The following is a 221,912-nucleotide window of genomic DNA, read 5'->3' as shown; positions in this document are numbered from 1 at the left end:
TTGGTCTTGGCCATGATGGAGAGATTGGAGTGTGATTGAGTGTGTGGACTGGTGTCTTTTATACAGGTAACGAATTCAAGCAGGTGCAAGTAATACAGGTAATGAGTGCAGAGTAGAGGGCTTCTTAACCCCTTTCTGCCATTGGACGTACTATTCCGTCCATGTGGGGTGGGCCCTACTTCCCAAGGACGGAATAGTACGTCCAGCGCGATCAGCCGCGCTCACGGGGGGAGCGCAGCCGATCGCGGCCGGGTGTCAGCTGACTATCGCATCTGGCACTATGTGCCATGAGCGGTCACGGACCGCCCCCAGCACATTAACCCCCTTCACACTGCGATCAAACATGATCGCAGTGTTCCGGCGGTACAGGGAAGCATCGCGCAGGGAGGGTGCTTCCTGCGGGCTTCCCTGAGATGATCGGTACAAGGCGATGTGCTCACCTTGTACCGAGCGTCTCCTCCCTGCGGGCCCCGGATCCAAAATGGCCGCGGTGCTGCATCTGGGTCCTGCAGAGAGGTGGCTTCACAGCGCCTGCTCAGAGCAGGCGCCGGGAAGCCTCCCTGCTGTGCATGTCAGATCGCCAATCTGACACAGGGCACAGCAAAGTGTCAGATCAGCGATCTGTCACTTTACTGTGATGCCCCCCCCCTTCCCCCGGGGCAAAGTAAAAATGTAAAAAAAAAAAAATGTACATGTGTAAAAAAAAAAAAAAAAAAATCCTAAATAAATAATAATAATAAAAAAATATTGTTTCAATAAATACATTCCTTTATCTAAATAAAAAAAAACAATAAAAGTACACATATTTAGTATCGCCTTGTCCGTAACGACCCTACCTATAAATCTGTCCCACTAGTTAACCCCTTCAGTGAACACCGTAAAAAAAAAAAAAAGGCAAAAAACAACTCTTTATTATCATACCGCCGAACAAAAAGTGGAGTTACATGCGATCAAAAAGACAGAAATAAATAACCATGGTACCGCTGAAAACATCATCTTGTCCCGCAAAAAACGAGCCACCATACAGCATCATCAGCGAAAAAATAAAAAAGTTATAGTCCTCAGAATAAAGCGATGCAAAAATAATTATTTTTTTTCATAAAATAGTTTTTATCGTATAAAAGCGCCAAAACATAAAAAAAATATAAATGAGGTATCGCTGTAATCGTACTGACCTGAAGAATAAAACTGCTTTATCCAATTTACCAAACGCAGAACGGTATAAACGCCCCCCCCAAAAAAAGAAATTCATGAATAGCTGGTTTTTGGTCATTCTGCCTCACAAAAATCGGAATAAAAAGCGATCAAAAAATGTCATGTGCCCGAAACTGTTACCACTAAAAACGTCAACTCGTCCCGCAAAAAACAAGATCTCACATGACTCTGTGAACCAAAATATGGAAAAATTATAGCTCTCAAAATGCGGTAACGCAAAAAAACATTTTTTGCAATAAAAAGCGTCTTTTAGTGTGTGACAGCTGCCAATCAAAAATCCGCTAGAAAACCCACTATAAATAGTAAATCAAACCGCCCTTCATCACCCCCTTAGTTAGGGAAAAATAAAAAAATTAAAAAAATGTATTTATTTCCATTTTCCCATTAGGGCTAGGGTTAGGGTTGGGGTTAGGGTTAGGGTTGGGGTTAGGGTTGGGGCTAAAGTTAGGGTTGGGGCTAAAGTTAGGTGTAGGGTTTGGATTACATTTACGGTTGGGATTAGGGTTAGGGGTATGTCAGGGTTAGGGGTGTGGTTAGGGTTACCTTTGGGATTACGGTTAGGGATGTGTTTGGATTAGGGTTTCAGTTATAATTGGGGGGTTTCCACTGTTTAGGCACATCAGGGGCTCTCCAAACGCGACATGGCGTCCGATTTCAATTCCAGCCAATTCTGCGTTGAAAAAGTAAAACCCTTCCGAGCTCTCCTGTGCACCCAAACAGGGGTTTACCCCAACATATGGGGTATCAGCGTACTCAGGACACATTGGACAACAACTTTTGGGGGTCCAATTTCTCCTGGTACCCTTGGGAAAATACAAAACTGGGGGCTAAAAAATAATTTTTGTTTAAAAAAAGGATTTTTTATTTTCACGACTCTGCGTTATAAACTGTAGTGAAACACTTGGGGGTTCAAAGTTCTCACAACACATCTAGATAAGTTCCTTGGGGGGTCTAGTTTCCAATATGGGGTCACTTATGGGGTCACTTATGGGTGGTTTTTACTGTTTAGTTACATCAGGGGCTCTGCAAATGCAACGTGACGCCTGCAGACCAAATGGCGCTCCTTCCCTTCTGAGCTCTGCCATGCGCCCAAGCGGTGGTCCCCCCCCCACATATTGGGTATCAGCGTACTGAGGACAAATTGGACAACAACTTTTGTGGTTCAATTTACACTGTTACCCTTGGAAAAATACAAAACTGGGGGCTAAAAAATAATTTTTTTGGGAAAAAAAGGATTTTTTATTTTTACGGCTCTGCGTTATAAACTGTAGTGAAACAGTTGGGGGTTCAAAGCTCTCACAACACATCTAGATGAGTTCATTAGGGGGTCTACTTTCCAAAATGGTGTCACTTGTGGGGGGTTTCAATGTTTAGGCACATCAGGGGCTCTCCAAACGCAACATGGCGTCCCATCTCAATTCCAGTCAATTTTGCATTGAAAAGTCAAATGGCGCTCCTTCCCTTCCGAGCTCTGCCATGGGCCCAAACAGTGGTTTACCCCCACATATGAGGTATCAGCGTACTCAGGACAAATTGGACAACAACTTTTAGGGTCCAATTTCTTCTCTTACACTTGGGAAAATAAAAAATTGGGGGCGAAAAAATTATTTTTGTAAAAAAATATGATTTTTTATTTTTACGGCTCTGCATTATAAACTTCTGTGAAGCACTTGGTGGGTCAAAGTGCTCACCACACATCTAGATAAGTTCCTTAGGGTGTCTACTTTCCAAAATGGTGTCACTTGTGGGGGGTTTCTGTGTTTAGGCACATCAGGGGCTCTCCAAACGCAACATGGCTTCCCATCTCAATTCCAGTCAATTTTGCATTGAAAAGTCAAATGGTGCTCCTTCGCTTCCGAGCTCTGCCATGCGCCCAAACAGTGGTTTACCTCCACATATGGGGTGTCGTAGTACTCAGGACAAATTGTACAACAACTTTTGGGGTCCATTTTCTCCTGTTACCCTTGGTAAAATAAAACAAATTGGAGCTGAAGTAATTTTTTTGTGTAAAAAAAGTTAAATGTTCATTTTTATTTAAACATTCCAAAAATTCCTGTGAAACATCTGAAGGGTTAATAAACTTCTTGAATGTGGTTTTGAGCACTTTGAGGGGTGCAGGTCTCAGAATGGTGTCACACTTGGGTATTTTCTATCATATAGACCCCTCAAAATGACTTCAAATGAGATGTGGTCCCTAAAAAAAAAATGGTGTTGTAAAAACGAAAAAATGCTGGTCAACATTTAACCCTTATAACTCCCTAACAAACAAAAAAAATTGGTTCCAAAATTGTGCTCATGTAAAGTAGACATGTGGGAAATGTTACTTATTAAGTATTTTGTGTGACACATCTCCATGATTTAATCGTATAAAAATTAAAAGTTGGAAAATTGAGAAATTTTCAAAATTTTCTCCAAATTTCCATTTTTTTTCACAAATAAACGCAGGTAATATCAAACAAATTTTACCACTATCATGAAGTACAATGTGTCGCGAGAAAACATTGTCAGAATCACCGGGATCCGTTGAAGCGTTCCAGAGTTATAACCTCATAAAGGGACAGTGGTCAGAATTGTAAAAATTGGCCCGTTCATTAACGTGCAAACCACCCTTGGGGGTAAAGGGGTTAAAGAAAAACTAACAGGTCTGTGAGAGTCAGAATTCTTGCTGGTTGGTAGGTGATCAAATACTTATTTTTCCATCATACATGACGGCACCACGAGAGAGGGGATCCGCCCATCAAGGACAGGAAACCTTCAAGATAAAAGGGGCGGCTCCTCTCTCCACATCTGTTGGTTTCCTGTCCTTGAACCCTCAAGATGGAAGACGTCTGATGAAGATAGAAGAGGATGCCGGGGCCTGGGTTGGGTGGATTTGGGCAGGCGCTGGTCTGCTGCACCCGTCGCCAGGTACCCGTAGTCGCCTCGGGGGTCAATGTATACCATGCCCCCCCTGAGCGAAGCATGGCCACAACCCGCGAGGCGAACGCCCGGGTGAAAATTATCCACGGGGACTGCAGGTGGCGCTCTCCCCCTGTCGATTTTAAAATCCTGCTATCCACGGGGGTCGCCTTATGGTCCCCCCCTGTTGACTACTGGTGGCCATACAGCCCGTGAGGCACATCGGTGCCCAGGCCAGGTAAGCTCCTCGGAGGTATTGGGGCCCTCCCTGTCGAGCGTGAAGTGCAGGTCTCCCCCTCCCTCCTTCCCCTCCCCTCCTTTCCTGGTCGGTGCCTGAGGGTAAGTGCTGCTGTATTCCTGAGAGGCAGAGGGCATCCGTGGCGTGGGCACCGGAGGAAGATCAGGGTCAGCGCTGCGAGCCTCCCACCAGCCGGCGCTCGGTACCCGGATATGGAGGTATGCACGGGCGCACATTACCCGGAGGCGGAACATTTGTAAGGGGCAGGGGGATCGAAAAAGGTGGCGCACACCGGAAGTGATGCGCGCCTGGAGCACAGTTCAGCAGCGTGCACCGGAAGTAAGTCCGGGTGCGCTCGCAGGCCGTCGGATGGCAGGATCAACCAGGTGGAGTAGTTCATTAAGGAGCGCGCACCGGAAGTAAGGTCCGAGTGCGCACTCAGGACCGGACGGCAGGATCAACCAGGTATATATCGTGGATCTAATAGCGCGCATCGGATGTGGTTGCCGGGTGCGCGCTCTGGCACGTTTTTACAGCGCAGGCGTTGCGCTAGCGGTGGCAGAGGCAGGATCAACCAGGTGATTGATTGCATATAGGAGCACCGGAAGTGGTGCAGGCACGATCAGCCAGGTAATCATTCAGGACAGGTGCGATTATACACCTGATCACTGAAGCGACCAGTAAAGGCAGGATCAACCAGGTGATTCATTAAAAAAAAAAAAAAAGTGAATCTATTTAAACAAGCCAGTTACGCTGCCCTGTGTCTCTAAACCAGGTCAGGTTGAAGGTGACTACTCTTGTTGCGTGGTGGTGTGTATAATGGAGAGCTTTTCACCAGAGCATTTGATGCCACAGCAAGAGGTGCAGGAGAGGCAGTCTCGCTCAAGCGAAAAGAGCCAGATCCGCCATGGCAGCAGCAAAAGCCGCTCGAACAGCATACGGACGGATCGGCATACCAAGGAGGGGTCCCTAGTCTCATTGGGAGACACGGAGAAAACCAGCCAACCTCCGGGTCCGGTACCCGTACTTTGAAAGCATCCGAGTGGTGAGTGAACTGCGAGAAAGTCCAGCACGCTAATGTCTGTTCTTTTCTCTTCTCTTATCTCCGTCTCTCCCCTCTTTTCTTACATACATTGCGGGGTGGAGTATAGGAGGTCCCCAAAAAGTATAAGGGAAAAACTAAAAATAAGGAGTGTCCCTTATGTAAAAAGCCTTTAAAGACATCTTGGGGTAAAAGACTGTGTCAGGAGTGTATCAACCAAACTGTGGCGGAGGAAACACCCTCCTTTACGGACAGCCTAAGATCTCTGATTCAGTCCGAAGTCTCTAGGTCCGTAAAAGCATTACAGACAGCTGACACAGATGCCAGATCTAGGGACAGATCCAGCCCTTCAGTAGGATCCCAAAGAGATTCCTCGGGGTCAGAGCAGGATTCAGATACGGCCCGCTGCTCTGATAGTAGCTCAGAGGAGGAAGACACTTTTCCAGCAGAGGCTACGGATAAGCTTATTAAAGCTGTTCGCTCTACCATGGGGCTGGTAGATGAGAAGGCCAAAAAGACAGCCCAAGAACTTATGTTCAGTGGTCTACAAAAGAAAAAACGGAGGTCATTCCCTGTTAATGAACAGCTACAAGAACTGATTAAAAGGGAATGGCAAAAGCCAGAAAAAAGGTCCCAGATAACCACCTCCCTAAAAAGAAGGTATCCTTTTGAAGAGGAGGCGTCCTCATCTTGGGACAGAGCCCCAAAGATTGATGTGGCGGTCTCAAAGGAAAATCCTCCCTGCCATTCGAGGACCTAGGTTCTCTAAAAGAACCTCTGGATAGGAAGGTGGACAGTTCCCTGAAGACAGCTTGGGAAGCCTCAGCAGGAGCACTAAGGCCAGCTATCGCGGCCACTTGTGTAGCCAGATCCCTTAAAATCTGGATAGACAACCTGGAGGAACAGGTAGAACAAAAAGTTCCCAGGGAAGCTATCCTGGAGGCAATACCAACCATGAGAGCAGCGGCTGTGTTTGTAGCTGAAGCATCAGCAGACTCGGCTAGGCTGGCAGCAAAATCAGCAGCTTTAGCCAACACAGGACGCCGTGCCGTATGGCATAAATGCTGGCCAGGAGATACTCAGGCGAAGATGAAGCTTTGCTCTTTGCCTTGTGAGGGAAACTTCCTGTTCGGACCGGCATTAGACGGGGTATTGGAGAAGGCCGGTGATAAAAAGAAAGACTTTCCAAAACAGCCATTTCAGCCCTTTCGTCGCTCCTTTCGGAGAGGCCAGAAATTCCGAAGGCAGCAGTACAGAGACCGAGACAGGAGCAACCTGGACAAACGACCCAGGGGAGGAAAGGGCTTCTATTTTGGCAAGTCCCCCAGAGACACCAAAAAACCCTCCCAGTGACGGTCCTTCTCAGGTGGGAGGGAGGCTCTCTCACTTCCTTCCAGCCTGGGAGAGGATCTCATCCAGCATATGGATCCGGCAGATCGTAGGATCAGGCCTAAAACTAAAATTCCACCACTGGCCTCCAAGAAGATATATGCAGACTCCGGTACAGTCCTCCCAGGAGAAACAAGACAGTCTGGAGGGGGAAGTAACATCACTCCTAGACAAGCACGTCTTGGAACAAGTTCCTATAGAGGAAAAGAGGGAAGGATTTTATTCCCCTCTTTTTCTCATAAAAAACCCGGACAACTCTTGGAGGACCGTAATAAATTTAAAAGGCCTCAACAAATTTCTTGTAATACCATCATTCAAGATGGAGACCATAAAATCAGCGGTGAAGCTTCTATATCCCCAGTGTTACATGTCCGTCCTCGACCTCAAGGACGCTTATTATCACGTCCCAATCAGACAACAAGACCGTCGGTTTCTCAGAGTGGCAGTTCAGATGGGGTCCCAGTTGCGTCACTTTCAGTACAGGGCTCTGCCCTTTGGGATAGCAACAGCCCCACGGGTATTTACAAAGCTGATTGCAGAGGTCACAGCACATCTCAGAGAAAAAGACACTCTGATAATACCCTATTTGGATGACTTCCTGATAGTGGGGAAGAACTTTTCTCACTGTCAGGAGCAGGTCAGGATAGTGATGGACACTCTACAGACACTGGGATGGCAACTAAACCTCAAGAAGTCCAAGCTAGAGCCAGCAATGGTTCAGAATTTCCTGGGGATAACGGTAGACTCCGTGGCACAGGAGTGTCGCCTCCCAGAAGAAAAAGAGGAAAAAATCAAACATGATTATGTCCACATTAAAAAAGCCGGAAATGACTTTAAGAGCCATGTCGGTGTTAGGGTCCCTAACCTCCTGCATACCGGCAGTAAAATGGGCCCAGTTCCATGCAAGGAAACTGCAATGGTGTGTGCTGCAGAACGACCTGGAACTTCAGGGGCAGCTAGAGCAGAAGCTCACTCTCCCACTCTCTGTGCTCCAATCTCTCAGATGGTGGTTACAGATAGTCATCCCCGAGAGGAGTTCCCTGGACATTCACAGCCTCCAAGGTAATCACAACAGACGCCAGTCCATGGGGGTGGGGAGCTCACTCAGACACACTATGGGTCCCAGACCCCTGGGCTCAAGAGGAGAAAGATCTATCCTCAAACGAGTGGGAGCTCCTAGCAATAGAAAAGGCGCTAGAGAGGTTACTTCCACACTTGGCAGGGCATCATGTGAGAGTCCTATCGGACAACCGAACAGCGGTCGCATACGTGAACCACCAGGGAGGCACCCGCTCTCAGGCACTGATGCACATAACCACAAGACTCATGTCTCTAGCCGAAAGGCACTTCCTTTCATTATCGGCCCTGCATATCCGAGGTGTGGACAACATAAAGGCAGACTTTTTAATCAGGAACCACTTGAGGCAAGGAGAATGGTCCCTAAAAAAGTCAGTTTTTCAACGGATAGTGCACATGTGGGGAAAACCCAGGGGTAGACCTCTTTGCCTCAAAAGCCAACAGAAAAGTTCAAAAATTCTGCTCCCTGAACCCAGCAGACAGGCCGTTAGCAGTAGACGCCTTCAGCATAGAATGGACGTCAGGACTCCTGTATGCCTTCCCACCGATATGTCTAGTTCCAGCAGTTCTGAGGAAGATCAGGGAGGACAAGGCCAGGGTAATTGTCATAGCTCCCTTCTGGCCGAAAAGACCATGGTTTTACTGGCTGAGAGTGATGTCAGTGACGGACCCGTGGGTTCTCCCGGAAGACCAGGACCTTCTAACACGGGGTCCCTTCAACCACCCGCAGAACTCCGGGCTTCATTTGACAGCCTGGCATTTGAGCGGTCGTTACTAGAGAAAGAAGGATTCTCAGCTGGGTTAATATCCACCTTGCTCAGCAGCAGGAAACCAGTAACGACCAAGATCTATGGGAGAATATGGAAGAAATTCCTCTCCAGCTCAGGGCCAATATGAGAAGGGGAGGTCCCGATAGTGGCAATACTGGAGTTCCTGCAAAAGGGCTTAGATCTGGGGTTAGCTGTTAGTACCCTCAAAGTACACATTTCAGCATTAGCAGCCCTATTCAACTGTGACCTGGCAAGCAATAGGTGGGTGGTGAGGTTTGTCCGAGCCTGTAGTAGAGCTGACTGTTCCATCCCCTACTCCTCCACCATGGGATCTAAATTTAGTATTGACAGCTTTAACAGAAAGCCCCTTTGAGCCTTTAAATACAGCATCTGATAAAGTACTGACATTAAAGACAGCTTTGTTAGTGGCCCTTACATCGGCCCGTAGGGTGGGGGATTTACACGCGTTGTCAGCTGACCCCCCTTACACACAAATCATGGACGATAGAGTTGTATTAAAATTAGATCCGGCATATCTCCCCAAAGTGGTATCGAGATTTCATAGGGCTCAGGACATAACCCTACCCTCTTTCTGTCCCAATCCTAGTAACAAGAAAGAGGAGAGACTCCATTGCCTAGATGTCAGGAGATGTATCATGCAGTATTTAGAGAGTACAAAATCCTGGAGGAAACAGGGCTTTATTTGTTTCGTTCCAGGGGTCAAGGAAGGGCCTTAAAGCCTCGAAACAGACTATAGCTAGATGGGTGAGAGAGGCCATTATTCTAGCGTATAGTAGTGCAGGCAGGGTTATTCCACAGGGTCTGAAAGCCCATTCCACAAGGGCCATGGCGACATCGTGGGCGGAGAGAGCAGATGCTACCATCTACCAAATCTGTAAGGTGGCCACTTGGTCCTCTCCATCTACATTTTTTAAACACTATAGGCTAGACCTATCTGCTACCTCTGATCTCACATTTGGGAGAAGAGTGTTACAAGCAGTGATCCCTCCCTAGAAGAGAATACAAATCTCTGTAACTCTCTCGTGGTGCCGTCATGTATGATGGAAAAACACGGGTATTACATACCTGGTAATGTGTTTTTTCATGAGACATGACGGCACCCTTATATTCCCACCCTTTTGATCACGTCATTAGTTGGGTGCATTATTAGCATTATTTGTATTATACACTCACTGGAGTATCGGTGAATAGAACCGTATAGGATGTATTATTTATGTGTACACTAACCAGCGGAGTTCCTCTCGTACTCTGTAAAACAACTGATGTGGAGAGAGGAGCCGCCCCTTTTATCTTGAAGGTTTCCTGTCCTTGATGGGTGGATCCCCTCTCTCGTGGTGCCGTCATGTCTCATGAAAAAACACATTACCAGGTATGTAATACCCGTGTTTCATGCAGTAAAATACATTAATTATGTAAAAATCATACAATGAGATTTTCTGGTTTCATTTTAAGATTCTGTCTTTCACAGTTGACGTGTACCTATGATAACAATTACAGACCTCTCCATTCTGTGTAGGTGGGAAAACTTGGAAAATCAGCGCAGTGTCAAATACACAATCACAATATTTGCAATAGTTTGCGGCTGCATGTATTTCTATGCAGCCGCACTCTCCAGTCCCGATTTCCGGTGGCAGTGCCGGGACTTGATGCAGAGACTCACATTGAACGCACAAGTGTGACCCGGCCTTAAACCATTGTTCTGCTGACTCAGCAGAGAATGAAGACCAAGAAAAACAGATCTACACAGGAAACTGGAAGTGTCTGAAATGAGCTCTGCTAATGACAGCAACACATTTACAGTGGGGAAAATAAGTATTTAAACCCTTGCTGATTTTGTTAGTTTGCCCACTGACAAATACATGAACAGTCTAGAATTTTAGGGGTAAGTTAATTTTAACATTGAGAGATAGACTATCAAAAATAAAATCCTGAAAATCTTATTGTATAAATGATATAAATTTATTTGCATTTTACAGTGAGAAATAAGTATTTGATCCCCTACCAACTTTTGAGAGTTCTGGCTCCTACAGACCAGCTAGACTCTACTAATCAACTCGTTACCTGCATTAAAGACAGCTGTCTTACATAGTCAAAACGTCTGACTGCTGTGCTTGCCAACAAGTATTAAGTCTTGTTTGCCAGAGGGGTCAAATCCTTATTTCTCACTGCAAAATTCTAATAAATTTATATAATTTATGCAATGTGATTTTCTGGATTTTATTTTTGATATTCTATCTCTGTGTTAAAATTATCCTACCCTTAAAATTATAGACTGTTCATGTCTTTGTCAATTGGCAAACTTACATAATCAGCCAGGGATCAAATACTTAATCCCCCCACTGTATATGGCATTGTAAGCATCTATAAAAGTCGTGCTCACTTAGGTGTCTAAGGCAGTTATCGCCTGGGCAAAAAGCCTACGGCAGGGTATCCTGTCCGGTTCTCCTAGGGTGTAATTAGCAGATATATCAGATTGTTCAGGTAGGCAAGTATCTGTAATATAGCTTAAAGTAAATGCTGTATTTTACCGCCTAAGGACACAAAGTGATTCCAGCAATGTTATAAAATTCTTGATTTATTAATATTTAGTTAAAAACACGAAGAGAGAAGAGACGCAGAATAAAAATGTAAAAAACTTGAAAAGTATCTATGTGCAACATCATTGGATTTGGCCGATTAGTTGGCTCAGGAGGCAAGCAATATTATGTCTATCTGCCGTATTCTGTTTCTCAAAGCCTGGAGGGCAGATATGGCTTCAAAGAAGTCTCTTACAGGTGTGCCTTTTCAGGGTTTTCGTCTGTTTATAAAAATGTATTGCCACCGGTGGTAGGAGCACCCTTCTTTCTCAGTGCTGGACTAACCATCCATTTTGAAGATGCAGGTGTCTTCAATTTCCTTCCTTTCTTCAGTTTCCATAAGGAAGGGGTCCCAACTGTCTTGTCAGACCTAGAGTCCCCCAGGAAAAAAGGAGACCATCATTCAAGCCTACTCCATCAGGGCGTCCACATGGTCTGGAAAGCAATACTGCTACGTTCAAAGTCAACGGAGGGGCCGATTCGTGATAGGTTACCTGGAGGCAAAGTCTAGAGGCAAAGTCCCTCGCTCTCTAAACCGGCTTTAACAGCCCATATATGCTAAATGGTTACGTGTGGTCACCACCCCACCCCTACAGCATTTACTTTAAGCTATATTAAATACTATCATCACTGTCATACAGTGTGGCGGCCCCTCTGCACAATACGTGTACCATTCTCCTGTGGAAAATTTTGCCACATAGGCTAAGCACAGCACGTGACTGACAAAAGTCCTGACGGACTGAAACGTTTCAAGTGCTAGAAATAAATCAACTATTTCATGCTTAACTTGAGTTCTAGACTTTTTTATGTTGATTTGAGGGTTTGGGAACCTAGTATCAGCACCACTATGTAGCTGTGCACACTGTGTTTGTATTCACCACTTCTGTATTGATCACCCGCTGCCAATTACCAGCTCTGGAGCTGGATGCTGGAGACTAGTTAAGTCCAACTATGGGCCTAAGGCCATCTCTTCCCAGCACCGCCCCAGGTGATTGACAGGTCTCTACTTGTGAACACACGAGGAAGAAGACTGTCAATTACCAGCTCTGGAGCTGGACGCTGGAGACTAGTCAAGTCCAACTATGGGCCTAGGGCCATCTCTTCCCAGCACTGCTGCAGGTGATTGACAGGTCTCTACTTCTGAACACACGAGGAAGAGGACTGTCAATTACCAGCTCTGGAGCTGGACACTGGAGACTAGTCAAGTCCAGCTATGGTCCTAAGGCCATCTCTTCCCAGCACCGCCCCAGGTGATTGACAGGTCTCTACTTGTGAACACATGAGGAAAAGGACTGTCAATTACAAGCTCTGGAGCTGGACACTGGAGACTAGTCAAGTCCAACTATGGGCCTAAGGCCATCTCTTCCCAGCACCGCTGCAGGTGATTGACAGGTCTCTACTTGTGAACACATGAGGAAAAGGACTGTCAATTACCAGCTCTGGAGCTGGATGCTGGAGACTAGTCAAGTCCAACTATGGGTCTAAGGCCATCTCTTCCCAGCACCGCTGCAGGTGATTGACAGGTTTCTCCTTCATGTGTACAAAGTGAAATATGTATCACCTCTAGCAGCGCTGGGAAGAGACGGCCAAGGCAGAGCTAGAATAGTCTAGTCCCTGGCTATTGTGTATGGCCAAATTTTGAAAGTTTATTTTCTCTGATGTAATCCGCAATTTCGGCAGCATGAATCACTGACAAGTTCCCTTTTATAACGTTTGTTTTTAATTAATCAATTAGCTACTGTATTTGCTGCCATTATATCTGCAGTAGCCTGTGAGGCTGGGGCGTTTCATACTTTATCGATTGAGTGACAGAGCATTGTGTAACTATTAGACTTAAGGTGAAGCTAAAACCTATATTCAGAAAGGAATGAAGTTTAGCCAGTTTGGTTAGCAAAATACTTTTGTGTGATGCTGATGGCCCTTGCACATCAGCCTAATTAGGTGAAAATACAGGATCACGGATGGGATTTATTGTTGCATAACTTGGCAGAGTGTCAGCTCTGGACTTAAGGTACCTTCACACGAAACGACTTTGTAACGATATCGCTAGCGATCCGTGACGTTGCAGCGTCCTCGCTAGCGATATCGTTTCGTTTGACACGCAGCAGCGATCAGGATCCTGCTGTGATGTCGCTGGTCGCTGAATAAAGTCCAGAACTTTATTTGGTCGTCCGATCGCTGTGTATCGTTGTGTTTGAAAGCAAAAGCAACGATACCAGCGATATTTTACACTGGTAAGCAGGGTAAACATCGGGTTACCAAGCGCAGGGCCGCGCTTAGTAACCCGATGTTTACCCTGGTTACCAGCGTAAAAGTAAAAAAAACAAACAGTACATGCTCATCTGCGCGTCCCCCAGCGTCTGCTTCCTGACACTGACTGAGCCCGGCCCTAAAGTGAAAGTGAAAGCACAGCGGTGACGTCACCGCTGTGCTGTTAGGGCCGGAGCTCAGTCAGTGTCAGGAAGCAGACGCTGTGGGACGCGCAGGTGAGTATGTACTGTTTGTTTTTTTTTACTTTTGCGCTGGTAACCAGGGTAAACATCGGGTTACTAAGCGCGGCCCTGCGCTTAGCAACCCGATGTTTACCCTGGTTACCTGGGGACCTCGGCATCGTTGGTCGCTGGAGAGCGGTCTGTGTGACAGCTCCCCAGCGATCAAACAGCGACGCTGCAGCGATTGGCATCGTTGTCGCTATCGCTGCAGCGTCGCTTCGTGTGAAGGTACCTTTAAAGGGGTTTCCAGGCTTTAGTAAATAAAAGTATAGAAGACAGCAATCCTCCAGATAAACAATGTACTTATGTACATTGCGGCATATTTAGCGATATTGTCCACCTGTATTATCTATGCACTATATTAATCAACATAGCATGTGTCATGTTACTAAATTCTGTAGAGCTATTGAACTACATCATTTTTTCACCTGTCCAAACCTCCATGATGTAACGAGCATCATATATTACTAATATATTATGACTGTTTTGATTAGTGCTATCTGAAATATGCCTTCTAATTTGCACCTTTAATGGACATGTCATTCATCCAACATACTGAATTTGGTGCTTCTTACTAACTAAGGTAAATAATGTATGTAGAATTACAACTTATATATTTGTTATATGTTATGTTTGTCATGATAGATGTGAACTTTTTCTGCTTCTGTACATGCTTACATATGTATTTACATTTAAAGGGCACCTGTCACCCCGTTTTTTCAGTATGAGATAAAAATACTGTTAAATAGGGCCTGAGCTGTGCATTACAACAGTGTATTTTGTGGACCCCGATTCCCCACCTATGCTGCCAAAATACGTTACCAAAGTAGCCGTTTTCGCCTGTCAATCAGGCTGGTCTGGTCAAAAGGGCGTGGTGTCTTCCCCCAGATCTTGCTTAGTTTTCCGTTGGTGGCGTAGTGGTGTGCGCATGTCCAAGGTCCCGAATCCACTGCACAGGGGAGTTAAAAGAGCGCGATGTGCACTATTTCATTGGAGATCGTGGGGGCGGCCATCTTCCTTTGGCCGCACGTGCGCAGAAGCGGCGCTCTGCTGGCCGCGGCTTTAGGAAAATGGCCGCGGGATGCCGCGCGTGCGCAGATGGAGATCGCAGCGGCCATTTTCCTGAAGCCGAGATGCGAACTCTGCTTCAGGAAAATGGCCGCTGCGATCTCCATCTGCGCACGCACGGCATCCCACGGCCATTTTCCTGAAGCCGCGGCCAGCAGAACTCCGCTTCTGCGCACGCGCGGCCAAAGGAAGATGGCCGCCCCCACCGATCACCAATGAAATAGTGCACATCGCGCTCTTTTCACTCCCCTGTGCAGTGGATTCGGGACCTTGGGCATGCGCAAACCACTACGCCACCAACGGAAAACTAAGCAAGATCTGGGGGAAGACACCACGCCCTTTTGACCAGACGAGCCTGATTGACAGGCGAAAACGACTACTTTGGTAACGTATTTTGGCAGCATAGGTGGGGAATCGGGGTCCACAAAATACACTGTTGTAATGCACAGCTCAGGCCCTATTTAACAGTATTTTTATCTCATACTGAAAAAACGTGGTGACAGGTGCCCTTTTTAAAAACGCCTGAAATGGACAACAATTTGTTATTTCTGTTCTCTTCTTTTCTGAAATTGGGTGAACAGCTTTCACAAGTCTATCTGTGGAGCAGCTGTGGATTCAAAATGCTCAATGCACATCTAGATAAGTTCCTTAAAAGGGGTGGTCCAGTCTAAAACTATAAGTCTGTAGTCACTCTATGTATAAAAATGTCAGAAGACTGACCGTCATTTCCAAACAAATCAGGTGTGCACATGTTTTTACTAAGAGTAGCCATCTCCATACATACAGGTGCATCTCACAAAATTAGAATATCATCAAAAAGATAATTTATTTCAGTTCTTCAATACAAAAACTCATACATTAGATAGTCATTACAAACAGAGTGATCTATTTCAAGTGTTTATTTCTGTTAATGTTGATGATTATGGCTTACAGCCAATGAAAACCCAAAAGATTCCATCTTGAATGATAATGATTAAATCTTCAGGGATTTGTTTAAGCCTCTCAAATTGACTATGGTCCTGAAAGATCTTTTTTATTTAAAAGAGAAGGGAGTAAAACCCTTCCCCTATTTCCAACACAGGAATTTCCAAAAGGACAGCCTTTTGTACCAGTTATAGGACTTTGGCTTCCAGGGCCAGTTGCTCTTTCGGTGAAGCCCGAGGGGGAGCCAAAACATATTTTCTCTGCAGAATTGACTGGAACTGTGACCTTAGACCTGTTCTTAGGCTGAGAATCCATCTGCTCCTTGATATTCTTTCCCAGACAGGGAAGGAGGAGGAGAGACTTCTCCCTACCTGGGAAAGGAGTGGAGCTCCCAAACATAAAGCCTCTACCTTTTCTCTTCTGGTCCTCCCATCTATCTTGCTCTCTGGGAAGTTTAGTCAGGATAAACCTTATGTTCTGAAAAGTCCGCTTGTAGGCTGGGATGGACAAACCAGGGAACCCTTGCTTGACATCACCAGCTTTCTCATCCAAGGCTGGGCCAAACATATTCCCCCTGCATGGAATGGAACATAACTTTGATATGACCTGAATATCCCCAGGCCAGCACTTCAACCAAAGAGCCCTACAGGCCCCATTCGAAAATGCAGAAGCATCTGATAGAAATTCTGCTTCCTGCATAAGTTGGATTGTAGCTAAAACATTGTCCCTAGCCACCTTGTCCTTCAACTGGTAATAACTCTGGAACACTTCAATTGTATCCCACTGATTCTGAGATTTTTTTTGTGACATATTATACTTTATGATATTGGTAAAATGTATTTGATATAACTTCCATTTATTTGAGAAAAAAATGAAATTTTGAGCAAATGTTTAAAATGTTGCAATTTTCAAACTTTTAATTGTTGTGCGCTTAAATCAGGGAGTAATATCACACAAAATAGTTGCTAAGTAACATTTCCCACATGTCAACTTTACATCAGAACAATTTTGTAAACATTTTTTTCTGTCAGGAAGTTATAAGGGTTAAAAGTTGACCAACAATGTCTCATTTTTCCAACAAAATTTACAAAACCATTTTTTTAGGGACCACATCACATTTCAAGTGACTTTGCAAGGCCTATATGACAGGAAATACCCAAACGTGACACCATTCTAAAAATGTTACCCCTCAAGATGCTCAAAACCACATTCACAAAGTTTATTAACCCTTCAGGTGCTTCACAGGAATTTTTTGAATATGCAAGGAAAAAGTGAACATTTAACTTTTTGACACAACTTTTATTACTTTAGACCCAATTGTTTTTATTTTTGCAAGGGTAACAGAAAAAAATAGACCCCAAAATGTGTTGTACTATTTCTCTTGAGCATGTCGATACCCTATATGTTGAGGAAAGCCACTGTTTGGGTATACAGCAGAGCTCGGAAGAGAAGGAGCACCATTTGACTTTTTGAATGAAAAATTTGCTGTAATAATTAGCAGACCCATGTTGCATTTGGAGAGCTCCTGATGTGCCTAAACAGTGGAAACCCCCCATAAGTGACACCATTTTGGAAACTAGACTCCTCAGAGAACTTATCTAGATGTGTAGTGAGCACCTTTAACCCCAAGGTGCTTCACAGAAGTTTATAACATTGAGCTGTAAAAATAAAGTCACATTTTTCCCACAAAAATGTTTTTTAGTGCCAATTTTTTTATTTTTACAAGGAAAGCAGGAGATAATAGACCAACATTTGTTTTGAAATTCTGCATAAGTGCACTGATACCCTATGTGTAGGGGTAAACTACTGTTTGGGCTCACGGCGGGGCTCAGAACAGGAGTGACGTTTTGGAACGCAAACTTTGATGGAACGGTCTGCCGGTATTTTGTCTCATTTTGAAAGCCCCTAATGTGCCTAACCAGTATAAAACCCCCCACAAGTGATACCATTTTGGAAGCTAGTCCCCTCAAGGAATGTAAATAGTTATGTGGGGAGCACCTCGAACTGCTTCATTGAAGTTTATAACATAGAGCTGTGAAAATTAAACAAAAAACACATTTTCCACAAAAATGTTATTTTAGCCTCAAATTTGCTATTTTCGCAAGGATAGCAGGAGAAATGGAACTCAAAATTTGTTGTGCAATTTCTCCTGAGTACTGCAATACCCCACATGTGGTCGAAAACTACTTTTGAGACACAGTGCCAAGCTCAGAAGGGAAGACTTCACTGGACTTCACATTTTGCTGGACTGGTTTGAGCCTGCCATTTCACACTGGCAGAGCCTCTGAGGTGACAGAACAGCAGAACATCCCATAAGAGACCCAATTTAACAAACTACACATTTCAATGAATTCACCTTGGGGTGCAGTAATCATATTGACATCACAGGTGGGTCACAGAATGCAACATCCCTGCTGGCATCACTGCATGGTTTCCCATCTTACCACTCCGGTCCATGCTGTGAGTTCTGTCCTCTGCCAGCTCCTTGCTGTGGGCCTCATGTCCTTGCTTACTACATACTTCCTGGCTGTATGCTTAGGGCGGCGGCCCCTGCACTTCCTGATTCTTATAGAGACTGTGCACACTCCTAATATGTCCCCAGCCTATTACTAAAAGGCATCAGGTACTTAAGGTATCTCCACCCACTGGGAGATGCCTGAGTAACGTACCCTCAGTTAGTGTCTTGCTACTGAATTGCCAGGTCCTATCCTGTCTCTGCCACCCTGGTGGGGCCCATATCTGTATTCTTCTGTCTCCTTTCTGTCATCCTGGCAGCTGTATACCCAGGCCTGAATACTTGTCCTGTACTTGTTCCCGTGTCTGTCCCTGTCTGAACTCTGGTCTATACCTGTACCTGTTTTTATCCTTGCATGTTGCCTTTCCCACTCAGCTGTGCATATCCTTGTGCCCACTCCTTCTGCTCTGCTCGCCGCAACCTGCGGCTCTATTGTGCTCCGCTCACCGTAACCTGCGGTTCTGTTCTGCTCTGCTCGATGCACTCTGTGGCTCTGCTCGCTGCAACCTGCGGCTCTGCTCTGCTCACTGCAACCTGCGGCTCTATTCTGCTCTGCTCGCCGTAGCCTGCGGCTCTGTTCTGCTCTGCTCAACGCACTCTGTGGCTCTGCTCGCTGCAACCTGCGGCTCTGCTCTACTCTCCGCAACCTGCTGTTCCGCTCTGCTCACCACATTCTGTGGCTCTGTTCTACTCTTGTCTCGCCTCCTGCGGCTTTTCTTTGCTCCCGTTCTGCGCCCTGTGTGTCCTTGTCCTTCTAGTCTGAACTGGTCCCTTACAGTTCCTGTCCCTGCAGTCTACTTGTTCCTACCTGCTCCCTTATCCTACTCATACCTGCCTGTGTTCCTGTTCTACCCGTTACTGTCCCGATTCCTCCAGATTGTTTTGTGCCAGAGTGCCAGCCGTACCCACCAGCCAGCCATGCCTGCCTGCCTGCCAGCCGTGTCCGCCTGCATGCAAGAGTGCCAGCCATGCCCGCCTGAGTACCAGTCGTGCCCATCTGTACTTGCCCGCTCCTGGCAATAGATTTCCATTCCACAGTGGAATCAGCTGCTACGGCCAGACACTGCCATGGAGTGGTACCTGGCAGCTACCTGCTGCACAAGCCTGACCTCACCACTAGAGGCTCCAGTGAACACCAAGGTAGCTGCTTAGTCATGCCCATCTCGGGTAGTCTGGTTTGTGGCACAGTGGGGCCACAATCCTCACTCGCGCCACCCAGTCTGGATTTATACCAGAATTTTATACCATTTTGCAATGAAGAATAAAATAATTACATTTTTACTACCAAAATGTTGTTTTAGCCCCAGATTTAAATTTTTCACACTGTGAAATGTGTAAAAAATGGCACCAAATTTGTCCCATAATTTCAGATGAATGTATAAATACCCCATTTTTGGCTGTACAGTACTGCTTAGTCATATGGCAAGACTCGGAATGGACTGAGCGCTATTGGCAAATGGTGTTCTGTCCCTCCCAAGTCTTGCCATTTGGCTAAGCAGTACTGTTATACAGAAGGCATCCTGGAGGGCAGAATTTTCTATAATAGTTTGCTGACACCATGCACCGAGCTCCTAAGTGCTAGAAGAGCAGAATCCCCCTCAAGTGACCCCATTTGGGAATTTATCAGCAATATATCTGAATTTATCTATAGTGAAAATTGAAAACTGCCATTGTAGTGACCAGTACGTTATAGTGCCTTCCAATGTGCCCAGCTCATGCACTGGAAATAAGGCACGCTCTCATTGCTACAGAATTGCCAAACATGGGGACACTAACTGTGTTTTAAGCAAACTGGGGCTCAGAAGCAGGTAGGCATTTGGATTTGGGAGAGCAGAATTTGCTGGATTTCTCTTAGGGGTCGAAGGGTCATTTAACTTTTTCAGAGCCTTTCTGCTACCAGTAACGTGGAAGCCCCTATATTTCCGTTAACAGATGATGGACTTGAGTGGGAACTTGTTTTTTTTGTGGATTGAGTTGAAGCTTTTATTGGGAACATTTTACATAACATTTTGTATCACATTTATCCTGTGGTCTACTCTGATGAGCATTTACATCACGGTTTCACTTTAAATCTCAGTGTGACATGATTCAGATGAAATCCACGTGGGATCCATTCACTATAATGAGGCAGCAGAGTTTCTCTGGACTTCGTGAGGCCTCTGTTCAGTGGTGTTTTTTTTCAGAGGTGCACAAAGCTTTAGTGGACTGCGCTTTTATGAACGCCTTAAAAGTTGGACACCGCTGGATCGTAGGCCAGGCAGCATCCACAGAGTCTCTGTCACAACTCTGTTAGGTGTCCTGGGATCAGGGGCTCCTTCCCTGTCCCTTACGCTAGGGGCACCCAAGCTCGCCCTGCTCCCTGGGTTACTTCTGATGGGGAAGATGCCGGGGCCACGTACCAGGGAAGAGGGGAGCAGTAGAGTACTGTAATACACCAACCAGACTAACAAGGTAATTTGAACAAGGGTAATGAAAAATAACAAACATACAAATATACTCACACATATAACACAGGAATTCATCGGGGAGTGGAGGATGGAATGAAACCAAAGTAAGAGAAAAAAGGGAATTATTAAACACTCAAAACCTAGCTACAGTCACAGAAAATTCAACCTTACGCCTCTTTCCAATAATAACCAACAACAACAACAACCTCAAGCCATGCAGCATAAGCTAACTCTGACAATGAGTGCTGGCCAGGGCCCAGATTATATAGGAAATGGGATTGCCTAACAGTGCACAGCTGAGAGCCTCAATGCTACAGGAGGTTTCAACAGAGCAGATTAACCCCTGCACTGCCAAAAGAAATTTACACTTTAATAAGGTGAAGTGTTTCTAAGCAGTGCAGGAGTGGGAGGAATCAGATGCTGCAGTCCTCTGGCTCCTCTCTGTCACGGTAAAACTGTGACAGTACCCTTCCTTCTGAGGGATCTGCAGAACAGGGTTTATCAGGGTGTGCCACGTGAAAAGACTGGATCAGACTGGCTGCATGGATGTCAGTTGCTGGTACCCACATCCTCTCTTCAGGACCGTATCCCTTCCAGTGTACCAGATACTGAAGCGACCGACAAACTAAGCAAGTTTCAATGATCTTTCCTATTTGAAGTCCCAAATTTGAATCCACAATGACTGGAGATGGCTGTAGCGGTGATGATAAAGAGGACGCAACATATTTTTTGAGTAAAGATCGATGAAACATCATGGATCCTAAAAGTGAGCATCAAAGCAAGGTGGAATGCTACGAGATTGATGATGGCCACAATCTTGTAAGGACCGATGAATCTGGGACCCAGTTTCAAAGAGGTAACCTTCAACTTAATGTTCCTTGAGGACAACACCAAGTCACCAACACACATGTCCAGACCCACCAAAAGTATCTGGTCAGCCACACTCTTATATTTGGACCCTATCTTCCTCAAATTATGAATAACCCCTTGCCACACAGATGTAATTGATGATGAAAATCGTTTTTCAGATATTCCATAAGAACAATTCTTATTTAATGAGCTGAACTGAGGATGAAACTCATATGCCCCCAAAATGAGACTTACCATTAGATTCATGACAATGATTATTTACAGCAAATTCAGCTAGATAGGTAGGTAACCCAATCCTCCTGATTCTCAGACACACAACACATAAGATAAGTCTCAAGATTCTGGTTAACCCAATCAGTTTACCGATTAGACTGTGGATGAAATACTGGAAAGAACAACATATGGATCCCTGGCCTGTATGTAACAAAAAAGTTAAACTTAGTGAAGAACAATGCCCTTCTTGCCTGTCGTGGCATTAGATGTTTCGCTGACTAGTAGTGTTGAGCATTCCGATGCTGCAAGTATCGGGTATCGGCCGATACTTGCTGTATCGGAATTTCCGATACCGAGATCCGATATTTTTGTGATATCGGGTATCGGTATCGAAACAACATTAATGTAAAAATGTGTAAAAGAAAGAATTAAAATAAAAAATATCGCTATACTCACCTGTCCGACGCAGCCTGGACCTCAGCGAAGGAACCGGCAGCGTTGTTTGTTTAAAATTCGCGCTTTTACTTGGTTACGTGAATTCCCGGCTTGTGATTGGTCAGGGCGGCCATGTTGCCGGGACGCGGACCAATCACAGCAAGCCGTGACGAAATTACGTCACGGCTTGCTGTGATTGGTCCGCGTCCCGGCAACATGGCCGCCATTAACCAATCACAAGCCGTGACGTCACGGGAGGCTGGACTTGCGCGTTTTTTTAAAAAGCGCGCGTGTCCAGCCTCCAGTGACGTCCCGGCTTATGATTGGTCACGGCGCCATGTTGCCGGGACGCGGACCAATCACAGCAAGCCGTGACGAAATTACGTCACGGCTTGCTGTGATTGGTCCGCGTCCCGGCAACATGGCCGCCATTAACCAATCACAAGCCGTGACGTCACGGGAGGCTGGACTTGCGCACTTTTTAAAAAACGCGCGTGTCCAGCCTCCAGTGACGTCCCGGCTTGTGATTGGTCAGGGCGGCCATGTTGCCGGGACGCGGACCAATCACAGCAAGCCGTGACGAAATTACGTCACGGCTTGCTGTGATTGGTCCGCGTCCCGGCAACATGGACGCCATTAACCAATCACAAGCCGTGACGTCACGGGAGGCTGGACACGCGCGTTTTTTAAAAAGTGCGCAAGTCCAGCCTCCCGTGACGTCACGGCTTGTGATTGGTTAATGGCGGCCATGTTGCCGGGACGCGGACCAATCACAGCAAGCCGTGACGTAATTTCGTCACGGCTTGCTGTGATTGGTCCGCGTCCCGGCAACATGGCCGCCCTGACCAATCACAAGCCGGGAATTCACGTAACCAAGTAAAAGCGCGAATTTTAAACAAACAACGCTGCCGGTTCCCTCGCTGAGGTCCCGGCTGCGTCGGACAGGTGAGTATAGCGATATTTTTTATTTTAATTCTTTCTTTTACACATTTATATGGTTCCCAGGGCCTGAAGGAGAGTTTCCTCTCCTTCAGACCCTGGGAACCATCAGGAATACCGTCCGATACTTGAGTCCCATTGACTTGTATTGGTATCGGGTATCGGTATCGGATTGGATCCGATACTTTGCCGGTATCGGCCGATACTTTCCGATACCGATACTTTCAAGTATCGGACGGTATCGCTCAACACTACAGACTAGTTATTCGAGATTTTTATGATCTGTGATTACTATAATGGGATGAGCTGCCCCGTCCAGTAAAATAATGCCACTCTTCTCAAGGCCCACTCGATTGCCAAGAGTTCCCTATTACCAATGTCATAATGTCTCTCCGCAGATGACAGTTTTTTTTAGAAAAGTATGCACTTTGATGCTAGTTTCCAGGAGACGCACCCTGTGACATTACACCCTCACTTCTGATGCATCAACTTTTTCCTGGATTACTTTTGATGGTGAAGATTCTGGGGCCACATACCTTGCCTTCGCTCCCAAATCTGTGATCCTTCTGTAGCCTTTCATCATCCAGGGAAGAGGGGAGCAGTAGTGTACTATAATACATCAACCAGACTAACAAGGTAATATGAACAGGGGTAGCGAAAAATACAAAACATACAAATATACTCACACATATAACAGAGGAGTGCACCGGTGTGTGGAGGATGGGGTTAAACCAAAGTAGGAAAAGAAGGAATTATCACACACTCAAAACCTAGTAACAGTCACAGTTAAATCCACCAAACGCCTCTCTCCAATAATAAGCAACAACAACCTCCAGCCATGCAGCATAAGCTATCTGACAATAAGTGCTAGCCAGGGCCTAGTTTATATAGGAGATGGGAGTGGCTAACAGCGCACAGCTGAGAGCTTTAATGCTCCAGGAGGTCTCAACAGAGCAGATTAACACCTGCACTGCCAAAATTAATTTACACTGTTTAATAAGTTGAAGTGCTTCTAACCAGTGTAGGAGTGGGATGAATCAAACGCTGTGGTCTTCTGGTTCCTCTCTGTCACGGTAAACCTGTGACAGACTCCATTTACCTTATTATAGGGAATCTTCCTCAGAGCGCCTTACTTCGATCTTTGCGAGGCAGAATGAACAAATCAACAGCAGGTGAAGAATTAATTTTGTATATTTTTTACTCCATTTCTTGTGCAGTATAATTAGTAGTGTTGAGCAATACCTTCTGATATTCGAAAGTATCGGTATCGGATTGGATCGGCCTATACCGGCAAAATATCGGATCTCGCCGATACGATACCCGATACCAATACAAGTCAATGGGACACAAATATCGGAAGGTATCCTGGATGGTTCCCAGGGTCTGAAGGAGAGGAAACTCTCCTTCAGGCCCTGGGATCCATATTCATGTAAAAAATAAAGAATAAAAATATAAAATATGGATATACTCACCCTCGGACAGCCCCTGGCTGTCACCGCTGCAAGCGTCTGCCTCCGTTCCTAAGAATGCAGAGTGAAGGTCCTTCGATGACGTCGCGGCTTGTGATTGGTCGCGTGACCGCTCATGTGACCGCTCACGCGACCAATCACAAGCCGCAACGTCATCGCAGGTCCTACACACTGCATTCTTAGGAATGAAGGCTGCCGGTTACACCGCTAAGGTCCTTTGTCCGCCGGAGGAGTGAGTATATCCATATTTTTTATTTTTATTCTTTATTTTTTACATGAATATGGATCCCAGGGCCTGAAGGAGAGTCTCCTCTCCTCCAGACCCTGGGAACCACACACTGGGAACTTCCGATTTCCGATATCATAAAAATATCGGAACTCAGTATTGGAATTCCGATACAGCGAATATCGGCCGATACCCGATATTTGCAGTATCGGAATGCTCAACACTAATAATTAGGTGACTTCATTCTTCGGGTCGGTGCGATTATAGCAATACCAGATTAATATCCTTTTTCATGTTTGGCTGCTGTCACACACTAAAAGACGATTTTTTTTAAAAAACAAGTTTTGGCATCACCATGTTTTTAGAGCTATAGTTTGTAGATATTTCTGCTGACAGAGTAATGTGATGGCTTGTTTTTTTGTGGGACGAACTGACATTTTTATTGGTACCATTTTCGGGCTCATGACATTTGAATAAACAAAAACCAACAATTCAGCAATAGTTTTCTTTTTTCATGATGTTCTGCATATAGTAAAATTGAAAAGGAAGCTTTATTCTTCGTGTCAGAACGATTACAGTGTTACCCCATTTATATCGTTTTTGTATGTTTTGGTGCTTTGACACAATGAAAACTATTTTATAGAAAAAATTATTATTTTGCATCACTTTATCCTGAGAGCTATACCTTTTTTATGTTTTGGTTGATGGAGCTGTATTGTAGCTTGTTTATTATGGACAAGATGATGTTTTTAATTTTACAATTTTTATGTACATTTATAGTTTTGATTGCGTTTTAATTCACTTTTTGATTGGCTGTATGATGATAAAGTATTGTTTGTTGCCTAGTTTTTTAATTTATTTTGTTTACAGTGTTTGCTAAAGATGTTAATTAGTGGGACTGTTTTGTAGGTTGAGTCTTTCGGATGCTGCGAAACCAAATATGTGTACTTTTGTTGTTTTTTTTTGTTTCTTTTTCCTAATATTTATTAATTCATTCCAGAACCAGTAGCAGACAATTTTTATACATGTTTTTCTGAATAAAGACATTGGATTTTACAGGACTGGTGAGTGCCACTATTTTTTCCTTCTCATATACAGTATGTTTGCATCTAATTTTGTCAAGCCTGTAGGCTTGATTGCTCAGTCCGAAGTTCAGTTTAAGGACAAGTTAAAACACACAGGTTGAATGGTGCTGGCTTTCCTTTTCTTTTTGTCTCCGCAATATTTATTTATGGTGTGATGGGTTGACTCACTCTTTCAGAAGGTAAGTCAACTGCTGGTTTATGATAAGACAGCATAACCATGGCAGGGTCTAACAAAATAAACAGGGCCTTTCTGGCGTAACGGCAAAACATAAGATAAATCACAGCAAGTCCTTATATCTGAGCGGTTCGCCAACTAAGACCACCACATGTCTTCAACTCCCACTGGAGCCACATCTGGAGACTCTCATTTCCAAACAGAACATAGAGAAAAAAACCAGTGGATGAACATTTAACATCCCAGCCACACCCTTGAGGTTGAGATTTGGTGAGTAGGCGTCCCGTCCATCTGCAGGAGCATTGCTATACCTTATAACCTGTCAGTACTGCAGATGGAATTTAGTTAGATCATGCACTCCACATGATCTAACTAACTTGTTAGTGCTTTGTGACCTTGATATCGTGGGCACCCGAGATGACGTCACAGGGGTGCCGATCCAAGAGCAGAGTTTCTTTCTTCCCTCTGCCTGCTCTCACAATTCTGCAATCTCAGTGATTGCAGAATTTAGGGGGATAAAGTGCCAGGAGTGGTGCCATCCAAAGTCGGTAAGTACCAGACCCAACAATGCAGACGAGCTGAAGGCTGCTATCAAAGACACACGGGCTTCCATAACATCTCAGCAGTGCCACAGGCTGATCACCTCCATGCCATGTCGCATTAATGCAGCAATTAATGCACAAGGAGCTCCGACCAAGTATTAAGTGCATTTACTGAACATACATTTCAGTAGGCCAACATTTCGGATTTTAAAATCATTTTTCAAGCTGGTGTTATAATGTATTCTAATTTACTGAGATAATGACTTTTGGGCTTTCATTGGCTATAAGGCATAATCATCAACATTAAGAGAAATAAACACGTGAAATAGATGACTCTGTTTTTCATGACGCTATATAATATATGAGTTGTATTTTTTTGTATTGAAGAACTGAAATAAATTAACTTTTAGTTGATATTCTAGTGTTGTGAGATGCACCTTTATGTTCCATCCTTTCATATTGTATGATGACATAATTAAGGGTTTTACTACCTGAAACACGTTGCTTTATCCATTACCATGGCATTTTAAACTTACCGACTGAAGTTTTTTTTCGCACCAATAAAGAAAGTTTTGTATTTCCGTGGAGCTGGTTTCCTCTTTCTTTGCAATTATCCACATCCAAGGCACAGACGCCTCCTCTGCTCCAGATTTTCATCACATAGACATCATGCGACTGTCTGGGGGCATGAAGACATCACAGAAGGGGCTGCCACTACTGTCATCAACTTGGTGGGATTGGATGGAGCGCGGAGCACAGAGCATGGTGACTCCAAGGTATGTCAGCATCTTCAGTACATGCCCTGCAGCATCTCGCTCGCAGTCTCAGGAGCAATAAAAGGGTCCATTGCTGGCAAAACGTGACTGCTGGCCTGAGACCTGCGGTCCCCAATTCCCCACCCCTCTTTTAGAGTCAATAATTCTAAGCAGATTTGTGGGGAACTCAGTCCTGGGTGCCCCAGAAATCGCTCAAAAGACTTGTTAGAAAAGTTAACGAGACAGGAGCACACAGAACAGATGCAATAAAAAGTCATAGTCCTGTATCCTAAGTTGGACACTTCTAAGTGGTCTTTTGAACAACCAATGGGATTCTCAGGTCCCCAAATTGCACCAATCTCCTCAGAATTAATGAACCTAAAATAACTTAGATATCTCCCTACACTTAAAGGGAACCTGTCACCCCCAAAATCGAAGGTGAGGTAAACCTACCAGCAGCAGGGACTTATCTACAGCATTCTGTAATGCTGTAGATAAACCCCTGATGTATCCTGAAGGCTGAGAAAAAGAGGTTAAATTATACTCACCCAGGGACAATCCCGGTCCGGTTCTGGTCCGATGGGTGTCGCGGTCTGGTCCAGGGCCTCCCATCTTCTTACGATGATGTCCTCTTCTCTTCACGCTGCCGCAGAATTGGACCAGAACCGGACCGGGACCGCCCCTTAGTGATTATAATCTGACCTCTTTTCCTCATCTTTCAGGATACATCGGGGGCTTATCTACAGCATTACAGAATGCTGTAGATAAGCCCCTTATGTTGGTGGGCTTATCTCACCTTCGATTTTGGGGGTGACAGGTTCCCTTTTAAGTTACTCTTTAAATGTTTAATAGGCTACTGCCTGCACCTAATCAGTAATATGGTTCCTGTATTATCTGCAGTCTGATGATGACTGATAACAATAACAACTCCCTTCATCTACTTACAATTATCAAGGACATACTCTCATCTGATACAAGGTTATATGCCGCGGAATTACCTAACTTTGCAATTGATCACTGTATTAAATTTGGTGATGTAGACCTGTACTAACGATCATTCTGGTGATGTATTCCTTTACTGATAGTGGTTCTGGTGATGTAGTCATATTCTCACAGTTGTTCTGGTGACATAGTCAACTGATAATTATTCTGGTGATGTAGTCAGGTACTGACAGTTGTTCTAGTAATGTACTCATGTGCTGACAGTGGTTCTGGTGATGTAGTCATGTGCTGAGGATAGTTTTGGTTAACTAGTTCTGTACTGATGGTGGTTTTGTGAAAGTATTTGCGTACTGATGATGATTCTAGTGATCTATTTCTATAGATGTTTTAATCTTTAATTTATTAGACATGATACTTGATCGTTATATGGTCAGTGTGCTGAACTGAAAATACAGCAGTCTAAATTAGACTATTTATCAGCCGAACAAGTGTTTGACTAGGCAGTGTGAACTCCAAACACGGCCCTGGCTACAGTGCTAACCATTGAGCCACCATGCTTTCCACATGCAAAACACTTTGACCTAAATTAAGCACCAACAGACTGTATAATTTGTCACAAAACTGTTTTACAAAATTATTGTTTAATGTAAGAATTTAAAAATGTGGCTTGGTCACGAAGGTAATTGCAAGTGATAACAAATGTCATCAGATATCATTGAGGTCCCATACAAGTTTTGTTTGCTGAGCATACAGTTTATGGTATGCAGGAAATGACAAACCAACCTTTACTCCTGGAGCAGGCATGGGTACCACCCTCTGACAAAGCAATATATGAAACACACATTGAGCTAATGATCACCATCGGACCATTAATGAAGTGGTAGAGATGACTGGGATTTTTGGGAGTTTCTTTCAGTGAACTTTAACCCCTTCACGATCTTGGACGTATAGGTACGACATGACAAGCGTCAGACTGGGGTGGCAAGGGCCTATCAGTAACATTGACACTGGGACCTACTGTTCATTTACATGCAAATATTATTATTTTGCCAATGCCTACTGTAATATAAACAATACAATAATAATCAAGAGTGTGGCGTCTCATGTGGGTTCAAGCTGGAGGAGTGCACACAGAGCAGCCTACAGCAATGGAGTACGGATAGGTGAGCATGTTATATTATGTTATATACACACGTGTGTACTAACATTGTATGTTTGTGTGCATAAAATAAATTGCGTCAAAGCTACAATTCATTTTCAAAAAAATTTAATCTATTACGGCTTCGTCAACAGAAAAATCAAAAAGTTATGGCTCTTGGAGCAAGAGGAAAAAAAAGTTAAAGCAAAAAAATGGAAAATGGGCATAGCGGCAAGAGATTTTTTTCCCTTCCCTGTATGAACTAAACATTTCATTGATGTGTGTGGTGTACGTGACTCATGTGAATTATTTGATGTCTTGTTCTGGACTCCAGTAACCGTCTCTGTTGTGGAGTCAGTAAGCCTTTTAATTAGGTTCAGGTTTAATTTGAAGAGAAAGTACTAATTTTCACATTCATAAAATGGTCCAGACAACTAGTATTGATGATATATCCTCAGAATAGGTCATCAATATCAAATCGATTGGGGTCTGACACCCGGCACCTCATTGATCAGCTGTTATTAGCTCGAAAACATTAAACTACCGGTAAGCTGAGCAGCATAACTCTATGTAATGTGTAGTGGTTAGTGATGAGCGAGTGTGCTCGTTACTCGGGTTTTCTGAGCATGCTCAGGTGTTCTAAGAGTATCTTGGGCGTGCTCGTAGATTATGCTTGTATCTCCGCAGATACATGATTTGCGACTGTTAGACAACCTGAACACATGCAGGGATTGCCTGTTTGTTAGGGAATCCACACATGTATTCAGGCTTTCTAGGAGCCGCAAATCATGCAGCTGCGGGGACTCACACATAATATACGAGCACGCCCAAGATACACGGAAAACTTGACTAACGAGCTCACTCGCTCATCATTAGTAGTGGCCTCTCTGCAGATCAGCTCCTGTTCTCTTGGGAATGGTAAAAACATGGTGTTTTACATACAGCTCTGGCAAAAATTAAGAGAACACTGCAAAATGTTCAGTTTGTCTGATTTTTCTCTTTATAGGTATATTTTTGAGTAAATGTAAATTGTTCTTTTATTCTATAAACTTCTGACAACATGTCTCCAAATTTCCAAGCAATTAATTTTGTATTTTTTTTTTCTGACAAAGAAAAATGGTCAAAATTAAAAAAGAAAACAGGCTCATAATCATTTAGAAACAACAATACTAATGTTTTAACTCAGGGAGAGTTCAGAAATCAATATTTCGTGGAATAACCATGATTTTTAATCACAGCTTTCGTGGCATGCTTTCCACCAGTCTTTCACACTGCTTCTGGTGCAAACATTTAAGCAGTTCTTCTTTGTTGGCTTGTGACTATCCATCATCCTCTTGATTTCATTGCAGAGGTTTTCAGTGGGGTTCAGGTCTGGAGATTGGGCTGCCCATGACAGGGTTTTGATGTGGTGGTCTCTTAATTTTTGCCAGAGCTGTATATTTTAAAAAATGTAGACAAATATGTGTGAAGGAGCCATGAAGGAATTTTGAATAGTAGTTTCTAAACTTTTTCAGAAATAGTTTTTTTTTACTAGGAAGCTTGTATGCTTTTTATTTCATACAATTATTGCCTTGCCATTGATTTTAGCGCATCACTTAAATACTAAAGAAATGTATAATTCATTTTCCAGTGATCCTATTTTCTTTAAGTCAGAATCTGACGCTACCTAATTGCAGACACCATCACGACTTCCTTGAGTTATTATAATAAAATGTGAGTAGGAGTAGTTTGGTTATCACTGTACAGAAGAGCTGAGATCGCAATGAATGAGAAGGGTTTAGATGGAACAGCTGGGACTTGATTGTTTTGAGGATTAGGAACCTCCATTTCTGTGCAGCAGATGTTGGTGATTTCACAGCAATGATTCGGGGTTGGTCTGTGGGTATTGTGATTAGATGGAAACACAAGAGTATTACCAGCAGTTTCTTCTTTTTAATGCTTTGTGCTTGGCTTGTATCTCCGCTCTGCATGCCATAAAAACTATTGTATGTGTCTTCATACGTTGTCATCATGCACCTTTCATCAGAAGTTGCATCGTCTGCAAGATTTCTGCAGAAGACTACATCAGTAAGTGCCTATTGTTACATTTATGGTGACTTTACATTGTATTTGTGTATAATGTACAGTCGTTGAGTCTCGAAGAATATTTTAATGAAGTCAGGTGTTTGCTACTGCTGCATATACATCTTATATAAATTAATTCAAGGTTATTACATCTGGTGATGATTTTTTGGTCTCTTTCTTTCTTTCATTTGTATTTGGTAAATTAAGGGGTAAAATGTCTCCACAATTATAGATATCTTTTGTCTAATAAAAAGTTATATCACTTTCCAGTATACTTTTTGCATCAGTTTCTCATGATGTTCAAAATCCCGTTTTGCCGCCATTCAGTAAGATTTCACAGTTTACTCCCTGGAGATGATATTCTGTCCATGGTCACAAGATGGACACAGAGGCATGGCAGCCTAGAATTACAGGACAGTCAATAGGCAGAGCAGCTATGTGTCCATTTTATGACCACAGACTTATTGTACACCTGATATGCAATTTTTTTTACTAAGATAGAAATGCTTCTTTTACATATGAGAAATCTGTAACCATACAAATTAGATTTTTTTCTTTTTTCTTTAAACCCCTTCATGGAGTCGGATATAACAGTATATCCAATGTTGGGTGCAAGTGTGCTGAACTCTATTATACAGACTCCATCCATAAATTATATATAAAATGAAAACACAACTGATAACAGCAAAAAAACAAGCTATGGCTATGTCGAAGGAAAAATAAAAAAGTTATGTGTTTTGTAAGAGGGCGAAAAAGCAAAAGTGCAATAGCGAAAATTGTTTGTAGTGGGAAGGGTAATTTGAGCATCTTCACTTAGTCACATAATTCGGGCATGCTGCTGAGAATAATATGAGCATACAACTGAAAATAATATGGGCATCCTATGGATAATTATATGGGTATGCTACTGAGAATAATATGGGCATGCTACTTAGAATAATATGAGCATGCAACTGAATAATATGGGCATGCTATGGAGAATAATATGGGCATGCAATGGAGATTAATATGGGTATGCTACTGAGAATAATATGGGCATGCAACTGAGAATAATATGGGTATGCTAAGAAGAATAATATGGGTATGCTAAGAAGAATAATATGGGTATGCTAAGAAGAATAATATGGGCATGCTATGGAGAATAATATGGGCATGCTATGGAGAATAATATGGGTATGCTACGGAGAATAATATGGGCATGCTACGGAGAATAATATGGGTATGCTACGGAGAATAATATGGGCATGCTACGGAGAATAATATGGACATGCTACAGAGAATAATATGGGCATGCTATGGAGAATAATATGGGCATGCTATTGAGAATATTGTATGTGCATGCTATTGAGAATGATATGTGCATGATATTGAGAATAATATGGGCATGCTACTGAGAATAATATGGGCATGCTATTGAGAATAATATGGGCATGCTATGGAGAATAATATGGGCATGCTACGGAGAATAATATGGGCATGCTATGAAGAATAATATGGGCATGCTATGAAGAATAATATGGGCATGCTACGGAGAATAATATGGGCATGCTATGGAGAATAATATGGGTAAGCTACGGAGAATAATATGGACATGCTACGGAGAATAATATGGGCATGTTACGGAGAATAATATGGGCATGCTATGGAGAATAATATGGGCATGCTACTGAGAATAATATGGGCATGCTACTGAGAATAATATGGGCATGCTACTGAGAATAATATGACAGCGACAGTGGCCAGGAATAATTTATGTATTTTCAGATGACTGTAATAGCAACCAGTTTATAATAGTGACCAGTTTTTAGGGAATGTCACATGGAGTAGTCATAATGTGATCTGACACCTAAGTGTTTTCCCTTCAGTGGGCCAATAGACATCACAATCCCAGACCTAAGGTGGATATTCATTGGCTGATTACCATGATCAAGTGTCCCATAATCGGGCAATGTAAGCAATCTGCTAATCACCCGCTCGTTCATCAGGTGAAAAAGTAGGTGTAAAAGTCATTGTTTTTAGCAGAATATCATGCTGTGCAAACAGAACATGTGCTACTGAGATCAATGACATGTGCTGTCGAGAACAATGACAGCCTGAATGTGCTGCCAAAAACAATGACAGCCTGAATGTTGACAGAATGATCTTATACTGGTCACTATGTGTGCATCAGATATACAGTAAGGTCTACCTAGCTAAGCAGAGTACTAAGCAACTGCTGATCAGCAAGAAAGTAGATGATGGGCAGTCGTTTAACACCCCAAGTCTGGTAATGTAACAAGGAATCACAGTGAGATGAGTAGAAGAACAAGGAACTATGTACGATGGTCCAACCTCCTAATCACCTTCACTGTTCATTGATACCCCTCTTTTACCTAATGAATTGATGGGCAGCTCTGAAAATATGACCCACGGACTCAGTGGGTATGGTGTTATCAGCTCAGTATTGCAAAGTAAGGCCGGGGTCACACATGTGTGTTTTACGGACGTAAGAGCGCAGAAACTACGTCCGTAAAACTCGCATTACATACGGCACAATTATTCTCAATGGGGCTGCTCCTATTAGCCGTATATTACGGTTCAGTATTATACGGCTTTCTACGGCCGTACAAAATCGCAGCATGCTGCGTTTGTCAGCGTATTGCGCAAAAAAAATCGCCAATGAAAGTCTATGGGGGCGAGAAAAATACGGATTCCACACGGACCAGCAGTGTGACTTGCGAGAAATACGCAGCGGTGTTAGTGAAAAGTCGGTAATTCAATTGCCGGCTTTTCATTTCTCCTGCACAAACCCGACAGGATATGAGACATGGTTTACATACAGTAAACCATCTCATATCCCCTTTTTTTTGCATATTCCACACTACTAATGTTAGTAGTGTGTATGTGCAAAATTTCAGTGCTGTAGCTGCTGAAATAAAGGGTTAAATGGCGGAAAAAATTGGCGTGGGCTCCCGCGCAATTTTCTCCGCCAGAGTGGTAAAGCCAGTGACTGAGGGCAGATATTAATAGCCAGGAGAGGGTCCATGGTTATTGGCCCCCCCCTGGCTACAAACATCTGCCCCCAGCCACCCCAGAAAAGGCACATCTGGAAGATGCGCCTATTCTGGCACTTGGCTACTCTCTTCCCACTCCCTGTAGCGGTGGGATATGGGGTAATGAAGGGTTAATGCCACCTTGCTATTGTAAGGTGACATTAAGCCAGATTAATAATGGAGAGGCGTCAATTATGACACCTATCCATTATTAATCCAATTGTTTGAAAGGGTTAAAAAACACACACACACATGATTTAAAAGTATTTTAATGAAATAAACACAGCGGTTGTTTTAATAATTTATTGCTCTATCAATCCATTTCCAGGCCCTCGCTTGGCAAAACAATAAACGCACAAGATACATACCTTCTGGTGAACCGTCTCGTCCCACGAAGTAATCCATCTGAAGGGGTTAACTAATATTACAGGCAGGAGCCCTGCTAATGCAGCGGTGTGCTCGTGCCTGTAATCCCCGGTGAATGAATGAAATGTAGGTCATTGACCTACATTTCCTTCAGTCGCGGTGATGCGCCCCCTGGTGGATGTCCTCATATGACCTGGAGCGTGGGAAAAAGTTCCCAGGCTGCAGTTCATGAGAACATCCAGCAGGGGCGCCTCACCGCGACTCAATGTAAGTACAGATCTAGCTTTCCTTTCAGCACCCGGGGGATTACAGGCACGAGCGAGTGGTTTATCGCAGCTCGTGCCTGTAATATTAGTTAACCCCTTCAGATGGATTACCACGTGGGACGTGATCTGACATCAGAAGGTATGTATCTTGTGCGTTTATTATTTTGCCAAGCGAGGGCCTGCAAATGGATTGCGAGAGCAATAAATTATTAAAACAACCGCTGTGTTTATTTCATTAAAATACTTTTAAATCGTGTGTGTGTGTGTGTTTTTTAACCCTTTCCAACAATTGGATTAATAATGGATAGGTGTCATAATTGACACCTCTCCATTATTAATCTGGCTTAATGTCACCTTACAATAGCAAGGTGGCATTAACCCTTCATTACCCCATATCCCACCGCTACAGGGAGTGGGAAGAGAGTGGCCAAGTGCCAGAACAGGCGCATCTTCCAGATGTGCCTTTTCTGGGGTGGCTGGGGGCAGATGTTTTTAGCCACGGGGGGGCCAATAACCATGGACCCTCTCCTGGCTATTAATATCTGCCCTCAGTCACTGGCTTTACCATTCTGGCGGAGAAAATTGCGCGGGAGCCCACGTCAATTTTTTCCGCCATTTAACCCTTTATTTTAGCAGCTACAGCGCTGAAATTTTGCACATACACAGTACTAACATTAGTAGTGTGGAATATGCAAAAAAAAAGGGGATATGAGATGGTTTACTGTATGTAAACCATGTCTCATATCCTGTCGGGTTTGTGCAGGAGAAATGAGAAGCCGGCAATTGAATTACCGGCTTTTCACAGATATCGCGCTGAATGAAATCTAAATACAGAATATATATATATATGTGTCTCAATGACATATATATATATATATACTGTATATATGTTTTAATGAACATTTGAGCACATAAATCCATTAGATGTCGGTTTTGCAAGCCTGCGCGAAAATCTCGCAGTACGGATGCCATACGGATTACATACGGAGGATGCCATGCGCAAAATACGCTGACACACCCTGACTACGGATCAATATTTTGGGAACATTTCTCCGTATTACGGCCGTAGTACGGACGTATAATACGTGGCGTATTGTCTTACGCCAAGTGTGACCCCAGCCTAAAGGTTGGGTGAATATCCTGGAAGTGTGGCCCCTTTATCACTGTGCAGGGAAATCTTTGAGGGGGATGCACCAATGTTGGGATAGATGAAAGTCAGGAGGTTGGATCCAACCATCCCTACAATAGATGATGAACAACATTTTCCACTAAGTAACACTATTGGTTGACAGCTTTTATTTGTTAACAATCTATGTTAGTGCAAGTAAGCAATTAAAGTCAGAAATGGTTGACTAGCGCCTTTGGTGAGCAATAAGTTTATTAATTTATTTTTAAGTAGTCAAACAAAAGAAGCATTTATCACAGATATCTGTATGTTCCCCTTTGATAATACATGTCTTGTTGAGTACAATAAATTCTGGGGAATTAAACAATGAGATTAATTGATTTGCGTTGCGATGTAGAACATTTAGTATGTGGCTGCACTAGTGATAACGTGATAATTTCCTCTTCTATAGATGGAGATCACAGAGGTAGTTCCCTGGCGTCGAGCTCTACTGGCCATGGGCTTCAATTTGGTGTCTCTCACTCTCTCCACCACAGCCCTTCTTAGTAGTTACTGGTGTGAGGGGACACAAAAAGTTCCTAAACCTCTTTGTGGAAGTGGAAAGGCCACTAAATGCATAGTGGTTCCCATACATGTGGAGAACATTAATGCTTCTGGGCAAGACGTAGTACATTACAGCTGGGAGACGGGAGATGACCGATTTGCTTTCCGCTATTTCCACACTGGAATCTGGTATTCTTGTGAAGAAAACATTTTGGGAGCAGGTAAGAAATGCTGTTTTGTTATATATAAAACAAGATCAATGTCAATATCAGATCCTTTACATGATAGACTTGCATTATGCGGAAGACTCACTGGTTTCAATGGCTACTGAGTAATTCATTTTCACAGTAGCTGGGCATGATGATTACGGGAACATTATAGCTATACCTTAAACAGTGACAGTTCCTTTACTATTAGAAGATTAATCACTTTTTTAGGAACAATTCATTTAGAAACCCCAGATCATTTTAAGTGGAAAGACTTTTCTACTTTCTACTATTCTAAAGGTAGGAAGTTGAAATACCAAACTTAGATGCCATTTTTGACCAGTTGTATGGAATGTATGCATTAGGGCAGGAGCACATGTGCGTATCTTTGGTTCGAATAAGATCCGACAAAGCATCGGATCGCACTCGGACCAATATTATGCTACGGTGTCATGCACATGTCCAATCTTTTCCTTGAACAGGATCTGCCGAGGAAAAACTGCAGCATACTTGAGTTGGATTTGATCGAATCGCAATCGGCAAAGTCAATGACTTTGTGGCAAACAATAGACTGCACTTGGATAACATCTGAGTGCAGTGCGATTTCCTCGTCCTCACAGAATGGAATGGAGAAGATAGAGACATTTTTTTCTCCATCTTCTCCTCATCCCAGAGAATTGGAGCACACAGTGATCACACTCTGATCAGAGTGTGATTTGCATAATCAACCCAATTCTCTCAGAAAAGGGAAAATACAATTGTCTGCACCTGCCCTAAAATACATTTCAGAAATACATTTCAGAAATACTGGTCTTGTTCAAATATAAGGACAGAGACACACTGCCGCATTTCTCCTGCGATAATCGCATTGTAAAACTCATACTGGCTGTCGGCACTCCTGATCTGAGCTTGACAGCGGCATAGTAATCCTTCATGCTGTCATGCTCAGGTCAGGAGAGGTGCCGGCCAGTCCATGCGATTATCGCACGAGTTATACGGCAGCGTGACTCCAGCCTAAATGTATTTCAGATATGCCTGATAAAAAATCTAAACCCCAGAATCACCGTTTGGCCATTACAGTATTTTCCTGTTATATACAATCAGAACACTGGATGTACACAAAAATGATAAAATGATACCAATAAAACCTACAGCTTGACCCAGCTCCATTGGGTAAAATATAATACAGTTACGAGTCTCAGAAAATAGCAACACACATTTTTTATTTTTGACAAAGTTCTGAATTTTGCTGGAACTTAAAAAAATGTTTATGATTGTTTGTGCTTTCGAATTCACACCGTTATAGAATCAGAAGACAGTTTATGAAAATACTGGCAATGTATTTCCTGAAGTGCCTTCTTTGATGTCTTTTTTCATTGTTTTTTGAGTGACTTTGTCACCATTATACACTGCTCAAAAAAATAAAGGGAGCACTAAAATCCTACATTCTAGATATCACTGAATGAAGTATTCCAGTTGTAAATCTTTATTCATTACATAATGGAATGTGTTGAGAACAATAAAACCTAATAATGATCAACGTAAATCACAACTAATATCCCACGGAGGTCTAGAGTTGGAATGATGCTCAAAATCAAAGTGGAAAATGAAGTTACAGGCTGATCCAACTTCAGTGGAAATGCCTCAAGACAAGGAAATGATGCTCTCTAAGGGCTGTCCCACACATCCAGATAATTCCGGTACCGGAAAAAATCGGTACCGGAGTTATCCGTGTCCGTGTGCCCGTGAACTCATGTAGGCCATACGTGCGGCACCCGTGTGGTGAGTGGGTACCACACGGAGCGTGCAGGAGACAGCGCTAAAGTTTAGCGCTGTCCCCTGCATCGTGCTGAAGCCGCGATTCATATCTTCTGTGCAGCAGCGTTTGCTGCATAGAAGATATTAATAATAGTGTTTAAATGAAAGATCTATGTGTCCGCCGCCCCCCCACACCCTGTGCGCCCCCCCGCTGTTCAGAAAATACTCACCCGCATCTCTCGTTGGCTGTCGCTCCTTCCTGGTCTGGCCGCGGCTTCCACTGTATGCGGTCACGTGGGGCCGCTCATTTACAGTCATGAATAGGTGGCTCCATCTCCCATAGGGGCGGAGCCGACTATTCATGATTGTAAATGAGCGGCCCCACGTGACCGCATACAGTAGAAGCCGTGGCCAGACCAGGAAGCAGCGACAGCCAACGTGGGAGCGGGTGAGTATTTTCTGAACAGCGGGGGGGCGCACAGGGGGTGGGGGGCGGTGGACAGGTAGATCTTTCATTTAAACACTATTATTCATATCTTCTATGCAGCAAACACTGCTGCACAGAAGATATGAATCGCGGCTTCAGCACCATGTGGGGGGGACAGCGCTTACTGTAGCGCTGTCTCCTGCACGCCACAGGGACCGCACACAGAGAACGTCCGTGTGAGGTCCGTGTTTTACACGGACCCATTGACTTTAATGGGTCCGTGTAATACGTGCGCTCCCACAAACACTGACATGTCTCCGTGTTTGGCACACGGAGACACGGTCCGCAAAAAATCAATGACATCTGCACAGATGCATTGATTTTTACGGGTCTACGTGTGTTAGTGTCTCGTACGTGAGGAAACTGTCACCTCACGTACCGGAGCCACTGACGTGTGAAACCGGCCTAAAGTGTGTTGCCTCCACGTGCCTGTATGATCTCTCTACAATGCCTGGGCATGCTGCTGATGAGGCGGCGGATGGTCTCCTGAGTGATCTCCCAGACCTGGACTAAAGCATCCGCCAACTCCTGGACAGTCTGTGGTGCAACGTGACTTGGTGGATGGTGCGAGACATGATGTCCCAGATGTGTTCAATCGGATTCAGGTCTAGGGAACGGGTGGGCCAGTCCATTGCTTCAATGCCTTAATCTTGCAGGAAGTGCTGACACACTCCAGTCACATGAAGTCTGGCATTGTCCTGCATTAGGGAGAACCCAGGGCCAACCGCACCAGCATATGGTCTCACAAGGGGTCTGAGGATCTCATCTCGGTACCTAATGGCAGTCAGGCTACCTCATGGAGGGCTGTGCGGCCCTCCAAAGAAATGTCATCCCACACCATTACTGACCCACTGCCAAACCGGTCATGCTGAAGGATGTTGCAGGCAGCAGAACGCTCTCCATGGTGTGTCCAGACTTGTGGCCTGCTGGAGGTCATTTTGCAAGGCTGTGGCAGTGTTCCTCCTGTTCCTCCTTGCACAAAGGCTGAGGTAGTGGTCCTGTTGCTGGGTTGTTTCGCTCCTACGGCCTCCTCCATGTCTTCTGGTGTACTGGCCTGTCTCCTGGTAGCGCCTCCAGCCTCTGGACACTACGCTGACAGACGCAGCAAACCTTCTTGCAACAGCTCGCATTGATGTGCCATCCTGGATGAGCTGCACTACCTGAGCCACTTGTGTGGGTTGTAGAGTCCGTCTCATACTACCATGAGTGTAAAAGCACAACCAACATTCAAAAGTGACCAAAACATCAGCCAGAAAGCATTGTCACTGAGATGTGGTCTGTGGTCCCCACCTGCAGAACCACTGCTTTATTGAGTGTCTTGACAATTACCAATAATTTCCATCTGTTGTCTATTCCATTTGCACAACAGCGTGTGAAATTGATTGTCAAACAGTGTTGCTTCCTAAGTGGACAGTCTGATTTCACAGAAGTTTGATTTACTTGGAGTTATATTCTGTTGTTTAAGTGACATTGTTTTGACATTGCTGTGCGTGTGTTCATTATTTTTAACATTTATTGAGCGTTTCTTTAGGTGGGTTCCAGGCGAAATGTGCTTGATGAAACGTCGTGTCCACATACCTTGAGTTTGGTATCAACATAAACTTACTGACCTGAAGAACCAGGTTGCCAGATTATTTTTACTGCACGATGAATGTTATTACATTTCTTTTAAAGAAACAGTGATGGAATTGCGTTTTTTTCACCATTTCTTCACACTTTTTGTACTTTTTTTCCAGCTTATATGGTAAAATATATGGTGTCATTAAAAGTACAACTTATTTTGTAAAAAGACACACCCTCCCTCATACGACTGAGTCAATGTAGAAATAAAGAAAAGTTATTATGACCATTGATATAGGGGAAAATTACCTGGGGTGGGAAGTTATTAAGGAGAAAGGCTAGGGCGACACTGGTCATATAAATCATGGTGTTGTAGTTGAATCAAATAATTGTCAATAGTTTCACGTTGCGATGGGAAACCAACGTTGTCCGCTGCTATTGCAAAAAATACAACATTGTTGATTTTTGGTAAAAATTGGAATGAATTTATCTTCATAAAAGTGAGTTGTGACTCATATGCAAACCTGCTTGCTAGCTGTTTTTTTTCTACAGCCTCATCACAGCTTTAAAAATTTTGTGTGACTGTAAGGGCTTATACTCACTTGCGCGAAAAACGGACTAGTGCAATCCGATAAAAAATCGGATTGCACTCAGACCAATATTATTCAATGTGTGACATCTCATCTGCGATTTTTTTCTCAGCCGAAATCGGACTAAGAAATTTGCAGCATGCTGCGATTTTCTGCATATCTCTGACGAGAATCGCCAATGTAAGTCAATGGATGAGAGAAAATACGCACAGCACTCACACCATGCGAGTGCTGTCCATTTTTTATGCATCGGTGTCCTTTGAAAAGCCGTCAGTTCATATGCGGCTACTGTAAAAATCACACTGACAGGTTAATATAAAAGATAAAATAGCTATATACACATAGAATACATATATATATATATATATATATATATATATATATATATATATATACACACACACACACACACACACACACACACACACACACACACGCATGTTAGTAACACACACATATCTACATATATATGTATTTATATTACAGTAAATTCATATAGAATAGGTAGATATATAGATGTCAGTGACAAATACAATTAGTACAGTTTGTGCAAATTAGGGGACATGTATGTAATTAATAAAAAATTATTGTATAAAAAAAAAAATGGCGTGGGCTCCCGCACAATTTTCAAAACCAGCAGAGGGAAAGCCAGCGACTGGGGGCAGATGTTTATAGCCTGGGAAGGGGTTAATACACATGGAGCTTCCCAGGCTGTTCATATCAGCTCACAGCTGTATACTTAGCCTTTACTGGCTATTAAAATGTGGGACCCTCCAAAAATGACATGGGGTTCACCCATAATTAATAACCATCAAAGGCTATGCAGCTGCGGGCTGATATAACTCTGCCCTTCACCTTTCCAAAAAAACCTATTTTAACACCCTCATCACCTCACTGTCCAATAACCCTAAACGTCTCTTTGACACTTTCCATTCCCTACTCAACCCAAGACTGCCGGCCCCAACCACGGATCTCCACCCCCTTACGATCTGGCCAATTACTTCAAAGAAAAAAATGACCACATTCGACAGGAAATTATCTCCCAATCCTTTCATACCATGCACTGTCCTCCCTCTCCCACTGCATCTAGCTCACTCTCTGACTTTGAACCAGTTACAGAAGAAAAAGTAATCAGGCTCCTTGCATCTTCTCGCCTGACCACTTGCACCAGTGACCCCATTCCGTCACATCTCCTCCAGTCCCTTTCCCCGGCTGTGACCTCTCACCTAACAAAAATATTCAACCTTTCTCTCTCTTCCGGTATTTTTCCCTCCTCATTTAAGCATGCCATCATACACCCATTACTTAAAAAACCATCCCTCGACCAAAACTGTGCTGCTAATTATAGACCTGTCTCTAATCTTCCCTTCATCTCTAAACTCCTCGAACACCTGGTCCACTCCCGTCTTATCCGCTATCTCTCAGATAACTTTCTTCTCGACCCTCTTCAATCTGGTTTCCGCTCTTTACACTCTACTGAAACTGCCCTCACCAAAGTCTCTAATGATCTACTAACAGCTAAATCTAATGGTCACTACTCCATGCTAATTCTCTTTGATCTCTCTGCAGCATTCGATACCGTGGATCATCAGCTCCTCCTCACTATGCTCCTCTCCATCGGCCTCAAGGACACTGTTCTCTCCTGGTTCTCCTCCTATCTCTATGACTTCTCCTTCACTGTATCTTTTGCTGGTTCCATCTCCTCTCACCTTCCCTTTACTGTTGGGATTCCTCAAGGATTAGTCCTAGGCCCCCTCCTCCACTCTTTGTATACTGCCCCTATTGGACAAACAATCAGTAGATTTGGTTTCCAGTACCATCTCTATGCTGATGACACCCAATTATAAGCTTCTCCTGATATCATGCCTGTCTTTTTAGAAGACACCAGTGATTGTCTTACCGCTGTCTCTAACATCATATCCTCCCTCTATCTAAAACTGAACCTGTCAAAAACTGAACTCCTCGTGTTCTCTTCCTCTACTAATCTACCTTTGCCTGACATTGCCATCTCTGTGTATGGTTCCACCATTACCCCCAAGCAACATGCCCGCTGCCTTGGGGTCATCCTTGATTCTGAGCTTTCCTTCACCCCCACATCCGATTATTGGCTCGCTCTTTTCTGCATCTCAAAAACATTTCTAGAATTCACCCTTTTCTTACTTTCGACACTGCAAAAACTCTTACTGTTTCACTCATTCATTCTCACCTGGACTATTGTAACTCTCTCTTAATTGGCCTCCCTCTTACGAAACTCTCCCCGCTCCAATCTGTCCTGAATGCTGCTGCCAGGATTATATTCCTCACCAACCATTACACCGATGCCTCTACCTTGTGCCAGTCATTACACTGGTTACACATCCACTCAAGAATCCAGTACAAAACCATTACCCTCATCCACAAAGCACTCCATGGCTCAGCACCACCCTACATCTCCTCCCTGGTCTCAGTCTACCACCCTACCCGTGCTCTCCGTTCTGCTATTGACCTGAGGTTAGCATCCTCTATAATCAGAACCTCCCACTCCCGTCTCCAAGACTTTTCACGTGCTTCGCCAATTCTTTGGAATGCACTACCCAGGTTAATAAGATTAATCGCCAATCCCCATAGTTTTAAACATGCCCTAAAAATGCATTTGTTCAGACTGACCATCCGCCTCAATGCATTTAGGTTAATCCCTCTATCTATCCCTCTGTGGCCCATTAAGAAAAAAAAGACCAAAACCTTAATCAGGTTCCTCACATCATGTTCTCATACATTTCTTGCAGTTAATAGCCCTCTCTGTCTGTACTGTTACATACTTAGGCTGTTAAGTGGTTCATGCAGGTTTACATGAACATCCGATCCTTACACTATGGCTGGTCCGTACAATGAAAGCAGTTGTTACCATCCACCTCTCGTGGATGCAGGGCCCTCACTCCTATTGGTATCTATTTTGAACTGTGATTTTTGTTATGCTGTAATGTCTATTGTCTGTACAAATCCCTCTATAATTTGTAAAGCGCTGCGGAATATGTTGGTGCTATATAAATAAAATTATTATTATTATATTAATAGCCTAGGAAGGGACCATGGATACTCTAAGATGCGCCAATTACGGCACTTAGCCTTGCCCTGTAGCGGTAGCAAGTGGGGTAATAGTTGTGGGGTTGATGTCACCTTTATATTGTAAGGTGACATCAAGCCGGTTTAGTAATGGAGAGGTGTCAATAAGACACCTATCCATTACTAATCCTATAGTTGGTAAAGGGTTAAATAAAGACATAGCCAGAATGAAGTATTTTATAGAAATAAAACACTAAACACAGTTTGACCATTTTATTGTTACTGCTAATCCATGTGATGCCCTCGTTCTCCTGTAATAAATGAAAAAATAACAAACCAACAATATACTATACCTGTTCGGCGTTCAGTCCCATGCCATAATCCATATTTAGGGGATATACAGTTTACAACCTGGAATGGTGCTAATGCGACCGGCCTGGCTGTAAACCACTGGGGAATGAATGAGATGCTGCCGGCTCTTGCTTCAGAGACAAGCGCTGACGTCACTGAGTCTGCACTGCCTCACAGCCTGAACTCAGATGAACTCTTGAGCATGGGAAAATGACAGCTGGTTTTCCCACACTCAAGAGTTCAGTGTGAGTCAGGCTGTGAGGCAGCGCAGACTCAGTGACATCACCTCTATTCACTGAAGCTGTTCTCGCAGCCGGCCTAAATTGCTGCGACTTCAGGACCGTAGGAAAATGAAAGGGATGAGGTCATAGCAGTTCATGACGGCTGTGAGAACAGCTTCAGTGAATAGAGGTGACGTCACTGATGCTGCGCTTTCTCGCAGCCTGACCCGCACTGAACTCTTGAGCGTGGGAAAATCAGCTGGCATTTACCTATGCTCAGGAGTTCATCTGAGTTCAGGCTTTGAAGCAGCACAGACTCAGTGACATCAGCGCTTGTCTCTGAAGCAAGTGCTGGCAGCATCTCATTCATTCCCCAGTAGTTTGCAGCTGGGACGGTTGCATGTTGGCACCGTCCTGGTTGCAAACTGTATATCCCCCAAATATGGATTACAACGTGAGACAGAACGACGGACAGTTATGGGTATATTGTTGGTTTATTATTTTAAGTTTATTACAGGAGATTGAGGGCTTCGCAGAATTTGCAGATGTTGTAAGTATGGTTTAATTAAGAACAATAAAGGAGTCTGTGTGTTTATTTCAAATAAAGGATTTTTTAATGGGTGTCTGTGTTTTATTTACTATTTCACTATATGGGGTTAGTAATGGGGACGTATAATTGACGCATCTTCATTACTAATCTCAGGGCTTGATGTCACAAAAGTGACATCAACACCCCAACTATTACCCCATATGCCACTACTTCAGGGCAGTAGGAAGAGCAAGGCTATGTGACAGAATTGGCGCATCTTACAGATGCACCTTTTCTGGGGCGGCTGAGAGCTGGTGTTTGTAGCCAGGGGTGGCACTATCCATAGCCCCTTGCTGGGCTAGAAATATTAGCTCTCAGCTGTCTGCATAGCTATTGCTGGCTATAAATTATAGGGGGACCCCACGCCATTTTTCCCCATAAAATATATTTTATTAATTACATACATGTCCCCTAATTTGCACACACACTATACTAATTGTATTTGTCACTGACATATACATACCTCCCTATTCTGCATCTATTTACTGTATGTAAACCATCTCTTCTATCCTGTCGGTTCCTGCATTGTTTTTTCAGAAGCCAACAAATGAATTACCGGCTAATCTTCTATCTAGCTCTCTCTGTAATATAAGTACATATATATGTGTGTGTCACTGACATATACAGTACAGACCAAAAGTTTGGACACACCTTCTCATTTAAACATTTTTCTGTATTTTCATGACTATGAAAATTGTAAATTCACAATGAAGGCATCAAAACTATGAATTAACACATGTGTATATATGTTTTTTATTCTATTCTAAGCTGTCAGTGTGAATTTAGTGTATGTACACACAAATTACTGGATTTTTTAAATTTATTTCTATCTGTCTATCATGTTTTGAAGAATATTTGGCTTTAAAAGGATGTGTATTACAATGCGATTTTAACATGAGCTTTTACATACAGAGAACTGCTGTATGTAAAAGTTCATGTTAAAATCGCATTGCAATCGGATAGCAATCACAATGCACTCGAATGTAAATCGGATGCTAGGTGCGAAAATTGCATTGTACTCGCATGTCATTCATCTGCTTTGTTGGTCTGAAAATCGGACCTTTTTTTTTTCTCACATATGGGTATGAGCCCTAAGACATAGAATATTTTCACACATGGTTTGGGGTGTTCAACCTATCAGACTCCTACTGTTGGGCAACAAATGCCACTTTATAGTCCAAGTCTCTATCAGGCCAAAAATTCACATACTGTGAAGTACTATTTTAACTCATGATCATGAACAAACCTTGCCTCATAAAATGTACATCTGTAACAAGTAATTTCATTAGTGTTTTTTTAACCCCTTCACCCCCAAGGGTGGTTTGCACGTTAATGACCGGGCCAATTTTTACATTTCTGACCACTGTCTCTTTATGAGGTTATAACTCCGAAACGCTTCAACGGATCTTAGCGATTCTGAGATTGTTTTCTTGTAACATATTGTACTTCATGATAGTGGTAAAATTTATTCGATATCACTTGCGTTTATTTGTGAAAAAAAAGGAAAATTGGCGAAAATTTTGAAAATTTCGCAATTTTCCAACTTTGAATTTTTATTCTGTTAAACCAGAGAGTTATGTGACACAAAATAGTTAATAAATAACATTTCCCACATGTCTACTTTACATCAGCGCAATTTTGGAAACAAAATTTTATTTTTTTAGGAAGTTATAAGGGTTAAAATTTGACCAGCAATTTCTCATTTTTACAACATAATTTACAAAACCATTTTTTTTAGGGACCACCTCACATTTGAAGTCATTTTGAGGGGTCTATATGGCAGAAAATACCAAAAAGTGACACTATTCTGAAAACTGCACCCCTCAAGCTGCTCAAAACCACATTCAAGAAGTTTATTAACCCTTCAGGTGTTTCACAGCAGCAGAAGCAACATGGAAGGAAAAAATTAACATTTTACTTTTTAGTCACAAAAATGATCTTTCAGCAATAATTTTTTTAATTTCTCAAGGGTAAAAAGAGAAAATGGACCTTAAAAGTTGTTGCCCAATTTGTCCTGAGTACGCTGATACCCCACATGTGAGGGAGAACCACTTTTTGGGCGCACGGCAGAGCTCAGAAGGAAAGGAGCGTCGTTTGACATTTTCAAGCTAAAATTGGCTGCAATTGAAATTGGACGCCATGTCGTGTTTCGCCAGCCCCTGATGTGCCTAAACAGTGGAAACCCCCCATAAGTGACCCCATTTTGGAAACTAGACCCCCTAAGGAACTTATCTAGATGTGTCGTGAGCACTTTTATCCCCCAAGTGCTTCACGAAAGTTTATAACGCCCGGGTGTGAAAATAAAAAATCCTATTTTTTCTACAAACATGATCGTTTAGTCCCCAATTTTTTATTTTCTCAAGGGTAGCAGGAGAAATTGGACCCCAAAAGTTGTTGTCCAATTTGTTCTGAGTACGCTGATACCCCATATGTGGGGGGGAACCACTGTTTGGGCGCATGGCAGGGCTCAGAAGGATAGGAGCGCCCTTTGACATTTTCAAGCTAAAATTGGCTGGAATTGAGATCGGATGCCATGTCGTGTTTGGCGAGCCCCTGATGTGCCTAAACAGTGGAAATCCCCCCATAAGTGACCCCATTTTGGAAACTAGACCCCCTAAGGAACTTATCTAGATGTGTCGTGAGCACTTTTATCCCCCAAGTGCTTCACGAAAGTTTATAACGCTCGGGTGTGAAAATAAAAAATCCTATTTTTTCTACAAACATGATCGCTTAGTCCCCAATTTTTTATTTTCTCAAGGGTAGCAGGAGAAATTTGACCCCAAAAGTTGTTGTCCAATTTGTCCTGAGTACGCTGATACCCCATATGTGGGGGGGAACCACTGTTTGGACGCATGGCAGGGCTCAGAAGGAAAGGAGCGCCCTTTGACATTTTCAAGCTAAAATTGGCTGGAATTGAGATCGGATGCCATGTCGTGTTTGGCGAGCCCCTGATGTGCCTAAACAGTAGAAACCCCCCATAAGTGACCCCATTTTGGAAACTAGACCCCCTAAGGAACTTATCTAGATGTGTCGTGAGCACTTTTATCCCCCAAGTGCTTCACGAAAGTTTATAACGCCTGGGCGTGAAAATAAAAAATCCTATTTTTCCCCACAAAAATGATCTTTCAGTCCCCAATTTTTTATTTTCCCAAGGGTAACAAGAGAAATTGGACCCCAAAAGTTGCTGTCCATTTTGTTCTGAGTACGCTGGTACCCCATATGTGGGAAAAAACTGTTTGGGCACTTCGGGACTCAGAAGGGAAGCAGTGACGATTTGGAATGCAGACTTTGATGGACTGGTTCTGAGGGCGTCATGTTCCGTTTGCAGAGCCCCTGATGTGCCTAAACAGTAAAAAAAAACCCACAAGTGACATCATTTTGGAACCTAGACCCCCATGGAACTTACTTAGATGTGCCCCCTCTTTGGAACTAATCTACTGGTTCCTAATTAGTAGTGCATGGAGGTGTGGTACAATTTGAAGCAGTCCTTCATACACAGGCCAGGTTTGTCGGGGCAGGTGTCGCATTGGTAGATGGTGTCCTTGCGTACTCCTCGTTTGTAGCACACTCGGCACCTTTTTTGCGGCTTACCTTTTCTACCAGTTGGCGGGACCACCCCCGGAAAATGCTGACCTGGTACAATACGAGCACCCTCAGTTCCGGAAGTACTGGGGCCCGCTCCTTCCCTCGTGCCAAACATCAGGGCCTTAACCACTACCTCCTGGAACTGAAGGTACGTCGTATCGGTGTGGCGCGCACATCGTGACAGCAGGAAAGCGTTAAGCATTGCCATTTGTACGATGTACACCGACAGCTTTTTGTACCACACCTTGGCCTTCCTCAAAGCACTGTACGGTTGGAGGAGTTGATCGGAGAGATCAACGCCCCCCATGTTTTTGTTGTACCCCAGTACACAGTCCGGTTTGCAGACCTGTGTAGAGGTACCCCGTACAGTGCTGAGGGCGCTGCCATCACCGTGTATGGTGGTCAACAGAAGGACATCCCTCTTGTCCTTGTACTTGACCACCAGCAGGTGGTCGCTACATTGGGCTTTGCTCTCACCTTTTCTGAGCATCTGCCCAATCTTCGGGAGGCCTCTCTGATTTTTGCGGACAGTACCGCAGGCTGCGGTACCTCGCGCAGAGAGGGATTTGTAGAGTGGGATGCTGGAATAAAAGTTATCGGTGTAGAGGTGATAACCTTTATCCAGCAGTGGGTGCACCAAATCCCACACTATTTTCCCACTCACTCCCAAGACAGGGGGACACTCAGGCGGTTCAATCCTGCTGTCCTTCCCTTCGTAAACTCTAAAGCTGTGGGTGTACCCTGAGGTACTCTCACACAGCTTGTAGAGTTTGATTCCGTACCTGGCCCTTTTGTTGGGCAGGTATTGACGGAATCTGAGCCGCCCCTTAAAATGAACCAAGGACTCATCCACACAGATGTCCCTTTTGGGCACGTACACTTCAGCAAACTTTTTGCTGAAGTGTTCGATGACCGGCCGAACTTTGAACAGACGGTCAAAATTGGGGTCATCTCGTGCGGGACACTGTGCATTATCGGAATAATGCAGGAATTTGTGGATGGCCTCAAAACGCGTCCGAGCCATGACCATTCGGCACACTGGAGTGTTATATAAAATATCCACACTCCAATATTGCCGAAGTTCTGGCTTCTTCACGATCCCCATGTGGAGGACCAGGCCCCAAAACTGCATCATTTCAACTGCGTCTACAGGAGACCAGTTAGAAAATGATGAACCGGGGTTTTGCTCCAAAAATTGCCAAGCATATAAATTAGTTTGCTCCACCATGAGGTTAACAAAATCCTCAGAGAAAAAGACTTTGAAAAAGTCTATTTCTGTGAGGCCGGTGGTGTCAAACCTGATTCCTGATTCTGCCACAAAATCAGGAATCAGTGGCTCGTAATTTTCGGGGGGCGAGGTCCATATGGGGTCCGAAGAAGGGCGCGCTGGTTCATCTTCAGGAGTGGGTGCTGCGTCATCTTCTCTCCTGGGGCGTCTGCGAGGCGGTTCCGCAGGACCCGAGGAGGAAGATGAGGAGAAGGAGGAGGAGGAAGAGGATGAAGAATCTGAAGAGTAAAGGAATGTGGGATCCTCTCCCTCGCTATCAGTGTCGGAGGCAAGAAAAGAATATGCCTCCTCTGCTGAATAGCGCTGCTGGGATGAACGGGACGAACGGGACATTTTTTGTGTGAGTATGGTGCTTGGGTGCAATTTATTGGAACTATGTGTACGTGTGGGGGGGGATAGTGTTTGGTGCAAACTTCTGAAAAGTAAAAGCTAAAAGAAAAAAAGCAAATAGGGAAAAAAAATACCTGTGAAAGGAAAAGTCTAAAACAGCAGGCCCTAGCTCTGATAAGTGAACTGCGTCACTTATCAAAGTTCGGCGCCTGCTGGGTGTGTGAATGGGGATGTGGAAAAAACGCCAGGCACGAGAGCTCTGATAAGTGAACCGAGTCACTTATCAAAGTTCGGCGGCGGCGGCGGCTGGGTGCGCGGACGGGGATGTGGAAAAAAAAAAAAGAAACGAAAGGCACGGGTTCAGACGCAGTGGCGGGGTGCGCGCAAGGGGATGTGGAAAAAAAAAAAAAGAAACGAAAGGCACGGGCTCAGACGCAGCGGCGGGGTGAGCGCAAGGGGATGTGGAAAAAAAAAAAAGAAACGAAAGGCACGGGCTCAGACGCAGCGGCGGGGTGCGCGCAAGGGGATGTGGAAAAAAAAAAAAAGAAACGAAAGCACGGGCTCAGACGCAGCGGCGGGGTGAGCGCAAGGGGATGTGGGAAAAAAAAAAAAGAAACGAAAGGCACGGGCTCAGACGCAGCGGCGGGGTGCGCGCAAGGGGATGTGGAAAAAAAAAAAAGAAACGAAAGGCACGGGCTCAGACGCAGCGGCGGGGTGAGCGCAAGGGGATGTGGAAAAAAAAAAAAGAAACGAAAGGCACGGGCTCAGACGCAGCGGCGGGGTGCGCGCAAGGGGATGTGGAAAAAAAAAAAAGAAACGAAAGGCACGGGTTCAGACGCAGTGGCGGGGTGCGCGCAAGGGGATGTGGAAAAAAAAAAAAAGAAACGAAAGGCACGGGCTCAGACGCAGCGGCGGGGTGAGCGCAAGGGGATGTGGAAAAAAAAAAAAAGAAACGAAAGCACGGGCTCAGACGCAGCGGCGGGGTGAGCGCAAGGGGATGTGGGAAAAAATAAAAAGAAACGAAAGGCACGGGCTCAGACGCAGCGGCGGGGTGCGCGCAAGGGGATGTGGAAAAAAAAAAAAGAAACGAAAGGCACGGGCTCAGACGCAGCGGCGGGGTGAGCGCAAGGGGATGTGGAAAAAAAAAAAAGAAACGAAAGGCACGGGCTCAGACGCAGCGGCGGGGTGCGCGCAAGGGGATGTGGAAAAAAAAAAAAGAAACGAAAGGCACGGGTTCAGACGCAGCGGCGGGGTGCGCGCAAGGGGATGTGGAAAAAAAAAAAAAGAAACGAAAGGCACGGGCTCAGACGCAGCGGCGGGGTGAGCGCAAGGGGATGTGGAAAAAAAAAAAGAAACGAAAGGCACGGGCTCAGACGCAGCGGCGGGGTGAGCGCAAGGGGATGTGGAAAAAAAAAAAGAAACGAAAGGCACGGGCTCAGACGCAGCGGCGGGGTGCGCGCAAGGGGATGTGGAAAAAGAAAAAAAGAAATGAAAGGCACGGGTTCAGACGCAGCGGCGGGGTGCGTGGACGGGGATGTGGAGGAGAAAAGTGAGCACGAGTGTTGATCGGTGAACTGCGTCACCAATCAACGCTCGGTGGCACTAAGGGGGGTGAAAAAGGAAAGCGAGCACGAGTGTTGATCGGTGAACTGCGTCACCAATCAACGCTCGGCGGCTGGTAAATTTGGGCACGGACGGACGCGGCGCAAAGTGAGGGTGGAGGGGGAAGGGGGGATGGGGTAAGGGGGGATGGGGGGGTAAGGGGGGATGGGGGGGTAAGAAAGATCGGGCCGGGATCGGGGTATCAACACTTACGGTTGTAGTCTCTCTTCTTTCTTCTGTCTTCTTTCTTCTGTCTTCTTTCTTTTGTTTTTTTAGCGAGAATTATGGTGTCACAGGCTACTGTGGCACCACAAGTCTCAGCACAGGAGGGGGATCTGACAGCGTGACCGCTCTGCAGGAACCCTCACCAAGTGTGAGGATTCCTGCAGAGCAGTCAGACAGGTCAGGGACAGGTGAGACAGGTCACAGAGCGGTCACACCGCTGCTGTGACCTGTGATTGGTGGGATCGATGATCACATCGATCCCACCAATCAGGGGAGGCCCTGGTGACGCCGGTGTTGCTAGGCACCAGCCTATGATCGGAGCTCACAGCTCCAGTCATAGGCAGGTTACCGGCAGGTCACCAGCAAGTGACCGGCAGGTGACCGGCAGGTCACCATCAGGGCACAGCGCGGTCATACCGCTGCTGTGCCCTGTGATTGGCGCGATCGACGATCACATCGATTGCGCCAATCAGCAGGAGCAGGCAGAGGAGGCGAGGCAGGGCACCGGAGCGCAGTTAGAAGCAGGGCACAGCGCGGTAATATCGCCGCTGTGCCCTGCGATTGGCGCGATCGATGTGATCGTCGATCGCGCCAATCCGGGGGGTTTTGGCCGGTGCCTGGCGTTGTCAGGCACCGGCCCCAGGATCGAGTACATCGGTACTCGATCCTAGCCTGGGACCTCACTGTTTCAGCCAATCTGATTGGCTGAAACAGTGAGAAAGGCGGTGATTCGCTGTTCAGAATTGAACAGCCAATCACAGCGATCGGGAGGCCGGGGGGGCGGCGCCATACCCTGAAATGCCGAGGCCATCTTCCGTAAGGTAAGGTGGCGTCAGAATTTTAATGCGATCACCGCGACTTAAGTCGCGGTGTCGCATTAAAGGGCATGACGTACTATCCCGTCGGCGGTCATACGGGCCCACCCCACCTCGACGGGATAGTACGTCCGATGTCAGGAAGGGGTTAAATAGTGTTTACTATTCAGTTTTAACATTAACAATAAAAAGCATATATCCTTACATCGTTCAGGTACAGTGGGGCAAAAAAGTATTTAGTCATTCAGCAATAGTGCAAGTTCCACCACTTAAAAAGATGAGAGGCGTCTGTAATTTACATCATAGGTAGACCTCAACTATGGGAGACAAACTGCGAAAAAAAAATCCAGAAAATCACATTGTCTGGTTTTTTATCATTTTATTTGCATATTATGGTGGAAAATAAGTATTTGGTCAGAAACAAAATTTCATCTCAATACTTTGTAATATATCCTTTGTTGGCAATGACAGAGGTCAAACGTTTTCTGTAAGTCTTCACAAGGTTGCCACACACTGTTGTTGGTATGTTGGCCCATTCCTCCATGCAGATCTCCTCTAGAGCAGTGATGTTTTTGGCTTTTCGCTTGGCAACACGGACTTTCAACTCCCTCCAAAGGTTTTCTATAGGGTTGAGATCTGGAGACTGGCTAGGCCACTCCAGGACCTTGAAATGCTTCTTACGAAGCCACTCCTTCGTTGCCCTGGCGGTGTGCTTTGGATCATTGTCATGTTGAAAGACCCAGCCACGTTTCATCTTCAATGCCCTTGCTGATGGAAGGAGGTTTGCACTCAAAATCTCACGATACATGGCCCCATTCATTCTTTCATGTACCCGGATCAGTCGTCCTGGCCCCTTTGCAGAGAAACAGCCCCAAAGCATGATGTTTCCACCACCATGCTTTACAGTAGGTATGGTGTTTGATGGATGCAACTCAGTATTCTTTTTCCTCCAAACACGACAAGTTGTGTTTCTACCAAACAGTTCCAGTTTGGTTTCATCAGACCATAGGACATTCTCCCAAAACTCCTCTGGATCATCCAAATGCTCTCTAGAAATCTTCAGACGGGCCCAGACATGTACTGGCTTAAGCAGTGGGACACGTCTGGCACTGCAGGATCTGAGTCCATGGTGGCGTAGTGTGTTACTTATGGTAGGCCTTGTTACATTGGTCCCAGCTCTCTGCAGTTCATTCACTAGGTCCCCCCGCGTGGTTCTGGGATTTTTGCTCACCGTTCTTGTGATCATTCTGACCCCACGGGGTGGGATTTTGCTTGGAGCCCCAGATCGAGGGAGATTATCAGTGGTCTTGAATGTCTTCCATTTTCTAATTATTGCTCCCACTGTTGATTTCTTCACTCCAAGCTGGTTGGCTATTGCAGATTCAGTCTTCCCAGCCTGGTGCAGGGCTACAATTTTGTTTCTGGTGTCCTTTGACAGCTCTTTGGTCTTCACCATAGTGGAGTTTGGAGTCAGACTGTTTGAGGGTGTGCACATGTGGAGATTCAATCAAATATCATAGGTTGGTATAGTGATCAATATAAATCATACAAAAACAACTAATACCTAAAATAGTTAAATTTTAATAGAATATACGTTAAAAATCTGTTAAAGACAAAAAACCGCAAACCTACAAACATGTATCACCAATAAACACGGCTATAAATTCCCTATAATCCCGTACCACCTGAATCCGACAGTACCCCAACCAGTAGTAAATAAGATTTATCTGGTTTATAAGGTTTAACCTAGTCGGTCACAATTCCCCCAAGGGCTACTCCATATACCAATATCCCTAGCAGGCATGCCATCTAGTGGATATGAAAAACTGGGGATGGTGGTTTAAACTGGTACCTGTTTATAATATCGGGAATATACTAGCCTGTATAAAACAAATATTGTCAGGACACCCCCAGTATTGGCTCAGGGTGTAGTATACAAATAAGGTGCCAATGTTCTAGCCCTAATGATCCCTATACGGGCTGTCCCTGCCTAGCATGCGGAGGTTGGCACCCCTGAATAAACACGCAAATGGCGCCCCCGGTCTCGTCGACTTTCCCTCGATAACCCTATCTCCTTCACCTATCTCATGTATAGCCACGGGCACCCAAACGGTTAAAACCAGCGGGAAGGGACAAGGGGAGGGATACTATCACCAGGTGGGCCAATATAATCAATATGCACAGGTCGGTATGAGAGATAGTTAGAAACTTATACAGTTCAAATGACATGTTAGCATATATATCATCTTATCTTGTCACGTGTGTGCTGCTTATAAGTCAGACGAACCATAGATATTCACTCTATTACTTATATATATTTAGATACCTTCAAAGGGATAAGTAACTGGATAATAGCCCATTCAGCAGATTATTGCACATATGTCCTAGCACACTATCTCTATATGATTAGTGTCCACAGTCCTACAGAAATAATAACTCATGTAATAGAGGATATATTTTTTGTATAAGATACTTCAAATGCCCATACTCCAAGAGTTGTATTAAGCCATCAAAACCTATCTCCCCTCATTACAAACCACCCGGCAGTTCTTATAACGTGATACCCTGAAAAAACTGCATAACTTATCTGGTGTCCAGACGATCATCTATTGCCATTGTTCAGACGATCTTTATATGCCTCAACGCGTTTCCCTGCCAAGATGCCAGTTCCTCAGGAGGCTAATGGAAGGACCGTTGTGCTAAGATACAGCATACGGCCATCATGCTACAATGCTTGTAGACATGCGATGCCCCTACCAGCGGGGATTTTAAGCTTACCGCTGTTGTACTTGGAACCGCCCCCTCTAGCCTCCAGATGATACCAGAGGAAAAGCATAGACGGGCGGACCTCTCAGCTCATGTCTTCACATTCAAAGTGCGCATGTCCCAGCCATCCAAGCACTAGAGGTATTGGAATTTCCTGAGGAACTGGCATCTTGGCAGGGAAACGCGTTGAGGCATATAAAGATCGTCTGAACAATGGCAATAGATGATCGTCTGGACACCAGATAAGTTATGCAGTTTTTTCAGGGTATCACGTTATAAGAACTGCCGGGTGGTTTGTAATGAGGGGAGATAGGTTTTGATGGCTTAATACAACTCTTGGAGTATGGGCATTTGAAGTATCTTATACAAAAAATATATCCTCTATTACATGAGTTATTATTTCTGTAGGACTGTGGACACTAATCATATAGAGATAGTGTGCTAGGACATATGTGCAATAATCTGCTGAATGGGCTATTATCCAGTTACTTATCCCTTTGAAGGTATCTAAATATATATAAGTAATAGAGTGAATATCTATGGTTCGTCTGACTTATAAGCAGCACACACGTGACAAGATAAGATGATATATATGCTAACATGTCATTTGAACTGTATAAGTTTCTAACTATCTCTCATACCGACCTGTGCATATTGATTATATTGGCCCACCTGGTGATAGTATCCCTCCCCTTGTCCCTTCCCGCTGGTTTTAACCGTTTGGGTGCCCGTGGCTATACATGAGATAGGTGAAGGAGATAGGGTTATCGAGGGAAAGTCGACGAGACCGGGGGCGCCATTTGCGTGTTTATTCAGGGGTGCCAACCTCCGCATGCTAGGCAGGGACAGCCCGTATAGGGATCATTAGGGCTAGAACATTGGCACCTTATTTGTATACTACACCCTGAGCCAATACTGGGGGTGTCCTGACAATATTTGTTTTATACAGGCTAGTATATTCCCGATATTATAAACAGGTACCAGTTTAAACCACCATCCCCAGTTTTTCATATCCACTAGATGGCATGCCTGCTAGGGATATTGGTATATGGAGTAGCCCTTGGGGGAATTGTGACCGACTAGGTTAAACCTTATAAACCAGATAAATCTTATTTACTACTGGTTGGGGTACTGTCGGATTCAGGTGGTACGGGATTATAGGGAATTTATAGCCGTGTTTATTGGTGATACATGTTTGTGGGTGTGCACATGTGTCTTTTTATACTGATAACAAGTTTAAACAGGTGCCATTACTACAGGTAATGAGTGGAGGAAAGAGGAGACTCTTAAAGAAGAAGTTACAGGTCTGTGAGAGCCAGAAATCTTGATTGTTTGTTTCTGACCAAATACTTATTTTCCACCATAATATGCAAATAAAATGATAAAAAAACAGACAATGTGATTTTCTGGATTTTTATTTCTCAGTTTGTCTCCCATAGTTGACGTCTACCTATGATGTAAATTACAGACGCCTCTAATCTTTTTAAGTGGTGGAACTTGCACTATTGCTGACTGACTAAATACTTTTTTGCCCCACTGTAATTAGTATACAAATTGAAGAGAACCAGAGGAAGCTTTTTTCTTATAAAATTAGGGGTGCGTGCTGAGACCCACCCTGCATTAGGTGAGACATGCTCCTTTCATGTGTCTATCATAGGACTACTATAATCACCACCAGTGTGGCTTAGACTATACAGGGTTCTTAGATTTACCTATATTACAGCTTAAACCATATTGTGTGATTGACTAATGCCATAGTGTCTATCATAGGACTACTTTAATCACCACTAGTGTGGTCTAAACTATGCAGTGTTCCTAGATTTACCTACATTACAGCTTAGAGCATATTGTGTGACTGATTAATGCCATAGAGCAGGTGTTTTCTATATAGGAATACATCCCCCCCTTTTTGATGGACGTGTAGGGGAGCAATATGTCTGCACCATATGTACAAAGGTATTACGCCTATATGGGATATGACTAATCTATGCAGGGTGTCTCATTATATTTTTTCTGGTGTCTTTTTTGCACTTTTGTGTTTTGCGCACTTTCATTACTGTGTTATGTGCTGGTATTTTTAAGTAGTTTTTTTATAATGTTGTTACTGTTATAATAAAGGTTTACTAATTTTATAAGAAAAAAGCTTCCTCTGGTTCTCTTCAATTTGACATGGCTGATTTAAGGAGGTAGATAAGATGGTTGTGTGACAAATGGGAGTCACAATTATGAATCTGGAAATTTTGTTATTAATTAGTATACAAAGTAGTAAAATAGATACAAATAAAATGGATTAATAAGATATTGCACAGATATCCCCTAACACTATACTGTAACATAGACATAGTATGTTCATGCAGTGTTTTTTTCACTAGATTTCAGCACAGATTCTATACTTGTCACAGTTTTTTGCAATGTTTTTTAACTTGTCAGAAAAGCCTCATGTCTATTTTTTGGAATGTTTACTGTGCTTAAATAGTGGCAAGGTGCAAGTTTTTACGCTCAAATATTTTGTGCCTTTTTGGAAAAGTTTTGGCAGCAGAAATGTGCTAAAAATACTCTCTATTGTTACGCCTCATATTATAATTTATAAAGCATCAAAAAACATGTCGAAAAAAACATCAAAAAGTGCATTAAATTTTTTTAAGAAACTCTGTTCTTACATGTTTTTACCATCAGTGTGTTAACCATGTGTCTGTTTTTACCTTCTATGTGTCATCCATGTGTCCGTTTTTACCATCTGTGTCATCTGTATGTCCGTTTTTCCCATCAGTGTGTCATCTGTGTGTCTGTTTTTCCCATCGGTGTGACATCCGTGTGTCATCTTTCCCATCAGTGTGTCTTCTGTATGTCCGTTTTTCCCATCAGTGTGACATCCGTGTGTCCGTTTTTCCCATCAGTGTGTCATCTGGGTGTCTGTTTTTCCCATCAGTGTGTCATCCGTGTGTCTGTTTTTCCCATCAGTGTGTCATCCGTGTGTCTGTTTTTCCCATCAGTGTGTCATCTGTGTATCTGTTTTTTCCCATCAGTGTGTCATCCCCATATCCGATTTTCCCATCGGTGTGTCATCCTTGTGTCTGTTTTTACCATCAATGAGTCATCAGTGTTTTTCACGGATAGATAAAGAAATAAATTGCAGAGCTTCTCCTAAATTTTTGCAAAAACACGGACAGCACACGGCTGGCACACTGATCCCATCTGTGTACTGTACGTGTTTGTCACATACTCATAGACTTATATTGTCACTTTTCATCCGTGCTGCTGGAAAAAAACCAGACATGTCTTGGTGAGCTTTGCATGGACATGCAGTCCATGAAAAACACAGACATGTGCATAGCAGCATAGATTATAATGGGCACATATTGTATCTGTGAAAAAAATGCACACAACACGTATGTACAATGAACATCTGAATGAAGCCTTAGTTAGTACTGTATCAGTTTTTAGATGAGGATATTTCAGCCAGAAAAAAACTCCACGTAAAAACTTCATGTGAGCATGCCCTAATACAGAGTGTAGCATTATAGTATGGTTTTTGGTGCATTTTATTGTCTCACTGAACTGCCAAAAGCAAACAAAAAACCTTATATATCAATGATGCTATAGATAAAATGTAGCCTTTAATTTTGTCACTTTAAAACCATAAGGTACATATGATCAACATGCAGACAACCGTGCTGACTGAATCACCCTTAGGCTATGTGCACACACTGTGGATTTTTCTGTGGATTTGCAGCGGTTTTAACACTGCAGATTCGCAGCTGTTTTCCATGAGTTTACAGTACCATGTAATCCTATGGAAAACAAAATCCGCAGTGCACATGCTGCGAAAAAAAAGACGCGGAAACGCTGCGTTGTTTACTCCGCAGCATGTCAATTCTTTGTGCGGATTCATACCTGCTCCATAATAGGAATCCGCAGGTGTAAAACCGCAGGTGGAGTCCGCACAAAAACTGCAGTAATTCCGCAGTAGATCCGCAGTGCGGTTTTCCTGCGGATTTACAAAAACAAGTGTGGAAAAATCCGCAGAGAACCCATCTACATACCCTTAGACTTGAGCCTGATTTTAAGTGCCTATCAGCGGAGGTTGGCACCCTATAAATAATGCGAGACTGGCACCCCCGCTCCTCGACGGCTGTCCCTAAATCTCCTAAGGGTATGTTTCCACGTTCAGGAAACGCTGCGTTTTTGACGCTGCGTTTTTCCGCAGCGTCAAAAACGCAGCATCCAGATGTTACAGCATAGTGGAGGGGATTTCATGAAATCCCGACTCCACTATGCGTTAAAAAACGCATGCGTTTTTGCCGCGAAAACGCATGCGCGGTGCGTTTTTTCAAAACGCAGCATGTTGCTAATATGAGCAAAACACGCAGGTGACCTGCCAGTGACCTCAGGTGCAGTTTTGGTCAGGATTTTACCTGCATAAAATCCTGACCAAAGCCTGAAGCAAAACTGAACGTGGACACATACCCTAAGGGTATGTTTCCACGGTCAGGAAACGCTGCTTTTTTGACGCTGCGCAGAGCTGCAGCGTCAAAAAAGCAGCGTCCAGATGTTCCAGCATAGTGGAGGGGATTTTATGAAATCCCGTCTCCACTATGCGTGGAAACCCGCACGCGGCGGCCCTGCGACTCCGGACATGCTGCGCGTCTTTTCAGATCGCAGCATGTCCGTACACCTTGCGGGGACGCAGCGTCCCCGCAAGGCATATCACAGGGCCCTATGGGACAGAGCGATCATCCCGGATGTGAAGAGTTAACACATCCGGCATGATCGCGTCCCAGAAAGGGGGCGGGGCTTAGCGCCGAGCGGCTTCGCCGCTGCGGCGATACCGCCGGCCATCCTGAACGTGGAGACATACCCTAAGGGTGAGTGTCCACGGTAAGTAAACGCTGCGTGATTGACGCTGCAGCGTCAAACACGCAGCGTCCAGATGTTCCAGCATAGTGGAGGGGATTTTGTGAAATCCCGTGTCCACTATGCGTGGAAACCCGCACGCGGCGGCCCTGCGACTCCGGACATGCTGCGCGTCTTTTCAGATCGCAGCATGTCCGTGCTACCTGCGGCGACGCTGCGTCGCCGCAGGTAATATCACAGGGCCCTATGGCGAGGGGTGCGATGATCCCGGATGTGTACAGTACACATCCGGCATGATCGCGTCCCAGAAAGGGGGCGGGGCTTAGCGCCAAGCGGCGATACCGCCGGCCATCCTGAGCGTGGACACGCAGCCTAAGATAACCCTGGGCTGGTGTCTCAAATATACCACTATTTATCCAACACAGGAAATGGAAAAGGGACAGGGATTGCCAATGGAGAGTTGATGTATGGCAGATGTCAATACTAGATTAATGTGAAAGGGTGAATAGCACATTAACAATAGTGCAGAAGTGCATTAAGGGTATGTGTCCACGTTCAGGATTGCATCAGGATTTGGTCAGTTTTTTTCATCAGTATTTGTAAGCCAAAACCAGGACTGAGTGATAAATGCAGAAGTGGTGCATATGTTTCTGTTATACTTTTCCTCTAATTGTTCCACTAATGGCTTTGGCTTACAAAAACTGATGAAAAATCCTGACCAAATCCTGATGCAATCCTGAACGTGGACACATACCCTAAAACATATAGTACCTTACTCACTAGACTGTTCCCTGCTGATACAAAATAGTGCCTAGCTGCAGGGGTTGGCACCCTAATGTTCAGCGGATATGGCGCCCCCTCTCAGCAGCGGCTCACCCTAGGAGACCCTAAGGCCTAACTGATACCTTCATGGGCTTAGCCATGCAATGGGCCAAAGGGTGGCCATGTTTGCCAATTTAGGCAGAATTAAAAACAAAATAACAATCAGCACAGACGAAAAGCTGGTGTTATATATTATATCCTAATGATAACAGTAAATCAAAAGAGGTACTCATATGATGTCCAAACCCGCCTCAGCACGGTTGTCAGCATGTTGATTTGATTGTATGTACCTTATGGTTTTAAAGTGACAAAATTAAGGGTTTAATTTTATCTATAGCATCATTGATATATAAGGTTTTTTGTTTGTTTCCTTGAGTTTTTTTTACCTTACTTAAAGTAATTTTTTTCAGTTTTTTGACAGTCTCACAGAACTGCCCCCAACTCAGACAATGAATGGTAGAGTGTGAGCAAGGACATTTAAAAGAAAATCACCTCTAGTGGTAGGGTGCATTGGAAGGAACGCCCCATTTAGGAAAGGCCTGAGATGCCCTAAAAAGCATGTGTCCAGAAGTCCGGCGATGGCAGTACTGATTGAAGACCAGACTGTCCGCCGCAGCAGTAGAGATGAACGAACCTTTCAAGGTTCGTTTCGATTCGCCAAGCATTTATATGTTTGTAGAACATGTTCACTGAACGGTTCGACGAATGTACCCGAACCCCATTATATTCAATAGGAGGCCAAACCAAATGTATGCACAACACCTTAAGGGGTGACAAAAAGCTTCCAAAACAGCTACAATTAGGGGCAGACACCATGAAAAGTGGTATCAATTGACCCACAGTAAAACATTTTATAATGGCACAGAAGTATTCAGCCATGGGTCATGCATGAGGCTTCAGGGTCTGGCCCAGCATTTACAGCTTGGAACAGAAGTTTCAATGAGGACCTGGTAGTTAGGGAAGCGGTGTAATCCTTCTTAGCTGGGAGCCTTCATACCTCATGCAACACCTCCAATTTTTTTTTTTAATTCCATCCAAAGTCAGTTGGCGCAAATATCAGTTTCATACAGTACTATTGGTAGAAAATGTAAGGAAACTAACACAGGTAGTTGACTGAAAGTAAGTGCAGGCCTGCCTGCCTGTCTGGGAGCCCTACTTACATGGGCAAGCCCTACTTACATGTGGACTCTCCACATTTCAAAAAATTATTGTCAGACACCACAAAAGTGGCATCAATTTCCACATAGTAGAAACAGTATAACAGGCTTCTGACACACATTCTACTACAGGCAACCCACCAGATGGAGACCCAGCTTGGAGTCTCCACTTTAATAAAATTGTTTGTAACATCAGCAGCATTTGCATCAGCAGGCATAAAAAACACCACAAAGGTGGCACATGCTGAAATATTGCAAAATCAATGCATGACACTAAAAACTACACCATTGCCTTGTCTGCTCAGTCTGTGACTGGGGTGCAAAAGCCATTGGAGATTCATGACTTGTTCATTTTGCTGAAACTTAGGCGGTCTACCCTTTCAGGGAATAGCCGGATGTGCTTATCCATCAGGACACCACAGGAGACTGAAGATACGTTCTGAGAGAATGCTGGCTGCCCGGCATGACAAAACCTCCAAGGCTAATAAAGGGTACCGTACACACAACTATGTAAGGGTGCTTGGGTAGGATCCCACACCATAGGATTATATTAAATAGAAATAGAACCAGCACTCAATTTAAGTGATCAAAAAGGATATTTAATGTGATTCACAGTAGTAATAAAATGTTTCGGTCTTGCTTCAGACCTTCATCAGTTACTACAAAAATAAAAATAAAGATAACATACAAAAATAAAGTATATACAGGTACATAAATATACACGAACATATATACATTAGACCTATGTTCATGTATATACAGTATATGTACCTGTATATACTTTATTTATTTTTGTACGTTATCTTTATTTTTATTTTTGTAGTAACTGATGAAGGTCTGAACAAGACCGAAACGTTTTATTACTACTGTGAATCACATTAAATATCCTGTGTGATCACTTAAGTTGAGTGCTGGGTCTATTTAATATAAAAACCTCCAAAGTGTGACAGACAAGCTCAAGCCACTCTTCCATTTTTAAAGACCAAAATGCAAAAGGGTCCAAACCCCCCTGATGGCATTAATATTGAGCATTTGATACTCCTGCACCATCCTCTCTAGTCGTTCACAATGTGTCAGACTTGTACTCTGTTCTGCTGATGAGTCACAAAAATTGCTGATGCCACTTCCACTGCTGCTGCTAATGTTTTTGCGATGACACCTTGATGTTTCCAGGGTTGGACGTCTAGAACTGGGATGCACATTGTGTGCCTCACTACTGTCTTGGGAAAAAAACACTCTTTAGGTTGTCTACAAGCGTGTTTCAATACTCCAGCAAGTGCGCGTCCCTTTCCTGAATGGGAAGCATATGGCTAAATTTACTCTTGTACCATGGACCTAGCAGAGTGGCAACCTAGCAATATTTCTAACCCTAAGAATATGGCCATTATGTTGAAGATAGTGCAGCAACAAGGCGCTCATGTGTTGGGTGCTTCCATGAGGTCCAAGTTCATGGTGTGTTGGTGGCGGGATAACACTCAAGGTTGCTTCCTCCGTTCCCTCCTGCCAACCACAGATAACATCCCCTGATCATTATCCTCTTCATCTCCTGACCCTGGTCTCCTCACCGCTGTTGCCACAGTTGCTGCAACATGTGCAGATTTGAATTCCACCATGTTGGAGCATCGCAAGTAAAATGTTTAATCTGTAGGCCGAAAGAACTCTGTAGCGATGCAAGGTGATGACTTGCGGGGTGCTATTGGCAGAAGTGAGCTCACATTGACTGTGGTTTCTGCAGTAGTGCATCCAGGCCGGGAAAGTGGCGGAGAAATTGTTGTACCACCAGGTTGAGGATGTGAGCCATGCAAGGAACGTGTGAGGTTGCCCTGGCGTACAGCCACCACCAGGTTTGCACGATTATCATAAATGGCCTTCCTTGGCTCCAGGTTCAGTGGAGACAGCCATTGCTGTAATTCTGCCTAGATAGCTGTTCACAACTCTTGAGCTGTGTGACTGCGATCTCCAAGGCATATTATTTAAGCACTGCCTGATTGTGGTGAGCCATGGCTGCGCAGTATGGAGGTGGGGGATTCTATCTGCACTGTTGGAACTTGTGTCTGATTAAGAGAGAGTTTGAGGGCACAGGTGGAGGCCCTAAAGGAGGTGGAGAAGCCAGAATCAGTGGAGGAACTGTTAGATACAGAGGTTGTCCCACAAGCCTTGGGTATTCCAAGACTTGTGGAGCAGCCCCCTGACCACCTGCCCCCACAGCCACCAGAGTCAACCAGTGCCCAATCAGTGAGATGTAATGCCCCTGCCCATGTTTGCTTGTCCAGGTGTCAGTGGTGAGATGCACCCTGGCAAGCACAGATTTTTTTCAGGGAATGGGTGATGATGTCTGTGACATGCTGGTGTAGTGCAGGCACAGCTTTTTCTAGAGAAGTAATGGCAACTGGGCAACTGATACTGGGGGACTGCGATGGCCATTACATTTTTGAAACCGTCTGTATCCACCAGGTGGAAAGGCAGCATTTCCGTGGCCAACAGATTGGGAATTCTGGAGTTCATGTTCTTAGCATTGGCATGTGTAGGAGGAAACATTCTTTCATGTGACCACAACTTTGGGACCGAGGGCTGGCTGCTGTGCTGAGAGGGTGGAATATGGAAAACAGGACAAACTTCTGGACTGTGAGTAAGGTGCAGGCGGAGATGTTATGGTGGATTGAGAAATATGTGTTGTGCTAGGTGACACAAAAACAGCAGTCATGTCCACTTCTGTAACAGCTGATGGGCTCTTACTCATCTCGACTATACGAGATAAACAAGTGGAGCTTCTGAGGCCGGAAACCTGTGTGAGTAAACTTGGCACGGTGATGGAGGAGGAAGAAGGGGCAGATGGGTTTGATGCGATGGCCGGTGAGGCCCGCTAGTCCACATTTTAGTGCAGTGAGATTCCCACACTAAGGCATGTGGTTCGTGCATGTGCCGGATCATGCAAGTAGTTGTCAAATTATTGCAATTTTTGACTAATGAGCTTTTGTTTACAAATTTGGCAGATGACGTGTGTTGGGTCATCCTTTGTGGTCTCAAAAAAGGCCCAGGCTAAGCAACCCATGCTGCCCCTGTGAACTGTACACTCGTGATCGGTGCTGGCCACAATCATAGTTGGGGATGAGGATGCAGTGCTTGTCATGGTTGCATCACTTTGAGTCTGTGTGGGAAGCCACAACGCAAACTCCTCGTCTTCCTCATCCTCAGCTGAGCTACTCAGCTGCGTACCTGTGGGTTCACACCAAGTGGGACCTACAACCTCATCGTCATCCTCTCTGGTCTCACACTCCTCACCCTGAGAGTCACCCTCCTCCTCTTCCTGCCCTGACACAACAGTAGTCAGCATGCATCTATGGTATCTCCATCAGGATCACCTCCACCCTTGGTGGTTAACGTCTGGTGATGAGGGTCTGGATTGTGCTCGGACCTTACTTTGTCTGGCCCCGGATTCAACAGGATAAAATGTTGGGCATCGGTGCAGATGCTTTCCTTCTCTGGATTCTATGATTCTTTGGAGCAGACCTCTGATGCCCATGGAATAGAATGTGTGAACAGCTCTTCAGAATGGCCAATCTGAGGTTCCCCACAGTAAGTTGGGCATTTGGAAATTTTTGACCCCGGGGAAACAAGGGTGATTGGGGTGCCACCTCTGAAGATTGTACTGTTTTGATGTTAAGATAGAGGAAGAGAAGGAGAGGATACTTGATGCAGCGCTTGCCATCCACTAGAGCACATGCTCTTTCTGAGCCTCAACTACAAGACATACCTCTGTGCGACTGGCTAAGAAAGGGAGTCGACTAGCACGTCCCGTTACAGACGTTGTCAGTGGTCTTTGGATAGCACAAGACTTTGTTTAGTCAGTTGAGATTTCATTAATATTAACACCTAACCCATGTATATGTCTAACACCAAGCCTATTCCCCCTTCACAACCTCGCATTTTCCCCCTCATGTATGCAGCCTTGCCCTCTTGTAACCTGCTGTTTCACAACTGTAGGCCCACAGCTGTCAATCACCTGTCACTAGATGAATAAAATAACAATCACTATTTATTTTCTTAGATAGTGTGCCTCGTAAGGATTTGGATTAGCTAATTGGGCCTCCTCGCTGCACCCCAATAATAGGCCTAACGATTTTTAAGTGGAAATCTGGCCTTCTGATTTGTCACTGAAACACAGTTTTATCACAAATGATTTGGATTAGCAAATGGGGCTTCTTGAGACTGCCACACAGTTTTTGCACAATCTAGTTAGATGCTGGAAGATTTCACACAGTACAGGATCATATCTAGCTGACAAATTCACTTGTAGCAGTATGAGGAGTGACTTGTCTGCACTGTGACACTGATAAAATAGCGCCAGCAAAACATGATGTCCAATTTTTATCTGGCCAAGGACATGGTACTTTAGCAGCCAACCACAGAAGACCTTGTGTCATGAAGTTTGGATGGTTTCTGCACCCTGTTTGACTGCCAGAATCAACACACATAAAGGTAAGGCAATTTTTTTTTAAAAAAGAGCGCATCGCTCCTCTAACCTCTCTAAACCCCCTCCCTTCATCAAACTTGTCTCCCCTCTATCCCTCCCTTCATCATACAGCACCATTATCCTAGCCAAAGTAATAACAAAAGCATTAGTGGAAATGCAATGATTTACTGAGTTTTGCCAAGTTTGAGTAAAAATGCTTGGGAAACCAAACATGAATCTGAATGTGCTACTTTCGTGCCAAATTTTAAAATGATTAACGCTTTCCGAACACGTTCGCTCATCTCTACTGCCTAGTGGATACAGGAGCCGAAGTTACCACAATGCCACTGGAGTACTTCAAGACCCATTTTGGTCACTTTTTGAAAGCCGAACGAGAAAAACTTAGTAAGCTGATGACTGTTAACCAGACAAAGATTCCAACCTACAGGATAGCATGGATGCACGTGAAGATAGGAGACCTGGATGTAGTGTCAAAATATTATTTCACCTCGTCAGGAGCAGATTTACAGATGGATGTGGGAAGCCACCGAAGACTTGACAGAATTCAAATGATTATTGAGCCCGGGAGCCAACAAGAACCGGACAAGACCTGATGATCACACGTACTATGGTGGCTGGACAAGTGGCACATTGGTGTGTCAATGTACATGATTCTCCAGTCATGCTTCGTGCAGGTGAAAAAGTTGTGGATTTGTACGTGTATGGAGGAGAGATAGTCTCCGAAGTTCAACTGGGCCTGATTATGGAAAACAGGAACCGTGGACTGTGTCTGAAGCTCCAAGGACAGAGCTGGCTCCAGAGTGGAATGACTGGAATATCCTTAAAATAATACAACTGGACACCAGTCAGTTATCCTCTGAACAAATTTATCTAATGGAAAACCTGTTAAGGGAGTTTCAAGCTGCTTTCTCCAGGAATGAAGATGATTTTGGATGTACAACAAGCATTGAATACGAGATTTTGACGGGAACGCACCTCTGATCCGTGAACAATATCAAAAAATTCCCCCTAACCAGTATCACGAAGAAAAGCCATGCTATCACAGATGCTGAGTAGTGCAAGAGAGTCAGAGTCCATGGGCCGCACCAATAGTGCTCCTCCGAAAGGACGGAAGTTTGAGATTGTGTTGGCAATCGCAAGTTGAATAATGTCACCGTACGAATAGCTTGCCCTTTGCCTAGAGTGGAAGAGTCCCTGAAGGTGCTTCAGCAGGTCAAGTATTTCTCCAAGTTAGATCTGGCAAGTGGCTATGTGGCTACTCGCAGGTTCCGGTGGCTGAAAGAGACAAGCCCTAGACAGCTTTAATTTTTCCAAGGACCTGTACGAGTTTAATATAATCTCTTTCGGACTGACCAATGCATTTGGGATGTTTCAGCAGTTAATGGAGTACTGTTTGGGCAAGCTGAATTTTGAATCCATCTTGATTTACAGTATCTGGATGACTACATCGTTCAAGCCCCCACCTTCGAGCAACATATATGAAGACTACGACAAATGCTGACCCATCAACAGGCCCACATTCTGAATTTGAATCCCCAAAAGTGTTATTTCTTTCAGACAGAAATCGAATATCTAGGGCACTGTGAGGCAGTGACCGGTGTCATATGTGAGGGTTGCTATGTGTCCCCCATGATGCGCTCAGAAGCGTATTAGATCCGCTGGAGTGCCTTGCATTCACAGCAGGTTGCCTGTGAGTCACAAGGCAGAATAAAAGTAAGTTTGAACCTGGTCAAGCTGTTTAACCAAGGAGTTGTTCAAGAAAACCGGTTTGGGCTTTTATTTTTTAAACAGACAGCAGGAAGGTAGTGGGGCCGGTCCGTTTGTTCCAGCCCGGATTTTATTAGTGGCCCAAGACCACAGAGTCTGTCAGAGAGTAAAAAAAAACCTTCAGAAGGGTTTGGGTGTGTCAGTGTTGGTCTTGGAGCAGACCTAGCAGAAGACTTAGGGTACCGTCTCACAGTGGCACTTTCGTCGCTACGATGGCACGATCTGTGACGTTCCAGCGATATCCATACGATATCGCTGTGTCTGACACGCAGCAGCGATCAGGGACCCTGCTGAGAATCATACGACGTAGCAGATCGTTTGGAACTTTATTTCGTCGCTGGATCTCCCGCTGTCATCGCTGGATCGGTGTGTGTGACACCGATCCAGCGATGCGTTCGCTTGTAACCAGGGTAAACATCGGAAAGCGTCACCGCTGTGCTCTGCTTTCTCTTTACGGCCGGCACTCAGTCAGTGCGGGAAGCGGACGGCAGGGGACCTGACGGACACCGGAATGTGAGTATGTACGGTTTGGTTTTTTTTACATTTACGATGGTAACCAGGGTAAACATCGGGTTACTAAGCGCGGCCCTGCGCTTAGTAACCCGATGTTTACCCTGGTTACCCGGGGACTTCGGCATCGTTGGTCGCTGGAGAGCTGTCTGTGTGACAGCTCCCCAGCGACCACACAACGACTTACCAACGATCACGGCCAGGTCGTATCGCTGGTCGTGATCGTTGGTAAATCGTTTTGTGTAACGGTACCCTTATGCAGAGCTCTTTCTGTGTGGAGCAACATGGGACCAGGCAGAGTCTAAAAAGCCTTACACCCCAGCGTACACGGTGGTGCAGTATGCTCACGGCAACTGTTTGCAGACTGTCTTTATTTTTCTTGGAGAACTCGTTTACTTTTCTGCTTGTGAGTACGCTGTGAAATAAACAAGACTTTATTTTGAACCTGTCACGGCCACTCCTTCCGCTCATACTTACCCGCTGCGGCGTGCTCCTCCTGCAGGCACGGGTCCTCTCCTTCATTCTTCTCCGCTCCCTGCGCGTGCGCACCGCCCTTTCCAGCACTTCCTCTTTCTGATTTACAGGCGCTCTGTATCTCCTCTCTGTGATCCTGGAGGACCGTGACCCGGAAGTCCTCCAGCACTCCATGTATATAAGGCGATTCCTTCCTCTGCTCCTTGCCTGTCTGTCATTTGTGCTTCTGTGATTCAGGTCCACCTTTGTCTTTGCACTGCCTGTTTTGAGTCTCCACTCTGTCCAGCCAGTTCAGCTTCTCTCTCTCTCCCAGGCTTCCTTGTCTCCTCGTCCAGTCCAGCCCTCCCAGTGTCCTCTCCGTACTCTGTTAGTCTGGTGTCTCTGTCCTGTCCTGCATCCTTTGTGTCTTCCCCTTCAAAGTGCTTCTTTGGACTCACCTGTACCCAGCTCTTACCTAACTGTACTTCTTACCCTGCTCTGTCCGTCCTACGCCTAGCTTCTCTATTTTGTGCCTCCTACTACCTGTCTCCGGTTTCCAGCTTCTGCGGCAATAGTCTCCCTTGGGTCTGCCCCTAACGCTCCCTGTATAGGGGGTGGTCTACCTGGTCAGCTCACCCTTGGGAGGTTTGTTGTCGTGGATCTGCGGGTCCACCCCAGGTATTCCAAAAGATCTCACAATAGGACTGCACTCGGATGACATTTGAGTGCAGTCTGATTCTCACAGTACAGACAGGCCATGGACCCCGATGGGACCTCGACTCCAACTCAGAAGGAGTTATTGTTCCTACGAGAAAACCAGTCCAGGATTGTGTCCTTTTTGAAGTCCATGGAGTCTCGTCTCTCCGTGCTACAGGCTTCTGATGCCGGTAGTGCTTCGCAGCTGGCTACTCTCCAACAGGAGCTAGCTCAACAGCGAGATACTCAAGCCCATATACTTAATTTTATGGCTTCAGTAGATGATCACCTTCGTGCTCTTCAAGCTTCTGCTCCCGTTCCTCCTCTGGCCTTGGTCCCTCACCCACCTCCTCATCTGGCTAAACTTCCTCGCTATAGTGGTGATCCCAAATTGTGTAGAGGGTTTCTAAACCAATGCCAGCTCCACTTTGAGTTACTTTCCTTGCAGTATCCCACTGACTGTGCTAAGGTAGCCTTTGTAATTTCACACCTGGAGGGTGAGGCTTTGGCATGGGTTAATCCTCTCTGGGAGCGGGATGATCCTCTCGTTTCTCAACTTTCCATCTTTCTTGATACTTTCCGCAAGGTATTTGATGAACCGGGTCGTTTGGCCTCTACCACCGAGTCCCTTTTTAACCTCCATCAAGGTACGCTTTCGGTGGGTCAATACGCCATCCGGTTTCACACTCTTTCATCCGAATTAAGATGGAATAATGAGGCTTTGGTAGGAGATTTCTGGCGGGGGCTTTCTCCTCGGATCAAGGATGAGTTAGCGGGTCGTGATACTCCGACCTCCCTGGAGAATCTTATTTCTTTGGCGACCCGCATCGATTTACGTTTTCAAGAACGTTCTCGGGAAACCGCTAGAGACAGAAGGTCTCCTCGTCTTCTTCCGGCTATTCCTAGTTCTTCCCGTCCTCATTCATATTTGACTTCTGCTAGTACTGCTCCAAAACCTATGCAGGTGGATCGCCTAAAACCTGTAGACCAGCGTCGGAAGGAAAGGCTAACGCAAAGTCTTTGCTTCTATTGTGGCAGTGCATCACATCTTTTGCGTTCTTGTCCAGTCAGGCCGGGAAACGCCTCCACCTAGGGCAGGTAAGACAGGTCTCCCTAGGTATCTCTGAACCCTCTCAACCCCTTACTCTTTCTGTTCTTTTGCATTTGGGTGATAAGCATTTTTCTGATTTTGCCTATATAGATTCTGGGGCTGCTGGGAATTTCATCCATATCGAGGCTGTTAGGAGATTGCGGATTCCAGTCAGATCCCTGGAGACTACTCGACAGATTGCGTCGGTTGACGGTCAACCTCTGCGGGAGTCCGTTACCTTGGTTACCGAAGAATTGGAGCTTCAAATTGGAATTCTGCACCGGGAAAAGATCGCCTTCTATGTGCTTCCTTCCTTGTCTCATACTATTTTGCTTGGTCTTCCTTGGTTGAGGGTTCATGAGCCTACTCTTGACTGGTGGTCAGGTGAAATCCTGCGTTGGGGTCTCTTCTGTCAGAAGAACTGTCTTCTTCTGATTCAGCCAAGAAAACCTTCTCGTCTTATTTCTGAGTCCTCAAATTTACCTTCCTCGTATCAGGCTTTTTTGGATGTCTTCAATAAGAGAAAAGCAGAGACCTTGCCTCCGCATCGACCATACGACTGCCCAATTGATCTTGTACCAGGCTCTACTCCGCCTTGAGGTCGAATCTACCCCGTTGTCTCCTACCGAGACACAAGCCATGTCTGAATATGTTCAGGAGAATCTAGCTAAAGGCTTTGTCCGCAAATCTTCCTCTCCAGCAGGTGCAGGTTTTTTCTTCGTTAAGAAGAAGGATGGAACCCTCCGTCCTTGTATAGACTACCGTGGTCTCAACAACCTCACGATCAAGAACAAGTATCCACTTCCACTCATTCCTGAGTTGTTTGATAGTCTTAGGGGAGCACGTATTTTTACGAAACTGGATCTTCGTGGAGCCTACAACCTCATCCGTATTCGCTCTGGTGACGAATGGAAAACCGCCTTCAACACCCGAGATGGCCACTATGAATATTTAGTCATGCCTTTCAGCCTGTGTAATGCTCCAGCGGTGTTTCAAGAGTTTGTGAATGTTTTCCGGGACTTACTCTACTCCAGTGTAGTGGTATATTTAGACGACATTCTTGTGTTTTCTTCGGATCTAGCTTCCCACAGAAGACACGCCCGCCAAGTTCTGTCTAGACTAAGAGAAAACCATCTTTACGCCAAACTCAAAAAGTGCGTTTTTGAACAAACTTCGCTACCATTTCTTGGCTATGTCATTTCTGATTCTGGTTTGCAGATGGACCCAGATAAAGTGTCTGCTGTGCTTAACTGGCCGCCTCCACAGGGAGTAAAGGCAATTCAATGCTTTCTCGGATTCGCAAATTATTATCGGCAGTTTATCCCACATTTTTCCTCTCTGGTTGCCTCAATTTCAGCCTTGACTCGTAAAGGATCTAACCCTCACGTTTGGTCTTCGGAGGCTGAAGATGCTTTTCGCTCTCTAAAACAAGCCTTTGCCTCAGCTCCTGTACTCCGTCGACCTGAGATCAATAAGCTCTTCATTTTAGAAGTAGATGCCTCTGCCATCGGCGCCGGCGCAGTACTTTCCCAGAGATCTTCTTCCGGACAACAGACTACCTGTGGTTTCTTTTCCAAGATCTTCACTGTCTCTGAAAGAAATTACACCATTGGCGACAAGGAACTATTGGCCATCAAGCTGACGTTGGAGGAGTGGCGGTATCTGTTAGAAGGAGCTGTTCATCCTTTCAAGATCTATACTGACCACAAGAATCTGGAGTATATCCGCTCAGCGCAAAGACTTAACCCCCGACAAGCCAGATGGTCGTTATTCTTTGCCCGCTTTGACTTTGAATTACATTTCCGTCCTGGCAACAAGAACCTCAAAGCTGATGCTTTATCCAGATCTTTTCTCGCATCCGATGTGGAAGAGGAGCCTTCACATATCGTGGATCCAAACAAAATCATTCTTGTGGCTCCGGTTAGCATGTCTTCCTTGCCCCCTGGTAAGACCTTTGTCCAGGAGAACGAGAGGACTCAAGTTCTTCGTTGGGGTTATGCCTCTAAATTGGAAGGCCATGTGGGATATAAGAAGACACTTGCTCTCATTTCGCACCACTATTGGTGGCCATCTCTTCTTCCGGATGTCCGAGGTTTTGTCGCTGCATGTCCGTGTGCAAGGAACAAGGTTCCTAGACATCTGCCCTCTGGTCTCCTGCATCCACTTCCAGTTCCTTCGGCTCCATGGCAACATATTGCAATGGATTTCATTACCGATTTTCCCCGGTCTTCTGGTCATACAGTCATATTTGTGGTCGTAGATGAATTCTCCAAGATGGCTCATTTCATTCCTTTGCCAGGCTTACCTTCTGCTCCAGAATTGGCAAGAATCTTCATTACTCATATCTTCCGGATTCACGGTTTCCCACTACACATTGTCTCCAATAAAGGAGTCCAGTTCACCTCTCGATTCTGGCGGGCTCTTTGCAAACTAATGAACGTTACTCTAGATTTCTCTACAGCTTACCATCCACAGACCAACAGACAAGCAGAGCGCACAAACCAAATTCTAATGACTTATCTTCGTCTTTTTTCCAACGGTCATCAAAATGACTGGTCTGATTTGCTTCCATGGGCCGAGTTCGCATACAATAACCATATCAATGTTTCTTCTTCCAAGTCTCCCTTCTTTATCGTCTACGGGCAACATCCTGGTATTCCTCTGCCGGTACTTCCTGTCTCAGGTGTGCCGGCAGCTGATCTTCTCTCCGAGGAGTTCTCCAGGGTCTGGCAGGAGACCAAAATTGCATTAGAACAGGCACGGGCCAGGACTAAGCAATATGCTGATAAGAGACGCCTGGATCCTCCGTTATTTCAGCTTGGTGATAAGGTGTGGTTGTCTTCCAAGTTTATTCATCTTAAAAGCCCCTAGTATAAACTGGGTCCACTGTTATGATCCGGTGACCTTGGAGCAGCATGAGAGACTTTCTCAGGAGTAGGTGGTACCTGTACTGACCGCAAACCCTAAACTAACACTGCAACTAGAAGTAGCCGTGGGATGTACCTAACACGTCCTAGACACCTCGACACAGCCGGAGGACTAAATACCCCTATAGATGGAAATGGGAATTCTATCTTGCCTCAGAGCAGAACCCCAGAGGATAGGCAGCCCCCCACAAATATTGACTGTGAGTATAAGAGGAAAAACACACGCAGGCAGAAAAACAGGATTTAGCAAAAGAGGCACTTCTAGCCAAACAGAAAAGGATAGGACAGAATTCTAAGCGGTCAGTATTAAAATCCTAAAAATATCCACAGCAGATAATACAAATATACTACATCTAACTAAAGACATAGAAAGTATATCTGCATCTCCTGAGAATCCAGCATGACTGAAAAATCCAAACAAAGTCTAAGCTGGACAAAAACACAATGAATTGCACTGAATTGCAAAGCACACTGCATGTGTGCACAGAGACAAAAAAACAGACACTTATCTTAGCTGAAATGGCAGCAGGGCATGAGGAGCCAGAGAGAGATGCAATCCCTCCAAGTACAATGGACAACTGGCATTGACTCATGGATCCTGCACACCTAAATACCTAATAGAGCTGCAATCAGCAGAAACACCTGCCCTGGATTACAACCCCAAGACAACTGCACTACCACCAACAACCACCGGAGGGAGCCCAAGAGCAGAATTCACAACAGTCCACGCTATGTAGGTCCTTCCGAGGTTTTGTCTCGTATCAATGATGTTGCCTACAAATTGAAATTGTCCACCTCACTTCACATTCCCAACTCTTTTCATGTCTCCCTTCTAAGACCTGTTGTTTTCAATCAGTTCCATGTTTCTCCTGCTCAAACTCCTTTACCTGTCTCCGACCCAGATGTCTTTGAGGTTAAGGACATTTTTGCCATGAAAAAGTCTCGAGGTAAAACTCTCCTTTTGGTTGATTGGAAGGGTTTTGGTCCCGAAGAGAGGTCTCGGGAGCCCGTGAGAACATACAAGCTCCTCAGATTTTATCCAGGTTTCTGTCTGGTCTTAGAAAGGAGGGGAGTAAGGGGAGGGGTACTGTCATGGCCACTCCTTCAGCTCATATTTACCCGCTGCGGAGTGCTCCTCCTGCAGGCACGCGTCCACTCCTTCATTCTTCTCCGCTCCCTGGTTCTCGTCGGGTGCGCGTGCGCACCGCCCTTTCCAGCACTTCCTCTTTCTGATTTACAGGGGTTCTGTATCTCCTCTCTGTGATCCTGGAGGACCGTGACCCGGAAGTCCTCCAGCACTCCATGTATATAAGGCGGTTCCTTCCTCTGCTCCTTGCCTGTCTGTCATTTGTGCTTCTGTGACTCAGGTCCACCTTTGTCTTTGCACTGCCTGTTTTGAGTCTCCACTCTGTCCAGCCAGTTCAGCTTCTCTGTCTCTCCCAGGCTTCCTTGTCTCCTCGTCCAGTCCAGCCCTACCAGTGTCCTCTCCGTACTCTGTTACTTTGGTGTCTCTGTCCTGTCCTGCATCCTTTGTGTCTTCCCCTTCGCAGTGCTTCTTTGGACTCACCTGTACCCAGCTCTTACCTAACTGTACTTCTTCTTACCCCGCTCTGTCCGTCCTACGCCTAGCTACTCTATTTTGTACCTCCTACTACCTGTCTCCGGGTTCCAGCTTCTGCGCAATAGTCTCCCTTGGGTCTGCCCCTAACGCTCCCTGTATAGAGGGTGGTCTACCTGGTCAGCTCACCCTTGGGAGGTTCGTTGTCATGGATTTGCGGGTCCACCCCAGGTATTCCAAAAGATCTCACAATAGGACTGCACTCGGATGACATCTGAGTGCAGTCTGATTCTCACAGAACCTTTATCTGGGTCACTGCCTTCTCACTGCACAGCAAGGCATCGCTGCACCACAGCGCATAATGTCTTCGGGTGGAGTTCACCCAGTTGGAAGCAAAGTGGAAGCTGTAAGGAACTGACCTCCGCCATGGACACTTTGAGAGCTGCGAGCCTTCCAGGGATTGATTCATCAGGACACAGGTCGAATGGGCCCAGATCCAAGATGATGACCCTGTAATCCAGATGATTAAGGGGTGGCTACTAAATGGAGAATGGCCTTCAGCAATGGATGGGGCTGAATTATCCTCAGTTGGCTGGAAGGTTCTGCATCAGTGTCAAAGACTGTGTTAAAGATGGCGTAATGTACCAGACAGAGCTATAATTTTTCTATATTTCGCCCGACAGTCATGTGATGGCTTGGTTTTTGCTGGACGAACTGATGTTTTTATTGGCACCATTTTCACACACACAGTTTTTTGATTGATTTCCATACCAATTTTGGGAGGCAAAATGAATAAAAAACAGCAATTCAAGATATTTTTTTTGTTTTTATTTAATGGCGCTCCAACTGTGGTAAAATTGATAAGCCGGCTTAACTCTTTGTGGAATATTACAGTGATACCACGTTTATATTTTTTTAATGTTTTGGTGCTTTTACTCAATAAAAACTATTTCCTAGAAAAAAAATTTTTGCATCGCTTTATTCTGGGAGCTATAACTTTTCTATTTTTCCACTGAAAAAAAACCAGGGTGGCACATGTTAAGGAGCTGAAACTCCTAAACGCTTCATCCACTTTTAATGTGGATACCCTCAAATGAAAGCTGAAAGTCTGAACTTCAACTGCATCTGAATTGTTTTGCTTAAAATTCATTGTGGTAATGTCTATAACCTAAATGTCTCCTGTCCAAATATATATGGACCTAACTGTATCAGGCGGCATTAATCTTCTTAAAGGGCCATTATTAAACAGTGGGTCTCCTAAGCTGTTGTAGCCTATGCTGTGAGTGAATGGGCTGCCAAGAATTACGACGCACCACAATACCCCTTTCATAAGATGTCCAAGAGGGCCTCCTAAAAAAATCTTGCATTGACTGCAAGGCCTGCCCTGCTACCAATTCATATGTGCACCAATAAGCCTTTGAACCCACATACTGGATGGGCCCATGTAAATCCACTTCACAATATGCATTTTGTACTTCCGTACTCCTTTGTTTTACACATTGGCAGCAAAGCCAACCCTACTCCATAGTCAGTCATATGCACCCCATTACTCCTTGGAACCCACATACTGGATGGGCCCATGAAAATCCACTTTGTATTTTTTAATGGTTATGATGTTTCCCTCTTTGCAGAATTATTTACAGAAGAATTTGGCAATTTTAATTGCCATGTTTTTAACACTAAGGTTCAGATACGGCTTTAAATAAGGCTAATACTTGCAATACAACTCAATTTTATTGCAACTACAAAATTCAAGGAATAGTGCAGCGCCCCAGAGTCCTGGTCGTTGCAGTACTGTGGCTCCGCCACTATGGGGAGCTATGGTGCGTCCGATGGCACTGAAGGAGTTCATCTGATCAGGTATCACAGACACCAATACATTTCACAGCCGGGCCTCCGGGGGGAGCTAAGGGTTCTATTCATTAGGCCACTCCCCACCATAGTGGGTAAACTGGGGGTCAGGCAGGAAGTTAGATCAGAGAAAGCTGACTGGATTGAACGAAGCAACACCTTGTGGCAGAGGGTGTTGTGGAGGAAGAGACAGTAGGGTCTCTGCCAGGGGTGGGATCCTGGCAGAGGCTTGGCATTGGAAAGAACGTAACGGGACCGTGCCTGCTCAGAATAGCGGCGGTGCCCTAAGAAAGGATTAGAAGCGAGATAGATTGTGCTGAGTGAGAAACGAGATCAAGCAATAGGAGAATTCCAGTAGGGGTCGTGCTGTAAGACCGAAGCAACACCTTACTGAGGCGCACTACCGGTGGCCGGAACGCCGAGGGAGTATTATAACATTCCGCTTCAAGCAATACTCTAAACAGCGGCAGGACAGTCAGTTTAAGGCGGGCTGTCTAACACATATCACCTATGAAGTCTTGGGAGGCAATTGCGGGAGAGGGGCGTCTCTAGGGTCCCGGAAGAACTCCAGGCCTACCCGACAAACGGGTGCCGTTCTAACCGTAACATCAGGGAGGGACGGACGATTAGAAGAACATCATTTAATCGAGTTGTGAGGGAACTTAAGAAACAGACACAACAGTTGTGGGGTACTTTCCGTAAGCACAGCAGGGGAGGACTACAACACATAGCGCTAAGAAGGAAGGCACCGATTTCCACCTGTGAAGAGAACTCTGGAAGTGCCATTGGACCGGCCGGACTTGCGCAGCCTGGTGAACCGTATTCTGGACTGAGGACTCAGAGATCTCCTGTAAAGAGGTAAAGAGACTGCAACCTGGTGTCCTCATTATTTACCGCGACCTGCACCCCACAACTGCACCGTTACAACACCACTTATTGCACCGGACGTCCCCCACTGACAGACAGGGCCACGGACCGGGTCTAGCCACCGTGACAACCCCAGAACTGAGATCCCAGAGGTCCGGCTCCGGGTACCCCTCGGCCCTGCGGCGGTGTGGGGGCGCTCCAGAACTTGGCGTCACGAACAGGATCTACTTAAGCCTGAAGAATCAGGTCATGTGTGCCTAGAGACTGTGATTTGTTGTGCTTGAACTGTACTTTATTGAGAGGACTGTGTGTTGTGCCATTTGCCGCTAAAATCCGCCGCCATTGTAGCGCTGAGGAGAGCGCAGGAAGAGAAGAGGGGCGTGAAGGGGGCGTAGGCAAGCTGGAGAGCGCGAACAGCAATGGCCGCCCAGTCTAAATATTTCTGCACGGTGAGGGCGTGTCCGTCAGCAGCAGAGATCCGCCTCCTAATCCTTAATGGGGGGCGGAGGCAGAGAAAACGAAACCGCTCCCGAAGGAGAGAGCGGGAAAAAGACCAGGAAGTGACCCACGTGGAGGACGCTATGGCCAGCAGCTCCGAACCCGACAGTGGGGTTGAAGTGGAAGTCTCCCCCGACTACCTGGATGAGCCCAGCAACCCGTCCTCCGTGGATAACACCAGATTCCTGAGAGCCGAGATGGAGGACTTATATAACCAGCTCCTCCAACTGAATGTGAGAGTCCAGGCTCCGCACCCGGTGGTGCCGGCAGAGGGTTCCCGGACATCGGAGTTCTCACCGGAAGAACCAGCAGGACCTGCTGCAGAAAGTGAACTTGTACCAGTTGGTGAGTCCGCCGATCCTGCCCCGCCAGCCGAGGGTGTGTTAGTGGGTCCCGTAGCGGCACCACCTCTCCCGGGAACCCATAAACTCCAGCGCCTGCTACCATGGGAGGAAGCCACGGGCATGGAACACCGTATGCGAGCCCCCATCACCCCTACTCCCTTGCCGTGTGAGGTCCATGCGGAGCGCACGGTGTGCCGCTGGGTGAACCCCGGATCCAATCTTATGGGGTTCCCCGGGGTGGAGACCCAGAAGGGGGAGATGGTACAGGCCCTAAGCTGGGAGGAATACCGGGTCCAGCTAGAACAACGGTGGCGAGAGGAAGAGAAAATACATCAGGCTGGGTGGGAGGCCCACCATCAAAAGGATTTGGCGGTTAAGGACCGGGCCCGTAAGGACCCCACCACTCACCAGGCCCCGCGCAGGCAGGGCATCGTCACCACCTTTAAACTCCGAGGAGGCTGGGGCTTTATTAAAGAACCGGGGCTGTATGCGGAGGTCTTTGTTAACCGACGGGATGTCGAGTCGCACCTCAGAGAGGGCCACCCCGATCGAGACCTCTACCCGGGGGACAGCGTTACTTACACCCGGCATTTTGGGGAAAAGGGGTGGTTCGCTCTGAACGTCTACAAGAAAGAGAAACCAGCCCCTGTAGCCAAAGTGCCCCCGTGTGACCGATCTGCAACCACCCTTGTCACCCCCACCTGTCTGATCACGGAACCTGCGATCTGCCACATGACCCCCGCAACCACCGCAGCGGCCAAAGAAGTGTCTTTTCAAGTAACTGATGCTCCTGATGTACCAGCGCAGAAAGAAGTAGGAACGCAGACCCTCATCACCGCACACGATCTGGTTGTGCAACAGACCTGCACCCATGGGGTGTACCTGGCCGCGGGAGTGAACCTGGAACCTGAACTGCCTGTATTGCAAGGGTTCCCCCGCCAGGTGGCGCCTCGTGGGGGTTGCTGAGATTTTAATGCTTCTGAAAATGTATATAGTTACTGTTTCCCTGTTTACTGTTTGCCGCTAAACCCGTCCAGGGTTAACTCTTTATGGATCCCTTAGTTGACCCGGGATCCTTATTGTTTGTTTTTCTACAAGTTTGCACAAGTTTTACAAACTGCAGTAATCATGGACCGTGCATGATACAAACTTTTCCCTTGTAAATAGTTTGCACCTTATTAAAGGCGCTTCCTACTGGTTTTATTTAAAGACTCTTTGCGAAGATACCGTTCTGGAACCTTTGATGAGTATGGACTGGTAGCTTGAGAAGATGTGCTACCTCACTGAGATTTGATCCTCTCTTAAAGGGGATGTTCATTTGTTGCACGTAAATGGTGATATTGCTTTAAGACCGATAGCAATGATGTCAATGAAAGAAAATGATGATAATATTTACATGTAAAAGTTATATGTATGCCATTGGTTAATTGTAAAGGAATGCTGATAATGTTCTCTGAAAGAAGAAGTAAAAAGAAGTAATGAGAAAGTTTCATGTTGTGAAAAGAAGATAGTTGATAATGTTGATAAGAAAAAGGTGAGGATAGAAGGTAAACCCTGAGTCCCCATAGAAAGTTAATAATGTGTTACTAAGGACAGAAAGTGAACCCGTAGGGGTTAGTGAGTGAGTCCTAATAGGAGCCAAGTAGAGCCGGCTCCATGTTCTCTAATTGAAAGGAATGTTATGTCTATACCATGTATAGTAGAGAAAGGCAGTAGGCCCTGGCTGAACGGGGCGGTCCTGTAAAAGAAAGGAGAGGCAGTAGGTCTGGTGCCATAGGGACAGGCGGTCCTGCAGGTTCAAAGTAGGAGAAAGAAAAGTTAACTTGCCCTGTAATGTGATTATGGGAAGGCCTTTAGCGAGCTAAGAGTGTATGTTCCTTGAAGGCAATGTTAAATTATTGTTCATCAAATTGCACTTAGTAGAATACCCGGTTGGGTAATGAGAGTTAATTGTAGCCTGTTGCTATGATATTTAATTATGTTTGTAACGTTAAAGTGTCCTCACCTCCCATAAAGGGAAGCCTGTTCAAGTATACTTATTGTTTTGCACTCAACAAAAATTGTATGTCTTTTTGCTAACCTGTATTGTTGTTTTCTTCCCAGTCCCGGAGTACTGTGTTTAACCAGGGGGGAGTGCAGCGCCCCAGAGTCCTGGTCGTTGCAGTACTGTGGCTCCGCCACTATGGGGAGCTATGGTGCGTCCGATGGCACTGAAGGAGTTCATCTGATCAGGTATCACAGACACCAATACATTTCACAGCCGGGCCTCCGGGGGGAGCTAAGGGTTCTATTCATTAGGCCACTCCCCACCATAGTGGGTAAACTGGGGGTCAGGCAGGAAGTTAGATCAGAGAAAGCTGACTGGATTGAACGAAGCAACACCTTGTGGCAGAGGGTGTTGTGGAGGAAGAGACAGTAGGGTTTCTGCCAGGGGTGGGATCCTGGCAGAGGCTTGGCATTGGAAAGAACGTAACGGGACCGTGCCTGCTCAGAATAGCGGCGGTGCCCTAAGAAAGGATTAGAAGCGAGATAGATTGTGCTGAGTGAGAAACGAGATCAAGCAATAGGAGAATTCCAGTAGGGGTCGTGCTGTAAGACCGAAGCAACACCTTACTGAGGCGCACTACCGGTGGCCGGAACGCCGAGGGAGTATTATAACATTCCGCTTCAAGCAATACTCTAAACAGCGGCAGGACAGTCAGTTTAAGGCGGGCTGTCTAACACATATCACCTATGAAGTCTTGGGAGGCAATTGCGGGAGAGGGGCGTCTCTAGGGTCCCGGAAGAACTCCAGGCCTACCCGACAAACGGGTGCCGTTCTAACCGTAACATCAGGGAGGGACGGACGATTAGAAGAACATCATTTAATCGAGTTGTGAGGGAACTTAAGAAACAGACACAACAGTTGTGGGGTACTTTCCGTAAGCACAGCAGGGGAGGACTACAACACATAGCGCTAAGAAGGAAGGCACCGATTTCCACCTGTGAAGAGAACTCTGGAAGTGCCATTGGACCGGCCGGACTTGCGCAGCCTGGTGAACCGTATTCTGGACTGAGGACTCAGAGATCTCCAGTAAAGAGGTAAAGAGACTGCAACCTGGTGTCCTCGTTATTTACCGCGACCTGCACCCCACAACTGCACCGTTACAACACCACTTATTGCACCGGACGTCCCCCACTGACAGACAGGGCCACGGACCGGGTCTAGCCACCATGACAACCCCAGAACTGAGATCCCAGAGGTCCGGCTCCGGGTACCCCTCGGCCCTGCGGCGGTGTGGGGGCGCACCAATAGTATGATTGAATAGTGTGAGTGCGCACACTTTTGTATATGATAATATACAAAGGTTAATAAGTACATAAAATTATTAAATACATATAGTGATTACGTATATATAAAGATTAACTACATACAGTATACTTACATCATCCACAAGAGGCTTTTAAACATCATCCGTCTGGAATATCAGAGAAGCAACACCAAGACAGAGAACCCCTGGGAGATTACCTACACTGCATGGGAGTCTCCAATTATGCAGGTATCAGCACACTGTACATGTATACGTACCCCAGTTCTGACATCTGTCTTAGTTATGTTTCTCTGGTCTTATATAATGATTTACACTATGTAGTAACTCTAATTTCACCCAGCCCTTCAAGTGGCCAGCTTTCAATGTTATATGAAACTGAGATATCATGGAGTCATCAGACGATGGGCCATAAACCCCTAGAAAATAAAAGCCACAAGGATTTAGATCAAACCACCACAGGCATAGATTCAGTAAACCTTAATGTTTTACAATGACAAACAGCAAACATATAGAGGATTAGAACTGTTTGTGAAGTGAATAAACAAACATTTATCAAGATTGTGTCACTACGAGCATTGTCTGTCACATTTGTAAATGTTTTACAAGAAATACAGCTATGTGATTGTCTGAATGCATTCGGTATACAGTATTTCAATCTTGTTTACAAATCGTCATTTGTACATTTGAGGCAGCCAAAGTTAAGGCTCTCAAGGACAGAAACTAATATAGTGGACAAAGAAATATTTTAATGAACTACTGAGCCAAACTAACAGCATTGCTTTATCAAATTTATATGAAGTATATTGTGTCCAATGTGAGCAACCAGGCAACACAAAAAGGAGCTTTTCAAGTGAGCTCTTTAAGGTACACAAATGTTATGAAGTCTTTGCCAACAAGCATGTGGTTTCACCAATGGGGGGGTACCTTTTTAAAAAATATACTATTGCCATCACAGCCCCCCTTGCCCAAACTTCACGGGCCTATAACAGTACAAAGCATGTTCACCCATGTCATGTCATCGGAGATAAGGAAGAGACATTGCAGGAAACAGATAAGAAGTAGGCCCAATGTAGGGGTGTGGGTCTCTGAGACTTGTAATGAGGGGCATGAGCTGACAAACAATTCCTCAATGTAGGGTCCTTTTTTACTAAATAAACTAGTGCCATCACACCCCCCTTGCCCAAAATTCAGTGGCCTATAACCATACAGAGCACTTTAACCCTGGTGATCTAGTGGCAGTTAAAGGAGAAATTGCAGGAGACAGAGTTAAGAAGCAGGCCCAATGTAATGTAATGCCCAATTCCCCAATGTGGGGTCCTTTTTTTACTAAATAAAATAGTGCCATCACAGCCCCGTTACCCACAATTCACCATACAGAGCACGTTCACCCTGGTGATCTACTGGCAGTTAAAGGACACGTTGCAGGAGACAGTTAAGAAGTTGACCTAATGTAATGCCTAATTCCCCAATGTGGGTCTTTTTTTACTAAATAAAATAGTGCCATCACAGCCCCCTTACCCAAAATTCACCGTACAGAGTGTTAGGTGTCGAGTTCTCGCCTCTGCACAGGGGGAATCTCGAACCATCTCTGCTGCCGTCTCCCATTCTTCTCCAGCCACAGTGGAGCCTGCTCAGCAGAGACATCGGTCCCAGCATCTGGCTCAAGCTGATACTGTGAGACTGGTTACTGCTGCCCTTCCAGGCTCTGCCTTTGTAGCCAGCACTGATCAGCAGCGAGCAGGTCTTTCAGGGACTAAGTCCTGCTTTTCCAATACTGAGCATGCACACCGGATGACCTCCCATTGTAGGTCGGGGGTCACATGCTCGGGTCCTGTTGCAGCTCCTATTGGACCATCTGGAAGGTCCCGTAGCACTGCTGCTATAAAAGGTTTGCATGGCCGCTCAGCCATGCGCTAGTGTATACTTGATAACGTGTGTGTGTAGATGTGTTACTGTCGCTCCTTAATCATCCCCTTCCTAGTGTTGTTGACTGCTCGCGAATAGTGGATGCTATCTAGCGCCCGACAGTGCTACCTAGCACACGATACAGCGTCTCATTGCAGTGACCACCAGTGCGGCGCCATGCGCTAATAGAGACCTTTCCTGGCCCAAGTTTTGGTGGTTAGTGGCGTCCGCCAGAGCGGCACTGCATGCACTCTTGTGCATTAAATTATTATTTCTGTTAAACTCTGACACCCCAGTAGCGGTGTAGAGCACAAGAGGTCTAGAGGAACTCTTTCCCTGAGTCTTGGGACAGAGTTCTGTGACTCCTTGCTCGCGCTTTTTGTGCGGTACTGTGGCCCTGTGGCACAACAGGGTTCGCTTCCTTCATACCGGGTGAAGCTAACCCGTGTGTGTATCCACATTATACCGCCATATAGTCCGTCATTACTCAGCAGCAGGTTTCATCTCTGCACGGTGGACCCGGGGCTGCGAACCCAGCTTATATCATCTTTCTAATTATTTGGTGCTTTCCGCTAGCCCTAACACAGAGCACGTTCACCCTGATGATCTAGTGGCAGTTAAAGGACACATTGCAGGAGACAGAGTTAAGAAGTAGGCCCAATTTAATGTAATGCCCAATTCCCCAATGTGGGGTCCTTTTTTTTTAATAAATTAAATAGTGCCATAACAGCCCCCTTGCCCAAAATTCACCGGCCTCTAACAGTACAGAGCACGTTCACCCTGGTCGTCTAGTGGTTCTGGAGGATGAGGATAAGAAGGAGGAAAAGAACAAACAGACCAAATCTGCAAGCGTATACCCATGTGTGGTTGTGAAGAGGTGCATGAGAATACACCTCCCCATAACAGAGAATGTATTTGAGGTTATGTTGCACTGTTTTCACTTGGTGGTGTACAGAAGTCTTTCCCAATCCAGCCCTTGTACATTTTTATAAAAGTCAGCCTGTCAGCATTTTCAGTTGACAGGCAGATGCGCTTATCTGTTATAATTCCACCAGCGGCACTAAAAACCCGCTCTGACAGAACGCTAGCAGCAGGGAAGGCCAGGATCTCCAAGGAGTAGAGAGCTAGTTCATGCAACGTGTCTAGCTTGGATACCCAATAATGAAAAGGCACAGAGGAAACATGGAGGATGTTTGTACGATCTGTGAGGTACTCCCTCACCATCTTCCCAAACATTGCACTTCTTGTGACAGCACCCCTTGCCTCTGTGCCGTCACGATGAGAGTGTCTGAGAAAACTGTCCCAGAACTTTGCCATTGTTCCCCTGCCTGAGCTGGATTGTACTTCTGTCTCTCTCACTTGAACTCCTTGGTTGTACAACAAACTCTGACGTCTGCTGCCAGCGTTCTCACATGGGAATTTTCTAAGTAATTCCGCTACAATGGCCCTCTTGTACTGCAACATTTTAGGACACCTCTCTGCCTCTGGCAGAAGAGATTGAAAGTTCTCCTTGTAGCATGGGTCTAGAAGTGTCATCAACCAGTAATGAGTGTTACCCAAAATTTTTATAATGCAAGGGTCACGTGAAACGCAGCGCAACATAAAGTCAGCCATGCGTGCCAGACTGCTAACACGCAAGACTTCCGTCTCCTCACCAACAGGATGGCTCAACATGCTGTCCTCCTCCTCCTCATCCTCATCCTCCCTATCCTCAGGACATTTACGCTGAACAGATGGTATGACAGCTGTGCTTGTAGTACTGTCTATAGCTCATGAAAGTAGCTCCTGATCTTCCTCCTCCTCATTGCCTACTAATCCACGTTGAGAAGACATAAGATTGGGCTGAGTGTAATTCCCCTGTATGGTTCCTTGCTCCATGTCCTCGTGCTCTGCCTGCAATGCATCCTCTTTAATTGTGAGAAGTAGGGTTGAGCGACTTTCATTTTTTTAAGATCGAGTCTGGTTTTGTGAAACCCGATTTAGTCAAGAGTCGAGTCGAGTGAAGTCGGCCGATTATCGCTAAAAGTCGGGGATCGACCGAAACACGAAACCCAATGCAAGTCAATGGGGAAGCATAGCCGGCAGTGAGTGGAGGCCAGGAAAACACCTACAGTGCACATTTTACTGCCAAAAACATCCATTCTTGTTTTCTGAAGCTTGTCAATCTTAATTAACTTTATAATAATAGTTGGGCACTGGAAATTGGGGGTCATTTGGCAAAAGTTGTGGGGGTAGGGCTGGTTCAAGGTTTTAGTGGGCCCAGGAAACATGGACTACGTCATGGTGGTGGAGCAGGGAGAGGTAAGTATTTCAACGTTGCAAGTGCTGTGATCCTGAGCAAGCAGGGGGGGCCCACTCGTTCGCATTGGCACTGGCACAGGGCCCCTCAAAGTACGGCGGTGTGTTTGCATGGCGGGGGCGCCTCCCACCAGCAGCGACACTTTTGCGTACTCTGAGTGGCCCTGTGCCAGTGACGTCGCCAACGAGTATGCCCCCCCACCTGATGAAGGAACCTGCACTTTCATCTGCACCTTCCTCTTTGTCCCTGTGTAAGGTGGTATAATATGCGGGAAGGGGAACCTTACTTTCAGCAGGGTCAGATTCTGGCTGTGTAGAGTACAAGGGGAATGTAGTGGTCTAGGTCAATGTACCAGCAGACTCATCTAGCAGTGGCTGGGCAATGGGCAGGATGATGAGGAAACAGATATAGGGCCAAAGAATAAAGTAGGCTAAATGCAGATCAAAATTGGTAACAGGACTAAACAGGCGGCATTGCTTTGTTCAGTGGAGTAGCAAACCCAAGAGCAGCAGACACTGTTTCAAGGGCCTAACCACACTAGTAGGCCAAATGCAGTTTAATATCTGATAGTATAGGCCGAAAGCCAGAATGTGGAAGCTCAGCTTTGTTCAGTTGAGGGCAACACCAGGCAGGGGCAGACACCGTTAGTAGGCCGGAACCACCATTTTGTTTTTTAAAAAACACTTAATGAGAGCCAGAAGGTTGAAGCTCAGCTTTATTCAGTTGAGGGCAACACCAGGCAGGGGCAGACACCGTTAGTAGGCCGGAACCAGCAATGTGTTTAAAAACAGCAGTTAATCAGAGCCGGAAGGTAGAAGCTCAGCTTTATTCAGTTGAGGGCAACACCAGGGAGGGGCAGAAGCCGTTAGTAGGCCCTAACCACCATTTTGTTTTTTAAAAAACACTTAATGAGAGCCAGAAGGTTGAAGCTCAGCTTTATTCAGTTGAGGGCAACACCAGGCAGGGGCAGACACCGTTAGTAGGCCGGAACCAGCAATGTGTTTAAAAACAGCAGTTAATCAGAGCCGGAAGGTAGAAGCTCAGCTTTATTCAGTTGAGGGCAACACCAGGGAGGGGCAGAAGCCGTTAGTAGGCCCTAACCACCATTTTGTTTTTTAAAAAACACTTAATGAGAGCCAGAAGGTTGAAGCTCAGCTTTATTCAGTTGAGGGCAACACCAGGCAGGGGCAGACACCGTTAGTAGGCCGGAACCAGCAATGTGTTTAAAAACAGCAGTTAATCAGAGCCGGAAGGTAGAAGCTCAGCTTTATTCAGTTGAGGGCAACACCAGGGAGGGGCAGAAGCCGTTAGTAGGCCCTAACCACCATTTTGTTTTTTAAAAAATACTTAATGAGAGCCAGAAGGTTGAAGCTCAGCTTTATTCAGTTGAGGGCAACACCAGGCAGGGGCAGACACCGTTAGTAGGCCGGAACCAGCAATGTGTTTAAAAACAGCAGTTAATCAGAGCCAGAAGGTAGAAGCTCAGCTTTATTCAGTTGAGGGCAACACCAGGGAGGGGCAGAAGCCGTTAGTAGGCCCTAACCACCATTTTGTTTTTTAAAAAACACTTAATGAGAGCCAGAAGGTTGAAGCTCAGCTTTATTCAGTTGAGGGCAACACCAGGCAGGGGCAGACACCGTTAGTAGGCCGGAACCAGCAATGTGTTTAAAAACAGCAGTTAATCAGAGCCGGAAGGTAGAAGCTCAGCTTTATTCAGTTGAGGGCAACACCAGGGAGGGGCAGAAGCCGTTAGTAGGCCCTAACCACCATTTTGTTTTTTAAAAAACACTTAATGAGAGCCAGAAGGTTGAAGCTCAGCTTTATTCAGTTGAGGGCAACACCAGGGAGGGGCAGAAGCCGTTAGTAGGCCCTAACCACCATTTTGTTTTTTAAAAAACACTTAATGAGAGCCAGAAGGTTGAAGCTCAGCTTTATTCAGTTGAGGGCAACACCAGGCAGGGGCAGACACCGTTAGTAGGCCGGAACCAGCAATGTGTTTAAAAACAGCAGTTAATCAGAGCCGGAAGGTAGAAGCTCAGCTTTATTCAGTTGAGGGCAACACCAGGGAGGGGCAGAAGCCGTTAGTAGGCCCTAACCACCATTTTGTTTTTTAAAAAACACTTAATGAGAGCCAGAAGGTTGAAGCTCAGCTTTATTCAGTTGAGGGCAACACCAGGCAGGGGCAGACACCGTTAGTAGGCCGGAACCAGCAATGTGTTTAAAAACAGCAGTTAATCAGAGCCGGAAGGTAGAAGCTCAGCTTTATTCAGTTGAGGGCAACACCAGGGAGGGACAGAAGCCGTTAGTAGGCCCTAACCACCATTTTGTTTTTTAAAAAACACTTAATGAGAGCCAGAAGGTTGAAGCTCAGCTTTATTCAGTTGAGGGCAACACCAGGCAGGGGCAGACACCGTTAGTAGGCCGGAACCACCATTTTGTTTAAAAACAGCAGTTAATCAGAGCCGGAAGGTAGAAGCTCAGCTTTATTCAGTTGAGGGCAACACCAGGCAGGGGCAGACACCGTTAGTAGGCCGGAACCACCATTTTGTTTAAAAACAGCAGTTAATCAGAGCCGGAAGGTAGAAGCTCAGCTTTATTCAGTTGAGGGCAACACCAGGGAGGGGCAGAAGCCGTTAGTAGGCCCTAACCACCATTTTGTTTTTTAAAAAACACTTAATGAGAGCCAGAAGGTTGAAGCTCAGCTTTATTCAGTTGAGGGCAACACCAGGCAGGGGCAGACACCGTTAGTAGGCCGGAACCAGCAATGTGTTTAAAAACAGCAGTTAATCAGAGCCGGAAGGTAGAAGCTCAGCTTTATTCAGTTGAGGGCAACACCAGGGAGGGGCAGAAGCCGTTAGTAGGCCCTAACCACCATTTTGTTTTTTAAAAAACACTTAATGAGAGCCAGAAGGTTGAAGCTCAGCTTTATTCAGTTGAGGGCAACACCAGGCAGGGGCAGACACCGTTAGTAGGCCGGAACCACCATTTTGTTTTTTAAAAAACACTTAATGAGAGCCAGAAGGTAGAAGCTCAGCTTTATTCAGTTGAGGACAACTTGAATTAGGGACTGCATACAGACTTAGCAGGCTGTCCCCTGTGTGGACCATGCATCCAATACATTAACCCATTGGGCCACAAAGGACACGTAACCTTCCGTGGCCATGCCTACAGGTCAATGTGTCTGTTGTCAGGTGTACCTTTGTCAGTGTAGGCCTATTGGAAGGAGGGACCGCAGACAGGCTTCAAAGGCCTAACACAATAAAATGGGCTGGCTGTAGGCACTTTAAAATTGGTTCCAGGGGTACACGGGCAGCAGTGGTCTGGTCAGTGGAGGCCTAGTGGAAGGAGGGACCGCAGACAGGCTTCGAAGGCCTAACACAATAAAATGGGCTGGCTGTAGGCACTTTAAAATTGGTTCCAGGGGTACACGGGCAGCAGTGGTCTGGTCAGTGGAGGCCTAGTGGAAGGAGGGACCGCAGACAGGCTATCAAAGGCCTAAAATAACAAACAATAGGCTCATGGCAGTTTTACAGCGGTTACATGGACACACGGGCAGGCAGCTGGTGATGAGTGGAGGAGTATTTAAAGTAGGGACCGCAGACAGGCTATCAAAGGCCTAAAATAACAAACAATAGGCTCATGGCAGTTTTACAGCGGTTACATGGATACACAGGCAGCTTGGTGGTGAGTGGAGGAGTATTTAAAGTAGGGACCGCAGACAGGCTATCAAAGGCCTAAAATAACAAACAATAGGCTCATGGCAGTTTTACAGCGGTTACATGGATACACGGGCAGGCAGCTGGTGATGAGTGGAGGAGTATTTAAAGTAGGGACCGCAGACAGGCTATCAAAGGCCTAAAATAACAAACAATAGGCTCATGGCAGTTTTACAGCGGTTACATGGATACACAGGCAGCTTGGTGGTGAGTGGAGGAGTATTTAAAGTAGGGACCGCAGACAGGCTATCAAAGGCCTAAAATAACAAACAATAGGCTCATGGCAGTTTTACAGCGGTTACATGGATACACGGGCAGGCAGCTGGTGATGAGTGGAGGAGTATTTAAAGTAGGGACCGCAGACAGGCTATCAAAGGCCTAAAATAACAAACAATAGGCTCATGGCAGTTTTACAGCGGTTACATGGATACACAGGCAGCTTGGTGGTGAGTGGAGGAGTATTTAAAGTAGGGACCGCAGACAGGCTATCAAAGGCCTAAAATAACAAACAATAGGCTCATGGCAGTTTTACAGCGGTTACATGGATACACGGGCAGGCAGCTGGTGATGAGTGGAGGAGTATTTAAAGTAGGGACCGCAGACAGGCTATCAAAGGCCTAAAATAACAAACAATAGGCTCATGGCAGTTTTACAGCGGTTACATGGATACACAGGCAGCTGGTGATGAGTGGAGGAGTATTTAAAGTAGGGACCGCAGACAGGCTATCAAAGGCCTAAAATAACAAACAATAGGCTCATGGCAGTTTTACAGCGGTTACATGGATACACGGGCAGGCAGCTGGTGATGAGTGGAGGAGTATTTAAAGTAGGGACCGCAGACAGGCTATCAAAGGCCTAAAATAACAAACAATAGGCTCATGGCAGTTTTACAGCGGTTACATGGATACACAGGCAGCTTGGTGGTGAGTGGAGGAGTATTTAAAGTAGGGACCGCAGACAGGCTATCAAAGGCCTAAAATAACAAACAATAGGCTCATGGCAGTTTTACAGCGGTTACATGGATACACGGGCAGGCAGCTGGTGATGAGTGGAGGAGTATTTAAAGTAGGGACCGCAGACAGGCTATCAAAGGCCTAAAATAACAAACAATAGGCTCATGGCAGTTTTACAGCGGTTACATGGATACACAGGCAGCTGGTGATGAGTGGAGGAGTATTTAAAGTAGGGACCGCAGACAGGCTATCAAAGGCCTAAAATAACAAACAATAGGCTCATGGCAGTTTTACAGCGGTTACATGGATACACGGGCAGGCAGCTGGTGATGAGTGGAGGAGTATTTAAAGTAGGGACCGCAGACAGGCTATCAAAGGCCTAAAATAACAAACAATAGGCTCATGGCAGTTTTACAGCGGTTACATGGATACACAGGCAGCTGGTGATGAGTGGAGGAGTATTTAAAGTAGGGACCGCAGACAGGCTATCAAAGGCCTAAAATAACAAACAATAGGCTCATGGCAGTTTTACAGCGGTTACATGGATACACAGGCAGCTTGGTGGTGAGTGGAGGAGTATTTAAAGTAGGGACCGCAGACAGGCTATCAAAGGCCTAAAATAACAAACAATAGGCTCATGGCAGTTTTACAGCGGTTACATGGATACACGGGCAGGCAGCTGGTGATGAGTGGAGGAGTATTTAAAGTAGGGACCGCAGACAGGCTATCAAAGGCCTAAAATAACAAACAATAGGCTCATGGCAGTTTTACAGCGGTTACATGGATACACAGGCAGCTGGTGATGAGTGGAGGAGTATTTAAAGTAGGGACCGCAGACAGGCTATCAAAGGCCTAAAATAACAAACAATAGGCTCATGGCAGTTTTACAGCGGTTACATGGATACACGGGCAGGCAGCTGGTGATGAGTGGAGGAGTATTTAAAGTAGGGACCGCAGACAGGCTATCAAAGGCCTAAAATAACAAACAATAGGCTCATGGCAGTTTTACAGCGGTTACATGGATACACAGGCAGCTTGGTGGTGAGTGGAGGAGTATTTAAAGTAGGGACCGCAGACAGGCTATCAAAGGCCTAAAATAACAAACAATAGGCTCATGGCAGTTTTACAGCGGTTACATGGATACACAGGCAGCTTGGTGATGAGTGGAGGAGTATTTAAAGTAGGGACCGCAGACAGGCTATCAAAGGCCTAAAATAACAAACAATAGGCTCATGGCAGCTTTACAGCGGTTACATGGATACACGGGCAGCTTGGTGGTGAGTGGAGGAGTAGTGCAAGGAGTGTCTGTCCCAGTACTCCCAAAATATAAATAGATGTTAATGTCTCGCAAAACAACCAAAACAAAAAAAAAGGTGGCATACTTAGGTACAGGGGTGGGCTCATCTACTGAGTTTCTGACATAGTAATTTGGCAGTAACTATTTAATGGTGCCAATATAGGACACAGACACAGACTACTTTAAGTTGCATCATAGATGTCTACAAATTTGTATTGTCAGTGCCAGACATTGAATGATGTCAGCGAATAGACTAAAGATTGGTGGAGCTGTGCGACATAATTTTGCACGTGGTAGAGCACATTTTGAGCTGGGGTAGGGGGGAACTCTCTTGAGGCCGGCGGGACCGCCCCAGGGCCCCTCATGTTACAACGGTGTGTCTGACGTTGGGTGCGCACCGCCACCGCCAGAGACACTACATTGTACTATGAGGGACCCAGTAGCAATGCCGTCAACCAAAAGCGAGCACACCCACCTCTTCAGACAAACAGCAGTCTCACGGGTGCTTGCGCCAAGTCGCGATACCACGGCCCCGTGTGGGGAGTTTGGCCATTTAGGGAGGTGTAAACATGTCGTATGCTGTACAATCAGCTGCAGCAAATTAGACATTAGAAAAGTAATTCACAGGCAAGAGCTTTTCATAGGAAAGCTAGGTGTCGGCCGGGCAAGGTGGGGCAAAAGATTTCGAAATCCAGTTGTGGTTCATTTTAATGAATGTTAGATCGTCAACATTTTGGGTAGCCAGACGAGTCCTTTTTTCGGTTAATATTGAACCTGCAGCACTGAATACTCTTTCTGATAGGACACTTGCTGCCGGGCAAGCAAGCTCCTGCAATGCATATTCTGCCAATTCTGGCCAGGTGTCTAATTTGGAGGCCCAGTAATCAAATGGGAATGACGGTTGAGGGAGAACATCGATAAGGGATGAAAAATAGTTAGTAACCATACTGGACAAATGTTGTCTCCTGTCACTTTCAATTGATGCAGCAGTACCTGTCCTGTCTGCGGTCATAGCAAAATCACTCCACAACCTGGTCAGAAAACCCCTCTGTCCAACGCCACTTCTGATGTGTGCACCCCTAACACTCCTAGTCTGCTGCCCCCTGGAGCTCGTGTGAGAACGATCACGTGCGCTGTGTGCTGGGAATGCCTGAAGCAAACGGTCAACAAGAGTTGATTGTTTGGTTGCTAATATTAGTTCCAAGTTCTCATGTGGCATAATATTTTGCAATTTGCCTTTATAGCGTGGATCAAGGAGGCAGGCCAACCAGTAATCGTCATCGTTCATCATTTTCGTAATGCGTGTGTCCCTTTTTAGGATACGTAAGGCATAATCCGCCATGTGGGCCAAAGTTCCAGTTGTCAAATCTCCGGTTGTGATTGGTTGAGGGGCAGTTGCAGGCAAATCTACGTCACTTGTGTCCCTCAAAAAACCAGAACCCGGCCGTGACACGCAACCAATTTCCTGTGCCCCCGGGAAAGGTTCGGCATTAAAAATATACTCATCCCCATCATCCTCCTCGTCCTCCACCTCCTCTTCGCCCGCTACCTCGTCCTGTACACTGCCCTGACCAGACAATGGCTGACTGTCATCAAGGCTTTCCTCTTCCTCTGGTGCAGACGCCTGCTCCTTTATGTGCGTCAAACTTTGCATCAGCAGACGCATTAGGGGGATGCTCATGCTTATTACGGCGTTGTCTGCACTAACCAGCCGTGTGCATTCCTCAAAACACTGAAGGACTTGACACATGTCTTGTATCTTAGACCACTGCACACCTGACAACTCCATGTCTGCCATCCTACTGCCTGCCCGTGTATCCTCCCACAAATAAATAACAGCACGCCTCTGTTCGCACAGTCTCTGAAGCATGTGCAGTGTTGAGTTCCACCTTGTTGCAACGTCTATGATGAGGCGATGCTGGGGAAGGTTCAAAGACCGCTGATAGGTCTGCATACGGCTGGCGTGTACAGGCGAACGTCGGATATGTGAGCAAAGTGCACGCACTTTGAGGAGCAGGTCGGAGAACCCAGGATAAGTTTTCAATAAGCACTGCACCACCAGGTTTAAGGTGTGAGCCAGGCAAGGAATGTGTTTCAGTTGGGAAAGGGAGATGGCAGCCATGAAATTCCTTCCGTTATCACTCACTACCTTGCCTGCCTCAAGATCTACTGCGCCCAGCCACGACTGCGTTTCTTGTTGCAAGAACTCGGACAGAACTTCCGCGGTGTGTCTGTTGTCGCCCAAACACTTCATAGCCAATACAGCCTGCTGACGCTTGGCAGTAGCTGGCCCATAATGGGACAACTGGTGTGCAACAGTGTCATCTGCCGATGGAGTGGTTGGCAGACTGCGTTCTGTGGAAGAGCTGTAGCTTCTGCAGGAGGACGAGGAGGAGGAGGAGGAGGGGGTGCGAACGCCTACAGCCAACTGTTTCCTAGACCGTGGGCTAGGCACAACTGTCCCTAAATTGATGTCGCCTGTGGACCCTGCATCCACCACATTCACCCAGTGTGCCGTGATGGACACATAACGTCCCTGGCCATGCCTACTGGTCCATGCATCTGTAGTCAGGTGCACCTTTGTACTCACAGATTGCCTGAGTGCATGGACGATGCGCTGTTTAACATGCTGGTGCAGGGCTGGGATGGCTTTTCTGGAAAAAAAGTGTCGACTGGGTATCTCGTATCGTGGTTCAGCGTACTCCATCAGGGCTTTGAAAGCTTCGCTTTCAACTAACCGGTAGGGCATCATCTCTAACGAGATTAGTCTAGCTATGTGGGCGTTAAAACCCTGTGTACGCGGATGCGAGGATAAGTACTTCCTTTTTCTAACCAGAGTCTCATGTAGGGTGAGCTGGACTGGAGAGCTGGAGATCGTGGAACTTTCGGGTGTGCCGGTGTACATGGCAGACTGAGAGACGGTTGGAGACGGTATTGTTTCCGCCGGTGCCCTAGATGCAATATTTCCTCCTACAAAACTGGTGGTTCCCTGACCCTGACTGCTTTTGGCTGGCAAAGAAACCTGCACAGATACTGCCGGTGGTGCGGAAAATGGTGGCCTTACAGTGACGGAAGGGATGTTGTGTTGCTGACTAGCTTCATTGGCCGAGGGTGCTACAACCTTAAGGGACGTTTGGTAGTTAGTCCAGGCTTGAAAATGCATGGTGGTTAAGTGTCTATGCATGCAACTAGTATTTAGACTTTTCAGATTCTGACCTCTGCTTAAGCTAGTTGAACATTTTTGACAGATGACTTTGCGCTGATCAGTTGGATGTTGTTTAAAAAAATGCCAGACTGCACTCTTCCTAGACTCGGATCCCTTTTCAGGGATTGCAGACTGAGCTTTAACCGGATGGCCACGCTGTCCTCCAACAGGTTTTGGCTTTGACACGCGTTTTGGGCCAGATACGGGCCCGGCAGATGGAACCTGTTGCGATGTTGATGCCTGCTGCGGCCCCTCCTCCACCTCCGCTTCTGAACTACTGCCGCCTGCACCCTGTTCCCCCAATGGCTGCCAATCGGGGTCAATAACTGGGTCATCTATTACCTCCTCTTCGAGCTCGTGTGCAACTTCGTCTGTGTCACTGTGTCGGTCGGTGGTATAGCGTTCGTGGCGGGGCAACATAGTCTCATCAGGGTCTGATTGTGGATCTGTACCCTGAGAGGGCAATGTGGTGGTCTGAGTCAAAGGAGCAGCATAGTACTCTGGCTGTGGCTGTGCATCAGTGCACTCCATGTCAGAATATACTTGTAATGGGCATGGCCTGTTAAATGTTTCACTTTCTAAGCCAGGGACGGTATGTGTAAAGAGCTCCATGGAGTGACCCGTTGTGTCGCCTGCTGCATCCTTCTCTCTTGTTGTAGTTTTTGCTGAGGAGGACAAGGAAGCGACTTGTCCCTGACCGTGAACATCCACAAGCGACGCGCTGCTTTTACATTTACCAGTTTCGGAAGAGGAGGCAAAAGAGCTAGAGGCTGAGTCTGCAATGTAAGCCAAAACTTGCTGTTGCTGCTCCGCCTTTAAAAGCGGTTTTCCTACTCCCAGAAAAGAGAGCGTTCGAGGCCTTGTGTAGCCTGACGACGAAACTGGCTCCACAGCTCCAGACTTAGGTGGAATATTTTTATCCCCACGACCACCTGATGCTCCACTACCACTACCATCATTACCAGCTGACAATGAACGCCCACGACGACCTCTTGCACCAGACTTCCTCATTGTTTTAAAATCTTAACCAAAGTAACTTTATTTGTTGCTGTCAAACAACTTACACGGTGAGCTATAACTTCAGTATGATTTCAATATCCCTTAACAGGTTGGTGAGACCACAAGGAAAATCAGGCACAATGTTACACACTCTGTTTTCTGTGGCACAAAATCACAGAGATGACACACACGCAGGACTGTCACTCAAGCACTAATGTCAATATTAATCTCCCACCTAATTTATTTATTTTTTTTTCTCAGGGAGACTTTAGAAACCAAATAATATTAAAAAAAAAACAAAAAAAAAAACAACAAAAAAAAGGCTTTCTATGGCCCACAATTAGAGAGAGAGAGAGGTGGCACACCCAGGAGTCAAGACTGGCACACAAGCTGAAAGGGCAATATTACTCTCCCACTGTTTTTTTATGTATTTTTTGTTTTTTAAGGGAGACTTTAGAAACCAAATAATATTAAAAAAACCCAAAAAATAAATAGCCTTTCTATGGCCCACTGAATGAGAGAGAGAGGTGGCACACCCAGGAGTCAAGACTGGCACACAAGCTGAAAGGGCAATATTACTCTCCCACTGTTTTTTTTATGTATTTTTTGTTTTTTAAGAGAGACTTTAGAAACCCAATAATATTTAAAAAAAAAAAAAAAAAAAAGGCTTTCTATGGCCCACTGAATGAGAGAGAGAGGTGGCACACCCAGGAGTCAAGACTGGCGCACAAGCTGAAAGGGCAATATTACTCTCCCACTGTTTTTTTAAGTTTTTTTTTTATTATTTTCAGGGAGACTTTAGAAACCAAATAATATTAAAAAAACCAAAAAAATAAATAGCCTTTCTATGGCCCACTGAATGAGAGAGAGAGGTGGCACACCCAGGAGTCAAGACTGGCACACAAGCTGAAAGGGCAATATTACTCTCCCACTGTTTTTTTAAGTTTTTTTTTTATTATTTTCAGGGAGACTTTAGAAACCAAATAATATTAAAAAAACCAAAAAAATAAATAGCCTTTCTATGGCCCACTGAATGAGAGAGAGAGGTGGCACACCCAGGAGTCAAGACTGGCACACAAGCTGAAAGGGCAATATTACTCTCCCACTGTTTTTTTATGTATTTTTTGTTTTTTAAGGGAGACTTTAGAAACCCAATAATATTTAAAAAAAAAAAAAAAAAAAGGCTTTCTATGGCCCACTGAATGAGAGAGAGAGGTGGCACACCCAGGAGTCAAGACTGGCGCACAAGCTGAAAGGGCAATATTACTCTCCCACTGTTTTTTTAAGTTTTTTTTTTATTATTTTCAGGGAGACTTTAGAAACCAAATAATATTAAAAAAACCAAAAAAATAAATAGCCTTTCTATGGCCCACTGAATGAGAGAGAGAGGTGGCACACCCAGGAGTCAAGACTGGCACACAAGCTGAAAGGGCAATATTACTCTCCCACTGTTTTTTTTATGTATTTTTTGTTTTTTAAGGGAGACTTTAGAAACCCAATAATATTTAAAAAAAAAAAAAAAAAAAAGGCTTTCTATGGCCCACTGAATGAGAGAGAGAGGTGGCACACCCAGGAGTCAAGACTGGCACACAAGCTGAAAGGGCAATATTACTCTCCCACTGTTTTTTTATGTATTTTTTGTTTTTTAAGGGAGACTTTAGAAACCCAATAATATTTAAAAAAAAAAAAAAAAAAAGGCTTTCTATGGCCCACAATTAGAGAGAGAGGTGGCACACCCAGGAGTCAAGACTGGCACACAAGCTGAAAGGGCAATATTACTCTCCCACTGTTTTTTTATGTATTTTTTGTTTTTTAAGGGAGACTTTAGAAACCAAATAATATTAAAAAAAAAAAAAAAAAAAAAAAAAGGCTTTCTATGGCCCACTGAATGAGAGAGAGAGGTGGCACACCCAGGAGTCAAGACTGGCGCACAAGCTGAAAGGGCAATATTACTCTCCCACTGTTTTTTTAAGTTTTTTTTTTATTATTTTCAGGGAGACTTTAGAAACCAAATAATATTAAAAAAACCAAAAAAATAAATAGCCTTTCTATGGCCCACTGAATGAGAGAGAGAGGTGGCACACCCAGGAGTCAAGACTGGCACACAAGCTGAAAGGGCAATATTACTCTCCCACTGTTTTTTTTATGTATTTTTTGTTTTTTAAGGGAGACTTTAGAAACCCAATAATATTTAAAAAAAAAAAAAAAAAAAAGGCTTTCTATGGCCCACTGAATGAGAGAGAGAGGTGGCACACCCAGGAGTCAAGACTGGCGCACAAGCTGAAAGGGCAATATTACTCTCCCACTGTTTTTTTAAGTTTTTTTTTTATTATTTTCAGGGAGACTTTAGAAACCAAATAATATTAAAAAAACCAAAAAAATAAATAGCCTTTCTATGGCCCACTGAATGAGAGAGAGAGGTGGCACACCCAGGAGTCAAGACTGGCACACAAGCTGAAAGGGCAATATTACTCTCCCACTGTTTTTTTAAGTTTTTTTTTTTTATTTTCAGGGAGACTTTAGAAACCAAATAATATTAAAAAAACCAAAAAAATAAATAGCCTTTCTATGGCCCACTGAATGAGAGAGAGAGGTGGCACACCCAGGAGTCAAGACTGGCACACAAGCTGAAAGGGCAATATTACTCTCCCACTGTTTTTTTATGTATTTTTTGTTTTTTAAGGGAGACTTTAGAAACCCAATAATATTTAAAAAAAAAAAAAAAAAAAAGGCTTTCTATGGCCCACTGAATGAGAGGGAGAGGTGGCACACCCAGGAGTCAAGACTGGCGCACAAGCTGAAAGGGCAATATTACTCTCCCACTGTTTTTTTAAGTTTTTTTTTAATTATTTTCAGGGAGACTTTAGAAACCAAATAATATTAAAAAAACCAAAAAAATAAATAGCCTTTCTATGGCCCACTGAATGAGAGAGAGAGGTGGCACACCCAGGAGTCAAGACTGGCACACAAGCTGAAAGGGCAATATTACTCTCCCACTGTTTTTTTATGTATTTTTTGTTTTTTAAGGGAGACTTTAGAAACCCAATAATATTAAAAAAAAAAAAAAAAGGCTTTCTATGGCCCACTGAATGAGAGAGAGAGGTGGCACACCCAGGAGTCAAGACTGGCGCACAAGCTGAAAGGGCAATATTACTCTCCCACTGTTTTTTTAAGTTTTTTTTTTATTATTTTCAGGGAGACTTTAGAAACCAAATAATATTAAAAAAACAAAAAAAATAAATAGCCTTTCTATGGCCCACTGAATGAGAGAGAGAGGTGGCACACCCAGGAGTCAAGACTGGCACACAAGCTGAAAGGGCAATATTACTCTCCCACTGTTTTTTTATGTTTTTTTTTTTTTCAGGGAGACTTTAGAAACCAAATAATATTAAAAAAACCAAAAAAATAAATAGCCTTTCTATGGCCCACTGAATGAGAGAGAGAGGTGGCACACCCAGGAGTCAAGACTGGCACACAAGCTGAAAGAGCAATATTACTCTCCCACTGTTTTTTTATGTATTTTTTGTTTTTTAAGGGAGACTTTAGAAACCCAATAATATTTAAAAAAAAAAAAAAAAAAAAAGGCTTTCTATGGCCCACTGAATGAGAGAGAGAGGTGGCACACCCAGGAGTCAAGACTGGCACACAAGCTGAAAGGGCAATATTACTCTCCCACTGTTTTTTTATGTATTTTTTGTTTTTTAAGGGAGACTTTAGAAACCCAATAATATTTAAAAAAAAAAAAAAAGGCTTTCTATGGCCCACAATTAGAGAGAGAGGTGGCACACCCAGGAGTCAAGACTGGCACACAAGCTGAAAGGGCAATATTACTCTCCCACTGTTTTTTTATTTATTTATTTTTTTTCAGGGAGACTTTAGAAACCAAATAATAAGAAAAAAAATAAATAAATAAATAGGCTTTCTATAGCCCACTGAATAAGAGATAGCACACACAGCAGTGGCACACAAGCCCTGACTGAGGCCAATATTTTTCTACCACTGATTGATGTAGTGTTTTTGTGTTGAGGTATAATTTAGAACACAAATCACGGAAAAAATAAATAGGCTTTCTATGGCCCACTCAGTGAGAGATGGCACACACAGGGATGGCACTGTAGCAGAAATGCCAATCTTAATCTCCCACAAAAAAACAAAAACAAAAAAAAACAGGGACTGTCCTACAATTACTATCTCCCTTCAGTAATCTAAGCCAGGTATGGCAGGCAGCAATAGGAGTGGACTGATGCACAAATTAAATAAAAAGTGTGGACAAACAAAAAAGATAGCTGTGCAGAAAGGAACAAGAGGATATGTGCTTTGAAAAAAGCAGTTGGTTTCCACAGTGGCGTACACACAGCAATACAGCTATCACGGAGCCTTCTAGGGCAGCCCAATGAGCTACAGCGCTGAGGAAAAAAAAAAAAAAATAGCTTCCACTGTTCCTGCACACCGAAGGTGGTGTTGGACAGTGGAAATCGCTACAGCACAAGCGGTTTGGTGGTTAGTGGACCCTGCCTAACGCTCTCCCTGCTTCTGACGAAGCTCAGATCAGCAGCAGTAAGATGGCGGTCGGCGGGAACGCCCCTTTATAGCCCCTGTGACGCCGCAGACAGCAAGCCAATCACTGCAATGCCCTTCTCTAAGATGGTGGGGACCAGGATCTATGTCATCACGCTGCCCACACTCTGCGTTCACCTTCATTGGCTGAGAAATGGCGCTTTTCGCGTCATTGAAATGCGACTTTGGCGCGAAAGTCGCGTACCGCATGGCCGACAAGCACAGGGGTCGGATCGGGTTTCATGAGACGCCGACTTAGCCAAAAGTCGGCGACTTTTGAAAATGATCGACCCGTTTCGCTCAACCCTAGTGAGAAAAGAGGTTTTCAGAATGCTGAGAAGTGGGATGGTGATGCTAATTATGGCATCATCGTCCCTCACCATCTTGGTGCAGTCCTCAAAGTTTTGGAGGACGGTACATATGTCTGGCATCCATGTCCACTCCTAAGGTCTTATATGTGGAGTCTGAATTGAATATCGACAGCCTTGTTGATGTTGGTAGTCAACAACTGCCCTCTTCTGCTCACAAATCCTTTCCAAAATATGCAGCGTAGAGTTCCAGCGCGTGGGGACATCAAACACCAGTTGGTGAGCTGGAAGCTGCAAACAATGCTGAAGCCTCAAGGGCGGCTGAAGCTGTAGCTGACTTTCTAAAATGGGCAAACAGACGGCCTACTTTCACTAGCAGATCCAGCAGCTTTTCTTTTCAGAAAATGTTGAATCACGAGGTTAAGCACATGGGCCAAGAAAAGTATGTGTGTGAGCTCACCTTTCCTCAGAGCTGCCACCAGGTTACGGCCATTGTCACACATGACCATGCCTGGCTGTAGGTTCAGCGGTGTCATCCAAATATCTGACTGCTCTTTCAGTGCTGTTCACAACTATTCTGCATTGTGTGGTTTGTCGCCTATGCAGATTAGCTTCAGCACAGTCTGTTGCCGCTTGGCTGAGGCAGTGCTGCTTTGCTTCCAGCTTCTGGCTGATGTGTTGATTTCAGAGATGGAAGATGAAGAGGAGAAGGAGGTGCAGGAGCTGTAGACTGTGAGGGTAACCCTGATTGACATAGGGCCAGCAATTCTCATCATGGGGAGGATGTGTTCCATCCCAAGGTCCGACTGGGTCATGGCTTCCACTATGTTAACCCAGTGTGCTGTCAGTGAGATGTACTGTCCCTGCCCACAACCACTTGTCCATGTGTCCATGGTTAGGTGGACTTTCCCTGTAACAGCATTGCTGAGGGCAAGGGTAATGTTGTGGGACACATGCTGGCGTAATGCCGGTATGGCACACCGGGAGAAATAGTGGCGACTGGGGACCGAGTACCTTGGGATGTCCACCGCCATCAGGTTGTGGAAAGCTTCCATCTCAACTAGCCTAAAAGGCAACATTTCGAACTCAAGCAGAAGAGAAATGTTAGAATTTAGGACTGTGGCCTGTGGAGCGTTGGATGGGTATTTCCGCTTGCGTTCCAAAGACTGTGGTATAGACAACTGAAGGCTCTGCTGGGACAAGGACGTGGATGGGCTTGATGATGGTGCTGCTTGACTGTGAACAACAACAGGTGCAGGGCTAGAGGCATCTTCACATGCACGGTGTACTGGGGATTGGCTTCTACACAAAACAGTGGAAGAAGCAGTGGTGTGACCTGCAGACAGTGGTCCTGGAGCCTGGGGTTCGGCCCACAAAGTCGGGTGCTTTGCTGCCATGTGCCTGATCATGCTGGTGGTGGTCAGGCTGGTTGTTTTGCTACCCCTGCTGATACGAGCTTGGCAGGCGTTGCAAATGGCCTGTTTGGGGTTATCGGCAGAGTCTTTAAAAAATAACCAGACTCAAAAAGATCTAACAGTTGGAATGGCAACTTCTCTCATGTTGGTGTTACGGGGAAAGGATGCACGCCTTCTGTCTGTGGCCACCACACTGCTTCTTCCTGCCTTTCGTGGTGATATGCCTCCTTCCCCATGTGTGCTGCTGCCCTCGCTCTGCATGTCCTCCTGCCAGGTTGGGTTAGTTACTATGTCATCCACCACCTCGTCTTCCACATCCGCACCCTGCTCCTCCTCCTGACTTTCTGGCAATTGTGTCTCATTATCGTCCACCTCTTCTGAAACTTTCCCACCATCGCATTCGTGCGACTGGGGCTGGTCAAAGCTTTGGGCATCTCTACATGCAATCTCAGCTGTCACCATTTCAAGTTGACTGGCCGAGAGTCCGGAATCTTGAAATGGAAAACTGAACAGCTCTTGAGAGTGTCCAAATGTGGGACCAGTTGTCACAGGTCACTCGGCATGGTGGGAGGAAGGAGGATCAGGGTGAGGAATATCCGGGCCACACTCACGGCTACTCAGACTTTACCATGTGGAAGACGTGGTGGTGGTGTTTGCGGCTAAGTGACTAGAAGCATTTTCCGCTATCCAACCAACAACCGTTTCACACTGCTCTGGCTTCAATAGTGCTGTGCTGGGACAGAAACTGGGACAGGAAGGTTGAGTGAGAAGAAGATGTGAGTCTTTGTTGTGGCCCACTTTCATCTTAGCCACGGTTTCATCCTCTGCATGCACCATCAGCATCACGTCCTTTGCCCCTTGCCTTGCCCATTTTAAATGGATGACTGCACTATTTCAAAAACTCAACACAAATGTCTTTATTAGGAGAGAATATCTGATCAGTATACCTGCAAATCTACAATTTTTCAAACACAGACACCAGGCAGGCCTCAGCCTGACATAACAGACTGTATTCTATTTTTTGGGGCTTTTTTGTGAATGTAATTTATGCAAAATAGTGCTGTATATAAGTAGAGTAACAGACAGCAAAAACAGTAGCAATACGGCCTATAATGCCCAAACTTTGAGCACGCAGATATATGAGGCCTGTCACGGAAATACCACACTGATAAATATGTGGCCTGTATTTTTCAAAATGCAAAATAGTGCTGTATATAATTAGAGGAACAGACAGGAAAAAAAGTGGGAAAATGGCCTACAATGCCCAAACTTGGAGCACGCAGATATGAGGCCTGTCGCAGAAATATCAGACTGCAGAGACCCGTGTGTCGTAAACAGTGCCTTCCCCCATCCCACCGCTCCATAATAAATACCGACAAGCCTGGATGGGTTGAACAGGTCGGTCACAGTTTATTATTTGCAAAGTAGAGAAGGGCAATTACAATTCGCGACGGACTCATTGCTGAAGGCCCCGCCGACGACCGCTGGGCCAGCAAGCCGATGAGAGGTTACGAACCTTTGCCCCCTCTACCTACCGCTGTGACGTATATAAAAAAAATATCAAAAATTTTCTTTTTTTTTTTTTAAATAATTTAAAACATTTTAACAATAATGGCACAGTACGTTTACAAGTTTATAAGGGAGGGAGGGTGGGGCAACATCTTCCAAGGGTCAGCTGGGGAGAAAGAGGGAGGCACTGGTCCCGGCACTAGAATTTAACCCCTGAGGGTGTGGCCAGACTCCCCTCTTCTCCTCGGTTGGTCCGCTGGGCGTCCCAATCATGACATCACCTGGGGAAGTAGTGGGAGGGGGGAATTGGGCACTGCACAGTTTTTCCATCTAGCTAATCCCTTAAGGGCTCTGCAGTCAGAGGCACGCACCTTATACAGTACCATGCCTGCCAGACTGCAGAGACCCGTGTGTCGTAAACAGTGCCTTCCCCTGTCCCACCGCTCCATAATAAAAGATACCGACAAGCCTGGATGGGTTGAACAGGTCGGTCACAGTTTATTATTTGCAAAGTAGAGAAGGGCAATTACAATTCGCGACGGACTCATTGCTGAAGGCCCCGCCGACGACCACGGGGCCAGCAAGCCGATGAGAGGTTCCGAACCTTTGCCCCCTCTACCTACCACCACGGAGGATCATGTGTATGACCTACACAGGACTCCGACCCCCACACAACAACATTAGAGCCTGTTCAACACCATCCCGCAAGCCAGCCAAGAATATGTCGAGCCCGACATCCATGAGGTGGATGCCGTCCGGTCTTAGTAAAGCTAAATTGTTCCCTTCTAGCTCTTGGTGGCGAACCACAATGCCGTAATTTTCTCTCACAAACTTCGACATCTTTGTGTTAATCCATTTTCTTGATTTTTCGATGGCTTTCACGTCCTTGGCTCCGTGCCAAACCGCTCAAAGTATTATCTCAGACCACACCACCACCATATCCGGTAATAAACAAACAAACCGCTCAATGTCTGTTGACATTACTGTGTACAGCTCGGCCCCTTTTTGCTTGCCCAAATCATTGCCTCCGGCATGTAGCACTAGAACCACCGGCCCCTCGGCTCTCTTGGCGATGTCGACCATCTCCGGGAAGATCTGACACCACCGAAGCCCTCTGATGCCTCTCCAGTTGACTTCCAGCTTCGGGAAGCCAAAATTTTTTCCGCCCGGCTACAGTTTGGCCCTTTCACACGCCCAGTAGACAAAAGAATGCCCCACTACCCAAACTGTGGGCTTACAGCTGCCTGTAAGAGACAAGATGTGTTAAAGCTGGCCTGGTCTTATGTATCTGGCAAAGCATGCGGAATTCCAGCAGCCCATTCTCTGCACCTCGACTTCCGATACCCCCGCTCTAGCTGCTTCGGTAGCCGCCCCTATTCGGAAGGAATGTGTCCCATATTCTTTAGGGGCAATGCTGACTGCCTCTTAGCACAGTTTAAAAAATTGCTTGAAACTGATATTTAGTAAGAGGGGACCCGTCGGTGTGTGAAAGAAAAAATCTACCCGAAGTCTTACTACCACATAGTGTTTGACTATTTTTACAGGGCATATAGGGCCGTCTGACGCCTTGACCAATACCCATGTCCCCCTCCCGGTGGGGTCGCATTTGGATCTCCGTACTCTAATGCGCAAAGCTTCGCTGCATATGAGGAGGTCTTCGTTGATTAAACTGCCTACTGATGCCGTCTTTGACTGCGGCACTAATTCGCTGATGCGAAGTGCCCCGAAGAAGTCGATAGCGAACACTGCAGATATCAGTGTTGCCTCGTATTGTAACTTGCACACTGATGAAGATATTGCAATAATGTCGTGCAGTAGCCTTAAGGAAACTGGGCGACGGCATTCCTGACTAGGTTGAAGCCTTTTCCAGCCTTTCAAAGCTTGTTTGATGAAAAATATTTGGTTACGTCCACCCACCCCTACAGCTGAAAGAAGAAGGCTATTCCCGATAGATGACGTTGCGCTAATGTCCCTGACGCACCTCTACGCTTGAGCTGTTCTAAGAGTTCTACTAACACATCGCATCTCGCCCGGTCGCACCTATCGACTGGTCTTCCCTGAGTTAGCGAGCACCACTCCTCCCACGTCTTACCGTAAACCTGCCAAGTAGCCAGTGTCACTGAAGCACGGATTAAGGTCATCAGTGATTGGCCACCATGTCCAAGAGGGAAGGAGGACACCGTAGGCCCGATGGTTGCGCATTGGGAAGGAAGACTTTGAAGGCCTGCCAATCGGAAGATAACAAAGAGTTAACAATTTTATCATCTACAATCGATGTAAATCTGGCACGGCACCAGATGTTTGTGTTTGAGGCATAATAGTGCTAGGCGGCGCAACAGCGCGAGCACTGGCTGTGAAGAAGAGGACATGCTGTTTAGGGTTTTTGCTGTTCTTGGCTGCTTGGTTAAAAATCTGATGCTCATATTTTCCAATTGGGCACCCCATAGCTCGACTGATGTTACTATTGCCACAATTTCTACCAGTGCTGGGTCACGGCCCCATGTGGCCGTGGTCCATAGTTTAGGCCATGTGCCTTTGCACCACTGGTCCTTGTAGATTGCCACGAAACCATCTGTAATATTTCCACCGACCACTAGGCCTAAATCTTTGCTTGGCGTCTCCCGCGCCATGACGCATGTATGCCCGTTGTAGGACTCTAAGAATGTCCTCCAGACCAGCAAGTCTGCCTTCAGGGAGTGGTTGAGTCTAATTCTGTGGCTCGGCTGGGCTATGCCCTTGGTTGCTAGTGATAGTTGGCGTGAAAAGGCTCTGCCCGCTGGCATTACGCGACAGGCAAAGTTGAGCAACCCTAGCAGGGACTGCATCTGCTGTAGGGTGACTTTTTTTGCTTCATGGAAGTTTTTAACCATTTGCAGAGTTTTTTGCAGTTTATCAGCTGGTAGTCGAAAAACCATTGCATTGGTGTCTATTTTGATACTGAGAAAAGGCAGAACGTTACAAGGGCCGACTATTTTATCCGGTGAAAGTGGTACTCCGAATTTACGAGCTAAAAACTTAAACTTTTGGAGAAGAAAGGAGCAGAGTCTAGAGTCCCCGGGACCAATGAACAAAACATCGTCGAGGTAGTGAATTGTTGAATTGCTACCAGTTTCGTATCATACTACCCAGTCTAGGAAGGTACTGAAAAGTTCAAAATAATGACAGGAAATGGAGCAGCCCATAGGTAGGCACATATCGAAGTAAAATAGCCTGTCCACCTCACAACCTAATAAATGGAAACGCTCAGGGTGAACGGGCAAAAGGCGGAAGGCTGACTCTGTCGGATTTCACCAGCAGGGCACCGGGCCCAGCTGCGCGCACGAGCTCGACAGCCCTGTCAAAAGAAGAGTAGGTTGCGGACGTCTCTTCTGCGGGTATCGCGTCGTTAACCGATGCGCCTTTTGGGTAAGAAAGGTGATGTATTAGCTGATATTTTCCTGGCTCTTTTTTGGGAACGATACCTAATGGTGAGATCCTGAAATTCTTGAATGGCAAGGATTTAAATGGGCCCGCCATCCTGCCCAGTTCTACTTCTTTTTGGATTTTTTTATGTAAAATCTCGGGGAATTCGCGTGCCGATTTCAAATTATTTGCCGTAGTCGGTGTGGGACTGGGTTTGAAGGGGATATAAAAGGCATATTTAAAACCGAAATATAGCTGCTGCACCGCTTCTTTATTGGGATAATGGTTAGGCCATGGGCCCATTGCGGTTATGTTCACTGGGGTTAAGCCTTTTCGGTCGCTCTGTTGCTTGGCGGGTACACCTGGATGCAGGGTGTCCACCTCCGCAGGAGGAGCATTCGTGTCTATATTTACAGGACCCGTGGAAACGGCAGTATCCATCGTTAAAAAGTAAGCAGGCCCCAGGTCCGCGTACGACCACTGTATTCTGGCCTGCTGCTGCTGAGTAATAAGTGGTCGCTGCTGAAAAGGGGGGCTGTTTTTGGGACAGCATGAGTTGTAACTAGAGTTGAGCGACTTTTCCTTTTTTAGGATCGAGTCGAGTTTCGCGAAACCCGACTTTGTCAAAAGTCGGGTCGGGTGAAATCGGCCGATTATTTCGAAAAGTCGGGGATCCGACTGAATCATGAAACCCAATGCAAGTCAATGGGGAAGCAAAGTTGGCAGTGAGTGGAGGACAGGAAAACACCTACAGTGCCCATTTTAATGCCAAAAACATCAATTCTTGTTACTTAAGCTTGTCAATCTTAATTTACCTTATAATAATAGTTAGGCATTGAAAATTGGGGGTCATTTGGCTAAAGTTGTGGGGGGGTAGGGCTGGCTCAACTTTTTCATGGGCCCAGGAAACGTGAACTACGTCACGGCGGTGGAGCAGGGAGAGGTAAGTATTTCAACTTTGCAAGTGCTGTGATCCTGAGCAAGCAGGGGGGGCACACTCACTCGTAAGCATTGGCACTGGCACAGGGCCCCTCAAAGTACGGCAGTGTGTTTGACGGCGGGGGCGCCTCCCACCAGCAGAGACACTTTTGCATACTATGAGGGGCCCTGTGCCAGTGACGTCGCCAAGAGTATGCCCCCCCACCTGATGAAGGAACCTGCACTTTTATCTGCACATTCCTCTTTGTCCCCGTGTAAGGTGGTATAGTATGCGGGCAGGGGAACCAGACTTTCAGCAGGGTCAGATACTGGCTGTGTAGAGTGCAAGGGGAATGTAGTGGTCTGGGTCAATGTACCAGCAGACTCATCTAGCAGTGGCTGGGCAATGGGCAGGATGAGGAGGAAACACAGATATAGGCCCAAAGAATAAAGTAGGCTAAATCCAGTTCAAAATTGGTAACAGGACTAACCAGGCGGCATTGCTTTGTTCAGTGGAGGACAACTGTAATGAGTGGCAGACACAGTTAGTAGGCCCAAATAATAAAGTGGGCCAAATGAAGTTCAAAATTGGTAACAGGAGTAAACAGGCAGCACTGCTTTGTTCAGTGGAGGAGAAAAGCAAGGAGCGGCAGACACCGTTAGTAGGCCCAACCAAACAAGTAGCCCAAATGCAGTTTAAAATTTCCTATAGGCTGAAAGCCTGAAAATTAAAGCTCAGCTTTTTTCAGTGGAGGACAACAACAAGCAGCGGCAGACACCATTAGTAGGCCCAACCAAACAAGTAGCCCAAATGCAGTTTAAAATTTCCTATAGGCTGAAAGCCTGAAAATTGAAGCTCAGCTGTTTTCAGTGGAGGACAACAACAAGCAGCGGCAGACACCGTTAGTAGGCCCAACCAAACAAGTAGCCCAAATGCAGTTTCATATTGTAAATGTTGGCCGAAAGCCTGAAGATTGAAGCACAGGAGAAAAGCACAGGAGAACACCAAGGAGTGGCAGACACCGTTAGTAGGCCCAACCAAACTAGTAGGTCAAATGCAGTTTCATATTCAAAATATAGGCCGAAAGCCTGAAGATTGAAGCTCAGCTTTGTTCAGTGGAGGAGAACACCAAGGAGCGGCAGACACCGTTAGTAGGGCCCAACTAAACAAGTAGGCCAAATGCAGTTTAATATCTGATCTAGGCGGAAAGCCTGAAAATTGAAGCTCAGCTTTTTTCAGTGGAGGACAACAACAAGCAGTGGCAGACACCGTTAGTAGGGCCCAACCAAACTAGTACCCCAAATGCAGTTTAAAATTTCCTATAGGTTGAAAGCCTGAAAATTGAAGCTCAGCTTTTTTTCAGTGGAGGACAACAACAAGCAGCGGCAGACACCGTTAGTAGGCCCAACCAAACTAGTAGGCCAAATGCAGTTTCATATTCAAAATATAGGCCGAAAGCCTGAAGATTGAAGCTCAGCTTTGTTCAGTGGAGGAGAACACCAAGGAGCGGCAGACACCGTTATTAGGGCCCAACCAAACTAGTAGGCCAAATGCAGTTTAATATCTGATCTAGGCCGAAAGCCTGAAAATTGAAGCTCAGCTTTTTTCAGTGAAGGACAACAACAAGCAGCGGCAGACACCGTTAGTAGGGCCCAACCAAACTAGTCGGCCAAATGCAGTTTAAAATTCCCTATAGGCCGAAAGCCTGAAGATTGAAGCTCAGCTTTGTTCAGTGGAGGAGAACACCCAGGAGCGGCAGACACCGTTAGTAGGCCCAACCAAACAAGTAGCCAAAATGCAGTTTCATATTGTAAATATAGGCTGAAAGCCTGAAGATCGAAGCACAGGAGAAAAGCACAGGAGAACACCAAGGAGCGACAGACACCGTTAGTAGGCCCAACTAAATTAGTAGGCCAAATGCAGTTTCATATTCAAAATATAGGCCGAAAGCCTGAAGATTGAAGCTCAGCTTTGTTCAGTGGAGGAGAAAAGCAAGGTGCGGCAGACACCGTTAGTAGGGCCCAACCAAACAAGTAGGCCAAATGCAGTTTAAAATTTCCTATAGGCTGAAAGCCTGAAGATTGAAGCTCAGCTTTGTTCAGTGGAGGACAGCTGTATTGAGTGGCGCAGACAGATACAGGTAGTAGGCCTAAAATAGAAAAGTAGGCTCAATGCAGTTTAAAATGGGTTACAGGGGTACACAGGCAGCATTGGTTTGGTCAGCGGAGGACGATTGCAAGGAGTGGCGCAGACTTACTAGGCCTAAAATAAAAAAGTAGGCTCTATGCAGTTTAAAATACGTTACAGGGGTACACAGGCAGCATTGGTTTGGTCAGCGGAGGACGATTGCAAGGAGTGGCGCAGATTTACTAGGCCAAAAATAAAAAAGTAGGCTCTATGCAGTTCTAAACTGGTAACAGGAGTAAACTGGCGGCACTGCTTTTTCGGTGGAGGACAACTGGAAGAAGTGGCTGACACAGTGAGTTGGCCAAAATAGTAAAGTGGGCTAAATGTCTGCAAAAAAAATGTTCCTAAATAAACAGGTGGCAAAGCTAGGTACAGGGGTGGGTTCCTCTGCAGAGTAGCAGACAGTGGTAGTTCGCGCACAGTATTCACAGGTCTAAATGGAGAGCAGGGCCCCTGTATATTTTTACTATCATCTATCATTTCAACAAATTTGTATTGGCAGTGCCATTGAAGGATTTAACAGCACAGACTAAACAATGGTGGAACAGTGAGAGGTAAGTTTTGCAAGTGGTAGAGCACTGCTTGAGCTGGGGGGGGGGAACACTCTCTCGTGGGCGGCGGTACTGGCCCAGGGCTCCTCATATTACGATGGTGTGTCTGACATTGGTTGTGCACCACCACCGCCAGAGACACTTCATTGTACTATGAGGGACCCTGTGCCAGTGCCGTCGACGAAAAGTGGGCACACCCACCTATCCAGGCAAACGGCACTCGCACGGGTGCTTGCGCCAAGTGGTGACCACGGCCCCGTGGGGGGAGTCAGCCCATTTAGGGAGGTGTAAAAATGGCCTATGGTGGACATTCAGCAGCTGCAAATGGAGGAATTGGAGCAGTCAGTAAGAGGAGTCCAAAAGCAAGACCTTTTTACAGGAAAGCTACGTGTTAGCAGGAGAAGGTGGGGCAAAATAATTAGAAATCCATGATTGGTTCATTTTAATGAAGGTTAGATCATCAACATTTTGGGTAGCCAGACTAGTCCTTTTTTCGGTCAGTATTGAACCAGCAGCACTGAAGACTCTTTCTGATAGCACACAAGCAGCTGGGCAAGCGAGCTCCTGTAATGCATATTCTGCCAATTCAGGCCAGGTGTCTATTTTAGATGCCCAGTAATCAAAGGGGAATGACGTGTGAGGGAGAACATCGATAAGGGAGGAAAAATAGTTCGCAACCATACTGGACAAATGTTGTCTCCTGTCACTTTGAATTGATGCAGCAGTACCTGTCATGTCTGCAGGCAGTCATTGCGAAATCACTCCACAACCTGGTCATAAAACCCCTCTGTCCAACACCACTTCTGATTTGTGCACCTCTAACACCTCTGCCATGTTGCCCCCTGCAGCTCGTGTGAGAACCATCACTGCCGCTGTGTGCTGGAAATTCCTGAACCAAACGGTCTACAAGAGTTGCTTGTTTGGTAGCCAATATTTGCTCAAGGTTCTCATGTGGCATGATATTTTGCAATTTCCCTTTATAGCGTGGATCCAGGAGGCAGGCCAACCAGTAATCGTCATCGGTCATGATTTTGATAATGCGGGGGTCCCTTTTTAGGATACGCAAGGCATAATCAGCCATGTGGGCCAATGTTCCAGGTGTCAAATCACTGCTTGTGCTGGGTTGAGGAGCACTTTCTGGCAAATCAACATCACTTGTCTCCCGCAAAAAGCCGGTACCTGACCTTGCAACGCCACCAGTTTCTATTGCCCCCTGAGAAGCTTCCTCCTCCCATAAATATTCATCCCCATCATCCTCCTCCTCCTCTTCGTCCGCCACCTCGTCTAGGAGAGTTCCCTGAGCAGACAATGGCTGACTGTCATCAAGACTTCCCTCATCCTCAGCTGCAGACACCTGCTCCTTAATGTGCGTCAAACTTTGCATCAACAGACGCATTAGGGGGATGCTCATGCTTATGATGGCGTCGTCTGCACTTACCAGCCGTGTGCATTCTTCAAAACACTGAAAGACTTGACAGAGGTCTTGTAGCTTCAACCACTGCACACCTGATAACTCCATGTCTGCCATCCAACTGCCTGCCTGTGTATGTGTATCCTCCCACAAATACATTACAGCACGCCTCTGTTCGCACAGCCTCTGAAGCATGTGCAGTGTGGAGTTCCACCTTGTTGCAACGTCGATTATTAGGTGGTGCTGGGGAAGCTTCAACGATCGCTGATGGTTCTGCATACGGCTGGAGTGTACGGGCGACCGGCGGATGTGCGAGCAAAGTCTTCGCACCTTCAGGAGCAGGGCTGGTAACACCGGATAACTTTTCAGGAAGCACTGCACCACCAGGTTCAAAGTGTGAGCCAGGCAAGGTATGTGTTTCAGTTGTGAAAGGGCTATGGCAGCCATAAAATTCCTTCCGTTATCACTGACTACCTTGCCTGCCTAAAGATGTACACTGCCCAGCCATGAATGAGTTTCTTGCTGCAAGAACTCGGCCAGAACTTCCGCGGTGTGTCTGTTGTCGCCCAAACACTTCATTTCGAACACAACCTGCTGACGCTTACCACTAGCTGTTCCATAATGGGACACCTCGTGTGCAACACTGACAGCTGCGGATGGAGTGGTCGCGCGACTGCGCTCTGTGGACGAGCTTTCGCTTTTTCTGGAGGAGGAGGAGGGGTGGCGAACGCCTACAGCCAACTGTTTCCTAGACCGTGGGCTAGGCAGAACTGTCCCACTATGGCTGTCCCCTGTGGACCCTGCATCCACCACATTAACCCAGTGTGCCGTGATGGACACGTAACGTCCCTGGCCATGCCTACTGGTCCATGCAGCTGTTGTGAGGTGCACCTTTCTACTGACTGATTGCCTGAGTGCATGGACAATGCCGTTTTTGACCCAGACCGGTGGAGGGCTGGGATGGCTTTTCTTGCAAAGAAGTGTCGACTGGGTAGGTCATAGCGTGGTAGGTCATCGCTTTCAACCAACTGGTAGGGCATCATCTCTAACGAGATTAGTCTAGCAATGTGGGCGTTCAAACCCTGTGTACGAGGATGAGAGGATGAGTACTTCCTTTTCCTAATGAGAGTCTCTTGTAGGGTGTAATTAACCCTTAAAAAATTCCATCAGACCAGAAATTATTGCATAAAATATATTTTTATTTAAAAAAAAATTAATTGCAATCACAAAAAAAAATCACTAAAATATATGGAAATTTTATTAAGATTATTTAAAAACAATATCCAACAAATATTTCATTATTCAGAACATAAAATGTATAAGAAATATATATTAATATTATACAACTCCTCCAATCGAGGTTTTTCTAGGGATTGATGAAATATAAATCCCGTATGTGCAGGACAAAGCAATTCCAAACTGATCAGTATAAAAATTAAATAAATATAATGCAGCAAATAATATTTTAATAATATAATATGTGATAAAAGTAAATCAAATAAATTTGTGAATAATATGTATGTATATCCATATATACACACACATGCCCCTTATGTGCAGCAAAAATATTCAATTCATAATAAAGTGCAAAAGTGCAATGAAACAAATTGCATACAAAACACAAATATAATCACAATAGTAGTGAATAAGGAATCCAAACAACCAATTAATGATATATTACTCTATCACAGTACTGCCAATGTGCCAAACCTAATGTATACAAAAGTTTGTGAATACTGACCAGTTAGGAATGCCACCGCCCCGCACACACCACTCCAACGCCGTTTCGCTCACTGCTTCATCATTCTCTTGTAGGGTGAGCTGGACTGGAGAGCTGCATATGGTGGAACTAGCGGGGGTGGTGGTGGACATGGCAGATTTAGAGAGGGTTGGTGAGGGTATTCTTGCTGTTGGCCTACATACAGTGTTTCCTACCAACAACCTGGTGATTCCCTGACTGCTTTGGCCTTGCGGCGATACCTCCACATTTGCTGCAGGTGGTGTCCTAAACGGTGGGCTTACAATGAGGGAAGCAATGTAGCGTTGCTGACTAGCTTCATTCTGAGCGGGTGCACCTACGTTATGGGACGTTTGGTAGTTAGTCCAGGCTTGCAAGTGCATGCTGGTTAAATGTCTACGCATGCACGTTGTATTTAAATTTTTGACATTCTGCCCTCTGCTAAATGTCCTTGAGCATTTCTTACAGATAACTTTGCACTGATCATTCGGATCTTGGTTAAAAAATTGCCAGACTGCACTCTTCCTACTATCGAATAACTTTTCAGGCATTGCACGCTGTGCTACTTTCACCGGATGGCCACGCTGTCCTAAAACTGTTTTTGGTTTTGACACACGGTTTTGGCCAGATACGGGCCTGCCAGATGAAAGCTGTTGCGATGTTGATGCCTGCTGCGGCTCATACTCCTCTGCTTCAGAGCTACTGCCAGCGGCACCCTGTTCCCCCAATGGCTGCCAATCGGGGTCAACAACTGGGTCATCTATCACCTCCTCTTCAATGTCCTGTGCACCTTCCTCTGTGTCACCGTGTAAGGTGCTATAGCGTTCGGGACGGGGCACCATAGTCTCATCAGGGTCAGATTCTGGCTCAGTACACTGCGAGGGCAATGTTGTGATCTGAGTCAATGGAACAGCATAATAATCTAGCTGTGGCTGTGCATCTGTGCACTCCATGTCCGATTCATCTTGTAATGGCATGTTAACAATTTCCCTTTCTAACCCAGGCACGGTATGTGTAAAGAGCTCCATGGTGTAACCTGTTGTGTCGCCTGACACATCCTTCACTGTTGTTCTGGGTGAAGGACACAAGGAAGCTTCTTGTTCCTGACCGGGAGCATCCACCGACGACTCACTTCTTTTAAATTTTGAACTTTCCGAAGAGGAGGCGAAAGAGCTAGAGGCTGAGTCAGAAAGGAAAGCCAAAACGTTTTCCTGCTGCTCCGACTTTAAAAGCGGTTTTCCTACTCCCAGAAAAGGGAGCGTTCGAGGCCTTGTGTAGCCAGACGATGACGCTGGCTCAACAACTCAAGACTTAGGGGCTATATTGCTTTTCCCACTACCACCAGATGCTCCACCACCACGATCATTACCAGCTGGCAATGACCGCCCACGGCCACGACCTCTTCCACCAGACTTCCTCATTCTTGGGAAAATGTAACCAAACTAACAACCATTATATGGTACTGTAAAACAAGGTAGAAGGTGTATGTTAACTTGTTGTGAATTTAAATCTCCTTTTCTATATGTGTGGGATACTGCTGCAAAAATCAGGCCCACTGTATTACACTACACAGTGTACGTGGCAGAAAGTGGCTGGCAGATATACGCCAAACAGAACTGACGCAGATGCACTTAGTGGCAATATAAATCTCTCTTTTTATGTGTGGGAGACTGCTGCAAAATTCAGGCCCACTGTTTTACACTACACAGTGTACGTGGCAGAAAGTGGCTGGCAGATATACGCCAAACAGAACTGACGCAGATGCACTTAGTGGCAATATAAATCTCCCTTTTTATGTGTGGGAGACTGCTGCAAAATTCAGGCCCACTGTATTACACTACACAGTATAAGTGGCAGAAAGTGGCTGGCAGATATACGCCAAACAGAACTGACGCAGATGCACTTAGTGGCAATATAAATCTCCCTTTTTATGTGTGGGAGACTGCTGCAAAATTCAGGCCCACTGTATTACACTACACAGTATAAGTGGCAGAAAGTGGCTGGCAGATATACGCCAAACAGAACTGATGCAGATGCACTTAGTGGCAATATAAATCTCCCTTTTTATGTGTGGGAGACTGCTGCAAAATTCAGGCCCACTGTATTACACTACACAGTGTACGTGGCAGAGCTCCGGCTTCTATTGCCACAATGGTTCGGTGCTGGCTGGTGGACCGGGGAGGTATGGGCAGTTCTCCCTGTGCAGCAGCCAAGGACGGAGCACGTGACGGATGAGATCCATCGTGTGCTCGGGGACGAGAGGCTATGGCTGTTGGTGGGGCTACGGCCCCCGCCTGGTTGGTTTAAGGTGGGGTGTCAATGTCTGTTCCCTCCGGGTAACCACTCTGGGTGACCGGTGAGACCGCCGTCTTTCGGCATGCGACAGGCACCGCCAGTTGTGACTCCCCGATATGTCTGATCCGTCTGTTGTGGATGGCGAGCGCCATCTGGAGGAGCGGGATCTACGGCGGCTCCTGTATGAGCTGCGTCGGCGTCTGGAGTGGGAATGCCGACAGTTAGAGGAACGGCAAGGACGGTGGCGGGAATCTTCTGATGAGGGTGAAGACGATCTGAAGCATCTATGCCTGCTATCGCCATGTCTAGGGGTTGTGTTGGAGGCATTTAATTCGGGAGTAGGGGGGTCGTTATTCTGGCTATGGGGCGTGAGTGGCGGTGTAGTGTGTAGAGCAAGGGAAGGCGCAGCGACTGTTAGACTTGCACTGCGGGGTGAGCTTAAAGGGGCGGGGGCTAATAGGAAACTGCTAGTGATTTGCGTTTGGGACCATGGGGGTGTTGGCGGCGCATAATTTATTGTAGATGTGTTCGTGATTGGTGCGACTGTGTGCATGTTTGGTGCGTACTCTCCAGGCTGCAGAGCATGCTGGCCGGTCCGGTTCGACTGGTCATCACGCTCTGCGGCCGTATGGTGGGCTCTGGCCCCTGACCGCCGCCCCCCCACCACACAGGCAATGCTGATGTGCCTGCTGGGGGGACATGGCGGACCAGGAGTGGGCTGGCCGGAGGCTCGGGAGCGCCGGACCACCGCCAACATGAAGACGCTCCGGGGGCGGGAGGACCGAGCGGAGCGCCTGCCTGCCCCCACAGCTGCAGCCATGGGAGCGGTGGACAGCACGGGGGAGGAGATGAGCGGGGACCGGGTAGCGTGGCCTCTATGACGGGGGGAGAGCCCGGAGGAAGACTGGGGCCCGGGGGATGAAGGGGAGGCCAGCGTTCCGGGTTGCAAGGCGGGGGAGGCCCGAAGGGGCATGGGAACATGCAGGGCTGCCGAGCTCCGCGGCACAGGAAGGGCTGGGGGCCCAGAGGCTGTGGGAGACGACTGCGGAACGGATGGCGCCCTGGGGGAAGAGGGGGAGGCCTGCAGCGAAGTCAGTGGGTCCTGAGAGGGCACAGGGAGGTGAGTCCCTAGGCTGGATGCAAAGTCTCTTAACCGTTCCTCACCTTCCTGTGCTGCTCTCCGCCGCAGGGCCTCAAACAAAGCTTCGGACATGGCTGCAGGGGATATTCTGGGGGTCCTCAGGACAACAGCTTCCAAGGGTCAGCTGGGGAGAAAGAGGGAGGCACTGGTCCCGGCACTAGAATTTAACCCCTGAGGGTGTGGCCAGACTCCCCTCTTCTCCTCGGTTGGTCCGCTGGGCGTCCCAATCATGACATCACCTGGGGAAGTAGTGGGAGGGGGGAATTGGGCACTGCACAGTTTTTCCTATCTAGCTAATCCCTTAAGGGCTCTGCAGTCAGAGGCACGCACCTTATACAGTACCGTGCCTACCACACTGCCAAATATGAGGCCTGTTTTTTTTAAATGCAAAATAATACTGTATATCATTAGAGTAACAGACAGGAAAAAAAAGTGGAAAACCGGCCTACAATGGCCAAATTTGGAGCATGCAGATATAAGAGGCCTGTCACGGAAATATCACACTGCCAAATATGTGGCCTGTATTTTTTGAATGCAAAATCGTGCTGTATATAATTAAAGTAACAGACAGGAAAAAAGTGGCAAACCGGCCTACAATGGCCTAACTTGGAGCACGCAGATATATGAGGCTTTTTTGGTGAATTTAAAACAAATAAAAACAACAACAATGGCGCAATGAAAGCACACACAACTATGCTACATATGCCTGGCAAACAATGATTTTTAAACAGGCCTCAGTCTGTTATAACACACTGTATTTTTTTTGTTGGGGGGGTGAATTTTTGGGAACAAAAAAAAATGCAACTAGGTATATAGTAAAGAAACTGCAGCAGACAGTTATGGAGCTTTGGGAGGGATGCAGTGGGAGAAATGGTCGCACATACAGTGCCTGCAGGCCTTGCACTGATGTGGATCTGCTGTGCCCTGCCTACCTAGCGCTGCAATATCGGGACCCACGAATTAGCCCTAAAAAGGACTGTTGGTTTCTTAGGAGTTGTGGATTTAACAGTTGCAGACCTACACTAACTATAAAAACCTCGATTCTGACCCTATCTCTGCAGCAGCTCTCCCTACTCTCACTGAATCCAGAGCTGAATGCGGTGAGCAGGGTGGCATCAGGTCTCTTATACTCTGGCTTGGCTGCACAGCATCATCCTATCACTGCACGACCTCAACAAAGATGGCCTGGCAGACAATCCTGCAGCGTGATTGGGTCTCTAAATTCCGCCAAAAATGACACCAGTTACTGCCGAATAACCCCGGAAATGCTCTGTGCTCGGCGAGTACACCAAGTACACTGCAAGTAACAAATAGTGGCGAGCACGTTCCCTCATAACTAATGATAAGGGTTCATTATATGGTATATGGTATTCATGACCTAATGTATTAGTTACATGATAGTTATGATCTTACGTTCACCGGCTTGATACCCTGGTTGAGTTACTGTGATATAATATGCAGCACCTAGGATATATGATTAATTAACCCTTTTGATACTCTATATTTTTGTGCTGCTGATAGCTATGGATCTACACATTGCTGGACAGGCTTAGCCTCCCCCCTACTGGACATTTCACTGTTTATGTCTTTGACCTTTTTCATTCTTATATGTATTTTATTCAGCCTCACAATAAAAATTTGTGCTTGATTATTCAATGATATATAGTTCTCTTCTTTCAGCCATGCCATGTAAGTCTGAACTTGTTGGTATGTTATGTGAAGTGCCATAGTTCTTTTTAATGTATATATATATATATAGATAATATATATATATATATATATATATATATATATATATATATATATATATATATATATATATATATATATATATATATATATATATATATATATATATATATATATATTAGTGACTGGCAAAGCAAGCATTTTTAGCAATTTCATGTGTTTCAAAGATATTGCCAAGAAACAAAGAGCATCAGAAACAAGGCAAGGGTTTCAAGAGGGACCTGCCGGTTGTCTGTGAAGATGAGCATCATTTTCTTTATTCTTTTTAAGCAGCCAGAGTTCTTTGAGTAATAATTATTTTCTTTAAAAAAAATGCTTTATATAGCAAATGATTTACTTTGTGCGCTTATATTTCTTTTTGTCACATTGCAGATGAAAAATGCAGAAGTTTTTTGGAGTTGACTCCCCCAGCTGAAAGAGGTATACAGAACAGTGTATTTTGTCATTTGTCATGGGTATTTTGTTCCCCTTTCCCTAATGTACAATTCTGTTTCCTATGATGGTAAAAAAGACTATAACATGAAAAAAAGCAACTGAGGTCATTTGCAGATTGCAGGCACATAAAATTCCCTTGTTGGAACCACACTCAAGCTAATAACCCATGAATCATGTAAAATTGGGTGCTGCTTTCTGGAGGATTCATCTCAAGTAGCAAAGTTCTTATAACGGAGTCCATAAAATTGAATGGGGTTTCCAGGCACACAGATTATAGCCTGTGACAGATAAAGAGACTTTATAATTTACATGCCCGTTAATTCTGCTCTGTTCCTGAACTGTTACATGTTTTTATGTGACTTCTAGCTCGTTACTTACTGTTTCAGTGTACTCAAAACACAGAGTACAGGAGTTTCCTGTCTGTGCTTTGAACAGAACATAGCCTGTCAGTCAAGTCCCTGCATGCAAGAGGCAGAACTCAGCCAGAAGTTCTAAGATTGGTGATGTCATGTGTGGTGTGGCCTGTAAACCTCAGTGATGTGCACTGAAAGGGAGCGCAGAACTCACAGAAGCAGTGCAGGGTTCACAGAACTATCTACTGTAGAACTCATTGCTCCAGTTGAGCTTGTTTGGATGCAGTTTAAGGAGCAGTTACATTATTCGTCTTTTCACAATAAAGGTGGAATTCAGCAATCTTGAGACTACAGGAGCGTCTCAAAATAGTGTATAAGACTAGAAGTGGAAGGACTGTTTACCCATCTTGTGACTATGTAGCAGTCTCCAGATGGCGCTTTGTATTTGGAGTGGGCAGGCACCCAGTGTGGGTGTGAGGGAATTGTGGGGTTAATACACCTCTGGCAGAGCAGCTAAAGCAGTGTTCCCCAAATCCGGTCCTCAAGAGCCACAAACAGGTCATGTTTTCAGTATTTCCTTAGTATTGCACAGGTGATAATTCCATCACCTGCACAGGCAATAATTCCATCACCTGTGCAATACTAAGGAAATCCTGAAAACATGACCTGTTGGTGGCTCTTGAGGACTGGAGTTGGGGAACACTGAGCTAGAGCATACTAGCTCTTGAGAAATGTAGTCTAGAGGCACAGAGGGAGAACTCTGACTATAAACAAGAAACATATCACAAGGATTCAGGAGCGTAAAAAGAGAACACTAAAGTAAGATACTTGATGACGCAAACTCATTGCACATTGAGAGGGAGACTGTTTTTCCTTTTTGTGCCAAGAAAAGCATTTTAAATGCAATATGTAGCAATTCAAAGACGACTTTTCAAATCCATATACTGTATGTATGTATATATATATATATATATATATATATATATATATATATATTGTATATCAGCACAGTCCTATTGTTGTTGGTACAATACTTCCACATGTAGCCAGCCAAAAAAGTCTGAATGTTTAAGAAGCAGCATTCCAATGGAAATACATGAAAAAGGTGAACTTTTTGTTAGAATGCTTGAGAAAGGCTTCAAATGAATGAGAAGTTGAATATACAGTGGGTACAGAAAGTATTCAGACCCTGTTGGGGGTCGAGTTCCTGCCTCTGCACAGGGGGAATCTTGAACCATCTTTGCTGCGGTCTCCCATTCTTCTCCAGCCACAGTGGAGCCTGCTCAGCAGAGACATCGGTCCGAGCCTGTGCGGATGGTTACTGCTGCCTTTCCAGGCTCTGTCATTGTAGCCAGTACTGGTCAGCGGCGAGCAGATGTCTCTGGGACTGTCCTGCTTTTCCCCTTCTGAGCGTGCCCAGGGTAAGACCTCTCATTGGAGGTCAGGGGTCACATGCTCAGGTACTATAGCAGCTCCCATTGGTCCTCTAGGAAGGTCCTGAAGTTACTCAGGTACTGTAGCAGCTCCCATTGGTCCTCTAGAAAGAACCTGAAGTTGCTGAAGCTATAAAAGGTTCGCATGGCCGCACGGCCATGCGCTAGTATCAACTAAGTTACGTGTTCAGCGCCAGTGTGGTCACATGTAAGTGGTTTCAGGGTTCGGCTGGAATAAGCCCCTAGAATACCGGCACCTCTGGTGAGGAGTTTTGCATGTGCTATTCTGACTGCATGACCACTGTTTGCTCTATTTGGTAGCTGTGTTCCTCTGTAAGGTTAACAGGGCACAGCGTTCTCTTGTCTAAAGTGACTCTGTGAAGTAACAGAGTTCACATGTACCACCATATAGTACCGTCAGTTACTAGCAGCGGGTTTTACTCCTGCACGGTGGACCCCAGGTTGCGAACGCACCTATTATTCTATAAATATATATTTGGTGCGTTCCGACAAACCCTAACCGACCCTTTAAATTTTTCACTCTTTGTTTCATTGCAGCCATTCGATAAATTAAAAAAAGTTCATGTTTTTTCTCATTAATGTACACTCTGCATCCCATCTTGACTGGAAAAAAACAGAACTGTAGTAATTTTTGCAAATTAACCGCTTTACCCCCAAGGGTGGTTTGCACGTTAATGACCTGGCCAATTTTTACAATTCTGACCACTGTCCCTTTATGAGGTTATTACTCTGGAACGCTTCAACGGATCCTGATGATTCTGACATTGTTTTCTCGTGATATATTGTACTTCATGATAGTGGTAAAATTTATTTGATATTACCATTTTGAAGTCACTTTGAGGGGTCTATATGATAGAAAATACCCAAGTATGACACCATTCTAACAACTGCACATCTCAAGCTGCTTAATACCACATTCAAGAAGTTTATTAACCCTTCAGGTGTTTCACAGGAATTTTTGGAATGTTTAACAAAAAATGAACATTTAACTTTTCTTCACAAAAAATGTAATTCAGCTCCAATTTGTTTTATTTTACCAAGGGTAACAGGAGAAATTGGACCCCAAAAGTTGTTGTACAATTTGTCCTGAGTACGCTGATACCCCATATGTGGGGGTAAACCACTGTTTGGGCACATGGCAGAGCTCGGAAGGGAAGGAGCGCCACTTGACTTTTCAATGCAAAATTGACTGGAATTGAGATAGTTATATGAAAAAGTTTGGGCACCCCTATTAATCTTAAGCTTAATGTTTTATAAAAATTGTTTTTTTTTGCAACAGCTATTTCAGTTTCATATATCTAATAACTGTTGGACACAGTAATGTTTCTGCCTTGAAATGAGGTTTATTGTACTAACAGAAAATGTGCAATCTGCATTCAAACAAAATTTGACAGGTGCATAAGTATGGGCACCCTTATCATTTTCTTGTTTTAAATACTCCTACCTACTTTTTACTGACTTACTAAAGCACTTTTTTTGGTTTTGTAAAAAACCTCATTGAGCTTTGAACTTCATAGCCAGGTTTATGCAATCATGAGAAAAGCTACTTAAAGTGGCCACTTGCAAGTTGTTCTTCTGTTTGAATCTCCTCTGAAGAGTGGCATCATGGGCTCCTCAAAACAACTGTCAAAATGATCTGAAAACAAAGATTATTCAACATAGTTGTTCAGGGGAAGGATACAAAAAGCTGTCTCAGAGATTTAACCTGTCAATTTCCACTGTGAGGAACATAGTAAGGAAATGGAAGAACACAGGTACAGTTCTTGTTAAGGCCAGAAGTGGCAGACCAAGAAAAACATCAGCAAGGCAGAGAAGAAGAATGGTGAGATCAGTCAAGGACAATCCTCAGACCACCTCCAGAGAGCTGCAGCATCAACTTGCTGCAGATGGTGTCACTGTGCATCGGTCAACTATACAACGCACTTTGCACAAGGAGAAGCTGTATGAGAGAGTGTTTGGGCGCATGGCAGAGCTCGAAAGGGAAGGAGCACCATTTGACTTTTCAATGCAAAATTGGCTGGAATTGAGATCGAACGCCATGTCGCATTTGGAGAACCCCTGATGTGCCTAAACAGTGGAAACCCCCCAACCCTAACCCAAACACACCCCTAACCCTAATCCCAATCCTAGCCATAACCCTAACCTGAACATGCCCCTAACCCTAATCCCAACCATAACCCTAACCCCAACACACCCCTAACCCTAATCCCAACCATAACCCTAACCACACCCCTAACTCTGACACACCCCTAACCGTAATCACAACCGTAAATGTAATTCAAACCCTATCCCTAACTTTAGCCCCATCCCTAACTTTAGCCCCATCCCTAACTTTAGCCCCAACCCTAACCCTAACTTTAGCTTCAACTCTATCCCTAACTTTAGCCCTAACCCTAACTTTAGCCCCAACCCTAACCATAACTTTAGCCCCAACCCTAACCCTAAACCTAACTTTAGCCCCTAACCCTAACTTTAGCCACAACCTTAACCCTAACCCTAATGGGGAAATGGAAATAAATACTTTTTTTAATTTATTATTTTTCCCTAACTAAGGGGTTTGATTTACTATTTATAGCAGGTTTTTTAGCAGATTTTTATGATTGGCAGCTGTCACACACTAAAAGACACTTTTTATTGCAAAAAAATGTTTTTGCATCTCCACATTTCGAGAGCTATAATTTTTCCATATTTTGGTCCACAGAGTCATGTGAGGGCTTGTTTTTTGTGGGACGAGTTGACGTTTTTATTGGTACCATTTTCGGGCATGTGACATTTTTTTATTGATTTTATTCCAATTTTTGTGAGACAGAATAACCAAAAACCAGCAATTCAAGGATTTATTTTGTGGGGGGCGTTTATACCGTTCCACGTTTGGGAAAATTGATAAAGCAGTTTTATTGTTTGGGTCAGTATGATTACAGTGATACCTCATTTATATCATTTTTTAAATGTTTTGGCGCTTTTATACGATAAAAACTTTGCTTTATTCTGAAGACTATAACTTTTTTATTTTTTCGCTGATGACGCTGTATGGCCACTCATTTTTTGCGGGACAAGATGTTTTCAGCGGTACCATGGTTTTTTTTTTATATCCCTCTTTTTGATCGCGTGTTATTCCACATCTTGTTCGGCGGTATGATAATAGTGCGTTGTTTTTTGCCTCTTTTTCTTTTTTTTTTTTTAACGGTGTTCACTGAAGGGGTTAACTACTGGGACAGTTTTATAGGACGGGTTCGTTACGGATGCGGCGATACTAAATATGTGTACTTTTATTGTTTTTTTTTATTTAGATAAAGAAATGTATTTATTGGAACAATGTTTTTTTTTCTTTATTTAGGATTTTTTTTTTTTTTTTACACAATGTAAATATTTTTTTTTACTTGTTTACTTTGTCCCAGGGGGGGGACATGACCACATAGTGTCAGATCACTGATCTGACACTTTGCAGTGCACTGTGTCAGATCAGCGATCTGACAGGCACTTCAGGGAGGCTTGTTGGCGCTTGCTCTGAGCAGGCGCTTGCAAACCACCTCCCTGCAGGATCGGGAAGCAGCCCCGTGGCCATTTTGGATTCGGGGCCTGCAGGGAGGAGAAGGTAGGAGACCCTCAGAGCAACGCTGCGAGCCCCCATGAGCGCGTCTGATCGGTGATGACGTACTATCCCGTCGGTGGTCATACGGGCCCATACGACCTCGACGGGATAGTACATCATATGTCAGAAAGGGGTTAATTAAAAAAGAAAAACTGAGATATCACATGGTCATAAGTATTCAGACCCTTTGCTCAGACATTCATATTTAAGTCACATGCCGTCCATTTCCTTATGATCCTCCTTGAGATGGTTCTACTCCTTAATTGGAGGCCAGCTGTGTTTAATTAATCTGATAGGACTTGATTTGGAAAGGCACACACCTGTCTATATAAGACCTTTATTAGGCCATGTGGGCCTAATAAAGTCCACTTTATCTTCAGCTAAATTTGGAGTGCTGCTTTCCATTTTTTGATTCCTAGATATATAGATAGACTGTACATTTATGTAGATTTATTGTACATGTATTAAGGTATTAAATAAATGGAAAAAAAAACTGCAGTCCTCCCTAGTTTTGATACCAGAAAACATAAAGCAGAAAGCTGTGAGCTGATATTATCAGGCTGGGAAGTTCCATGGCTATTGGGCCCGTCCCAGCCTAAATCTACCAGCCCAGATACACCCAAGAATTGGCGCATCACAATTCTGGTGCTTCGCCTTTGCTCTTCCCAATTGCCCTGGTAATCAGGGTAATGATAGTTGGGTTTGACATCAGCTGTGATTAACACCCCCATTACTAACTAGTAATTAAAAAAAACACAGTTTGCTTTAGTCCTGGGAATCCATCTATCTATCTATCTATCTATCTATCTATCTATCTATCTATCTATCTATCTATCTATCTATCTTTCTATCTATCTATCTATCTTGAAAAAGGATAAAGATATCCGAAACGTCGCCACGCCGTTCAGGCATTAAAGCCCTTTTTTTCAATTTTTTTTGTGCTGTCTTTCTTTTTTTCATCTATCTATCTATCTATCTATCTATCTATCTATCTATCTATCTATCTATCTATCTATCTATCTATCTCACGGACGGCAAGCAGATGTCACACGGATGGTACACACGCATACACAGATGTCACACGGATGGTACACATATATACAAAGATGGCACATGGATGGTACACACGTATACACAGATGGCACACGGATGGTACACACGTATACTGTACATAGATGGCACACGGATTGTACACATGTATACACAGATGGCACACGGATGATACACATGTATACACAGATGACACACAGATGGTACACACGTATACACAGATGGCACATGGATGGTACACCCATAAGGCAATAAGAAAACTAAATGGATAGTAAAAACGGACCGTCTCACTCGTACGTTTTTTTTTTTAAGTGGACGTGTGAAGGGGGCTTTAGGCTTTATTCATATGTCATTATCAGGTCAGTATTTTGCATCAGTATTTGTATGCCAAAACCAGGAGTGTAACTTACAGAGAAAATGAAAGATTGACACCTTTTCTGTGTTTTGAAGACACTCCTGGTTTTGCCATGCAAATACTGATAAAAAAAACCGATCAAAAATACAGTTGTGTGAATGAGGCATAACAAGTATGAGTACAGTCAGAAATCAGATCGCATTCGGCAATAGAAGTCAATGGGTGTGAGAAAAAAATTGCACAGCACTCGAACCATGCGAGTGCTGTCCGACTTTTACAAAACAATGTTCTTTGAAAAGTCGGCAATTCAGCAGCCACATACAGTAAAGTCAAAGCAGGACCCGACAGGACAGGATAGAATAGATATATACACATATACCAGATATCTGGATATATCCACACATATAATTAGTACAGTGCTTGTGTAGCTTACTGTACATGTATTTTATTACTGAATTAACTCACTTCAGCTAACTGACGTCATGGTGGGAAAATTTCTAACAGTGCTCGCGCAAGGCTAAGTGCCAGATTTGTTTCATCTTATGGATGTGCCATTTCTGGGGTGGCTGAGAGCTGATGTTTTTAGTCTCAGAAAGGGCAAATATCCATGGCCCGTCCTAGGCTATTAATATCAGTCCGCAGCTGTCTGCCTACATTATTTTCTGGGGAAACCCTCATGTTAATAACCAGTAAAGGCTAAGTATGCAGCTGTGAACTGATATTAATAGCCATGGAAGCTCCATGGGTATTACCCCCTTCCCAGGCTACAAACATCTGCCCCAAGCCATCAGCTTTCCCTCTGCTGGTTATCAAAATTAAGCCCACACCATTTGTTTCAGAAAAATAATGATTTATTAATTAAATACATGTACAGTAAGCTGCACACACAAAGCACTGATTATATATCTCATTCATATGTGTTTTTGTATCTATCTACCTAATCACGCTCTCTCTCTCTATGTATATATAAACATATATATCTTGAAGAATATGTCCTTTGAAAACGATGTGTAAATGACATAGAAAATTACTCTATGTAAAAGCTCATGGTAAAATCACATAGCAATCAGATTGCATTCACATTGCATTTGGTTGTAAATTGGATGCTAGGTGTTAAAAGTCGGATTGTACTTGCATGAAAATCACACTTGCATGATGCTAGTCCTACTTTCAGAAAATAAATTGGACCGATTTAAAAATCGCTAGTGTGTTCCTGGCCTTGTACTACTAGCACTATGGAGATTGTTTTTTCATTCTTTATCCCTTATGCAGCGCCCCAGAGTCCTGGTCGTTGCAGTAATGTCGTTCTCCCACCAGGGGGAGGGATATCTATTAGGGCACTCCTCACAATTAGGTAAAACTGGTGGTCTGGATAGGAAGTTAGGCAGAAGCTGACTGGGCTTCACCCAAGCAGCACCGGTCAGGCAGACAGAGGGGAAGGAGGAACATCTAGTAGCTGCTGACAGGGTGGTCCTTTACAGGGGTGGGATCCTGTCAGAGGCCTAGACAGAAGGCCACGGAGCTGCACCTGCCCCACATGCGGCAGCATCCTAAGAAACAGACATTAGAAGAGAATTGTATTGCGGAGGGTGAGAAACGAAGTCATAGCAAAAGGAGAGGAAACCAGAAGGAGTTCTGCCCTGCAAAAGGCTGCCTCCTTTCTGAGGCGCAAGAACCTGGTAGCCGGAACATCGAGGGAGTCAATGTCTCCAAGCCTGGCTCCAAAGACCGGCAGGACAGCTAGTTCCATATTAGTTGCCTGACCTTATTCCCAGGAGTCACGGTGGCAACTTGTGGGGGCCGGAGCGTGATAGAGTCCCTGTTAAAAGCCTCAGGCCACTGGTCATATGGGTTTGTCCTATCCATTCCATCAGGGGGACAGAGAAAGAGAAATAACATCTAGAACACCAACATCAGGGTTGAGGACCTTACCGAGAAGCTCAGCAGGGAAGGTACTACAACACACAGGCGCTAGAGGAAGGCTACTGATTTCCACCTGGATAAGGGGACTCTGGATTTGCCTTCAGACTGGCCGGACTCTGCCTACCCTGTTGTCTGTACCCTGGACTGTGGATGCTGAAGCCTTCAGTAAAGGTAAAGAGACTGCAACCTTGTGTCCTCGTTCTTCACTGCGCTTCACACCATTCACCATCTAAACTCTGGGAAACCCTGGGGATACACTTCACCTGTGGGAAGGTATACCATCTAGCTGCCATTACATCACCCCAGCGGACCCCTAAGCAGCGTCGGTCACCCTGACCGAATACCACAGGTGGCGTCACGAACATTATCCCTTTAAAAACCTTACCCCCCATTCACAACAGATGTCCCTAGGGCCACGGATCGGGTCAGCCACCGTGACATCCCCGCCGAGAATTGAAGGACCCGGTTCCGAGTACCCCATTGCCCTACACAGGGGCGCTCCACTTAACCACAGTCATTATGTGCAGAGTATATGTGTTTTGGTAGATCAGCTCACTCGGCTGGACACAGAGGTAGAAACGGGAACACTATTGCGACGCCCACTAGGGCCGTGAGGTACTTAGTCCGGGTCGGGCAGTTCTTCAGGGGGTTGTCACGGCAGCAGTGAACTGCTCCGTGGCCCTGGGCACGCAATAAAATATGTATTAAAATAATGAAGCACAGTTTATAGGGGACTTAACGTGATGCCACCTGTGGTGTTCAGCAATGGATGGCCGATGCTGCTTAAGGGGACCTCGGGCCAATGGTAACGCAGCTGGGATGGTTCTGTTCCCCACATGTGGATCAGAGCCCCAGGGCTACCGGTACTGTTGAAAGGGATCGTGGACATTGGGGTACAGGACTGAGGGTGCGAGAAATGACTGGAGGACACAAGGGCTGTAGTTTTCTTTACCTTTACTTGATGGCTGAAGGTGCAGACCGGGGCACGGGTAGCAGATAGTAATGGAGATCCCGGCAGCCTGGAGGCAATTTAGGATCCATCTAGCCAGGTGGGTTTGCAGGTCTTCCTACTGCGCTGTCCTGTTAGGTCCTTGCTGCTTTAAGCTCTGCTCAAGTTCCTCTCACTGTCTGGCAGTTAAAATAAAACAGTACCCGCATGGCAGGCCACTTGAGCCTTGAGAAACAGAAGAAAAAGAAACAGCATGCCCATATAATTAGGGAACACCCAAGCTCATTAAACTTTACATTTTTATTTCAATTACAAGAAAATCAGGGCACACAGGACACAATGACAATTAAAAACATTTAAAAACAAATTGTGAAATTCTCAATGATCATGCCTTATAATATAGACCATGACCCACCGCAGCTGCCAACTCAGACTCAGAACTGTCAGTATAGGCTCCAAAGCAATGCGTGTAAAAACCACTTAGTGATAACAAAACTACATATATAATAACAAACCTTATATATTATATTATTGTGTATGTTATTAACACATGCAAATGGATAAAGTGGCCTATCTATTCACAGTACCATATAAGCGATAAGGTGGAAAAGAGAAACATAGCAGGTCCTGAACATCTAGAATGAAACTGGGACAGTATGCACATATACAGTATATAAACTCACTAGTATGGAAAAAATCCTATGTTAGTCTCGCCTAGTGAAACCAGGCTGAATAAATCTGCATGCTTCCAAGACCATGTGGTCTCCGTTCAAAGGACAATAAGACCCAGGATGTACTGTTACACAGAACCTGTTTCCACCGAAGGCAAGGAAAAGAAGGCCAGAACTCAGACCCCACAATTGGGGTATGAACAAAACCAATAACGAGCCATGAGAGCTAAGAGCAGGAGCGGGTGAGCACCCCAAGCGTATCGCCACTGCAGTTGTGGCTTCTTCAGGGGAAGGAAATGAACGTGAGCTGTGTCCAACAAGTGCACAATATAACTATCATCATTAATTAGTTAACTCAAAATATCTGGAAGCACACTAACCTGGAGGGTGGTAAAACATATGAGCGGTCATCTTGTCAGGAGCAGCAAATTGTTTAATATCAATAAAGTTACTCAAAAACACCCACTGCCCAAGCGTCGGAAAGTTCCGCCTGCGCACGCATGCAGCAGCAAGATTCAAGTGTCGGAAGAGCTACTCACAACCACCAACTACGAAAGTGCCAGGAAGGACATTGGTATTGTCGATAATCGGGTAATAGGTACCATCCCATGGGTCTCTGACCCTCTTCCCACACCAAATAACGACACGACTCCCAAATTGGATAATAATTGGCCACAGCGGCCTTTATTGTAAACAAACAAAACACATAACAGTAAAATAAGCTGGGAAGGGTCCTTGAAGCTCAAAATCTGGTGCTAACCATAGGAGAAAACTAGTGGACAGAAAACCAACCATAATTTACTCTCAGCCGTTACCCCACTGGCTCGAGAGCACCAAAATCCCCCGAAGGGTTACCATTGTCCACTTCCAACTTAGGAATCTGGCCCACCGTTGCCAAGATTCCCCCAAATCACCAGACCCGAAACCAAAATTTATACCAACTGAAGAATCCATATCCCGACGGATCCCCCAGGCCAATTTAGCACCAACTCCAAGGACCCCTCCCACCGCCACAACGAGGGTACTTGACCCCCTCAAGTACCCAAGACCCCACCACCCTTAACCGCTATGGCTCTTTCGATTCCATTCTGCAACCCCAAGGCCCACAAATCAATGCCTACCTCGTTCAAATGGACACCATCACCTAGAAGAAATTCATCACCTCCATGTTCCAACTCAAAATGACGAACTGCCAGGCCCCCATTCTGGACAACAAAACCAGAAATTGCCCGATTTACCTTGACGCAAGCTTTATTAATCTTAATCACTGACCTAGCATGCCTCCAACACCCGCGGAACAATATCCGACCACACTATAGCCATCTCCCAAAACCCATAATCTGAGTAAATCATGCTTAATGTCTCGGATCAACTCGCGAAAAGGGCGAACTCCCAAATCGTTTTCCCCAACATGCTATACCAAAATATCAGGAGGCCTGTCCAAGCGAACCCCATTATGCACCTCCTGCATGACTCTGTTCCAGCCCAAACCCCGAAAGTCCAACCACCTGACAACAGCCACATCCCTGGAAAAACCGAGCTGTCTTCCGTCTTGTCGAACGTCTGCATGCTTCGCGCCCCAATAAACGTAGGAGTGGCCGACAATCCAAACCAACAGCGAAGTTGAACCTGGAAAACATAAACAACTTAAAACCGTGCTGACGAAAAACAAACATGTCAACCTGGAAGAAACATCCTTCAAGGTCTAACATAACTCCGGTAACGGCCAGACTCCCATCGCCCTATCTTCTGCACCACTGCAGGAGCCAAACTGCCCAGCACTGCCTCTAGCAGCCCCAATCCAAAAGCAATGAGAGGCAAACCTGGAAGAGTCTAAACCAATGGCCACCAACGCTTGCCGAAAAACCGCCACAAACTGGTATCTGGAAAGAAAAGACCCATCCTCATGACACAACAAAGGCCCATCTCTATATGGTTGTAAACTATCAAAAAACCACCCACAACAGATTGGACACATAGCCAAACCCGGAACGGCGCCCAAGACCACCTTTTTGCCCCATCCCGCCTGATCCGTCTTAGACCGCCGAATCCAAAATTGCAAAAACTCCCCGCTGACTAACACGTCCCCAGCCCAAAGCCCCCCTTGCCGGACCGTAGTGGGAGACACAAGCTCCCCTACTCTCAAAGCTCCAAAAAACGCAAGGGAAACAGGCAAAAGAGGGCAACTTCGAAACTGGAAACACAAATGTCAACCAATCGAGCGCCTAAAAGCTCCAATGCCTCAAAAGAAACCGAGTGCCTGCGATTACTCCGGCTACTTGCTCGTCTCAACCCCTTCGCCGCTTGCTTCACCAAAAAAGTCTTAGTCAAGTCCTTAAGACCCCGAAGCCGAAAACCAAAAGCCAAAGCCGCTTTAAGTCTGTCAACCTTCGCCGCCGACCATCCTTGATCTACCCCATGCCTCAACCATAACAACAAGGCACCCACTTGATCATCGCCGGCATTAAAAACCCCTCACGACACCAGCCAAGTCTCCCAAGAACTCCATACCGACCGATAAGCCGACCACGTACTGAGGGCCAACTATGCCTGAATTAAAGGTTCAGCAGCCTGGACACCATGCTCCAAAGCTCAGCCGGAAACTCCAGACTCGTCTGCTCGGCATCCGGAGCCTGCTACCGAAAATGCTCCCACTGAAAACGAGACAAAGAGTCGTCAATGCAATTTTGAACACCAGGCACATGGGATGCAGTAACATACGCATTAATGGACAAGCAAGACAAAACCAGCTGACGAAGAGCCCTAATAGCTGGGGGCAAGGATGTCGTTAAACTATTAATTGCACAAATGACCGCCATATTATCATAATTAAAACGGACCCTTTTGTTTCGGAATTCATCGCTCCACTCATCGCTCCACAGATGCACCACCACCAAGATCGGGAAAATCTCCAGCAACGTAATGTTCCTCACCAATCCAGTGGCAAACCATTCTTCCGGCCATCTAGCGGCACACCATCGGCTCCCAAAAAAGGCCCCAAAACCAATACCACCCGACGCATCAGTAAAGAGATCCAAATCTGAATTACCCACCACTTCTTCCATTAACAAAGAACGACCGTTGTAACATGCCAAGAAACGGTCCCAAACCTCCAAGTCGACCTTGTGTTCACCCGATAAACAAATAAAATGATGAGGGGCCGTAACCCCAGCCATACCAGTGCGTGAAAAAACTCTCCCTATTGGGATAATCCTGCACGCAAAATTCAGTTTCCCAAGGAGCGACTGAACTTCGCACAACTTCAATTTCCTCAAATGTCTGGCCCGAGCCACCTCATTCCTCAAATCAATCACCTTGTCGACCGGCAACCTAAACTCCCATTTCAGAATCAATAACAATTCCTAAGAAGGATAGACTCGTGCACGGACCCTCGGTTTTACCCGGCACCAAAGGGACCCCGAATCGCTCAGCTAGCCAAACAACCGTCTTCAAAAGGACATCACAACATTGAGACTGATCCGGCCGAACACACTGGAAGTCATCCAAATAATGAATCACAGAATCCAAACCGGACACATCCCGTACTGCCCATGCAAGAAAAGAACTAAAGGCCTCAAAATAAGCGCACGACAACGAGCAGCCCATCGGCAAACATCTGTCAACATAAAACCCCCGTTCCAATAACAGCCTAACAACCTCACGCTATCAGGGTGGACCGGCAATAGACGAAAAGCAGACTCAATATCGGTCTTAGCCAACAACGCGCCCCTACCACAACTACGCACCCACCGAGCTGCCTCATCAAAAGACATGTAGACCACGGAACAAAGCTCCGGGTCGATCCCATCATTAACGGACCTCCCCTTAGGATACGATAAAAGCTGTATAAGCCTAAACTTGTTGGGCTCTTTCTTTGGAACCACGCCCAAAGGCGACACCACCAAGTCGTCCAAAGGAGGAACGGGAAAAGTTCCAGACATCCTACCTAAAGCAACCTCCTTACTCAATTTTTCCAACACAACAACCGCATGTAACTCTGAGGTATAACGAAAGTGGTAGCTGGTATACGGAAACCATCTCTAAAGCCTGACAACAGCAGCTCCGCCCTATCCCTATCAGGGAATCTATTTAGATAGGGGACCATCGCGTCCAACCTCACTGGCGTCGCCTTTGGAATTACCATCAGGCTTCCCTTTTTTCTTAAAACATCTGGAAGCACCATGGGAAGAACCATTGCAGTGCGAACACAAGTGCTTGAACTTACAAGTGGTTCCAAACTTACACTGGCCCTCATTGAACTTCCAGCACACGCAGTGTTTTTGCCCTTCGGATTGTCCAGACTGACTCCCGGTACCTGAGGAAATACCTTGCGAAGTGGCCTGGCTGGAAGCTCCAGCCCCGCTTTGAAAGGAATGACCAAATTTTGTCGGCACCATATCACACACAGCCACAACCCTATGTCCTTCTGATCCCACCGAATCGCAGGACGAACCGCCTTCCTCTGTCTAAACTGTTCATCGTACCGCAACCACACTTGGCCCCCGTAGGCCCTATGTGCCTTCCCTATGGAATCCATGTAGCAAAACAAGGCGGAACAATTCTCGGGGGCCTTCTCACCAATAACGCTCGCCAAAATCGCAAATGCCTGAAGCCAATTCACAAAAGTCTGAGGAATAAGGTGCCATCTCCATTTTTCCTCATCCTCCTTCTTACTATCTTCCTTCTTGTTCTTATCCAAATTAAATTTCTCCAATGACAAAAGCGAAAAAATCTCCACGTACTCATCTTTCCAAATCTTTTCAAGCACCTCCTTTTTTAAATGAGCCCCTAACTGCCCCTCAAAACAGACATGCACCTCACCACGCACCTTATCATCCAAGGGAATACCACCTTCCTTTTCCTTCTCAGTCTGTACGGATACAGATACCAGCTAGGCCGACCTGTGCCGCAACACAGAACCACTACCCGACAACTCAAGCCCCACATCCGAAGATCCCACCCAAGCCGACAAAGGGGACGGCCCAGACCTAACACCACCCAACCGTGACAACAGCTCTCGAACACTCGACAAAAGCTCCACCACCCCTTCACCACCCGCATCAGCCCGCACACCAACTCCCACACTCTGACCTACAGACCCCACAGCCCGACTAACAGTAACTAATGGAAGCGTCGAAAATGGCGGTAGCAAACAAGACACAGAATCATGCTCACCAGGCTGCAGGGGAGCTGTGATCCCCCCAGCCGCAGATGCCGTGGCTGTCCTGCCGTCTCTGGACCCAGATGCCGACCTTAGACCCTCCTGGAGTTGAAGTTCGCCTCCCGAAGAAGAGTTTTCTGTCCAGGCGGCTGCAGAGGGCGCTGCCACGGAGCCATCTGCCACAGATGCAGCCTGGTATGGTGGAGTCCCAAACCCAGGCCGACCGTCTATTCTTCTGCCATCCGGTCCTACCGTCCGATATAGTCCCATCCCTGTCACGGGTAGAAGAAGGGGGCCGGAATCACTAGCCAGGTCCAGCAGCCCCACCGCACCCGGGGCGCTGCCTGCCGCTGCATCAGGAGTGTTCCCCCTCTGTCTCCTGCCGACGGAAGTGGCAGGCCGCCCAGCCTGGTCATCACCGCAGCGACCTGCCGCGACATCACGCTGGGCAATGGATGTTCTGGCGCGCGCAGGCCCCGCCCCCAGAGCGAGGGGGGAGAAGGCCTGACAGCCGCTGCAGGCCCCAGCATGGCTGGCGGATTCCTCCCAGACCACGGCCTGCTTGGGCGCTTACGAGCAGGCACACGGTACGGAAGGTCCCTGAAGGAGACGTGGATGCCTGTAAAGCTATTCACAACCACCAATGATGCAAGCATCAGGAAGCTCCATTCGCGCATGCGTGTTGGAGATTCCAGGTCCAAGAGTAAAGAAATACACAGTGCAGGCGCCGTACATTCATCATAAGGCGCGCTATAACATAAGCAAGCCACCAAAGTGTAAAAGGTAACGTCTGAATATATTTAACATGAAAGGCAGGTGCTGAAGATGTTTTTTCAAAAAGAAAAGAAAAAGTTTTTTCATGCATGTGCATGATCACTGATAAGTGTCGATAAATACAAAAGACACATGAATCACTGTGCTTGATATAAATGTATAAATGATGATTAGGTAGGGAAAGTAGAGCATGTACAACATTAATTTAGATGACAAAAAGAGTTACTCCGTTGTTCAAAAAGACACAAATCTGTGCACCAGGGAACAGTGGAAGTAAATGGACCGCAGTCCACCTAAACTTTCAAGTGCCATCAACTATACATGGCTGATTTGAACAAAGCTAATAGGACCAATATAGAAATAGACAGAAATATGGACACAAAATGCGCCAGAAAAATTATTAAAATAAAGCAATATTACATAATCATGATGTTTCAATAATGGTTTAGTTTATTATAATTAAGTAAATATAATATACATTATCCATAGCATGGCCCAATATTCAAGGGACGTTGTTAACATTAATTGTCCTTATGGGTCCAATGACCCTGGGATTCATCATACAATTCGTTATACAGTTAGGTCCATATATATTTGGACAGAGACAACATTTTTCTCATTTTGGTTTTAGACATTACCACAATGAATTTTAAACAAAACAATTCAGATGCAGTTGAAGTTCAGACTTTCAGCTTTCATTTGAGGGTATCCACATTAAAATTGGATGAAGGGTTTAGGAGTTCCAGCTCCTTAGCATGTGCCACCCTGTTTTTAATGGGACCAAAAGTAATTGGACAATTGACTCCAAGGATATTTCATTGACAGGTGTGGGCAATCCCTTCGTTATGTCATTCTCAAGCAGATAAAAGGCCTGGAGTTTATTTGAGGTATGGTGCTTGCATTTGGAAGGTTTTGCTGTGAAGTAAACATGCGGTCAAAGGAGCTCTCCATGCAGCTGAAACAAGTCATCCTTAAGCTGCAAAAACAGAAAAAACCCATCCAAGAAATTGCTACAATATTAGGAGTGGAAAAATCTACAGTTTGGTACATCCTGAAGAAAGCACTGGTGAACTCATCAATGCAAAAAGACCTGGGCACCCACGGAAGACAACAGTGGTGGTGGTGGATGATCACAGAATAATCTCCATGGTGAAGAGAAACCCCTTCACAACAGCCAACCAAGTGAACAACACTCTCCAGGAGGTAGGCGTATCAATATCCAAATCTACCACAAAGAGAAGACTGCATGAAAGTAAATACAGAGGGTTCACTGCACGGTGCAAGTCACTCATAAGCATCAAGAATAAAAAGGCTAGACTGGACTTTGCTAAAAAACATCTAAAAAAAGCCAGCACAGTTCTGGAATAACATTCTTTGGACAGATGAAACCAAGATCAACCTCTACCAGAATGATGGAAAGAGAAAAGTATGGCGAAGGCGTGATACAAGTCATGATCCAAAGCATACCACATCATCTGTAAAACACGGCGGAGGCAGTGTAATGGCTTGGGCATGCATGGCTCCCAGTGGCACTGGGTCACTAGTGTTTATTGATGATGTGACACAGGACAGAAGCAGCCGAATGAATTCTGAGGTATTCAGAGACATACTGTGTGCTCAGATCCAGTCAAATGCAGCAAAACTGATTGGTCGTCGTTTCATACTACAGATGGACAATGACCCAAAACATAAAGCCAAAGCAACCCAGGAGTGTATTAAAGCAAAGAAGTGGAATATTTTTGAATGGCCAAGTTAGTCACCTGATCTCAACCCAATTGAGCATGCATTTCACTTGTTAAAGACTAAACTTCAGACAGAAAGTCCCACAAACAAACAGCAACTGAAAACCATCACAGTGAAGGCCTGGCAGAGCATCACAAAGGAGGAAACACAGCGTCTGGTGATGTCCATGAGTTCAAGACTTCAGGCAGTGATTGAAAACAAAGGGTTTTCAACCAAGTACTAAAAATGAACATTTTATTTAAAATTATTGAATCTGTCCAATTACTTTTGGTCCCTTTAAAAACAGGGTGGCACATGCTAAGGAGCTGAAACTCCTAAACCCTTCATCCAATTTGAATGTGGATACCCTCAAATGAAAGCTGAAAGTCTGAATTTCAACTGCATCTGAATTGTTTTGTTTAAAATTCATTGTGGTAATGTCTATAGCCAAAATTAGAAAAATGTTTTCTCTGTCCAAATATACAGGTCCTTCTCAAAAAATTAGCATATAGTGTTAAATTTCATTATTTACCATAATGTAATGATTACAATTAAACTTTCATATATTATAGATTCATTATCCACCAACTGAAATTTGTCAGGTCTTTTATTGTTTTAATACTGATGATTTTGGCCTACAACTCCTGATAACCCAAAAAACCTGTCTCAATAAATTAGCATATTTCAACCATCCAATCAAATAAAAGTGTTTTTTAATAACAAACAAAAAAACCATCAAATAATAATGTTTAGTTATGTACTCAATACTTGGTCGGGAATCCTTTGGCAGAAATAACTGCTTCAATGCGGCGTGGCATGGAGGCAATCAGCCTGTGACACTGCTGAGATGTTATGGAGGCCCAGGATGCTTCAATAGCGGCCTTAAGCTCATCCAGAGTGTTGGGTCTTGCGTCTCTCAACTTTCTCTTCACAATATCCCACAGATTCTCTATGGGGTTCAGGTCAGGAGAGTTGGCAGGCCAATTGAGCACAGTAATACCATGGTCAGTAAACCATTTACCAGTGGTTTTGGCACTGTGAGCAGGTGCCAGGAAGCATGAAGTGCTCCAAAATCTCCTGATAGCTAGCTGCATTGACCCTGCCCTTGATGAAACACAGTGGACCAACACCAGCAGCTGACATGGCACCCCACACCATCACTGACTGGGTACTTGACACTGGACTTCAGGCATTTTGGCATTTCCTTCTCCCCAGTCTTCCTCCAGACTCTGGCACCTTGATTTCCGAATGACATGCAAAATTTGCTTTCATCAGAAAAAAGTACTTGGGACCACGTAGCAACAGTCCAGTGCTGCTTCTCTGTAGCCCAGGTCAGGCGCTTCTGCCGCTGTTTATGGTTCAAAAGTGGCTTTACCTGGGGAATGCGGCACCTGTAGCCCATTTCCTGCACACGCCTGTGCACGGTGGCTCTGGATGTTTCCACACCAGACTCAGTCCACTGCTTCCTCAGGTTCCCCAAGGTCTGGAATCGGTCCTTCTCCACAATCTTCCTCAGGGTCCAGTCACCTCTTCTCGTTGTACAGCGTTTTCTGCCACATTGTTTCCTTCCAACAGACTTACCATTGAGGTGCCTTGATACAGCACTCTGGGAACAGCCTATTTGTTGAGAAATTTCTTTCTGGGTCTTACCCTCTTGCTTGAGGGTGTCAATGATGGCCTTCTTGACATCTGTCAGGTTGCTAGTCTTACCCATGATGGGGGTTTTGAGTAATGAACCAGGCAGGGAGTTTTTAAAAGCCTCAGGTATCTTTTGCATGTGTTTAGAGTTAATTAGTTGATTCAGAAGATTAGGGTAATAGGTCGTTTAGAGAACCTTTTCTTGATATGCTAATTTATTGAGACAGGTTTTTTGGGTTATCAGGAGTTGTAGGCCAAAATCATCAGTATTAAAACAATAAAAGACCTGACAAATTTCAGTTGGTGGATAATGAATCTATAATATATGAAAGTTTAATTGTAATCATTACATTATGGTAAATAATGAAATTTAACACTATATGCTAATTTTTTGAGAAGGACCTGTATATGGACCTAACTGTATATAGAAGTTTACCCATTAAACATGAGGTTCCTTTTGTGCATAGGCCCAGGGTTCGATCTTAATCCAAGAGAGTAGATACATGATGGAAAAAATAATGATTTAAAAAAAGACTTATATACATATGAGTCCAGAAAAGCCCCAATAGTCAAATGCTCAATGACAAGAGGTAAAAATTATGTGTTTACCTGCGCTATGGAATAAATACATTAGACAAACATTTGCGATGTGTGTTTACCTATTTGATGGGAAGAGTGCTCAAGTTGCTCTGTTATGATGTATATCGGGTCAAGGGTTAGATAGGGGCAAGGACTGTGGTGAGGAAAAGAAAAAAAAACATGTCTCAATCGATACTTCTTCAAGGTGTGGCAGGATCACAAATGTGCCCCTTATTTATTACATATCGAATATCTTAGCACTAATTGGCAATAAAATAATATAAAAATATAGATAATCCTGCGATCGAGGAGTGCTTAAGCTATTACTCCCCAGGTGGGCAGCCCGAAAAGAACCCCGGTGCTTACGGAGCAGATAAGTATATTTATATTGGGGATTCAATGGAGGGTATAGTCTTTGTTCAGTACCTGTGTTGCAGATACTTGCATAAATTAGAAGCTGTCCATGAATGCCTGGCAGTAAAAATAAAGCAAGTTACTTAGCTTAATAGATGCTGTATTTGCCCGTCGGCTTCCAGGTGGTTTGTGCGAGCGCCGTCCCGGCCGGTGACAGACGCTCGCGCGGCCTGTGCTTGAGGATCATTGCGCGGTGCTTTGCAGGACGTTTGCTGATGTTTGGGTCACGTGATTGTCACTCACATGGTGCCCCTGGAGATACTACGGATCGCAGTGGGAGCCAGAAAACCTACACATTTCGTAATAGCTACGGATTCCTTCATCAGGGACGTTATATATAGAAGTTTACCCATTAAACATGAGGTTCCTTTTTGTGCATAGGCCCAGGGTAGATGTCCAAAGGACCCTTGATCTTAATCCAAGAGAGTAGATACATGATGGAAAAAATAATGATTTTAAAAAAGACTTATGTACTGTACATATGAGTCCAGAAAAGCCCCCATAGTCAAATGCTCAATATCATGACAAGGGGACAACAGTGATGAGAAATCTCCTGTTTGGAGAGGCCTTTCAAGAGGCGAAATGCCAACAATATGGTATTGTGAATAGAGCAGAGAAGAATTGCTATTTTCAGACAAGTTACCCTAGAAAAGAAGATCTAGATGTGCACGATGTATCACTGCATGGTATGTATAGCCCAAGTAACACATACACACCGCATCATGAGTCCACCATACCAATGGCATCCATACGGAAATATATTCGTCCAGAGTTAGGAGCGTTCTCCATAGGTCAACAGGGTGGTATCCCAAAGGGGAACTGTCCAGATAAAAGGAGACTTCCAAAATAAAGATCCTCTAAGTCAATTTTCAGATGGGTATGTATCCAGAAAAATGCCAATAATATGGTACTGTGAATGAGGCAAAGAAGGCCCACTATTACTCAGATATGTTGCCCTGGGGAGGGAAATCTGGGTGTTTAAGATATTCCACTACATGGTGCATATAACCAAAGTAACACATATATACCACATCAAATGTTCACCATATAAGTGGCCTCCATAACAAAATATATATAAGTCCAGAGCTAGACAAGTTCTTCATAGGTAAACAGAGTGGTATCCCAAGGGCAACTGTCCAAATATAAGAGGGCTTGGAAGATGGACTGAAGAGACTGACAATCCTCCAAGTCCATTTCCAGATGGGCATATATCCAGAACAAGCCTATTCTTCATGTATCCATAAACTCCGTGAACCGAGAGAAAGCGGGAACACAGTGCAAAGTTGTTGTTTTTTTCTCTACCAAAATGGTGCCGTGGTGGTGCCTGTACAGTAGCATCTATCTTGCTTCGATAGATACTGTTGCGCAAGTGCCGCAGGTGCCATCTTGATGAAGCCTAATTTTTTTTCTGTACCGAATTGGGACCAGCGGCGCCTGCGCAGTAGCATCTATCAGAACGTGATTTTGATTAAGAATTTTTTTTTATTCAAACAAAACTATATGTCTAAATAAAAAGAAAACAGCCATATTATTCACCTTATCACGCTACATACAGTGCAGGCGCCTGCCGAATGTGATTCTTTTTAAACCATATTATATGCAGTATAGGGGGCAGGTTAGTGAAGGATCAGTGACATGTCAAGAATAGTGTTGAGCGATACCTTCCGATATCGGAAAGTATCGGTATCGGATTGGATCGCCCGATATTCAAAAAATATCGGATATCGCCGATACCGATACCCGATACCAATGCAAGTCAATGGGACCAAAATATCGGAATTAAAATAAACCCTTTCTTTCCTTGTAGGTTCATTCTACATGAAGGAAAACAACTAAGAATAATGTAGGATGTATTGGGGGAGGTGGCGGAGACATTAAAGGCATAGAGGTTTAGCCCAATCAAATAGAATAGCAGGAATTTTAATTTTTTTTTTTAAGACGTTCGTAGTTACAAAGATATTGACTATGTTAAGATTTTTTTTATTTTGTCAGATATTGATGTTTCACTCTTTCCATGCCCTTCACCTTCTTTTTTACTTCTCCGACACTTTCTTCTTCATCATCCTCAGCAGCAGCATCTTTGACATCAACTTCTTCTTCACCTTATTCATCTTCTTCTTCTTCTACCTATTTTTTTTTTTTGTTACATTCTTCATATTCTTTTTATTAAACTATTATTCTTCTTCATATTCTACTTCTTCATCATATTCTTATTTGTGACAGGCATTCCTGTAGTTGTTATCTATAACAGTTTGAAGATTACACCTTCCGTTCTGCCTGTCACAAAAGAGTTATAACAGGATTTGTCTGCGTTCAGTTAGGCCTGCAGCAGCAGGCTTTTTCCAGGGGCACCACGAGGAGGAATGGACTCACCCCCATACACTGCTTAGTCTTCTTCTGCTTATAATTTTGATATCTTTTGCTCTGATGTTTAGTCTTATGCTTAATGTTCTTCTGCTCTTTGTTCTGCAGCCTCTTGTTCTTCTGCTTCTCGGTCTTCCGGTTCGTCGTCTTTAGGGTCTTGAACTTGGAAATGTAGCAGAAGGTACAAGAAGGCTGAGAAAATGCCGAGAACCGGCTGATGGAACTGGAACTCGGATGGCTACCCGAAGGTCCAAGAGCCAATGGAACTACCGAGGACCAGCTGACGTTACTGGAACCCGGTTACTAAGCAGGAGGTATCCGTGCCAGAAAGCACTACCAAGGACCACCTGACGTTGGTGGAACTCGGATACCCAGAAGGAGGCACCTAAGTCAAAGGCTCTGCCCTGAACCAGCTGACGGTACTGGAACCAGGATGGGGAGCAGAAGGTACAAGAGCAAAAGACACTCCCGAGAACCAGCTGATGGTACTGGAACCCGGATGGGTAGCCGAAGGTACAAGAGCCAATGGAACTACCGAAGACCAGCTGATGGTACTGGAACCAGGGGGACCTATTCAAGATTGTCTTCCTAGAGCCCCAACTAGCGGTGTTGGAGCCAAGGGTCAGCAGGTGGAGCAGAGTGTAGGACAAAGCCTGCACTGGAGGCAGCTTAGTGTCTGTTGTGTCTGCGTGGCGTTTGCAGGACACGTTGCCGGCTACACAGCAGGGGAACAGCTGACATTGCTGTACCCCACTGACACAGTGGCGAGTGTTTTTCTCTGTGCAGCCAGCACTTCCGAGCACCAACTGGCGGTGTTAGAGCCCAGGGAATCAAGGAGGAGCAGAGGAGCAGAGTGTAGGCCGAAGCCTGCACTGGAGGCAGCTTAGTGTATGTTGTGTCTGCGTGGCATTTGCAGGACACGTTGCCGGCTACACAGCAGGGGAACAGCTGGTGTTGCTGAACCCCACTGACACAGTGGCGAGTGTTTTTCTCTGTGCAGCCAGCACTTCCGAGCACCAACTGGCGGTGTTAGAGCCCAGGGAATCAAGGAGGAGCAGAGGAGCAGAGTGTAGGCCGAAGCCTGCACTGGAGGCAGCTTAGTGTCTGTTGTGTCTGCATGTCGTTTGCAGGACACGTTGCCGGCTACACAGCAGGGGAACAGCTGGCGTTACTGAACCCCAATGACACAGTGGCGGGTATTTTTCTCTGTGCAGCCAGAACTTCCGAGCACCAACTGGCGGTGTTAGAGCCCAGGGAATCAAGGAGGAGCAGAGTGTAGGCCGAAGCCTGCACTGGAGGCAGTTTAATATCTGTTGTGTCTGCGTGGCATTTGCAGGACACGTTGCCGGCTACACAGCTGGGGAACAGCTGGCGTTGCTGAAACCCACTGACACAGTGGCGAGTGTTTTTCTCTGTGCAGCCAGCACTTCCGAGCACCAACTGGCGGTGTTAGAGCCCAGGGACAGCAGAGGAGCAGAGTGTAGGTCGAAGCTTGCACTGGAGGCAGCTTAGTGTCTGTTGTGTCTGCGTGGCGTTTGCAGGACACATTTGTTGTGAATTCCGCTCTTGGGCTCCCTCCGGTGGTTGTAAGTAGCACTTTTGTGAGTTCTGCTCTTGGGCTCCCTCCGGTGGTTTTGAGTGGTATGGCTGCTTCTTGGATTTAGCATCAGCAGCTGCTTCCACTGATAGTCTTTCTGGCTCGGCTATTTTAGTCTGGCCTTATCCCTCAATCAATGCCAGTTGTCAATTGTTCCTGCTTGGAGTCTCGGCTCTTTTGGATTTCCCTGACACTCTGACCCGTTCAGCAAAGATAAGTCCTTGCTTGTCCTTTTGCAGTCCTCTTGTTGTGGACTTATTGTTCAGCACATTCTATGTTTTGCTCATTTGTCCAGCTTATCAGTATGGATCTATTCAGCTAAGCTGGAAGCTCTGGGCAGCAGATACTGCCCTCCACACCTTTAGTCAGGTGTGGAGATTTTTGCATTTCTCTGTGGTGGACTTTTTCTAGTTTTTATTACTGACCGCACAGTGTTCTGTCCTGTACTATCTATCTAGCTAGAAGTGGCCTCCTTTGCTGAATCTTGTTTCATTCTATGTATGTCATTTCCTTCTCCTCTCACAGTCATTATTTGTGGGGGGCTGTCTGTCCTTTGGGGATTTTCTCTGAGGCAAGATAGCTTTCCTGTTTCTACCTTTAGGGGTAGCTAGTTCTCCGGCTGTGACGATGTGTCCAGGGACTGACAGGAACATCCCACGGCTACTTCTAGTGTTGTGTTAAGATCAGGAACTGCGGTCAGTATAGTTACCACCTGCTCAGAGCTAGTCGCATGTCGCTCCTAAATCACCAGTCCATAATAGCACAACTGGCCAAAAATGAGTTGAATGCATCTCAAAAGAAGGAAAAGAAAAAGAGTTCTGAGCCATTTTTTTTTTCTTTAGTCTGTTTTGTCTTTTTCCTTCCTCTTAATCTCTGGGTGGTTCAGGATTTGGGCGCGGGCATGGATGTTCAGGGTTTGTTTTCAACAAACAGCTTGCTGCAAGAGTACAGAGTATCCAAGATTATGTTGTTCAGACTCCGGTTTTAGAGCCTAGAATTCCTACTCCAGATTTGTTTTATGGGGATAGATCCAAGTTTTTGAACTTTAAAAATAACTGCAAGTTGTTTTTTGCTCTGAAACCCCGTTCCTCTGGTGATCCCATTCAGCAAGTTAAAATAGTTATTTCTTTGCTGCGTGGTGACCCTCAGGACTGGGCATTCTCCCTTGAGTTAGGGGATCCGGCATTGCTTAATGTAGATGCATTTTTTCAATCGCTCGGATTATTGTATGACGAACCTAACTCTGTGGATCATGCGGAAAAAACCTTGTTGGCCCTGTGTCAGGGTCAGGAAGCGGCAGAATTATACTGCCAGAAATTTAGAAAATGGTCTGTGCTCACTAAATGGAATGAGGACGCTCTGGCAGCAATTTTCAGAAAGGGTCTTTCTGAAGCCCTTAAAGACGTTATGGTGGGGTTCCCCACGCCTGTTGGTTTGAGCGAATCTATGTCTCTAGCCATTCAGATTGATCGGCGCCTGCGCGAGCGCAAAGTGGTGCACCATATGGCAGCGTCCTCTGAACAGAGTCCTGAGCCTATGCAATGTGATAGGATTTTGACTAGAGCAGAACAGAGGGGATACAGACGTCAGAATGGGCTGTGTTTTTACTGTGGTGATTCTGCTCTTGCTATTTCTGATTGCCCTAAGCGTATTAAGAGGGTAGCTAGATCTGTTACCATCAGTACTGTACAGCCTAAATTTCTCCTGTCTGTGACCCTGATTTGCTCATTGTCATCCTTTTCTGTCATGGCATTTGTGGATTCAGGCGCTGCCCTGAACTTAATGGACTTAGAATTCGCCAGGCGCTGTGGTTTTTCTTTGCAGCCTTTGCAGAGCCCTATTCCTCTGAGGGGTATTGATGCTACACCGTTGGCCAAGAATAAACCTCAGTATTGGACTCAGCTGACTATGTGCATGGCTCCAGCACATCAGGAAGATTGCCGTTTTCTGGTGTTGCATAATTTACATGATGTTGTTGTACTGGGTTTTCCATGGTTACAAGTACACAATCCAGTGCTGGATTGGAAATCTATGTCTGTGACTAGTTGGGGTTGTCAAGGGGTACATAGCGATGTTCCTTTGATGTCAATTTCCTCTTCCCCCTCTTCTGATGTTCCTGAATTTTTGTCAGATTTCCAGGATGTATTCGATGAGCCAAGTCCAGTTCCCTTCCTCCACATAGGGACTGTGATTGTGCTATTGACTTGATTCCTGGCTGTAAGTTCCCTAAGGGCCGACTTTTCAATCTATCTGTGCCAGAGCATGCCGCTATGCGGAGCTATGTTAAGGAGTCATTGGAGAAGGGGCATATTCGGCCATCTTCATCACCATTGGGAGCTGGATTCTTTTTTGTTGCTAAGAAGGATGGCTCCTTGAGACCCTGTATTGATTATCGCCTTCTTAATAAGATCACGGTCAAATTCCAATACCCTTTACCCTTGCTTTCAGATTTGTTTGCTCGGATTAAGGGGGCTAGTTGGTTTACCAAGATTGACCTTCGAGGGGCATATAATCTTGTTCGTATTAAACAGGGTGACGAATGGAAAACTGCATTTAATACGCCCGAAGGCCATTTTGAATACCTTGTGATGCCTTTCGGGCTTTCTAATGCTCCTTCTGTATTTCAGTCCTTCATGCATGATATTTTCCGCAATTATCTTGATAAATTCTTGATTGTATATTTGGATGATATTTTGAATTTTTCCGATGATTGGGAGTCTCATGTGAAGCAGGTCAGGATGGTATTCCAGATCCTTCGTGATAATGCCCTATTTGTGAAGGGGTCTAAGTGCCTATTTGGAGTTCAGAAGGTCTCTTTTTTGGGGTTTATTTTATCTCCTTCGTCTATAGAAATGGATCCTGTTAAGGTCCAAGCCATTCATGACTGGATTCAGCCCACATCTGTGAAGAGCCTTCAGAAATTTTTGGGCTTTGCTAATTTTTATCGCCGTTTCATTGCCAACTTCTCCAGTGTGGTTAAACCCCTGACCGATTTGACGAAGAAAGGCGCTGATGTGACGAATTGGTCCTCTGCGGCTGTTGAGGCCTTTCAGGAGCTTAAACGCCGATTTACTTCTGCCCCTGTGTTGCGTCAGCCTGATGTTTCTCTTCCTTTTCAGGTTGAGGTTGACGCTTCTGAGATTGGGGCAGGGGCCGTTTTGTCACAGAGGAATTCTGATGGTTCCTTGATGAAACCATGTGCCTTCTTTTCCCGAAAGTTTTCGCCTGCGGAACGCAATTATGATGTCGGCAATCGGGAGTTGTTGGCTATGAAGTGGGCATTTGAGGAGTGGCGACATTGGCTTGAGGGAGCCAGGCACTGCATTGTGGTCTTGACCGATCATAAGAATCTGATTTACCTCGAGTCGGCCAAGCGGCTGAACCCTAGACAGGCTCGATGGTCCCTGTTTTTCTCTCGTTTCGATTTTGTGGTCTCATATCTTCTGGGATCTAAGAATGTTAAAGCGGATGCCCTCTCTAGGAGTTTTTTGCCTGATTCTCCTGGAGTTCTTGAGCCGGTTGGCATTCTTAGGGAAGGGGTGGTTCTTTCTGCCATCTCCCCTGATTTACGGCGGGTGCTTCAGGAATTTCAGGCTGATAAACCTGACCGCTGTCCTATGGGGAAGCTGTTTGTTCCTGATGGATGGACAAGTAAGGTAATTTCTGAGGTCCATTGTTCGGTGTTGGCCGGTCATCCTGGGATTTTTGGTACCAGAGATTTGGTTGCTAGGTCCTTCTGGTGGCCTTCCTTGTCGCGGGATGTGTGTTCTTTTGTGCAGTCCTGTGGGACTTGTGCCCGGGCTAAGCCTTGCTGTTCCCACGCTAGTGGGTTGCTTTTGCCTTTGCCTGTCCCTGAGAGGCCCTGGACGCATATTTCCATGGATTTTATTTCGGATCTTCCTGTGTCCCAGAGGATGTCTGTTATCTGGGTGGTTTGTGACCGGTTCTCTAAAATGGTCCATTTGGTACCTTTGCCTAAATTGCCTTCCTCCTCTGATATGGTTCCATTGTTTTTTCAGCATGTGGTTCGTTTGCATGGCATTCCGGAAAATATTGTGTCTGACAGAGGTTCCCAGTTTGTTTCCAGGTTTTGGCGGGCCTTTTGTGATAGGATGGGCATTAATTTGTCTTTTTCTTCGGCGTTCCATCCTCAGACAAATGGCCAAACTGAGCGAACTAATCAAACCTTGGAAACCTATTTGAGATGCTTTGTGTCTGCTGATCAGGATGATTGGGTGGCTTTCTTGCCGTTGGCTGAGTTTGCCCTTAATAATCGGGCCAGTTCAGCTACTTTGGTTTCGCCTTTTTTTTGTAATTTTGGTTTCCATCCTCGTTTTTCTTCAGGGCAGGTTGAGCCTTCTGATTGTCCTGGTGTAGATTCTGTGATGGACAGGTTACAGCAGATTTGGACTCATGTGGTAAACAATTTGACGTTGTCTCAGGAAAAGGCTCAGCGTTTTGCTAACCGCCGTCGGTGTGTTGGTCCTCGGCTTCGGGTGGGGGATTTAGTCTGGTTATCTTCTCGTCATGTTCCTATGAAGGTTTCTTCCCCTAAGTTCAAGCCTCGATTTATTGGTCCTTATAAGATTTCTGAGATTATCAATCCAGTGTCTTTTCATTTGGCCCTTCCAGCCCCTTCTGCCATCCACAATGTTTTCCATAGATCCTTGTTGCGGAGATATGTGGTGCCCGTTGTTCCCTCTGTTGATCCTCATGCCCCGGTGTTGGTTGAGGGGGAGTTGGAATATGTGGTTGAGAAAATATTGGATTCTCGTTTTTCGAGGCGGAGGCTTCAGTATCTGGTCAAGTGGAAGGGTTATGGCCAGGAGAATAATTCTTGGGTGGTTGCCTCCAATGTTCATGCCGCCGATTTGGTTCGTGCTTTTCACTTGGCTCGTCCTGATCGGCCTGGGGGCTCTGGTGAGGGTTCGGTGACCCCTCCTCAAGGGGGGGTACTGTTGTGAATTCCGCTCTTGGGCTCCCTCCGGTGGTTGTAAGTAGCACTTTTGTGAGTTCTGCTCTTGGGCTCCCTCCGGTGGTTTTGAGTGGTATGGCTGCTTCTTGGATTTAGCATCAGCAGCTGCTTCCACTGATCGTCTTTCTGGCTCGGCTATTTTAGTCTGGCCTTATCCCTCAATCAATGCCAGTTGTCAATTGTTCCTGCTTGGAGTCTCGGCTCTTTTGGATTTCCCTGACACTCTGACCTGTTCAGCAAAGATAAGTCCTTGCTTGTCCTTTTGCAGTCCTCTTGTTGTGGACTTATTGTTCAGCACATTCTATGTTTTGCTCATTTGTCCAGCTTATCAGTATGGATCTATTCAGCTAAGCTGGAAGCTCTGGGCTGCAGATTCTGCCCTCCACACCTTTAGTCAGGTGTGCAGATTTTTGCATTTCTCTGCGGTGGACTTTTTCTAGTTTTTATTACTGACCGCACAGTGTTCTGTCCTGTACTATCTAGCTAGCTAGAAGTGGCCTCCTTTGCTGAATCTTGTTTCATTCTATGTATGTCATTTCCTTCTCCTCTCACAGTCCTTATTTGTGGGGGGCTGTCTGTCCTTTGGGGATTTATTTGTGTCCTTTGGCCACATTTAAAGGAGCCTTGCTTTGGTTTAGAGCTACCGAAGTAGTTCACTGTTGGTGCTACATAGTGACTTGTTATCAATAAGTCCCTAAGACTTTTAGATCTACGGGGAGTCATTAATGGCCTTCAGCCACTAGTAGATCTAAAAGTCTTAGGGACTTATTGATAACAAGTCACTATGTAGCACCAACAGTGAACTACTTCGGTAGCTCTAAACCAAAGCAAGGCTCCTTTAAATGTGGCCACTGTATGGCTTGCGCTAATGTTCTCCAAACAACTAAATTTAGTTCAGTGGATCACAAAGAATTTTTGATTAGGGACTATATTTCCTGTAGTACTAATAACGTGATCTATTACGCTACATGTAGCTGTCCTCTCATCTATATAGGATTAACATCACGGGAGCTAAGGGTACATGTGAGAGAACACGTACGGGACATTGGCGCAGCAAGGGCAATTGAGGATACGTCGACCCTTAAGACGATCCCGAAACATTTCAGGATGGTCCATAATTGCAACCCGAAAGATTTTAGGGTTAGAGGTATAGACGTGGTACATGTGGGCATTAGAGGGAACAATGTCAAAAAACTCCTAGCACAACGAGAATCAAAATGGATTGTCACCTTGGGAACTATGAAACCGGCTGGTTTAAACGACTCTTTGAGTTTTAGTTCCTTTTTGTAGGAACCCCCCTTTTTCCCGTAAATAATCCTCTGCACCTATTTTTAAACTGTATATGTGTGTTTGTTCGGTTTTAAAAGCTTATGTTTTTTGTGTGATATATTACAACAACAGGTTCCTTATGGATAAATGGCACCGTATTGGCTTTCTATGGCTATCATCCCATGTGAGAACATCGAAAAACAGATCACAACATCTGATGAATACTACTATATCTGTTATATTGAATACAACTGTATTTTTGATATATTTTGTTGTTATAATATAAGTTGATCCTTATGTATTACATATTTATTGGTGTTGTGGTATTTATCTAATCTCTTCTGCTGTGGTGCGCGTGCGCTGACTGGCGGTCTGTGCTTGCCCCTCCTCTGTCCGGCATGTTTTCTGCGGCAGGCACGATGGGGACTTTTTGTACCCACTCGTGTGTGCGGTAGAGGTGGTCCGGGCAGGGGTGGGTTAACCTGGACGGCGGTCGACGCATGCGCCGTACACACACAGCGGTGATGGGAGGAAGTCAGGTGACGGTCACATGACTAATTTCCATGGCGATTTAAGGTCCTGCAGTCAGCCCAAACCACACTTCCCCTTGAGAAAGCGAGTGCTGACAGCGGCGAAACGCGCATCGGGGTACGTGCAGCGGGTCCCTCATGCTTAGGTGAGACATGCTTCCTTTTGGTATCCATGCCTAGATCCATCAGGCTGGGCATTTGCACGGCTAGATGCCTTGTTGCGATAGGTGATGTGCAGCATTCACACTCCCATAGAGTTATTTGATATATGGTCTGATTGGCAATGATATTCATGGTTCATTACTGGGGGTGGTGTCTGCCTGGATATCTGCAGGGGCATTTGTCTTGCACTATATGCATTCATAAAATGCACGGATGCAGTTAAATATGTATTAGGAGGGACATCCATATCTGGTGTCTTTGTGTATGAGCACTTTCATGACTATGTTTGTGTGTTTTTAAAGGGTTTTGTATTTCTTAATAAAATTGTTTGATATTTTTATATAAAAAAAGCTTCCACTATTTTCTCCGGCTTTTTTGATTGTCTATATGTGGAAGTATATTGATACGGTAGGTGACTAATTTTAGTCACATTATGAATCTGGAAAATGTTATACAAAGTGGCTCTTTCAGTAGCAAACGCCTGGGGGGGGGACAGGTTCCCTTAAATTTCAGTAGTTGTGTCAGCGTGGCAGTCGCAGGACACATTGCCGCAACACAGCAGGGGAACAGCTGGCGTTACTGAACCCCAATAACAGAGGAGCAACTGTTGACTGTGCAGACAGCACTTCCGGGCAGCAACTGGCGGTATTGAAGCCCAGGGACAGCAGGAGGAGCAAGCTGGAGGTATTGCCGCAACACAGCAGGGGAGCAGCTGGCGTTACTGAACCCCAATAAGAGAGGAGCAACTGTTGACTGTGCAGACAGCACTTCCGGGCAGCAACTGGCGGTGTTGAAGCCCAGGGACAGCAGGAGGAGCAGGCTGGAGGTATTGCCGCAACACAGCAGGGGAGCAGATGGTGTTACTGAACCCCAATAACAGAGGAGCAACTGTTGACTGTGCAGACAACACTTCCGGGCAGCGACTGGCGGTGTTGAAGCCCAGGGACAGCAGGAGGAGCAGGCTGGAGGTATTGCCGCAACACAGCAGGGGAGCAGCTGGGGTTACTGAACCCCAATAACAGAGGAGCAACTGTTGACTGTGCAGACAACACTTCCGGGCACCAACTGGCGGTGTTGAAGCCCAAGGACAGCAGGAGGAGCAGGCTGGAAGTATTGCCACAACACAGCAGGGGAGCAGCTGGCGTTACTGAACCCCAATAACAGAGGAGCAACTGTTGACTGTGCAGAAAGCACTTCCGGGCAGCAACTGGCGGTGTTGGAGCCCAGGGAATCAAGGAGGAGCAGAGGAACAGAGTGTAGGCCGAAGCCTGATTGGAGGAAGTTGAAAGGGAACCTTTAACCCCCCCAAAGCATTTGTAGCTGAAAGAGCCATCTTGTGCAGCACTAAGTATGCAAAAGGAAAAGGCTCTTTTAATTATGCTCCTTGCAAACGCAGAACTAAATACTTATAAAATGTGTCCCCTGATACCGTGAGACCATCCCGGAGGTGGGACTTTCCTTCGTAATGGGATGCAGCACAGCCATCATTCCTACCCCCTTGGTGCCGTGCGCCGCCTCCTCAGCGTTGTTTGAATCTGTCCCAGAGCCTGCGCTGTTATGTTATCCCTTGGCCATGCGCACTTAGCGCTGCCTGTCTTCTGACATCATTTGGTGTCAGGCTGGCTGCACCTGTGCGGACGCGCTCCCCGAGACTCCGCCTCGCAGTCTCTTCTGATTTAATCACACTGCGGGCCTGGGATCCATGGGCATGCGCAGTGCATATCTTCGCCTCTCACGCCCCTCCTTCCAGCTTCTTCAGACTGTGCGGCGTCACAGCCGTGGCATGCTATTAGGGATCAGCTGACGGCGCACAGTCTGAAGAAGGCGGAGGGAGATGAGTGAGAGCCTGAGGTGAAGATATGCACTACGCATGCCCATGGATCCCAGGCCCGCAGTGTGATTAAAGCACAAGAGACTGCGAGGCGGAAACTCGGGCAGCGTGTCCACACAGGCGCAGGCAGCCTGACAACAAATGATATCAGAAGACGGGCAGCGGTAAGTGTGCATGGCCAAGGGATAACATAACAGCGCTGGCTACGGGACAGATTCAAACAACGCTGAGGAGGCGGCGCACATCACCAAGGGGGTAGGAATGATGGCTGTGCTGAGTCCCATTACGAAGGAAAGTCCCACCTCCGGGACTGTCTCACGGTGTGAGGGGACACATTTTATAAGTGTTAAGTTCTGCGTGTTCAAGGAGCTAAACTAAAAGAGCTACCTTTTCCTTGTGCAGCATTACTTACAAGGTGGCTCTTTCAGTAACAAACGCCTGGGGGGGGACAGGTTCCCTTAAATTTCAGTAGTTGTGTCAGCGTGGCGGTCGCAGGACGCATTGCCGGCTACACAGCTGGGGATCAGCTGACGTTACTGAAACCCAATAACACTGGGTCATGTGTTTTGACTGTGCAGCCTGCACTTCTGAGCATCAACTGGCGGTGTTGGAGCCCAGGGATTACAGTTCAGGTGGTAGAAACATGAACGCAACAGGAGACCTGGATACTGTAGCCAACCAATTATTTAATCTGGAAGAGGAGTGGCAAATTCCTGCGAGATCCAGGCCTTGTTCATTTTCAGAAAAGTAAGCCAGTCAACGTTATCGGAGGATAGTCGCATGCGACGGTCTGTTAGTACACCACCTGCGGCACTAAAGACGCGTTCCGATAATACACTAGCAGCAGGGCAAGTCAGCACCTCCAATGCATACTGGCTTAGCTCTGGCCATGTATCCAGCTTAGAGACCCAAAATTTGAAGGGGGAAGAGCCATCTGGGAGTACAGTAAGAGGGCAAGACATGTAGTCTGTCACCATCTGACGGAAACGTTGCCTCCTGCTGACTGGAGCCGTCTGTGATGGTGTAGACATGTGTGGCGGGCACACAGAACTGTGCCACATTTGGGCCATACTGGTCTTGCCTTGTGCTGAGGCACTGATTCTGCTCCCTCTTTGTGCAGAGCTTCCTCCACTGCCTCGACGCACTGAGCTGCTTTGTAAAGCACTAGCAGCACTTCTCTCACTTGGACTGGAGAAGATGATGGAATTCACCAGTGTCTCTTGGTACTCCCGCATTTTACGCTCCTGGTTCAACGGTGTTATGAGGCTTTGTAAGTTGTCCCGGTAGCGAGGATCTAGGAGGGTGTACACCCAATAATCAGCCATGTTCAGAATGTGGGTGATGCGGCGGTCGTTTCTCAGGCACTGCAGCATGTAATCAGCCATGTGCTGCAGACTGCTAACTGACCAAGAAACGCTGTCCCCTGCTTGAGGCGTGATCTCTGCCTGCTCTGCATCACCCCACCCTCGCTCTACACACTGACTACTGGAGAATTGTGTAACTCCCTCCTCTGGACCGATGTCTTCCTCCTCCATTGACTCCTCCTCATCCTCCTCACAAAGTGTCCCCTGCCTAGGCCTTTGTGAGGAACCACGTAGCGCTGACTGTCCAGAAGCTGATGGAATTGGTGACTCCTCATCCTCCATCTCTTCCACAACATCATCCCTTAGCGCTTGCAGTGTTTGTTGAAGCAGGCAGATAAGTGGGACAGCCATGCTGACTAGTGTATCATCTGCACTCGCCATCCGCATGGAATCATCAAAGGAACGCAAAACCTGGCAGACGTCCTTCATAGTGGCCCACTCAGTGGTTGTGAAGTCTGAATGGCACGGAGTGCGACTTCTTTGTGCCTGATGCAGCTGGTATTCCATTACTGCTGGCTGCTGCTCACACAACTGCTTCAACATATGTAACAAGGAATTCCACCTGGTGGGTAGGTCACATATGATGCGATGTTCCGGAAGGCGGAATCGGCGCTGCAGAGCTGCAATGCGCGATCTTGCCATGTTGGGACGCCGCAAGTGAGCACACTCTAGGTGGACCTTGTGCAGCAGTGCATCAAGATCCGGATTGTCCCTCAAAAAACTCTGCACGACCAAGTTGAGCACATGTGCCAGACATGGGATGTGAGTGAGGTTGCCTAGGGCCAGAGCTGCCACCAGATTTCGGCCATTGTCACACACTACCATGCCTGGCTGGAGATTCGCTGGCACAAACCACACGTCGCTCTCCTGCTTGATGGCATTCCAGAGCTCCTGCGCTGTGTGGCTTCGATTTCCCAAAGAAATTAATTTCAAGACGGCCTGTTGACGTTTGGCCACAGCTGTGCTCATGTCGGTCGTAACAGGTAAACGTTCATGGGTCCATGTGGAGGTGGACTGTGATGGCTCCTGCAGCGATGATTCTGAGGAACTTGTGTATGAGGAGGAGTCAATGCGGACAGACTGGATTCCTGCAATCCTTGGAGTTGGCAGAACACGTCCTGCGCCACTCGCACGATCTGTACCCGGCTCAACAATATTAACCCAATGGGCAGTGAGGGAAAGGTATCGCCCCTGTCCATGGTCACTGGTCCATGCATCGGTGGTGAGGTGGACCTTGCTACTGATGGCGTTCAGTAGCGCGTGTTTTATGTCTCCCTCCACATGCTTGTGCAGGGCAGGGACGGCTTGCCTGCTGAAATAAAAGCGGCTGGGCACATTGTATTGTGGGACTGCCAATGCCATCAAGTTACGGAAGCTGTCAGTCTCCACCAGCCTGAATGACAGCATTTCAAGGGATAGTAGTTTTGCAATGCCAGCATTCAGAGCCTGTGCTCGGGGGTGGTTTGCCGAGAATGGCTGCCTTTTCTCCCATGCCTGTGTTACCGATGGCTGTAGACTGGGCTGGGAGTGTGAGGATGACTGGGAACGTGGTGCTGCGGGTGGAATTACTGTGGGTCTCAGGACAACAGTGCCAGAGGTTCTTCCATGGCGATCCTGTGAGGAAGCCGAACCAGCTGTGTGTGAGCTGGAGGAAGAGGCAACAACACGAGCTGAAGAGGTGGTAGGTGCTGCAGTTAGTTGGCCTAGGTCTTCAGTGTGTTTTTGTAACTCCACCGCGTGCTTGGTCCGCACATGTTTCCACATATTTGTGGTATTGAGGTTGCTGACATTTTTCCCTCTTTTGACTTTCTGATGACACACCTTGCATTTGACAAAGCAAATGTCATCTGCAACTGTGTCAAAAAAGGACCAGGCACTGCAAGTCTTGGGAGTGCCCGTTTTGGCTTTTGGAAGAGGCATGCTCCTAATGGGTGCCGAAGTGGAGGCTACAGGAACCACAGTCTTCCCCCTCCCTCTCCCTCTTTGGCCCGTTCGGGGAATCTCTTCCTCAGAGCTGCTCCCACCACCTTCCTGTACCTCACGCCACGATGGGTCAAGGATCTCATCATCTACACTACCCTCTGCCACCAACTGCTCCTCCTGGGTAGTCTCGGCAGCACAGTATGCACCAGAAAGTGGCACCTGAGTCTCATCATCAGATGCGTACTGCGGTGTGGTGACCGGAGGCACTGGCCCACCCGCCTCTTCAGAGTCAGAGAGACAAAGCTGTTGGGCATCACTGCACACTGCCTCTTCTTCCATTTCTCCAATGCTGCTTGGCTGGCCCCCTGTTTCCAAGCCAAGAGATTCAGAGAACAGAAGTAGAGACGGCTCCTGTCCTGGGCTCTCTGACTGCCTGGGCAATTTGGCAGGTGGTGAAGAGGCAGATGGGTGCTCTCCAGTGCTCTGTGCCTGAGAGGATGTGGCACTAATTGAAGTCGATGTGTTAACTGCCATCCATCCGACAACGGCTTCCATTTGTTCTTCACGCAGCAGCGGTGTACGGTGATCTCCTACAAAGCTGCACATGAAGGACTGTTCCCTGTTGAAACTGGGTGATGATGAGTCACCGGTGCCCGCAGCAGGCACAGAATCCCCACGTCCTCTCCCTGCTCCGCGCCCACGCCCACACCCACGTGCCTTACTTCCTGCCCTCTTCATCTTGGTTGACTGATTAAGATAAGCAGAAAAGTACTAAGGGCTTAGTGTGCTTATTCCTGAACAGCTCCTAACAGGTATAAGAAACACTAATTTTCTAAAGTGTGGACTAGACTGTAATATGAGCTATTGTGGCCTACACAACTGTAAAGTGGAGTGTTTGGTGAACTTTATAAACTTTTTGTTTTTTATACTTTATTATTTATTTATTTATTTTTTTGCAGAAATGACTACAGAGCGATGTGCACTCACACAGAGACCGTGCAGACAGCCGTAAACGGCTCTGCAAGGCCAAAAAAAGCTCCTCAATTTAATGCTATGTAGTGTTTTTCCACAATTTAGCTGGATACGGGTGGAAAGCCACTAATAGGAAATATTTGAAAAAATGTGAAGCAGGCTGCACTAATTGCAAAAAAGGACAATGGATTTAATGGTATGAGGCAGTGACGCACCCTGAGCTTACTGCAACTGGCTGTGGCTGCGGACAGGGTGCAGAGCGATGTGCACTCACACGGAGACCGTGCAGACAGCAGTAAACGGCGCTGCAAGGCCAAAAAAAGCTCCTCTATGTAGTCCTATGTAGTGTTTTTCCACAATTTAGCTGGATACGGGTGGAAAGCCACTAATAGGAAATATTTAAAAAAATGTGAAGCAGGCTGCACTAATTGCAAAAAAGGACAATAGATTTAACGGTATGAGGCACTGACGCACCCTGAGCTTACTGCAACCGGCTGTGGTTGCGGACAGACTACAGAGCGATGTGCACTCACACGGAGACCATGCAGCCGTACACGGCGCTGCAAGGCCAAAAAAAGCTCCTCTATGTAATCCTATGTAGTGTTTTTCCACAATTTAGCTGGATACGGGTGGAAAGCCACTAATAGGAAATATTTGAAAAAAAAGTGCAGCAGGCTGCACTAATAGCAAAAAAGGACAATGGATAGAACGGTATGAGGCAGTGATGCACCCTGAGCTGAATACAACCGGCTGTGGCTGCACACAGACTACAGAGCGATATGCACTCACACATAGACTGTGCAGACAGCCGTAAACGGCGCTGCAAGGCCAAAAAAACCTCCTCTATGTTATCCTATGTAGTGTTTTTCCACAATGTAGCTAGATACGGGTGGAAAGCCACTAATAGGAAATATTGGAAAAAAAGTGCAGCAGGCTGCACTAATAGCAAAAAAGGACAATGGATAGAACGGTATGAGGCAGCGATGCACCCTGAGCTGAATACAACCGGCTGTGGCTGCACACAGACTACAGAGCGATGTGCACTCACACAGAGACCTTGCAGACAGCTGTGAACAGCACTGCAAGGCAAAAGCAAGGTTCTCACACAGCGGTTGCTAAATTAGCCTGGGTAAAGCACAATGAAGCAAATCGCTATCTCTAAACTGGCCCTCAGTCAGAACACAGCGTCCTGTCCCTAACTGAATTCACAGCAGAGTGAGACCAAAATTGTGCCAGCGACTTTTAAACTGCAGCATGACATCATTTCAGCAGCCAATCACAGCCATGCCAGGAGTTACATTCCCACCATGCAGAACAGGATGTGCCCACACTTCTAATCAGTCCTCATTGGCTGAATTCGGGCAGTTTGAATTCTGGGAACTTCCAATTCCGGTATCCGATATACGGAAAATATCGGAACTCGGTATCGTAATTCCGATATCGCAAATATCGGCCGATACCCGATACTTGCGGTATCGGAATGCTCAACACTAGTCAAGAGCCATACAGATCAATATGTAAGCAGAGCACCACATGAAGAACCACCCACAGGCCACCCCGGAGCATGAGAATCTCATTAAGTGAAAACTGAAAATACAGATTAAACAACAACCACAAGATGGATTTAGTCATCCAGGTATCATTTTAATCAGTATAAAGCTGCTGTCACACTAGCAGTATTTGGTCAGTATTTTACCTCAGTATTTGTAAGCCAAAACCAGGAGTGGCTGATAAATGCAGAAGTGGTGCATATGTTTCTATTATAATTTTCCTCTGTTTGTTCCACTCCTGGTTTTGGCTTACAAATACTGATGTAAAATACTGACCAAATACTGCTAGTGTGACAGCAGCCTAACAGCGCCGACCTGACAGTGTCTTTAGTTTACTGAGCACAATCCTGCTGACAGGTTCCCTTTAAATACTTACTGATTGATGTCTTCTCCCATTCCCAGTACAGTTGTTTTGCACCTTGTGAACTCAGTTTTACTTGCCGACTCTCATTAAGGCTCTCATAGACTTGCATTGAGAATATAACTTCCAGCGCCCACATAAGACACGGTGTGAGTGAACTAATCAGAGTTGCCTTCACGTGATGTAGGACTGACAGCCAGAACTGTTCTGGGAACACAAGTTGACGATCAGTTAGTATTTTATTACCTGTAATACTATAGCTATTTGGGTAAATAATAAAGAAATCCTTGGAATGACACTCTACCTCTCAGTTTGCTGCAGAATAGAACCACTGTACTGCGGGATAAGTATTTTTCATAGGGATAGAACTCGAACATGTTATAGTCTATGGGGCTTTTCACTTGTCCGGATAGTTTTGCAGACTGGGTGTTATGCACAAAATCTTGGAGCCACGTCCGATATTCATCTGATTTTTTTTTTAAAATCAGAATCGCTAACGCAAGTCTATGGGTTTGGCCGGGGTCACACTTGTGAGTGTGATGCGAGAAACTCACGCGAGTCTCTCGCATCAATACCCAGCACTGCCACCGGCACTCGGGACCGGAGCGTGCGGCTGCATGGATTTCTATAGATTTTTACCCGAGTGCTGGTGGCAGTGCCAGGTATTGAGAGAGATTCGCGTGAGTTTCTCGCATCACACTCGCAAGTGTGACCCCGGTCTTTCGAGAAAAATAGGACAGTACTTAGATGTCATCTGTGTGCTGTCCATTGTTCACAGACTGTTTAATAAAAGAAGCTGGAGAAACATTTATAATTTTTTTTCATCCAATAAAAAAAGTTGATGAAACTCTGACCAAACTGTGATGGTAAAAATTAGACACTGGTCAAAAACACTGATGACACTGATGGAAAACACTGATGACACTCAGACTGTTGTTTTGCGGACAAAATAAAGCACTGAAGTCTTAATGAGCCCTCGGTCTAGGTCTAAGGTGTCAGTTATGATTTATGCAGATTCTCTCTAAATTACACATTACATTTTATGACAGATTTTTTCCGAGGAGCTGTGATCGATTATCTAATCATTATGATTCACGAGTAACAATATACAATGGAAACTCACATAAATGACAGATTTGACATAATGATGCAGTGTTATATGCACTGCAGCATTGCTGTTTGCTATAGCCATCACATCATATTGCTTAGTACTGTAGGCTTGTAGTACTAGTGTCTCGGGATGGTATCTGATCTTCATGGTATTTGTTCTTCATATGTTATCTTGGGGTTTCCTCACTCAGAAACATAGTGATATGTTATTTGGCTTTCTAAAAAAATGTCTATGGGGCCTCATAGCCGGCTGGGGCTGAAATTTGTAAATCCAATCGCTGTAACCAAACCACTATTTTGCTAATTAAAGGGAATCTGTCAGCAGCTTTTTTCACTATGCAATCTGATAGCAGCATGGTGTAGGGACAGAGACCCTAATTCAAGCGATGTTTAGTTTAGCTTACTGTGTGCAGCAATTATGATAGTCACAATTTTCTTTGCTGCAGATCTATCAAAGCTCTATGGTTGAGCTGTGTCTACACCACATGTTTCTGTGTACATTGTATAGTAAGAGAAAGCTGCTAATCAGTGCTGGGGGCATGGTTGGATTAGGAGTCACAAGACACCTAGTGCTGTAGTGACCTATTGCTGATAAAAAAAACTGATTGTATTGAAACCGGAAAACACGGCCTAGTAAGTGACACATCACTGGAATCAGGGCCCCTGCCTCTACATCATGCTGCTCTCAGATTACTTTTATCTTACACCTTTTTAACGGCAGCAGTTAAGGGTACTTATGCCTTAGTGCCACTTTTTAATGGCGCTGAGAAATAAGTGGATAGCGCTCCCCAGCGTCGGAAATTCTCCAGGGTCTTGGCTACCTGGAGTAGCTGAGACCCCAGAGAACATGATTTGGGTCGGTTTTTACCGACATCAGTGTTGCAATCTCCATTATTAAAAAAAATGTCAGATTTCCCATTTAATTTCTCTCTCCTCTGATGTGATCGCACATCACAGAAGAGAGAAATGGGGTCCCCCGATCCCCCCTGGTACCTCCGGTTTCCCTAGACCCTCCTCCGTCCCCCCGTGATGTCCCCCGGCTGGCGGCATCTTCTTTTGGGAAGAAAATGGTGAGCACATGTGCAGTATGCCCGCTTGGATCTGCCAGCTGGCATCGGGCAACAATAGGAAATTTTTCCTATTCGTTCATTTTGATTACTATGCTAGACCCTACCACAGTGATCAAAATAAAAAAAATAGCAAATCAAACCCCCCTTGGTTAGGGCAAGGGTTAGGGTTGGGGCTAGGGTTAAGGTTGGACTAGGATTAGGGTTGGGCTAGGGTTATGGTTGGGCTAGGGTTAGGGCTAGGGTTATGGATGGTGCTAGGTTTAGGGTTGGGGCTAGGTTTAGGGTTGGGGCTAGGGTTAGGGTTGAGCTAGGGTTAGGGTTGGGGCTAGGATTACAGTTGGATCTAGAGCTAGGGTTAGGGTTGGGCTAGGGTTTTGGTTTGGGCTAGAGCAATGGTTAGGGTTGGTTTTGAGTTATGTCTGGGCTAGGGTTAGGGTTGAGCTAGGATTAGGGTTGGGCTTGGATTAGGGCTAGGGTTAGGGTTGGGCTAGGGTTGAGGCTAGGGTTAGAGTTGTGGCTAGAGCTAGGGTTAGGGTTGGAGCTATGTTTAGGGTTGGGGCTAGGGTTAGTGTTGAGCTAGGGTTAGGGTTGGGGCTAAGGTTAGGGTTGGGTCTAGAGCTAGGGTTAGGGTTGGGGATAGGGTTAGTGTTGAGCTAGGGTTAGGGTTGGGGCTAGGGTTAGGGTTGGGTCTAGAGCTAGGGTTAGGTTTGGGCTCAGGTTAGGGTTGGGACTAGAGCTAGGGTTAGGGTTGGGTTAGGGTTGGGCTAGGGTTAGGGTTGGGGCTAGAGCTATGGTTAGGGTTGAGCTAGGGTTAGGTTTGGGGCTAGGTTTATGGTTGGTAATAGGTTTAGGGTTGGGGCTAGAGTTAGGGCTAGAGCTAGGGTTAGGTTTTGGGCTAGAGATCTTGATTTGGGTTGGTTTTTACTGACAAAAGTGTTGCAATCGCCATTATTAAAAAATAAATGTCCGATTTCCCATTTAATTTCTCTCACCTCTGATGTGATCGCACTTCACAGAAGAGAGAAATGAGGTCCCCTGATCCCCCTTGGTACCTCCGGTTTCCCTAGACCCTCCTGCATCCCCTCGTGATGTCCCCCGGCCGATATCTTATCTGACATATTACATACCATTATACTCTGGCTTTCTTATCTACCACCATATATTACAGTCTTGCAGCTATTCTACTCTGCATACCTACCTATTATATACATCCTCCTTGTATGAAGTCGGGTAGGCACCTCTCATCCTTATCCCCTTTTTCTCTTTGATTACCACTCCCAGCACGGCTTCTTGCCTTAGGATATTGAGGATGTCCTCATTGTTTTGTCACCTCTTTGGTTTTTTGTTTGTTTAGTTATATGACATGTCATGGTTATTTGTTTCACAGTTTTTGCTTTATTATTACTTTCTTCTGTTACGACTCTCAGACTGGCTAAGGTTCATGTGGGACCGAAACATCTTTTGTCATTTGTTGGACAGACTGCAATAAAAATCCTCATTGGAAATTCTTGCTAAGTTGAGTGCAAGTTTTATTTGTATACTTACCGGCCTGGGAACCTGCTTGAACACCACTTCACACGGCTCTGGTACGTTTCATACCACACATGTATATATGTCCCCCAGCCGGTGGCATCTTCTTCCGGGAAGAAAATGGCGAGTGCATACGCAGGTTGCCCGCCGGGATCTGTTGTGAATTCTGCTCTTAGGCTCCCTCCGGTGGTTGTTGGTGGTAGTGCAGTTGTCTTGGGGTTGTAATCCAGGGCAGGTGTTTCTGCTGATTTCAGCTCTATTAGGTATTTAGGTGTGCAGGATCCATGAGTCCTGGCCATTTGTCCATTGTTCTTGGAGGTATTGCATCTCTCTCTGGCTCCTCATGCCCTGCTGCCAATTCAGCTAAGATAAGTGTCTGGTTTTTGTCTCTGTGCACACATGCAGTGTGCTTTGCAATTCAGTGCAATTCATTGTGTTTTTGTCCAGCTTAGACTTTGTTTGGATTTTTCAGTCATGCTGGATTCTCAGGAGATGCAGATATACTTTCTATGTCTTTAGTTAGATGTAGAATATTGTATTATCTGCTGTGGATATTTTTAGGATTTTAATACTGACCGCTTAGAATTCTGTAAATCCTGTTTTTCTGCCTGCGTGTGTCTTTCCTCTTATACTCACAGTCAATATTTGTGGGGGGCTGCCTATCCTTTGGGGTTCTGCTCTGAGGCAAGATAGAATTCCCATTTCCATCTTTAGTCCTCCGGCTGTGTCGAGGTGTCTAGGACGTGTTAGGTACATCCCACGGCTACTTCTAGTTGCGGTGTTAGTTTAGGGTTTGCGGTCAGTACAGGTACCACCTACTCCTGAGAAAGTCTCTCATGCGGCTCCAAGGTCACCGGATCATAACAGGGATCTGCCAGCCAACACCGGAAAACAATTGGAAATTTTTCCTATTGGTTCATTTTGATCACTGTACTAGACCCTATCACAGTGATCAAAATAAAAAAATAGTAAATCAAACCCTCATTTATCACCCCCTTAGTTAGGTAAAAATAATACAATAAAATAAGTATTTATTTCCATTTTTCCATTAGGGTTAGGGTTACGCTAGGGTTAGGGTTGAGGTTAGGGTTTGGGTTGAAGCTAGAGCTAGGGTTAGGATTGGGCTAGAGTTAGGGTTGGGCTACGGTTAGGGCAAGACTTAGGGTTGGGGCTAGGGTTGGGCTAGGGTTAGGGTTGGGCTAGGGTTAGGGTTGGGCTAGGGTTAGGGCTAGAGTTAAGGGTGGGTTAGGGTTAGGGTTGGGCTGGGGCTAGAGCTAGAGTTAGGGATGGGCTAGAGTTAGGGTTGGGGCTAGAGTTAGGGTTAGGGTTGGGTTAGGGTTGAGACTAGGGTTATGGTTGAAGCTAGTGCTAAGGTGAAGGTTCAGCTAGAGTTAGATTTGGGCTAGGATTGGGGTTGGATTTGGATTAGGGTTGGGGCTTGTGTTAGGGTTGGGCTATGGTTAGTGTTGGGTTAGAGTTGGGGCAAGACCTAGGGCCGGGCTAGGGTTAGGGTTGGGGCCACGATTAGGGTTGGGGTTGAGCTAGGGTTGGGGCTAGGGTTAGGGTTGGATCTAGAGCTAGGATTAGGTTTGGGCTAGAGTTAGGGTTGGTTTATGGTTAGGGCAAGGGTTAGGGTTGGGCTAGGGTTAGAGTTGGATCCGCCTGTTACCTCCAGTTTCCCTAGGCCGTGATGTCCCCCGGCCGGCAGCATCTTCTTCTGGGAAGAAAATGGTGAGCGCATGCGCAATGTGCCCGCTGGGATCTGCCAGCCAGCACCTGGCAACAATAGGAAATTTTTCTTATTGGTTCATTTTGATAACTGTGCTAGGGTTGAAGCTAGAGCTAGGGTTAGGTGTTGTGAATTCCGTTCTTGGGCTCCATCCTGTGGTCATGAATGGTATTTTTGGGAGTTCTGCTCTTGGGCTCCCTCTGGTGGTTTCAAGTGGAACTTAGCAGCTGCTTTCACTAATCGGTGCCCTGGCCTTGTTATTTAACTGGGCTTTAGGCTGTAGTTGATGCCAGCTGTCAATGTTCCTTCCTGTGGATTCAGTCCTTTCCTGGAAGTTCTCTGTTGGCCAGTCCATTTCAGCTTAAGATAAGTTCTGCTAGTTTTTGGGTGTTTCCCTGCCTATGACCTTTTGTTCAGTTGAAGTTATGTCTCTTTTGTCCAGCTTGTCATCATGAAATATTCCGGCTAGTTGGAAGCTCTGGGGTTGCAGATTTGCCCCTCCACACCGTGAGTCGGTGTGGAGGTTATTTTTGTAAACTCTGCGTGGACATTTAGTTTTTATACTGACCTTTTCTTTCTCTGTCTATTTAGATAGTAGTGGCCTCCTTTGCTAAAATCTAGTTTCATTTCTGAGTTTGTCATTTCCCTCTTCACTCACCGTCAATATTTGTGGGGGGCTATCTTTCCTTTGGGGGTTTCTCTGAGGCGAGATAGTCTTCCGTTTCCATCTTCAGGGGTAGCTAGTTCTTAGGCTGTGAAGAGGCATCTAGGCAGAGATAGGAACGCTCCACTGCTATTTCTAGTGTTGGTGTTAGGAGTAGGGATTGCGGTCAGTAAAGTTACCACCTCCTCAGAGCTAGTACATTATTTGTTTTACCCACTAGGTCATTTCAGTGCTGCTCCTTAATCACTAGGTCATATTGGTGATTACTGTCTGTAGAGCTGCCACCTCCTCTGAGCTTGTCCATGATTGGTTTTACCCACCAGGTCATCTCAGTACCACTCCGTAACCACCAGGTCATAACAGTTATGTTGGGCTAGAGTTAGGGTTGGGCTATAGTTATGGCAAATTTTAGGGTAGGGCTGGGCTAGGGTTAGAATTAGGCTAGGCTTAGGGTTAGGGCAAGAGCTAGAGATAGGGATGGGCTAGGGTTATGTTTGGGGCTAGGTTTACGGTTGGTGATAGGTTTAGGTTTGGGCTTAGGGTTAGGTTTGAGCTAGGGTTAGGGCTAGAGCTAGGGTTAGGTTTTGGGCTAGAGTTAGGGTTGGGCTATGGTTAAGGCAAGGCTTAGGGTTGGGCTAGGATTAGGGTTGGGCTATGGTTAGGATTGGGCTAGGGTTAGGGCAAGAGCTAGAGCTAGAGATAGGGATGGCTAGGGTTAGGGTTGGGGCTAGAGCTAGAGTTACTGATGGGCTAGGATTAGGGTTGGGGCTAGAGTTAGGGTTAGGTTTGGGTTAGGTTGAGGCTAGGGTTGGAGTTAGTGCTAAGGTTATGGTTGGGTTAGAGTTAGGGTTGGGCTAGGGTTAGGGTTGGGGCTTGAGCTATGGTTAGGATTGGTTTAGAGTTAAGTTTGAGCTAGGATTAGGGTTGGGCTTGGATTAGGGTAAGGGTTAAGTTTGGGGCTAGGGTTGGGCTAGGGTTAGGGTTGGGTTAGATTTGGGGATAGAGCTAGGGCTGGGCTAGGGTTGGGGGCTAGGTTTTGGGTTTGGGTTAGGGTTAAGCTAAGGTTAGGGTTGGGGCTGGGGTTAGGATTGGGTCTAGAGCTAGGGTTAGGGTTGGGTTAGGGTTTGGGCTAGTGCTAAGGTTAGGGTTGGGATAGAGTTAGGTTTTGTCTAGGGTTAGGGTTTGGGCTGGAGCTATGGTTACGGTTGGTTTAGAGTTAGGTTTAGGCTAGGGTTAGGGTTGGGCTAAGATTAGGGTTGGGCTTGGATTAGGGTTGGGGCTAGGGTTAGGGTTTGACTAGAGTTAGGATTGGGTCTATAGCTAGAGCTGGGCTAAGGTTATTGTTGGGGCTAGGTTTCAGGCTGGGGTTAGGGTTGAGCTAAGGTTACGGTTGGGGCTAGGGTTATGGTTGGGTTTAGAGCTAGGGTTAGGGTTGGTCTAGGGTTAGGGTTGGGGCTAGGGTTAGGGTTGGGCTAGGGTTAGGGTTGGGGCTAGAGCTAGGGTTAGGGTTGGTCTAGGGTTAGGGTTGGGGTTAGGATTAGGGTTGGGGCTAAGTCTAGGGTTGAGGCTAGGGTTAGGGTTAAGTTTGAGCTAGGGTTAGGGTTGGAGCTAGAGCTATGGTTAGGGTTGAGGCTAGGGTTAGGGTTGGGCTATGGTTGGGTTAAGGTTGGAGTTGGGGCTAGAGCTAGGGTTAGGGTTTGGCTAGGGTTAGAGTTAGGGCTAGGGTTAGGTTTGGGCTAGGTTTAGGGTTTGGGCTAGATGTTAGAATTAGGGTTGAGTTAGGGTTGGGGCTAAGATTAGGGTTGGATCTAGAGCTAGGGTTAGGGTTGGGTTAGGGTTGGGCCTAGAGCTAGGGTTGAGGTTGAGCTACAGTTAGGGTTGGGCTAGGGTTAGGGTTGAGGCTAGAGCTAGGGTTAGGGTTGAGGCTAGGGTTAGGGTTGGGGCTAGGGTTAGGGTTGGGGCTACAGCTAGGGTTAGGGTTGGGCTAGGGTTTAGGTTGGGGCTAGGTTTAGGGTTGAGGCTAGGGTTAGGGTTGGGATATGGTAATTTTGGGGCTAGAGCTTGGGTTAGGGTTGGGGCTAGTGTTAGAGTTGGGGTTAGGGTTGGGTTAGGGTTAGGATTGGGCTAGGGTTAGCGTTGTGGTTAGGGTTATGATTAGGGTTGAGATTAGCATTAGGGGTGTTTTCGGGTTAGTATTTTGGTTAGGGTTATGGTTAGGGTTGGGATTAGCGTTAACAATGTATTGGGGTTAGGGTTGGAGTTAGAATTGGGGGTTTTCACTGTTTAGGTTTATAAGGAGGTCTCCAAATGCAACATGGTGCCCACCATTAATTCCAGCCAATTTTGCGTTCAAATAGTCAAACAGTGCTCCTTCTGTTCTAAGCCCTGCCATGCACCCAAACAGTGGCTTGTTCTCACATACAGTGTATCGGCGTAATCAGGAGAAATTGCACAACAAATTTTGTTGTTCATTTTCTCCTGAAAAAAAAAAAAAAAAATTGTTCCAAAGTAAATTGTTCATTTTTTCTTTCCACATTGCTTTAGTTCTTGTGAAGCACCTGAAGCGTTAATAAACTTCTTGAGTGTGGTTTTGCGCACCTTTTCTGTTATATTGACCCCCTAAACTCACTTCAAATGTGAGGTCCCTAAAAAAATTGGTTTTGTAAATTTTGTTGGAAAAATGAGAAATCGATGGTCAATTTTTAACCCTTATAAAAATTATGTTTCCAAAATTGTGCTGATGTAACGTTGACATCTGGGAAATGTTATTTAGTGTAACACCACTCTCAGATTTAAGAGCACAAAAAAAAAAATTTAGAAAATTGCAGACTTTTCAAAATTTTTGCCAAATTTCCATTTTTTCATAAATAAACGCAAATTATATCAAAGAAATTTTACCACTATCATAAAGTTTAATATGCCACGAAGCATTCCAGAGTTTTGACCTCATAAAATGACAATGGTCAGAATTGTAAAAATCGGCTTGGTCATTAAGTACCAAATTGGCTCTGTCACTAAGGGGTTAATCTAGTGCTAGATTCGCTTTAATTGGACATTCCGTTACCATTGTGTTCTCTGTTTCAGGGATTCTATGGCTTTCTTTAGGATCAGAGCTGGCGTACATTACATTGTTGGTCATTAGCTTTGTGCTGCTGCTACTGGAAATTATTTACACTGGAAACCCTGTCTGTGGACTGAAGCTGAACGCATTTGCTGCAATGTCGTCAGTGCTTTCAGGTAACTTACCTGCTTCCCATAAGGTGATATGTGAAATATGCTTAATAGGTTCTTTTGAAGAGACAATTTTGCATCATTTGTAAACCTGTCATTAAATTCATGCTGCCTGAACCACCGGCAGCATGAATCAGATGCCGTTTGTGCTGCTGCAGATGTGTATTTCTACTCTGAAATGCTGGGGTGTTCCAGAGTAAACAAATTTTGAAGAGCCGTCCGGGGACTATAGGAGAGACATGATTAGTCTGAGGCAGGTTGCTTCTCCTCGCTCAGCTTTATTTCTCCGCTCTCGCTCTATGTACATAAATAGGGAAAGACCTGTCAGTCACCTGAAGTCAGGGGGAAGAAGCCAATCGGGGACCTGAAATAGACTAGTCAGCTGAGACACACAGTCCCTGTGAGACTGCAGACTTGTGAATCCTCACATCACGTCCATTGCAGGCTGTGAGGATTCTCTGGAGCCAGTGTGAGGAGCAGTCAAGTGCGTAACCACAAGTATGCAATGTGCAATTAATTTGATGACTTTTGAAAACAACAAATGTAGCAAAAGTTTTGCGGAACTCTCCATTGCTCAAAACTGTTGCAGCTTTTACCCAAGATTTCCGATGGAAAAGCTTTGCTGAATTGGCCTCACAGAATTTTCTTCTGCAGCATGTGAATTTTTTTTTATTGAATGCCTGAAATACTAGGTGAACATGTCCTGGCAGTTGCTTGCCCTTACCTTTCCTTAATGGGGTTGTCAGGTTTTTGTAAAAAACAGAGACAAGGCTGCTTATGGTTTAATAAACAAAGCATTAAAGAAAAAAAGCATTAAAGAAAAAAAGCATAAGTATTGAACACATCACCAATTTTCTAAGTAAATCAAATTATAAAGGTGGTATTGGCATGAAATTCTTACCAGATGTTGGTAAGAACACATTCCATCCACACATGCAAAGAAGTCAAACTATAGTTGTCCAAGTTAAGTTATATATATTTTGGAAAAATGGCACAGGAAAAAGTGCAAAAAGTCATGACACCAGCTGAAATCTATCACTAATTAGAAAGCAATCCTGCCACTTATTAAAAAATAATATCAGCTGGTTCAACTGATAACCTATAAAAAGCTGTCTCATTACCAAGGTGCTACACAAGAAAAAGCTCATGATGGGTAAAACCTGTGAGCTGTCTCAAGACCTTCACAACCTTATTGTTGCAAAGCATACTGATGGCATTGGTTACAAAAGAATTTCTAAATTACTGAAGATTCCAGTGAACACTGTTGGAGCCTTAATCCAGAAGTGGAAGGAACATCGTTCCACCATGAAGCGGACATGTACTCCAGGTACTCCTCGCAAGATTTCAGTCAGAGGAGTGAAAATTATCAGAAGAGGTCTCCAAGGACCTCCTATGGAGAGCTGCAGAAAGACCTGGAATCATCAGGTACAATTGTTTCAAAGAAAACTATAAGTAATTCATTCAACCTCCATGAACTGTATGCATGTTCATCAGCCAAGAATTGCTGTATAAAAAGCATGATCAAGCACCTTTACATTTTGCTCAACAACATTTAGACAAGACTGGGAAATACGGGGAGAATACAGTCTGGTCAGATGAGAGAAAAATCAAACTCTTTGGATGCCATAATACACAACATTTTTGGAGGCCAGAAGACATTGCATATCACCATATCACCATATCAACAGTGAAATTTTGAGGTGTGAATATCATGGTGTGAGGCTGTTTTTAGCATACAGCATTGGGAAACTTCATATGATTGAAGGAAGGATGAATAGACAAATGTACGAAGACATTCTTAAAAAACATCTGCTGCCATCTACCAGGATGATGAAGTTGAAACAAGGGTAGATATTTCAGCAAGACAATGATTCTAAACACACAGCCAAGTAATCTTTCAATTGATTTTAGAGAAAGAAAATAAAGCTGCTAGAATGGTTCAGCCAATCACCTGACCTGAATCCAATAAAAAATGTATGGAAGGAGCTAAAGCTAAGAGTTCATAGAAGAAGACCACAGAACCTCCTGGATTTGAAGAGTGTGTCGAAGAATGGGCCAAATTCACATCTCAGCAATGCATGCAACTAGTTTCTCCATACAGAAGGCGTTTTGAAGCTGTCACCACCAACAAAGGCTTTTTTACGAAGTATTAATTAAATTTCAGTAAGAGTATGCTATTTTTCTCTGTGTTCTTTATCATTATTATACATAACTTAATTCAAGGGCATCTAGGGTTTGATTTCTGTGCCTTTGTGGATTGGATGGGTTGTTACAGACATCGGTTAGGTCAATAGCATCTTTAGAAATATATTCCCTTAGAAAATTGGTGACATCTTGAATATATATTCACCCACTGTACTTACTGAAGCTTTTTACACTTTAGTGCCTGCTCTCTGCAGCTCCCTAATTGTTTTTTAAAGGCTTGCAGTGGTGATGTCATGTCTAAAACACTTGACTGCCGCAGCCAATCACTGAGTGTTTTGTGCTGTCTACCTCAGCATCAAGCTAAGCCAGTGATTGGCTGCTGTGACCATATGCTCTAGATGCAACATTAGAGAGCAGAATGGAGGTGTTGTTCAATGCGCTGCTGATAAAAGCTTGGTGACGGGATAAAATCAAGGGAATTTTATTGTATAGGTTTACAGGTCAACGCGTTTCAAGGTCCCACACCACCTCTTCATAAGGACAAAAAAACCTAATCGTACATTGAATCATTAGTGATCATGCTTTTAAGTTCCAGGTAGCATGAAACAATTGAATAATAATGATAATCATTATCATATTAAGTTATCATTAGAGATGAGCGAACATCATTGGCTCTAAAGATGAGCGAATCTATTCGGGTCCCTCCTTATTCGGCAAGCTATAGTGCTTACGGAATAAGCTGCAGAGGGAACCCGGATCCCTGGAGCGCTCCTGTTGATCAGCGGATTGGTGCCGCAGCTGCATGTGTTGCGCCTGTTTAACTGTCACAACACATGCATGGAGAGCCCAACACACAGGATGTTCATGCATGAATAGGGACTGTCACACAGCAGCGACACATGCAGCTGCTGCGTCGAACAGCTGATTATCGGGAGAGCTCCAGGTATCCGGGTTTCCGATGCAGATTCTTAAGTAAGCGCTATAGCTTGCCGAATAAGGAGGGAGCCGACGATGTTCACTCATATCTAGTAATCATAAGATTCAGGATTCATTCAGGTTTTCAGAATTAATAAGATACTCTATTTTCTGCAGGACTTCTTGGGATGGTGGCACACATGATGTACACTCAGGTTTTCCAAGCCACTGTAAGCCTTGGACCAGAGGACTGGAGGCCACATTCATGGGATTATGGTTGGGCATTTTAGTAAGTCCATGAATAATTCAAAATGCTTCTATTTAAATAAATAAAAAATACTCCTGAAATTATTAAAGAGAAAACTTTTCTGTGTATTTTAGCACTGCATGGGCTTCTTTCACCTGCTGTATGGTTTCTGCTGTTACAACACTCAACACTTACACCAAAACTGTCCTGGAATTCCGGAGAAATCAAAAAGCATTTCAGCAAAACTTGAAGGAGCAAACCTGCTTTTTGAATCACAAAGGGATGGATTTCTATAGAGACAAACCTATCCATTCTGTGTCTGAAAGTGTGGACTTCTACACTGAACTTCAAAAGAAAGTCCTTCTACGTGACCATTCAATGGATCTTGAGGATGTTGAAGAATCCATGGAAGAAGAACATTGCTAGAAAATCAGTTGGAATGCTACACTATTTGGAAAGTCTGATAAGATTAGTGAAGATTTCTGTAGGTACGATGGGTGAAAATGAAGGATGCATTGTGATAAGGATTACATGTAACATCCAGCAGGGCTGGACATTCTGCAGCAGTTTGTAGGGATTATTCTCTCGCGAACTTTACATCCACCAGCCATGTTCTTCTCCAAAACTGCTATGCTAAGTAGTTATAAGTGTGGAGAATTCTGTGTAAGACAATCATAACTTGTTTGATTAACACTGTATGGATTCATAGAAACAATAGCAATTAGAATACAAAGACATTGCTCTATTTTATCTTTTTTTTTAATTTTCATTCCTAAAACACAGCAGAACAAAATAATAACTCTATACCACTAGAATACCCACCTTCCACAAGGTCACTCATTAGGATGGGACACAGTTCCTTTACTCATCATTCAAAAGTGGATTATGATATTCCCAAATCAGACATTATGTGCAGCAACTCTTCAGAGGCGCACAGGTCCCTCTACCTAGTACTTCCACACAGGAACTTACGTGACCTCTATGCTATTCTATTCAACCTGAACTGGAACATCTTACCCATCACAAATACATGAACAGATGGAAGGAATTTCTGTGCCGGACTTTGATAACATTTGAAGTACAACCTAGACAACAGCGACCAAGATTTCCATCTACTTTATTTCCAGAGAGAACTAATAGAGGTTGCTTATGCAGTGGTCTCTGAACTTTTTCAGAAATGTAACCCAACCATATGTCTGCTTGTTGGAGATGTAATGGATCCATGGGAACTGTTTTCCACATTTTTTGGGAATATCTGATCATTCTGGAAGCCCTTACCTTAAGTGTTCTTGATTGGGAAATCCCCATTGACCTTCACTATACGTCTTGAACTTTGCTTCATCTCCCTCCCATAAGTAAACACACTATGAAATTCCTTCTACTCATTTACCAGCGGCATGTTGTCCTGTAGCAAGTCAGTGGAAATAGACCTCTCCGTCTCCGTCTTCCTCTTCTAATCGACACATCAGACATAAGGTAGTTAGGAACGAAGATGACTCCTATGGTCACTTTGCGATCTTACCTAGTCCCTTACTAATTACAATGGTCTGTACCTAATTCTCCCTGGCAATCACTTTTTTCTTCCGTACTTTTTTCTTCCTTGTTGTGCCCCTTATTTTCTTCCGTACAGTCTGTATTTTTGTCTTTGATTATACATTTCATTTTTCAATACATGGATAAACAAGCGTTGTTTTACTCATTTAATTAGACTTTTCATGTTGGACAATACTTCTGTACGTTAGTCTCATCTTCAATGTGATAGGGAATATAATTTGGAATAAAAATATTATTTTTATTAATACTCCGCAGCACTTTACAATTTCGCAGGTAGATGTACCACTTTATCACATATGTACAACATTATCACACTTTATAGGGTAATGCCTATTTCAACTATTAAAACAAGGAGCCTTTTATTTAACCAGCCAATAATATTACTTTCCTGTTCCAGGATCCCATTGCCCATTATAATAAAAAATAGTTTGCCAATTTTTGATCTCCAAAATTTGCCTTTACCCCATTGAAATTGAATCTGTCAGCAGATTGTTACTATGTAATCCGAGAGCAGCATAACGTAGGTGCAGATACTGTGACCAAGTGATGTGTCAGTTACTGGGCTCTATGCTGTTTCAATAAAATCAGTGTTTTATCAGCAGTAGCTTATCATTACAGGACTAGGTGTCTCGTGCTTATTAGGGTGCTCTCACATTGAGTTTAGTACATTCTTGGTGGCCCCTTTGGGGCATACCCCCAACTCCTCCCCCGCAAAACAGAATTCGGACTTATTCGCTGATAGGGCCATAGATTATAATCGTGCCAGCTGAGGTAACGTGCAGTATGCTGTGCATAATTTTTGGGGTGTACACCCACTGGAGGCGGACTCTCAGTGCTGCATCTTGGTGTCTGCCTCCAGTAGGTGTACACGCCCAAAAAAGATACACAGCGGAGTACACATTCGCTCTGCCAGCACCATTATAGTCTATGGCCTCATCGGCACATGAGGCTGAATCCCCTATTGCAGGGCCCAACGGGGCCACCGAACACGTACTAAACACAATGTGAAAGCACCTTTAAAGGGAATCTGTCACCCCAAAATTCGCCTATAAGCTAAGGCCAGCGGCATCAGGGGCTTATCTACAGCATTCTGTAATGCTGTAGATAAGCCCCTGATGTAACCTGAAAGATAAGAAAAACAAGTTATATTATACTCACCCAGGGGCGGTCCCGCTGCAGTCCGGTCCGATGGGCGTCGCGGTCCGGGTCCCGCTCCTCCCATCTTCATACGATGACGTCCTAATCTTTGCTTCCTGCCACGGCTCCTGCGCAGGCATACTTTGCCCTGTTGAGGCGCCGGGAAAGGTCAGAGAGGCCCAGCGCCTGCAAACTGCAGTACTTTGCTCTGCCCTCAACAGAGCAGACAAAGTATGCCTGCGCCGGAGCTGTGGCAGGAAGCAAAGAAGAGGATGTCATCGCATGAAGATGGGAGGAGCAGGACCCAGACTGCAATGCCCATCGGACCGGACTGCACCGGAACCACCCCTGTGAGTATAATCTAACTTGTTGTTCTTATCTTTCAGGTTACATCAGGGGCTTATCTACAGCATTACAGAATGCTGTAGATAAGCCCCTGATGCCAGTGGCCTTAGCTTATAGGTGAATTTTGGGGTGACAGATTCCCTTTAATGAACTGCTCTGTATAACCACTGTTTATCAGCTTTCTGCCAACGTACACCATACACATACAGCTGCCTATAGGTGGTGGGCATGGGGTTATAGAGAGCTCTGTATTCTGAGCACTGCTAGATCTGCAGCAGAGAAAACTGTGATATTATCAAAATGACAGCAAGCAGACTAGCAAGTGATACATTGCTGCAATCAGTGTCTCATCCCATACATCATGCTGTTCTCAGGTTACACAGCAAAAACATGATGACAGATTGCTCCAGTAGTATTTAGTGCTGAACACCCCTATTGCATGGCTACAGTTTCGTACCAGTTCCTATTATGAGACTATTATGCTCAGCTCATAGCAGAACACAAAGCTTCTGGATGGATACATGCTCAGGGTATAAAAGGTTTAGGTAAAATTAGAAAGTATTCCTTCTATTTTCACACCCATCTATGGGGTATGCTTCTTTCTTCAACTTTGACTTTGTTTCCTATAAATAGTGCCAACGTATTCTGCAGCGTGTAGAAAGAGCGTATGCAGTTACAATGGACAGGTTTTTTTTTTAACTATAAATATTTAGTGATAGTTCTGGAACAAACACAGAAACAAAAGTAGAAAATGACAAAAGTACAACATTTTGATAATAGGAAAAAAAAAACAATACAAGAGAAATGTGTCCGGGGTGGGGGAGGGGTTAGCTAAAGAAGGAGAGGGGCATGGGGGTGAGAGGGAAGCGTGTCAAGAGGCAAAGGAATCCTAGCTAGCGGGAAAGGGCAGAGTTTAAGGAGAATCTGAGGTTGTGGAAGCCTGTACAAGACACTGTTGTAGAGCAGAAGGGTATGATTACTGTAGTCTGTCCATGGAGCCCACATTTGATTGATTGTCTATGTTATCGGGCAACATGGCTGACAATTTTAGTTGACTATATCCCATGAGATCCTCCTCTTTACTTCTATCAAGTCTAATCCTGGTTTTCTCCTGGTTGAGGCCATGGTCTGTTTAGCAGCCAGTAAAATAGAGGAAATGAGAGTGTGGGAATATTTAGGAACATGGGGATATATTTATTCAGCAAGGTCTCCCAGGGATATTTGTATAGCTTGTGGCCCCTGACTGAGAAGATAAGGAGGTATACTCTGATCCAGAGTCATGGACACTGTTTGTAAGGCCGGGGTCACACTTGCGTGTGCAATGCGAGGAACTCGCCCAAGTCTCTCGCCTCAATACCCGGCACTCAGCTGAATAGAAATATATGTAGCCCCACGCTCCGGTCCCGACTGCCGGCGGCAGTGCCGGGTATTGAGGCGAGAGACTCCCGCGAGTTTTTCACATTGCACACGCAAGTGTGACCCCGGCCTTAGGCTGATATTCTAATGTTCCTTTTAATGCCATATGTTTAGTGAATATGCCAGCATTTCAAAAACTCGGTGTGAATTGGTCCTAATCTAGCAGCATTTTTGGAATAAGAAAAACCAAACGAATATACAAGCTGTGTGCAGATGTTGCTTCGATCTTACGGCTCTAATGTTGTAGAAATGCTAACCACTGAGCGTCCTTATATCTCACATTATTCATGAGCCGCTATGGCCACCTTTTATATCCTGCAAGCTATTGAAGTCACTCTTTTTCCTAAACGACTGCCCTTCTCTGAGCTCCACAATTCCCCTGTTGGCTTCTCCTTCTGCCACATTAAGCTGTCATATCCAGTTAGATTTATGCCAGACTTTACATTGCATCCAGCTACGCAGCCCTTATGTCTGCCAATTACTCCTTTCAGTCTTCATGGATCATGAAGGAAAACCGTTTACAGAATTTGTTCTTCTAATTAATATTAATCATGTTTTTTAAACTTTAATTCTAAAGATCTGCACATATTTAGGATTTATATGATGCTGTATGGGCTGACATACTAACGTGACACTGTTCTGTTTTTCTAGCTTTTTTTGTCTCCTGCGGACATGGTTATAGATTCATGCCAAGCGGCCTCCAAAACTCATTTATTTTTTACATTTAGAGTAAATGCTGATGGCGGATGATGCAGATCGTGATTCAGGGTAATTCTATTCATTGGAACCTATGCCAGGCTTCTTGAGCAGGTTTCTTCTCCACCCTGGCCCTGCACATGTTCAAGACATGCTAACCTTGACTGCATAATCTCCAATAAACAAATCAAGGCCTTATCTGTAATCCAGGGATTAGGCGTTTCCTTAAAAAAAACTGTAGGGAAATTAGTTATGAAAAAGGGATTCAAACCACTAAATGAAAGACACAGATTAATGGAGGAGGATCTGGGATGATTCCCATAATCCATAGCTTTTTTCCTTTCATTGCAGTCATGACCTAGCAATTGGTATGATCACCACAGTATAGCTGGATACATTTATTCTTCATTTGTAATTATGTTATATTAACATGAACATAATGTTATACTTTGTCTTTGCAAAATATACATAGTCTCCATGTGCAATATAAGACACACCTATAAATGCGGACATTTTTCCCATTTGTAACTGATTTTATGCTTATTTCTTGTGCCCGTCTACAGCAGGAAATGGCAGAATTAGGGTATGTTCCCAATCGGCAGTGCTTTGGACTCAGCACATGTCCGCTGCGTCCAATGTGCTGCCATCTTTTTAACGCAGGTGAATCCACATGCGATCACTGAACTGTGCGGATTCACTGTGTCCAATACATTGTAAGGGTGACATTTATCTTGCAGAGGCTCGCGTCTCCACAAGATAAATTGCTGAATATAAAGATTAGTGGGTTATGATTAGTGTTGAGCATTCCGATACCGCAAGTATCGGGTATCGGCCGATACTTGCCGTATCGGAATTCCGATACCGAGATCCGATACTTTTGTTGTATCGGGAATCGGTATCGGGACCATATTAATGTGTAAAATAAAGAATTAAAATAAAAAATATTGATATACTCACCTCTCCGACGCAGCCTGGACATCACCGCTGGTAACCGGCAGCCTGCTTTGTTTAAAATGAGCGCGTTCAGTACCTTCCATGACGTCACGGCTTCTGATTGGTCGCGTGCCGCTCATGTGACCGCCACGCGACCATTCACAAGCTGTGACGTAATTCTCAGGTCCTAAATTCCTAATTCTAGGAATTTAGGACCTGAGAACTACGTCACGGCTTGTGATTGGTCGCGTGGCGGTCACATGGGCGGCCGCGACCAATCACAAGCCGTGACGTCATCTAAGGCCCTGAACGTGCTCATTCTTAAGAAGGAAGGCTGCCGGAAAGAAGCAGGGCGCGTCCGAGGGTGAGTATATACCTAATAGGAATATACTCACCCTCGGCTTCTTTCCGGCATCCTTCCTTCCTAAGAATGAGCGCGTTCAGGGCCTTAGATGACGTCACGGCTTGTGATTGGTCGCGGCCGCCCATGTGACCGCCACGCGACCAATTACAAGCCGTGACGTAATTCTCAGGTCCTAAATTCCTAGAATTAGGAATTTAGGACCTGAGAGATGACGCCACGGCTTCTGATTGGTCGCGTGGCGGTCACATGAGCGGCACGCGACCAATCAGAAGCCGTGACGTCATGGAAGGTACTGAACGCGCTCATTTTAAACAAAGCAGGCTGCCGGTTACCAGCGGTGATGTCCAGGCTGCGTCGGAGAGGTGAGTATATCAATATTTTTTATTTTAATTCTTTATTTTACACATTAATATGGATCCCAGGGCCTGAAGGAGAGTTTCCTCTCCTTCAGACCCTGGGAACCATCAGGGATACCTTCTGATACTTGAGTCCCATTGACTTGTATTGGTATCGGGTATCGGTATCGGATTAGATCCGATACTTTGCCGGTATCGGCCGATACTTTCCGATACCGATACTTTCAAGTATCGGACGGTATCGCTCAACACTAGTTATTATGATCCTTTCCTGAAGAAGGAGTCATATGCACTCCGAAACGCGTAGAGTAAACCACTGTTCAATGGTACATTTTGTCAGATTTGGATGAGCTGGCAGCGCGGATCATAACCCACAAATCTTCCTATGCAGTGATTTAGCTGCAGTCGCATGTCAACCGGTGAATCTGCGGCAGCCGGCACTATATGCTTGTGAATATTTTACATCAAATGAGCAGTTACATTACTGGCAAATCTTCTCTTAAATTGTTAGAGAAGACACTATCTGCACTTTTTCTTTCCTACAAGGTATATTACTCGCAACATAAGTTGACATGTTGCAGTCTGGAAAGACGCACCACATGTTTGTCTCCGCGGGTGATCTTCAGGCTCCGGTGCATGCATAGTGGACATGGGATTTTGTGAAATCCCATCCACTATGCTGTAACATTTGGATGCTGCAGGGTGGACGCTGTGGATGTTCGCAGCGTCCCACCTGCAGCATTTACTGACCGTGGGAACATACCCTTATTCTTCATCGTCACGTGTTGGATTTCTAGAAATCTGAGTGCAAAACATACAGCGCTTGGGAATATAATCTTTTAGCTTTTCTTCTTCTGTGTTTCTAGGCAGTGAGTATAGCAAGAATTCCATAAAATAAACTGGCAATTCTCAACGTTGTTTAATGCTTGGAGCTTTTAAAGCGAACCAGGATTTTGCTATGTAAACTATATACACTGTCGCTGTTAAACTGATTAAAATGATACCTGTGGTGAAAAAATTCATGTTGTGGTTGTTGTGTAATCAGTGTTAGAATTAATGATATTCCCGAGCTCCGGGGCGGGACTGTAGGCAGACATTTATCTTCCTGCTCTAAGCCCGAGAAACCAAGGAAAGTCCTGCCCACAGGCCGCCCCGAAGCACATCAAAGTTCTCTCTAGCTTTCCATGTAAGCGTTGTAGAGTATTTAACCTTCTCACTGGACTGTGGATTAAACTTTACACATTCTTCATCTGACAGCCGATCTGGTAAAGATCGTAGTCTTTCTCTCAGCCCTTGTACTTCACAAACAGAATGGAGTGATGTGAGCTGCTGGTTCCTGGAAGCTGTAGGAGTGGCTTTGCTATTATGCTTACGCACTGGATGATTTCTTATATGCTGAAAGCAGATGCTCTGATAACTGTTCTGTAGCTTTATAGAAGCTGTAGACTGACTTTACAGATGTTTCTGGCTATAGTCTTTTTTACTATGCTGACTGAATGACTAAGCTGAAAGTGTTGGGCATTGAGACACCATGTCCAGGCTGCCTCTTTCAACCATTACTCACACAAAGTGCTTGAACTCAACTGTAGGAGCCACGTATGAAGATTCCAGAAGAATGTATATTTTCTAGCTGAATTCTTGTAGATATGCACACATTCAGCAGGTAAAAAAGACTTTTCAGAAACAGGTCTGCAAACACATGGGTTCCTAAGATGGGATCCTGTCACTAGATTCATGCTGTCTGAACCACCGGTAGAGTTGATGAGAGCCGGACTACACAACCACAGACAGGTATGCCTGCCACAGCATTTTAGGGAAAACATTGAAAAGCCAACTGGGGACCATAGAGATAGACGTGACTAGACCTGTGCAAACTCTAGATAGCATCTCCCATTCCAATTGATTGACAAGTCTCTGTCATGTGTGATCTGTCAATCACCTGAAGTGGGATGGAGTGAAGCCAGAGGCCGTGCTGGACTGGTTTCTTCTCTCTCTATGTCCCTCATACAGTTATTCATTGACAGAATAGGATGTGATCCTAGTTGTTACTGGACCATGTCCATGCAAATCGTATAGTTGCTGTCACTCATGCTGTAAGTACCAGGGAATTGTGATAGTGTGCATTACGTACACTGTGTGTCACTATTCAGAAACTGATGTCTAATCGGAGGATTACTTTTGCTTTCATGCTACTTTCTTTTTGAAATGACCTGAATATAATCAGCAAAAGAGCTAAACAATGTGCTGGGGACATTAATAAGTAATAGTAATTAAATAACCAAAGAGACAGTTGTATGACATTTAGTAATATTTGTATTTCAGTCTATGAATCCATATAATATTGTATCAAAATATTTACAATTAGTGCAAAACCTACAAGTTTATTACATTCCACATGAAAGCAATAGTTCCATTATATAGGCAAAAAGTAGTAGTAGATTAGATACATGAACTCCAGTCTATTTAGGCACCAAGAAATGACAACGTCATAAATAGATTCTGACCACCGAAGAGAGCAATCCAGAAATGAGAGTAAAATGAGATGGCCCGAAACTAACAGAATCAAAAGCAAATTATATGGACACATTGGCCTGAACTGCACCTTTGTGGCTGCTCCATAGGCGTTAGTAAGGGTCTGACCCTTCTGCTGACGTGTCTGTCACAGTAAATCCTTGTATTCTCCATGTAATAGCAATTCTGGAATGTCTCTTCTGGGAACTCAGAACTGTGTCATTCCTCTACTCCTCCTCCTGGAAACATATAAAGAATTTGCAACTTACGGTTCCTCTAGGGCGTATCCCAACAGTGTGACATCGGCCAATCAGTGCTGACATTACCAGACTGAATGGTGTTTGAGAATTTATTTATACATTTTCAGGAGGAGAAACAGAAGAAATGCACGACGAAGAGGTGGAGAGAAAGATGCTAAAGAATGATTTATTATGGAACACAAGTATTTATTAGAACTGACAAGTCAGGACAATAGACAGGTCTGTTTTAATAGCAGGGCATACATATTCAGAAACACAAAGATGAAGATGTTTTTCATTATGGCCTCCCAAAAAAAAACAGTATAATGTGCTAGTTTAGTTTTTACATCTAAAACAGTGTACGCTTTCTTTTATACCCCATTGCCACTTCTTTTTGAGCCTCATCAGACTGTCTACAATAATTCCTTAGCAATTCTTTTTTCCCTTTATTATGTAACTATATATATTTATAGTCATATAATAACAAAGAAGTATATATTGTCATATGACATATATACAGGGTGGACCATTTATAAAGTGGTATCCAAAATGTGTGACTTCAAAATGTCCACCATGGTCACCACCCAACTTGAAAAGTTCCCACCTCCCATATACTAATATGCCACAGACAGTAAGTTGATATCACCAACCATTCCCATTTTATTTAGGTGTATCCATATAAATGGCCCACCCTGTATATTTATTTATTATTTTTATTTATTATTATAGTGCCATTCATTAAATGGCGCTTTGCATGTGAATATTCGGTATATTATATGACAGTTCATTCCTTTATTAAGCATTAATGATCATTTTAAAACAAATCTTAAATATAAAGATAAACTTTATTTTCGCATGATACTTTATTATATAAGACATCTTTGGGTGATACTCTATTACATAAGGAATCTTTGTGTAGATACAGTATATCCTCAAAAAGCAACAATACTTTTCTCCAAGTATATTTTAAGATGTATAATCACAGGTAAAAGTTTCTCTTAACTTTGAGGGTAGAACAGAGCTTCCCTTTGTAAACTTGTCTGATGTATGGGCCTCAGCGGCCCCAAATCTTTTATTTTTCCTTTTACCCAATAAAGCTATAAGGGTTTTTTTTTTTTTTTAATACTTTTGGGGTTTTGTACACAAAGATATTAAACAATAGAAAGGTAAAACAGAAAAAAAATAGCTTTTAATTGGCAAAAAGGAACATCCCCTTTTTGTCACAAATGCATTGGGCTGTTCTAGGCCTTATATTGAGAACCTGTAGTACCAAATTTTGACCACATGGTGTCCTCACAGCACAACCTAACATAAAATCTTGCACCTTAGATACAGTTTAAACTAGAAATAAATAATACAAGTCGGTTCGTTATTTGTGGGTCACACGTCATTGCCAATCTGGGCCAATTTCTTGTGATTTTAGCCATGATTACTTAAAATTTGTAAATTAAGAAAAATATATATTTGCAGCAATATTCTTAGAACTGATGGCTTCCCCATTGCCCCTTTTCCTTTAAATTGGGATAGTTATATTAAAACCATTGTGACTTTTTTTGTGTGATCTTCATAGACTATGCCCACAGTATATGCTCTCTTGCTTTTTGATGTCATTATGGAGCAGTCCTCATATTGGCAAATTGGGGGTTTCTGTTGAGATTGCGGTTCACAGGCTGTGGGGTACGTACAGACCAATAGGACAATTACTTCTTCCGCAGAACCATATAGAGGATGGCAAGTATAAAGCTGAGGCAGAAGCAGATCCATGCTAATATGAAGCAATATGCATGGTAAAATCCTGCGGTATATCCAAATCTCGCCGTGTAGATGGAAACTGCAATAAGAATGCAGATGACTGCAAAGAATAAAAGGAAAGATGGCTGTCAGACAACTGCAGTTATCTCACACGTCAACATTTTAATATTTGTAATATGTTTAGGAAATGTTTCTTTTTAATATCATTAAAATGGTCTGGATCTCTGGAACCATATGACAGAATGAAAACAATCAACTTAAAAAAACAAAACAACAAAAAAACAGAAAATTCGGGGAACATCAGAAATAAAGCAAGCAAAAAACTGTTCCCTCGGGACTTGGTGACAGGTCCTCTTTAAATGGGGCTGTTCCTTAATACCAGACACAGTCCATTAGCAGGTAGAGTCATTATTATGGGTTCAGAACAAGCAAACTTGTCAGCAAGTAACACCATGTGGTACATAAAGGGGATATCTAGGACTTTTAAATTTTTTTCCTATGGGTCTAATAACTTAAGTATAGGTAGTTGCTAACACAACCTGCCTGTTCTGTCATAGAACACTCCCGCCAGCGATTCTGCTGCGTCATCTGACCTCAGCACTTCTATTTCTGCTCTGTCTGCAGGGTATCACTGCCAACGTCATGGTGACTGATTGCTGGATCCCCGCAGTTAGGTAGTGGGGAGCCTGCCGTCAATCAGCATGACGTCAGCAGTGGCACCCTGTCGACAGAACACATGACGTCAAGCCTCAGAATCACCAGCAGGAGCGGTCTGTGACCACTCTGACCTGGCAGAGATTGGCGCCAGGCAGGAAGTTAGCAACAGCCTGACTTTACGTTCTTAGCCACAAAGGAAAAAAATACAAAAGCCCCTGATAACCTCTTTAAGTACCATGCTGTGTTACTTGTTGACACGTTTGCTTGTTCTCAGAAAGAAAATTATTATTCTACATGCTAATAGAGAACAAAATTCCCAAACAATCCCTTTAAGTGCTCGTTATTTGAAAGTTTATGCCTTTTAACCCACAGAAGTAATTATTATCAGTACTATAACTTTATCTTAAATTAATTAAAACAAAAATGAAGAAAATTCCTCTAAGTGGCCATTTTGTCCACTAAAAAGGTATGGTGGACACATTGAGTATTTGCAGCACATTTTTCTGCAGAGTGTTGGATGGAAAAATGCTGCATTTTTATGCTAATTTTTGATGAAAGAATTGACATGCTGCAGTTTTCAATAAATGCTTGGATGGTTCAAATTCCACAAGGATAAAATATCAGCAATCCCCTTCACTTGTTGGTACTGTAAAACAATACGTATCTTACCCTTTAAAAACATGGAAAAATGCTGCGTGTGATCAAGCCCAGAAAAGGGAATCAGTAAAGGGGCAGTGGATACAATGCTGTGTAGCTGCATATTAGTCACCCAACATCCTTAGCCTAGTAAAGCCCTGACCGGAGAGTACTCGTACTGGTGTTAAAGACGCAATCTGATGTTCATAAAATGACCATTTCCTACAGGTTTCATTAGTGCACACACAGACATGTGCAGTGTGAGTACTGGCTCCAAAACAGGGGTGCACGACCTTTCCTGGTCCCAGGGAAACATTGTCCAAGGGCGGCAATAAAACTGAAAAAGGCTGTTGGAGGTTTCTAGCATATCAAAAGTGTATGTCGGGAATGTCTAGGAGAAGCAGATGTCACTTCTAGGACTCCTACCTGGCTTGAGAATGGGTCCTCTTCTCCCCCAATTACTACTCTAGAGTCGAGGAGACCCTGTACACATGTATCTCTCCAGATTGAAGACTATGGGTGCGGTAGTACCTGGCTGCATTTCACCATTCCCATAGGAGGCCACCTCCATTCCCATATGCTAAATAGAGGTCAAGAGAGTCCCCTAGTTTCTTTATGTATGAGGGACTCAGATCTGGTTACACAGTGCTCTTTTCATGTTCATCCACCCCGGATCCTGAGTAGTGTGCTACTATTTTCCCCCCTGACATAAAAACTACTCTATACAGAAGCTTGGGGGCTGCACAAAATACACGGTGGGCCGCATGTGCACCCACCTGTAAAACAATGAAGGATTACATTGATTGTTACTCAGAATCATAGATTCAGCATGCATACTCACAGCAGACCAGCATCAAAGCTCCTGTAATGTAGAAACGGCATCCTTTTTCCATTGTGAAGAGCTGTGCGATGAATGACATCAGTGCAAAACAGCAGAAGATAATGGCCAGGATCATGAAAGCTTCCACTGCCCTCATAGAAGGTTCTGAAAGAGAGAAAGAAATAGAAGTGGGCGACTATGACACCAGTAGTGGCGCCGTGGCTTTACAGTTTGGGGGCTCAACCCATAAGACATTCATTGAGAAGTTGTAGAATATTAGCAGCTAATGTTATACCCTCGCGGGCAGGGTCCTCACTCCTACTGTACCAGTCGTGAGTCTCGTGACTTGTATTGTTTAAGATTATTGCAGTTGTTTTTATTATGTATACCCCTCCTCACATGTAAAGCGCCATGGAATAAATGGTGCTATAATAAATAATAATAATAATAATGATACCATTATTTTGTCCCATGTGAAATATTCTAATAATATTCTACCTGTGATATGTACCGAAGTGGAAATTACATTTTTGAATATATTTGACTAATAGATATTTTTGAGGTAAAAAATTGAATACAAAAGTTTATCATTGCAATATGTGTGATACAGTAATATAGCCGGCTAGCCACAACTTTTCTCCTGTACAACTCTGTTGACTGGCATGACTGCTGAAGTCATGCTGATTGACAGCTGGCTCCCCACTGCCTAACTGTGGGGAGCCAACCGTCAATCAGCATGACGTCAGCCGTCACGTCCCATCTACAAAACAGCCCAGAAGAGCGGCTCTATCAATGTGAAGCAGCTGAATCTCCAGCGGGACAATCTGTGACCGCTCTGAGCTGACGCCACGTAGTTAACAACTACCTGTGTGCCTGTCAGTTCTGAGGCCCACAGTACAAAAATAAAATAGTCCAGGATAACTCTTTTAACAACAAGTGCCACTCCCAGAAAGTATTCAGAGAATTCTTCTGTCATTTAGTGGTGCCACAATGAAATGAACATATTTTTAATAATTAAAAGCAACTTACGTTGATCAGCACTAATTTGGCCAAATATACTTGTACAAGTCCCACTCTGGCAGTACAGCCATATACCCTGTGACGTTATCCCGGTGCTTTCTTTTAGCCAAACCTGAAACACAGTAATCACGATGAGTGAAAGTCTCTGCACATTCTGGAGTGTCTACACATTATTTATAAGAAACATTATAAGTTTGGGCAGTAAATACAGAAATGTATCCATAGACAGTATCCATTCAAACATACTATTCAATAGTATAGCAAGCAATACATTTACTTTTATTGTTTTCATACATACATTGGAAATGGTGGCCACAAAGAGCATGATAGTGACGGCAATGTGAACCACAAACACGGCAGCTAGGATGACCAACATCTTGGTTTTCTGGTTTTCTAGCAGACCCTAGAAAAGAGCAGGACAGTACAAATGATTAGACTTACAAAAAGGTCCGAACTCTGTATATTGTCATGTAAACCACTGTCCTACATAGTAATATTCAGCAGAAAGATGTATTGAAGAAGACACTAATGACTGTGCTAAACCACCACCGCATTGGCCATGGGTTACGAGGGCGCTGCTTTTTTTATTTGCATCATTGTTAACAAATGCGAGTATAACTTAGAAGCTGTAATAAAGGAATTTGTTCGTTATTTTGAAATATTGGACTATAGCAATTGTAAAATATACAAAATACCTGAAAGCTAGTAAAGAACAATTAATAATAAAAGCTTTTAGACACAGAATGATAATATATGAACAATATGCTTTGTGGAGTATCGAAGTAGAGCACAACCGCTTTTTTCCTTTGGTGCTTTTGATAACACTGCAAATTTTTATAACATTATTAATATATTAATAACATACTTCCACTTGTGATGATCCTGTTACATAAATATCCCTTTATCATTAAGTATACTAATCATTTAAGATACAGTATTAGGGCCCATGCAGAGGTCCATGGATCTTGGAAGAAACACCTGATCCTTACAACCTCAAGCTGCTGTCAGAAGCATGTGGCTGTGGCTTTCTCTCCTCTCTGCCCTCAAAGCACTTGAACACTCAGCTGTATCTAGGATTCATCATTATGGGGGACATTAGAGAGGTAAATGTTGGCCAAAATACGCCTACAGAAGACCAACAAGACCAGAAAGCCTACTAGTAAGACAAGGGAATGGGCAGAGGAAGGACGGACAGGAGAAGTCGCAGGAATTCTTCAGAGCCCTGAAGTGTTTCATTCCATCTACTATATAATTGTCTAAGGGTCACTTCTGTCTGTCCTTCTGTCTGTCTGTCACGGATATTCATTGGTCACGGCCTCTGTCTGTCATGGAAATCCAAGTTGCTGATTGGTCGCGGCAAAACAGCCACGACCAATCAGCAACGGGCACAGTCCGGCGGCAAAATGGCCGCTCCTTCCTCCCTGCAGTCAGTGCCCATTCCATAATCCCCTCCAGTCAGCCCTCACACAGGGTTAATGGCAGCGTTAACGGACCGCATTATGCCGCGGTGTAACGCACTCCATTAACGCAGCTATTAACCCTGTGTGACCAACTTTTTACTATTGATGCTGCCTATGCAGCATCAATAGTAAAAAGATCTAATGTTACAAATAATAATAATAATAAAAAGGTTATTCTCACCATCCGACGGACGCTGTCCTCGGCAGTGCAAGCGGCAGGTTCCGGTCCAAGGATGCTATGTGAGAAGGACCTGCCATGACGTCACGGTCATGTGACCGAAACGTCATCACAGGTCCTGCGCTCATACCAACCCTGGGACCGGAAGCTGCCGCGTGCACCGCACACAGGCGCCAGGACATCAAGGGGCCTTCGGAAGGTGAGTATATGTTTATTTTTTATCTTAAGTTTTTTTTAACCACGCATATAGTGGCCACATTGCTATATACTACATGGACCGTGTTACATACTGTGTGGGCTCTGTTATATACTACAATATACTACATGGCTATGTTATATACTACGTGGCTCTGCTATATACTACGTCACTGACCAATATACTACATAGATGTGCAATACACTATGTAGCTGTGCAATACACTACGTGACTGTGCTATATACCACGTGGCTGTGCAATATACTACGTGGCTCTGCTATATGCTATGTGGCTATGTTATATACTACGTGGCTCTGCTATATACTACGTGGCTGACCCATATACTACATACCTGTGCAATACACTATGTAGCTGTGTTATATACTACATAGCTCTGCTATATACTACGTACGCTGTGTTACATACTATGTAGCTCTGTTATATACTATGTAGCTATGTTATATACTATGTCGGTTGTGTTATATACTACGTCACTGTGCAATATAGTACGTAGCCTGTGCTATATATTACCTACATATTCTAGAATACCCGATACGTTAGAATCGGGCCACCATCTAGTAGATAAATAAAACTAGTAAAGAAAATATAAAAACTGAAATATCATATGAATGTTAGCTTAAAGTATGGAAGTCAGAGGTGCAAAGTGCTAGACATAAGTAAACCAAGGGTAACATAAAGTCTTAGCACATATTGACAGGTGAAGATGGAATCCAGGGTGAGATCTAGATGGCTCATTAAAAACCGGAACTTGCAACCTCAAGGAGTGCCCCTATGGGCGAGGTAGTATCACTTCATCACTGGTATGTGTGATTTACAGACCCACCTCCTACACTGACAGTGTACTTATTCATGTGACTCAATCTATGGTTTCTTCACATCGAAGCCAGGCCCTAGTAGGATTTTATACAAAGTGATTTGTCCAACAGCTAACACAAGGTATAGGAAACTGGGTGTGGAGACAAGGGCAAGTCAAAGCACTGTGAGACTGAAAACGTCCACTTGTACTGTATATTCCTCCCAGTTTTCTATAGAATATATTATATGTCTGAGATTACTCTAATCAGACTCTTAATGTTTAGGATAATTTATCTGCACAGAATGAAGGAAAACACTAATAAACTCAGTGATTATATTGGTGCATATGGGTCTTCTTCATAGGGATAGATAATTTCTTATCTTTAGTGAACCCCGTTTGATGGACAAAGGGTTTATCTTGAAATTTTTGTTCTAGTTCATCCCAAAGGTGTTCGATGGGAAGTCAGGGCTATGTGCTGCCAGTCAATTTCTTCCACACCAAACTCAACCAGCAAAGCCTTTATGTACTTTGCTTTGTGCATTAATACACAGTCATACTGGTTAAGCTGAAGCATTAACTGAAGCATTTCCAACCACTGGAACTAACGAGCCTAAAGGGTCTAGATCTGGGCTCCCTCAACCTGTGGATTGGGAGCCACATGTGGCTCATGGTCCTTGATGTGTTGCTTGGGACTGTCACGTTACTACATTAGCACCAAATTTAGCAAACAGCTATGAAGAGCAGGTTTCCAGTTGGTGAGTTTTGTGAGTAGACCCTTGGTATAGGATGATTCTTTAAGGAGGATCTTGAAGCTGGATGCTATAGTGGGAGGAGAGCTTGATGCAAGTATAAGGTAGACAAGGTGGGATCCTCTAGATCTAGGTATACTTCCTTGGTGTGATTTCTATGGGGGAGCTTTGGCTGTCATTACATCGTTAATGGGGGCTCTCAGCAGATTGTAGCTCTAAAAGTAACAAAGGATGAATCCCTGAAAAACAATCCTATACCACATTAATAGCTGTCCCAATGCAGTCTGGTATGTAAGGTTCTCCTGGCATTTGCATACCCATCCTACAGGTGCCACTGCCAGATGGAGAAGCATGATTTTCACACCACAGAACACGTCTCCACTTAAGGGCTCAGTAGATGTTGTTCCTAAACGCTTTTACTTTTTGATAATATAACTTAAAGTCAGTTGTGGAATATTTAGGAGAGAAGAAATGTCATGAACTAATTTGTTACGATGCTGTCCTCCTATTACAGCACCTCGCATAAGTTCAGTGACATCTTTAGAACGACTCCATCTGTCACAAATATTTCTAAAGGCAGATGGCCTGGCGAGAGGCAGGATTTTATCCAGTTGTGGCAATGGGACTGGATGAAAAACCCAATACTTCTGTCCATAAAATGTAAAACATGTCTGGCCTACAGAGCAGCAAATACAGACATCAGCGGGGGACCTGGTAACACTCTATATAGGGCTTTGGTAGATAGGTAAGATGAGTATTGCATTTTTGCTACTTTAGAGCTCTTTTTTCGTTTATCCTTTACATTTAGGTGGACAAAGACAACTCTTTCTGAAGCGTTGATGCATCAGACGTCAATCTGAGTTTCTACAACAAACAGTTCACAATAAAGCTATTCATTAAACCACAATAGTTTGATGAGTAAATAGATTTATCCCATTATAGCTCTAAGTATGGTTTATTGGAGAATATAAACACTTGATCCAAGGCCAAGTCAAACACTCATCTTGGGTCTTCCTGTGCATTGAAAAAGTAAATGTGTGGCAATCTCACTGTTTGTTATACCCAGGTTTGCTGTTTGCTGATAAACAAATAGTGGCATTTTCAACTATCGGCAAAGCAGAGATCGAAAAATATCGTAATGTGTTTATAACCTACAAAAATAAAAATAATGTTTATATTATTGTGGCGTAGAAAAGGGGTGAAAGATCAATTATCAGCTTTAAAGCATGTAATGCGGAAAGTTCACATTGCTGCTTTTTTTATTGTTTAGCTGCTACATTTTCTGCACCGGGGTGAAGCTGTGACAACCTCCCATAACAACCGTTCTTCATAACAAAAAACAAACATACAGTCAGTGCATGAGCAAAAGGATCTGATAAAGAGCCATTCAGAATTTACATAAAAAAGGATCATTATACCCTCATGAAAATCGTGCTGTTTTTGTGAAAATGTCACATTTATTTGGAGCTGGGCTCTATTTTAGCAAGACGTAATGAAGTTTTTACAAGGGGTTGAGTTGTTCTTCATGCCACACCTCAGCCTGAATCGGTTCTGGGTCATGGCCAGTAGTTTCTGCAATAACTTGCCAAAGGGTGTGGACTGGCACGTAGCAAAAAGTGGAGAATATTATAGATGTAAGAAAAGAATAATTTGTTCATGTTATTGATATAATATTTGACACATTAAGTGACATGAGGAAAAAAATAATTGCACAGCCTACAACATGAAATATGTTGTGATTTCCGTTCTTGAACTCCCTCCTGTGGTCATGAATGATACTTCGGCGAGTTCTGTCCGTGGACTCCCTCTGGTGGCTGTGAGTGGAACTGCTGGTTCTGAGGTTGCTTCCTCAGCTGCCCTCGTTTGCGGCTGGGTTGGCTTCTCTATTTAACTCCACTCAGATCGTTACTCCATGCCAGCTGTCAATGTATCTGCACTGGTTCAGATCTCTCTCGGATCTTTCTGATGACCTGTCTACTCCAGCAGAAGCTAAGTCCCTGCTAGTTCATTTGATGTTCATTGTGTACTGAATATATTTCTTAGTACTTGCTAGGTTCTAGTCCAGCTTGCTAACATGATATTGCCTTGCTAGCTGGAAGCTCTGGGTTGAAGAGTGGCACCTCCGCACCGTGAGTCGGTGCGGGGGTCTTTTTGCACACTCTGTGTGGCTTTTTGTAGTTTTTTGTGCTGACCACATAGATCTCTTTCCTATCCTCAGTCTATCTAGTAAGTCTGGCCTCCTTTGCTGAAACCTGTTTCATCCCTGTGTTTGTGACTTTCCTCTTAACTCACAGTTAATATATGTGGGGGGCTGCCTTTACCTTTGGGGAATTTTCTCTGAGGCAAGGTAAGGCTTATTTTCCTATCTTTAGGGGTAGTTAGCTCTTAGGCTGTGAAGAGGCGTCTAGGGAGAGTTAGGTACGCTCCACAGCTATTTCTAGTGTGTGTGTTATAGGATTAAGGCCCCGTCTCACATAGCGAGATCGCTAGCGAGATCGCTGCTGAGTCACAAGTTTTGTGACGCAACAGCGACCTCCATAGCGATCTCGCTATGTGTGACACGTACCAGTGATCAGGCCCCTGCTGCGAGATCGCTGGTCGTGTCAGAATGGCCTGGACCTTTTTTTGGTCGTTGAGGCCCCGCTGACATCGCTGAATCGGTGTGTGTGACACCGATCCAGCGATGTCTTCACTGGTAACCAGTGTAAACATCGGGTTACTAAGCGCAGGGCCGCGCTTAGTAACCCGATGTTTACCCTGGTTACCAAAAAAAACAAACAGTACATACTCGCCTTTCGGTGTCCCTTGCCGTCTGCTTCCTGCTCTCACTGACTCCCGGCCGTACAGTGAGAAGTGAGAGCACAGCAGTGACGTCACCGCTGCGCTCTGCTCTCACTGTACGGCCGGATCTCAGTCAGAGCAGGAAGCAGACGGCAAGGGACCTGGACACCGAAAGGCGAGTATGTAGTGTTTGTTTTTTTTGGTAACCAGGGTAAACATCGGGTTACTAAGCGCGGCCCTGCGCTTAGTAACCCGATGTTTACCCTGGTTACCCGGGTGCTGCAGGGGGACTTCGGCATCGTTGAAGACAGTTTCAACGATGCCGAAGTCGTTCCCCTGATCGTTGGTCGCTGGGGAGAGCGGTCTGTGTGACAGCTCCCCAGCGACCACACAGCGACTTACCAACGATCACGGCCAGGTCATATCGCTGGTCTTGATCGTTGGTAAATCGCTTAGTGAGACGGGGCCTTTAGGGTTTGCGGTCAGCAGAGTTCCCACTTCCCAGAGCTCGTCCTGTCTTCTAGTTTAACCATCAGGTCATTCCAGGTGCACCTAACCACCAGGTCCATAACAGAAATATCAGAGTGAGGATCCTACCGTCAATCAGAATAAATAGCCCAGAATTCACATATACAAAATATTTGCACATACAATTTTAACAGATAGTTATCACTTTACATACAGGACATATGATTGATAAGATCTACCAAGGTAAAAAATGAATCAACCCATTAACAAACTCAAATGGCTGGAGATTGGCTCAAGAGTCAGCTCCAAATCCACAGAGCAGAAGGACTTCATGGCAAGTGGCAACTAGTCCTGTAGTGATAATCTCCTGCTGATAAAACTCTGATTTAATTGAAATACAATAAGCAGCCCAGTAAGTGACACATCAGTGGAATCAGGATATTTGCCCCTACATCATGCTGTTCTCAGATTAAGTAAAAGCCCGGTGACAGATTCCCTTTAAGAGTCCATTCCCGGGTCAGAGCCTTGTCATGCCAGAGGCTTTTTTTCAGATATTCAGTGGTACCCAGGGCTTCTGCAGTTCCCTTAGTGCTGATATGCTGTGGTGCAAATGAGGTCATTTAGTTTTGCTACTAGAGAGACTCATTATACACTCATATTGACATATATGGAAGGTGGCACACATCGTATCCCAAAATCCTGAGAACTCAAAGCTACATGAAGCCAGAGACGTCTATCACTTCTATGTTTTTAGCCATACTTTTCAGCAAGTATGATTACTTGGTTATTTATTTATTAATAGTCTACAGTGACTTAGGCGAGACTACAAATCTTGTTCACAGATGTGGGTGTTGCTGCCAATTTGTCACATTTTAGGATTACCCATTTTGCACGTGTGCTTCCCATGTGCTTTGTGAGACAAGTTTCACCACTGGTTTGTCATCTTCTCATTAAATTAAAACAACTACACAGAATATATTTGACGGCTCACCAGCACTTTGTCCCATGCTAACAGTAAGGCTGGTTCCACACTTCCACGAAACACGGACTGTGCTTGGATCGCCATGCATGACCGCTGGATCTCCTGACCTGAGCTATCATAGGCATATCTGAGGAAGTTAGATCAGGCCATGAAACCTGGAGGTTGGGCTGGGACTTGTGATCCAAGCACGGACCATATTTCACCGATGTGTTTATTCTGGCCTAAACATGGAGCTTCCTGGCTACATGAATTTGTGTAGACATTTTTTACTTCTTCCTCTCACTTCTTCTGTACAACGGCAACAACACTGAGTGGAAAGACATATTATTCCAGCATCAGACTGTAAGCATAGTTTATTCGAAATCTGCAACCATGAAGACACATAGGTAGAATATTTAATCAGTACTAGATGACATTTTTGTTCTTCATTTCAGATGCAATAGAGCAATTCTAAAAAATAATTTCAAAAGTTAACGTAAACATTACTGAAATAATTCAGTATATAATTGCAGAAATAATCCTGTATGATTTGGCATTCCTGGTTTACTGAACCTTCTGTCCCTATAAGTAGCTAATCCTCTCTAAGTCTATTCTGCACCTTGGAAAGACTATTCAGATATATAGCCATGCTGCAGACTTGGACTGGCCCACGGTGGAGCAGGAAAAACTCCCGGGCGGCCCCTCTGCAGGAGTGAGCCCTCAACTCACGTTTTTAAACAATATTTGTCTCAATATAATTGTATAGACAAAATTAGCATGTCATCATACATTTACCAAACTACCCAGTGTATTATAATATATTTGCATAGGCCAATTTGCTAATGAGGGTAATGTAATATTTGCATCTAACTGAATATTGGGCCCTCAAAGTCGATGTTTCTGGTGGGTGAGCTCTTGCTGATTCCGCAGTCCCTTCTAGCTACACTCACAATCTATAGAGGACAAGGACTCCGGAGGAAAGTCGAATATTGAAGAATTGTTTATTAAAGTCCTGCATCATTTTATCATGGCCAGGTACATGCTGGATGCCATCTACTCTACAGCACATTCAAACAAGCCTGTCACCTATCATCTTCATCATTCATGTACAGCTCCAAATATTACAGTGCAGTTATAGAAAATGTTTGATTATGAATATATCCGTAATTAAAAAATAAATTAGTGGCATCTTAATGTTTGGTGTGTGATGTAGGTGATCACCGATTACTTCTTCTAATGTCCAAATCAAGTGATCTGAATACCAAGCATGCTAGATGATTTAAATAAGTATCGATGTGCATGTAAAGATACGTGAATGTTAATCACCTGTCATGGCTCACGTCATTTCATCTTCCCAGCGGCACACCCTGGGTTCTATTTTTGTAATGGATGGAGTAATAGGCTCATGTATAGAGAATAGTAAGTACTTTCTATTGTGTGGGAACCTTCACTACAGTATCATTTTTTTAATCATGCTTGGTTATTCACACTACTTAACTTTTGTAGATGTACTGACATGTTACCATTGCTCCAGGTGATCTGTCTATCAACACAAGTCTTCAACAAGCTGCTATACCGCATCCAAGCAATGTTGTTGAGACAGATCTTGGAGTAAATATCAGTACTTTAATGTTGTCTTGGAATACTTGCGGAAAGGGACAGCATTAGATTCTGGTAGACTTTATCCTAAATTGTATCTAGACTCAAACCTCATAAAGGTCTCATCAACTCTCAGAAAGTTCTGCAACTTACCAAGGAACACTGGTTCTGTTGGGTCAGACTACATTATGCCCTAAGTGATGTCCGCTCTCTGTAACCGTTACTCTGGGATCTACATTAAAGGACATTCCCATTCTGGGAACGTGACACATGAGACTTCTCACTTGAACAGGTCTCTAAAACTTAATTGAGGTGCACATAATGTATTATTATGCTCCTTACGTAGAGTGAATGGTTTATTTTTCCTTTCAGTCTTCGCCATGCTAATGGTCATCTTGTAAATCTTCCTAGGTAGAGAATTATTCCCATCATGGAAGCCGGTTATAGACACTGTACAATAGCCCCAGGCTTCCAGACTCTCATCTTTAAAATGACAGAATTGCACCCAAGGCTGTTTGAGAAGGAAGACTTATTTTATCAAACACGTGGCCATTTTTTTTACAGCATGCACTGAATTTTGTAGAATTCCCTCTCATTTCAGCAGGTAAAAAGCTTGAGGCATCACTCATATCTCAGGGTCCTTTGCTAATTTCCGAAAGCAAACTTGTCACAGACATTTTTTTAAATTTTAGTTAAAGGAAGACATTTTCTCCCTGACTAATGGATTGACATATTCATGTACGAGGACATGGTGTTTATTATTGCAATTGAAGAGTCCTGTAGTGAGTACAAGGAAGATTTATTCAGTTGTCAGCAAAAGTCAATGCTCAATGCCTGTCATGGCGACTGTCAGAAAACAAATCAATCCTAGCAGCCGAATTTATGAAGTCTCTGCTCAACCCAAGGAACCCACTGAGTCTTTGCACCTTACATTCTATCATCTATATGTTACCATCCTACTAATTATATCCTAGTGCGTACTATTCTTTTTATACATCCTCGTCCAATATTTTCTTCTTTTTAGTGATTGGATTATATAGCATTTAAGGACGACTTATTACCAGGTCAAAAGTGGACAGACTGTGCTCTTCCTTTCTCACGCTGCTCCACTTAATTTTACACTTTTTGTTTTTATAAAATCCGCCATACGGTTCCAGAGAAATGGACTTTTCTTTTTGGTGCTAATTTTTGTTCGTTACCAATGGCGCTGGTTCACAGGATTCTTTTGGGGCATGTCTTTAGGCTGATCTGCCATATGATGCTGTGAGCCAAGCCCCTTGGAAAGACCAGAAAAGTTAGTGCTAAATAAAAAGCCCCATAACTCAGGAACCATATAGATGATTTAAAAAAAACAAAAAGTATAATACAGAAGTAGTGAGAATGAAATATGAGCAAAAGCTGGCTTCTTTTGACCAGGTGACAGGTCCCCTTTAAGCATACATGAGTAGGGCTTTTAACCGGATAAATTTTAAAAGTCTGTGAGGCCAAGTGGTGGCATCACTGGTAGCTCCATGACTGTCTGGTCCTGTGCTCCATAGATAGCTACCCCTTTTGTCATTTGCTACATGTTGGACATTGCAGAATGAGCTGCCTGTCTGTGCTCTGCTTAATATTTATTTGCTTATGTAAGAAAACAATATATGTTAATCACCTTATTAAATGTACAGGGTTGGCTAATCGGGTTTTACTGCATCTGCCCCAATGTAGTTTAATAAAGGCCTGACACCCACGCACGCAGATTGAGTAGGCTGTAGGAAAGAGTGAAATCACCTAGGCACTGCAAACCCAAATATTGGGGAGAGTGCATTTATTGGATATTTTGGAAATATTAGGTTATGTTATCAATTTACACTTACTGATGTTTGGCTACTGCTGGCTGCAAATGTTATAATGTTAGGGAAAATAAGACCTCATGCACATGGCTGTAAGATGGCACCAATAAACGTTGATGGGGTTTTACTGTAAAGTGACTGAACCAGAGGGTGAGACAAAGGGTCTAATGGTAACAAGTCCTACAAGGTATCGAACAACACTGAACCCGGAATGATGACTCCTCTGTTAGGCTTTTTTCCTCCTAATTAGTTGGATATTACATTGGTTATAGGGATATAAGCCACATTTATTGATAATATGAAATGAGAGGGAATTCCTGTTTCACAGTGATCTAGTAAGAGCATTATTGCAATCTCCAGTATCCATTTGTCCTAGCTATCGATCTCTCCAGGCCTTATATTTAGGTTGATCTAGAATTATGGTCATAGTAATCTTTGTGTTCCAGTTGTCAGTGATGATTGGACGGATAATGATTTTTTATTACGTTTCTGTTTCAGGGCACAGGATAGTGCTGGAGCCACCACAATCTAGTGTAGTGTGTATAGGACAAGTACCAGCACCATCCCGGGTTATACTCCTACTGTAACCTAACGCCCTTCATGTGTTTGTTCAACTAGATCTGACTACCGTGCAGAACATTTACTAATAGTATTAACTCAGAGCCAACACCCACCCCAAGGGTTTGGTCACCCATGTCATCCAAATTCTCTGCTGTTTTTCCTTCTTTCTTCCTAATGAACCACTAAAAGATTTACTTTGGCTCTTTTAGGCATGAAACCGTCTGATGACCCATCCCGCAACCTTGTGCTATTAGCAGCATACATCTCTGTACATAGCTAATAAAGATGGCCGTGCCGCAACCATTTCTTGTGTAACATTACTTCAGTACTTTTCATGCATTTCCCAATTAATACATCCAAATAAAATTCATTTTTAGCATCATATGAAATCCTATTTATATATTTAGATTGTCTTAGTAAAATAGATTTATATTAACATATGCGATATTAGAAAAATGACTATGGAGAGGGAAAAAATCCATATGGAGGCTATTGAGTAATGATGAGACATTTCACGTTTTTTTTAAACTCCTTTTGTTATTAGTAAATTATCATGGTAAATATTTGATCCTGTTACATCACAGCTTAGCTGTGCATCACTTGATCATCTACCTTACCGCAGTTGTCATATTTGGATACAAGCTTAGTTTCTTGATGCTTGCCAAAAGATAGCACATGGGATTCACACCTCTAGTCAAGAGTGATTTAGTAATTGATGGTTTGGTTACTAATCAAGGCAAAATAAAAATGTATGAAATGACAGAACTCAGGAACACAAAGTCAATGTTGGCAGAGAGTTACTCAGGATTAAATTTCAGGAAACTTCACTAAGTGCCAACATTGGCAATATTTCCTTAACAGCAACATAGAAGATACTAACTTACATGTGAACGAACAAGCACTTAAAAATTTTGACTTTATATAGACGAGCGGAGGAGCTTCCACAACTAGAAGAAAGTTGAGCAACGTAGTTTGAAATAAAGCTGCATCTGATTACAATAGTCATAATTATTTATTGACCTAAATAAGACAGTGTATTTGCGTAGTCTGTGACCACAGTTGAGCTTTTATGTGGTCATCAAATAACACAGAGGAGTTCAAAAGAAAGATAAGGCTTATAAACTGCCATCAGAACCAGCTTGTGGATGGATTCTCAGGAGAAGACTTTCTGAATGGAGCTGAGGTCAAGCATACTCACCTCCACTCTCTTCATTCTCTAAGGCACTGCCAGAGATAGCACTGTACAATAGAGACTAAAAAGAACGATGGTGTTCATTTGTGACCTCCTCCCCATTGTGACAAGTCCATTTTTAGGATTGATGGGATGCCAGTATTGAATAGGTTTTAAAGTATCAACTTAGTGCAAACCCTTTAACTCATTCTGACATCTGCTATGTACAGTGAAACATTATGGCTGTAGAAGCCAGTGAGAAATTAATAATGAAACCCATCTTCAAATGTATTTATATCCACAAATACATGAACTTAAAGGGGTTATCCAGGACTTTGCTTTTTTTTCTTCAGTGAGGTAGAGATCTGCCTGTTGTGCCTGGTGTTAATCTCTGCTTGCTAAGTGCAGTCACGGACCACTCCTGCCATTGATTCTGCTATTTCATTTGACCTCACGTAAACAGAGCAGCTCTTCCTCTTCTTGCCTGCTCTGTCAATGGGCATTACTGCTGACATCAAGCTGATTGACATTTGGCTCCCCGCAGTTAGGCAGCAGGGAGCTATTGGTAAATCATCATGACACTGGCAGAGAAGCTCTGTCAACAGAGCAGAGAGGAAAAGAAGAAATGCTCTGGGCCTGTCTCTTTGAAAATTCTGAGCTGACAGAGATCAGGACTGGGCAGAACAGGCAGGTACTTAGCAGCTACCTGCCTGTAAGATATTAGCCCACAGCAAAAAAATGTCTCTGAAGGTGTCCACATCCTTTAAGGGCACAACGGAGACATTACTAAACTGCACATATCAATAATTAAAAATAAGGCAGAGAGTCTTATGTTATGGTCCATATAGGACTCCATGTTACCCTATGTTACGTAAAAGGACTTATAAAGCTAATTGAACAAGCATATCCAAACAACAGCATACACGGCTCTGTACAACACATAGGTTGCATGGCGCCAGGACACAGCTCATTTCTTTTAGATATTTGTTTCTTTTATTAATAACACCACATTACAATGCCTGTTGCAATGTATCAGTGCAATAATCACATAGATGAAGGTCATTGTACTTTTTGTAATAATGCCTACTTTGACATATGGTCAAAACATTTCCGGGAGTCAGCTATTGCAAACCAGTGGTGTATAAGAAGAGACAATGAGAAAAATTCCTTTGTGTTTGGCATTTAGAAACTCAGATTTTCTTAAATAGAGAAGTGAAGTTAAGACGTTAAGTCATGCAAGCGATGTATAACCATTGTGTGATAACAAGCATCAAATATCACACCAGCCACCCACCCCACCCATCTGCCTGATTTACAGCACTCTGACTCACTGTGTACTGAAAAACAAAATCCTAAGCAACCCAACCTCTCTAGCGAGATATGTCGTGGTAGCCAGCGACACTGGGAAACCACAATGATTACGTAGCAAAAATATGTTGTAATGGGCAATGTTGTAGCTGCAGGACCGTTCATCTCCTTCTCAGCCGGAGCTGTACTGTACAGGGGCACAGCCATGGAGGAATACAACAGATCAGCAGCCTGGATTTTATTCTGCATGTAAATTCCATATCTATACTGACACAGGAGTCAGATACATGTTCTCGCCTGCTAGAATATCAGTGCACTGAGAAGAGTCCTCATAATGAGATTGCTGTAGCCCTGAGGTTATAAAGTCATCGCAGTACACTTAAGGCTTCAGCGCATACCTGCCATGAATAACACCGGAGCGCCTGGGGCCATCAGTCACATTATGCAGGCAATTAAATGGCATAGCTGACATCTAAGTACTATCAGCCAGTGTGTCTGGATATTCAGGATTAAATAATGCATGCATAGATAGATTAGCTCAAAATGTCCAAGGATTTTTTTCTCTTTTCAAACTTTTTAGTAAATTTATCTTCTTCAATCTAAGTAATAAGCCAGAATGTTATCACTTCCTATATCGTTATGCGTTAATCATCAATTACCAAATTATGTTGTCGGTATGTATGCTCCCTATTTCCATGTTAAGTCACTGATTCATTAATTAGGTTATTATAGATGACTGTCAGAGGCGTAATTATAGTAGGTGACAGGTTGCAATCGCACCCAAGCCCTGGAGCTAAGGAGCCCAAAATGTCCCTTTGGCCTATATGGGAAGACCAATACTACTAAAGACCTGTGGTGGTGGCCCAGTTGGATATTCTGTATTGGGGCCCATGAGGTTGACGAAACGCCTCGGATAACTAGTACAATGGAAGTTCTATTGCCACGAGGGAGTCCACAATCCAAGCAAGCTATGGAAGACATCTCACTAAGGATCAGGATACAGACTTTATATCACATAGGGGAGAAGTGGGGGTATCAGCTCACCAATATAAGTCATGGCAACATGCAGTCCATGTAGAGATGTCTGGAAAGAAACTGGGCAGTACCACCGGCAAAGCAATGCAAAAAATGGAAAGAGAATTACCAGTTCTGGTGCTGGAAATTCTTTCAATTTTTTTTACATCACATACTTAGTAAATTAACACCTGTAATTCACATGCTGGGAGTTCAATAGTCTGCATCAGTAGAGGTTGAGATCTATTGTATTAACTCTGAAGTTTTTAAGGGCCATGATAAAAAACATTCATTTTTACACAGAAGCAAAGTGATGATGTGGTTAAATAGAAGAAAATTATTTAGTTACCTGCTAATTTTTGATCCCACCAATATTCCTGACTTGTCCTGCAGTGATGATTAGCCAACTATTCATAAGTCATTACTGCAGCCAATCCCTGGTCTCAGCGATCTTGTGTCATCCTTGCAGGAACCATCACTAGGCCAGTGATTGGCTGCAGCAGTAACATCAACAGCATCACCAAAATGGCAGCACTGGAGTGCAGAGGTTTTTCCAGGTATGTCACAATTATTATTTTTTACCACACTGCAGGCTTTTAGACATTTTTTGAAATCACGGATATCAGCATGATCTCCTCATGACCAGTCAGATATACCAGTAGATCCCAATCTAATGGCTGCCTATCCAGGCTCTGCATGGTTTACATGTATACAAATTATGCAAGTTTTATCAACGTTTGCGAGAAATAATCTGTGCTTCCTTCATACACGATCTCGCATTTCCTCATATTAATTATTTTAATGTTCTATGTTATTGCAACACTTCTTTCACATAATTATTACACATACTTTAGCAAATCCTCTATTTACTTATGCTATATATACATATGAGCCAATATTTTACTAGGAAATCAATGTTCTTTATTACAGCATCAGTACAAAACAAAATAAGAAAAGTATGATTTTTCTGAAATTGTAGGCTGATTTGGATGAACCTTGACAGAAAAACGACTGGCACATCCAAACTAGTGTGAATAGGTGCATACCTGGAGCAGCTACCTCCATACACAAATATACAAAAAAGCTTACTGTTAGCTTACTGACTGAGCACTCCTCCCGTCACCATGTGGTTTTTAATTACATCTAATCACATTTGGTTCCGGCCAACCCATGGTTAGGCTTTGCTGAGAGAGGTGTCCATATTCACCCAGGCATACAGACATTAGCCTTCGGTAAGTGTTCACATTTGGACAGGGAGGTCAGGGATCCATCAGATTAATGAGGCCACCTTGACGATGGTTGATAGGCTCACACTATGTGGCCAAATTCTGTGCAAAGCGTCTCATAAATATTTTTCCTAATGTTCAAAAAGCCATTTTGCTATTCATATTTCATGTATTTCATATTCGACATGCTTTGGCACGATAGAGTGCAACCTTTTTTTGTATATTGGATGAACCTTGGTCACAAGCTCTCTAATATGATGTACTGACAGATTCCCATTAGCAGTGGAAGTTCTTCCCGGTTTAAGAACAGGAAAGCACAAGAATATGAAATTCCTAATGAAGGCCTGAAATTCTGCCAGCGAATGACTGAATCAGGTGCATGATATACAATATATGATATACAATATAAGGGATGCAGTTGAAATGGTGAACATTTTAATGAATTCATTCTCCAAAAAATATAAAGTACATTAACGTTTCGTCCTGATTCCGGGCCTTCATCACAATGGTGATTGTCCTAAGGACATATGTAAAAGCAATAAGCGCTATGGAAAAAGTGACTACCGTTGCTAGTTGGGTGTTCTTCTACTGTAATAGAAGGGTGGTAGACTATCGCCTTTTACGCCGCATTATTAGCCGTACTGGCACATTAGCATTAGCAGGGCCGGACTGGCCATAGGGCACTTCTGGCAAATGCCAGAAGGGCCGGTGCCAGTGGTGGGCCGCTCAATCCGCCGCCCCCGCCGTCGCATTCAACTATACCGGCGTATAGACGCCGGTACAGTTGAATGCAATGATGGAGGAGAGCGTCTACAGACGCTCCTCTCCCATCATTCCCCGCTCTGCCTCTGACACTGCGGGTGCGCGATGATGTCATATCATCGCGCACCTGCTGTGTCCCGGGCAGACTGCAGCTGCTGAGACAGGAGCAGGAACCAGGAAGCAACGCTGGGCACGAGGAGAGGTGAGGAGAGTTTTTTTTTTTTCTGGACTGTGGGGCCATTCTCGGAGGAGGTGAGGGGAGGAAGAGAAGAGATGTGGGCTGTATATAGCTCTCTGTGGGCTGTGCTCTGTGCTGTATACTACCGTGGGCTGTGTGCTATATATAGTACTCTGTGGGCTGTGCTCTGTGCTGTATACTACTGTGTGCTCTGTGCTATATATAGTTCTCTGTGGGCTGTGCTCTGTGCTGTATACTGCTGTGGGCTGTATATAGTTCTCTGTGGGCTGTGCTCTGTGCTGTATACTACTGTGGGCTGTATATAGCTCTCTGTGGGCTGTGCTCTGTGCTGTATATAGTTCTCTGTGGGCTGTGCTCTGTGCTGTATACTACTGTGGGCTGTATATAGTTCTCTGTGGGCTGTGCTCTGTGCTGTATACTGCTGTGGGCTGTATATAGTTCTCTGTGGGCTGTGCTGTATACTGCTGTGGGCTGTATATAGTTCTCTGTGGGCTGTGCTCTGTGCTGTATACTACTGTGGGCTGTATATAGTACTCTGTGGGCTGTGCTCTGTGCTGTATACTGCTGTGGGCTGTATATAGTTCTCTGTGGGCTGTGCTCTGTGCTGTATACTACTGTGGGCTGTATATAGTACTCTGTGGGCTGTACTCTGTGCTGTATACTGCTGTGGGCTGTATATAGTTCTCTGTGGGCTGTGCTCTGTGCTGTATACTACTGTGGGCTGTATATAGTACTCTGTGGGCTGTGCTCTGTGCTGTATACTGCTGTGGGCTGTATATAGCTCTCTGTGGGCTGTGCTCTGTGCTGTATACTACTGTGGGTTGTATATAGCTCTCTGTGGGCTGTGCTCTGTGCTGTATACTGCTGTGGGCTGTATATAGCTCTCTGGGCTGTGCTGTATACTGCTGTGTGCTCTGTGCTATATATAGTACTCTGTGGGCTGTGCTCTGTGCTGTATACTACTGTGGGCTGTATATAGCTCTCTGGGCTGTGCTGTATACTGCTGTGTGCTCTGTGCTATATATAGTACTCTGTGGGCTGTGCTCTGTGCTGTATACTACTGTGTGCTATATATAGTTCTCTGGGCTGTGCTCTGTGCTGTATACTACTGTGGGCTGTATATAGTACTCTGGGCTGTGCTCTGTGCTGTATACTACTGTGGGCTGTATATAGTACTCTGTGGGCTGTGCTCTGTGCTGTATACTACTGTGGGCTGTATATAGTACTCTGTGGGCTGTGCTCTGTGCTGTATACTGCTGTGGGCTGTATATAGCTCTCTGTGGGCTGTGCTCTGTGCTGTATACTACTGTGTGCTATATATAGTTCTCTGGGCTGTGCTCTGTGCTGTATACTACTGTGGGCTGTATATAGTACTCTGTGGGCTGTGCTCTGTGCTGTATACTACTGTGGGCTGTATATAGTTCTCTGTGGGCTGTGCTCTGTGCTGTATACCACTGTGGGCTGTATATAGTTCTCTGTGGGCTGTGCTCTGTGCTGTATACTACTGTGGGCTGTATATAGCTCTCTGTGGGCTGTGCTCTGTGCTGTATACTACTGTGGGCTGTATATAGCTCTCTGTGGGCTGTGCTCTGTGCTGTATACTACTGTGTGCTCTGTGCTATATATAGTACTCTGTGGGCTGTGCTCTGTGCTGTATACTACTGTGTGCTATATATAGTTCTCTGTGCTGTGCTCTGTGCTGTATACTACTGTGGGCTGTGCTCTGTGCTGTATACTACTGTGGGCTGTATATAGTACTCTGTGGGCTGTGCTCTGTGCTGTATACTACTGTGGGCTGTATATAGTTATCTGTGGGCTGTGCTCTGTGCTGTATGCTACTGTGGGCTGTATATAGTTCTCTGTGGGCTGTGCTCTGTGCTGTATATAGTTCTCTGTGGGCTGTGCTCTGTGCTGTATACTGCTGTGGGCTGTATATAGCTCTCTGTGGGCTGTGCTCTGTGCTGTATACTACTGTGGGCTGTATATAGTTCTCTGTGGGCTGTGCTTTGTGCTGTATACTACTGTGGGCTGTATATAGTTCTCTGTGGGCTGTGCTCTGTGCTGTATACTACTGTGTGCTGTATATAGTTCTCTGTGGGCTGTGCTGTATATAGTACTCTGTGGGCTGTGCTGTATATAGTACTCTGTGGGCTGTGCTGTATATAGTACTCTGTGGGCTGTGCTGTATATAGTACTCTGTGGGCTGTGCTGTATATAGTACTCTGTGGGCTGTGCTGTATATAGTACTCTGTGGGCTGTGCTGTATATAGTACTCTCTGGGCTGTGCTGTATATAGTACTCTCTGGGCTGTGCTGTATATAGTACTCTCTGGGCTGTGCTGTATATAGTACTCTCTGGGCTGTGCTGTATATAGTACTCTGGGCTGTGCTGTATATAGTACTCTGGGCTGTGCTTTATATAGTTCTCTGTGGGCTGTGCTGTATATAGTTCTCTGTGGGCTGTGCTGTATATATTACTTTGTGGGCTGTGCTGTATATATTACTTTGTGGGCTGTGCTGTATATATTACTTTGTGGGCTGTGCTGTATATATTACTCTGTGGGCTGTGCTGTATACTACTGTGTGGACTGTGCTGTATACTTCTACGTGGGCTGTGCTGTATACTACTGTGTGGTCTGTGCTGTATACTACTGTGTGGTCTGTGCTGAATACTGCTGTGTGGGCTGTGTTATCTACTACGCGAGCTGTGCTATAGTATGCAGGCTGTGCTGTATACTATGCGGTTTGTGCTATATAATATGCGGGCTTTGCTATATACTATGGGGAGTATATTATATTCTATGGGGGAGGCCATGTTATGTACTATGTGGCTATGTTATATACTATTGTGGGGGTATATTATATTCTATGGGGGAGGCTGCGTTATATACTATGGGGGGCTGCATTATATTCTATGGGGGGCTACATTATATATTATGGGGAGGTGGGCTGTATTATATTCTATGGGGGTTACATACTCTGGGGTGGCTGCATTATACTCTGTGGGGTGGCTGCATTATACTCTGGGGTGGCTGCATTATACTCTGGGGTGGCTGCATTATACTCTGGGGTGGCTGCATTATACTATATGTGGGCTGCATTATACTGTATCGAGGACTATGGGGAATACGTTATACTATATGAAGAACTATGGGGTGCATTATACTATGGGAAGTGAATTGTACTACATGGATGACTGTGGCGGTGCATTATACTATATGGAGCACTATGAGGATTGTATTATGCTATATGGAGGACTATGAGGATTGTATTATGCTATATGGAGGACTATGAGGAGTGTATTATACTATGTGGAGGACTGAGCAGTGTATTTTAATATATGGAGGACTATAGGGAGTGTATTATACTATATGGAGGACTATGGAGCACATTATAATATATGGAGGACTATGGGGTGTATTTTACTAAACAAGTAAAATGCTGCATATTCGGATTGTTTTTGCTGGAACAAAAAGCCTTGTTGTCAGCAGCACATTGCCAGTGTAAACTGTAGATGTGCTGCTGAAAACATGATACTGTATGGTGATCTGTTAGTGATCTATTAGTGATCGTTCTGTCTCATCATTATTCCTCAGCTGGTGGAAAGAGGCCGGGAAACAAGCGTTGAACAACTTCAGTATTGTCGATCAAACTCGTTTAGCGGCCTGAACTCAGCGCACGTAAATACAACAGAAAGGCTTCTGTGTGATGTGCAATATGTTAGCATTTGGGGACCCATTTTAAACTTTACCTAGGGCCCCACTTTGCCTAAAACCGGCCCTGCCTACAAGTGTACAAAAATATTATACAGTCACCATGTGACAAGTGGGCCTGTGTAACTTCAAATGCCAGGGCTGAATTTTAGTCCCAGTCCGGCCCTGAGCATTAGGCTTGTATCTAGAACTGTTCTCCTTTCTCTTCAGAGTGCTATCTAACTAGAATTATTCTTTAGATCACAATATATCACAGAATTGCTAAAACATAGAAGCCCAGCTAGAAAGAAAAGCTTGTGACAATCTAATCTGAGCAACACCCAGTATTGAGTAACCCTTACATTCGGGAACAAGGGTTATTCTGCTGTTCTTGCATACCAGTCCATTTATATAGGCTCTGCAACAGCTAATTAAAGTTTACTAAAAGTACCATAAAATAGCTGCAGTTGGGTTACAAACATGACGTTTGAACAATAGATTAACTATCAAAATTCTAAAATTCAGGAAATGGCAAAACCTTCTGCTGTCCAGAAATGACAATTACAAAACATGTCACATTATTTAACATGACACTTATAGGGAACCTGTCACCTGAATTTGGTGGGACAGGTTTGCGGTCATATGGGCGGGGTTTTCGGGTGTTTGATTCACCCTTTCCTTACCCGCTGGCTGCATGCTGGCCGCAATATTTGATTGAAGTTCATGCTCTGTCCTCCGTAGTAGATGCCTGTGCAAGGCAATCTTACCTTGCGCACGCGCTGTATGCTTTGCCCATCTGCGGGCAAAGCCGAAAAGCATTAGTGCGCATGCGCCGGCGCACTATGTCCCGGAGGTATTTCGCTGTGTTCCGGGACATAGTGCGCCGGCACATGCGCACTAATGCTTTTCGGCTTTGCCCACAGTTGGGCAAAGCATACTGCGCGTGCGCAAGGCAAGATTGTCTTGCGCAAGCGTCTACTACGGAGGACAGAGCATGAACTTCAATCAAATATTGTGGCCAGCATGCAGCCAGCAGGTAAGGAAAGGGTGAATCAAACACCCGAAAACCCCGCCCATATGTCCGCAAACCTATCCCACCAAATTCAGGTGACAGGTTCCCTTTAAGTGATTTTCATTGGCATGTTTCCCCAGATTCCTAATGATATTTTAGTTAGTACATTACATTTAGAGTTTATTCACACATCAGTATTTTTGATCAGTATTTTATCAGTATCTCTATGCCAAACCCAGGAGAGTCTCCAAAACACTGAGCATGTATCAATCTTTCAATCATAGTTTTTCTCTGTATGTTCCACTCCTAACATTGGCATAAAGCACTGATGCAAAATACTGACCAAATATTAAACTTATGAATAAGGCCTTGAAGTGTCTTTTGCTGAACCAGCTTCCTATATTCACTGCAACAACCGGATTAAGCATTGCTAGACTGAGGAAGTGCCTGCTTCGTAAACTCTGGCAGAAGCTCATCCATCCACCATCCAGAAGTTCCTGGTCATTTTTGATCCAGACCTGCTTTCCTGTAGCATATAGAGGAGGCTTGGCACTTCCAATCTCGTCTGGTGCATCAAAGCCAGGGATGGACATACCATTGTTGCAACCAGTGCAGCCACACAGGGGCCAAGGAGATAAGAGGGGCCACTCCAACCTCCAAAGCAAGTACAATTGTGCATTTGATACTAGACTATAAATTGCCCAGGTACTTTTCTTGCACTGGAGCCCTCTTCTGTTTGTTTCAACCACTGAACAAAACCCTAAGAACTAAAGACAACTCTATCAAAACTGAGAGCTTTTTTAAGAAGGATGGAAAAATTATATTCTAAAGGAATGGTCTTATAAGATTTACTGAGGTTGAACTAGATGAGACCTTCAATTGACAATGATCACATTTATTGAACACTTTTACCTTGCTAAGTCTTTTAGAAGACTTACATACTATGATGTGCCTGAAATTGTTGTATTTTTATATTATACTAACTTTTCTAGCACCATAAGTTCCACAGTGATTTACAGGAATTATCACTACTATCTCGAATGGGACTCACAATCCAAATTCCCTATCAGTGTCACTTTGGAGTATGGGAAGAAACCAGAGAACATGGAGGAAACCCACACAAACACGGGGAGAACATACAAACTCTCGTTGGTGGGATTTGAACTCAGGACCCCAGCGCTGCAAGGCTGCAGTGCTAACCACTGTAACAACAAACAATAGCAATATGGTTCAATTCGCGCAAAGGTCCAGATGATGTATAATTCATACTATTCATCCATAATATTAAACAGTGACAGGGTCATGGGTGTCCAAGGCACAATGACGTGCTTGGGGAGAGGTTAGCCAGTTTGTCGGGTCCTACAGAAATGCTAACACAAATTATTGAAAATGTAGTGCTGGACATCTTTAGAGGGAGACGACAAGGAGGACCACAGAATATTATAGATAGCAGCTTTAATGCTATGCCAGATAGGTATATATCTGTAAGCACTAATGTCTTGCTTTGGACTGTAAGATATGATACATGTTTAGTGTTTGAAGAAAAGTAAAGTTGTATATATAGACATATTATTTTGTAGACATATTACTTTCTTCTTTTCTTGGCTTGATGAAATCTTTGCATGCATAAAGATAATAGAACAAAAATACAAAAATGCAATGAACTAAAAGACAAAAAAAGAACAAACCCATAAAAACCATGCATATAAAGGTTTAGAGCCACTGGGTTTGTAGCAAAATATTCAATCACAACTGAACAAACAGTGATAATCATCTGTCTGAAAACCTCAGAAGTTGTGTCAAATCTCCAATTCTGATCATAGAAATGACTGTTTGACATGAACTTTGTCAAAAAGCCTGAAAGCAAATTTCTCAAACAAATCTTACCGAGGAGAATGGTGTGTGCTTCCAGACGTCCTGGCTCACTTTTGGTGTGAATGGCAATACTTGGATAGCAATACTTCTCAAGCAGTTATAGGTTCTGTGTGATGCAATTAGGGTGGTGCCCCGTGCGAGCTTTATAGGAACATATATATGCAGAGAACTATCAAGGAAAGAATTCAGCTACACCCAGGTTTTGGCAGCTGCATAGTTGCAAGGTATGGGAGGAGGCAGAAAGTTGTACTACGTTCTGTGCTGTGTGAGTCACAATTACATTTTTAGATGGAAAGAAAATGAATGACTAAAAACTCACACAATGATGCACAGAGAATCGTTAGGAAACAGACTTGTTTTCAAAAACAGATATATAAAAGGAAAAAAAGACTATGTGGTAACCAAGTGAGCAGTCCGTGGTTGTACCACCTCATATTGTGGAAAAAGAGGCTTTTCCAAGATGAGGTCATGATTTAGCAGCACTGTATGGCCACTTGTTGATGCAACTGAACGAACCTTCTTATCGGCTCTCCACCTGCAGCCTGATGTAAACTGTAAGGTGCTGTCCACTCAATACATGTTTCCAGTCTTTGTGCTGGCCACTCTGGGAACATCTACAGGTGCTTCTCACAAAATTAGAATATCATCAAAAAGTTAATTTATTTCAGTTCTTCAATACAAAAAGTGAAACTCATATATTATATAGAGTCATTACAAACAGAGTGATCTATTTCAAATGTTTATTTTTGCTTATGTTGATGATTATGGCTTACAGCCAATGAAACCCCCAAAGTCATTATCTCAGTAAATTAGAATAATGTTCAAGGTAGGAGATTCCGTGTGGTTAACAACTAAGAATCTGAAGTTAAACGTTCCTTCACAAAAACTTGGACAGAAATTCATTGGCCCTTTCAAGATCAACGGTATTGTGAGCTCTGTGGCCTGCCGGCTGAAGCTGCCTAGGACTATGAAGGTACATCCAGTTTTTCATGTATCATTACTAAAGCCTGTATCTCCTAATACTTTCCAGGGTCGTGTTGTGCCACCTCCGCAGCCTGTGGTGATTGATGGGCAAGAACAATTTGTGGTGGAGGAAATTATTGATTCCAGGATTCGCAGGAATCGTCTCCAATATCTGATAAGATGGCAGGCATATCCCCCTGAGGAAGATTCTTGGGAACCTGTGGAAAACATCAATGCCCAACAGAAGATTTCTCGTTTTCATCAGAGATTCCCTGAGAAACCAGGACCAGGATCGTCCTGAGGCCGCTTCTAAGGAGGGAGTAATGTCAGGACTCTGAACATTTTTTATTACCTTTTGTGCATTACTGCCCTTTTCCAAGATGGCGTCTTTGGTCTCATGTGCACTGTGTTTTCCTGCTATAAAACTCCACCCCGACCTTCAGTCTGTGCTAGAGTATTCTGCCTTGCATCCAGCTCCTGACTCTGGTGACTTCCTGGCTATATACCTTCTCCTGTGAACCTGTGTGGTGATCCTGCTACTCTGCTCTGAGTTCCTGCTGCATACACCAGTTTCCAGTAATCTTCCTTCATCTGCTGCTCGTGTTTACTTCCATTTGCATTTGCTGGACATGTAAGCTGTTGCTGCTCTGCAAAAACCTGACACTATTACCCAGGACTCCCTGGTTGTGCTAAGATATTATTTGAACTGCCTTATAAGCATTTCTATCTGTGTTTGGACTAAAACAAGGACTTATTCGTGTCAAGTATCCTCAAGAATAACTGTGGTTCATAGACTTTCTGCATGATTGCATTTTCCTCTGAAGTTTCCTATAGAATTCTAAGCTGCGTTTATTATTTGCACCAAGAGTTGTGGACTTGAGTTTCTCTCTGCACCTGTTTGAATCACCGTGTGATAATTGTTATGGACCTGGTGGTTAGGAACACCTGGAATGACCTGATGGTTAAACTAGACTACAGGACAAGCTCTGGGAAGTGGGATCTCTGCTGACCGCAAACCCTAATCCTATCTCGCAAACTAGAAATAGCCGTGGAGCGTACCTAACTCTCCCTACACGCCTCTTCACAGCCTAAGAGCTAACTACCCCTAAAGATAGGGAATAAAGCCTTACCTTGCCTCAGAGAAATTCCCCAAAGGAAAAAGGCAGACCCCCACATATATTGACTGTGAGTTAATATACCACCAGAGGGAGTCCACAGACAGAACTCGCCGAAGTACCATTCATGACCACAGGAGGGAGTTCGAGAACGGAATTCACAACAGATAATATAGACTTTACCACTTATAAAACTGTGTCCTGTATATGTCTTGTGCCACACAAAGAGTCTCCTGAGTTATCCCCTATAATTATTACAAGGCCATTCAAAAATTTGGGGGAGATTCACAAAGAGTAGACTGCTGCTGGAGTAATTGCTTCAAGAGCCACCACACACAGATGTATCCAGGACATGGGCTACAAGTGTCGCATTCCTTGTGTCAAGCCACTCATGACCAATAGAGAACTCCAGAAGCGTCTTACATGGGCCAACGAGAAAAAGAACTCGACTGTTGCTCAGTGGTCCAAGATGTTTTCAGATTAAAATAAACTTTGCATTTCCTTTGGAAATCAAGGTCCCAGAGTCTGGAGGAATAATGAAGAGGCACACAACCCAAGCTGATTGAGGTCTAGTGTGAAGTTTCCACAATCAGTGATGGTTTGGGGAGCCATGTCGTCTGCTAGGTCCACTGTGTTTTATCAAGACCAAAGTCAGCGCAGCTGTCTACCAGGAAATTTTAGAGCACTTCATGCTTCCCTCTGTCGGCAAGATTTTTGGAGACATAAATTTCATTCTCCAGCAGGACTTGGCACCTGTCCACACTGCCAAAAGTACCAATACCTGGATACAAACAACAGTATCACTGTGCTTGATTGGCCGGCAAACTTGCCTGACCTTGGCCCCATAGAGAATCTATGGGGTATTGTCAAGGGGAAGATGAGAGACACCAGACCCAACAAGGCAGGCGAGCTGAAGGCTGCTATAAAAGCAACCTGGGCTTCCATGACACCTCAGCAGTGCTGCAGGCTGACCGCCTCCATGCCATGCCACATTGATGCAGTAATTGATGCAAAAGGAGCCCTGACTAAGTATTGAGTGCACTTACTGATCATTCATTTCAGTAGGCCAACATTTTGGATTTAAAATCATTTCTCAAGCTGGTGTTATAAAGTATTCTAATTTACTGAGATAATGACTTTTGGTTTTTCATTGGCTGTAAGCCATAATCATCAACATTAACAGAAATAAACACTTAAAATAGATCACTCTGTAATGTATCTATATAATATATGAGTTTCACTGTTTGTATTGAAGAACTGAAATAAATTAACTTTTTGATGCTATTCTAATTTTTTGAGATGCACCTGTAAAACCTCTCACACCTCAATATTCATTTTTTAATTTTAAAGTTGTTTCCCAAGCGAAAATAAAAAGTCAGCAGTCACTCCATGTGATGACAGGCTGCCGAACAGTGATGGAGCACACACAGTCACACTTTATCAGTATTCCTGCAGGTGGGAGGTCACATGACCACATGTATGTGATTTGCATAGTTGCAGTCAATTGTTGAATAGTCTTACTCGGCTTCGCTGATTAAAAGAGAACTGAGAGAAGTTGTAGTAATCTGGTCAGTACATGAACGCAAGACTGCAGTCACTCTGAGTGGCTGCAGACTTGTGAATCCTTACTTTGCGCACACTGTGCACTGTGAGGATTCTCTGGTGTCAGCATCGGGAGAAGATGGTCATGTGACCACAATATGCATACTCCTGGCCACATTCCAACTAGACTCTTTTCGGCGTGCCTAAGACATTTGCATTGAGCTAGTTCATACCGGTTTAGTCGGAGTGTGGCAAGAAGTATGTAAGTTGCATAGTTGTGGTCACATGACCACCCATTCCCAGCATCGGCAATCTAAAATCCTCACAGCGCACAGTGAGCATGATTTCACAAGTCTGCAGACACATAGAGTGACTGCAGACTTATAGCCTAAGGCTGGACAACCCCTTTATCACAGATGGATAGAGTTCCGAACATCCAGTAACAGTGTCAGCATAACTGAGTAGCCGAGCACAGCCCGTATGAATCTCTCAGCATTTCTTTCATGGCATTGCAGCACAGGCTACAATTAATTATTATGAGTTCACCTGGCTGCTGTACAGAGCTATGCTACATGGCCAGTAAAGAAGCAGCTTTAGGAACTTAAAGGGAAGAAGAATGTAAATACAAGTCATTTATAATGTAAACTCATTTGTGTTAGGTGTCGAGTTCCCGCCTCTGCACAGGGGGAATCTCATACCATATCTGCTGTGGTCTTCCATTTTCCTCCAGCCACACTGGAGCCTGCTCAGCGGAGACATCAGTCCCAGCGTCTGACTCAAGCTGATACTGTGCGACTGGTTACAGCTGCCCTTCCAGGCTCTGCCTTTGTAGCCAGCACTGATCAGCAGCGAGGAGGTCTTTCTGGGACTAAGTCCTGCTTTTTCCATATTGAGCATGCCCACGGCACGATCTCCCATTGGAGGTCGGGGGTCACATGCTCGGGTCCTGTTGGGGCTCCTATTGGACCATCTGGAAGATCCTGTAGCACTGCTGCTCTAAAAGGTTCACATGGCCGCTCGGCCATGCGCTAGTGTATACTTGATAATGTGTGTGTGTGTAGATGTGTTACTTTCGCTCCTTAATCATCCCCCTCCTAGTATTGTTGACTGCTCGCAAATGGTGGATGCTATCTAGCGCCCGACAGTGCTACCTGCACACCTAGCACACATTACAACGTCTGATTGCAGTGACCGCCAGTGCGGCGCCGTGCGCTAATAGAGCACTTTCCTGGCCCAAGTCTGGGTGGTTAGTGGCGTCTGCCAGAGCGGCACTGCACGCACTCTTGGGCATTAAATTATTACTTCTGTTAAAATCTGACACCCCAGTAGCGGTGCACTCTATCGTGCCAAAGCATGTGGAATATGAAATACATGAAATATGAATAGCAAAATGGCTTTTTGAACATTAGGAAAAATATTTATGAGACGCTTTGCACAGAATTTGGCCAAATAGTATGAGCCCATCAACCATCGTCAAGGTTGCCTCATTAATCTGATGGGTCCCTGACCTCCCTGTCGAAATGTGAACACTTACCTAAGGCTAATGTCTGTATGCATGGGTAAATGTGGACACCTCTCTCAGTAAAGCCTACATATATAGGTTTGCCCGGAACCAAGTGTGATTAGATGTAATTAAAAACCATATGGTGAAGGGAGGAGTGCTCAGTCAGTGAGCTAACATAGAAATGACAGAAAAACAACTGGCACATCCAAACAAGTGTGAATAGGTGAATACCAGGAGCAGCTACCTCCATATACAATATATGAAAAAAGGTTGCACTCTATCGTGCCAAAGCATGTCGAATATGAAATACATGAAATATGAATATCAAAATGGCTTTTTGAACATTAGGAAAAATATTTATAAGACGCTTTGCACAGGATTTGGACAAATAGTGTGAGCCCATCAACCATCGCCAAGGTGGCCTCATTAATCTGATGAGTCCCTGACCTCCCTGTCCAAATGTGAACACTTACCTAAGGCTAATGTCTGTATGCGTGGGTAAATGTGGACACCTCTCTCAGTAAAGCCTACATATATGGGTTGGCTGGAATCAAGTGTGATTAGATGTAATTAAAAACCACATGGTGAAGGGAGGAGTGCTCAGTCAGTGAGCTAACATAGAAATGACAGAAAAACAACTGGCACATCCAAACTAGTGTGAATAGGTGCATACCAGGAGCAGCTACCTCCATATACAATATACGAAAAAAGGTTGCACTCTATCGTGCCAAAGCATCTTGAATATGAAAAACATGAAATATGAATAGCAAAATGGCTTTTTGAACATTAGGAAAAATATTTAGTAATGGTGGACGAACAGCGATTACAATGGTACATCCAGCAGCTGGCTCTTGAGCGCACAACCTCGGCTGTGGATGTTATCGCGGTCGCTGTTCAGGCTGATAGCGTAGCTGCAGCCAGTTTGTCCACTGCCACCCCTGCTCCGACTTTATCACGTCTCCCACTACCTGATAAGTTTACTGGTGACAGTAAGCTGTGTTGGGGATTTTTGAGTCAGTGTGCCATACACCTTGAGCTCCTGGCTGCACGTTTTCCCACAGAGCAGGCGAAGGTGGGATTTATTGTATCCCTGCTGTCGGGCAGGGCGTTAGAGTGGGCAACTCCGCTGTGGGAGCGTGACGATCATGTGGTGCAGAGTGCTTCAAGGTTTCTGGACTCTTTGAGACAGGTCTTTTTGGGACCTTGTGTCACCCATGATTCGGCACTCCAACTGCTGGCTTTGAAACAGGGTTCATCCATGGTCAGTCATTTTTCCGTTCACGTCCGGACTTTGGAATCTGAGCTGGAGTGGCCGGATAAAGTCCCTATCCCTGTATTCTGAAGAGGACTGGATGACCATGTGAAGGATGCCTTGGCCACTAGGGAGATTCCCATCACACTGGAAGAGCTGATAGCCATATCCACTCGCATTGACCTCCGTTTTCACGAGCGGGGGTTGGGGGTTGGAGGTTTTGGATGGCACCTACTTTCGCCAAGCCACTGGTCCCCTGTTCAAGTGTCCAAGCCCTATGAGGCCATGGAGGTTTCTCGAGCAGGTCCTAAGTCTCGGGCAGCTCGAATACCCATGGTCTGTAATGTCTGCCAGCAGTCAGGACATTATACCAAGAAATGTCCACAGCGGCAGGGGAAACGACCGCGTCTAGTAACTGTAGGAGGAGGTTCACTAGACACAGCAGCGTTTTCCTCCAAATTGTCCTTCAAGGGGACAATTACCTTTGGCCCTTCCACTTTTACGGTCGAGCTTTGTGTGGATTCCGGGGCGGAGGGAAATTTCATGTCCTCAGCCTTTGCCCAACAGCATGCAATATCCCTGGTAATGCTAGCCAAACCATTGACCGTAAGAGTGGTGAATGGGTCGACACTGCCCTCACAAATTACACACCAGATTATCCCATTTACATTATCCATGTCTCCATCCCATCAGGAGATCATTTCCCTTCTAGTCATTCCTGAGGGAATAGACAAGATTCTGCTAGGGATACCTTGGTTGCGTTACCACTCTCCACATATAGAGTGGTCCTCTGGGAGAATTCTGGGATGAAGTAAATCTTGTGAGGGTAGATGTCTGAGGGAGTGCGTTCAGGTTGCCACAACAGAGGTACCCGCAGATCTTACCTCTCTCCCCAAGCACTATTGGTCTTATGCGGACGTATTCTCCAAGAGAGCTGCAGGGACTCTTCCGCCTCACCACCCCTCTGACTGTCCTATTGATCTCTTGCCTGGGTCAGAGCCTCCCCAGGCACGAGTCTATCCCCTGTCTCTCCCGGAGATGGAGGCAATGTCCCTATACATCCAGGAAAATCTGGCAAGAGGATTCATTAGGAAATCAGTGTCACCTGCAGGGGTGGGGTTCTTCTTTGTGCAAAAGAAGAACAGAGAATTGCGTCCATGTTTTGACTACCGGGGTCTTAACGCTATCACCGTTAAGAATAAGTACCCTCTGCCTTTGATATCTGAGCTCTTCGATAGACTGCGAGGGGCGAGGGTATTTACTAAGTTAGATCTGCGGGGTGCTTACAACCTGATTCGCATCCAGGAGGGGGAGGAATGGAAGATGGCTTTTAATACCAGGGAAGGGCACTATGATTATTTGGTGATGCCCTTTGGGCTCTGTAATGCCCCAGCCGTCTTCCAAGACTTTGTGAATGACATCTTCCGGGATATGCTCTCCACCTTGGTGGTAGGCTATCTGGATGATATTCTCATCTACTTTCCAGATATAGATTCACACCACAGAGATGTTTGCAGTCTTTGACCTCCTATGGGCAAACTCCCTCTATGCCAAGTTGGAGAAGTGTCTGTTTGAGCAGGAGTCCTTGCCTTTCCTGGGTTATATCATCTCAGCCCGGGGATTAGCTATGGATCCTGCCAAGCTACAAGCAGTGATGGACTGGCAGGAACCTCATTCTCTCAAAGCGGTACAGCGCTTAAAGGGGTTAATTAATTATTATTGCTAGTTCGTTCTCCACTTCTCCACTTTGGTAGCTCCCTTGGTAGCCCTTCCCAAGAAGGGTGCAAATCCCAAATTGTGGTCGGAGGAAGTCTCCAAGGCCTTCTTATCTGTCCCATTTTGCTAGCGCTCCCATTCTTCATAGTCCCGATGTAGATAAGCCCTTCATTATTGAGGTGGATGCCTCATCCGTCGGTGCTGGAGAGGTCCTCTTCCAACGGACGCTCAAGGTCAGAAGCATCCTTGCTTCTTCTTCTCCAAGACCTTCACTCTGGCGGAGAGGAATTATTCCATCGGGGACAGTGAATTGCTAGCAATGCAGTTGGCAGTTGGCTCCTGAAGGGAGCTCGCTTTCCCTTCCAAGTTTACACTGACCACAAGAATTTGGTGTATTTGCAAACAGCCCAGCGGCTAAATTCTCGCCAGGCTAGATGGTCCCTGTTCTTCTCCCCGTTCCACTTCACCCTTCATTTCCTATCCGGGGAGAAGAACATTCACGCCGATGCTCTCTCCCGCTCCGTGGTGTCATCAGAGGAGGAGGAGGAGGAGCCTCGGCTAATTATCCCCTCCGAGAGTCTGAGAACAGTGGCTCCGGTGTCGCTAGAGTCTGTGCCCCCGGGCAAGACTTTCGTGCCATCTAATTTGTGACCATAGGTCCTCTCTTGGGCTCACTCGTCCAGGGTGGGTGGACATTTCAGGATCAAGAGGACATCAGAGCTTCAGGCGAGGACGTACTGGTGACCGCATATGGCCCGTAATGTCGAATACTATATTCGGGCGTGCGTCTCCTGCACCAAGAATAGGTTTTCTCGACAACGGGCAGCTGAGTTACTTTACCCCCTACCGGTGGCTGATAGGCCCTGGGAGATGGTCGGGATGGACTTTGTGGTTGGCTTACCCAAGTCCCGTAGCTGCACCATTATTTGGGTAGTTACCGACCATTTCTCTAAAATGGTGCATTTGGTGCCTCTCCCACGGTTACCTTCTGCACGGGTCTTGGCAGCGTTGTTTGTCAAACATGTCTTCCGCTTACACGGTATGCCTGATAAGCTTATCAGTGACCGGGGTCCCCAGTTTGTGTCTCGGTTCTGGAGAGAGCTTTGTCGTCTACAGTATTGAACTGAATCTCTCTTCAGCGTACCATCTCGAGACGAATGGGTTAGTAGAGAGGGCCAACCGGACCCTGGTCACATACCTACGACATTTTGTCTCGGCCAGTCAGGATGACTGGGCATCCCTGCTACCGTCGGCGGAGTTTGCCTTGAACAACACCTTAGCCGACTCCACTGGGCAGAACCCATTCCTCCTTAATTACGGCCAGCATCCGCGTGTTCCTGTGCCCATGCCCGTGTCTTTCGCCGACTCTAGGGTGGCAGACTGGGCAGTGGAAGCACGGGACATCTGGGACCGCACACAGGATGCCATCCGGGCCTCCAAGGCGAGAATGAGGGTCTCTGCCGATGCACATCGGCGCCCCGCTCCTACCTTTGCTCCTGGCAACTTAGTGTGGCTCTCCGCCTGCAATATCAGGCTGCAAGTTGAGACCACTAAATTTGCACGTCGCTACTTAAGTCCCTTCAAGGTTCTGGAACAGGTCAATCCTGTGGTCTACTGTCTGGCTCTTACTCCACACCTGGGTATCACCGACACCTTTCATGTGTACCTCTTAAAGCCCGTTTACATGGGCATCCCTGCTGAGGTTGTGCGTTTGAGAGCCGCCAACCTACCCTGCAGCTGCTGGATGTACTGCAAAGATTGCTGTTTGTCCATCATTACTAGCCAGACCCTGGCGCTAGTGTAATGTTAGGGCTAGCAGAACGCACCAAATAATTAAATAGATAGAATAAGGTCCTTTCGCAGCCCGGGGTCCACCGTGCTGAGATGGAACCTGCTGCTGAGTAATG

General features: G+C 44.9%; 2 protein-coding genes across 2 annotated transcripts; one reads left to right on the top strand and one right to left on the bottom strand.

The window, feature by feature from the left end:
- The first annotated feature begins 31,420 nt into the window (after window positions 1-31,420).
- On the top strand, window positions 31,421-175,461 carry GSG1 (germ cell associated 1). The gene is made up of 6 exons (XM_077278429.1): window positions 31,421-31,528; window positions 36,767-37,079; window positions 121,381-121,428; window positions 170,164-170,316; window positions 173,548-173,659; window positions 173,752-175,461. The coding sequence occupies exons 1-6, from the start codon at window positions 31,472-31,474 to the stop codon at window positions 174,041-174,043; spliced, it is 975 nt and encodes a 324-aa protein (XP_077134544.1). The 5' UTR covers window positions 31,421-31,471; the 3' UTR covers window positions 174,044-175,461.
- Window positions 175,462-182,708: 7,247 nt separating this feature from the next.
- EMP1 (epithelial membrane protein 1) lies at window positions 182,709-212,056 on the bottom strand. The gene is made up of 5 exons (XM_077276714.1): window positions 211,926-212,056; window positions 188,352-188,456; window positions 188,063-188,165; window positions 187,055-187,198; window positions 182,709-185,020 (listed from the first exon to the last, which is right to left on the bottom strand). Exons 2-5 carry the CDS (start codon window positions 188,427-188,429, stop codon window positions 184,869-184,871), a joined length of 477 nt encoding a protein of 158 aa, XP_077132829.1. The 5' UTR covers window positions 188,430-188,456; window positions 211,926-212,056; the 3' UTR covers window positions 182,709-184,868.
- Window positions 212,057-221,912: the final 9,856 nt, after the last annotated feature.

The sequence above is a fragment of the Ranitomeya variabilis genome, chromosome 8 (genome assembly GCF_051348905.1).
Source record: "Ranitomeya variabilis isolate aRanVar5 chromosome 8, aRanVar5.hap1, whole genome shotgun sequence".
Lineage (NCBI taxonomy): Eukaryota > Metazoa > Chordata > Amphibia > Anura > Dendrobatidae > Ranitomeya > Ranitomeya variabilis.
The sequence above is the reverse complement of the archived record's forward strand: the minus strand, read 5'-3'. Positions and strand labels throughout refer to the sequence as shown.

What these genes read in the sequence shown, in the direction of transcription:
- GSG1 (XM_077278429.1), top strand. Translation starts at nt 31,472, where the DNA reads ATGCACCTTTCATCAGAAGTTGCATCGTCTGCAAGATTTCTGCAGAAG. An exon ending in AGAAAACATTTTGGGAGCAG is followed by an intron (nt 37,080 to 121,380) that starts GTAAGAAATGCT and finishes GTCACATTGCAG; the next exon opens with ATGAAAAATGCAGAAGTTTT. An exon ending in AATGTCGTCAGTGCTTTCAG is followed by an intron (nt 170,317 to 173,547) that starts GTAACTTACCTG and finishes TATTTTCTGCAG; the next exon opens with GACTTCTTGGGATGGTGGCA.
- EMP1 (XM_077276714.1), bottom strand. Translation starts at nt 188,429, where the DNA reads ATGTTGGTCATCCTAGCTGCCGTGTTTGTGGTTCACATTGCCGTCACT. An exon ending in TTGTGGCCACCATTTCCAAT is followed by an intron (nt 188,166 to 188,351) that starts GTATGTATGAAA and finishes ACTGTGTTTCAG; the next exon opens with GTTTGGCTAAAAGAAAGCAC. An exon ending in CCAAATTAGTGCTGATCAAC is followed by an intron (nt 187,199 to 188,062) that starts GTAAGTTGCTTT and finishes TCTCTCTTTCAG; the next exon opens with AACCTTCTATGAGGGCAGTG.